Here is a 283,969-nt window from a genome sequence, read left to right on the forward strand (position 1 = left end):
TATAAAATCAAAGACCTGGTAAGTGGCAGAGCTGAATTTTGAACCCATGTGGTCTGAATCTAAAGTGCAAGCTCCATCACTTAAGCATTATTTTGTAAAATGTCAGGAGTAAATAACTATAGCTCATGTATAGAACTCACCCACAATATGCGCCAAAAAGCAAAATAATAATAATAATGACGTGAAGGTAGCATCAACCTCTTGATGAACTCGTAGGACCTATTATATGGCTCATGTTATATAAGAATTCAGTAAAAATGTTCTCAGTGTGAGCTATGAAAACACTTTAGGTTGTACTCTGCAACCCAATAGATTAAAATCAGCCAGTTTACAAAGAGCAGTCTAAGATGTGATGTAGCCCTATTAGGTTTCAGTAAATAAAGAGGTCAGGAGGAGATAGTTTCCATATGAGCAAAGAGGATTTGTTTCCTACAGCATGATGTTAATGCTGTTCTGGGAAGCCTATAGGGTTTTTCACAAACTTTCACAAACTCTGAAGGGAAAAGTGAATTGAATGCCAAAAGACTACTCAGAAATCGCCAAGTTTACAAAGAAAGCCCTTGATTCACATATTCATTGCTACAGTACCTAATATTTGCCAAACACAGTGCTTTGCCTAGAAATTGGAACCCTGAGCAGTGTTGGTGGGATTGTAAAATGGTACAGGCATTGTGGAAAACTATCTGGTGGTTCCTCAAAAAATTAAAAATGGAATTACCATTAAATTGAGAGAAATAAAACACTCCATCAGGACACCCTCATCTTCTGCTCTAGTAGGAGTTAATTGTTACAGGTTTCTGAACAACAGTTTGTTTTTATGACTCAATACAAGTCACTTTGACTTGCTCTGCATTGTGGAAATGAGGGCCTCCAGTAGCTTAGGTGTTTACACTTTGTACTAACCTGGCTCCACCTTAGCCCCTTGTCCATAAATGAGGGGAAGACACTTAATGACCTATACTGGGTAAATTGTTGGCCCTAGCCAATGAACAGTGGCTGCAAGAGCAGAGTTAAATAAGCACATGGAAGGTTCTTTGGGAATCACATGATTAGAAAAGGATGATGCACCATTGCCAAAAGATGCAGCAGGGAGGTGCTGCACGGTCCAAACAATAGGTGTTGAAAAGATACAAAAAGTCCCTTTATGTGTGTTACCTTTGACACAAGTTTTATAATCCATCATAAGGAGATAATCAAGAATTTTGATAAGTTCATGCACAGATATTTATCATAAGAAAAAACTGGTTTGTGTACACACATACACACATACAAATTATAGCACAGCCACCTCATAGGAGTGACCTAAACTTTACATTTTTCATAACACTGCTCACCATGAATGGGAAAGAGTGTGACAAAGAGAGACCAAAGCCTGCCCATGAATATTTTCTGGCTCCTCGATCTTCACATGTGGGCTCATACAGCCAGATAAGCCAGACTGAAAAGTTGTATACCTCCAGCAAGTTAAATGTCTTTAGGAATAATTGACCATACTTTCCCCCAAAGGATATCTCAGAGAAAATGGTAGAATGATAAGAGTAACACTATATTAGGAGACGATGGCAACCAAAATTTCATCACTTTCACATTTTCCTTGAAGAATATGTTAAGAAAATCAGTTACAAAAGGGCTGTATGTCAAAAATCTTATAAATTAGGAAAAAACCTTGACAAACTAGGAAAATATTTCCAACAAATATTGCAAACCAAGTTAAAAGGTCGTCTACAAATATTTAGGTGTAATATTATGGAGCATACATAGCCATAATAAATTAATAAATAAAGAGGATGTTATAGCACATTTCCCTGTTGAGAAAGAGAGAGAGAGAGAGAGACAGAAAGAGAAAGAGAGACAGAGGCAGACAGAGAGACAGAGAGGGAGAGCTGTACCTATAGCTGGGGAAAAGGATTAAAAATTTAAAAAGAAAAAAAACCTTGTGTACAAAACTCTTAACATCTTTCTGGAGGAGGTGTAGTAATGAGATTTCTATGTAGCAAATCAATGGTACTTATATTTTGTTTTAATATATTACGATAAGCATAAACAAAAAACTATTCTTAATACCACTTTCAATGTGTCAGACATTGTTTTAAGGGCTTTACGTATATTAACTCATTTAATCTTCATGACTACCCCACAGGGTAAGCTGTGTGATTATCCCATTTACAGGGAGGTTTAGTAATTGCTCAAGATCCTCAGCTGATACCTGGCAGAAGTCTAGACTGTTCTGACTCTGTGATCAAATTCATAACACAGGCTGTTACTCTGAGTGAACTTACAAATCTGTTTCATCATTCTACAGCATGGGAATACGTTTTAAAACAATTTATTGAACGTTTTATACTTTGTGTTTTCTGCAAAAAACAAAGCAGTGGTATTTTACCACAGGGAAAGTTCATGCTTAAAGCCCATCCACTCTGAGGGGATTATTTCCATATTATATTTATAAAGAGTCTAAAACTCACAAACTTGTTATTTTGAAAGATTTTTCATTTTTCTAACTTTCTAAATCATGTTTCATATGAAGATAAACCATTATACTCTAGGACTGCTTGGACGAAAGCTTTGAAAGCAGTAAAAACAAAGCATTTTCCTTTACACCTGGGTTTTACATTTCTTGACCATTTTAATACGGTATGGGTTAAAATAAGTTTTTCACTCATGTATGAACATGATCACAGAAGGCTAAAATCTTGTAATCTGAATTTTTTTGTAGTGATGTTCTCACATGTCATAAAGAATTACCATTAATAAATCTTAATGATTATAACACTCATTTTCTTACTTGCTACAATGGAATAGGTACTTCAAAAGATACTTCATTTGTATGAAAATATAAAATACATAAAGATATTAACCATCCAATATCCAAGAATATCTGTGTGAAGGGAAATAAATAATCTTTTCATAAGTTTATGAAGTTGATTTTGGAGAAATCTTTGTCTCTCTATGAGACTTTTTTGTGTGAAAACTGTGCTGTCATGAATGTTGAAATAATGTCAAGGAAAGAGTTGAAAGAGATAAAAAGTCAACTGAGAAAAAGACAAAATCCTCAAAATAGATTCAGGTGAAAGAGTGGGATATTTTGATGTAGTCTGTTGAAATGTGGTTTCTTGTGGATAAGAATCATTTCTTATTCAAGTGTGTAATCTTAGCACCTAAGAGAGCACCTGTCAATGTGCTAGAGAGGCTCATTCATCAACATTTATTTTTGTGTGTGCTTACTGGAGGCTTGTATTAGCACTAAGAAAAGTTAAAGAGTATAGGATGGAAAAAGGAGGAGGTGCTGAGGTAGCTTAAAATAGAGCCTCAATTTAGAGTGAAAAGAAAATCATTCAATTCCCTGCTTTGGTGGAAAGCCACTGTGGGCCTCTGACCCTGTGCTGTGTAGTCTGAATGACCACTAAATAATTGAATTCAAGTATATTCATTGACTTATTATTTCTATTCGTGATATGGAAATCAGATAACCATTTACATAATAAAATATTCAAATATATTGAAATGCTGTGTGCTATACTCCTTCTTTGTCCTCTCAATATTCTACACTTGGCCTGCTTTGCGAATTTTTTCACAAAAACATAATCCGTTATTTATCTCCATATTTTTGTCACTTGGGCATTTTTTCTCATTTCTCTCCATGTGACCTGGGCTTCCTCACAGCATTCCACACAAAATTAAGAAATTTTTTTTCTTAAAATTCAGATAGAAATTTTTTATTATGTGTCATAGCTTATTTTAACTTAATACATTCTACTCAGATGTATTAACTGTTCATTCAGAACTGTTTCTTGTTTCCTACATCTCTTCTCTCTTGAATTTGCATTTTCTTTCTCCGAATTATAACCTTGAGTACTTCTTTTCCCCTCTTCTCTAACTACTCCCCCAACCCTAAATTCCTCTTTATTTCTTAGGATGGTTTAACTGTTTACTAGTCCTCTATTAGTTAAGAAAAGCAGATCAACAAGGGCCTCAGGATTTAGCACACATGTCCATTTGAGTTTGTTTCTAAACAAAGGTTTTTCTCTACTTAAGGAGAATTCAGTGGACAGCTCTACAGCTACAGTTTTTCCTTTGTTCCTTTTTTTAAAAAAAAAACTATTAAATAATAGAATATACTTTATGGTTTTATTTCTTTGAATAATTTAAAATACTCAGAAAAACACTAGGCACACAGGAGACAATAAATTGATAGATTTGTTGATGAACTGCACTGAATTAAATTCTAGTCAATATCTTCTTTTTCTCAAAGCATACGAATTTGAGAATTCAGCCAGTAGTATTTAAAATTCATCTGAACTTTTTCTTAAATGACAGCCCACACAGAAGATGAATATGTAAAAGATAAAGGTGGAATTATTCTGAATGAAGCAGGGGATCCACACCATTACTGTCCACTTTGTCTCCACCTCTTAACCCAAACACCCCTCCTTCACAAGGGTATTTGGGGAAGCTTCATAAATTCCCAGAGCTTTATCAGAACACTTAAACACTGGTCTAGTTCATAATATACTAGAGTTCATAATATACCTGAATAATTCCTGGTAAGTGTAAAATCTTTGTGGCTTCCTCATTAACCAATTCTTTAATGGCTTTTCTGTTTGGACTTTTATTAAGGAAAATATGAATAATTACATCTTGAGATTCTAAAATCAAAGGTTAAATGATTCCTCCAGATCTGATGAGAAATGAACTTAAAATAATGACTCAAAATGAATCAAAATGAAAGCAACAAATAAAACCAAGAAAATTCTCTTCTCATCCAGTACGTGAGAGTTTCAAGAATCAAATAAATAGCCAGCTACGTTCCCAAGGGGAAAAATCACCTTTGGTTATAGTTTGGCATAATAAAAACTTGCCAGCTAACAATCTCCGCTCACTGACTCCGTAACTAGGAATGTCTGTGTCCTAACCTTATGTGGATACTCATTTCTCCGAAAACCGAGTGATATGTGTCTGCATCAAACACACCCACCCTTCAAGCTAAATTTCCATGAAGCAATTCTGTCTGCATCTACTCAAAATGCAACCTGACTAAAAAGTTACTCAGGCCTTGAAGATCCTTTGTTAGCTAAAAATCTGATTTCTTCCCTGACAGCTAAAAATGTCTTTCTAAGATTCTAAATATTTATTTAAAAAACTCACCTAACCCCTAAAATAGCAGGTTTACCTTTTATAAATCATGAATGAAAGAATGATTTAAAAGCCAAAGTTAATTATTTTGTAAAGCAAAGTCCTGCCAAGCTTATATAAACCTTAACTTTAAAATATTGATTTTTACTTTCAATAATATATAACACACTCTAAATAACATTTATTATTTTTCTCCTGATATGTCCATAATGTGATTTAAGTAGGAGTAGGGAGCATTTTATATAACTGGCAAATCTTTTGGTCAACTAGATTTTCAAGCTAAACTTTCTCAATTGTTTGAACAGCCTTTATTATAAGGTGCATTAAATTTGTAAGTAAAGCTAAAATAGATTGAGGAAAATCTCAGATTATTTCTTATTAGACAACATATAATTTCCAGAATACCAAGAGGTACTCTGATGTTCCAGCTTTGAAATTCATATTATACTTCTTTTATTGTTTTTTATTGATTTTCATTTGGTTTAAATCTTTATGTGTTGCAGGGAAGAAAAAACTAGCATGTCGAAGTGAACATGTGACAACATGTAATGGAGCATTTTGAACATTATTTTGGCATTGCTAATAAAAGTCAAGACATACTTCAAAGTATACATCAAGAACTATTACTTATAAACCCAGAGCAAACCAAATGGAAAATAATATTCTCAGCAGTTTAATTTGGATTACATTTATCCATGTTTACTTGCTTCTGTACACTGAGACACACTAATGCTAAAAAAATTAATGTTGGCAAGAGGGACTATGCTAAAAACTTTTCCTAAGACATTAATTCCCTCTTATCTTTTGGAATGCATAATCTTTAAATTTTACTGACATTGTAAATCAGTCAAAAGTGCTTAGAATGCCAAATGAGTGTATGCTTCATAGTTAAGTGTACGATAATGGAAAAGATGAAAAACATTAATGCGCCCCTTTTATTGGTGGGAACACTTATCTAATTACACAGCTCATCAGCCCCTGCCAACTAAAAGGGCAACAGGCAGATGGAGCATCTTAATTTTCAACCTAGTTCTTTATCAGGAATGTTCAAAAATATTTTACAAAATTTGGAAGAGGTAAGAGTCAAAGATCAGCTATTAAACCACGCAGAAAAATGCACTCTTTCAGCCCTGTTTTTGAAGCAATAATTTCAGTCAGTAAATATGAATACTTTTTTATGACAGATTAACACTGATCAGGGGTAAACTAATCTTCTTTGACATTTGCAATAATTTTTTTTTAATTTTAATGTAATTTATTTTTTATACAGCAGGTTCTTATTAGGTATCTATTATATACATATTAGTGTATATATGTCAATTCCAATCTCCCAGTTCATCCCACCACCATACATTTGCAATAATTTTGAGTCTTTCCTGTATGGCTTAGTTTTTAATAAACCCAACACAATCATATAACCAGTGTCACACCCAAAAGGGTACAGGTCCTCATCACAGAGAGAGAACATAACTCATAAAAGCTTTCAAAATTTAAATGAAAAGTAAAATATCTCTCCTTCATCAGTATCTGCCATTTATCAAGATCCAGGAACAATAAGGCTGTAGCCTAACAATGAATAGTCAGCTACCGGTTTTATTAAGAATAATTTTAGTGCAGTTCTGGATTAAACTGTCAATTTTTCTTCATTACAGTAAATCTTAGACAGAGTCACTATGGTTTCAATTGTCTGTCTCCTGTTTTTGCTCATTTAGTTACCAGTTGGTCCTTCTCTTATTTCATGGTTTCTCACCCTCAATATTAGATTGTTTCCTCACTGTGTAAGAAATATCAGTCTAAAGATGTTCAGTATATATATTTAAATATAGATGTTCAATAGATATATTTAAATAAATAAAGATGTTCAGTACATATATTTAAAATATAATATCTCAAATATGTGTATATCAATAGGTATTTGTGTTTGTACTTTCTACTGAACAGCATTACTATGTTCATTTCACATGATGTCAAGTACCTTCTACAAGATGCCACCTTCTCTGTTTCTTTGTACTAGCAAAGTTTTATAAAACATTTTGGGTTAGCAGAACAATGGGAGAAAAAGGAAAATGAAATCATTACTGAATACTATGTACCAGACCAATTATACCATATAACTATTATACTTTATCTCATTTAATTCATAAACTAACTCTCTAAGGTAGATAGTTTTATCCTTACATTAAAATAAAAGACATCAAGCAAGACTTCAAGAAGTAAAGACATGTGCCCACGTTGTATACTAGTTATTGATGGAGCTAAAGTATGAATAACCTCTGGGTCTCAGCCTATTTATTTTATAATTTCTAGACTCCATAAACCCTAAAGAGTTTCCTGTCATTACTAGTGAGACCTTCACTCTGTAGTTATTCTCTGCTTTATACTATCAAATTTCTTCCTACTTCCCTTTCCTACCTCACTTTATAGAAGCAGTTGAGTTGTTCACTTGTGACTCCACTGGAAGTTTCCTGTTTGACTATTTTATTACTGTTATATCAATGATCTTATACAGAAAGGATTCAGTATTGTCTATGCCAAGACAAGAGAGCTTAAAACTGGTGTTTCTCAAGTCATATTTTTGTAGTAATGTTTAATATTGTCTTTAGGAACTGAAAGGAATAGAAGGCATGCTTGTTTATCTTACAAGTCAGCAGCCTTGTGTGCAAATTAACACACAACAGTAATATCGATCAATGGTCAGAACGCTTAAAGATTAAATAAAATTTGAAGATGGAAGTAAAGTCAATAAACTAGAGAGAGAAACAGAATGAAATTCAATGAAGGATGTCTGCTTTCACCACTCTTGTTCAACACAGTGCTGGAAGTTCTAGCCAGTCACTAATTCAAGAAAAGGAAATCTAAGTCAGGTAACTTGGAAAGGAAGAAATAAAACAGTCACCATAGGCTTGTGATATCATTGTCTATGTAAAAAATCCCAAGGAACACACAATACATCTCTTAAAACTAATAAATGAGTTCAGCAAGATTTCAGGATACAAGATAAGCATACAAAACTTAACTGGATTTCTATATAGTAGCAATGAACATGTGGGCACTAAAATTTTAAACACAATACCATTTACAATCATTCAAAAAATTGAATACTTTGGTGTAAATCTAACAAAAATACAGTACTTCAGGTAGCATGCTCTCTGAAAACCATAAAAACAAACAAACAAAAAACCCAAAACAGTGATGAACAAAACCAAAGAAGAGCTAAACAAATAGAAAGACAACATGTTCATGGTTTGGGAGACTCAAAATAGTTAAAGTATTAATTCTCTTCAAATTGATATACAGGTTTAGTGTTCTATGTATCAAAATCCCAGCAAGAGTTTTTTTTTTAGATAAAGAGAAGATTATTATAAAATTTATATGGAAAGGCAAAGAAACTAGAACAGGTAAAAACTATTTTGAAAGAGAAGAATAAAGTGGGAGCAATCAGTCTACCCAATTTCAAGACTGGTTATATAGGTATGATAAAAACTATATAGTATTGCCAGAGGGGTAGACACATAGATCAGTAGAACAGAATAGAGAACTCAGAAATAGTCTGATACGTATATGCTAAACTGCTTTTTGTCAAAGATGCAAAGGCAATCCGATGAAGGAAGGATAACCTTTTCAATAAATGATGCTGGAACAAGCAGACTGCCACTGGCAAAAAAAAAAAAAAAAAAAAAAATGAACCTCGACTTAACTGTCACAACTTATATAATAAAAAACTGACTCAAAATTAACCATGGACACAAATGCTAAACTAGAAGTCTTTTAGAAAAAAATAAGAGAAAATATTTGGAATTGAGGACTAGGCTAAGAATTCTTACTTAGACTTGACACCAAAAGGACAATTCATAAAAATGAAAACTGATAAATTGGTCTTCATTAAATTAAAAAATATTTGCTCTGTGAAAGACCCTGTTAAGGTTAGGAAAGCTAAGCTACAGAATGGGAGAAAATATTTGCAAACTACATGTCTAATAGGACTATTATCTAGAATATATGAAGAACCCTCAAAACCCAGTAGCTAAGAAATAAATAATCCAAATAGAAAATGGACAAGAAATATGAACAGACATTTTATCAAAGAATAAGTTTGGCAAATAAGTACAATAAAAGACATTCAATATCATTACCCACTAGGGTAATGCAAATTAAAATTTCAATGAGATATTGCTATATACCTAGAAAAATGGCTAAAATTTTAAAATAGTGACACCACCAAATGCTGACAAATATGTGGAGAAACTGAATCACTTGCACATTGCTGTTGGAAATGTAAAATGGTACAGCCACTCTAGAAAACAGGCAATTTCTTTAAAAAGATTTTAACTAAACATACAATTACCAATCAATCTAGCTATTGCATTCCTGGTCATTTATCCCAGAAACCTGCATATGAATGTTCCTGGCAGCTTCATTTGTAATAACCAACAACTAGAAACAGTCCATATACCCTTCAACAGGTGAATGGTTAAAAAGTTATTGTACACAGAACACAGAATACTACTCAGCTATAAAAAGAACAAACTTTGGATATAATGAGTGGGAAAATCCAATTTCAAAAGGTTAAACACTGTATGATTTCATTTATATGACATTATTGAGATGACAAAATTGTAGATTTAGAGACAAGATTAATGGCTGCAGGGATTAAGTACGGAGAAAGGGGAGAGAAGTGGGTATGACTGTAAGAGGGCACATGACGGACGCTTTTGGCGACAGAATGTTTTGCATCTTGATTTGAAATCTTGTGAGAAACTGAAGACATTACAGTAGGCTCCTGTGATGCTTTTTCCCACTCATAAGGTCAGAGGAAACATGTTTCCCAATTATTAGATGCCTTAGCTAATTCATAAAAGGAACAAAAACAGAGCATTTTATTGATAACCTTTTAAGGATTTGAATATGAGTAATGAAATCTTTTTCTGTGTTCTTTATAAAGAAGTGCTTCTGATAGATACATGGGGATTGACCTAAAATTTCTACTATGTAATTGGAATATGGGGTAGATTTACAAGAGGAATGGATTATTTCTAATACCGTAAATAAAACTAATCTTTATGATGAGGTTAGAAGACTTGGTTAAGATTTCAGCATTCAAGTTTTATTGACTACATCAAAACATAAAAAGTAGTTAAATCACTATTTCATCATGATGGATTGAAGGTTAGTCCTTCATCGATTAATTCTATTGTAAATTGTCGCAGAACCTGAGTAAAATTAGGCCTCATTCTTTGTTATAAAATTTTCTAGGTATATTTTTAAACTTTCACAAATTGCTCACTTTACCAAAGGGTTAAGAAAGTGACCTCATTTATTTGAGTTAAATTTGATGTCATTCAGCTTAACTTCTGTTTCCATGTATGATGATTTATAGGACAGTACTAAATATGAACATTAGTACTCCCTTCCAAAAAGGCAAAAAAAGTTTTGGCACTGTGATTTTGAAGAAACCCAAGCTTAATCAAATCTCTTCATTGATTCATGTTTAGAAACATTATGTGTAAAGTCAAGATATATTTTAAATAGATTATATGCAATTAATTTAAAGGTATTTATCAGGATATAAAATAAAAATCTCAAGAACTGGGTAACTTGAATCTACTAAGTAATTACTCAGAAATCAAAGGCATATCAAATTTTTCTATTTTTTGTTTTATTTTGAATATTAGAACAAAAATTTGGCATGATTGGGAAAAAAAGGCATGTCACCTCATTTCTTGCAAAAGCCATCATAACTGTTTTATTAGGAAGGAGGATTGAATAAAAATTTCAGGTTCTAGTAAACTTCCTACTATCATTTTTAAAAGACTATATTTCTCTTGGACTGATTATTTTGATGAAATATTTATGTACTTTCCCCAAGTTCACTTTTTAAATTTCTTTAAAATCTTTGTGGAAATTCACCATCCCAAGAAACATTTACCTAAAAGGTAGTCCTGGTGTTTGAAAATAATAAAATTATAGTGTAAATTTGAAATGCAAGTCTAGATATTTTCTTCAAATAAATTCAAAGGACAAGTAATTTTGCAGTAGATACATTTGAGCAAAATATCATTATCACTTCTACTATTGGTACTCAAGGTAGTCACCCTTTTAATGAACTTGGCTTTCTCCTTTACTTCAAGATGTTGGTGGTCTTAAGCAACCAAATGGATCTGGCCTTGTTACCTAAAGCAAGATGGACTGTACTGGGAATTATTAGGGCCCTTCAAAGCCTACCCAACATGCTGGGCCAAACAAGAGCAAAGGAAGAGGGTAGACACAGCTGTGGATGCTAAGTATAGGATCCAAAGTCCAGTCTGGTAACCTTGGTGACCAGGAATCAAGTAGCAGTTTGCAGTCTGGGCAAGTGAGCAAGATAGAGGTGGTAGTTGTTCCAATAGGTAAGAAAAATACAGTGATGGAGAACTTAATTGTGGTAGAGGGGATACATCTCCTAAGTCTAAGCAGGCTGTAAAATGCTGACTTCAGGGAAGTCTATCAAAAAGTAACAAGACTTTAGTCACTTAGCTGAGGTTCTGGAACTGACCAGTAAATCATCCAACATTTATTTTAATAGGGAACACTGGATGCCAGCAAGACCAGTTTAGGAAACTACTGCAATCACCCAGCTAAAAGATGATGCTGGCTTGAATCAGCAAGGTGACAATGGGCATGTGAGTAATGGTCAAATTCTGTATATATTTTCACAGTAAGCCCCATAGGATTTGCTGATAAAGTAGTTGTGGGATATGGGAGACAGAAAGGCATTATAGCTATTCCCTGGGGGTCTAAACAGCATGGAAAATAAAATTATCATTAACATCTGTAAGCATATATCTTGACTTTTGAAACTTAAAGTAGGTACTTTTGAAAGTTAAAGAGGATGCTATTAATAATTATGCTGAGAAATAGGTAAAACAGGTATATAGATATCCTACCATTTAATGAGTTGGAAAGATTATAGGAGGAGTTTGATTGGAGATGGCGCAGTTGGAATAAGGAACTAAGTTTTGGATATACTGAGGTTAATAGGCCTATGAAATATTAAGGAGCGATTGCATATAGGTCATGGGACATGTTTCTGAGTTCAGAAAGAGTTCTGCACTGGAGATAAAAATTTTAGTGTCATCAGTATATTTAATGTCTTGAGACTGGATGAGAGCAAAAGGGATTTAGTACAGCTACCTAAGCGAAGAGGCCAAAAGACTGAGCCTTGCTTGAGTCACTCTAAAACAAAAGCCAGCCCCCCCAACCCTCCCAAAAAAAGTGGGAAGAAATTTGACCTATTTAGGGATATATTTCTGCCTCACGTACATATAACCCATAAGAATATACCTCTAACTAGTTTTCAAAAGTTAATACCTGAATTTTTCTAATACTAAAGTATTGGTTGCCTTTTCAAATATATAAGGAAATAATGAACCTTAAATCACTTCTTGAAATCTAATCAAATTCTATTTATTCACATAGCTACAGACATTCCTACCTTCTGTTAAACAGTATTATTACAATACTCTCATAAACCTTCTACTAGTGCCCCACAAATGGATTTTTAAATAGAATACATCACAGTCTGTATCCTGATTCAACTCACGCTAAATGTTATGATCACTAATAGAAGGTTGCCAAACCTAAGGTCCCATGGGAGGTGTTAAGAAACAGAATGAGCCTTTGTAAAATTATTTGTACAAAAGTCACCAGAACAATGTTGAGATGGATCACTAGCCAGAGTATGGACGATATCATCATCCATCAAGCAACTTCTTAGTAAAGCAAAAATAGAAAGAAGTCTTTTGGCACAAAATTAAAGACTATATATTGAACTGAAAAAGATCAACAAAAGAATAATAAAGGCTTTAAATTTTAAATGCCCATCCTTAAAAATTCCCTCAAAAATTTTTCTTTGTTTAACTTACTTTTATGACCGAGAGTGTTACTTCCATTAAAAATCTATCAGATTTTTATTCCTTTGTCCTGTGATAAAAAGAACATTTCACAACAGACGAGGGAAAAGCTAAACTGAAAGCATTTAAAATTTAATTTTGAAGGAGTTGGGAGAGACTCATTTTTCTCAAGGTCCCTAGCATCCAAATGTTTTTATAAAATGTATACAATTAAATTTTAAAAAAACTACCTTTAAACTTGAGACATTTTTATAGCAAATATGAGAAAAAGAGAGGAGTTTCAATCTAAGACCAAATTGCTTTCAAAACATTTTGTTTTAAATACCTGAAAGACAGCGTGTCCAAAATAAAGAACAAAGTTGCCATCTTCAAACTCAAAGTAACAGCTATTCCCAGTATTTCCACCTTTATCAGTAAACTCTGCTCCAGTTTTCTAGTTTAAAATATTAAACTATCTTTCATTTCTTTTTATTTTTCATCATTCTTTATCTAACAGAATACTGTTTTTTGAAAATATTTCTTCAAGTGCAACTCTGTGTAAGAAACTTTATTTAAGATATTGTATTCTTTTCTCATTGATCCCAGAGAGCCATGTCTTTAAGACTGTTAGGGGCAAGCCCATCAAGGGTTTTTTAAGAGGTATAAACTCCTAGTTATAAAATAAATAAGCTACAAGGATATATTATAAAGCACATGGAATATAGTCAATATTTTATAATAACTATAAATGGAGTATAACCTTTAAAACTCACCATGTTGTATATCTGAAACATATAATATTGTAAATCAACTGTACCTCAATTAAAAAAAAAAATCAAGGCCAAAAAATCAAAACAAAACAAAAATGTTCTTTCTCAGTGACCCAGTAATTCTACTTCCAGTAATATATTCTAAAGAATGATTTTAATAGTGTCAAAACTTAACATAAAAGAATGTTTATAATACTGAAAACATGGAGTCAACATACATGTACAATTATGAAATAAAGAAATTATTAAATATTATGTAGCCATTAATATTTTGAACACTAATTATAATGGAAAAATGTTCATGATATGTGAATTGATATAAATTATATGAAAAAATATAAATTAAAAATTGCCATTAGCAATGAGCAAAGTGTACAAAAGCCTCACCCATATGGAGCTTATATTCCATTTGGAGAGACAATAAACAAATCAGCAAATTATAGTAGATTGGAAAGAATAGCTTCTGAAAAGAAAAATAAAGAAGGACAAGGGATATCGAGTGTTGGAAAGAGGGAGCAATTTTAACAGGGTGTTCTGGAAAGGGTTCATGGACAGGTTAGTATGTAAGCCAATATCTGAAAAAGGTGAGAGAGAAGCCACGAGGACACCAGGCAGAGGAGATTCTAGGTAAAAGAAACAGCTAATAAAAGGATCCAGAGTTCTGAGAAACAGACAGGAGGCTAGTGTGGCTGGACCAGAGGGAGTGAGGAGAGATTAGCCTGAGATGAGCTTAGAAAATAATGGTGGCCAGAATGATTAGAACTTTGTAGGAACTTTAAAGAACTTTGGTTTATATTCTGAGTGTGATGAGGAGGCACCAAAAGATTCTGCACAAACAATGGCAAGATCTGATTAACTTGTGACTACTATGTTGAGGGCAGTCTATAGCGCTCAAGGATGGAAGCCAAGAGACCAGTAATCTAAGAGAGATGTGATGATGGGGTTCAGAACAGGGTGAGATTAATAGAGGTGGTGAGAAGTGGCACAATTCTATCCTGAGAGAAGAGCCTGAGAGTAAAGCCAACTGGATTTAACAACTGACGATGTGGATGTGACAAAAAGTGTGGAGCCATTAACTGAGATGGGAATGATTGTGGGTGAAGCAGATCTGGGGGTAAGATCCGGTTCAGTTGTGGACATATTAAGTTTGAGATGTCTGTTAGATATTCAAGGGAAGGTATTGAAGGAGCCTGAAGTTTAGGGAAACAGATAATTAAAAGCATGAGGAAAGATGGAGTAGAGAGTTGAGAGATAAGTCTTGAGGAGTCTCCAATATGAAGAGGTCTCTGGGAAGCAGAGGAAATACTTCTAGAATTTTTATTTTGTTCTTTTTTCAAGCCTATTTTTCTTCATAGTTTGCTACTGTTCTCTTTATGTTTTGTTCCTTATTCCTTAATCATTGTAAACATACATTTTTATATTATTTTTCACTGTTTTCCTAAGAGTAGAAGTTCTTGATACTCTTTAACTCTACCATGGGAGAGCTCTTCCAAAATGGGTGGTGTATTTGCTTCTTCCAAGTGGCCCAAACAAATATTAATTTTTTTAGTTTCACTTTTAGGGATCCCAAACCTCAAATTCATGGAGAAGATAACTCAGGGATTTTATTTTCCTCAGGGGAGGCCCCTAACCCTGAGCCCAGACAGAAACAAATGTTCCCTGTGCAGTTGTTTTGTTTTATTTTTAAATTTTCTGTTAACATGAAAACTTTTGAGAAACTAAGTTTTTTTTCCCCCAGCTTTATCGAGGTATAATGGACAAAAATTGTTTATATTTAAGGTATACAACATAAGGTTTTATATACACATATATTGTGAAATGATTACCACAATCAAATCAATTAACATGTCCACATACCTATCACCTCACATAGTTACTATTCTGTGTGTGTGTGGTAAGAGCACTTGAGATCTACTCTTTAAGCAAATTTCAAGTATATAATACCTTGTTATTAACTATAGTCACTATGCTGTACATAAGTTCTCTAGAAGTTATACATCTTATTCTAAATGTTTGTTCCCTTTGACCAGCATCTCCCCCACCCCACACCAGCCCTTGGTAACTAGAATTCTACTGTCTGGTTCTATGAGTTCAACTTCTTTAGATTCCACATGTAAGTGATATTATATGGTGCTTGTCTTTCTCTATTTGGCTTATTTCACTTAGCATAATGTCCTCCAGTTTCATCCATATTGTCTCAAATGAAAGTATTTCCTTCTTTTTAAAGGCTGAATAACATTTCATTACATATATATGTGTATTATATATATATCTCACATCACATTTTCTGTATTCATACATCTGTCATTAGACACTTAGGTTGTTTTTGTTATCTTGGTTAACGTGAATGAACATGGGAGTTCAAGACAGTGATTTTATTTCCTTTGAATATATAGCCAGAAGTAGGATTGCTAGATCACACAGTAGTTTTATTTTTAATCTCTTGAGGCACTTCCATACTCTTTTCTATAATGCCTATACCAATTTACGATCCCACGAACAGTATATAAAGTTCCCATTTCTCCACATCCTTGACAACATTTGTTATTTTTGACTTTTTCATAATAGCCATCCTAACAAGCTTGAGGTGATATCTCATTGTGGTTTTAATTTGCATTTCCCTGAAGATTAATAATGTTGAGCATGTTTTCATATATCTGTTGGCCATTTGTATGTCTTGTTAGAAAATTGTCTGTTTAAGTCTTTTACCTACTCTATAATCAGTTTATTTGGTTTTTTGCTATTGAGCCCCTTATATAGTTTGGATATTAACCCTTTATTGGATATATGGTTTGCAAATATTTCTCCCATTCTGTAGTTTGCCTTTTCATTTTGTTATCTGTTTCATTTGCTGTGCAGAAATATGTAAATAATCTAGGCTTTAATAAATGATTTCTATTCAAATCTCCCTTCTCTTAAAGATTCAAGGCCCTCTTCAGTCCTCACATGGACACTAAACCCAAACCCACATTAATAGCATCTCCCCCTACTTCAGGGCAGCAGCAGGTGAATACCTCTGAGTGGTGGAGGACAGGGGGTTATAAGTGATACTTCATTTCTTCCTTTTTGTATCTCTATATATTGTTTTCTACAATAAAAATAAATTTTTATTATTGTAAGAAAAATAAAGCAAATATGAGTTTGTAAGTGTTCCCTGCTAATTAGATACTGACAATATACATGTTTTACTCTATATGACACAGAACTATCCATATGTGTGAAAAAATAAAGGATGTATTTTCTGTTTAGATCAGAGTTGGAATGTGCATATGGCTTGTCCTCAGTGGTACAGGGAAGTCATTGGGGCCTTTAAAGGAATCTAAAGCATATTTCAAATTTACCTTTCTACTCAGTTGTCTGAACAATAAATTATGTGCCGATTTTATTTCAGCATGGTGCCAAATATCTTAATAACAATGGAATATTTCTTAGTCATCTGAATTTTTGGTGTACATGACACAAATTTGCAGATTTTTAAAAAAGAGCTGTGTTGACTGTATTTTTTAATCTGCTTGTTGAATGCAGTCATAATATGAACCACCTACAAAGAACATTTCCTTTCTTCCATTTCATTTTCTAAGGTGTCTCAGAAAATTTATTAGATAAAGAGATGGAAATAAAGAAGGCTATTATAGGAATGTTTTCACTTAAGGAGTTTTTCCTGGTTGATATATATTTCTGTGTAAAATTGCAGGGGGGGGAGGTCTTTCCTCTCTGTCAAATCTTTGATCCTAACAAAAAGAAATATTCCAGATGAAGGCAATGAAATGCTTTTATGAAGTTCTCTCTTTTTGAGGACAGTTAAGTGTTGAAAAGTTGTCCCTTCATTTTACCTGTCCTTGAATCTCCATATGGTTTGCTTCACATTTACCAAAATGAAAATTCAGATAAATAGGACCAATGTAACAAGTTGTGTAATTTGAATATATAATAAAATGAATTTTCAAATTGCTACATTCAGAAATGCAGCTACAGCGAAATGAGAACTTCTTTCCAGAGGGGAGAAGGAGAAGAAAGGAGAAGAAGAGAAGCTTGCAGAGGCTGTATTTACACAGGCAAAATAAAGTAGAAAGTTAAGATACTCTCTGGGGAGAAAGGTCTCTCTGAAATGGTATCTCAGCCATGCAACTTCTTCCTTCCCCCTCCATCCACTTCCCTGCCCTTTTTCCTTTCTAATCATCTCTTTCATTTCAGGGACACGTCAAAGATAATTTTCATACAGAGATGTCAAAATCCATTTTTACAGTTTCCAAAGAGGCTTCAACAGAATCATGTGAATTTTATTAATTCTCCACTACATTTTTTCTATCTAGGCTTAGAGAAAGGGTGGGAAAGTTTGTCCTTCAGCTTCTGTCAGCAAATGACAAGTTCTATTCTTTTCAGAAAAGACTAGTCTGCTGGGAGTTCATTCTACTATATGTGTAGAAAAGTCTAGAAAGATAGGTTTAGATGGTCTCAATTCTCCCAAGATTTTTTAAAAAGTACTTTAACTTCCTGAAGCACTGCAGACAGGGAAGGAGGTGGTATGATTCAAAAATATTCCTGCCAGAGATATTCTCGAAGGACCAGGGATGCTTACAACTACAGATAGTGTAAGAGATCAGCCCATCAAATACTTGTCTTCTTCTTTTGGGTCCCCTCTACCAGCAGCATTAGTACAGAGAAGGCTTTCAGAATTTCTTTAAAAAGTAACACACATGAAAGTTTCCAACTGAACCTGATCTGTTACTCATCTGCTCCTGGGTTTGCTTTCCTTTGGAATCATAATTTAAAAAAACAACAGAATTTCTTAGTAATACTAATGTAACCCTGTAATTAAGAAGTGCATAAAAGGAGTTAAATTTCCATTTTCCCTATTTATGCTGTGCTTTCCAGGAAAGAGACATGGTATTTGGAGGTGGGGGCAAAGAGAGGATGGACAGTGTTTCATTCGTGCATCAGTAACTGATTTTGAAAGTTCTTCAGTAAAAAATTGCTTTCGGCTTCCACAATAAATAAAATTACACTTTGGTATTTAAATACACTCCCTATTAAGATACAAAGAAGGCAAAAATTTCTTGCCAGTTTCTGGTTGACAATCTCTATTGTTCTTATGTAAATTCCACAGATATGCTTTAAGAAAGGGGCTTGGTAGTGGGGACTGTTAAGACATTTCTTTAAATAAAGCACTTTAGAGACTTACATTTCTAAAGATTTAATTAAAACATAGAGGGAAAATCAACTGCTAGAACTGACAAATTATAGGAGGTGAATTAGTGGGAAGATATCACGTATTTATACACAACTTCTTCCTAACAGGCCTAAGATTCATTAAAAATATTTAATTATGATTCCATGTAAAGTAAGAGGTATGCATTACATTTTACAGATTAGAGTCCAAAATTCTAAAGCAAAGAAAGATTGAATAACTTGATAAAGGTCACTGGAAAATTCTTCACACCAGGGAAATTGACACATGAGTTCTCTGGCAGTCCACACAGTTTGGTATTCATTAGATTATATATGATTAATTTTGATATGGACAAATCTTGAACTCATACTATATGGAAACAATTAATAGACTTGACCGTAAATGTTCACAGAGTAAGAAAAATAGCCTTCTGTTAGACAAATATGGTAGTGGCTATGTGGGCGTGCTACTGATTTCACCAACACACTCTTCCCCGAAATATTGCATCACTATTCTGGAACACATGCTGCTGCCCTCTTTAATTATGTGTTTAGATGGCAAGCTACTTCCTGGAATTAGAGAAGTAGCAGTTCAGCATCTAGCCTCTGAATTGAACCAGATGACCTTATGTTATAAAGGAATGGCAAAATAGGAGCTGACCACAGGCCTGTCTGCTGGATCCAAAGCTATATTTGTGGGCAGCAGTGCTGGATACTGTTGGGAAGTTTGTCCTTCTTATAATCATCTTTTCAAAAGTCAAAAAGTAGGAGAAAAGGAGAGAGGAAATTAGAGGCATGGAGTTGATGATGTTGATTATTGAGACTGACCATTTTATCTTTGGAAATTCTTCAAACTAAAATCTGGGCCTGGTGATAAACAAAGATAAGCGAGAAAAGATGAGTCCCCAGAGGATTCATAAAATGCAGATTAGTCAGACACTTCTATTGATGTCAGTCTAATCAAGCATGTAATTTAGCAATTATGTAAATTTTAAACTGTACTAGTTAAATACATTCAAATAGCATGCACCTGTGTCCCATGTTGGAGTCTTAATATTAACTTAAATTGTAACCATATTGTTTTTTATTTTGTGCCAACATAACTGAATCTCAAAGCAATGCAGTAGGAAATTATTAATACAATCAAAAGTCATTAATATGGCATAGAGTTAGCTTTCTTGTCAAGTTTGATATAGAGTTTCTGTATTTTTCCAAAACCAGTTTCAGCCCAACTTCCCTTAACGGTTTTGAAAATACAAACAGAGCAAGTTGAAATGGTATATTGCCTCCAACTCTATTCCCACAGGTGGATTTAAGTTAGTGCTACACAGTCCAAATTGTTAAAGAATTGGCAGCTCTAATACTGCAGTCTGAAGTTCATTCCAGCAATTCTAAGAGGAAGCAACACAGCACAATTTTTTTTTGGAATGTGTATCACTTTACTAATGTTTCAAATGTTTATGTGTAGAAGGATCTTATATAATCCTTTCATCTAATAGATAAGGAAGCTGAGTGCCAGACAGGTTGTTTGATTTGTCCAAGGACACACAATTAATAGTCAGAGTAACAGAGCCAAGAACTCCAGTTTCTTGGCTGATAGTGAGGTTTGGAAATGGGAGGCTTCATATAGTTGCCATTTCACTTTTTGATATGCTTAACTGTGGTCGTGATTTTTTCCCCCAGTTTAACTATTATAAAGTTCATCTCACAGTTCTCAGTGGCAAGTAGAGAAGGGGCGTGGACTTTGGATATATTGGGATAGAAAGATTGACAGGCTTGAAACAGAGAAGAGGACTAGACAGGCAGTCTCAGAAAACTTGGGATCTTGTCTTTGTTTCAGCTCTTTCTAATAGCGATGGACTGCAGTTTTCTTCAACTCCTTGAATTCATTTTTTCCTTTAGAAAATAAGAACCATATCCTTTTCCCTGTCCACCCCAAAGAGTGGTCTGAAGTCTGAAATTCAACCATTTAGATAATAATTTTTATAAAGTGTAAAGCACCTCAAGTGTAGGCCATCATTATCACAAAGTGCCACTCAACTTTCTGAAGATCTCCAAATTGGATTCTTCACTGGTGAGAAATAATATCTCCAGTACAGAGGGACACTTACTATCAAGCCATTGTTTAGAAGAAGCAATCATGATCAAAAACTCTCCTGCCTAAGAGTTTCAAGAATCAGAGTGGCTAACACACCAAGAGCAGGACTTTCAGGCAAGCAGATCTTTGCACAAACAGAGAAAATTTTACCCTTTTCATCCTGGAGTGAAGTGTTGAGACAATTGCTATTATTCACTTGACTGTCACTTTCCAAAGTAGTTAAGGCAATTATATCTGATGACATTTATTACCTGAGAGAAAAATATGTGGTGGTACATATTATAAAAAATATTGTTTGAGCCTCAAGCATTATTACATAGGAAAATTTTTTCTAATGTAATATTTTAAAATAGTATTTATTTTATGTTCTTAGGCTCTACTGTGCTGTATAAATAAAAAAACATTTATGTTTAAAATCTTTTGGAGGGAATAATAGCTTTCAGTTTTTATTCCACCTGGAATTCTGTACCTTTCCCTGATATAACTTTTTATATTATGAAGGCATTTTGAAGGTCTGGAATCAGATTTAGAATCAGTTTATCTCTACCAGATGAGTCCTTTTTAGAAGGACTGACTGACTAAATTAATTTTAACAAACAAAAAAGAAAGGAAGGAAAGATAGAAAGAAAGAAAGAAAGAGAGGGAAGGAAGAAAGAGAATGAAATATGTAATAACTGTTCTTTTGTTTATGTTTGCTTTAAATTATTTAAAATATAATTTTAATGTTTTATAGTTTTTTTACATAAAACTTATGCTGGTTTATCAGTATTGTTTTAGGATCCAAACATTTACAGAGGCAACAGTATTTATATATAATGAAAATCACATTTATTATCTTCCACTCCAAAGCATCTGCACCCTCTGAGGGCATTAATATCTTCTTCATTACCTACTGTTGATTCTACTCCTATGTTTATTCTATTTCTAAGTTATTCTCCACCATCTCTCTAAATAGTTTGTATCTAGTAGAATGCAACTTATTTATAAACTTTTATAAGCTTACAATTCAAAAAACCTTTGCCTAATTTACCTAATTACTCCCATTTCATTGTTTTAGAACAGAGGCCAATAAAGTATGGCCTGTAGGCCTAGTCTAGCCCTCTACCTTTTATTTATAAGTAAAATTTTATTGGAACACAGCTATGCTCGTTTCTTTGCATATTGCCCATGGCTACTTTTGCCCTACAATGGCAGAACTGAGTAGCTGTGACAGAGACTGCGTGGTACACAAATCCTAAAATATTTATTATCTGGCCCTTCACAGAAAAAGTTTGGTGACCCCTGTTTCAAAGGATTGTTTTCCACTCAATCTTACTAATTGTGGGGCCTGAGTATTTCCTTCTCCAGCCCTTTCTTCTTGCATATCCCTGGAAATAGTGTGCTTCTCAGAAATTCAATAATAAGAGCCTAAGTATATTCACAGCCATGTTGCTCTTTCCTTCTCAGTGGGAGCTACATGGCGCCCAGTGGCTAGAAAGTGGCTACTCATCCCAATGCCACTGCACATCATTAATATTTATTCAGCAACTTATGATGTACAAAACTGCCATCCAGATGGCACTATTTTTCTCTCTAGAAAGCTCACCTTCCATACTACCTCATCTTGAGTCATCTTCAGGATAACTGCTAAAGTCTGCCTTGTCCATTAGTTAATAAGATCACCTTATTTTTATAGTTCTATTCTAAAACTTTTTTCCTAAAGTTGTTCAGAATCTTTGAATTCCCTTTCTCTTTCTATCCCTACACCCCCCTTCTATCCACATACTCTTTCGTATCCTTATACCCCGTATCATATTAGCCCAGTCTTTCACTGTTCCTTTCTCTGCTCTAAGTACTCTCTTAAACCACATGCTCTGTCTAGAATGCACTTAACCATGAGCCAGTTTCTACCATATGGACAAGGTCAACATCCTAGAAAAGGCTAGAGCAATAAGACAAAGGACACTTGGATTCTTGGGAGACCTACTGGGGCAGAGCCACCTAGAGACCTTGAACCAGCCACATACCTTTGAACTGTTGTGTTAGAAAGAAATAAACCTCCTTCTTGTTCGAGCCACTGTGTTTTAGGTATATTTGTTACATTATCAGTCTGTACTCCAAGTAATGCATAACTAATTTAATTTCTATACTCCCAGGTTCCCATTAACCCTTTTTTTTTTTTTTTTTTGTGGTACGCGGGCTTCTCACTGTTGTGGCCTCTCCCGTTGCGGAGCACAGGCTCCGGACACACAGGCTCAGCGGCCATGGCTCACAGGCCCAGCCGCTCCGCGGCATGTGGGATCTTCCCGGACCGGGGCACGAACCCATGTCCCCTGCATCGGCAGGCAGACTCTCAACCACTGCGCCACCAGGGAAGCCCCAACCCTTTTTTTTTCAGTAGTTTTACTGGCAACAGCAAGTGAAGCACAGAACTCTGGATAAGCTAATAACTCTTCTCTTTTCCTATTTATCTCTTTATTCTCCATGTAACTTTAGAAAATAAAATTAAAACATTTCTTCCATTTTGTGTTAATTTGTTTTGAATAGCAATACATATTATATTTTTGCTAAAAATCCAGAGTTCTTTCTGTCTTGTGAAACAAATTTTTGATGTACTCTCTGAGACAAGGGAAAGCTCTGTACCTTGATGATTTCGATTCACTAACTAAAATCTCTCAGAGTGATCAGAGGACTATCTGTGTCCTGATGGTTGTTTATCTTCAGACAAAAAGGGGCTGTTAAAATAACTTTGGTTACATTTAAATTTAGCCATGTTACTTGTCTCCATGAATGTTGATAACCAAATACTCTCCAGGTTCCATAAAATTTTTTTCACTTATTTTAAACATACTTGCTTTCATAGATGAGCCAACATTGACCCCCTATGCCTAATTATAAAAGTGAAAGACAGAATAAGAATGTTTGCTTTACTTACACAGTGGGGAAAATTTGAGTAGGGTCAATTAAATGGTTATAAACATTTAAATTCTGACCAGGGAATTTAACCTTCTGATACAAAAAAATTAAAATGTATAGGGAAAAAAATCTTCACAAAATTATAAAATTCTAGGAAGTATATATGTCAAATATGCAATTTTTTTGAGAAAACAGGCCCTGTAGAAATATAAATAGCCAAGATAGCAGGTCTTTTTGATCAAAGAAAGCCTCTCTCACAAATGATGACCTTTGGAGAAATTAAATAGTGACCTACAGGGAGTGCAGGATCAGGTGGAGTGACAAACAATTTGAAAATATATAAATTAGATTTGTTTTAATTCATCATTAAACCAATGTCATTTCAAAAAACTAATACTCTTGATAAAAACACAAAACTGTTTAAAATGCTTGGGTTTGATTTATGTTCACATTAATTTTACTTACAACCTTTAAATTTTCCAACAGGATGACAACTATAACGTAAATCTCATATACATCAGGGATTTTTTTTTTGGCTGACAAGTGAAAACAATACACCTTTTCAATGGCAAATAAGAATATGATCAATCACAAGGAAGGAAACACAATTCGTTATATCCAAAGTGCTGAATATTAAATGCCTTTTTGTTGAAGAACATTCAGAATAAGCTATGCCATAAACTTCAGGATCTGGTCAGCCCTGATACACCCCCCCCACTGTTTCTAAGGCAGGTAATGTCTGTAGTAATCTCATTCAGAAAGGGAAAGAAGAGGAAAGAAATATGCCTTAAAGCATAATGGAGAAAAAAAAAACGAGAAACAGACTTAAGTTACCAGAAGTCTTGATGGGGCAGTAAAAATTGTCACTTTTCCTCTGATGGGCTCAAAAGTATCACGTTTTTCAGACTTCAAACAGCTTTTATGTGACTTCTTCTTAGTTTATTTCCCAACAATGGACGACATTTTTAGCTTGTTAAATATCATAGTAAAGATGTGCAGGAAACACACTTAAATCTTAAGTTTCTTGGACAAGGAGATTTAACTAGTTTGTTTTTATTGAAGTGGTGAGTTCATAGGTACCAGCCAAATGCTGAAGTTAGACATTCACGAATATTGGAGTGTCATTAGTTTTAGTAGGTTGAATTTTCAGTCACATCATCATATTTAGGTTTCAAAATAAATTTCAGTCTACTGGGAGATATAAGGTTATCAAATTTTATGTTCTTGTCTTTGAGAATTTTGCTCTTCTTTTGGCTGTTGAGGTGAATTTCTTTGTAAGTGTCTTGGACTTTGATCAGAGGAAAGAGGAAAAAATTAAGTATTTATTACAGTGTGGGGCTGTGTTTTTTTGCCATATGGAAAAGTAGGAGAGAAAATAAATGCAATATATTACTAAAGGCTTTTCAGGTATCTTAGGATAAAACCTTCTTTTTATTTGCATGCTTTGAGTATTTCTCCCCCATGAGCCCCTAGGCACTTTAAAAGTCAAAGCAAACTTAACGGCACTTTTTTCTCCAACAATGTTATGTGTGTTTAGGTCCCTGAAGAAAAATGTGTTCTAAGTTTGTTTTAAAAATCCTTCCGTTGTGTTCATTGTATGTTTCAAGATGTTCAGTGTAGACTATGGATAAGGGAAGAGAATAGAAGGAGGGAAATAATAAAAGGGAAACTAATAAAAAATTTTTGAAAATGACATCTAGCTCCAAAAATACAACTCTAAAAAACCATTAGTCATTTTATTAAACATATTAATTAAGCTAATCAGCTGGGATGATTAGAGTAGTAAGCTGGAAAGTGAGCTGGTGGAGTTACTAAAGGAAGTTTCTTCTACCTGGGGTTGCGATGTCATGGATACAGGGCTCGGCTACACGGCTTTGGGCTTTTGCAGAGGAAGTGGTTTTTCAGATGACAACTACTTAGTTACCCCTCTCTGCTTTAAAAAACAGCCAGAAAATTAACCTTCAAAACTAATTTGCTGAGTTAAGAGGCCAAACATAGTGCATTTGCTCTATCAGGACACCTAACAGCATCTGAGGGAACAAGACTAGGCTTCATGGATAGCCAGGTTTGAGTCTTGGTTCTACCATTTATTGAGTGGTAGTAGGGGAGGTGACTATAGGAGGGAGGAACCTTACGCAGTGAATTATTCTTTCAACACAGTTTTGCTGCATAGTTATCAGGCATTCACCTATTCGATGGGAATCACAATTCCCACATCATAGCATTATTGTGAGAACCAAATGAATTAGCGAACCTAAAGTACTTAATACAGTGCCAGGCATACACTAATAGCTTAATATACAGCAGGTACTATTATTACAATCAGTGAAAATAGCTAGTAAAAAGCTTACCTTTGAGGATCTATTGTCCAAAGCACACATGCAAAACAACCATAAAGAAGCAGCTAGGTTACAGAGTGATTAAAGAATTAAGACTCTTGGGCTTACCTGGTGGCGCAGTGGTTGAGAGTCTGACTGCCGATGCAGGGGACACGGGTTCGTGCCCCGGTCCGGGAAGATCCCACATGTCGCAGAGCGGCTGGGCCCGTGAGCCACAGCCGCTGGGCCTGCGCGTCCGGAGCCTGTGCTCCGCAGCGGGAGAGGCCGCAGCAGTGAGAGGCCCGCGTACTGCAAAAAAAAAAAAAAAAAAAAAGAATTAAGGCTCCTATGAAAAAGTTCTTAAATTTTCTCTAGATATTTGAATCATCTTATATCTTGCTCCTATTATATATCTAAGTTTATATCCAATAAATTAAAAACTACTGTTTATTAAAGGATAAATTTTTAGCAGAAAAAGCATTTTGGAATGTGTATATATATATATATATACACCTGTTCTTATTAATCTAAGCCAGAGATTCTCAAAGTGTGGTCCATAAAAACCTGGGGATCACCCAAGACACTTTGAGAAAAATATATTGATAACAATGATAAGTTATTCTTTGCTTTTTTCATGATGTTTACATTTACACGGTGGTGCGAAAGCAATAGTGGGTAAAACTGCTGGTGCTTTAGCACAAGTCAAGGCAATGGCACCGAACAATAGTAGTAGTCGTTATATTCTGCATCATCACTTGCAGTAAACGAAAAAAAATGCCAGTTTTACTTGAGAATATCATTGATAAACCAGTAAAAATATTAGCTTTATTAAATCTAAAACCTGGTGTATACAGGTTTTTATTATTTTGTGTGACAAAATGAGATCACACAGAAAGCACTTCTGGTGCATACCAAAACCCAAAATGTAATGATAGTCTTGAGGAAAAGCACCTACGTGATTGTTTGTGCTGTGAGATGACCTAGCCACATTTTTCATGGAATTGTTTTTATTTGAAATAATGACTGATAGACAAGGAATGGTTAGTCAGACTTGTGAAGACATTTTGTCAAAAATAAATGAAGTGAGCTTGTCACTTCAAGGAAAACAATCGACACTGTTACCAGTAATAAAGAATTTAAGCTTTCATAGGAAACATAATTTTGGGAAACTGGTATCTGCCACTGCAAATACCAAATGTTTAAAAACTTATCAATGGAGATCAGTGATGATATTAACAAATGAGATTTTTTTCATATTGTACAATGAAATGTGTCAATCTTTGGAAGATTTGTGTAACTCTGTGAATTGATAATCTTCTGATGAACAAGGCATGCTGTTACTACAGAAAACAAACAAAAAGATTGATAAGAGATTCAAAGTTCCATTCAAAGTTCAAGGTAGATGAGTAGATTTTAAAATAAGAGTATGAAAAATTCACAGGCATGGTTTCAGATTCCACACTGAAAGTAACCTTTGAAAAACAATGGTCAAGTTTTGGTGTAATATTAAAGGAGAATATCCCCCATTATCTGAAGAACTTATTAAAATAAAACCCCCTTTTCCAACTACATACTTGTGTGAGGCTGAATTTTCTTCATAAACTCCAATCAAAACAATATATTTCAAAGGACAGAGTACAAAAGCAGAAATGAGAATTCAGCTATCTTCTATAAAACCAGATGATAAACAGATATGTAGAAATTTAAAGTAATGTCACTTCTCACTATTGTTTTTATTTTTGAAAATATAGTTACTTTTCATAAATGTTACTTTGTTAACATGTAATGGGTTTATTATTGACATTTTACAAAATTAATTATTTATAACCATTCTGTTTCAATTATTATATGGTATATAATCACAGGTAGTCAATAGATATAACCCATAAAAGAAAAGTTCTTTGGGGTCTCCATAATTTTTTTTAAGAGTGCAAATATGTTCTGAGACCAAAAAATTTGAGAACCTCTAAAAATCAATGACCTGAGCTTCTACCTCTTTAAGAAGTTAGAAAAAAAAAAAGATCAAAGTAAACTTAAAATAACTTGACAAAAATTATTTAATAGAGATAAGGGAAAACAAACACAGAGAAATTTAATAAAGCCAGTAAAGACAGCTCTTTGAAAAGGTCAACAAAATTGATAAACCCCTAGCTAGATTGATAAACCAAAAAAAGGGGAAAAAGAATATACATTACCAAAATCAATAATGAAAGGGATTCATCACAACAGATTCAACAGGTCAGACAATAACAAAAAATATTATGGACAATTTTATGCCAACAAATTTGACAACTTCAACGAAATTGACAAATTGCTTGAAAATACCTTGCCAAAACTGTTAAGAGATAGAACAGACAATTTGAATAGCCATCTTTCAAATAAAGTAAAACTGTTATCAAAAACCTCCCCCAAAGAAAAATCCTGGCTATTAGTTTTACTGGTAAAATCTATCAAATATTTAAGGAAGAAATATCACTAATCTGGTACAAATTCCTTCGGAAAATATAGAGAAAACACTTGACAGTATTTGCTGGTGGATTGGAGATGAGGAGTGAAAAAACAAAGGGAACAGGCTGACGTATAATTTTGTTTTGTGCTACCTGGGTAAATTATGGCATTTACTAGAATAGGGAAGAAACAGATATGTGGGAAAGGAGAAAACATACATTAATAGCACTGTTTAGAACACTGAAAGTTTACTTGCCAAGTGTGTATGACAAGTCTACAATTGGATATATGAGTCCAGAGATCTGTGGTGTAGTCCAGGGCAAGAGCTGTAAGTGTGGGATTTATCAGCATGTAAAGCCATAACCGAGATTACCTGGAGACTGAATGTAATACATGGAAAAGAGAAGGAGCTACAGGACTGAATACTAAAGTATACCAGCATTGAAAGGTAGAAGAAGAAGTTAAGCTGGCAAAGGAAACTGAGAGGGCATGGGCACTGAGGTCATAGGAAAACAAGGAGATATATGGAGATGAAGACAGGGGTCTTTTCTATCAAATGCAACTGAGAGGGTAAGTACCATTGAATGTGTCTACACAAAAGTCACTGTTGACCTTGACAAGGGCATTTTTAGGGCAGGGCTGGAGAGGGGAGTCTTACTGGAGTGGGTCAAGGAGAAGAAGTTGAGATAGAGAAGAAATAGAGAGAGAGAGAGAGAAACTCTTTCAATAGGTTTTACTGTAAAGGGAAGGAAAAAATGTGTTAGCGGATTGTAGATACGAGGATCAGTACATTTTTTTAAGGTTATAATTCCAATGGGAAGCATCCATTAGAGAGGAATACATTAGTGATGTAAAAGAAACAGGGCTGATCTATGCCCTTGAAGAGAAGCAGAATGAGCAAACAGGTTGGGAGGAAAAGCAGAGTATAGGCAAAAACACAGGTGGATTCCTGATTTGCTGGTGAGAAGAAAAAGGTAATCCCATCAGAGGGCTTTGGTTTTCTTTGTGAAGCATGAGGAAAGTCAGCAGATGAACGCAAGAGAAGAGGATGGGACAGAACATGAAATATTGGTGTTGGGTATAGGAAAAGTGAACACTCTGGGGAAATTTCATAGGATTGTAGGGGAGTATTGAGTGCCCATTTGAGAAATATTGTGAATTTAAAAGAAAACCATTTACCTGAGTTGTGAATTTCTTCCCCAGCAATATTCAATTACTTTAACTAGCAGTAATTGGATAGTTAATCAGGGTTCTGGAATTGTCAAAACAAAGAAATATGACAGAGTGAGAGAGAAGCAGGGAGGTAGAGTGTTTTCACAACCATCCTCTCTCCCTAAGATCATCAGAGTAAAACAATTACCAAGGACGTTTTGCTTCAAATCCACTGCTAAATATAGTATGAAAGGAACTCATTTTTTTTCCAGAGTTTATGGCTATGTGTCCATGACCTCACAGTTTTCAGTGGAAAAAGGGAAATGTAGTGGTCCACTGCCCTGAAAATTCCTCTTGGCTTTTAGATTCCACCTTCTTGTATTTTCAGCAGTCATCTGACCATAAACACTGCTATCTCAGGTATTTCTTCTTCTAGTAGCATACTGAGAACTTGTCTGCCACCCTGCTCAAATAAAAACTTGGTTGCTATGTATTTGTTGAACCTCACACAATTCTTGAACAAGAGAGAGTTGGCTCCCTTTTTCCTGGTGACAGGAATCAGTGTGACAAAATTTCAGACACCGAAGATTTCATAGGGGCTAGAGCATGTTGACCAACCAAGTCACTAACATTGTCCTCATCCAATCGAACTTATCCTCTAAAAGACTCACTGTGAGGTCACTGCAATTCTGATCTGTAGACCAGCAGAGATTAATTCTGTGCAGGCTGATGATCTATCTTTAGAGCTCACTGGAGTTCTTGGCTCTTCTAAAGCTCATCATGTGAAATGTTTCAGTCATCTTTGACAATGTTATCGCCCGACATGCACATGAGCTTTGCCTAACACCAATAGCCAGTCCTAAAATATAGTACTGGGCTCTCAGATCAGTTGCTCTAGATCAAAAATCTATTTTGAAAACAACAGCAACAATGACAGCAACAGGGATTTGCATATTTAATTAGTTTTCTTCCATGGCTTCATTTGGTGATTGGCAATTATCAGTAACAATATTTATAATAGCTAATATTTACTGAGTACCATTCTAAATGTTTTATGTAGATTAACTCATTTAATCTTTGCAGCAACCTAACAAGATAGGTACTATTATCATTCCCATTTTAAAGGTAAGGAAACTGAGTCACAGATGGAGTAAGTAACCTGCTCAAGGTGAAGGTACTACATATCCAAGCTGCAATATCCAAGCTGCAATTTGAACCTTGCATCCTGGCTTCAGGAGGTAGTCGTAATCACATAATATTGCCCCCATAATTTACTGGGCTCAAGTAAGAGAAAGAGTTTATTTATTAGATTGTATAACCTTGTTTCTACTAAAATTTTATTTTAGAATACCATATATTTAAAATATAAGTCTGATCATTTAACTTGAGAAAGTTGTATTTGCATGAAAAAGAATCAGACTAGCTGACCTAACAGAATTCTCTAAATTCTCCTTTCTATATTATCGTCAGAAAAATGTAAGTTTTTGAACAGTATAAAATTGTTCTTATTTTACTTTTTTGGACTAACAAAACTGGCAATTTTGTGTGGCTCAGCTTAATGCAAAGGGGAAGCTACAAATCCATATTCAGTCTAGCTCTCTGCTCTATTTCAGTATCATGATGATTTTCACTGCCATTCTCGATCTCTTTCTTGGCCTCCCTTGTGTCAGGTACAACCACCATCTCTTGGTGAGAGAGCAAGTCAGGGCCAGGGGCAGAACTGTAACTGAGGGACAGAATCACTTCTTACAAGACAGCACTTGGCTGCTGATGTCTGAAGACTCCTGACCTTGGCCTCATTTGCCCTGCGAGCTCTTCAGTCCAAGTGCTCAATAATGTGAGATGTGACTTGCCTCTGAAAGTAGATTAAATCCTAGCCCTTGTTTTTCAAAAAAACTCCTCTTGAAACCTAACAGCAAAAGAGTCAGTCTTTCTGATTGAAAAGTTCACTAGTTATAATAATTCTAGAAGACTGTCAGACACTCGGGAATCATAACACCTACAACTAAATTCCTCATTTCTCCCACAGGATTTTTCAATGCTAAGAACAGCATCAATGCCAGTATTCCTGGCAAAAAAAAAAACATTGCTAATTGACAATCAGAAGAATCAGGCTAACGTGTTTACTGAGTGTGAACAAGAAAGGTTGTCACATCCAGAAATTCCAAAATAGTTTTCTTTCTTTAGAAAACATGTATGTATATCTTCCCAGGACAAGCAGCAGTTCTCTCACGTGTTTTAGTCTGTGTCATTGGTCACAGCTGAGTCAGAACAGAGGTGACTTCTGGACTATTGCAAGTGCCAATTTCTGTATTTGGCAAGGGTGGCAGTCTGGATGTCCTCATCACATGAAAAGGTTGACAGCATGGTCATTTTAAAATTTGCCCAGAAAGGCTATAGAAGGTATGAAAGGTGGCACCTAGAAGATAAATAGCAGGGTCAGGGAATAGGAACGTGGTTGTTATCACTGGCACAGACCATTCTTCCTGTCAGCAAGATATCACCAACACGGCTTTCACTGTGAAGTGATATGTTTGGGAGATACAAATAAGAGAATATAATTCCTATCCACTTCAGAAAGAGATAATCATGAACACCTAAAAATGACATACCAATATGAAGCAGACTGTAGAATAGCTAATGATACTTGGTTTTATAATCCCATACTCCCAAATTTCTAATAGCATTTACCAAAATTAGTGTCATTAGACAAGAAGATGTATAATCTTACAAGCGTCCTGGAAACCATCTCCATCAGCCATCATATATTAATGTATCATGCTGGAAAAATTATCTACAAATAGACTGATGAAAAGAAAGAAAGAAACAAGCTACTAATAGCTGGAAAAAAATACAAGCACTTTCTTCATCATACTGAAAATAGTCCTGCTCTTGGCAGGAGCATGGATACCATATAATCCAATTGTCTTCTCTTTAGAAATAAGGAAACTGAGCCCAGAAAAGCCAAGCAATATGTATCTTAAAAGAGCATTTCATTAAAACTCAATACACCTTCAATTTTCTTTTAAGAAATTTTTTATGATTTTCCTTCTGTCAATATTACAGAATGTCTGAGCTGCCAAAGGCTGGCTGAAAAATTAAAGACCTCCAGCCCTGTTTAATACTTGAAAGCCAGTGAGGTATATACTCAGTGTGATTCTTGGAAAAAGAGAGACATACACATGTTCTTTACATCTCGTCTTCTTCAGACAACCCAATGAGCAAAGCTCTCAACAAAAATATAGACATTGAGACAGTTTATTATGGAAAAATAGGTGATTTTGAGGTCAGAAGAGTTGGGTTCCAAACAGTTAAGGTGTTTGATATGGGGTACATTTCTGCCTTAGCTTTGTTTTGCAAAATTATAAAATGTACTTAATATTTCCTGACCTGTTGCAAAGTCCTTCAAAGCTAGATTTAAGCTTTGAACCAAATTATTCCCAATTCATGATTGTGCATGCATTTTAATCATATGTATGTGATGTACTGACCAAAAATAACATTTTAAAATTCTATTTCAAATAGTAAAAATTGAATTGTACAAAAATTAAATGTAAACTAAATGTAAATAATAATTTACAGGGTTATTTAGAAATTAGATGAGACACGGTATATTAAAACACAAGATATTATGCAAAATATATGGTAAATATTTACTGATAGTATCCTTTATTCGTTAATTAACATATTCAACAAATACTGAATACCTGTTCTGTATAAACCTACTACTATTATAGTTTTTTGGGTAATACAGCAAAGAATTTTACACATTTCCTAACGTGAGGGTCTGTTAGTATAAATGTCTTCAATAAGATGGAAAAGAGGTGTGATTACAGATGAATGACCAAGCTTCCCTTTGAATTTTAGGACCTCATACACAAGTGTTACCTCTTCACAGGTTTTTCCAGGACATTTAATGGCATTAAATCCTATTCTCACAACACCAATCCTGTTCAGCAAAAGCATTCTTTACTTGTTTGATTAAAAAAAGAATCTTCATTCTAGAGGGGAAAGGATTTCTTAAAACTCTTGGATAACTTTATTACAAAACTCATCATCAAATCCATTTAACGCTATGGCACTTTGTTTTTTATGCCTTTGGCAGAGAATTTGCTACTTTACTCTAGGAACCACGAAAAACACTGTAATTTTTAACTGTGAATGCAGAATATTTTGATTAAACAGAATAAATATTTTAGGAAAGATTATCTCCTCCTTCAGTTAAATTGCCTTGATTTTTCATTGCTTTCTGATTTTGACCTTTATAACATCATACACTAGATTAGAAGCCTGGCTCTGTCACTTACTAAATTTGTGACTTTGGTTATTTAACATCCCTGACCATGGGTATCATCTGTACAATGGGGATGAGATCAAAGTTTCTTTAGGAAAATTAAATGATGTCATGTATGTTGATGGCTCAGCACAGTGCCAGGCATCTCATACACACTCAATGACCATTTTTATTGTTTAATTAATAACACATTTTGGCAGCATACTTGATGAGATCATTGCCTTTATCCTCTTCAAAACGCTTTCTCTCAGCAATTTTGGGATATAATAAAATGAGGAGTGCACTGTCAGAGTAGCATCCTGCTCATTTTAAAATTCATAAAATGAGCCTGGCTGTAATTCTACTGTAAGAATTCCACACAATCCTTTCTTATTAATTTTATAAAGCATTCTTAATAACCTGTTTTGGCTTTTTAAACGTGAGACACCCCGCCTATTCAATATTCTGCTACAACCTAGCCACTTCCTCACGGACCTGAGCTTGTCCAAGCTGAAGTATTATACCTGTGCTTTCAAGACGGTCCTAGTTGGAGAATTTTTTCAAAAGATAGCAAGGTCCCTTCAAATTTTACGATCTTTAGCAAAGTCACTGTTTTAGATGTTGTTAAGACACTCATCAAGATGTCACTGAGAATGTAGATTTCATATGTATTAAAACTCGTAGAACAAAGAGCAAGGAGACCTCAGTGAACAAGACAGACATCATTCTTGCTCCTTGAACTTACCTTCTAGTGGGAAACAAAAAGTAAACACCAGCTTGAAATGAAAGAATTGTGGTACCCGTAATGAGTAGAATGAGATGATATAATAAACACTGAGCTGAAATAGAGAGTGATGTTGCAGGGTGGTGTGGATGGATGATAATGGCAGGGACCGCCTTTAGGTAGGGGAGTTGCTGAGAATGAAGCCTGAAACCCTATAAGCAAACGTGGAAAGGAAGCTAGACATACAGGATTTTGAGTAAAAGTTTTAGAATTTATTCTAAGTACAACCAGAAATCACTGAAATAATTTATATTAGGAGTGATATTATTTAATGTTTTAAGATCACTTAATATCTTCTCTATGTAGACTAACCAAAAGGCATTTTGTTAAAACAAAAATGCCTTCTTTGATACATTTGATTTTTTTTTCATTTTGATCATGATGTCATTGCTCAATTAGTTCAATAAATCTGTCATGTGACATGTCACAGTGCTAGAAACTCTCAGAGTAAAGATAGTGAAAAATGGTCCTCATGTTTTTCTATTGGTTAATTCTAATAGCTGAACCCCTAAATACAGTGCTTTGTTATTGTGCCTATGAATCATTTATATTTCAAAACTGTGTGCTAGAATTATATTTCCTCTTCACAGGTCCAGTGTCCTATACCCTGTGTCACTCAAAGAGAAATGTTGCTAGCATCAAAATCAACTCTATTTTCTAATACTTTATACCACAGTCTACTTTGCTTCATATTTTAATCATGACAGATTCATATAATTTTTCCCCCCCTGGAGTTTCAGCTCTCTTCCCTTTTGGCAAAAGAATAATCTGTATTCACAGTATTCTAGAGTTTTCCATTGTCTTAATCTGGTCATTTACTGCATGGAATCTTTCTTTTTTTTCCTGGACACATACTCTTCCTCAGCACACCAGTCCCCTCCTCCAACCTGAACCAGTTATGTTCTAGATTGTCTGCACAGCTTACATGCAAACACTTCCCTTCCCTGATTCCTGAGTTGGATGCTTTCTTGGATCTCAGATCTTCCACTTTCATGGTTTTCTCCCACACGCTACTAAAGTAACACCTTAAACAATTTCTCAAGGAAAAAAAATGCATAGATGGTAAGACTTCTCAATCTTTGCATGTTTGGAAATATTTCTAGTTGGACTTTTTAGCTGACAATTTTAGCTGAGTATAAAATCATAAATTCAAAACCTTTTTCCCTCAGAACTTCAGAAGCATCTACTGTTTTCTCACCACCCCTCTACCCCCACCCCACTGATTGAAAGCAGGGTTCCTCCTCCTTCTTTGCCTCTATATTCTCCTCCCATTCTTTATATTCATATATTCTCCTACTATTCTTTATATTCTTATATTCTCCTCATCATCTTTCTGGTAAATTTCGGAATCTTGTCTTTCTACTTTGTAAGTGGAAAGTTCATAATGATGTAATTTTCACGTATCCTGGTCAGGCTAAGGTAAGCATTTCTAGTCAGAAGAAATTTCCTTTTTCAGCTTTGGGAAATTTTGCTTTTATTGTTTATGTGATTATTTGCTCCCTTTCACATATTCTGTTCTCTCTTTTGAGACTCCTATACAGTGAGATGTTCAGAAATTGGGCCTTTTGGAGGAATCCTCTATTTCTCTTATCACTTTTTCATATTTTCTATCTTTTTTTTCTTCCTACATATTAGAAGCCTTGGTCGATTTCACCTTCTAGCTCTTTCATTAAAAGATATTTTGGCAATTCTCTTTTTTAAATATCCAAAACCTCCTGTTTTCTCTGATCATTCATTTTTTAAATTATTTTCTTCTGTTTATGGGAATATAATAACTTTTGAATTTCCCTAAATATAGAAATTATCATTTTTAATATTCTTTTTGTCCCAAATTATCTCTGCTTGCCCTGGTTTTGTTGTTTAGTTAATTATGATCTTTCTCTTCTATGCCGCTGGTAATACTCACAGTATATGAGTATATATACTCACAGTATATCACAGGTCTAATGACATCTAGAGGTCCCTTTACTTTTAATAAAAAATGAATAGGCTGATGATTCAAGGTGGTTGGGTGGTTTCCTCTGCTGTTGCATTTATGCATTTGAAAGGGAAGGAAGACAGAGATCTGAGTCATTGGGTAGAGCTTGTCAAAGGGCAAGTTTCAAGTTGGAGAGTACAGATAAGAAGTCTACCTGGAGGCTTAGGTCCCCAGATGTCAACATAAATAGGGTTTTCTCTAGACACTAAAATCCACCTCAGGCAACCTTAGCTCTTCCTCAGAAAAAATTTTCAATTGTTCTAGAGAAAGCCCTTTGCTCAATTTTTTTGCATGTGGGTAAATCCCAGCTGCCTGTTTAGCACATAGGCATGTGCAGGTGGGAGGGGTAAGACCAGAAGAAGCAATTTTATAAGAGATATCTTCAATGCTCCTGATTTCAACTCTACTCCTTACCCCCAAAATTTTCACTGAGAGATTGGCTCCTCCCTCCCCTGCAGCCCTTACATAGAGTGATCTGGACCATAATTTCTTTTGCTCTGTTTAGTCATACATTCACTTCCATCTGCTTTCTGCTGTCCAGAAATATGTTCTATTGTTGCTTTGCTGAAGAGCATATGTGATGGCAAATATTGTTGCAGCCACTTTTGGAAAATACAATCTTCCATACTAGTAAATGCTAGAGAAATAGCTACCAGTCAATTTCAGCACAGCACAGAAATGGAACAGGTGTTGGGTAAGGGAAGGGGTACACACAAAAACAACTCATTTTATCTTTATATTCCAACTCAAGAATTTATTTAAAATACACTTATTCAGAAGACATTATTCAGAACATAAGCTTTCCTACTGTTTAACTTCTGTCCATGTATTTGCTGTCCTTTATTATTTGCTCTTTATATTCATTAAGACCTTTAGTATCTTGGAATTCAACTTAAGGAATTCAATTCAACTTAAGGAAAATCTACTGATACTCTCTGCTCCAGGTATGCTCACGATTTTTATATTGTCTTCTCCCCAACTTAAAAATGAGTATTCTCTGATTTAGAAATACAACCTATCTTGTAACTTTTTATCCATATATAATATTGTACCTTGTATGACTTCACTGTAAAGTCTATGGGTAAGGGACAAGTCTTTCCCATTTTTGTGTGCCACCTAATGCCCAACACTTAATAAGCATTAGTTGGATTAGTAATGAGCTCACCTCAGAAGTTCAGGCACTAAATTTTATATCTTTTAGTAAGAGAAGAAGTCCTCAGGCATATTTACTTTTGTCTTATCCAGATTCTTAAACATATTGTTATATGATTTCTCAACCTACAAAACAGCAGTGCAGTGAAATAAAAGCACTCTCTCCTGGACTATGAAGGAAAAAATGACTTAAGTTAATAGGCATAAGAACAAAAAATCATCAAAAACAGCCTGAACTTTTAAAAGCACATTAGTATTAGTCTACTTAGAATATTCAGTGTAGGACAAACAAGCATTAGTAATTTCTAACTGTTTCCCTGTATTCAAGCCCAATATGAGAATCACTATTCATAACCATGACAGTATGGCATTAGGGCTAAGCACAGGAACTTGGCAGTCCAAAAACTTAGATTCAAACTCTGACTCCTTCTTTTAATGACTACATGGTTTTGGGGATATTGTTTTTCCCATCTGAGCTTTGATTTCCTCATATTTAAGAAGAGAATAATAATTCCTATGGCTCTTAGAACATACAAAAAACTCAATTAATGCTCGTTATTACTATGCTCTTAGTCTTCATTAAAATTACTTTAGATACCTTTATTTTTTGAAAAGTATATGCAACATTTTAGAAAGATTTCCACCTAAAATGAATCAGAGGAAAAAGAACAGGAAGTGGGAGAGGAAACTGATATTTATGTAACACCTATGATTTTTAAGCAGCTGTTGTGTTCCAGTCACTACAATAGAAATTAGATATAAATTTCCTCATTAAAAACAACACTATCATAGGTATTTTTATCTTCCTTTTATATATGAGGAAACTAAGGCTCAGAGATAATCCCATCTATTTTTTCAATGATTCAGGTAACATTTATTGAGATTCTACTACATATCTACAAAATACTACCATAAGAAGCAGAGCCTATGGACCTGGATCCTCTTCTATCCACCATAATTTATTTCAAAACCTCATTTAAGTGAAATTAGTTATTTTCTATGCTAGGTAAGTGATTCTTTTTTATATAAATAATTATCAAATATAAATTGTAATGTGATAAATTGATGTACTCATAGTTACTAAAACATGGTCAATAAATGTTCAAAGGATATCTACATATGAAAAAAACATGAGAAAGGGAAAAGATAAAAAGTATAAAATAAACCTAAACCCTTCAAATACAAGTATTTTAATAAGCAGATCAAATCACAGAAACACTCTCTAAAGGTGTCCAAATTATTCTGTTAAGCAATGATGTTACGACATTAAATATTTCCTGAAATAGTACACATTTTAGGAACCTCAAAACCTCTGTCATTATCCAAGAATTTTCTTTGTCATATCTTCCTTATAGGATTTAACTGCAAAAATATATCGATAGCACTGTTTTTTCCCCAGGGAAAGAGTGGTTCACCTCCTTCCCCTGTCCTTCCTAGAAGTTCCAGGTATTTTGCTATTTGTTACCATCTTTAAATTTGGCAACTTTGAAATCATGTAGGCAAAGGACTAGATCTCAGTGACACTTTAATGGGACATTTAATAAATATCATGATTTATTGGCTTACGTGCATGGACTCTCAAAGCTGTGGTTACTTTTCAGCTCTTGAAGGTTGCTTTGATTGGGCTGAATGTTTCATATGTGATTCAAGTGGTTTCTTCCTCTAATTCTCACTGAGGGAGCAGTTTCCTGGCTTCAGCACTCTCCTGGCAGAAAATGATGGATTCAAAAAACAGATATTGGGTCCAAGCATTTTAAACTTTTATCCATATTCATTACTTCATCAACCCCATATCCAAACCATCACTGACAATGTGGCAGAAACCACACCACCTTAGGAGTTAAGAATCCCAGGGTTTGATACTGGCCCTGACATTCATTAGTTTTATGACCTTGGCTAAGGCATTTAACCACTTGGTCTCTCAGTTTCTTCATCTGTCATTTAGGTTGTAATGTATCTCCCTTGTAAAGATAAGGCAAATAAAATTGTCATGCTTATGCAAAAAGTTTGCAATTTTTGAAGTACATGATTATGCTGGTATAAATCAAAGACTAACCCTAAAAAATGGTATCCAGTTGTACCCAACCCTGTCTTGTCTAAACAGGTCTCTCATTCTCTCACCAAATCCTCCTCATTGTACCTCAACAAGCACAAGCTTATAGTCACAATTCTCTTCACTGGAGTTTACAGCCCAAACTCACGTTCAATACTCTCTCTCAGCATTACCCAGTTATCGTTTTGTTAAAAATAGTATTTGTGGGCTTCCCTCGTGGTGCAGTGGTTGAGAGTCCGCCTGCCGATGCAGGGGACACGGGTTCGTGCCCGGGTCTGGGAAGATCCCACCGCGGCTGCGCCCGTGAGCCATGGCTGCTGAGCCTGCGCGTCTGGAGCCTGTGCTCCGCAACGGGAGAGGCCACAACAGTGACAGGCCCGCGTACCGCAAAAAAAAAAAAAAAAAAAAAAAAAAGTATTTGTTTAGTTTAGAGTTTATAAAGCTCTATATTATTAACTTGATTCATACAACAACCCAGTAAGCTACCTATGGAAAAGGTTATCTTTTTATTGTGGCTGTTGCATTGTAGTTGATATCTCACTTCCTTTTGCAAACATTTGAAGTAATAGAAGTTCTAAGCCACATTTTGCAGATAAGAAAACTAAGACTCAGAGAGGTGAATTAGAAAAAGAAGAAATAGAAAATTAGTTGTAAATCCATTGATAAATCCACATCTCTTGACTACATATTCCAAGTTTTTCCTACTAGGTGATTATCTCTTCTCTTTGCAATGGTTCTTATTGATATTAACCTTATCTGTATCTACTTGTTCTACATTAGCCAGCAGTTTAGTTGCTAAACTACATCTTTTAAAAATTATAAACATTTATTTTCCTAGTCCCAAAGAAATACAAAATGATATGATATAATAGTAAGATGAGAGGGAGCAAAGAGACAACATTTTAAATTAAGTTCACAAATGCAACCAATTTAAGCATTCCCCACAAAATTATAAATGATAAGATATTGAACTGGGAATTAAGCTGCTTCTAACACATCTTGAGACATTATTTTGTTGGAAGTACTGTAGTTCATAGAATATCAATTATGACATTGTTCAACTCTAGCTCAAAACATAACTCAAAACCAAATATAAATGTTGTCTATATTACTGTGTCATTGTTCCTCTGTATTTTTTTACTATTATTATTCCTGTTCACATGTAATCTGATCTCAAGGATTCAAATGTTCATAATATTTCAAAAACACAATCTTTGAAAATAAATAGGCCAGATTTCTATAAAAAAATGTGTATTGAGCTATGCAGTAATGATTAAATGCCAGAAAAGTAGCATGTATATTTCAAGACAGTACAAAAAAACCAGTTAAACATGAGGGAAAATAAATCCCTATCCCAATTTTCCCCTCACTTGTACCTGGGTGAATATAATTCAGGTTCAAACATCAAATCAGCTAAGGAGTAAATAAAATTACATCCAAAAAAACCCAATTTTAATATTTAATAAAATGTTAAAAAGATTGAACACCTTGGCACTTCCCTTAAATGTAAACCCTTACAAGCATGAAAATAATAAAAATAAATCATAACATTCAAGTAAATTACAAAAGGCATTTAATGTTATTACTAATAATAGATGCAATAATTTACATTGTGCAAAACATTATACTTTTCACAATTTTCTCACTTCAATTCATTGTTTACTGCCTACAATTTCTGGTCCTCAAATCTTGTTGACGTTGATAATCCGCAATAGATATCAAAAACCTTAACTGTAACACTAATTGCTACAAAGAAGACCAGAGCAAAGAATCCAGATTTTTTTGAAAAAACTTCCAAAAGGAAATAATGGAATATGACATTTGGACAAGATGAAAAGACACATCTTCCTTTGCTGTTTCATGTAGAAAATGAAAAGAGTTTGTCTCATTATTTTCTGTTTTCATCTCATTTTTTTTGACATACTTCTGGCATATTATATCCTGTTCTCTCCTCACAATTTCCACAATGAAATAAAAAAATTGAAGAGCCCAGCATTTCCGGATGTAATAAATTACCACCGTGAGAAAGTTAGGTGATTGTTCACCTATTGTCCTTGAATTTGATATTTTTTCCTTTTTCTATCTGCATGTCCTTCAAAACCCACTACATTTCCCTACACCTGCTAAGGTCTCTTAGTAGGACAAATAGTAGGTGAGTCAAACAAAGACCAAAACTCTAAATCCACTGACAACTGAAATGCAGGTGGAGGGTTTTTTTCCCACATTTTAAAAAGGACAAAATATTACTGCCAAATAGACATTTTGCTAATAAAGAAACTGGCTCAGAAAAGAAGCAAATTATAAAGATATTATATCATTGGGTAGAAAATTATACGGAAAGTCAGATCTCACTAAGTGTGGTATTTTGTGGTTCTGCTGTAATGGAATAAGACAAAATGACCTTCAATTGAGTTTCCATTTAATTTCTTATTACCAAGGCATTGGATCTGTATATAGGAAAATTTAGAGCTAGAAAATAAAGAACTTGATCAGTATCCAGATACAGATACTGATTTGGATTATCCACATTAATCCAAATGTGGATAAGTAGGGAAAGCAGAAAAACTGTTTAATTACATGACCATTAAACACTTGGGAGGGTCAAAATTATACCATGAAAAAGAATCAATCCTAATTCTTCACAATTTAAAATTTTATATCATTCATTCCACTTTAAATATTGAAGCACACCTCCTTGTAATGTATGATTTATACTAAAATTGTGTTTTTCCTTTACAGAGAAAAGAAAGCGATCTTTTATTTAATAAGAACTTGAATCAGGAAAGGCCAACTCATTGTGTTAGTTCTTATTCTTTGGACAAGAATATTGCTGTATAGAGTCAAGTAATGATTTGGTCCTTGGAAGAGACTTTTTTGATATTACCAAGTTCCCTATTCAAAATGGAAACTTTGAAGTCAAGTCTAAACCCGGAGACCCATTTTGGTGGAGAAGAGTTTGACAAATCAAAGGTCAATCATTTGGTTGCCAAGTTCAAGCTCAAGAACCCAAAGAATAGCTTTAGAAGACTCAAGAACCCAAAGAATAGCTTTAGAAGACTAGCTTTACCTCTTGGTACACCTTGGATGTCATACTTACTTAATGTTCTCTGATATTGGGGCTGATGGTGACATAATAACTACTAGACTAGGCATAAAATATCAATCCCCTCCACCCCCCAACACACACAAATATATACTACTTACTCAGTTAACTAGCCTAATGCCCTTGTTCAGGTTTATGAATGCAAGAAGGCATTAAACACAGATAAGAACGTGTTGACAAACTTGAAATCACAGACACACAAATTAAGTTTTTACATTAACGCTAATAGCATTTTTTAAATGTATGCTGCTTAGATAAGTACAGGCAAAATGACAATATTAAAATAATTTGTAACAAATAAGATATTAAACACATGGTTTAAGAGTCTGAGAAATACAAAGCAGGGAGTTCAAGGTCTCTTCTTAGAAACTGACATAAATCTTTCCACAAAAAAATTCATGTTAGAGACGAGAAAGTACTAAGTTACGATCAATAATAAAGACAAAAAAAGCATTATTATCCAATTGGCTGGCTAGGAATCAGACTGCTGGTCAGGAAGATGAAAGTGCTAACAGAAAGAAATAGAAGATGTCTGTAATCCCATCATGACTATGCCAGAAGAAAGCAGAGGCAAGCTAGATGATGACCTGTAGCTTGTCACGGGTGAATTCCACCTGGAAGTGTCAGTTCCAGACCCAAGAACAAATAGGATGGCTAAGCAGACCAGAAATATATACTCTATTAAGCCTGTCACAAAATTTGAAGGACCTACATTTGTAGCAAAGTCGGTATAGTGGTAGTTTAAGAATCTCATTTGAGATGCCATTTCTAAGTATTCTGAATTCTTGAATATAAGTTTTATCAGCACCCTAGATTAGCAGAAAATACAATTCATTCCTTTAAAATAAAGACTTATTTGAAACTGGCACCATTAAACACTTCATGACAGACATTGCTTATTTTTAAAAGGCTTTTGTTTAGGTTCAGTCTTCTAATGACAGAGGTAATGAATTTTTTTTATCCCATAGACTACCCTGTTGCCCAGTATCCTGAAAGAAACACAAAGCATGCTTTGGCTAAGTTTGGGGCTCTCTAACATTGTGAAAATTGGGGTGTTTCCTAGGGAGAAGGATAAGCAGCATTACATAAGTAGATGTACCAAATTTTCTTCTTAGCAACAAATTTGTGCAAGCAAAAAAATGTATTCAGCTTCAGTTACTCTGATGAATGCTATAGAGACCCTTGGAAGCCTAGAAAAATCTTTTAGCCACTTAGGGATGCTAATTTACAAGGGACAGAAAAGCAATATGCTAATTTTTGTAAACAGCTATTCTTTGAACAAACATTCTGAAATACTACGAAGGGACAAGAAGAGAGAGTACATCTCCATTATTCTCAGAGACACAAAATAGCCTGATCCTAATATTCTAATTAAATGGGGTTTTATAGAATTTTTCCTTCATGAACAGGACTGAGATTTTTCAAAATGCTTGTTTGGACATAAAGTCCTTGTGCCTCTTCAGTGTGAAAGAGATTTAAATGTTTCTGTCTCCAAGGTAGTGTTTTCTCCCTTCTAAAAATATTTTTGTTGACCTACTTTAATTGGGCTCTTTAGGGAAAAAAAATTAGAAATCCCTTTTTTTTTTACAAACTCTTACCAGTTCAGAAATTTTACTGACAGCATTTCTGACATATGCCCCTTCTACCTCTGTCTGACATTACCAATAAGAGGGAACTCATTACCTAAAAACTGGGTCATTCAATTTTTTAGCAGCTCTAATTGCTCTAAAGTTATTCCTTACATTGACTTTTAAATCTCCCTTTCTTAATATTTCCACCCATTAGTCTTAGTTTTCTACTTAAATATAACAAAATTAATTCTTTCTCCTATGCAGCAATCCTCTCAATATTTAAAGACAATTATTATAATATCCTTTTCCAGGAAAAATTGATCCAGTTTTTCCAGTTTTTTCTCTTTTCAACTTATATCATGTTTATTGCATATAACATTTTTAAATTGAAGTATAGTTGATTTACAATGTTGTGTTAGATTCAGGTATACAGCAAAGTGATTTATATATATATATATATATGTATATATAAACATTATTTTTTTCCATTGCGTTGGGTTTTCATTGCTGCACGTGGGCTTTCTCTAGTTGCTGCGAGCCAGGGCTACTCTTAATCGCGGTGCGCAGGCTTCTCATTGCAGTGGCTTCTCTTGTTGCAGAGCACAGGCTCTAGGCGCGTGGGTTTCAACAGTTGCAACACATGGGCTCAATAGTTGTGGCGCACAGGCTGTAGGGTGCACGGGCCTCAGTAGCTGTGGTGCACGGGCTTAGTTGCTTCACGGCATGTGGGATCTTCCCGGACCAGGGATGGAACCCGTGTCCCCTGCATTGGCAGGCAGATTCTTAACCACTGCAACACCAGGGAAGTACATATATATAACTTTTTAATATTCTTTTCCATTATGGTTTATTACAGGATATTGAATATAGTTCTTTGTGCTATACAGTAGGACCTTTGTTGTTTATCTCTTTTATATATAGTAGTGTATATCTGTTAATCCCAATCTCCTAATTTATCTCTCCCTGCACTTACCCTTTGGTAAATGTAAGTTTGTTTTCTATGTCTGTCAGTCTATTTCTGTTTTGTAAATAAGTTCATTTGTATCACTGTTTTAGATTCCACTTATAAGTGGTATAATTTATTTATCTTTCTCTGAGTTACTTCATTTAATATGATAATCTCTAGGTCCACCCATGTTGCTACAAGTGGCATTCATTCTTTTTTATGACTAATATTCTATGGTGTATACATACCACATCTTCTTTATCCATTCATCTGTCAATGGACACTTAGGTTGCTTCCATGTCTTGGCTATTGTAAATAGTGATGCTGTGAAAGTTGCGGTGCATGTATCTTTTCAAATTAGAGTTTTTGTCTTTTCCAGATATATGCCCAGAAGTGGCATTGTTGGATAATATGGTAGCTCTATTTTTAGTTTTTAAAGGAACCTCCATACTGTTCTCCATAGTGGCTGCACCAATTTACATCTCACCAAAAATGTAGGAGGGTTCCCTTTATCTTTCCATCTGTTTGTGTCGTCCTCAATTTCTTTCGTCAGCATCTTAGAGTTTTCAGAGTACAGGCCTTTTACCTCCTTAGGTAGGTTTACTCCTAGGTATTTTATTCTTTTTGATGTGATGTTAAATGTGATTGTTTTCTTAATTTCTCTTTCTGATATTTCATTGTTAGTGTATAGAAATGCAACCAATTTCTATTTATTAATTTTGTATCCTGCAACTTTACTGAATTCATTGATGAGCTCTAGTAGTTTTCTGGTGTGCATATAACATTTTAAAATTTGTGAGTATTTACACACTTCTTTAATCCCTCAGGAATATATATATATTTCTGAAATGTTGTTTAAGTCCTTTTTGTATGATTACCAGAATTTCTTTGCACATACTGATCATAAGCTTATTATGGTATGTCATGGCTAGGCCTGTATTGAAACCTTGAGTAGCAGGCTCAGTGGTGCAACACTGAGTGTGAACAACAAAACAGTGTAGGTTGTAAACCTGTATTGCAGCAAGAAAGATTAACCCAGATTCAAACATGAGGATGAAATAACTTGAAGTGAACCGAAAGAGTACCCTCTCAGATAAAAAAATCATAAAGAAGAATAAAAGACAGAAATCACCCATGGTTATGGATCCTCTATCCACACTGACTGCTAGGACCACTGAACTGACAGCATGCTCTCTTAGGTATAAGTGAGTTTGTGAGGGGTATACTTTCTCATGCTGTCTTGTTCTTGCTATCTGGTTTATATTTCATGTAGTTTATTTCTTGATTCTGTAGAAAAATAAGGCAAAAGCAACCTCGACTGAGACTGACATCCTTGGATCAGACTCTGTTGTTTGGCCCTGCTCTCTGGCCCATTAATATTGGGGGGCAAGCTCTAGTTCCATTTGAAAATTAATTAATGTAATTCACCATACCCACAGATTACTGCAAGATTATAGGATACAAGATCTACATACAAAAATCAATTGCATTTCTATATACTAGCAATGAAAAATTAGAAATTAAACATTTTAAAAACTGGTGTCATTTATAATAGCACCACACACGTGAATAATTGGGTGTAAATAAAATATATGAAATATTCATATGCTGAAAACTGCAGAACACTGATTAAAGAAAGCAAAGAAGACTTAAATAAATGGAGAGATATCATTTTCTTTCTATCTGAAGAACTTTTTAAAATATGTTTTTAGTGTGGTTCTTCTGGTGTTGGATTCTTCCAGCTCTTATATGTATAAAAAATATTTTACCTTCTTTTTCGAAAGATATTTTTATTTGGTATAGTCTTCTAGTTTTAGAGTTTTTTCCTAGTACTTTAAAGATGTTCTACTGTCTTTTTACATACTTTTTGAAGAAAAATTTGCTATCACTCTTGACTTTGTTCTAAGACATTTTGTACATGTCTTTTTTCACTGAATCCTTTAAAGATTTTTCTAGCAGATTATTATTATTTTAATTGTTGTATGCCTTGTTATATTTTTTTCATGTTTCTGTGCTTGAGATTTGTTGAACTTCTTGTATCTGTGGGTTTATAGTTTTTCTTAAAATTTGGAAAATTTTCAGCCATATTTCCTCAATTTTTTCTTCCTGTCTCCTACTCTCTCTCTCTTCTCCTTTGGGGAGTCCAATTACACATATAGTTGTTCTCTTGAAACTGTTTCATAAATCACTGATGTTCTGTGCATTATTTTGCTTTTTATCTCTGGAAAGTTCATATTGCTGTGTATTCAAATTTAATATTTTCTTGATCTTTTCTTCTTCAAAATCCAATCAACTATTAATCCCATCCAGTGTATCTTACATCTCAGACATTGTAGTTTTTGTTTGGGGGAGTTTGTTTGTATTTTTTAAAGCTTTTATGTCTCTGCAAAATATTTTGAACATATAAAATATATACAGTTATAACTTTTGATGTCCTTGTCTGCTAATTCTAGCATCTGTTTAAATTCTAGGTATATTTTAATTGATTGTTTTTCTACTTATTATTGGTCATATTGTCCATCTTTTCTGAAAGTCAAATAATTTTTATTAGATGCCAGACACTATGAATTTTACCTTATTGGGCACTAGATATTTCCGTATTACTATAAATATTCTTGAAGTTTGTCCTGGAATGCAGCTAAGTTTTTTAGAAACAGATCCTATTATGTCTTGTTTTTAAGCTTTGTTAGGCAGAACCAGAGCAACCTTTAGGCTAATTATTTCCCACTAATGAACCAAGACTCTCTTGGGTACCCTACCTAAAGCCCCATGTATCATAAGCTTTTCCAGTCTGACTGGTAGGAACAGGCACTATTCCAGTTCTTGTATGAATCTTAGACATTGTTCTATCTAATCCTTTTGGATTGTCCTAGATAATTTCCTTACATGAATGAGCTGATAATCAGCTGAATACTAGAGGGTGACTCTGCCTATCTTAGAAGTTCTCTTTCTGTGTAGCTCTCTCCTCTCCAACACTTTGTCCTGTGAACTCTAACTGCCTTCATCTCCCCAGATGGTCAGCTCCATCTCATCTACTTAAGGAGTCTGCTGGGCTCTGCCTGGATTCTTCCTCCCTACACAAGGGCTTGTACTCACTGTCAAGAAATTCACTTGGAGAACTGTAGGCCTCACCTCATTTGTTTCCAGTGTCTCAAGAATCACTGTCCTAGATTGCCAACAAACACATGAAAAAATGCTCAACATCACTAATCATTAGAGAAAGGCAAATCAAAACTACAATGAGATATCACCTCACACCAGTCAGAATGGCTATCATCGAAAAATATACAAACAACAAATGCTGGAGAGGGTGTGGAGAAAAGGGAACCCTCTTGCACTGTTGGTGAGAATGTAAATTGATACAGCCACTATGGAGAACAGTATGGAGCTTCCTTAAAAAACTAAAATTAGAACTACCATACACCCAGCAATCCCACTACTGTACATATACCCTGAGAAAACCATAATTCAAAAAGAGTCATGTACCACAATGTTCATTGCAGCACTACTTACAATAGCCAGGACATGGAAGCAACCTAAGTGCCCACTGACAGATGAATAGATAAAGAAGATGTGCCACATATATACAATGGAATATTACTCAGCCATAAAAAGAAATGAAATTGAGTTATTTGTAGTGAGGTGGATGGACCTAGAGACTGTCATACAGAGTGAAGTAAGTCAGAAAGAGAAAAATAAATACCGTATGCTAACACATATATATGGAATCTAAAAAAAAAAAAGGTTCTGAAGGACCTAGGGGCAGGACAGGAATAAAGACGCAGACTTAGAGAATGGACTTGAGGACACGAGGATTGGGAAACGTAAGCTGGGATGAAGTGAGAGAGTGACATGGACTAATATACACTACCAAATGTAAAATAGATAGCTAGTGGGAAGCAGCTGCATAGCACAGGGAGATCAGCTCCATGCTTTGTGACCACCTAGAGGGGTGGGATAGGAGGGTGTGAGGGAGATGCAAGAGGGAGGAGATATGGGGATATATGTATATGTATAGCTGATTCACTTTGTTATAAAGCAGAAACTAACACACCATTGTAAAGCAATTATACTCCAATAACGATGTTAAAAATAAAAGAGAATCACTGTCCTTTATTGCCTGATATACAATGCCTTTAAAACTATTACCTCATGCATTTTGTTCGTGATCTGGTTGAGTCAGGTGTGAAGGTAAATCTAGTTACTGTAACTCCATCCTTTCCAGAAGCAAAGTCTCAAAGGAACTATTGAAATGGCTTCATAACTGGTTTCCCTACTTCTAGGTTTGTTCTTCTAATTTTATGGTGAGTTTCCTACTTTAAATCTTTTGCTAACTCCAAATTGTCAAATCAACAGTGCCCAAGTTCTGTCTTTAGACAATGGTCAACTCTGTGGTGAAGTTCTCACCAGAAAAAAAGAGAAAAATAAGAATAGTGTATCAAGTTTTAAAAACCATTTATTGTGAAATATAACATCAGAAATCTTCAGGATGTATAAAAACAATTATACAGTTCAGTAAATTATCACTAAGTAACAATCCATTTAACATCACCAAATTAAGAAATAGAAAATTTCCAGCTCTCCAGAAACCCTACACAGGTCCCTTCCAAGCCACATATATATATAGGTACTGTGTTTTATCTTGCTTATTTTTTTCAATAACTGCTTATAGTTAGCCAAAGTTAACTATACATTGAGATATGGTGGACTGCAGTTGGAACCTCACTGAAATGAGGCAATCAGTGCGACTTTCCTAAGGAAGTTCTGTTTAAATTGAGTCATAAAGAATAAGTAGGAGGTATCCATTTAAGGAGGAAAGGAAGAGAGGTAACTTGAGAAAAAAATGTGTTCTTTCCAGGCAGAAGTTACTTTTGGCTAATCTAAACTACCAAACACACACACACACACCTGTGAATGAGAAGGGGATAAGACTACCGAAGATAGGTATTAAAATCATCATAAAATTGTATAAAATGTCATTGGTATTAAACTTGAAAATTTCAATAAGATTAATATTTTTCTAGGAAAAACTGAATTATTATTGAAAAAGAAGAAATCAAATACCTAGTTATACTGTTAATCATTAAAGGATTTTTAAAGTAATAAAATAATTATTTAACTATCCTGGTTTTAGCAATTTCATGGGTGTTTTCTTTCATATTAACAAGGAACAGATAATATTTCTTCTATAGAATATGTTGAGGCACAGAAAAAATGTAGAAGACTGCAGTTCATTTTATGAAGCTTTTAAAGATAACCCCAAAGTCTATTGATTAGTCTCATCTATAAATAATAAAAATACTAGGAAAAAATTATCTAACATCAAATAAAAGGGAGCATGATCAAGAAGAGTTTAGTCTAGAAATAAAAGTATAGTAGCAAATATATTAATAAATTAAGTATATCAACAGATAAAATATAAAATTGATCATTTTATGTAATACTAAATATTGATTTATGAAACAAATATTTTTGAGTACCCATTCTGTTCCAGGTGCTGTTTAAGTTCTGGAAATATAGGATAAGCAATACAATATCCCTACCACCATGGAATTTATATTATAGTGACAGAAAAATATATTAAATATTTTAATAAAAGAATAAATAATATAATTTCAGGTAATACTAAGGTGTTAGATCACCTTATGAAGGAAGGAAATGTGTCATTTAGAAAGAAACAGCTATTTTAGAAGGCAAGTGGGAAAAAACTGCTCAGATAAGTTTGGATGATGCAGAGAAGAGTTTGCTAAGACAATATTTGAAAGAAGAACTTTGAAAGCAGAGAACAAATATAAAGTCTCCAAGGTGAGAATAAGGATGGTATGTCTTGGGGGCAGTAGGAAAGCCAGTGTTGGTAGATAAGAGTTGGGTAGGAAGAAAATGGTAAGAGATACAGCCGGAGAAGAAGACATAGGCCAGATCTCAAAGAAATTTTCTTGCTATAATTTTATTTTAAGTGTTAACGGATGCCAATTGGAGAGTTTTAAGCAGAAGTGATGTAACCTGATTTCCATTTTTAAAAAGGCACTCTAGGGGCTTCCCTGGTGGCGCAGTGGTTGGGGGTCCGCCTGCCGGTGCAGGGGACGCGGGTTCGTGCCCCGGTCCGGGAGGATCCCACGTGCCACGGAGCGGCTGGGCCCGTGAACCATGGCCGCTGAGCCTACGCGTCTGGGCCCGTGAGCCATGGCCGCTGGGACTGCACGTCCGGGGCCTGTGCTCCCGCAACGGGAGAGGCCGCGGCACTGAGAGGCCCGCGTACCGCAAAAAAAAAAAAAAAAAAAAGGCACTCTACTATGTGGGGAACTTATTATAAGTGACAAGAATAGAACAGTTAGGAGAACATCATCAGACTAGTCTAGCCCAGGGAGAAAAGTGTTAAGGAATGGTTTGGTTGGAGATATATTTTGAAAATATGGGGACAGATTTGCTGAATGAAGTAGGTGTGGTAACTCATAACAATGAGGCATTTCAGGGAAGAGAAGATGTGAAGAAAGGGGCAGGAGAGATTAAGATTTGAACTATGCTGCTTTGGACACATAGGCTAGACACTCGTAATAGGATTAGTTGTTGCTACATCCTCAGAAGTGGCAACATAGATCTGAGGCAGTAGACACTGTTGTTGCCTAATTCCAGCCAGCGGAAAGGGAAGGAGTGGAATGCAAACCACTTCCTTGTAATAACATGATCCAGAAGTTGAAGACATCACTTCTGCTCCCATCACACTAGACAAAGCTTACTTACACCTCACATGGCCTCTAGGAGGACAGCCATATGCTCAGCTGCACCTTAGGGGAGTCTATTATTAAAAGGAAGAAGAGGAGAAGGCATAACAGTGAAAAATGAACTGTCTCTAACGGGCTGGCACGACACTCAAGCAGGATGCCAAATAGGCATTTGAGACCTAAGTCTAAAAATGGGGTTTCTGTAACTTAATAAATAATATTTATGTAAAAATGAGAGCTAGCATACTGATAACATAGTAGAGAATTTCTTTTAAAATCACAACTAACACATGGTTATTGACTATTATTTAACATGTTTCTGGGCTGCTAAATAGTAAGTCAACTGATAGCACTAACAAGAATTAATAAGACTCTGTAATGTGACCAATTTCAGAAATATGCAAAATAGATGAATTTCATATATATACATATATGTGAGTAATTACATTTATAATAGCAATAAAATATGTGGGTCATTGTACAAACTTTAGAAAATACAGTAAATTAAGAAACAGAAACTAAAGATCACCTAACATCACTCTGCAGAGATGTCCACTATTAACATCTTGCTGTGTTTCCTTGTAAATATCTACAGATTAGTTTTTTTCTTATAAATCATGCTTATATTGCATATATTTTTAACATGTTTACTCTACCTAACTTGAGATTACCTTTTCCTATGCTTTTACATTGTTGGGTTTTTTAAACATAATTTTTATTATGGCATAAAAGTTTACATATGGTAAAGAGCTGAATGAAATTTGGGAGTTTCACCACTAAAAATGCTGACATTTCTTTGTTCAAGAGGAAGAAATGATTCTCCAAGCAGCAAGGATATTTCCTACATTCCAAAAGCTATTGAATATATGACACTAATAGACATTCTAATTCCTACCTCTTTAAAATCTCTGGTGTTAAAAAAAGACAATTGACAATATAATGATAGTAATATTAAGAAGTATCTGGTTTCTTATTTTTCTGAGTTACCAACAGATCCCAAGCTGCCCTGATATATTGCCTTGAGACATCACCATTACGAGAAAGAATCCTCCACATGTTTATGAGCCTTAATTTGCAGATTTTTTTTACCTGTAGTCACAAGAAATTACTTCCCTAAAGCACTTGTCAGGGATAGACTGAAGGATATATACCTTTCAGAAGTGATGAGAGATGCTTCTAGCAGTACTTTCCAAATCACCACCTAAGGATTCCATATGATTCCAAGAAGGCTTCGAGGGCTCTTGTGATGTCAGTATTGTCTCTGTGCAGCCTCCTCTCCCCCAACCACAGCAGGGTTCATAGATATTGAAGAATAAAGAAAAGGAACTAAAGGAAGTGACAATCTGGAAGGAAAAAGGAAATTTAAATCAGTTTTGAATGTACAAAGCCTAGAAGGCCAAAACCTGGAAAAGAGTAGAAACTCATCTGGTGTTCAACTCTGAGCTTCTATATTCTCATCTGCAAAAGAATGAACCAGTAATAATTGAGCTCTACCTCTATGTCAAGCCCTTTAAATGCATGATTTAATTTAAACCTCACGATTGTCTATGGTAGGGATTGTCATCCTAATTCTGTAAAGGAGGGGTCTGAAATTCAAAGCAGTTTGAAGTCAGGTCTCAGGTGATGCAACTAGTAAATGACCCCGGCAGGATTCCCCACCCATCTCTCTATGACACCCAAACACAAGCTCCTCTCATTTGTCACAATAAATGTACTTTCCCCACTGATTGTTGTGAATACTAAAAGTTTAGGATGAAAGAAGATTATAGTCATCTGTTAAAGGAAAATCCATATTGAGTTAAATTTGGCAAAGACCTAGAAATGGGTATTATTTAAATGTGTACTATAAATGGCACAGTTAAAGAGTATATGTAGTGAGAAAGAGGGAAAGCTGATGATATAACGGAAAATTTTTTCACTCCATTATATTATATATAGGAAATCTATATATTTTTAAAATTTGTCACATTAATAAATTCTTTTATTAGTTTTAATAATTAGAAGCCAGTTCATAAAGGGCCTTGGGTACCAGAGTTAGGAATTTTGTTTTTATATATCTATCTTGGGGTCCCACAAAAGAATTCTGAGCACAGTGGTAACAGCACAAGATTTGCATATTGAAAAGACTACTCTTCAAAGATTTATTTTGTGAGTAGAATGGTCTATCAGTAAAGAAAGTCTATGTTATATTGCAGTCAAAAATCTAAAATTCTCAGTGGCTTAAAACAACTAAAATTTATTTCTTGGTTTGTCTCAGGTTTAGGGTGGAGACAAGGGTGCTATTCCATTTCATCCTCATTCAACGACGCTGGCTGGCAGAGCCTTCACATGTGAGCATCACCGGCAATAATAGCAAAAGAGGGTAGGGGACATGTGACTTGAGCCCTTGTCCTGATAGGTTCCCAACAAGAAGTGACACATGTCACATCTCACATTCCACACAGGGACAAAACAGTGCGGTTTTACCTTGTGCTGGAAGGAAGAGAATTGAAAATACTGCTGAAGAGCACAAATATTTATCACTAGTAACTTTTTAAAAAAATGACACTAGACATAAGATCAGTCTACCAACTGATGAAATTCAACATGAAAGAGACAATGAGGACCTGAGTCAGGAAAGTGGCTGAGGGTAGAGAAAGAATAATGCGGGTCAAAGCAGTCACTACAGGACATGGACATATCTTGGATACAGATGGGGAAAAACAAAACACAAAATGCAAAGATCACCTATGCACCTAAAGTCTTGATAAAGTTTTGAGGTTTTTTCCAAAGTAGAAAGTGCTTTTAACTAACTTTTCAATGGGTTTAACCTGTTTTTTAAACGGTACTCAGGAAGAGCTTCAAGATAGCAGAAGAGTAAGAGGTGCAGATCACCTTCCAACCCACAAATACATCAGAAATACATCTACATGTGCAACAACTCCTACAGAACACCTACTGAACGCTGGCAGAAGACCTCAGACCTCCCAAAAGGCAAGAAACCCCCCACGTACCTGGGTAGGGCAAAAGAAAAAACCGAGACAAAGAATAGGGACGGGACCTGCACCAGTGGGAGGGAGCTGTGAAGGAGGAAAGGTTTCCACACACTAGGAAGCCCCTTTGCGGGCGGAGACTGCGGGTGGCAGAGGGGGAAGCTTCGGAGCCACGGAGGAGAGCACAGCAACAGGGGTGCGGAGGGGAAAGCGGAGAGATTCCCGCACAGAGGATCGGTGCCGACCAGCACTCACCAGCTTGAGAGGCTTGTCTGCTCACCCGCCGGGGCGGGCGGGGGCTGAGGCTCTGGCTTCGGAGGTTGGATCCCAGGGAGACGACTGGGGTTGGTGGTGTGAACACAGCCTGAAGGGAGCTAGTGCGCCACGGCTAGCCGGGAGGGAGTCCGGGAAAAAGTCTGGAGCTGCCAAAGAGGCAAGAGACTTTTTCTTGCCTCTTTGTTTTGCGGTGCGCAAGGAGAGGGGATTAACAGCGCTGCCTCAACAAGCTCCTCAGATGGGCTAGAGCCCCTGCTATCAGAGAGGATCCCAGAGACGGGCATGAGACGCAAAGGCTACTGCTGCCGCCACCAAGAAGCCTGTGTGCAAGCACAGGGCACTATCCACACATTCCCTCCTGGGAGCCTGTGCAGCCCGCCACTGCCAGGGTCCCATGATCCAGGGACAACTTCCCCGGGAGAACGCATGGCGGGCCTCAGCCTGGTGCAACGTCACGCCGGACTCTGACGCCGCAGGCTCACCCACATCCGTATCGCTCCCTCCCCACAGCCTAAGTGCGCCAGAGCCCCCGAATCAGCTGCTCCTTTAACCCCGCTCTGTCTGAGCGAAGAACAGACGCCCTCAGGCGACCTACATGCAGAGGCAGGGCCAAATCCAAAGCTGAACCCCCAGGAGCTGTGCGAACAAAGAAGAGAAAGGGAAATCTCTCCCAGCAGCCTCAGGAGCAGCGGATTAAATCTTCAGAAACAATGTGATGTACCCTGCATCTGTGGAATACCTGAATACACAAAAAATCATACCAAACTGTGGCGGTGGTCTTTGGGAGAAACGATATATATTTTTTTTCCCCTTTTTCACTTTTTGTTTGTGTGTATGTGTATGATTCTGTGTGATTTTGTCTGTATACCTTTGCTTTTACCATTTGTACTAGGGTTCTGTCTGTCCTTTTTTTTTTTTTTTTTTTTAGTATAGTTTTTAGCACTTGTTATCATTGGTGGATTTGTTTTTTGGTTTGGTTGCTCTTACTTTCTTTTTTATTACTTTAAAAAAATTTTTATTTTTAATAATCATTTTTTATTTTAATAACTTTATTTTATTTTTTCTTTCTTTCTTTTTTTCTGCCTTTTGTTCTGAGCCGTGTGGATGAGAGCATCTTGGTGCTCTGGCCAGGCGTCAGTGCTCTGCCACTGAGGTGGAAGAGCCGAGTTCAGGACACTGGTCCACCAGAGACCTCCCAGCTCCATGTAATATCTAACAGCAAAAATCTCCCAGAGATCACCATCTCAACTCCAAGACCCAGCTCCACTCAACAACCAGCAAGCTACACTGCTGCACACCCTATGCCGAACAACTAGCAAGACACCCATTAAGAGAGAGACTGCCTAAAATCATAAAAAGGTCACAGACAACCCAAAGCACACCACCAGACATGGATATGCCCACCAGAAACACAAGATTCAGCCTCATCCACCAGAACACAGGCACTAGTCCCCTCCACCAGGAAGCCTCCACAACCCACTGAAGCAAACTTACCCACTGGGGGCAGACACCAAAAACAATGGGAACTATGAACCTGCAGCCTGTGAAAAGGAGATGCCCAAACACAGTAAGTTAAGCAAAATGAGAAGACAGAGAAACACACAGCAGATGAAGGAGCAAGGTAAAAACCCACCAGACCAAACAAATGAAGAGGAAATAGTCAGTCTACCTGAAAAAGAATGCAGAATAATGACAGTAAAGATGATCCAAAATCTTGGAAGTAGAATGGAGAAAGTACAAGAAACGTTTAACAAGAACCTAGAAGAACTAAAGAGCAAACAAACAATGATGAACAACACAATAAATGAAATTAAAAATTCTCTAGAAGGAATCAACAGCAGAATAACTGAGGCAGAAGAATGGATAAGTGACCTGGAAGATAAAATAGTGGAAATAACTACTGCAGAGCAGAATAAAGAAAAAAAGAATGAAAAGAATTGAGGACAGTCTCAGGGACCTCTGGGACAACATTAAATGCTCCAACATTCGAATTATAGGGGTCCCAGAAGAAGAAAAGAAAAAGGGACTGAGAAAATATTTAAAGAAATTATAGTTGAAAACTTCCCTAATATGGGAAAGGAAATAGTTAAGCCCAGGAAGTACAGAGAGTCCCATACAGGATAAATCCAAGGAGAAACACATGAAGACACATATTAATCAAACTATCAAAAATTAAATACAAAGAAAAAATATTAAAAGCAGCAAGGGAAAAACAACAAATAAAACACAAGGGAATCCCCATAAGGTTAACAGCTGATCTTTCAGCAGAAACTTTGCAAGCCAGAAGGGAGTGGCAGGACATATTTAAAGTGATGAAAGGGAAAAACCTAAAACCAAGATTACTCTACCATCAAGGATCTCATTCAGGTTTGATGGAGAAATTAAAACCTTTACAGAGAAGCAAAAGCTAAGAGAATTCAGCACCACCAAACTAGCTTTACAACAAATGCTAAAAGAACTTCTCTAGGCAGGAAACACAAGAGAAGGAAAAGACCTACAATAACAAACCCAAAACAATTAAGAAACTGGAAATAGGAACATACATATCGATAATTACCTTAAATGTAAATGGAATAAATGCTCCAACCAAAAGACATAGACTGGCTGAATGGATAAAAAAAACAAGACCCATATATATGCTGTCTACAAGAAACCCACTTCAGACCTAGGGACACATACAGACTGAAAGTGAGGGGATGGAAAAAGATATTCCATGCAAATGGAAATCAAAAGAAAGCTGGAGTAGCAATTCTCATATCAGACAAAATAGACTTTGAAATAAAGACTATTACAAGAGACAAAGAAGGACACTACATAATGATCAAGGGATGAATCCAAGAAGGTTTAACAATTGTAAATATTTATGCACCCAACATAGGAGTACCTCAATATATAAGGCAGATGCTAACAGCCATAAAAGGAGAAATCGACAGTAACACAATCATAGTAGGGGTCTTTAACACCCCACTTTCATCAATGGACAGATCATCCAAAATGCAAATAAATAAGGAAACAAGCTTTAAATGACACATTAAACAAGATGGACTAAATTGATATTTATAGAACATTCCATCCAAAAACAACAGAATACACTTTCTTCTCAAGTGCTCATGGAACCTTCTCCAGGATACATCATATCTTGGGTCACAAATCAAGCCTTGGTAACTTTAAGAAAATTGAAATCGTATCAAGAATCTTTTCTGACCACAAAGCTATGAGACTAGATATCAATTACAGGAAAAAGTCGTAAAAAAATACGAACACATGGAGACTAAACAATACACTAAGTAATAATCAAGAGCTCACTGAAGAAATCAGAGGAAATCAAAAAATAGCTAGGAACAAATGACAATGAAAACACGATGACCCAAAACCTATGGGATGCAGCAAAAGCAGTTCTAAGAGGGAAGGTTATAGCAATACAATCCTACCTCGAGAAACAAGAAACATCTCAAATAAACAACCTAACATTACACCTAAAGCAATTAAAGAAAGAAGAACAAACAAACCCCAAAGTTAGCAGAAGGAAAGAAATCATAAAGATCAGATCAGAAATAAATGAAAAAGAAATGAAGGAAATGATAGTAAAGATCAATAAAACTAAAAGTTGGTTCTCTGAGAAGATATAATTGATAAACCATTAGCCAGACTCATCAAGAAAATAAGGGAGAAGACTCACATCAACAGGATTAGAAATGAAAAAAGAGAAGTAACAACTGACACCACAGAAATATAAAGCATCATGAGAGATTACTACAAGCAACTATATGTCAATAAAATGGACAACCTGGAAGAAATGGAGAAATTCTAAGAAAAGCACAACCTTCCAAGACTGAACAAGGAAGAAACAGAAAATATAAACAGACCAATCACAAGCACTCAAATTGAGACTGTGATTAAAAATCTTCCACAAACAAAAGCCCAGCACCAGATGGCTTCACAGGCAAATTCTAGCAAACATTTAGAGAAGAGCTAACACCTATCCTTCTCAAACTCTTCCAAAATATAGCAGAGGGATGAACACTCCCAAACTCATTCTACAAGGCCACCATCACCCTGATAGCAAAACCAGACAGAGAGGCCACAAAGAAAGAAAACGACAGGCCAATATCACTGATGAGCATAGATGCAAAAATCCTCAACAAAATTCTAGCAAACAGAATCCAAAAGCACATTAAAAGGATCATACACCATGATCAAGTGGGGTTTATATCAGGGATGCAAGGATTCTTCAATATACGCAAATCAATCAGTGTGATAAACCATATTAACAAATTGAAGGAGAAAAACCATATGATCATCTCAATAGATGCAGAAAAAGCTTCTGACAAAATTCAACACCCATTTATGATAAAAACCCTGCAGAAAGTGGGCATAGAGGGACCTTACCTCAACATAATAAAGGCCATATATGACAAACCCACAGCCAACATCGTCCTCAATGGTGAAAAACTGAAACCATTTCCACTAAGATCAGGAACAAGACAAGGTTGCCCACTCTCACCACTATTATTCAACACTGTTTTGGAAGTTTTAGCCACAGCAATCAGAGAAGAAAAAGAAATAAAAGGAATCCAAATCGGAAAAGATGAAGTAAAGCTGTCACTGTTTGTAGATGACATGATACTGTACATTGAGAATCCTAAAGATGCTACCAGAAAACTACTAGAGCTAATCAATGAATTTGGTAAAGTAGCAGGATACAAAATTAATGCACAGAAATCTCTTGCATTCCTATACACTAATGATGAAAAATCTGAAAGAGAAATTAAGGAAACAATCCCATTTACCACTGCAAGAAAAAGAATAAAATACCTAGAAATAAACCTAGCTAAGGAGACAAAAGACCTGTATGCAGAAAATTATAAAACACTGATGAAAGAAATTAAAGATGATACAAACAGATGGAGAGATATACCATGTTCTTGGATTGGAGGAAGAAACATCGTGAAAATGATTATACTACCAAAAGCAATCTACAGATTCAGTGCAATCCCTATCAAACTACCAATGGCAATTTTCCAAAACTAGAACAAAAAATTTCACAATTTGTATGGAAACACAAAAGAGCCCGAATAGCCAAAACAATCTTGAGAAAGAAAAACGGAGCTGGAAGAATCAGGCTCCCTGACTTCAGACTATACTACAAAGCTACAGTAATCAAGATAGTATGGTACTGGCACAAAAACAGAAATATAGATCAATGGAACAGGACAGAAAGCCCAGAGATAAACCCACACACATATGATCACCTTATTGTTTATAAAGGAGGCAAGACTATCCAATGGAGAAAAGACAGCCTCTTCAATAAGTGGTGCTGGGAAAACTCGACAGGTACATGTAAAAGAATGAAATTAGAACACTCCCTAACACCATTCACAAAAATAAACTCAAAATGGATTAAAGACATAAATGTAAGGCCAGACACTACAAAACTCTTAGAGGAAAACTTAGGCAGAGCAGTCTATGACATAAATCACAGTAAGATCCTTTTTGACTCACCTCCTAGAGAAATGGAAATAAAAACAAAAATAAACAAATGAGACCTAATGAAACTTAAAAGCTTTCACACAGCAAAGGAAACCATAAGCAAGACAAAAAGACAACCCTCAGAATGGGAGAAAATATTTGCAAACGAATCAACTGACAAAGAATTAATCTCCAAAATTTACAAGCAGCCCATGCAGCTCAACATCAGAAAAACAAACAACCCAATCCAAAAATGGGCAGAAGACCTAAATAGACAAATTTTCAAAGAAGGTATACAGATTGCCAACAAACACATGAAAGAATGCTCAACATCATTAATCATTAGAGAAATGCACATCAAAACTACAATGAGATATCATCTCACACCAGTCAGAATGGCCATCATCAAAAAATCTACAAACAATAAATGCTGGAGAGGGTGTAGAGAAAAGGGAACCCTCTTGCACTGTTTGTGGGAATGTAAGTTGATACAGTCACTATGGAGAACAATATGGAGCTTCTTTAAAAAAGTAAAAATAGAACTACCATACAACACAGCAATCCCACTACTGGGCACATACCCTGAGAAAACCATAATTCAAAAATAGTCATGTACCACAATGTTCACTGCAGCTGTATTTATAGTATCCAGGACATGGAAGCAACCTAAGTGTCCACTGACAGATGAATGTGTAAAGAAGATGTGGTACATATATACAATGGAATATTACTCAGCCATAAAAAGAAACGAAATGAGGTATTTGTAGTGAGGTGGATGGACCTACAGTCTGTCATACAGAGTGAAGTAAGAAAGAGAAAAATACCGTATGCTAACACATATATATGGAATCTAAAAAAAAAAAAAAGGTCTTGAAGAACCTAGGGGCAAGACGGGAATAAAGACACAGACCTACTAGAGAATGGACTTGAGGACACGGGGAGAGGGAAAGGTAAGCTGGGACCAATTGAGAGAGTGGCATGGACATATATACACTACCAAAGGTAAAACCGATAGCTAGTGGAAAGCAGCTGCATAGCACAGGTAGATCAGCTCGGTGCTTTGTGACCACCTAGAGGGGTGGGATACGGAGGGTGGGAGGGAGGGAAATGCAAGAGGGAAGTGATATGGGGATATATGTATATGTATAGCTGATTAAAGCAGAAACTAACACACCACTGTAAAGCAATTATAGTCCAATAAATATGTTAAAAAAATAAAATAAGATAAAAATAAATTTAAAAAAAAGATATTCAGATTAGAGCAAGGGAAATAAATAATTTATTTAGAAAGCTGTTCACCAATTTTTATTCCTCAGTACAAAAAAAATCTGTCAGTTACTATAAAAGGAGTCTGTTTAAAAAGGTGTTAAGAAAAATGTATTCAGGAAACTAATGAAAAAATTATGTTAACAATCTAAACTCGAAATCCCATTTCAAACATAAAAACAATAATCACAAATCTTCCAACAAATCTTCATTATCAACATGATCTGAGAGGAGCACTAGAATTTGGGAAAAAAATGATGGAACTAGAATAAATTTACAGTATAGAACTGACTTACTTCTGGGACTATATTTCCTAACTAAAAGCCACAGAATTAGTCCCTAGAGTAATATATTATTTAAGCTGGAAGGAACAAAGTGTTTGTGGTAAACATGTTCAGGAATTTAGAAGTGAATACTAATTTAGCAATAAGATATACTTCAATTATTTATGCCAAATAAATGCAGTTTTCCCTGGCAAGGGTGTAGGAAGGTCTGTGGTATTGCTGTTAAAATTCTAGGATGGGAAACACTGAGTCAGCATTTCCTTACCCTGGTCACAGTGTTACTTTACCACGATGGAGAGGTTGTGAAACAAAGCACATTCTTTCCCATTCTGATATGATACGGTATGGATATCCTGGCATTTGTTTGTTTCTCTGCTGAGAATTGTATCACAAGCCTCAGTAGAACAAGGCAGAATGTTAAGAAAATAAATATTCAACTTGATCTAAATTTATGTAGTTACAGTTCTGGGTGTGCACTGCTCTCCACATTTTAAGTTGAATTATTAGTCACAGGAGAAGAAAGTATACCTAATTCCCTTCAAATGTTTCAGTCAATTTTCATAAGTTATAAACCTGGAAGTCCCATTAGAAGTTGATCTCCCTAAATGTAACTCTGGCATTAAATAATGCCAGACAAATGAGAATCCATAAGGAAATATTAGGGCAGAATATTGTACAATTTTTTTATTATCATCAACTCCCTCTTTGTCTTCAAATCATGGTAAACAAAACTATAGAGGACATTATTTTTAAATTCAGAAAAATTACTGATTTTAGATTTAATGAAATATAAAAGCCCACATTTCAAAACTAATTTTTTTCAAACTTTTAGTTGCTTTCTTCATTTTACAACAATATAAAAAACTTAAGTAGATGATCAGATCCCCAAGAGTTACAAGACTTGTGTATTTCTAGTTCTGCCATTGGTCTTACATAAGACACAAAATTTTTGTGTGCTTCAACAACCTTGTCTACTAAACAGATAAAATAAATTTACTTCTCCAAACAAATCTGAAAATTTTTCCATTGGAAAGATATATTCAACTTGTCCTTCTGAGTGTGCAAAACCAAAAATCCCCATTTCCATCCAACTACTGTAGTTTTCTTTATACTGAACTTAGGGTAAGATCAGACAGACTTCTCCGAATGCATCTAAAATAATAGGCAAAACATTGTTTTCAGATTTAAAAGCTCTTCACATCCTATTTGCAACTTCTAATAATCTTTCAAAGTAGACAGAAAGGACATTACTTTCCTACTTTACAGACCAGAGAACTGAGGTTTAAGAGGTAAAGCAGTATTTCCCAAGGCCACGTTGCTATTCTGAGGGCTGGCCAAGAGCTCTTTCTGCTGCACTATATTGTATATTTACCGAAGAAATCTTATGGTCACCAACCTTAGTAAGTATTAATGTTTTAGTGAGTCAAAATACTCAAATCCAAGGAGGAACAAACATAGCAGTAAACATATTGAATGAAAAGTCAAGCAAAATGAAGTCTACCTACTATATGTAGAAATTGAGAAAGGCTCTCGATGAGCTAGAGCCTTCCAGAAATATCTCATGACAGAGCATAATATTTAAAACTCATTATTTGGGCAGGTGAGTGAATTTAGGAGGCTTTCTGATTAGGAGGGGAAGTATTTGCTAAAACACAGAGACAGGAACAGGTGTGTGTACCTGAGACACTGAAGACAAGAGGATACACGTATGCCTGAAGCAAAGCTTGAGAGGCAAAGAGGGCTGGAAAAAAACTGGAAAGATAGAAAATGACAGCTCTGTTGAAGTCTTGAAAGTGTTGTTGCAGAGTTTGTCTTTAAGGTAAACGTTGAAAAAGGACAGTGTTCTAAACTTGGTGAAAGCTCTGTGAAAGTTCCTTTTAAATTAGATTAGCCGGATTAGTCTGGCTAATACACATGTGTGTTTGAATCAAACTGGAGTCACAGTGTTACAGCAACTTAAGTTAAAAGAGATCAGTCTAGAATGGTAAGCCATGACAGCGAGGAAGAAGGCATATCCATCTTTTTGTTAAAGAGTGGGTACAGGCGAACAACTGAAAATATTTGAAAGGTATCACATCTGGGTGCTCAGAACAATGAACAGGAGGCGTTTCATTGAGAATATGGTTAACAGCCATTAGTGTCAGATGTGGAGGAGATTGTGGACTGATGGAGAAAAAAAATCAGAGCTGCTAAAAAAAAAATCACATCCCTGGATAACCTTTAAAAGTTTACAGTCATTTTTCATTAACAATATGAGATTGCAAGTGAACATAAGCACAACCAATCACAGGTATACTTATGATGCCTTATGTATATAGAGCTATATTATAAAATTGTTTTGCTATGTTATAAGTGTAGCAACATGATGAATGGGATGTTTTTGTTGCCCTGGAATTAGTGACTAAGGTTCAAGTCTGAGCTACAAAGAGATATCCTATACTAATCAACCTAAAGAGAACTGCAAACAATGGAGTCCTTCCTCCAGGAGTTACTAAGTGGTGGCTGAACCCACAGTTCTTAGTAATCTCCACAAGCGCCTCCCTCTAGTTGCATATGCAGGGATGGGAAAAGTAGGGAGAATTGGAATAAAATTGCTGGAATTGTAGGGAATGGTTGTTGTTTTCTTCCTCCCTTTCCCATTGCCAATTTTAGGGAGAGGGTATTCAAGACAATTATTCATAAGAGGTGCCTGCAAAAAAGGAGAAAAAAGGAAACTGGTATTTTACTCCTAGCTGGACATTAGCTTATGAAGTGGACTTGTTGATCTTTTTCATTATTGTATTGAACAAAGGAAAAGGAGAATAGGGTGCGGGGGAAGAGGGTAGAACAGAAGAGGGGGCAGCTGTGGAAAGTCTGAACTACTACCATGAGGAACAGAAAGGAGGCAGGTCAAGTGGATCTCACGGAAGATAGCTAGTCTTAAGCCCTGTTGAACATTCCAAGCCCAAGGTGGTAACATAGGCCTATTGCACTGAACATTCAGGAACAGACTCTGAGAAGTAGTTAGGAAAAAATCAAATGGGATTTGGTCCCTCACATCAGGGAACCTTGAAATGGGCAGACTCCACTCCCAAACACAAGGCACCCAAGGAAATTCAGACATACACCCTAAAGGAGAATTGGCATCAAACTCTCTCATCCAGAAGAGCATCAAAAGGCAAAAGGACAAACAATTCGAGTTCTGTTATAGACATTCAGCCCTCTCCATCTTCTTCCTCCTTTTTTTAACAAAGGAAAGGAAACACACACACACACACACATACACACAGAAAAGAAAGAGGAGAGACTGAAAAGACAAACATTTCTTCTCCGATTTAAGTCTCTTTGGACAAATCTGCAAGAGATGAGTAAACAAAAGAAAAAGATGAGAATTAAGAAGATGACAGCTTTTTATGCTGGAAAGTAACAATAAAGATGGGGTAGTCAACAGCACGTGGTTGCAGGCAGTGATTGAGAAACAAATGAAAGCCTCATGGTAATTTCCCACAGTTCAGACTGCTCAATAAAGCAATACATAATGATTTAAGTAGAGTATTTTATAAAATATCTGATACTCAGGAAAGATGTTTTGATTCTTTATACATAAATAGAAAACATATCTGAAGTTTTGAAGGCTTTCTTTTTTTTAAACTTCCAGCAGACACAAGCTATGGAATGAACAAAATTCAACCTATACATTAAGATGCAAGTAAACTGCAAACTATTCAACAGAATTGGAGTCCAGATTTTTCTTTTAGAAAGCATCCTTTGTTCTCAAATGTTTTGGAATAAAAATGAGTCAAAAGTCCAATTTAGATTAAAATGTCAGCTTTAGAGAAAGTGGTAAATTAACTTTAAGAGTTTATAAGTATATGGCAGATACACATCATTCTTAAGTTATACCAGAATACAAAATAGAAGACAACAAAAACAAAAATAGGCTTATTCTAGATTCAGTGAAATACCCTTCTTTGCTTAATGAGAATAACAGAATAATGGCTCTTTACCAAGTAATATTTAATAATTTATAGAAAAGTATATAAAAACTTCATTCTTGTGAGTTTAGGTGTTCCTGGAGTGTCTGTAGGGTTCTCATAGCACACGTGGCTGCAGAAGATCACTTGACCAAAGCTGTCTGCTCCAACAGAAAGCCTGCCCCAATACTAAAGCATTAAGAAACCTTGGGAAATAGCCATAGGCTAAAACAGTTGTGATTCAGACATCAGGCAACATATTAAATGCTCTATGTCTCTATTTAAATAAGCAGTGATTCCGATTTTGAATCTGCATGAGCCACTTGTTTCTGAGTATAACTTGGAAATTAAATTCTAACGTCATAGATGGATTTAAAGTCTGACTGCCTTCAGCACACAAAGCAGTAAGAGGTTTGAACATAAAGTTCACAAGCCAAGTCAGAATACGTCCTACTTCCTAGTCATATCTGCTGTTTGTTACGTCTGTATTTTTACTCTAAGCATATTTTACTCTAAGCATTCACTCAACCCAACATCATTCTCCCTATAGACAGGCATTTAATTGCTGTAAGATGAGAACTCTGTGCACCAGTTTCTCACAGCAGCAGTCCAGGCCTCCTCCTCCTTTTCCTAATGTGCCCTGAAATTGTTCCAGTTGATTGTAAACACTTGCCAGCAAGTTCTGAAGTGTGTCCAGTTGTTTTTTCAGCTTGCTGTTGAAAGTATTCACACTACGGCCCCAAGCTTTAATTTCTTCCATTTGAGAAGAAATGGTCATCCAGTCATCTTTCAGCTCACAAGGCCTGAAGAAATTAACTTTCATTGCAGATAACCCCAGGTTCTGGCATGTTCTTCATTAATAAAATCAATCCCTGGGAATATAAAACTGAGATAGTTCAATGTGATCTGACAGATAGCGTCCAGAAACATAAGCCAATTGACATCTGAAGAGACTTGAGGGATTAAAGCACATTCTGTACATCTGTTCAGCTTCCCAGTGCAGGTTTCCCCCAATACCTCCCAAGATCCATTCTACCTTTCGGTCTGACAGCCTCATCTACAACAGCTATGTGTTCAAAGAAAACAGAGCTGCATAGAATACAAAGACATAAAATATAATGCACTTAAAAGTCGCAATCCAGTGACAGAAAGGTTTTGAAATAAGGATCCAGTGAGTAAGATTTCCTATATATTTTCCCTAAGCAATAGACCTTTTGTGAGTGATGAATAACTTACTGATTTAAAATTCTATTACTGTGGCACTTAGATTAAAGTCACAGTCTGATTAAACAAAAACATGTTTCAGAATGATAAAATGTCATGCCTCTCAAGTTTCTGTATTACAGCTTGAAAAATGACATTTTACCTCTCCACTGTAATACCATGCTGATATTATAACAAAGTTCTACGAACTCCACTGGCAAAGACCTAACTCTGCTGATTAAGTACAGCTTTAAGACCCCAAAGTGACATTGGAAAATATTTTCATAATGCCGGAAACTCAGGTGCAATTAAAAAATATATTATTGAGCACAATTAATGCAGAAAGCTCTCCCTTCATATTTATTATAACATTTAATGATATATTTTAAATTGCTAAACATCTACAAAAAGACAAACTGCTGATTATGCCCATTATGACTGAAATAAATTATGGAAGAGCATGAAGACTCCTGAAAGATAGAACACTTCCAAATAGATAAAGTATGGTTAGTATTCACCTTCATACCAATTCTCCAGTTCTAGGAAACATAAAAGTTCCTCTGAATTTATTTCAGAGGCAAGATTAGAGTCTGAGTGATGTCAGAAGACTCCCCAGCAGTCTTTGTGTACCTTCAATATGTCAAAGCAGAGAAGTTGCTCTTGTTGGGTCACTGACAATTATACAGGAAAAAATAACTATGCCTCTTTGGTATTTCAAACAGCTCCCCCTCCTTGTCTGTGTCTACAGGCTTAGCTCCAAGGTGACAGGATCTTCCTTCTGACAAAAGAGTCTCTCCCACATCAGGAGTTCAAATCTCTCCCTACAATGAGTTTTCTCTAGTCACAGAGTTTCTTTAATACCATGTTATGGATCTTACCTACAGTACTGGTATTTGAAAGTAAGTTCCATATGACATTAAGTTGTAATCAACTCCTCCATCAGCCTCGCCAAAACTCCATTAAGTAATGTTTCCAAAAATTCCAGTCAGTCCACGACATTATTAGGTTTTGAAATTGTACCACCCATCTTTTTCATAATGATATTGAACTTAATCAGCTCTTTTCTATGCACTGTACTTTGTGATGTTTGTTTTAATCTCCCGAGCAGTTTCTTCCAGATTTTCAATGTGTTTGTGATTTAGAAGTCCAACTTTGCTATTTTAGGCAAGAGTACTTCAAGTTTTCCCTCCAGGGAGGTCATGGAGTTACGTAGTTTGATACTGAAAATAATTTCCTGAAACAAGCCTTTCATGTGGAATCCGGAGTTCTTGACAGAGTCATTTTCCCTCTAACTTGCCTTGTTTAGATGGTGTAGAAAATTAAAGCACCTGATGTCAAATGCTAAATGTTTGGCTCACATGAGCCATATACTCTAACTGGGCTTCCATGACAAAATGCTCGTTGGAAAGTGGAAGATCTTCTCAACCATTCAGGTGAGTATATATTTTAGAACCAAAGTTCTAAATGTGACTTTAGAAAAAATGACCTTTGATTTCTCTAACATAATCAAAGGATGGGTTAGAAAATTAGTCTCCCACATGATAGCAATCCATCTGCTGAGTTTGTAAGAAGAGAACATAATAGTAAATGATAATAAATTTGGAGACATTTTCATGTTTGAGAAATCAATTAGTGTCCCTTTAAAATATATACGTATTAAGAATATATGTGTATAACTATTTGATTTCATTTGTTTTGGTCAGCATTATTGAGTTATAATTTACACAAGATAAAATTCACCAATTTTAAATGTGCTATTAGATAAATTTTGAGAAATATATGCAGTTACACAACCAGCACCACAATTATGATAAGAATATTTTCATTATCCTAAAAACTTTTCCTTGTGCCCCTTTGCAGTTACTCCTCTCCCTCTACACCCAGGCCCCTTGAAACTACTGATTTGCTTTCCATCACTATTGTTTTGCCTTTTCTAGAATTTTATATAAATGGAATCACTCAGTATACATATTCTTTATGTCTAGCATCTTTCACTTAGCATAATGCATTTGAAATTCATTCCCTATTGATTAGTATTCCATTAGTTTTCTTTTTCAATTCCTCACCTTCCTAAATCAGAATTAACTTAATTCCAGAAGAGTTGATAGTGGCAATAGTAGCACATCTATGGGACACCCCACACCCACTCCTACCCACAAGGATGCAGCCTTATGTCATGACCTCCTAAAGATGAAAACACTGTTGGCTTCAGGTATTTCCTGTGCCCTGGGCTGACCTCTGCAGGTGGTGTTTCCCTGGCTCAATGTCAACTGACTTCTGGCCACTGAGAGGCAAGATACTGGAAGGTAGGGGAAATGGAGTAACCCTAGTATTTCTCTCTCCATCTCTCCATCCTTTGCTTTTGTCAGCTCTTTTGAAAAAGGCTGAGTTTCCTCTTTGGCTTCAGCTCCCACCAGACAAGCCCACCATGGTTCCAGTTTCCATTAAGTCAACCTAACCCCTGAGCTCTAACAGCATCAGTTTATCTCATTCCTTTGTCTTTCAAGCCTAGTGGTGACGAACACTTTTGCTGCTGCCAATTTCTGGATCCTCAGCATTCCTTGTTTGGTTCTCATCTCCAGCATCACCTATGTAAATAATTCCCTGCATTAAATTTCCTCTGCTGCAGCTACTTAAAGTGCATTCTCTTTTCCTGGTTAGATTCTGCTATGAACTAACTGTGATCCCCCAAAATTCATGTGTTGAAACCCTAATCCCAGTGTGATACTATCTGGAGGTAGGCTTTTGGGAGGTGATTAGATCGTGAGGGTAGAGCCCTCATGAATGGGATTAGCGCCCTTATAAGAAGAGTCTAGAGAGCTAGCTTGCTCTTCTTTTCCACCATGTGAGGATACAACATGAAGTCAGCGGTCTGCAACCCTGAAGTGGGCTCTCACCAAAAACCAGCCATGCCGGCACCCTGATCTTGGATTTTTAGCCTCCGGAGCTGTGAGAAATGAATTTTGTGTTGTTGACAAGGTATTCAGTTTGTGGCATTTTGTTATAGCAGCCCAAGCTGACTAAAACAGACCTTGATTACATTTCACAAAGTCTGAGTCACTAGGTCATATCCATGTTCACCTAAATTTTAACACAAAACTGATCTCATTTATTTATGAAGCATAATTATTATCCCCATTTATTAAGGAAGAAATGAAGCCTGAAGAAGTTATGCATCTATCATACAGAAGGTCACAGTGCTAAAAAGTAACAGAAGTTAAGGTGCTAAGAGGTTGAGAATAGATTAAAGAGGCTGAAATGCACATGGAGAAGCACTGAGCAGGCTGAGTGTGGTTAGCAGAGAGTAGGAGAGTTTACATTTTGCCACAGGGCAGGAGAGTTTACATCTCTTGGGGGAAAAGGTAAAAGTATTCTGTAATCTGTTTTATGTGGATGTAAACCTTCTGATCCTCTTTTCTGTTAAGACTGGAAGGAATGCATTTCCCAGATTAATCACCACAAACAATGTACCCAACGTTGTATAAATGTACTCTGGCAACAATATCACACCTGGCACGGCAGCTAAAACTGGGGCTACTACTTGACTGAGTTTGTGGTAATGTAACATCCTCAAAGATCCACCAGGTTTTAGTAGGTATAAGACGTAAGATAAATCAAAGTATAATGGGAACCACCATCCCGGGGTTTTATGTCTTTAAGGGTGGTGCTAATCACTGTGAGTCCTCCTCAGATGAAATATTATGAACAATTTACTATTTGTTCAGGGGACGGCAGACAGAGTTAAACGATTCTATTTGACCTTTTCTACTACTATAGGCTCATGGAGACAATGTGGGGAATGTACCAATTATCAAGTATGTTTATTCCAATTACACAATGAGAAACTGAAGAAATGACCACTAAGTAGATCTGTGGACCCAGGCCTGAGCCCACTGCATTTTACTACCTGGCTTTTATATGTTCCCACTGTAACAGGGCATCATGATCACAACCTGGACCCTGTATCTAGTTCCCAAAATGTTTGGGCATTCCCTTTTCCATATTTTATAGTTGCCTGATTAAATGTCCATAGGTCCCTTTGGGGAAAGAATTGGGTACACATTACCATGTACATTGCCATGGTGTTACCGGGTCCTTCCTCCATGGAATCTGGCCTTTCAGTCAATGGAATTCAGGTGTGAAGTTGCTTGAGGGCCAGGGATAATGACTTTTAACTGAAGCAACTGCTCTTAGATTCCTGATCATCCACCCTTGAAACCTTTGTACAGATCAAGCAGTAAACTGCTGGTTATCCTTTTTTTTTAATGTCAGAGATACCAGTTCTACTAAGCATCTCCATGCTCAGGCACCCAGGCTGTCTCTCCAACCTTGCCACTCATTGTGATAATTACATATACCTGGTTCCTGATCCATAAATGTTATCACCTGGCCTTCATTGTGTCAGTATGCCCCTCATCCACAGTGCTATGTGTTCCGCAATGGCATTCCTATCTTCAGCCCTGGCCTGCTAAAAGAAGCCACCACTGAATTACTAAGTGATGCAGGTGCCCCTCTCACTAGCACATTCCTGATGGCCACCACTGGACCTTTCCATGGACATATTCCTATGGTGGGTCTTCTGGGCTTAACATAGTTTATTCACTCTATTACAAACACTTGCCTGAATCTTTTACCATACATCTTCCTCAGTCTGCCATGAAAATTCTGGCATCTGAACCTAACTTAATGTAGGCCAGAGGTCAGCAAACAATAGACCTAAACCATCCTGTTACCGTGTTTGTAAATCAAGTTGTATTGGAAAACACACACAGCCACTCATTCATTTATGTAGTTTTATGGCTGCTTTTTCATGACAATGACAGATTTGAACAGTCGCAACAGAGACCATCTGGCCTGCAGAGCCTAAAATATCTACTATCACTCTCTAGCAGCAAAAGTTTTCTCTCTCCTGGTGTAGGCCATTGCTTTTTCTATGCTTCTAGAAGCCATCCTCGTAGAAGGGTATTTGAGAGACTGTTAAATTCTGTATCCTGGGAAAGTAGTCCCAAATTGGTAAACTCTCCCTTATCCAACTTTATTTTCTAGCTACCTTGATCAAGCACTATCTATTCCCAAGAGAAGGAAAGGGACGATCCTAAGGCTGACACCTGTTGCCTTGCAGGGGTGAGGTCTAGGCTTCCTTTCTAAGCAAGAAGGAAGTCCCAGCTTCTTATAGGGAGGCCACTTACACAGGTCCAGAGGGTTCAGGGGAATCATGCCTTTCCAGATTTACAAGGACATCAGCTCAGATCTCCCCACCACATTTATCAGTATCCCATCATTTCCCAACTAGTATTTCAGTGTTCACATAGCAAGTCTGCTTTACTTGGAAATTTAATTTCATTGGTGTTCAGCTACTCTGACAATTAATTCCTGGTCTTGGTCCTAAGCTTACTCTTTCCTCTTATTGCAGGTGATGATAGTCTCTTTATATGGTCCCAAGGAGGTTGCCTAGCTTTCATATTTAGCTTTGAATTGTTGAACACTTGCTCTCCACTCTCCACTTTATCTTTGTCTAGAGCATCAACCAAGTTTGTCATCACAGTTACTCTTCCTCTCATATTTCTAAATTCCTAATACAGTGAGCCAGTTAATGAATTCCCTTTCCAGTATACATTCCAGTGTATCCTAGTTCACCACTGTGAATGTTTTAACAACTGTACTGCCACTGCACCAAGGGCTGTCTATCCTTCATCTACCACTAGTGATGGGATCCTCTGGACAATAACATGTATTTCTACTCCCAAGAAAGTGGAAAAATAGAGCCTGGGATGTGGAAGACATAACTAACATCCTGGATCCATCTATTCATCCTTGATTGTAATAACTGCCATTCTCATTTAGAGTTTCATGGGAAGAGTAATCACTACTTTTGCATTATATCTCTTCTGCCAAGGAGTGACCACGTTTCTTCAATTTGAAATAAAAGATATCAGAACTCTGTAACAAATCTTATTACTAGTAGTACCAACATGCTAATATCTATGAAATACCAAAGTAAAATACAAATAATAACCTGCAGGTATAATCCAGCTTATGACATTGTCACAGTAGCCATCCTGTATAAGGAAGGATTTCCACTAAACTTAGAAAGAAAAGGACTGACTTTGTTTGCATTTGGATATTTAAAATTGTGCTAACACCATGCTTACTTTAAAAATAGGAATAGAAGTTAATATAAACACTGCTTAAATTCTTTCATGCATAGTGATTTTTTTTTCACAACGTAACTGCTGCTGTTTTCTTTCCTGTCTTGTTACATAAGACTGCTCAAAAGCATAAAGGTTAGAGAGAGCACTCAAGGAATGACTTTACTGTTGAAATATCATTACCAGGTAGTGGAAAAGATTAAGAAAAAGAAATAGTGGCTTCACTGCAAGGTTTTTGACTATAAGTATTTCAACATGTCTTATCCAGGCCTAACAGAACTGAAAGAAGAAATAGTTTTATTTGCTCAACCTTTCAAAGATATCATAAAAGAAAATAAAAAGTCAATAATCATATACTGACTATGGAATATCATATAGAATATATGTTAACTAGGCAAATAGTGACTTTCGACATTTTTAACCTGAACTTGAAAGAATTCAACTGCTGTGTAAAAATACTGATGATGGGAAAAAATGGTACACATAACAATCAAAAGAGGAAATTTGTTCTTAAACATAAGACAAGCAAGTACAGAAATGGGGTTATTTAGACAGGTGGGGAACAGAGTATGAGTAATTGCTAATCGCAAAGAGAAAGATGGAAGAAACACTTGTGAGAGAGAAGTGATATGAGTACAGCAGGGAGAGAGATGGTAATGGCTAATGAGAGTGTACCATAAGGCAAGTAGAACTGGGTGGGAATATGGTTGTCAGTCTTGTCAAGTTCCTTCCACACAGGTTCTATGGTAGCAGAAGTAATGAGGAGGGCTATGTACATCTTAATGGAGTTTGTAAATCATGAAAATAAAAACAGTGTTCATGCTATCTGTCTCCTCATAATCTGTAACATACACCAAGGGAGAAATTACACACACACATACATTCCTCCCCAAAGATGAAGAAGGATTTTATTATACCATGTCATAAATCTCAGTTTCTCTAAAATACAACCAAATGAACCCAAACCTGTAGCTGCCTTTGGAATGTATTTTGGGGGGCATATATCAACGTGTGGGTATCTCTAAGCTCTGGAAATTCTCAGTATTTCAGGTAAACAAATAAAAATACAAAACATGTTTGAGTTATAAACTGTTTTCCTCTGCAATCTGTATGTATATAAGTGACAGAACCTCAAAAGTAAAAGCATAGATGCAGCCCAAACCAGAACTGACCAGTTAAACAATAACTGTGGACCACTCCTTCTATTAAACAGAGTAGAACTTGTTTTAATCTAAAAATTCTCTTACAAACTTGCTAGACAATAGAAACCAAATATCAGCTAAAAAAAGAACTTTGTCATTGTCTTAAACTGATACTTTAAAAGTTAAAAACAAAAATAATATCCTTATTCTGAAATATCAAAATAGGTAGTAACAGCATAATAAGCATAATAATATAAAAGGGCAAATCATATCTCAATTTTAATTCTGAATTCAATAAGGTTTCTTCTATAGCAACCATAGAAAAGGTTTTCTTGTGCAACATGTATATTTAAGGGTTTGGCCCAATAAGGTCCTAGATTATTGATGTTGAAAGTCCTAGATTATTGATATTGCTTAAAATATTAACCAAATTAATCAGGTAGGTGTTCATGGAAAGTTAATGTGCATATTAATCTGATATGAAATGTAATTGTTTCTACAAGAGAAGATTAGTCTTTATAATCCAAAAATAAAGAAGTAGCAGACCCCAGAGAACAAAAGCTCTATTAGGGCAGGTAAAGGGGAAAATTAGCCAGTTCTTTGGAGATTTGTGTAAAGGTCTACAGTCGGCTTTTGTCTCTAGAAACCGACAAAAATGTAATTGTTTTTATTAGCGTGTTCAGAAATCTAATTGATGATTGAAATGTAAAAAATGGAGATTCTGAGGTATAGATGGGAGAGTGAGGTCAGATTGCAGGCTGATCATCTGCCAAAAGTTGATGAAATGCACAACAGGGGGGAAAAAGCCTTGAAATTCACCAGTAGTAACCATACAGTGAAAGAAACCCAACTTCATTCCATGAACTTTGAAAATGATGGCCAAGGAGAGAAATGGGATTCTGGCTAGAAGAGCAAGGCTCCTAACCAGGGCCTCAGAAGCTGTATTGGTGGAGAAAGGAAAATCAACTTCTGACAAATCTCACCAATACCACATAATCTATAGAGACAAAAGAAACTAGGAAGAAGTTGTGGTAAAATCCTCAAGAATAGAGGCCCAAATTATTAGAGACTAGGGAAGATCATGGCATGCAAAACCAGATGAAGAATTTAGTTTAGAAAAACAAATAATCAAACAAACCCAATGAAAAGAAGATCATTCTCTACAAATACATCATGCTATAAAAGAACTTAATAAGAACATAAATTCAATAATATAAGAGCTCAAAGCTAAGATAAACAATCAAATGAAATAAAAAGAGAAACTCCAGAGCCAGAGAAACAGAGTTCAAACACCGTTTGCAAACCAAAAATAAATTATAAACATCAAGCCACAGACATACAAATAGTCATGAGATTATCAAATGCATGTAAAGGAAATAGATTAAGAGTTTAACCAAGTAGAGAGAATGTGATACACGTAGAAGGAAAAGATGATCCAGGCCAAGGAAATCAGTATACGTGGCATGGCATATGCAACAAATGGCACAGAAAATATGTTCAAAGACAAAATATAAATATTTTCTACAGTAATGAAACAACCAAAATGGCAAGTTGAAACATTTAAGAAGTCATGGAATATAATACCTATGAGCCTTTCCAGAAAAGTAAAAAGCCCAACCAACCAAAAGATAAATCAAAAGAAAGATCTCAGTGGAAATGATCATGGTATTTGGTGGGCACTGAATACCCCCACATGCAGGAAAAACAAAACTAAACATCAGTGAGATTTATGTTATAGAAAAAGAATGCTTTAGAAGATTTGACTCTTTAAAGAAAAAGGAATAATATAAATAATAAAAACACTGAAGATCAAATAAGGAGGATGGAGGCAATAGAAGAACTCACTTTCTTATTTTCACATAAGAGGTCACATAATGCTCTATAATAATTAAACAGAGATTTTGACACCACACTGATGCTTTTATAATCTCTTGTTCTTAATTTCAGTGGGATCTTTCTGAACTCTTGCAGTAAAGAATATTTATTCAAACTAATTCATTCATTTAATTTTTCTTTGTGTTAAAACCTTAGTTAATTTTAGTACTGCTAAACTACCATTATTTTTTTTATTGGAGTGTAGTTGCTTTACAATATTGTGTTAGTTTATACTGTACGGCAAAGTGGATCAGCTATACGTATATATATCCCCTCTTTTTTGGATTTCCTTCTCATTTAAGTCACCACAGAGCATTGAGTAGAGTTCCCTGGGCTATACAGTGAGTTCTCACTACCTATTTATTTTATACATAGTATCAATAGTGTATATATATATGTCAAATATCATATATTAAGGCATATATGTGGAATCTGAAAAATTGGTATAGACAATCTCATTTACAAAGCAGAAATAGAGATACAGATGTACAGAACAAACGTATAGATACCAATGGGGAAAGGGGGTGGGTGGGATGAATTAGGAGACTGGGATTGACATATATAAACTAGCATTATTTTATGATCCCATTTTATAAAAATTATCGCTACCTGTGCGTATGTGTGTTAGTGAGTGTATATCTCTCTATTGGCACACAAGTACAGAGAATTGTCTGAAATAATATTTATCTAAAGCTAATGGTAGTTATTTCGAGTTTATAAAACTTTGGGGTGGTATTTTGCTTTTTTGTTGTTTTCTATTTTGCTTAATTTTTTCATGTAGCATTATTAACATTACTTAAAAATTGTGAAGAATGGCCAAGATAGTGACAAGTTCCCCACTTGGAAACATTTGGCTGTTTCACAGGTTTCTTGGCTGAGACTTTATTGAGCTAAACAATTTTACGCTAAAGAATAAAAAGCTATTAGCCAGCTAAAAATAACAGTTTTTCAGAGCAGGAACTGGACAACAGAAGTGCAATAAATACGTTTTGAGTCCAGAAAAGCACTTGGGAAAAGCATTGTTGACAGTCAAAGAATAATAATAAAATTTTGCATTTACATAGTGCTTTTCACCTTCAAAACTCTTTTCACAGAACATTTAATTATCCCTGAAGATACTAGGAACAATCTTGTTTTTTATTTCTGAAAAAGGGAAACAGTTACAAAAACCATGTACGTTGAGGACACTGAGTGCAAAGAAAGCAAATCAATGACTTAAGGAAAAGCTTACAATTTAAAAACCTAAAGAACAGGGCTTCCCTGGTGGCGCAGTGGTTGAGAGTCTGCCTGCTGATGCAGGGGACACGGGTTCGTGCCCCGGTCCGGGAAGATCCCACATGCCGCAAAGCAGCCGGGCCTGTGAGCCATGGCCGCTGAGCCTGCGCGCCCGGAGCCTGTGCTCCGCAACAGGAGAGGCCACAGCAGTGAGAGACCCACGTACCGCAAACAACCTAAAGAACAATACACTTACATTTTAGACCAGTACATTTATATTTTAGCCTAAATGTACATTATCTTCACAGAGTTCATCATCCATCATTTGCAGAAGTGTGTTATAAGTTCACCTACTTAAAAATAAAGAAAATTAAACTAGAAGAGTCTCTAGCTCAATCCCTCTTGTTTTACAAGTGAGAAAACCAAAATCCTGGAGCTGAAGGGACATACGATTTACCATAATTCATTTAACTCAAGTTCAAACTCACATCTTCTCTCAGGTCTTTGCTCTTTCTGTCTATACCACACAGCAACACTTCTCTTGAGCCCTGCCTGAAAGGAAGGAAGGAATGTAGGAAGGAAGGAAGATGGAAGGAAGGAAGGAAGGAAGGAAGGAAAGGGAAAGAAAGAAAGAAAGAAAGAAAGAAAGAAAGAAAGAAAGAAAGAAAGAGAAAGACCAAGTTGTCTTGGTGTCACATAAAGAAATAGTTGAACAAAATTTCTCTTTAAATTTTTATAAATCTAATCTCTGTGTTAAAAAAACACAGTAAGTAAAAACAAAAAAAAAGAAAGAAAGAAAGAAAGAAAGAAAGAAAGAAAGAAAGAAAGAAAGAAAGAAAGAAAGAGAAAGACCAAGTTGTCTTGGTGTCACATAAAGAAATAGTTGAACAAAATTTCTCTTTAAATTTTTATAAATCTAATCTCTGTGTTAAAAAAACACAGTAAGTAAAAACAAAAACTGAATTATTCCACACAAAAAAGCTAAATGCTTGGTTCTCCTAGGTTTTACAAAGCTCCAAACTCTAGGACACAAATTTGAAGCCACATGATAAAGTCCATGTGGGAAAGTTACTATAGTATATATACCCTGGAATAGGAGATAGAAATTTCTTATCAAAAATACTAGTCGTTCAACTAATCATCTACGCAGCTCCAATTTCTAGAACAACATGACATTTTAGAAATTAAGGGATTTGGGTTCACAAATTCAATGTACATCATGCAATGTGGTGATAGCATAAATAGCTTTAGCTGAGACAATATTCTCACCTAGAAGAGTGTCATCCTTTTAAAGCTATTCTCATTCCTGGAACACACTTTAAGGCACTGTTTGTTTATTTGTTTGAGTACACCACATTTTGAGCTGCTCTACAACACTTGGCAATTCTGCTATGTCATTTTTTTATGTTTTTCTGCTTATATATATTTGAAATGTGTCATTCAAGCTTATGATGTCTTGTTTATTTCAATTCAATTTAACAGGAATGTACTAAGTACTTGCTATATGCAAAGCATTGTCCTTGACACTGTGAGAGACGAAAGGTGAATACAGCCGGCCCTTACCCTTAAAGATGTAATACTGGAGGGAAACACTACACATAGAAATAACTAAAATATGAGTTTCAATGTGAAGAGTGCTGATACAGAAGTATAAACAACATTCACTGAGGGAGGTCAGCAAAGAGACCAGGTTAAAGCACCACTTAGGGGAGTCCTGACCCTTAGTAAGGGTTCAACAGATACTAGTGTTTATTTTCTTTTTAATCTTACTGTAGGACCACACTGTGACCTCATTCACCAACTCACCCCCTAGCCAACATCAGCAATATAAAACACTTAGAGTTTGCTGCCATAAATCTCCTCCATTGCCATGAGAAAGTCATTCTTCAACAAATTAAATCTATCTTCTCATATTTTCATGGTGCAAGTAAAATATTTTTTAATGTTCAAAATCTTCTCTATTCCCTGATTTCTCTCTTTCCCTGCTTAGTCTCAGCAAAGTGACCCCAATAGCTAAAGGCAGGATTATGGTCTAGGTTCTTCTTCATTGAGACAAGAGTAGTATCTGCAACACCTCCAAAGATGTATTGTGCCAGATCTCAAGCACGAGGCTTATATTTACCATTAAAATATTATAGCACATTATAGCACCATAGAAGCAAGTCTACATCTGCTAAAAAAAATCAAGAAAATTGGCAAAAACAAATGTAACTGCACTCCTTTTAATGCACATTCATTATTCTCCTATATGTTATCATTTCACTAGCAAAAGCAGGGTCTTCAGAACTCAGTATTAATTACAATACTATCCCACATGGCTATGTATAGCCTTAGAAACACTTTGTGCTCTTCAGATGTGGGGCAGCAGGAGAAAATGAAAAAGAAAAGTGGTTTCTCAGAACAGCTTCACCGAAGTGCTAGTTAATCCAATCCAATTGTTTGGAATGAGAAAAATTTCTTGTCTAGTAGTTAACCATCCTTTCCAAAGTTCTGCAGAAACCTTGTACTCTTCTGCTCTTGGCACTCAGAAACATTCCAGTCTGTTAGCTCTGATTGAAAAACAGGATAAAGATTAAAAATCGAGCTGGGAGTATCAAAAACCTTGCCACTCACAAACATTTGACCCAATCAATCCAAACCTTACACACAAAAATGTACTTTCAGATATCTTTAGCCTTGCCCTGGAAATAAAAACCAATATCAAACTTCACTCATTAAAGATAATAATCAAGATTCACTAAAATTAAAATGCAACATATAAAAATTTATGGAATGCAGCTAAAGCTGTGCTTAGAGCATTTAATGCTTTTATCAAATAAGGAAAAAGATTTCACATCAATAATGTAAGCTTCCACCTAAAGATACCAGATAAATGCAGCAAAATAAACATAAAGAAATAATAATAATTGGAGAAAAAAATCACTGAAACAGAAAACTGAAAAATGGAAAAAATACAATGAAATAAAAAGTTGGCTCTTTGAAAAGATTACAAAATTGACAAACTTGTTGCTACACTGAACTAGAAAAAAAGAGCAGATGCTAATTACCAGTATCAGGAATGAAAGAGGGGCATTATTACCAATCTCACAGAAATAAAATGATTATAAATTAATGCTAAACCAACAAATTAGATAGCTTAGATGAAATGAACAAATTCCTAGAAAGACATAAATTACCGAAACTAACTGAATAAATATCTTTTCTAACTGAAGAGGAAATAGAAATTATGAATAGGCCTAAAATAAGGAAAGAAATTGAATTAATTTAAAATATTTCCACAAAGAAAAGCCCAGTACCAGGATTTTTGTACGAGAAAGGCTCTGCCAAAGCACTCTAGTAACCTTACACGTTTCCATGTAGGCCATGTAGGAGGCCTCACAGGCAAGGCTTGACTACAGTCTAACCCAAGTCTTGGTGGAATGTCCTATGATTTCTTCTGAAACAAGAGGAGGTAAGTCTGTTGAGGAGTTGTCAGAAGCCAGTTTCTCATTCCTATCTTGTGGAAGACTGCCACAGGCATTTTCATCCATCTCTCTGGTTTCAGCTGAGTACAGAACTTTCCAACTTGCCCTCCCAGCCCTTCCTTAGGATATAGCTGGAGGCTTCTACAGAAGTTTATAAAACTGCTTGCTCATATTTTAGAGACCACTTCTCCATGACCGAGTGACACACTGCTTGTGTTGTCTGCCATCTGGACTATGGTTCTGTGTCATCCTATGGCACTAGGGATGTGGGGAGTTGAGACTAGACTCTGCTGATCATACTTTTGTTTTCTGTGTAAGTAATAAACTCTCTGAATTCATTTGGGCTGTTGTCTTCTTATATGACTAATTTATGGAAATATGTGTGAAAAATCAACCTAACAACTGCAGTAGTAATACTTGTGGCCTGATTAGCCAATGCACTGCTGCTTGACTGCTTGACCACTTCACAGGTGAAATTTTATCAACTATTTGAAAAATAGATAATACCAATTCTTCCTCAGAAAATACAAGCCAAGGGAAGACCTACCAATAGTTATTGGTACTCTGACAACAATTACTCTGAAACCAAAGCATGAAGACAAAGACATCACAAGGAAAGAAAGCTACAGACCAATATCACTCATAAAGAAAGATCCAAAACTCCTTAATAAAATATTGGCAAAACAAATACAATATGTAAAAAGAAACAGCATAATAAAAAGGATTTATCCTATTGGTGTAAGGATGCATTAACATTGAAAATCAATTATTATAATATACTTCATTAATAAAGTGAAAGATTAAAAACTTATGATCACGATACAGAAAAATTATTTGATAAATCTAACATCCACTCATAATAAAAACTCTCAACAAGTTGGGTACAGAAGGAAAATTTCTCAACCTGATAAAGGGGAATCATACACAGAATTTCACATCTAACATCATTCTTAGTGAAAGACTGAGTGCTTTCCTCCTAAGGGTGGGGACAAGGCAATATTGTCTGATCTTGTTGCTTTTATTCAACATCGCATTGGAGGTTCTAAGACTAGATGAGGATTATGATCATGATGGTGGTGGTAGTGGTGATAATAATGAATTAAGGGCGACCAAATTGGAAAAGAAAAAGTATAAAACTGTTTTATTCACAGATGACATAGTCTTGTTTGTAGAAAATCTCAAAAAAATCCACACATATAAAATCTACTAGAACTAATAGATAAGTTAAGGAAGGTCACATTTTATTGCTTCAAGATCAATAAATAAAAGTCAATTGTATTTCAGTATACTAGCAATGAAAATACTGAAAATAAATTAAGGAAACATTACCATTCATGATAGCATTTAATATAATAAAATACCTAGGAATAAATTTAACAAAAGCAGTGTAAGACGTGCATACTGAAAATCATATAATATTGCTGAGATAATTAGAGATCTAAGTAAATGAAGGTACATTCCACGTCCATGAATTGGATGAGTTAGTATTGTCAACATGGTAACTGCTAATTGATCTATAAATTCAATGCACCCTTTATCAACAGTAGTAGGCATTTTTGTAGAAATTGACAATCTAATCCTAAAATCTGTATGGAAATGCAAATGACATAGAATATCCAAAAACAGTTGTGAAAAAGAACAACACAGTTGGAAAACTATTTGATTTCAAAACTTACTATAAAGCACCAGTAATCATATAAGTATGGTATTAGCCCAGGGATAGGCATATCAGTGGGTCAGAATTGACAGTCCAGAAATAAACCCTTATATTTATAATCCATTTATTTTTATAATAGCTTTATTGAGCCATAATTCACATATTATTAAATTTATCCTTTTAAAGTGTGCAATTCCATGATTTTCAGTATATTCACATAGTTATGTGACCATTAGCATTATCTAATTTTAAAACATGTTCGTTAGCCCAAAAAGAAACCCACACGTACTAAAAATCACTACCTATGTAATCCCCAACTCTCTCCAGCCCTAGGCAACCACTAATCTACTTTTGGTCTCTAGAGATTTGCCTCTTCTGGACATTTCATATAAATGCAATCATACAACATGTGGTCTTTAGTGACTGACTTCTTTCACTTCACATAATATTTTCAACGTTCATCCATGTTGTAGCATGTATCAGTACTTCATTTCTTTCTACTGCTGAAAATATTCCATTGTATGAACATGCCATATTTTATCCATTCTGATTTTGGATATTTAGGTTGTTTCCACTTTGGGTTATCATGAATAATTCTATCAATATTTGTGTACAAGTTTTGTGTGAAAATAAGTTTTCATTTCTCTTGAGTATATACTTAGGAGTGTAACTGCTGCATATTAAGGTAACTGTATGCTTAACTTTTTGAGGTACTGCCAAACTGTTTTCCAAAGTTGTTACATCATTTTACATTCCCATCAGCAATGGATGAGGATTCCAATTTTCGAAATCCCTACCAACGCTTGTTACTGTATGTCTTTATTACAGTTATCTTAATGAATCTGAAGAAATATCTCACTGTGGTCTTGATTTGCATTTCCCTAATGGATAATTATATGACCATCTTTTCATGTTCCTATTGGCCTTTGTATATTTCCTTTAGAGAAATGCATATTCAAATTCTTTGCCCATTTTCAAATGGGTTATTTTTCTTTTTACTGTTGAGTTGTAAGAGCTAATATCCTTTGAAGCTCGAAGTTTTTAATTTTGGTGAAGTCCAGTTTACCTAAGTATTGGCAAGCATGTGGAGAGACTGGAAACTTCGTTTATTACTCGTGAATGTGAAATAGTATAACCACTTTGGAAACTAGTTTGGCAGTTTCCTAAAATATTAAACATAAACTTATGCAACCCAGCCATTCCACTTCTAGGAATCTACCCAAGAGAAATAAAAAATTATGTACACAAAGATACATATACACAAATGTCCATAGCAACATTATTTATAGTAGCAAAAACTAGAAATAATTCAATTGTCCATCAACTGAAGAATGGATAAACTAAGTGTGGTATTCTCATACAATGAAATAGTATTCAGCAATAAAACATGCTACACATGGATGAACCTCAAAAACATTGTTGAATAAAAAACCCAGACACAAAAGAACTACATATTGTATAATTCCATTTATGTGAAATGGTATGAAAAATCAAATTTATAACAACAAAAACAGATCAGCGGTTGCCTAGTAGTGAAGGTGGGAGTGGGGATTGACTGCAAATGTGAACAAAGGAACTTTTGGGTTGATGGAAATGTTCCAAAACTAGACTGTGGAGACATTTGCACAACTCTAAAACCTAAAAATCATACTTATTAAAGTGTGATTTTATCATATGTAAGTTATACCTCAGTAAAGTGTTTTTTTAAAGAACAAAAGTAAATACTTTAATGGCAATTAGTAGCATAACTTTGATTGATATCAAAGACAAAGCATTGAACATTAGAGTTGAGGTCCTAGCAAGCTTATTAAGAAAAGATGAAGATAAAGTAAGATTTAAGAGTAAGAAACAAATTTTTATTATTCAGACGTTATTTGATTCTTTTATCTCCAAAAAAACCCCAAAATAATCTACCAGAAAATTGTTTTAAATAATATAAGCACTTAGCAAACTGGCCAGATTTAAAATCAATATATTAGTATTAATTAAATTATATTATGTGGATATAATTTAAATATTTTATGTGTAACACAAAAATATATTTATATATTACATATAAATCTATATTTATATATTTATATTTATATAAAATATATACTACATGTTTTTTGTATCTAAATACACACACAAATAGATACACATAAAATATAAGGTATCTGAGAATATACCTAAGAAAGTGTACAATAACTCTATATAGAGCACTATAAAGCATTAATGAAGACATAAACAAAAAATTCCCCATTTACTGTATTTATTAATCACTTGCTAGTGGAGAAGAAGCTTCAATATTCCAAAATATGTCAAATTTACAGAAAGAGACTTGCAAAATTAATACAATTCCTATCAAAACCCCAACAAAGTTCTTCATAGAATTTTTCAAGCTGATTATAAAATTTATATGGACAAGCAAAGCCCAAAGATTAACCAAGAAGAATAAGGTGGGGGGGACTCTTGTCCTGGAAAACATTGAGTTATTATAAATTATTAGTAGTTAAAACAGGGTTGTATTGGAGGAGAAACAGACATACCTATTCACATAAACATTATGAAGAGCCCAAAATAAACCAAAATTACATAACTTATAACATAATATTGAGCCAAATATGACATTAAGCCACAGAGAACTACATTTAGTGATTCAGTATGAAACCATTTTTATGAAGTTTAGGAACAAGTGAAACTAAAATACATTGTTTATGGATATATATACATACCATATTTTATAAAGGAAAGGGAACACTAAACAATAGATGTATGCTTTCTTTCATACTATAACTGTTAAAAGACAATGAAACTGAAGTCTATAAAATATATGATCATGAAATACTAGTTTTCAAGAATTAAGAGGCAGGCCATGTGACCTGCAGGGCTTGCCAGTGAATGCAGTATAATATTTTCCTGCCTCACTGACATCACACTTGGCCATATGACTTACTGTGAATGACCACAGATGATGCAGGAAGTATAGAGCAGGATATTCAACTGTGCAGTAGCAATTGTTCAGCATAGTTGTATCACTGACCTGGGTCCTGCTGCCAAAAGGACTGAAGGAGTCTGCAGAGCTCAGCACATGTACTTCATCTCCTCATGCAGCACATGAATCCCTGTCCTGTTGCCAGGAGCTAACTGGCAGACCCACTCTTAGATACATAATTTCAATGCATTCAAATAAAGGGCAAGGGCTAACTTTATTGTCATGCATGTGGATCAGAGGTTAGGGTGTAGAACACATTTATCTGCCTTTATTCCAACAGAGAGCTCTCCAACTAATTTAATACTGGAGTTCTCAGAGCACAGAATATACTTGAAGGGGTTCAGAATATGGCAACCCCAAATATGTCACTTTGGTATACTTATTATTTTGAATTAAAGGTACCTAAGAAACAGCCAGTGCACGAAGGTCATTCTGACCCTCCTTTGTACTCCTGAAAGCAGGAGATAAATATTCTATGAGACTTAGGTTAAGTGTCCATCATCGGATGAATGGATAAAGAAGATGTGGCACATATATACAATGGAATATTACTCAGCCATAAAAAGAAACGAAATTGAGCTATTTGTAATGAGGTGGATAGACCTAGAGTCTGTCATACAGAGTGAAGTAAGTCAGAAAGAGAAAGACAAATACCATATGCTAACACATATATATGGAATTTAAGAAAAAAAAATGTCACGAAGAACCTAGGGGTAAGACAGGAATAAAGACACAGACCTACTAGAGAATGGACTTGAGGATATGGGGAGGGGGAAGGGTAAGCTGTGACAAAGTGAGAGAGAGGCTTGGACATATATACACTACCAAACGTAAGGTAGATAGCTAGTGGGAAGCAGCCGCATAGCACAGGGAGATCAGCTCGGTGGTTTGTGACCACCTAGAGGAGTGGGATAGGGAGGGTGGGAGGGAGGGAGACGCAAGAGGGAAGAGATATGGGAAAATATGTATATGTATAACTGATTCACTTTGTTATAAAGCAGAAACTAACACACCATGGTAAAGCAATTATACTCCAATAAAGATGTTAAAAAAAAAAAAATTCTATGAGAAAGGCACCCTCCTCCCTGTGCCCGGAGAATAGAAGACAACCTTATCACCAGAGACAGGAAATTTAGAGCTGTAAAGGCTGTTAAACTAACCCTTATCTTCCTGGTTATTTCTTCAAACCCCTTTGTCTTGTCAATTCTTCACAAATGTATTGCTTCTTTGTCTAAAAGATGTAAAAGCTTCCTGCTCTGGTCACTTCTTCAGGCTTTCTCTTTTGAAGGCTCCCATGTGCATGTAAAGATTCAATAACATTTGTATAATTTTGCCCTGTTAATTTGTCTTATGTCAGTTTAATTCTTTGGCATAGCCAGAGACCCAAAAAAGGTAGAGAAGAATTTTCGCTCTGCTACATACTTAATGTGTTATTTTAAATTTTTTCATTGATTTTTAGATCCCAATCTTTGTAAAACAATCTGTCACCCTTGAGAAGTTGCCTTGTCACCAAGACCCCCTCTGTATCACTAAGATATAAGCAATTAATGCCACCCCAAAACTGGTCATTGGATCCATTGAGTAAACTTCCCTCCAAATAGTTATCCCTTCACATAGCAATTTTTGTTTCTCCAGAAAATTCAAAGCAATAGGAAAATAACACAGAAGGAACAGTATGATTAAGACAAAGATGATTAGAAAGCAGAAGGGCTAAGATTCAAAATAATTCCTAGGTTCTTGCATAAAATCTTCCTGAAGTCCTAATTAGGAATAGAGTCCTCATTTTACTTCATGTTGAAGAAGAGTGCTGTAAAATATTTATAGCCAAAACCGAAGGATTTTATCATGATTACACATAAATATACAACTTAGACTCAGCATTCCATTTAACTTTGATCAAAAAGTGGCAAACAATTAACTAAAGAAATGAAGACTACTGAAGAGTATTTACAATCTAACTGAAGGACAAATTAGACTGTTTTGTTCAGATTTTTTAAAAAATAGAAATCTTTGTAAGTGCAGAATAAAATAGCAAAGGCTTAGGAGATTTATAATTTAGATTTTGGAGAACTAAATTTCGGAGTACAGGTATCTGCTGCCTGAAGACTTGGTACCAAATATGAATGTTTTTATAGAGTGCATGTCAAGAAAGTACATTCAATTCACCAAGAGGTAAGCCCAGAGAGGAAGGAACAGAAGGGAAATGAGATCCTCTCCAGAACCCACACAAACTTGGATGATCTGTGCAATATGAGGCTGCTAGTGGGTAGAGGCCCCAGTAAAGGGCAACCCACATAGAATACAAGGAACTCATAGAAAGAAAGCCTAGCACTTGGAAACTTGAAGGTACGACAGGTACATACGTACCTAGGTACTAGATTCAGAGAAAACAAAGAAAATAAAACTCTTCACTTCTTTCTCTCTTATAACAGGAATCTGAGGTGGGACTGAAACTATAGAAGGATTATTAATCCTAGTGATAGAAGATACAGGAACCAATGTCGACATTGTACCTCATTCAATGTCTTGCACGTCAGTGCCCCAGATGAATTTGTTGACTTCAATCGATGTAAGAAGGACATTTGGCATGGTCATTTCCTTGTAAAATAATATACATGCAACCCTTTAAATAGAGCAAAAATCTTGATGGAAAAAGAAGAGGGTGATAAAGAGTTTCCTTTTTCACATCCTAGGAACTGACTCTCTCTTAAGTTTACATTTCTAATAGCTTGTTAGCTAACCTTAGTAATCCAAGCAATCGAAGAGTCTAAACTTTAAAATGGCACTGACAGCAAGGTATAAGTAATGCCATAATGCAACCCAACAAGAATGAACCATTTCTTTTAAGTGATCTTTTCCCTATATTTTTGAAAATGCCCCAAAGTGAAATTCAATGACACCCTCAGAAGCCTCCCAGGAGTAAGGCTCTCTTACTTTGTTAATTAGGTACATCAAAGACAAATATAAGAAAAGTTAGATATACTTTGCACACTACATTCTCACACTACACTATATACTTTTCGGTTTATATTTTCAAATTTAGAGGTTGGGTATTCAACCTATTTGGTTAAATTGGCATCAGTGTCAAAACCAAACCCTTCTTATCTCTTCTGTCCTCAAAAGGCACTGTGGTAATGTACCCTCTGTGATCATAAAAGCACTAAGAATAATAAGGAAAAAAGATATGTGAAAGCTACAGACATTATGCTACAAAAAAAAAAAGACTTTTTAAATGATGCTATGATCCCTAGGAAAGATATTTTAGTCACTTGAAGTTTATTAAAAATATAATTATACTCATTATAAAACAAAAATTGTCAGTGTTGTTATTCTCTCAAGCTTTCAGCCAGAGGCCAATGCAGCAGGTTTATCCAGTTTGAGCATCACACTGGCCTTCAGCTATTTCCCTCTGCTCAGATTTGGAACACTGAAACACGGAAGCAAGACAGGCTGACACTCAGGTGAATGTTCTAGAGGTTTTGAAAATTCACATGGAGGCAAACATTTAAATCTATAACTAATGTGAAGTTTCAGGAACTTCAATCTTTCAATTACTATAGTTCATCATACAACCAATTTAGGTAAACTTAAGTAATATAACACAGGAGCTAAAAGCACGGGCTTTAGAATCAGAGACTTAAAATGGAATCCTCACTTTGTCTCTTATTAAGTAACTTGGGATACATTTTTAAACCTCTCTAAATCTCTGTTTCTCCCTCTATAAAAAAAATTAAAATATTATTATTAGTTACCCTGTGGCATGTATTGAAGATTAAAGTAAGATTATATATTTAAAGAACTGAGCATTGCCTGGTACAGAGTAGGTGCTCATTGTTCTAGAATCTTCATTACTCTTATTCTTATAAATGGGGTAGCTCTTAGGAAGACTTCAGACAAGTGTTGGAGATATAATTCTGATTTAGCAGATAGCAATAGCAGAAAACACTGCTACAGGGGCAGGCAACCACTGATCTATACCAGAAAGCCCCTGTGGTTGCTGAATGTTGGCTCCCAACACTAGCCCACACTTCAGCTAATGGAAGAGGCCCCCAGATAAATGTTACTAATGTTTCTAACTTGCCCACTAAGTATTGGAAGAGAAACTCCAAGAGCTCTTCCAAATCTAAACAAAATTATTGGATTTGATTCAAGCAAAAAGTCTGTTCATTCCCAAACTGTGTGAACCAATCCCCAGAACTCAGAGCAAAATGGTTCTGGTTCTTTTTAATTAGGAGTCTCTTTTTGATGCCTGTGTCATCTAACAGCAGGGGCCTAAGGAATACTTCCCTTGTTAGTCATTAAAGCTGAAAGCTACAAAGCATTCATAAAACTCAGACTCCAGCCCTCAACGATCATCAATCTCTAAATCTAATAAACCTTCTAACCAGAGTCTTCATTGCCAGGATAATGAGTGACCAGCATACACTAAATGAATCAGGGTTCTTTGTCTGGCAACACATTGATTCTGATAGATGGAAAAGGCCAGCACGGAAGGGACCCCTGGGGGAGTTGTTGAGAAGTTAACAGTATTGCCTATTGAACACCATTCATCTACACATACTGTGAAAGGTCTGAAAAATCATGTTATTCTTCTCATGTGCTCATTCCAGTGTACACAATTAATTGAATGTAGAAGGTCTTCAGGGATCTGAATCCCTGGTCTTTTTAACATTCTATGTACCACCTAGACAAAATGGAGTACAAGGAAGAATGACTCCTTCTGTGTGCCTAAGGAGAATGCAAAAAGCATGTATTCATAGCAGCCCTTATGTGGTACTACATTTGGATTGGAAATTAAAATTATTTTCTATTGCCTTCTTATTTCTTTAAAGACAGGGTACAGAATGGAAAAAAAGGGCAACAGAAGTGAAACAAGCTATTTGCCAACAGATAGAAACAACTTCACTTGTATCACACCTTAATTATTAGTATAATTTACCTTTTGCCATTTCAGTACCATTTTTACCCTATACTGTGACAGTTGGAAAGAATCATCTAGATATCAGGCTATTGTCAATCAGGGGAAATTATTCCCCAAAGACAATGCAAGAGTGTTCAACTCTACCAACTTTTGCAAGCTAGCATAGGGAACTTTCCAGTCACTTCAAGTAGAACTCTACCACTATCCCCAGTCCTCTTGAGCATTAACAGGAATGCAGTGTTAGCAGGTAGGAGGCCCCTCCCCCTGTCCTCCACTCACAGCCTGCCCCAGCCACGCAATGATGCTCCATTACTACTACTGGGTGTAAATACCCTTCCTTATGCTCCTGTGGAAGAGGAAAGGGAAGTGTCCTGTCCAGTAAGTCCACTGCTACTGCAGCCCTTGGTGAAGGACAGTGGGAAAGGCTTTCTTGTGCCTGGAGACAGAGCTGGGGGATGGGGAATGCTTGACTGGGGGACTAAATGAGTTGTGGGTTGAAATATGTATTATCCCAAAAGAGGCAAGATAATAATATGCAAGGAAGATAGGAAAACAATACAGTGTTTTGTATATGCTAATAGTACCTACTGTTTTATGATCACCACAGGTAGTGCAAACTTCCACATATGACAAATAAAATAAGCCAATTTTTCAGGAAATACCAACACAGGTGGAACTGATTTTGAAATGAAAGGTAAGAAAAAAATAATAAAATGCTCTTAAATTTTCCCAAGTTTTTAATAATTGTATTTTATTAAATTAAGAATATTTCAGCAAAAAAATTATTTTTATCAAGCTTTTAATGAGTAAACACTAAGTATTCTCGAAATAATCTGAGATGTGAGCAAAAATGTATTCACAAAGAAGTATTAACTTCAGATTAATTTATACTAGTAAAAAACATGAAACATTTTAATGTCCAAACCATTGTTGATTAAGAACATGATGTATTTCAATATTATGGAATAATATGTAGCCATTAACATGTTGTTCACAAGGTTTTTGATTTATATGGGAAAAGTAGTGTGAAATAGAAAACTCAATATGTTTGATGAGAGTCAAGTTATTCTGCCGGAGAGAGTGGGAGAACTTGTTTTCTTTCTCTCATGGGAGAAATAAGATTGAGAAGAGAAGGGAGGAAAAGTAGTAGGAGATACAGCCAAATAACATAAGGAAATCACCCAGAAGCTTTAAAGAATAAGAATTTCTAATATTCAATTTTAGGATTTACTTTAGCTTCGCCAAAGTAAACTCGGTTTGGTCCTCTAAGACCTTCACTTAGAGTCTCACACAAGCAGAGTCCTTATAAGAGAAGGGTATTTGGGAGAAACACAAAGATAGATACTGATTTCACCTATGGGTCGAAGCTCAGATAGGTACAAAGAAGAACTTCAAATGAGAATCTGCTGAAGGTGATAAGCTGGAGCCTGAAGTGACCATGACACTTGGGAGGGGCCCCGGGCTTTCCAAAGAGCATGTGATCCAAAACCTTACAGTTAGCAAGTGGCAGAACCAAATCCACGCGTGCTCTTAATATAATGGTTGCCTTTTTTTCTACTCAATCGTGCATCTGTGAGCTTTCCAAATCATTTTTTAATGGAAATGATTTATTTAATTAGGAAAAAGGGCAGTAAAGAATTGAAATGAAGATGTTTCAGTACCACATGAAAGGACTGTTGAAGCTGTCCAAGGACACTTGGGTAACATCCATGCCTGAAGATCAAATGGCAGATAGCATATCACTTGGTTGGAAAGGGAACCCAAATGTGGGTAAGCAAAGAAAAGACAATTTAGACCAAAGAAAAGACAATTTAGACCAAGGAAAGAAAAGTCAGCATCAGAGAAATCAAACAGAACATGGCTGGGTATTTTAAAGGAACAGAAAAGTCTGGGAAATACAGAAGATGTTGTAGTTGATCAAACGGTACAGCCAGTTGGTAAAAATAATCATGGAGCGTGTACTGAGAAAGGCCCCGTGATAAATGCTTTATGTGTATTGTTTCATTTAAATATCTCAATAAATCTGAGATAAACGCTATGGTTATCACTATTTTAATTTTTTTAAAAAAGAGGTACACAAGGATTAAATAACCTAAGCAATGTTACTCAGATATTAAGTGGTATAGCAGGATTTGAACCGAGATAGTCCAACTCTAGATCTGCAAAAAACAACAATAATGACTTACTATGTGCCGGGCACTGTGTTAGAGGTCTCACGTGGATTACCTATATAATCCACAAAACAACCTATTGAGATAAGTACTATTATTATTTACATTTATGGGCAGTAAAACCAGGTCATCCTGGCTTATGGGAAAAGGTAACTTAACTTGTTCATAATTTATCGTAATTTATGGTGCAATGATTCTTTTTATTCTCCCATTTGAATATAAACTTTGAGTCCCATGGACAAAAAGCACACTATCATCATAAATCTGCTTATTTGTATAATTATGTATTTATTCATTTAGAGGACATTGTGTAATAACCAGATGTTAGTGTTTTCCACGGTAAAAACATGAAGGTAATTTTTAGGCAGGAAATGTATTTCAGCACATCATACTTGCTTAGATATACCTGCATCATTTTGTGAATTACTTATGTGCTTATGATTCATGGTTGCTATCAGTAGTTACGGCTCAAGTGATCTCAACAGATTTTAATATTAGCTGACATAAAGCATCACTAAAGTGATACATTTTGTGGAGTTGGAGGTAATATGAGGAGAATGGAAAAGAAGGAAAGAAAAATGAGAAAAGGAGAACATTTTAAAAATTATGTTTCCAAAGCCAAAGTCTAAGCTCTTGGGAATACCTGAAGGTTGGTCTGTGCTGCTGTACTTCATTTCAGATGACTATAGCACCCCCTGGTGAACAACATTAATATTTCATAATTTTCTCCAAATAGCATATGCTGCAAAATCGACAAGTGGCTTTTAGAAGTAGCTCCTTTGGTGTCTTTTTTCATTTTTGGTTAAGGAAGCATGTGCCCAAATTGAATTTAATTCATTTCAGAAGCTGTTCCAATACGAAAGTGAGTTTTATGTAACATGCAAATTTACTTCCAGAAACAAATAAGAATCAGGGGGACTTGAGTACCTTGGATTAATCAAATTAGTTGCAGAGCATACTAATTTAGAAGAAGCAAAAGGCTGAAAATTTTATCTACAAAGTACAACAAAAATTATTTTCTTCATTTGCATACATAAATTGCAAATTTTCCCTGGGCTTAAGCACATAAATATATTCACACACTTTGCTCCCCTACCTCTTTTAGATCTTTACTCATATGTCACTTTCTCAGTGCTGTTTTTATTGATCATCTTATTTGTAAACGTAGACTCCAATACCCTACACTCCCTATGCCTTTCTCTGCTTCATTTTTCACCACAGTTAGGATGGCCAAATAAATTTTTGTCCAAATCAAGATACTTTTGAGAGTGGAAAACGATGCTATTAATATTTACACGGGAACAAATAGGCAATGGGTACACTGTAACAAGGTCACCTCACTCATAGTACTTATCATCTTCTAATGTATTATGTATTTTATTTTTTATTTTCTTTCTTTTCTTGGTAAAAACTCACAATGAGCAGGGAGTTTTGCCTGTTTGGTTTTTCTCTCGTTTTTTTTTTTTCTTATTGCTCTAACCTCAGTGCCTAAAATAATGTTCATAATAGGTGCTCCATAATATTGGCTGAATAAATGAACATGCTTACCTGCTGTGGTCATTCAAAATGGCTGCAAGTCCTTGGTCACTTATTTCATTGAGAGGTAGCACTTATTTCTCCATTCCTTGAATCTAGGCCGGATCTCTGACTACCTCAACCAATAGAACGTGGTAGAAATGCGCTGTGACAATTCCAGACCTGGCCTTTAAGAGGACTGGCAGTTTTTGTTTTCTGACTCAGAGCATTAATTCTTGTTCTTGGCATGCTTCCTTTTGCAATCCAGCCACAATGCCGTGAGGAGCCCAGGATATTCGGGTAGACCAGCCCCGCTGAGCTTTCAGCCTACAGCCAGGATGAATGACCAAGTTTTGAGTGAGCCATCTTGTCTATTCCAGCCCATTTGAATCTTCAAGTGACTGCAGTCCTAGCCAACATCATGTGGAGCAGTAGAACTGATCAGGTAAGTCCTAAAGAAATAAAACAGTTGCTCTTATTAAGTCACTAAGTTTTGGATGGTTTGTTATGCAGCGCAGTAGATAATTGAAACATCTGCTATATCTATGCTGAGCACCACCAGGAAGGACACAAAATGAGTAGGAAAAGATTGATCTTAAGGAACTATGAGTTTAAAGGAAGAAAAAACTCACTTATATGAATACTGTTTTCTTGTAAGTTGATTACTGCTATAAAAAGCCAAAAGTAACCTGGAAGTTTGTAGGAAGGATGTGTTCAAGGGGAGTTTAGGGAAGTAAAGACAATTCATTCAGTTGGTGAAGAGTGAGATTATCACTAGATAGAATTTAACAGTTAGAGGTGAGGGGCAGCGTTAGTGGTGGAAGCAGAGCTAACAGCATGAGCACAGAGGTTAAAGAAGCATGAATAGCTATTCATCTAACAGCAAGAAATTTAGTTTGACCAGGGGATGGGATCTATGAAGAGAAAGGAAAGGCAGAAAGGTTGATTAGAAATAGGTCATGGTGCCTTAAATGTTGTGCCAGTAGTTGGATTTCTTTCATGGTCAGAAGTCAGATGATTTGTTTTCTAACATCTACTGTTTTCCATCACTGATTATATAACCATTATGTGTAATCACTGTAAGTGGAAACTTTTTTTATAAGTATGAAGAAGAAATAAAATCACTTCAGATTTCTCTTCCCAGAGTTAATCACTGTTAATCTTTTGTTCTTGTGTTTCCTCTACACATTACTACAGTTGGGATATGGAAGACAGAAACAGATTGTATCCTCACTCTTTCACTAACATTCATTTCATGATTACCCACCTAATTAAGGATTCTCTGAAAATAGAGTCAATATTTACATAAAATTTATTGTATGAAAATATCAAAATTTCTTTAGTTCATATCCTGCTAGTAAATATTTATGTTGTTTTCAAATTTAGATTTAGCTATTATCAAAATGAACACCAGTCGTGCATTTACCCAAATGTACTTGGGATACTGTCTTTGGCCTATACTTAAGGATTTTATAAGAAATGGTCTTATGAAATATTGCTATACCTGTTGTGTCCTGAATGTTTGTGTCCCTCCAAAATTCGTATGTTAAGCCCCAACCTCCCAGTTTGACTATATTTGTAGACAAAGCCTGTTAGAAGATGGTAAATGTTAAATGAGGTCATAAGGGTAGGACCCTAATCCAATAGTGACCCTAAAAGAAGAGGAAGAGACACCAGAACTCTTGCTAAGAGAGGACACAGCAAGAAGGCAGCCCTGTGTAAGCCAGGAAGAGAATCTTCCCCTGGAACTGAATCAGCACCTTCATCTTGGACTTCCCACCCTCCATAACTGAGAAATAAATTCCTGTTGTTTAAGCCACCCAGTATGTTGCATTTTGATATGGCATCCAGAAAAGACTAAGACAGCTGGCATAAATATTTGGCTGAGAACATTGTTAATTACATTGTACAGTTCATATTTAAGAAGAAAAAATTACTTTTGTAATGAGGAGAAAAATTTTTTTATTATTTCATGGACATTTAATTGAACAGGAATCTTAATGCTCAATTTGCTTTGTTTGCGTGAAATCTTATAGCCAGATATGTGGCTCTTTTCTGTTTGCCCCAATTTTCTTATTTATTACTTATTTAATATTTAGTTATAGTATATATATTTTTATAGATAACATTAATCGTGTTTTGGAATAGGCAGCTTGCAAATAAATAAACAGATGAAATTAAGTGAACATTATTTCAGCCACTTAGCAATCATTAAATTCAAAAGAGTAGTGATATAATGGAGCTAAGCATTATGCAAATTATTGAAACAGAATCATTACGTGAACTGACAGATAAATATATCTGTATTTTTCATATCTAAATGCACATGGTAGGATAGTTACAGAAATCATAAGAAATTGCATATTTAGTTAGGGACAAACTAAGGAAACACATTTACTTTCCCAAGTCATAGCCAGACAAGGAAATGAGATTTCAAAAATTCCTTGAATAAAGAAAGGACTTTAATAATTTAAGGAAAGGCAAATGCTGCCTTCATAACTTTCATTGAAAGAGAAGACTGAGATGCAGCAGGAGGGTACTAACTGAACAGGACTCAAAAGGAGACCCATGTTAAATAAAATAGATGATATAAACACTTCAAATTTGATCTTTATTGTAGGTATGATATACCTTAATGTAGAATAAATAATCTAATTAATTTTTTCACATGTCTCTAAAATGGCATCATACTAATGATATGCAACTGTATGGAATACATGACTTCCTGAGAAGAAGTGCAAGAGTTTTCTCTAAAAACATTACTATGTTTTAAGAGGTTCAATTAGTCACACAACATACCTGATCAGCTTTGTAGGTTTGAGGAGCTTTTAGGGCTAAGTGAATGATTGCAAAGTGGGAATAATTTGGCAAGAGCTGAACAGTACTTTGAAAATTTCAACCAGTAAAAGTTAAATGCAAAATCTGTCTGGATATCATCTGTAATACAACAGAAGAGGAAGAGGCGAAGTTTTTAAAGGATTACAGCTCTTTAAATTTTAAGGGGAAATGTATAATGCATGCAAAATGTCATTTTCCAGGAAGCAAGATCCTCAATTCAACCAATACTTCCAAATTTATATAAATACCTCCTTTTCTCTGAAAATATCTAGTGAAAAATTAACTAGAAACAGTGAAGTGTATTTTTAATAATTATGTCTGAAATTAGTGAAACAGGAGAAAGAAAAGAGGGTTAGTCAATATAGCAAATGGTATTTCCTATCAGATCCATGTGGCACAGTGGAAAGAACGTGGCTTTGAGAACCAGATGTCCTGGCTTCAATCCTTACCTCTATGATCCATGAAATATGCAAAGCTGTATACACATATACATTTCTATATACATGCACTTTCTAATCCTTAACAACGTTAGCTCATGTTATGAATGAGGAGACTGACAGGGCTTATTAATTTGTATTAATTAATAGCAGCTAAGTGACTGAATTTGAATTCTGGTACAATTTACTCTAAAGTCTGCATTCTTTCCACTCCACAGAAAAAGGGGTGAATAGTTGCAAAACCTATGAAGAGTCTGAGATTTTAGCCTTTCTCAGTTTTCACACATGCTAGCAGAAGACATGATACTCCTGGGTCAAAGACAAAGAGCTTTTTCACTCACAGCACAGCAAGAAACATGAGTTTCATGTTTAAGTCAGTTCTCCCCCCACCCCCAAACACCATAGGGCAGTTTAGAGAGGCCCTGGTGGATGCTGGGCAGACAGTTGGGTTTGTTGAACCTCGAGTTCAGGAAAATATTGTCTTATAAAGAGTGATGCCAGATAACAGTGTCATTGTTTGTCCAAGAGAGAGATAAAATTTTTACTATCCTGTTCAGGACACAAATCTGCCCTCTACCTCTACAGGGTATATTGAGACTCTATCTTCTAAGACTGTTTGATATACAAACAACCTTTAAAAGATAGCGTGGAACAAAAGCTGTCACAGTCATATAGAAATGCTACGAAGAATTGCCCCCCAGCAATGGTATGTGAGGAAAAAATCTAAATAAAATAGATTGTGAGGTTTACTGGACAGTCTGACAAAAGCCCAAAGAGGTGTGATGAAGTTGTACGTGGTGCATGTTTGCATATATTCATATCTAAGTCTGATTCAAATGCAGTCCTTGGGGTCTGGGGTCCATGTCATCAGCCCATTCACAACAGGACATAAGGCAGAGATGATTGGGAGAAAGGAAAAGACTAGTATCTTGGTGAAGGAGATTAGCAAAATTAGGTAAGATGTAAGGGCTCCAGTCAAGGAGAGTATGCTTGGGGCAGAAATTTATCCTAGACAGGAAAATCTAAGCAGACAATCAGTTGTATGAATTAAGTCCATCTGTAAGGACAAGCTCCATTCAACTTACTGACCACTCAGGAAGTTAGTGTCTCCGGGGCAGGGGCAGATTTGTTTCCTGACCAGAATAATAAAGGTAATGTCTCCCTCTGGGGCAAAGATTGTGCAGTTTAGTTTGAAGCCCCAGATAATAGCAGGAATAATTCCAGGCTTGGTGGATTTATAAGTTTTAATGCACTTCTTGCTCAGATCAGAATTAGCCTGCTAGCTGAGCAGGGTTGTGCTTGTTGATGAAAGGGTTTCCAGAGGACAGAGACTGAGAGAGGTAGAAATTGACAGAGAGAAGAGATAAAGAGCAAAGCTGGGAGGTCACTTTTTCAAAGAGATAGTAAATGATCAAGTGAAATGTCAACAGCGAAAAAACATGTGCCTTTCTGCACAAGCTAAACTGCTGCAATCTTTGCCCAGGAATTAGAAGTGAAATGTCAAGCTAGCTTAATAGCAGATCCTACATGATAGCAGAGCCAAAGGATTAGAATTTGCAGAGAAAATGTCCCCTCCTATTTAAAAGAAAACATTATTAAACAACTCAATTAAATTAGATCCAAACCAGTTTGAAATCAAAGACATTACCCTTTTCTTGTTAAATCCCTAGTCACTAGATAGCTAAACACTTGAATGGTCTTAGGAAAGCTGTTTTAAGGCACTGTATTATTTGGGAGAATATCATCTTTATGCATTTGCACTCTGGCAAGTCATCTCAGAGTCTATTATATTCGAATCCTGTAATCATTTCTTGTAAAAAGGTAATATCATCTGCCATTTTATATTGCACTCATTTCCATAATAAAAGTTATAGTTAAATCTGATAACATCACTAATTAAAAGAAATGTATAAATATATATATATATATATAATTCCAATAAATTTCTAAGAATAACTTTAAGAATAAGCTAAGGGACATCATTTTTATCTACTTATGAGTCATTGTATTCTCTCGCTTTAATTTAAAGTTTTGATCATAATAAACTTTTTCCAGGTCTGAGATAGCAGGAGCAATAACGGCTTCTCTTCAAACTTTGTGTGGAACGAAGAATAATTCTCATTTAACTTCATAAAATTGATATAACGAGTGAGAAGAGATTATTTTTGATTCAAGTAACTTTAACTTTTTCATGTTTAATAATCATGCTTGCATAGAAAAACATATAAAAGAGAGAGAAATAAAAATGAAGAAAAATGTAGTCCATTTTCTCAGCTATAATTTGTTGCCTAAAAAAACTGAAATTATTTTAATTAAATACACTAATATAGTTTGGAAAGAAATTTAAAAATTAAATATATTTGTTTCCAAACTTTTAGTAGAATTAAAGAGATTTCCTATACTAGTCTGCTTTAAAGATCACAAATGTAAACATTTCATTTTAAAACTTATCATATATGGAAAATTATTCATGTAAGATACTTCAAGGGCTGTTGTCAGTTTCCTCTGGTTTTTTTTTGCCCTAAATCTACCGTACAAGTGCAAAGAAAAGGCAGGTTTTAATTACTTTTTTAGGATTGTTTCAGTTCATATATATATATATATATATATATATATATATATATTCAATGAGAATAAATGTTGGCAAGGATGTGAAGAAAAGGGAACTCTTACACACTTTTGGTGGGAACGTAAATTGGCACAGCCATTATGGAAAACAGTAGTATGGCAGTTCCTCAAAAAATTAAAAATAGAACTACTATATATTCCAGAAATCCTACTCCTGGATATATATCCAAAGGAAATGAAATCAGTACCTCAAAGAGATATCTGCCTTCCCATGTTCATTGTAGTATTATTCACAATAGCCAGTACTATATGGTAACAACCTAAATGTCCTCTGATGGATGAATGGATAAAGAAAATGTGGTGTAGATATAAAATGGAATATTACTCAGCTATAAAAAAAAAAGGAGATCCTGCCATTTGTGACAACATGGATGAAACTGCAGGGCCTTATGCTAAATAAAATGTGAGACAGAAAAAAGATGAATACTGTATGGTATCACTTATATGTGGAATCTAAAAAAAATAATAAAGAAAAGAAAAAGCAAATTTCATAGAAACATAAGGGTGATTGCCAGGGCCTGGGAGCAAGGGGAAATGGGGAAATGTAGGTCAAAGGGTATAAAGTTTCAATTACAAGACAAATAAGTTCTGAGAATCTAATGTACAGTCTGCTGGTGACTAGTAAATAATATTATAGTTAATAGATAATATATTAGCTATAAGAATATAGATAATAATATTGTATACTTGAAAGTTGCTGATGATAGATCTTAAATATTCTCATCACACAAAAAATAGTTAACTACATGAAGTGATGGATATGTTAATTATCTTGATTTTAGTAATCATCCCACGATGTATACGTATATAAATCATCACATTTTACATATACATTTGTCAATTATTCCTCAATAAAACTGGAGGGGGGAGTTCTATAATTAATAAAAGAAATGTGACCTTTACTGTCAAGACGTTTTCTTGAAAAATCGTGATAGGTTTGGAAATATTTTATAATCTCAGTATTACATTTATCACTTATTCTTAACATACCTGGAGGGAGAAAGTCAATGTAAGGCATACAGGAGACAAAAGTAAGTAGGTCTACTGAAAATATTAAATACCACAGCTTTTAGTTAGCACAATTTAAGTTATGAATTTATGGTGCCAAGAATATAATGAGATTATCTGGGGAAATTAACTCAGGTCAAAGAAAACTATCTTTAATGATCTACAAGGAAGAGAATATCTCTGCAAGTGTGGAAAGTCCTTAAGTCTAAACCAAATGTTCTAAACCATCAAATTGCAAAATGCTGGAAATGTTGGACCTAAAAGTTATTATTACTCTTCTAAATTGGAAGAATATAAATATGTCAAAGGGATACAAGTGTTTTTGAGTCTCTGAGATAGGACATTAGAATAGAACAGCCCAAGTCACAGATATATGATTCCTGGGCTTGACTTTTCCCAGCTGAAAAAATTAGAGAAGTAGAAAAAAAAAGAAAAACTCAAGGTTATATTGTGAATAAAACATGGATAAATAATTAGATTTTAGCCCTAAAACTAAAGAGTGCTTGACTCACTACTTCCTCCCACAAACTAAGAACTTTACCTTGAGCAGGTAATTTTTAACATTTAAAAGAATATTAAGCAACAATTAAACAATTTCATATACCAATTTAATAATGAAAATCTTTATTTTCAATATATAAGGGGAAAATTATGCAGCATGTTACAAAAGAAACTAGACTTTATCTTCTAAAATCTTAATATGAAAACATCTTATCTATCCAATACACTAAAATCATAGGAAGAAAACCAGAAAGAGAGTAAGGATTTTTTTAAAAGAATTATACTGGGGGGTTTCCCTGGTGGCGCAGTGGTTGAGAATCTGCCTGCTAATTCGGGGACACAGGTTCGAGCCCTGGTCTGGGAGGATCCCACATGCCGCGGAGCAACTAGGCCCGTGAGCCACAACTACTGACACTGCGCGTTTGGAGCCTGTGCTCCGCAACAAGAGAGGCCACGATGGTGAGAGGCCCGCGCACCGCGATGAAGAGTGGCCCCCACTTGCCACAACTAGAGAAAGCCCTCGCACAGAAACGAAGACCCAACACAGCAAAAATAAATTAATTAATAAACTCCTACCGCCAACATCTTCTTTAAAAAAAAAAATTATACTGAACAGAAGTTGTCTGATTCTAGAAAAAAAATTTTTATCCAATTCCAGTCTCAGATTAAAAAGCAGTAGATTTCAAGATGATACAATTTACCATAAAAAACATCTTTTACCCCGACAGCAGTAAGAAGTGACTGATGTGTCAAATCCTCACCAATCCCCTGCAGCTGAGGCTGGTCCTTCACCACCTTGTGATATTTCTCATCTGCTCTGCTAAAAACCAAGCCAGTTACCTCTGAGGGCCCTACACCCAAATGATTGGCTTCCAAGTTGGGATATTTCAGGCCATCAATTCCATGCATGCATCTTTCCTCTGTTAATTTTGGTCACTGCTTTTTCCTGAACATAGCCTTTAGAAAAAATGGATCATCACCTAACTACCTTATGCTTTCTTTACATCTTCTGCACAATTAATTGCCTTTCTCCCTACTGCTCTTCTCTTGCAACCCAAATTCACGTCACAGGGCTTTCTGGAATCTCTGTCCATTGTAAACACTCACCATTCCCATCTGGAAGTGCTTTTTCTACTTCACTATTATGAACAAAGCCCCCTCTCCCACAATGCCACTGCTCTAGTGCAAAGTGTCTCTTCTCCTACCCATCAGCCACCTAGAGAGAGCATTGCTTCTCTCCCAGCCCTTCAGTTCTCTTCCATCTCTACGTAATAACTCATTGTGGATTTTTTTGGTGGTGGTTATTTATTTTAAATAGAAAGATTTAGTCTATCTGAGCTTCTCCAAATTTTTATATGAAAGAATAGATTTCTGGTTAGTTTGTTCACTTTTTCTTTTTTTTACTTTCTCAAAGTTTATTCAAATTGCTAATTACAAAAAATGATACAAGCTTTGAAAAATACAAAATATGTAAAGTACAAAAGGATATCTTCCCCACTTCAAGTCCCATTCTCCAAAAGTAATCATATTAGAATTCTGGGGTGTTTTCCAGACATTTTCTATACACACAAGTACATATACACAAAGATTTTATTTAAAATACATACATTGTTCTACAACTTTATTCACCCAACAGTGTGTTATTGACATCCATCCACATCTGTAGAAACAGATCCACTTCAATCTTAAGTGGATTCTACAATATGGATTCTACAATATGGCTGCACCATAATTTAACCAGTCTCTATTAATGGACATTAAAATTCTCTCTTTTTTTTTTAATTACCAAAATGCTATGCTAAGTATCCTTGTGCAACCATTGAATAACTCATTGTTTTCTGAGCCTCTTTCTTCCTCTTGGCTGCTATCATCTGCTGACACTGAGCAACTCTTCCTATTCTTTGGAAATTTGCCGTTTGACTCAGTCTTGTCTCCACCCCAAGTGCTTTTTTTATTGTGAGTCATCTCAACATCTAGTCATATTATCCAACTACACAAGAGCATTATAATTTCTGAACCTCTTAGCTTCAGCCACCTTCAACCTACTCTGCTTCAGTCACCACCTCCCAATGCACATCCTTGTCACCACAGGGAATAGTTCCGTTTGGTTTCTTTCAAACAACTCTTCCTCAGTCACTATTTCTTTTCCTTTCAGTTTCTCATGCCCTTGTTGACAACATCTTTCTACCACTGAGAAGGGCAAAGGCCCTTGAGGCCTCCATTTCCTTCTAATTTATCAATCCTTTTCTATCTACTTTTCATTCCCTAGAGCCCATGGTTTATCACCAGAATTTCTCTAGCCAGCATTTCTAAGTCCCTAGTACCCAAATTATTCCACTAAAACTAACCAGGCAAAACCCTGACCTTGAAGAATACTACAAACTCATCTTGCCTTTTCCTGTACTTGGACGACCAGGTCTTGCTGGAGAAAAATCACATGACTATATAGCTTAGATCAACCATGAATTCTCATCTCCAACCCCAGCTAGGCCCTTAGCACTTCCTGGCAATCTTGTTATGGCATCCTCTTCAATTATTTATAGTTCATTTATTCTTTATTTTTTTTCTCTTTTATTTTTTTTAACATCTTTATTGGAGTATAATTGCTTTACAATGGTGTTAGTTTCTGCTATACAGCAAAGTGAATCAGCTATATGTATACATATATCCCCTCATTTATTCTTAATATGGCTAATTCATACTTCTTCCAAGTCTAGATGGAATTTGCTAATCAATCAATTTTTACCACAACCAACGTTATCAAAAATAAAGTTGATATGTTGCTTTTACCAGGTTTCCAGGGGAACAGAGAGAGAAAGTTAACCAAATGTCAACTGCTCATACATAAAGCTGAATGGTTTTATTAACGTTTAGCCACACAAAAGTTGCATATTTTATTGATATAGGTCTGCTTCCATGTCTATTTTCCACATTAATCAGTAACTTCTTTGAAGAAAGAACTGAATATTACTTGTATGTATAGCTCTTCATTACGTAGATACTCAATAACTACTGCAGTCTGAATATATTTGGAGAGCAGTGAAAGAGCTTTCCTAAATACTTTAGAAGCCTAAAATTAATCCATGACTGAAAGTACAGTTTATTTTGAAAATCAGAAAACACTAGTATCGAGAAAATATGAAAATATGGTTTGAATACTATGTTCTAATTAAGGAAGCAATTAAGCATGAGATGAGTTAGTAGTTTTTTTTAATGTTTTTATATTTGGAAAGTTTTAGCATTTGAATGGGTAATTCAGTTTAAAATACATTAAGTATCTGTGACAGACTGATAATGGCCCCCAAAGATGTTTCCATGTTCTAATGCCTAGGACCTGTGTGTATTACCTTATATGGCTAATAATGTGATTCATTTAAGGATGTTGAGAGGAAGAACTTCTCCTGTATTATCCTGGTGAGCCCTAAGTGAAATCGTATGTATTTCCTTAGAAAGGTGGATGGAGTTTTGAAACAGATGCACATAGGAGAAGGTGATGTAAAGATGGTGGCAAAGATAAAGTGCTGTGGTTACAAACTAAGGAATGCCAAGGATTTCTGATACACACCAGAAGGTGAAAGAGGTATGGAACAGATTCTCCCCTGGAGTCTCTGGAGGGACCATGGCCCTGCTGACACCTCAATTTCTGATTTCTAAAAACTAAAACTATGAGAGAATAAATTTCATTTTATGCCACCCAGTTTTTGGCAATTTGTTACAGCTCCCACAGGAAATAAATATAATAACACTGTTTTTCAGGCACTAAATGAGTCTCTAAAGATTAAAAAATAAAGGTGGAGAGGGGTGTGTTCCCTGACCACTGTTAGGTCCCAATTTAGTGAGGGAAGCTAACATAGAAATTAAAAATCACCATATGGTATGGCTTCCATACTGGAAACGTACTGTGGCCCTGGAAGCAGAGAGAAGAGATCTAGTAAATTGTTGAGGAGTCATGACCACATGGAACAGCATCTGGGAATCAAAAAATTAAAAGAGCATGATAGGTCTAGAGAATGGTGAACAAATTAAAGTGGATCATAGGTGGTAGGGGAATTGAAGGGAGATGAAACTGGAATGGTAGATTATAAAGCAATGCATTATTCTTTAGACAATGGGCAGTCACTGAAGGATTTCAGTAAGAAACCAACATGCCTTGATTTCTGTTTTAAAAAGATAATTCTGAAGCATTTATGTGGAAAATTCACTTAAGTGGAATAACTCATTCCCCTGACGATGCCCAAAAAATGAAGTGTTACCTAACTAAATTGGTTCCAATAGCAGGCAATGAATTTTCATTTGTTTTGGCAGCATAATCGCAAGCTAGCATGCTTAAATTCAACTGCTAGACAGATCATTAACATTTCTTTACTCAAACTAGAATTTTTAATACCTCTCATTCCTAAAAGAATAGGTAGATTTAAATAGAGAGCCTTAATTTATCACATGGAGTATTATTTAAAAGTATCGAAATGGATTTTTTAAGGCAAGAATCTGTGAAATGTAGTCTCAAAGAAAGGATTTCTTATAGCCTGATTTTCCCCCCTTCTAAATACTGAGTAATTTTCTCCAAAGGCTATTGAGTGGAGAATAAATTCGTTATGTCCTCATGGGTAAGAAATTATTAGCCTAATTGAGTCCCTGACTTATTCCTCCAGAAAAAAAAAATCCCTAAGACAGAAAGCACTGAGAAATTCTTAAGGGATAACAAATGCTGGTCTTAAAAAAATACAGGAAGTAATATAAACAAGCTGCTTCTGTTCAGCAGTGGCCGAGTTGCACCAACAATGATCTTGCAGCTCTCACTGAGGAAGTAAAGAAAAGAAAAACTACTTCCTAAAGTAGCCACAAGTGAGTGAACAGAAGTTAGAGATAAAAATCTACATTTTGTGGGTTTAAAAAATAATGCAGAAATGCCAAAGACACATTTTGAAACTGTTCTGTTCATCCAACTTAGATGTATTTGTTAATTAACAAGCCCACTTTTTAGGACTTTAGTGCCCAAGCCAAGCATTGACTGTTGACCAAGAATCACAAAAGCTATAGTCTTGAATTTTCAGCATTAGCACCAGTCCACAAAACTATGAGACCATGATCCAAGTCATATTTCAAAGATAAATATTTTTATTTTCAATAATTAAATCAAGCCATAGATCTCTGCTTCCCTTTTATCCTTGATCAATATGGCCCAAAGTAAAGGGGCCAGTAAATATCTGAGAGAAGGGACAATGAACATAGACAAATAAGCCTTTTATTTTTGCCTGAAAATTCTAGATTTACCAGTTAGTTGCTAACTCTGCATTTCATGTTTTGCTTTGCTGTCCCTAATAGGTCTTTCTTCTTTTTTTTATTTAATAGACCCTGATTGTACATATGGGAAATTCAGTGAATGGAGAAGATAAAATAAATGTTAATGAATTTATCACTATATTTGCACTAGTGATCAATTCACTTGTAAAATTCATGACTCTCAATGAATGTTTGATTGGAAAAAATAATGGTATTTGAAAAACAATAATTATCTACTGCTCTATTCTACCACACACTACAGACTTGGCAAGAAGCAGAGAAAAGAGTAAACAGTCCTTGATCTCCCAGTCAGTAAATCTAACTTTACTGCTGAATCAAAATTTTACAGCCAAAAGAAAACATTTGTAATACAATAGTAATTCTTTAAAAAAAAGATAATGGTGAAGGTGTTGATAGATATGCATTGGAAACAGGATGTTGGACTTGGAAATCAATGTGACAGAATCACTGTTTCCCAGCAAAGGCCCACATACCATAAAGGTCTAGTTCATTCTAATCTTGATCATACTTCTCCTTAATTTACGTAATTGTGCTAATTCCTCTGAACTTCAGTTGTTCATATTGCTTATTATGTACAAAGTATGGTGAGGGATATCAGGTAGATTATGTCGAGGGTAGAGACCGTGCAGTATGGGGGCAGTGGTGAGGATCTCTGGAAACCCTACCCAAGGTTTCAGATCTTGCGTGCGTGTGTGTGTGTGTGTAAAGCTTTCAATTCTCCCTTGTCCTAAAATCTAAGGAGCTTATACATTTAGAATAACCTTGCAGGATTATCAAATCCACAATTAGATATAGGATTAGAAAATCTTCAGGACCATCAGTTCTCAGCAACTCTATTTCATTCTTCCAGAGTCATAAAAATGATGCTTCTGAGGTAAGTATCTGAGACAATATTGGACTAAAGGATCTCAAAAGAAGAGCATCCAATTCAACATTGGTTGGATCAGCAAGAGATTTGCAAAATAAATTTGGAACTGCATTTTTTAAGTTAAAGAGATGTTTTCCAGAAAAAAAAGAGTGAATGGAATTCTAGACAGAGGAAAATACATGCTCAAAGGTAAAGAAGCATGGAAAGTTCAGGGAACAGAAAGTTCTGCACAGCAGCAGGAGTCTAGACGTTTGGAAGAAGATGAAATATAAATTGAGCTCCCTGCCACCCACACCAAAAGCTCAATCTTGGATTCTCATCTCTGCTCCCATCCTCTTCCTCAATATACATTCCAATCGCATTCCCCAAATATTTATCCCCAAGTGCTGACCTCTCATCTTGCTGAACCTGTACCTCCAGGCAGCATGTTGTATTATTGTTTTTGGACTTTTTTGGGGTTTGAACTGGACTGTTTTTTTGGATTTGCATCACTGTTTGCTAAAATATTAGTTGTATGACCTGAAGAAAGTTACTTAATCTCTGGGTATGAGTTTCTTCTCATGTAAAATGGGAAAGATAACGTCTTTCTCATAGTATTGTTCTGAAAATTAAATGAGAACAGGCCTCTTGAAAACATATGGCATATAGTTATGACTTCAAAAAAAGTTAGTCCTCCCTTCCCACTAGAAAGCTCTAGAAAGGCATGCCTTTGAAAGGCAGATCATCCTGTTGTGAATTCTAGCTTCTTCTCATACTACTAGCTATATGGCTTTGGGTTTAACTCTCTAATCCTGTTTTCTTTTAATAAAAGATAATAAATCCAATCTCAGAAAGTTGTATCGATTAGATAAATGGCACCTCTTCCACTGCCTTGCAGTTATAGATTCTCCTCCCCTGAATATTCTCTCAGTACCTAAGAGTACGTGCTGATGACTGCATAAAGATTCTCACAGTCCTACTCTTAAGGTTACAGTCTAGTGGGAGGAAAAGAAGGATCCCATGTACCAAGTGCAATACACAGTACATAGTTTCTTTTATCTTTATAACAACCTTGGAAGTAAAGTAGGTATCAGTATCCACATTTTTATACAAGTCCAGCTGAGTTTCACAGTGGTTAACAACTTGTCCAAGGACACCAAAAAATAGAGGTGGAGTAACCTTCAAATAATGTTTGTGTTTACTTCAGAAAATCAGTTGTCTGCTTCATCAGTCTGCAGCTGTTTCCTATGTAATAGCACTGTACATTTATATATGCTATACTGCACTGCCTCCAGCTTCAGGGATTGCTCATACTTCTTTGAGGAAACGATCTCATTATCTCCTGAACTGCATGGTTTAGCAACATGGCACAGAAATTCAGGCTAATCTATAGTGGAAAATAGTTTGTCTAGCTCCTGAAGTCAGTTTAGGAGTATATTCAACATATGTATCTTATAATGGTCAGAATAGCCTCTGAAGCAACTTTCAACCCATAAAATGGAATCGGAGCTCTTTCCAGCCTTGAGTTCATCCCATCATTAATATTTCAGGATTTTACTAAACAGTGAGAATTCCAATACTCTACCAAGCCAACAAACTCTTTTGAAACCTTTTAGCAATATTCAAATAACCTGCTTTACAAAAGAAACAAGCTTTAATCTTATGTCTGAACAACATAAAAAGTAAGTCTATGAATTAACAAGTCTCAGAATGACATACTTAAACATTACTGCAAAACACAGTGCTGTTCTTGGCCATCAAAGTTTAAACAGAAGATTCTACATGCCATGATTACGTTAGAAATGTTGATAAGGGGCATTTTATAGCATTGTTTTTTAGATAGAATAAATTCATAAACATGGTATCAATTGAGAAATGACTAGTCATAAATCTATTTCTGAGCAGTGGGTAATTAAGAGAAACATATGAAATAAGTAGAATTATCCTCTTCATCTTTTTTTTTTTTCTGTGAAAGGCCCAAATCTGGCTCCAATCAATGGGAAGATCTTTGCAAACTCTACCTTTGCAAGACTGATTAGAAAATTTTTAAAAATCCCACAAAACAACAACAAAAGTGAAATCTGTTGAATAATATAAGTTTTTCTCCAAATTATTTTTCCAAATTCTCTGCCAAAGCAAACACATGGTACGTGTTAGTCAGCTAGGTCTGCATCAATTCATCAGTTGTATGAACTGCAATGATTTTGTTGCCAAACCTATTACACTAAATCCCACTGTTTTTAAAACCTGACTCCAAACATCCTTTAAGCTTGTAGAACATTCTAAATGTAGCTTAAATGTACACTATTTTTAAATTACTTTTTTAAAGTAAACTTTGGGAATATTCCTCTTGGACAGATCCCACATTATAAATTCTCTTTGTACCTGCTAACAGAAATGTACAATATAAACCTTTGTTCTTTTGGCACAAAGTATAAAGAAAGGGAAAAGCTCGTTTTCTCTATTTTTGTTATGATTTTATTTAAACATTCCCAAAAGTAATAGAAACTGTTAGAATAGTTTGACAAGAAATGTTATCAGATAGTTGGAATTGAGAATTTTAATATACAAATGTGTATTTTATTCTTTCTCCCACAGACTCACGTCACTGAAAAGGTTACTTACTCTATCACAAAATAGAAATTATTTGTGATGATTTTAACCCTCACATAAAGAACATTATATTTATTGCTGTCCCTGATCTTCAAAGATAAGGTTGATAATGATGATTACCATCTCCTTGTTTCTGAAGAAAAAAGACCTAGAAGAGAACAATAGCTCTTTCCATGAATAAGCATAAATTTTTATTATAGCAATAAAAAAGTATTTAACAGACATAATGTGAATCTGCTACAATTTTCAAAAGGTTTTATTCTCAGTTTATGCCACATTCTAGTCTTTAATTTTAAATTTTAAATTGAGTAAGTCTGCAATTCAAGATACCTGAGATTTATCTACCTAATCTGAATATTATATAATTTAATGTAACATTATATGCCAACATCTCAGTGAGTAAAAAACTCAGAAGAAAACATCCACAAATCTTCACCACTTCATCCCTCAGATACTTGAATCTGTTCCCACCTACTCTTTCTTCCCACTGGTTAAAATGGATGAACTCTTTGTTCATCCCTTGCTCTTAGCAAATGCCAGCTCCTCCATTTGATTTCTAATCTCATCTACTCTCTCCAACACAAGAACACTGCTTCCACAATACTCACTTCTCTCTCCTACATCATCCGTTTTCTCCCCCATCTGAATTGTTCCATCAACATATAAAAATGTTGTTCTCCTATCTAAAGAAAAGGCCTCTCGCCATCATTACTCATTTCCTCCTTCAGTAAACACTCCATATACTTCTTTCCCTTTAGAGGAAAACTCCTCAGAAGGTTGTCTCTGCAAATTCTGTCTTAAATCCACTCTGTTCAAGATTTTCTCCCAGTACCCGCTGAAGCTGTTGCTCTTGATGACCTTCATTCCGGTCAATTCAATGGCCACTTCTCAGTTCTTGTATTACTTGATCCCTCAGCAGCTTTCCACACAACTGGTCACACTCACTCTGCTGGTAAACATTTTCTTTGCTTCCAGGTCACTACAATCCCAGTTATCTTCCTTCTTTTTGGCCCTACTTTTTATTCTACTCTGAAGTTTCCTCTTCATCTCTCCAACAACTGCTGAATGTTGAAATACCCAAGGCTCAATCCTTGTATATCTTTTGTGTCCTCACTAATTCCCTTTCATCCAGTCTCTATTATAACTCATGTTTCCCAGTATGGCCTGAACTTCTCCCCTATGCCCTCAGGTCCAACTACACAACATATCTCCACACGGATGTCTAAGAGACATTTCAGTTTACCATATTCAAAACTGACCTCCTCATCTCTATCCTCTCTGCAAACCTGCTCTTCCCATATCTGTTAAGGGCAACTCCATAACTTGTAGTAGTTCAAAGAAAATGCTTTACAAAGTTTTCTCCCACAATTCACGTTGAAACCACAGCAAATACCATTAGCTCTACCTTCCAGATACATCTAGAATCAACTACTTCCCACTATTTCCCCCATTAGTCACTATTCCAAGGCTCCTGAATTATTGCCACTAGCCTCCTCTGGTTTCTCTGCTTCCACCCTTTCTCCCCTTTAGGTTCTTCTCAACACTGATAAAATATGTCAGATCATGCACAATTCTCAAAATCCTTCAGTAGCCCTTTATCTCACTTAGAGACAAGTCTAAGTAATTGCAACAGCTACAAGTTCCTATGAAGTCTGGCTCCCTGTGCTTTTGTGATCTTATCTTCTACAATCCCATGTATTTACTGTGCTCTAGTCACACTGGCCCCCTTTATGTGGCTTGAATTTGCTAGGCATTCTCCCACTTCAGGGCCTTCAAAATTGCTATTTTCTTTCCTGGAATCCTCATTTGCTATGTAACCCCATGGCAAGTTTCCTTCAGCTCCTCCCAGTTTTAAGTCATATATTATCTTCTCAGAGTGTTCTTCCCTGAGCATCCTATTTAAAATTGCAATAGTCCCCCGGAACACCCTCTGTCCCCTTCCCTTGGTTTATTTCTCTTTAGCATCATTATAATTTAACATACTGCATAATTTACTTAGTTAGTTTAGCTTCATTTCTGTCTCCCACACTTCACTTTGCAAGTTCCAAGAGGGCGAGTTTTTTAGTGTTATTTACTCCTATCGACCTGATGCCCAGAGAGTTGTTTCAAATATTATAGGGGTTCAATAAATATTTGTGAAATAATTATATAAGTAAGGAGTAGAGTCCATGGCGATTAAAAGCACAGATTTCAGTGTTAGGAAGACCTGGATATGAATTCCTGCTCTGCCTCTTACTAAGTAACTTACCTTGAACAAGTAATTTTTCTTAGCCCCAGTTTACTCATAATAAAATGGATATAATGATACTTAGCACTTAAAATTATTTTTATAAGCTGGAAAGGAAATAATAAAATTTAAGCAAAATAAAAGAGAAAACATCACTTTTGCAGTGATTCATAGTCACTATCAATAATGAGTAATAAAATGAGATTGTCCAAATATATATGATAAATTGTAATTGCTTTAATTGACCACTAAGTTAATTATTTTAATCATTTCAAATTTATTCAAAAATTATTTTTTACCTTATAGTGCCATTTGATACTCATTAAAAGATGATTAAGAAAATTACAGTACATTTCTCACAAGTTTTGAATTATAAAATGTAGTTTTATAAATAAAATAGCTTTTTAGATATACTTTCCATAAAGAGTTCCATGTTCAATTTTAAAATGTAATTATAGTATTCAACAAAGACATTTTAAAATAATAAATTTAGATGTTAATCATTTTGGTTAGCTCCAAACTTACAATGAGCTTTACTTTATTTATTTTTTTTGCAGTACGTGGGCCTCTCACTGTTGTGGCCTCTCCCATTGCGGAGCACAGGCTCTGGACGTGCAGGCTCAGCAGCCATGGCTCACGGGCCCAGCCGCCCCGCAGCATGTGGGATCTTCCTGGACCGGGGCATGAACCCGTGTCCCCTGCAGCGGCAGGCGGACTCTCAACCACTGCACCACCAGGGAAGCCCACAATGAGCTTTATTTTAAAGTTGGTCCTCATTTTGTCTGATGGTCCAAGGCTGTTGATCTTACAGCAGAAATTTCTCCCACCATTCTTACCCATAGGATTTTCCCACCAACCTACCTTCATTTCCATTGCAAAGAGACTGCACTTGACAAAACCCAATATTGGCTCTGTTCCCAGATACATGGATTTCTACTTTTCTTAAATTTCTCTGTCTCCTTACCTCCCAGTATTCACAATGACTATCACCAACTTAAGCTCCAGGAAAATCAAATACAACTCTATTCCACAAAAACATTGAGGCCCCTTGATCTGGTCTACTCCTCTTGTTAGATAATTGGAAAAGTGAAGCACAGACATATCAAGTGGTTCATGTTCACAAAGCTAGTCTACGAAAAAGTTGGACCTTGAATCCATTTTGCCAAATAGCCAACCACCTGTGTTGTTTGGAGATTTTTTTTTTTTTACTTTACTATATAGCCTCAACTATCTTCTCAGCTTTACTCTAAAGCCAAACATCTTAACTGTTATCTTAACACATATATGTATGGTTCTAACAAACATTTTACTGTTGTTGAATAATGTGATTGGAACATACCATGTGCGACTGAATATTGCTTTCTGGCTATCTATCTTATAGTTTTAAGTTATTGGTATGGAAAAAGCCTGGAATAATGTAAATGCTCTTCAGTTATTAAGCATTTTAACTTACATTTTAAATTGTAATGTAAAAATAAGTTGGATGTCCAACAATTAGTTGTTTGAATTTTTTAATAATTATTATTTTTATGGGGTATCTTATATTTGCCAACCAATGTTCTAAGAACAAAAATACATGCTCTGGGCCAGATCCCAACAGAACATGAACTTGAATGGAGGTCTAACTCCAGCCCTTTCCATTTGCTGCAGTAATACTTAACTTGTTTACTTACCAGGAAGAACACTGTCTACTTTCTATGTGAAGAAGGATTTTAAAATGCAATCAAATATATTCATTTCTCTCTTCCCTTTGTGCCTCAAAATACTGAACTCATAGCTCACCTCTAAACAAACTTTTTCCAAGATTTCTGGTTCAGATTATGTTGGATGGTCTCACAATTTGAAAGAGATGTCTTTTTTAAAAATACTATTGTAACTTTTATCCTAAAGTACATGATATTTGTGTCTAATTTTGACTCCAAGCAAAACAGTTTGTTCCTAAGTAATGCTGCCAGTTATGTAAACTGTTAACTAGACATCAGAGGATCTGTGTATTCAGCAATAGTACCTTTGTGGAAGAGAAAGTAACCTTCCATCTCTTTTTGCACCAATGCTGGTACAGTAAATATATTAAAATTGGCTGGTGTTGGTCTCTATTTCAAATAAAGTTTGTTATGCAGAAATGACTAGGTGGACATTATAAACAGCAATCATATCTTTCTGATTCTCTATTATAATATGCAACTAAATAATATCATTGATTAGGTAATTCTCTGAGAGCAACACCAAAAGTTTTTTTAAAGTTTGCATATTTAAAATATTAATGGAAACTTTAATATCCTTATGGGAAAAATAACTCAGAAATGTAAATTTTAGTCACTGAGGAAGACCTTTCAGTGAGCATGCAGCTCTTAACTCCAAACGGAATGTGATACTTAATGCATTAGCATATATCTGCTTAGGCAACATTGGAATAGATAAAAATAATCATAGGAGAATCTTAATAATGAAAAATAATGTCTTAATAGCTTAAATTTCTGAAATCCACCCCTCCTGTATATGTCAGAAATGTTCTACCTGCTTTTGGCTCACAGTTTAGGGTTACATATATGGAGAGTTCTGAGTTGTTCAGAATCTACCAGGAGTCATGAATTGATTTTGTCTTCACTTCTATCTTACCAACTGTGTAAAATGATATTTTTCATCATATTTTAAGAACTTTATGGCTTCTTTGATAATAATTCAATAGCATTCCTCTTGTTAAACCACCTTGATTCAATTTTAATATTTTAATGCAAAACAAGATTTTTATCTCTTAATGAATTAATCATTTTTATCTCATGATTAATAGCATAATCAATGCTATTTATACAATGGATGAGATTAAATGTCCACAGTATGTTTATAGTCAGAGAGCATTTTGAGAAGAGAGTAAAGCAGGAAATGATACTAACTCATAGCAGTAGTAATGGCTAACAGAAGTTCATACTGTGTACCAGGCAGTACACTTCATGTTTTTAATGTTTTAGTTAATGCAATCTGTTTCAGAATATTATGAAGTACATGCCTCATTGTATCCATTTTGGAGATGGAGAAACTCAAATACAGAGAGGTTAAACAACTGGCCCAAGTGGTAGAGAGACAATTAGAACCCAGGCAGTTGAAAACCAAAGACTGTTCTCTTAACTACCATGCTCTACTGCCTCTGGGATCTTTGGAAAGAACATGAAACACAGATTCTTCTAAAATAGGAGAGAAGAAACTAATGGGTTATATCATAAGTGTGTACAGAAGTGGAGGGGAGAGAAGTTAAGTACTCACTTGATAACTTGCATTTTCTCTGTAAAGTATAAGGCAATATCATCTGTGGATGATTAGGTATTTGGATGTAGGGCAGAAAGTTTAAGGACCATAGTACACTCTTAGAGACACCAAACCAGGCAGCTTAAGTACAATTGTGACCATTAATTAGCAAGCTATTCCCCAAATCACCTTCCCTACATTACCTTAAATCCTTACAGAAAACTTTACAAGGTAAGAATTAAATGGAAACTGAGGATCAAAGAGGTTAATAGTTTGTTCAACATCGCTCAGATAGTAAGTGCTGAAGTTGGGTTATGAATCAAGGTCTGTCACCAATGTCCATGCTCTTCCACTCTGCCACACTGCCTCAGAAAATAATGGAAAAGGGGACCACTGAAGGCAAGTAGAAGTAATATTGAGAAGTATTGAGGGCACAGCTTAGAATGAAAGTCATAAACTGTTGTATAACATCAATATGCATATGTAAGCAATGTTCCACACCAACTCGGGTAGTTTTTGAACCCAAATTAGAAACAGATGTAACTGCTTTCAATTGTGGCAGGAAAATAACTGGTTAGGTGAGGATAGTGAAAGCACAAGGAGTAGAAGAAAAAAGTGGAGCCAAGAAAGAGCTGTTTAATTGAGAGAAAGTGGAGATGTTGTGGCCATGAGGACAAATGTCAGGTTGAGAAGAAGAAACAACAGGAGACAAATGGAAGCAGAACAGGTATTGAAGAGAGAGTGAGATCTCTGAATCTAAGATATTTGCAAATGGAGGAGTTCAATAAGGTTTGACTGGAAGCAGAGATTTGCAAATTCTTAAGCAACCATTTAATGATTTTCACGCTTTTGTGCATACCTAGAGACTGTGGCTTGCTTACTTTAGTTAATTCTAGTGCCACTCCTAAGACTTCATGAAAGATTATTTCAGTTTTTATAAGTTAATATCTGTCTTAGTACCCCACTCAAGTTAAGAGCCCTATAGAATGATCGTTTGCTCTCCTTGAGTACTGATGTTTCAAACTATGAAATTTTTTAAAATTCCAACTTTTTGATGTTTTAGAACTTTATTAAAGGTGGGCAGTTCTTCATCTGCATTTGAAATTCTATGAAATATACTGAGTTTCCATTCAGTGGCTACAAAGTCCAAAGTGAAGGCAGTCAATCACCCTATTTGGCTGGATCAACCATCATCACTGGACTTGGACAGTGTAGACCACAAACAATAAGTTTCTACTGCTAGAACTTGGCTGACAACACAGCTTCTGGTAAAAAATAATAATTCAAGATTACAAGTATCATATTACAAATAATCATTTTTAACCCCATAATCCAAGTTGTTGCATCCAAGCAACTTCTTTGAGAACATCGTTCTAATACCTATCTCAATTTACCAACAAATTAATGTGCAAAATTTATTCTAGTTAACTGTAACTGCCAATGAAATGAGACACAGGTGTAGAGACAACGTATGGACACCAAGGGGGGAAAGTAGGGGGTGGGGAGGTGTGATGAACTGGGAGATTGGGATTGACATATATACACTAATATGTATAAAATAGATAACTATTAAGAACCTGCCGTATAGCACAGGGAACTCCACTTCGCTGTACAGTAAAAACGAACACAACGTTGTAAAACAACTATACTCCAATTAAAACAGAAAAAAAAACCTGTAACTGACAAGACCTAAACAGTTACTCACTTGAAAATTCGGTCCTGACCACTTAAGGTCTCTGAAGCAATAGAAGATCTTGACATTACTGCTTGACTGACCTCCTGATCAGTTTATAGAAAACAACCTGTCTTGATTTGACTCAAAAAACATAAGTACAGGGGCATAGCAGTTCCTTGTGGGCTTAAACTAAAACAAATCACTAGCAGGATTTTCCATTGAGTGTGTATTTTTAAATGATTGTCTAAAATGATGTATCTATTCCAGCAAATGATGTGTCATATAAGGAAATGTCATTAATGATTATCAGAAAGGCACTCCCGTACAATGAGACAATGGTTCTATACCCTAGCTCCACTGTAAGAGGCAAACTTTTATACTGAAAAATATTTTAAGAGCTGTAGTTTTTCCTCATCTCCTTTCCTCTACAAGCATAATAAGCAGTAAAACTTGGTGAAGGCTAAAATAGGTATCCCAGGCTTTACGTTCCATATCCCTGAGTATACCAGATAATCTTCTAACACTGATTTTGTAATGCTCTGCCTTGCCTGGTTTTTAAATATTATGAAGAAATATGTTACTACTACTCTTCTTGGAAGATTAATTCTCCTTCAATCCTTAATGCTACATTCAGTCCTTAAAACATCCATGTAAATTCTTTCTCACAGTGAAAATTTTACTTGTTGAACTTTTTTCTATTACAATGTAATAGAACTTTATATCCTGAAATAAAAATATATACCCTCCACAACAGGGTAACTACTTAGCCTGGTAATATCTTACACACATGAGTAATGAGATGACTTCAGCTATTCAAAAAGCAATGGTAATTCATTACCACACCCTCCTTACCAACAGAAAAGATGAAGCAAAAATAATCTTTAAAAGTAAAATCACAGGTTTAAAAAATGGCAACTGTTTTTGGTGCTGTAACATGGAGGGAAATGTGACCTACTTAGAAACTTTTTAAAAAAAACAGATTCTCAAGAATTTTATAAGCTATCGTTTTCTGATACTTTTCAATATTTTTGCCTTTGTTCTTATTTTTCATTCATTTTCCACTATTTGGTACCAGACTCAGCAAACACACTTCTTCTGTGACCTAGAATTGACCCAGTACATTGTACAAGTACAAATCTTGAAGTTAATATACTTTATATCAGAACAAAATCCAGAAATACATAGAGGGGGGTGTGTGTGCATGTATGTGTGTGTGTATGTGACCTTCTTATTTTATCTAAAACTTAGGAAAATTATAGATGTCATATTTCAAAGGCAGAGTGCTTAGAATAAATTTGATAAGGTATAATATCTTTTAAATTGACCCTGCAGTACTGTATGATATCACTTATATGTAGAATCTAAAAAATATAACACACTAGTGAATATAACAAAAAAGAAGCAGACTCACAGATACAGAGAATAAACTAGTGGTTACCAGTGGGCAGAGGGAAGGGGGAGGGGCAATATGGGGGTAAGAGACTAAGAGGTACAAACTATTAGATATAAAGAAAGCTACAAGGATATATTGTACAACATGGGGAATATAGCCAATATTTTATAATAACTAATAAGTGGAGCATAACCTTTAAAAATTGTGAATCACTATATTGTACACCTGTGACATATAATATTGTACGGCAACTACACTCCAATAAAAAATTTAATTACATAAAAAATTGATCCTGTAAGACAAAATCTAGTTTATATATGAGAGCATCAAGTGATGAATAAGCATGAGCACTATTACACTATAATACTGCTTTTATGCTTATATAAAATAAATGGAACTACCTTTATTATGAAACTATTTTGACAATATCAACTGCTATGAAAATAGAGGGGAATTTTTTCACTAGAGTGCTTTATTTGCTATAAAAACCTGCTGTGCTATAACTCAACAAAGCAGGATGTTAATCAAAAAGAAGCATTTTTCAAATGAGATTTTCTGGCCCTAAGATCAATGAGAAACAAGGCAGAGGCATGAGATACAACAGAAGCTACTATGAGTTAAGAGTAAGACTTATCATTGATTATTCCTTCATTCAACAAGCATATGTTTTTCACTCGCATCACAGTCCAAATGGGTTTTGCCAAATGCAACTGGCCTCTCCTGGTGATTTGATATCTGGCTTCTCCATCTTGTGTTGCTGAGACCTTCCAGGGCTTCCTCAGTGTCCTCTACATTCAGGCAGCCAATGAGTAAAGAGCAAAGCTGAAGGACAACATCCAGGAGACTTTATGACTAGGTCTAGTAAGAGTAGACATCACTTCCACCACATTCATCTGGCCAGAAGCAGACGGCCTGAACCAACTGCGACAGGGATCAGGAAATCTTGCCTTCAGGATGCCCATGAAGAGGAAATGGGGTTGGTGAGCATTAAGATTTGAATTGTGTCCCCCAAAAAGTATTTGTTAGTGTTCTAACATATATAACCCCCAGTATCTTAGAATGTGATAGGATTTGAAAATTAGGTCTCTACACAGGTAATCAAGTTCAAATGACGTCATTAGCATGAGCCCTAATCCAATCTGCCTGGTGTCCTTATAGAAAGGGCAAAATTTGAACACAGAGACAGATGTACGTGGACACAAGAGAACATCACAGGAAGAGACATAGGGAAAAGACAGCTATCTACAAGCCAAGAAATGCCAGAGGCAATTAGAAGCCAGGAGAGATCTGGAACAGATCCTTCCCTAGCACCTTCAGAGGGAACACAGCCCTGCTGAAACTTGATTTTAGGCTTTCTGCCTGCAGAACTATGAGACAATACATTTCTATTGTTCTAAACTACCCAGTTTGTGGCTCTTTGTTACAGCAGCCCTGTCAAACTAATACAATGAGCATCTTGGTGGTCTCTGTCACCCTTCCACCTCTGATAAATAGAGGCTAGGTTATTTAGAAAAACCTTTCCATAGAAAACAACCAACTAAAAATTCTGGGTAAAATATCTGTAAACTTATGAAAAAGCATCAAAGTTCTGAAAAGGTAAGAAAACGCTAGGCCAGGACAGGTCGGTGGCCAAGATGGTGGAAAAGGAAGACCATAAGCTCGCCTCATTCCACAGGCACACCAAAATTATAGCTATTTACAGAGCAACTATTGATAAGAAAAGCCTTAAGACTAGCAGAAAAATATCTTCTACAAGTAAAAATAGAAATTAGAAACCACGAGGCAGGTAGGAGGGGCAGAGATGCGGTATAGTCAAGAACCATAACCAGGGGTTGGTGACCCACAAGAGGAGGATAATTACAATTGCGGAGTTTCTACCAGAAGAGTGAGGGCTCTGAGCCCCACATTATTCTCCCCAGCCTGGGAGTCCTGCACCAAGAAGACCAGCCCCCAGGGATTCCCTGGTGGCGCAGCGGTTGAGAGTCCGCCTGCCGATGCAGGGGACACGGGCTCGTGCCCCGGTTCCGGGAGGACCCACATGCCGTGGAGCGTCTGGGCCCGTGAGCCATGGCCATTGAGCCTGCGCGTCCGGAGCCTGTGCTCCGCGCAACGGGAGAGGCCACAACAGTGAGGCCCGCGTACCGCAAAAAAAAAAAAAAAAACGACCAGCCCCCAAAACGTTTGCTTTGAAGGCCAGCGGTGCAATCTTTCAGGGGACGGGACGCAGACAGCTATAGGAAATAGACTCCTCCCTTAATGGGTGCACACAAAATCTCACATGCTCTGGGACCCAGGTCAGAAGCAGTAATTTGAAAGGAACCTGGGGGCTTCCCCGGGGGCTTCCCCGGTGGCGCAGTGGTTGAGAGTCCGCCTGCCGATGCAGGGGACAGGGGTTCGTGCCCCGGTCCGGGAAGATCCCACATGCCGCGGAGCGTCTGGGCCCGTGAGCCATGGCCGCTGAGCCTGCGCGTCCGAAGCCTGTGCTCCGCAACAGGAGAGGCCACAACAGTGAGAGGCCCGTGTACCGCAATAAAAATAAATAAATAAAAAGAAAGGAACCTGGCTCAGACCCACCTGCTGGTCTAGGAGAGGCTCCTGGATAGGCGGGAGGCAATTGGAGCTCACCCTGGGGCTACAGATGCTGACAGTAGCCATTTTGGGGAGCTCGTTGTACCACAAGCACACTGATGCTGGCCAGTGCCATTTTGGAGTCCTTCCTCGAAGCAGGAACCTGGCCCCGCCCACCAGCCTATAGGCACCAGAACTGGGATACTTCAGGCCATGTCACTCACCCGACAGGCCACCTGCATTAGTAACCCCTGATCTCCCAGCCACCTGAGAACACGGCCACCACACGAGAGGGCCGGGGACCAGCCCCTCCCACCAGTGCTCCAGCACTAGCCCCAGGACACCCGGAACCTTCAGGTAGCAGCCAGGATCTGCAGGGAATTACAGCCAGAGACCTTGGGACCCTGCTCCACCCACCAGGGGGCCGGCACTAGGCCCTGGAGCAGCCTCACCCACCAGCAGACCAGCACCAGCTCAGGAGCCCTGGGGCCTGGTTCTGCCCACCACAAGGCTGGCACTCTCCTCAGGTTCCCGCCTTATTCACCAGTGTGTGGACACCAGCCCAAGGATCCCCTGGGCCCCAGCCTCAACTTACCAGTAAGCAGGACCACAGCAGCTCTGCGGCCCGCCAGAGCTCGGTCCTGGAGTCTCTGACTACAGGGCCCTCAGGGTCCTGAGTCTGGGCACTGGCGTGTGGGGCTGGGTCCTGGGCCCTCTGGTGGGCGGAGCCATGCCCAGGGGTGCCTGTGGGTTCTGAGGGTCTTAAGGCAGCCCATCTGCTGGTGGATGGGGCTGCGTCTCTGCCCAGTTAGTTGCCTGACAAACATCCCAGTACTAGCACCGCCAGGCTGTTGGCTGGGGTGAGGCTGTGTCCCTGTGCTAATAGGCAGGAAACTCTCCAGATCAGCTAGGTCTGACCCAGTCTCCTTTCAATTTACTGTTTCGGACCTGGGTCTTAGAACGTCTAAGGTTTTGTGTGCCCAGTTTAAGAGAGAAATCTCGATTTCCCCCAGCCCTCTGGGACTCCAGAAAGTAAGCGCTGCTGGCCTTTGCAGCCAAACGTTCTGGGGGCTCATCTTCTTGGTGCAGCAGCCCCGGGCTGGGGCACCCGATGTGGGACTCAGACCCCTCACACCTTTGGGAGAACCTCTGTAATTTTAATTATTCTTCTGTTTATGGGTCACCCACCTGTGGTTATGGAACTTAACTATATCAAAACTCTGCCACACCTACCCATGTCCCTGTGGTTCCTTCTTTATATCTTCATTTTACATCCATAGTTTTTCTGTAAATAGTTGTAAATTTGCGGTGACCATGCGAAGAGGTGAGCTTATGGTCTTTCATCCAGTGCAAAATAGGGTTTTAAGTTTTTTCGGGTACACATAGCATCACAGGCAAAATTTTGCCTTTAGTACAGAAAAAAGTTAACTGTAGACATTCATTCTCAATTTTATTTTCTCATTAAATAAGTTTTGAATGTTAACTATTATCTAGTTTCTCTGAAATATTTTAGGAAATACAAAGATGCATAAGTAGGGTTCCTGCCTTCGGAGACCTAACCAAACAGTTGAGGAGACTAAAAGATATGAAACAGAGAATAATAAAAGATAAAATAACAAAGTAGTAAATTAAGTTCAGTTAGTAGGACTTCAGTGAATGCCATATAAAATCTTTCCATTGATTTTACTAATATATTTTATTAAGTATATTTTCTCCTATGAGATGAATATGTCTGAACCTTCAATCTATATGATGATGGGGGTTGTCTTTCAATCCTTGTTTGCCTAGATTCTGTAGTTAGTATTATATTTCTCCATCAGTGTATAAATATCACTGAATGACCTCAGGCCTGTTGAATTTTTATTGCCCTCTTCCAGATCAGATTAAAAGGAAAAAAAATTCAAATAAATATTTTATCACTGTAAGCACTCTATTTAGTGTAATAAATTACATTCTGCATCTTGCTATCAAAACTCTATTTTCTGAAGTTTCTTTAAACTCAACTCTTGTATCCTCAAGCCATTTGAGAAAAGATGCAGGATTTAAACAAACATGAATAAAAATAAGCTCATTTCAAGTAGAGAATCTATAGAGTAATAAATTTAAAAATTTTTTTAAATTTACAAGCGAGAGATAAAAGAATTAAATTCTCCAGTTTTCAAAGGAATGTAAGACCACGTAATAAGAATAAGATGGAGCTCTAATATCTGGGCAGGTGTTGAATACAACCCCAGATAGGAAAGCTGTTTGATATGGTACAGGTGATTGTGAAAATGCTTTCACACACACACATGCACACGCACACACACACGCACCCACTTATTTTCTGTGAATTACTGAAACTGATTCATTACAAACAACATCGATAGCTATGCATAACTACTCTGAAAAGTTTAAAACCACTGAAAAAGAGAAAGAGAATTAGCTGTCTGATCCCAAAAGCATTCATCTTCTGCTCCACTGCAAATACCATACTTTGACAAGTCTGTGTGCTCTGTGGGCTAAAACACATGAAAGATTTTGAAAATGTAAATAATTAAAGAAACCCAAAATGTATTCTTATTAAATTATTTAAGGGTAAACATTCCAAGAGATCCAATTTCTCTCATATTACAAGTGTCTTTATAGAAACAGAAGATACATGCAGGCCATATTTGGGGATTGAGGGAACCTCAAATTCTTTAAAAACCACTTTGAAACTTCAAATCAAACACAATCAGCCGAGCTAGAATCAGGCACATCTCTAAAGGAGCAACCATTGTCAAATTCTCTCAGATGGTTCTTGGAAATCACGTCAAAGGAAACTAAAACAAAGAAAAATTCAAAAGATGATTAAAATTAAGATCCAGCTGTTGAGCTGGCAAAACATTAAAAAATGTTTAATGGCAAAAACATTAAAAAAAAAATCAAAACTGAATGGGAACACCCTAATCATTAGGATATTTTAATTCACTCTGAAAAAAAAATCTTGCCCATCAATAATGTATTAGGAGTCTAAGGGTATGATTTAAGGATACTAGAAACTGGTGAGAGAGAAAGAGAGAGAGAGAGAAAGCTGATGATGTTATAAAAAATTGGTTACATAAGCCAGTGGACATGAATCTCTTTAATGTAATTGAAATAGAGCAGAAAGGGATTAGCAGGCCAAACCGAAACCCACTAAAAAGACATCTGTAATTGTCTTTTAAAATCTGTTACAGGCAAGAAAAAGAAAAACCACTTCTACTTCCTGGCCACTAAAGCATAGAAAGCTGCATCTGAAATAAGTGAAAAAAGACAGAATATTGAAAATAGTTCCTATCTTAATTATCCTTAAGTATCCTCTGTTATTATAGAAAAAAGTGAAATCATTAGTGTTTAACCAACATATATAAACACCCACTAACATTAAAAATTATCCCACTAATTGAGCTAACTCCCAATCTAGGTATGGAAAATTGCATTACTTTTTCATTTTACAAAGAGAAATTCAAGGATCAAGGTTCAAACTCCAATAATTTAAGCAAATTTCATAAGGAACTGAAACATTTGTGTAAAATAAGGTAGGGTCTAAAGAACAATGAAAGATTTGCATCATTTCAGTTGCTTAAAAATATTAAAATATATTTTTGGCAGGCTGTTTTGTTCCTTATTTAGTTTTAAAAGTTCTATAGATAATTTTGAAACTATCCCATCACTTGAAATATAAGAGTTTACTCTTGGTATTTAAATTGTTTTACTACAAAATGTAAGACAGGACATAGTTTCAACAGTTTAAAATATAAGACTGGAAAAGCTTACCAGTGATCTTGATAACTAAGATGTTATACTTTATTAACTAAGGGCAATATTGCCAATTATAAAATGTTTATTTGGTACCTGAGTAAGACAAGTCTGAAAAACCATACCTTTTAACTTCCCAAACCTTAGCATTCTAGTAAGGAAGACAGAATTGTACCTAAAGCATGAATCAACAGCCTTAACTGGCCCTCGCCCCTGGCCTGCCAAGGTGTTTTTCTAGTCAGATAATTATTCACGACCATTTTTAATTTCCTCTATTCTAATCAAATCTCCAATTTTCTCCATAACCTGTCCCAGGTTTCCCATTTAATTATCAACAAGTGACTGTTTCTCCTGCCTAGCAAAGAAGTACAAGCCCTGAGACACGGACTGCAACTCCCCACAAGGAATCTGTAAACCTGCTTCAATCTGTGCCCATCCTCTCCTCCTGGCCTACGGACAAAATAAGGAAAGGAAAGGGGCCTCACCTCTTATCAAGACCAATACCTAACCTGTGTGCTAAAAGCCCCTTCTCTGCTGCTTTACCAAGAACTCTTACTTTTTGTATTCTCCACTTGCCCCATTTTTCTATCAGTATTATAAACAGTCTTAAATGTCTCTCACCTTCACAACCTTCCCTCAAGTCCCCTTTAGCTACTGTCCTATTTCCCTTAACAGCAAAATTTCCCAAGAGTGTGGCTTTATATTCATAACTTCCCTTTCCTTGCTTCTTTCTTACCTTTCTGCAGTCTGAGTTCTATTCCCAAATATTCCCTCATATCAAACATCCACTAGAGTAATCAGTCTACTCCATATTGCTAAATACAGTAGCGACTTTTCCGTTTTCATTCTGTTTGAGTTTTCAGCAGTAAAAGCCAAAACAGTTCACCACTCCTCTTAGAAACAATTTTCCTTTAGCTTTTGCGATACTGTATGCTCTTAGTTTTCCTCCCACCTCCCTGCACTCTGCTTTTAGGACTCTCCGTCGACAACTGATACTTTTTTGCCCAGGCTTTCAAAGATGGAGTTAAGACAAGGTCTTAGCCCTCTTCTTCTGTAAATCCACGGAGGGTATTACTTTGTCTTTATAATAACACATTTCTAATAATAAATGGGATAATGGAATTAATTTTTTACAGGTGAAAAAATTGAGGTTCGGGAGGCCTTCAAGATGGCGGAGGAGTGAGACGTGGAGATCGCCTTCCTCCCCACAAATACATCAGAAATACATCTACATGTGGAGCAACTCCTACAGAACACCTACTGAACGCTGGCAGAAGACCTCAGACCTCCCAAAAGGCAAGAAACCCCCCACGTACCTGGGTAGGGCAAAAGAAAAAACAGAGACAAAGAATAGGGACAGGACCTGCACCAGTGGGAGGGAGCTGTGAAGGAGGAAAAGTTTCCACACACTAGGAAGCCCCTTCCCGGGCGGAGATAGGGGGAGGCGGGGAAGCTTCAGTGACACGGAGGAGAGCGCAGCCACAGGGGTGCAGAGGGCAAAGCGGAGAGATTCCCGCACAGAGGAACGGCGCTGACCAGCACTCACTAGTTTGAGAGGCTTGTCTGCTCACCCGCCGGGGCGGGCGGGGGCTGGGAGCTGAGGCTCGGGCTTCGGAGGTTGGATCCCAGGGAGAGGGTTGGCGTTGGCTGCGTGAACACAGCCTGAAGGAGGCTAGTGCGCCACAGCTAGCCGGGAGGGGGTCCTGGAAAAGGTCTGGAGCTGCCAAAGAGGCAAGAGACCATTGCTTCCGGGTGCGCGCGAGGAGATGGGATTAACAGGGCCGCTTAAAGGAGCTCCACAGGCTGGCGCGAGCCGCGGCTAAAAGCACGGACCCCAGAGACAGGCTTGAGACGGTAAGGCTGCTGCTGCCGCCACCAAGAAGCCTGCGTGCAAGCACAGGTCACTCTCCACACCTCCCCTCCTGGGAGCCTGTGCAGCCAGCCACTGCCAGGGTCCCGTGAACCAGGGACAACTTACCTGGGAGAACACACGGCGCGCCTCAGGCTGGCGCAACGTCATGTAGGCCTCTGCTGCCGCAGGCTCGCCCCACATCCCTACCCCTCCCTCCCCGCGGCCTGAGTGAGCCGGAGACCCCGAATCAGCTGCTACTTTAACCCCGTACAGTCTGAGCGGGAACAGACGCCCTCAGGCGACCTACACGCAGAGGCGGGGCCAAATCCAAAGCTGAACCCCGGCAGCTGTGCGAACAAAGAAGAGAAAGGGAAATCTCTCCAGCAGCCTCAGGAGCAGCGGATTAAATCTCCACAATCAGCTTGATGTACACCGCATCTGTGGAATACCCAAACAATGAATCATCCCAAAATTGGGGCAGTGGATTTTGAGAGCAATGATATATATATATTTTTTTTTTTCCCGTTTTCTCTTTTTGTGAGTATGTTTATGCTTCTCTGTGTGATTTTTTCTGTATAGCTTTGCTTTTACCATTTGTCCTAGGGTTCGGTCTGTCCGATTTTTTTTTTAAGTATAGTTTTTAGCACTTCTTATCATTGGTGGATTTGTATTTTGGTTGGGATGCTCTCTTTCTTTTTTTTTCTTTTTATTACTTTTTAATTTTTAATATTTATTTTTTATTTTAATAACTTTATTATATTTTACTTTTCTTTCTTTCTTTTTTCTGCCTTTCCTTCTGAGCCGTGTATCTGACAGGGTCTTGGTGCTCCAGATGGGTGTCAGGCCTCTGCCTCTGAGGTGGGAGAGCCGAGTTCAGGACATTGGTCCACCAGAGACCTCCCAGCTCCACATAATATTAAATGGCGAAAGCTCTCCCAGAGATCTCCATCTCAACGCTAAGACCCAGCTCCACTCAACTAGCAGCAAACTACAGCGTTGGACACCCTACCAAACAACTAGCAAGACAGGAACACAACCCCACCCATTAGCAGAGAGGCTGCCTAAAATCATAATAAGGTCACAGACACCGCAAAACACACCACCGGAGGCAAACACAGGCATAGCCTCATTGTACATAACACAGGCACCAGTCCCCTCCACCAGGAAGCCTATACAACCCACTGAACCAACCTTACGCACTGGGGGCAGACATCAAAAACAACGGGAACTACGAACCTACAGCCTGCAAAAAGGAGATCCCAAACACAGTAAGTTAAACAAAATGAGAAGACAGAGAAACACAGCAGATGAAGGAGCAAGGTAAAAACCCACCAGACCAAACAAATGAAGAAGAAATAGGCAGTCGACCTGAAAAATAATTCAGAGTAATGATACTAAAGATGATCCAAAATCTTGGAAATAGAACGGAGAAAATACAAGAAACGTTTAACAAGGACATAGAAGAACTAAAGAGCAAATAAACAATGATGAACCACACAATAAATGAAATTAAAAATTCTCTAGAAGGAATCAATAGCAGAATAACTGAAGCAGAAGAACAGATAAGTGACCTGGAAGATAAAATAGTGGAAAAACTACCACAGAGCAGAATAAAGAAAAAAGAATGAAGAGAATTGAGAACAGTCTCAGAGACCTCTGGGACAACATTAAATGCACGAACATTTGAATTATAGGAGTCCCAGAAGAAGAAAAGAAAAAGAAAGGGACTGAGAAAACATTTGAAGAGATTATAGTTGAAAATTACCCTAACATGAGAAAGGAAATAGTTAATGAACTCCAGGAAGCACAGAGAATCATATACAGGATAAATCCAAGCAGAAACATGTCAAGACACATGTTAATCAAACTATCAAAAATTAAATACAAAGAACAAATATTAAAAGCAGCAAGGGAAAAATAACATACAAGGGAATCCCCATAAGGTTAACAGCTGATCTTTCAGCAGAAACTCTGCAAGAAAGAAGGGAGTAGCGGGAAATATTTAAAGTGATGAAAGGGAAAAACCTACAACCAAGATTACTCTATCCAACAAGGATCTCATTCAGATTTGATGGAGAAATTAAAACCTTTACAGACAAGCAAAAGCTAAGAGAATTCAGTACCACCAAACCACCTTTACAACAAATGCTAAAGGAACTTTTCTAGGCAGGAAACACAAGACAAGGAAAAGACCTACAATAACAAACCCCAAACAATTAAGTAATAGGAACATACATATCAATAATTACCTTAAATCTAAATGGATTAAATGCTCCAACCAAAAGACATAGGCTGGCTGAATGGATACAAAAACAAGACCCATATATATGCTGTCTTCAAGAGACCCACATCAGACTTAGGGAAAAATACAGACTGAAAGTGAGGGCATGGAAAAAGGTATTCCATGCAAATGGAAATCAAAAGAAAGCTGGAGTAGCAATTCTCATATCAGAAAAAATAGACTTTAAAATAAAGACAATTACTGAAGACAAAGAAGGACACTACATAATGATCAAGGGATCAATCCAACAAGAAGATATTAACAATTGTAAATATTTATGCACCCAACATAGGAGCACCTCAATACATAAGGCAAATGCTAATAGCCATAAAAGGGGAAATTGACAGTAACACAGTCATAGTAGGGGACTTTAACACCACACTTTCACCAATGGACAGATCATCCAAAATGTAAATAAATAAGGAAACAGAAGCTTTAAATGACACGTTAAACAAGATGGACTTAATTGATATTTATAGGAGATTCCATCCAAAAACAAGGCAATACATTTTCTTCTCAAGTGCTCATGGAACCTTCTCCAGGACAGATCATATCTTGTGTCACAAATCAAGCCTTGGTAAATTTAAGAAAATTAAAATGGTGTCAAGTATCTTTTGCAATGACCACACTATGAGACTAGATATCAATTACAGAAAAAAATCTATGAAAAGTACAAATACATGGAGGCTAAACAATACACTACTTAATAACCAAGAGATCACTGAAGAAATCAAAAACTACCTAGAAACAAACAACAATGAAAACAAGATGACCCAGGACATATGGGATGCAGCAAAAGCAGTTCTAAGAGGGAAGGTTATAGCAATACAATCCTACCTCAAGAAACAAGAAACATCTCAAATAAACAACCTAACCTTACACCTAAAGCAATAAGGGAAGGAAGAACAAAAAACCCCAAAGTTAGCAGAAGGAAAGAAATCATAAAGATCAGATCAGAAATAAATAAAAAAGAAACGAAGGAAACAATAGCAAAGATCAATAAAACTAAAAGCTGTTTATTTGAGAAGATAACCAAAATTTATAAACCATTAGCCAGATTCATCAAGAAAAAAAGGGAGAAGACTCAAATCAATAGAATTAGAAATGAAAAAGGAAAAGTAACAACTGACACTGCAGAAATACAAAGCATCATGGGAGATTACTATAACCAACTATATGCCAATAAAATGGACAACCTGAAATAAATAGACACATTCTTAGAAAAGCACAACCTTCTGAGACTGAACCAGGAAGAAATAGAAAATATGAACAGACCAATCACAAGTAATGAAATTGAAACTGTGATTAAAAATCTTCCAACAAACAAAAGCCCAGGACCAGATGGCTTCACAGGCAAATTCTATCAAAAATTTAGAGAAGAGCTAACACCTATCCTTCTCAAACCCTTTCCAAAATATAGCACAGGGAGGAACAGTCCCAAACTCATTCTACAAGGCCACCATCACCCTGATACCAAAACCAGAAAAAGATGTCACAAAGAAAGAAAACTACAGGCCAATATCACTGATGAACATAGATGCAAAAATCCTCAAAAAAATACTAGCAAACAGAATCCAACAGCACATTAAAAGGATCATACACCATGATCAAGTGGGGTTTATCCCAGGAATGCAAGGATTTGTTGATATACACAAATCAATGTGATATACCATATTAACAAACTGAAGGATAAAAACCATATGATCATCTCAGTAGAGGCAGACAAAGCTTTCAACAAAATTCAACACCCATTTATGATAAAAAACCCTCCAGAAAGTAGGCATAGAGGGAACTTACCTCAACATAATAAAGGCCATATATGACAAACCCACAGCCAAAATCATTCTCAATGGTGAAAAACTGAAACCATTTCCACTCTGATCAGGAACAAGACAAGGTTGCCCACTCTCACCATTATTATTCAACATAGTTTTGGAAGTTTTAGCCACAGCAATCAGAAAAGAAAAAGAACTAAAAGGAATCCAAATTTGGAAAGAAGAAGTAAAGCTGTCACTGTCTGCAGTTGACATGATACTATACATAGAGAATCCTAAAGATGCTACCAGAAAACTACTAGAGCTAATCAAGGAATTTGGTAAAGTAGCAGGATACAAAATTAAGGCACAGAAATCTCTTGCATTCCTATGCACTAATGATGAAAAATATGAAAGAGAAATTAAGGAAACACTCCCATTTACCATTGCAACAAAAGGAAAAAAATACCTAGGAATAAACCTACCTAAGGAGACAAAAGGCCTGTATGCAGAAAACTCTAAGACACTGATGAAAGAAATTAAAGATGATACAAGCAGATGGAGAGATATACCATGTTCTTGGATTGGAAGAATCAACATTGTGAAAATGAATATACTACCCAAAGCACTCTACAGATTCAATGCAATCCCTCTCACACTACCAATGGCATTTTTCACAGAACTAGAACAAAAAATTTCACAGTTTGTATGGAAACACAAAAGACCCCGAATAGCCAAAACAATCTTAAGAAAATCGGAGCTGGAAGAATCAAGTTCCTGGACTTTAGACTATACTACAAAGGTACAGTAATCAAGATAGTATGGTACTGGCACAAAAACAGAAATATAGATCAATGGAACAGGATAGAAATCCCAAAGATTAACCCACACACATACAGTCACCTTATATTTGATAAAGGAAGCAAAAATATACAATGGAGAAAAGGCAGCCTCTTCAATAAATGGTGCTGGGAAAACTGGACAGCTACATGTAAAAGAATGAAATTAGAACACTCCCTTAGACCATACACAAAAATAAACTCATAATGGATTAAAGACCTAAATGTAAGACCAGATACTGTCAAACTCTTAGAGGAAAACATAGGCAGAACACTCTATGACATCAATCACAGCAAGATCCTTTTTCACCCACCTCCTAAAGAAATGGAAATAAAACCAAAAATAAACAAATGGGACCTAATGAAACTTAAAAGCTTTTGCACATCAAAGGAGACCATAAACAACATGAAAAGACAACCCTCAGAACAGGAGAAAATTTTTGCAAATGAAGCAAGTGACAAAGGATTAATCTCCAAAATATACAAGCAGCCCATGCATCTCAATATCAAAAAACCAAACAACCCAATCAAAAAATGAACAGAAGTCCTAAATAGACATTCATCCAAAGAAGATATACAGATTGCCAACAAACACATGAAAGGATGCTCCACAGCACTAATCATTAGAGAAATGCAAATCAAAACTACAATGTGTATCACCTCACACCAGTCAGAATGGTCATCATCAAAAAATCTACAAACAATAAATGCTGGAGAGGGTGTGGATGAAAAGGAACCCTCCTGCACTGTTGATGAGAATGTAAATTGATACAACCACTATGGAGAACAGTGTGGAGGTTCCCTTAAAAACTAAGAATAGAACTACCATATGAACCAGCAAACCCACTACTGGGCATATACCCAGAGAAAACCATAATTCAAAAGAGTCATGTACCACAATGTTCATTGCAGGTCTATTTACAGTAGCCAGGACATGGAAGCCACCTAAGTGTCCATCCACAGATGAATGGATAGAGAAGATGTGGCACATACATACAATGGAATATTACTCAGCCATAAAAAGAAATGAAATTGAGTTATTTATAGTGAGGTCCATGGACCTAGAGACTGTCATACAGAGTGAAGTAATTCAGAAAGAGGAAAACAAATACCGTATGCTAACACATATATATGGAATCTAAAAAAAAAGAAAAAAAATTATTCTGAAGAACCTAGGGGCAGGACAGGAATAAAGACACAGACGTAGAGAATGGACTTGAGGACATGGGGAGGAAGGGTAAGGTGGGACAAAGTGAGAGAGTAGCATTGACACATATACACTACCAAATGTAAAATAGATAGCTAGTGGGAAGCAGCTGCATCACACAGGGAGATCAGCTCGGTGATGTGTGACCACCTAGAGGGGTGGGATAGGGAGGGTGGGAGGGAGATGCAAGACGGAGGGTATATGTGGATATATGTATACATATAGCTGATTCACTTTGTTATACAGCAGAAACTAATACAACAATGTAAAGCAATTATATTCCAATAAGGATGTTAGAAAAACCAAAAGAGATACATACTACTATGTATAAAATAGAGAAGCAACAGGAATATATTGTACAGAACAGGGAAATATAACCATTGTTTCATAATAACTTTAAATGACTTTAGCTTTAAATATGTTTAAACCATAATAACTTTTATAATCTATAAAATACTGAATAGTGATTCAATATTGTGCACCTGAAACTAATATAATATTGTAAATCAACTATACGTCAATAAAAATATGAGCTGTTAGAAAGAAAGAAAGAGAAGTGGACTTTAAAGTTTTAAAAGGTAAAGTAGCATAATAAATGTACTTTCAAGTTATTTAGAATGTTTTTTCAGAAAAACTATATGCATGTTTACAATATATGGATATATATGAGAGAACAAAGAAAATATGGTAAAATATTTAAAATAGGTAAATTTGAATAGAAAGCTTCTAGGAGTTATTTGTACTATATTTGTAACTTTTCTATAGTTCTGAGATTATTTCAAAATAAAAATTTTTTAAACACTAGATAGGTAAATTAGAATCAAAAAGTTTTTCATTAAATAATACTTTCATATTTCCTTGATAAAATCAATATCAATTTTCAGAATACATTCACAAACATTTTTTAACTTGCTCTTACAACCACCTCACAAATAAAATATGAAAGATGATTGTTTCTATAGTGTAGATAAAGCAGTGATAATCAGAGTGGTTAGTGCTCTTGCCTTGGGCCTCATAGCTGTGAGTGACAAAGTCAACAGTAGAACACGTGTATTTTGATCCATTGTCCAGTGTTTTCTCTACCACATTGTTCCTTAACATCTGACAAAATAAAGGAATTTTCCGAATCACCTCAAATGTATTAGTACATTAAAATTGGGGGTTAAGAAAATATGAAAAATGTATTCAGTCAATGCAAATATTTCTTTACTTCAGAGAGTTTCAAAGACCAATATATGGGTAAAGCTAGATCAATCATATGTTTAAAAAAGATAAATGAAACACGACTCAGAAAAGGGGCCTATGCCACCACCATGCAATATTCATAATTTTATTAATAGCCAGTCATGCATATCAGAATTGTGATTTTATTCACATTGTACTCAGATATGCAAATAAATTTATTGCCTCAATTACTAGAGGTAACATAATCTTCCTAAGCCCTCTTGGTAACAAGCAATCTTGCAATTGTTGATTAACAAAATCTCAGTCTCTTCTACATTAAACAGTCTCCTTCAACTCAAATACTTGGACTATTAGAAGTTTAGCTCTGTGTTTAGCCTAGTTTAAATGCATCTTTTGGATGGCTTAGAGTTTTAGGAAAATGATTAAATAATACTTGAGAGTTTGGGCACCTCACCCTTCTCTGTTCAGAAGACATCTGACTGGGTGAGGGAATGTGTACCATCCCCACAGAGGGCTGGGGTGGGCACTGGTGCAGCAGAAAGAGACCTGGGACTCCTGCCTGGTCTCTGCTGGGGTGAGACTCCTCTGGTCTGCTCTTGCGTGGGTGACTGATCTGGCTTTTGGGAGTTCTCCTTTGAAAGTGCGGCTCTCCCTAGTCTTTTTAGAGAAAGAAATTCACTCTCCTTGGTCTTCTTAGAGACCTTGTATATGTGTCCAGATGTTTCTACAAGCCCCTACCCCTCCCTGAGAATGGATTTTGAGGGTGAGAGGCTTCAAACTGGGCGAGGAACATGGCAAAAGAACACTGCCATCTGATCTTGCTAACCCTATTCCCTCCTCCCCCTCAATCCACTAAAAAAGTGAACTTTTCTTTTATTTCCCTATTCTTTTTTGCCAAAATTTCCCTCTCACGTCCCTTCTCAGGTTACAGATTCATGATTCAATCCCAGGACCAAACACAGGGAAAAATACCCAATAATGTAATGTAATGGAGGCATAAAAAATCTAGTGTACCCATTACAGATATATAAGCATTTAAGTATGTCTCCCAAGTGGGTATGATTCCAGGACTGAGATAGGCTGTGTTCTGACAGTATTATTCTCAAAAGACAACTCTTCCATCCTGCTGGTATTTGAAGGAAAAGGAAAGGCATTATTTGCAGTGTTCTTATGAGTATTTGTATTTTAGCAACTAGGCCCCTCTCAGTAGTCAAAAGCATTTAAGTTCAGTCAAAGTTCACTGAAATCTAACTGAGCAAACAAACAAAAAGAGAGGTAGATCACTCCACCCCCACCATCACACCATTCTGGCACATAGAACATGATCATGTGTGATAAACACTTGCATGGGAGACATCTTGACTTCGTCATCCAGGATATAAAGTGATTAAACAGTAGCAAATTTCTTTGCTCCCGAGTTGGCTCTCCTGCTGCCTGAAGATTCCATATGTTCATTTATACAAACAAGTCCCATTTGGTATTTACTATCATACATTTTAAGCATGAACTATATACCATATTCACTAATTCCATAATTCATAATTAGAAACTGAAAGTTATTTGACCACATGCAGATACCCTGACAAACCGAAATTGAGTTAGAGAAAGGCCCATATGCCCAACGCAGCATCATGCTGTTATCTTTTCACACCCTTAAATTCCATCTCTTCTAACATTCTCTTCCCTGCGCATAAACAAAATTGAGGCCAAAGAGTAATTATTATTTCACAGGTAATTTGGTAAGACTTTTCAGAGTCAAAAAAGAAAGCAAAATATTAATTAAACTAATTATCATAAAGTCAAATCATGCAAATAGAACAAAGATTAGATAAACTATTGGAAACTTTGTTTGAAGCAAAGAAAGGCATTGCATAGTTGAAACACAGTGAGAAAGAGGAAAGAAAATTTCAGGCAGTTATGAGCTTATATCCTAACATAACCTTTGACTTACTGGACATAATATTGAGTCTTTATCCAATTAGATATCTGCAGCGCACAGGTTGAAAGAGAGCCTTAAACTTTAAATAGTAAAATATGTTTCTAAGAAGTTCTGGTCTGTTGGAAGGAGGAAAGCCATTCTATGCTCACCCTTAACCATAAAAGGCAGTTGCACTTCGTGGTATGAATAGTTCCGAAAGGTGATTTAACTGCAGGATCAATTATCAACATCTCTAGGCTATTATTTTCTTTGCTGGATTTTTTTACTTTGGGAGCAGACTTTTAAAGTATTTCAAGGAAGTACTTATTCTCATATATCTTGGATAAAATTAAGGCAGTTACAGAATGCAAATTAATTGTCTTAGTTAGCTTAGGCTACCATAACAAAATACCATAGACTGAGTGGTTTAAACAACTGAAATGTGTTTTCTTACAGCTCTAGATGCTGGAAAGTCCAAGATCAATGTCCAGCAGGATTCAGTTTCTGGTAAGATCTGTCTTCCTAGCTTTCAGATGGCTGCCTTCCCATTGTGTTCTCACATGCAGGAGACACACACACACACACACACACACACACACACACACAGATCTTCCTCTTCTTATAAGGCCACAGTCTTATCAGACTAGGGTCCCATCCTTATCAACTCATTTAACTTTAATTATCTCCAAAAGACTCTATTTCTTGGGACTTCCCTGGCGGTCCGGTGGTTAAGACATCACCTTCCAATGCAGGGGCAGGTTCAATCTCTGGTTGGGGAGCTGAGATCCCACATGCCTCACAGCCAAAAAACCAAAACATAAAAACAGAAACAATATTGTAACAAATTCAATAAAGACTTTAAAAATGATCCACATGAAAAAAAATCTTTAAAAAAAGACTCTACCTCGATAAGTAACATTAGTGGTTAAGACTTCAATGTATATATTTCAGAAGGATACAATTTAGTCAATAGCATAAATCAATCATTTCTTAGAAATGATCTTTAGAATTATACAATACTATTTTCTACTAATACCTCTTTATCCAAGTAAAAAATAAATTAATTAATGTCTTGATTGAAAATGATGAAGGCTGGAAATGTGCAGTTTTACTGTTGACCCCAAGGTTGAGAAGCCAATGTTAGTAATTTTCTAAGCCTGAAGGATTTGTTCCTAAATATTTGGACCATGACCATTAGTTAACAGGTTGTTGCTAATATAATTTTGAGGTCTCCACATCTGAAAGTTGAATGTCAAAATATGTGTTTTCTTTTCCTCTGCTGAGTTTTTAATCCAAGGTTTAAATTTCTATGTCTTAACAGAAAACCTACCAAGTTTATCTTAACATTTTTTCTTAACAACGAGTCAGTTTTCCTCACCATGAAGTCCATTAGGTTTATGGGGGTGCCAGCAATCATCAAAGTCACAGAGCCAAGGAATGAACTGGCAAAAAGCCTGTTATGAAATTTTTGGGTAAAATCCACTAATAAAAGAAGACCAATAAAGACAAACTCGTGTTCCTTTTTGTCCTTATTCTTACTTTGACTGTTACATTATCTTTCTGATCTTTACCTCTAGGACTGAACAATATCTGATTTGGCTTTCAGATTGATAAGCTGTTTTCTAAAATATCTGAAACAAAGAGCAGGTATTTTCTAGTTGTGCTTTGGTATCTATTTGCTGAGAGCAACAGGTGTCAGAAAGTAATGTTCCTGGTCTTTCTGCCCTCTGCATGCCAAACCCTGAACAGATTCATATAACAAACTGAAGTTCCCCATGAAGTTATTTCTATGGCATATTTGAAGATGCAGGTGAAACAGTTAAAAGCATGCTGTAAGATATATTTTATTTGTTAAGAACACGTTTTTGATTGAGGATCTGACTACATAAGAGTTAAATTTTAAGCAATATTTATGAAAACATAATTTGTTATTTTTAAATAGTTATCGATTGTCCATTAAAATGGAGACAAGTATGAAATGCTTTAATCAAATCCCACAATTATCATCCAAATGACACTCTATTTGTTTTAAACTAATTTTTAAAAGTCAGTACCTGAAAAAATCAGAATATCATATTTAGTTTTTTATTTTCTTATAACCACACATCTTCTGAGGGTGTATGAACGAGCATTGTCACTGTCAAACAGAAAGAGAGAGAAGAGAAAAAGGGCTTAGATGATCAGCCCCGTCTAATTGATGTGGTTGTCTCAGCCATCTGATGGAAGATGGCAAATAGGAATAGTTTAAAAAAAAACAAAAACAAAAAAAGGAAGGACATGGAAGAAATTAGAAAGTCAAAACTATCTTCATGGAAAACAATCCAGTGTCAATCTATCGTTTCACCAATTTGTTATACATTATGGTCATCTCATGGTCCTGTCTCTTCCTTGGAGGTCCTGTCAAACCCCTTAAGTACATCATGGATTTATGGCAATTTGCAAAATGAAATTATGATTGTATCTGACTCACCAATAAACAAAGGAAAGGGCAATGTAAAAACTAGATAGCAATATGTGATCTATTAAATTATAAATCCACATTTAATGAACTGGAACTGTAAAAAACACGTTTTGAATTGTGCAAAAAATATAGTAGTTCAAAGTATAATTATAAGTTTAATTCAATAAATCAATTGAAAGTAAATTAGGGAGGAATTAGATAATATGACAATTATATTTAGTATAAATTTTGAAAATTCAAGGGGGATTTCTATTTCTCTGTAATAGAATAACAAACAATAAGAAAACTACACAGATCAGGGGTTGGAAAACTTCTTTTGTGAAAGTTCAGATAGTACACATTTTAGGCTTTGCAAGCCACATATAGTCTCAGTCTCCTCTTTTTCAACTTGTTTTATCTCTTATCCTTCTTGTTTTTTCTTGCATCTTGTTTTTCTTTCTTCGCAACCTTTTAAAAATTTAAAAACAATTCTTAGCTCACTGGTCATACAAAAACAGGCTGCAGGTTGGATGTGGCTCATGGTTGTGTTTGCCAACCTCAGATATAGATAAACCAAACAAGGCTAGTATCTTTATAGTTTTCTAATATACCATAATCTCACTACTCATTTTCTATTTTCATGCCTTTGAACTTGCTGTTTTTCTCACCCAGACTGCCCATCCCTCTTTCTTGCCTAATTCAAGTCACATATCATTTAATATAAAATTTACATTCTACTTCCTCCAAGAAACTTATCTGATCAACATGGTATAACTAATATTTTTGTTATGAATATAACCATAGAAATATATGAAATGTCACATAATTCATTATTTGCATTAACAATTCCAGGTACCAATAGCCAGTTTTCTTATGTACAACTCTATAATTTTATTGACCATATTTCAATATTGTAATTATTTTAAAGTTATGCTTAGTACTCTTTAAGTCTCAAATTTAGTGAAATATGTTTTATTGCTTTTCTGCTAAGATTAATTCTACTAAGTTAATGCATCTGTTCTGCTAACAGCCTGCTTTAAAACAACTATAGGGACTCAGGGAGGTTCTGCATCTGCTTAGGATTCAGAAAACCACAAGAGAATGTTGCTATCATCCTAACAACAAGAAAAAAGTCAAAATCTACATTTTCTTTACTCCATAGGAGAGCTGAAGTTGCAGGGCAAGCAAATGATCTGAGTTCCAAAGAGTGACAAGCTCTCTGAGGAGAAACAGTACACACAAATTTTCACCTTTGGCAAGACATGAGAGGATGAGATGGTCACCGTAGAAGTGGGTAAGAATAAATCACACTAAACTTTAACGAATTCTTAAAGGCTGAGAATGGACTAGCATATAAGTTTGGAAAAACTGAAATCCCTCGAAACAAGTATATTTTACACTCACTCACAAACATTTTTCCATGAGCCAATTCCATGAAAATTGAAGGTCATGGTAGAAAACTGGGGAGAGCTTCCCTCAGGAACATCAGTATGCAGGTGTTCAGCTACACCTGGGGAACAGATACAAAACTTTGTATTTTCTCAGATCCTTCTCTTATAAAAAGTAAAAGCATTAAGTTGCTGGAATAGAGACAGGAAGTGCTACGTCCCTAGGATCCAGGCAAAAATCCTGTTTCTAGGGGAGGGGTAGAGGCATAACCCATCTGCTTCTGGGAGTGATTAGGAAGTCCCCCTATCTTCAGGACATAAACACTTCCACTGTTTCTGGGGGATAAGTAGAAAGGGAAGAAGGAAAATCTTTCTGCTCATGAAAGAGGGCAGGTAAAACTCTTGGACCTGAGATCCTACACTGATACAAAGCAGACGTCTGCTACCAGTGGGGAAGAAGCAGGAAACACTCTCCCACCCAAGACATGTGCAATATACAAGGCAGGGTTTGACTGGCATGAGTTAGAAAGTCTGGACTATGAAAACTCTACTCCCAAGGCCCAGGACCAGAGATCCTACCTAAAAATTAGGCTAGACCAGGATAATATAGCACCCTCTTCCCCTAACATGAGTAGCAATCAACAGCAATCTGGGGTGAGGTAAGAAAATTGAGAGATATCCTCTCTGTAGCATAGGCATGGAGGACTACTGAAAGGTGAATGTGGAACAAGAATACTGAGAAAAACCCTCCAGTACTCCAGGCATCACTCCTAGCACAGGATAACAACAGCCCACCACAATAGGAATTTAAAGCCTGTAATGAATAAAGGTTTAAGTAGCAACAGCCAAATCCAAACCCAGCTCAAGTACTGACAAGATTTACTCAACCCTCCATATTAACAACCTGACAGAAGAGATGGGCTGATTTCTGAGAGGAAATAATTTTTACCTCAGTCTCAACTGTTCTTCTATACATAATATCCAGCATTTAGACAAAAATTATGAGGCATGCAACAAAGCAAAGGAAAAATTATTGTCAAGAGAGAAATCAGTCAATAAAATCATACTCAGAGTTGTTCCATATGTTGGCACTATCAGACAGCAACTTTACAATAACTGCAATTAACATGTTAACAGATCTTCCAGAAAAGATGAACTATATACAATATAAGATAGGAATTTTCAGCAGTGTTATTGAAACTGTAAAACAAGAGTCAAACAGAAATGTCATAAATTTTAAAAGCACAGTATCAGAGATGAAGAATTCCTTTGACATGCTTATCAACATACTGGCTATAGCTATGGAAAAAAAGCATTGAACTTGAAGATAGGTCAATAGAAATTATCCAAGCTAAAAATAGAAAGAAAAGAGAAAGCAGATAGAATACCCAAGAGGGGGAAGACAATATTAAATGCACTAATATACATGAAATTTGAGTCCCCAAAGAAGAAATTAAAAACTGTATAGAAGAAATATTTGAAGACAACCAACATTACAAAGAAGAATAAAGATAAAAATTTACAGCAGACTTCTCATCAAAGACTATACAAACCAAAAGATAATGAAATGACATTTTTAAAATATTGATAGAAAAAAGGCTCCTTAGAATTGTATACCCAGCAAAAAAAGAAACAAAATCTTTTAAAGATTAAGATAAAATTAAAAATATTTCTCAGACAAGAAAATAGGGGGAATTCATTGACAGCAGACCTGCACTACTTTTCTGGAACATGAAACCAGATGGAAATTTGAATTTACACAAAGGAAGGCAAAGTGCCAGAAACAGTAAAAATGAAGGTAAACATAAAGATTTTTTTCCTTATGCTTATTCACTTTAAAAAGATAGAAGACTGTCCAAACCGAAAATACCAATACTGTATTGTGGGATTTATATCATATGTAGAAGTGAAATGTATGACAATGATAACACAAAAGATGAGATGGAGGAAATGGCATAAACTATATTCGAAGGTAAATTATAATAAGATGCAATAGCAAACTCTAGATCAACCACTTAAAAAAAAGAGGTAGGGCCAATAAGCCAATAAAGGAGATAAAATAAAATCATAAAAAATAATCAGTCCAAAAGAGAGCCGTGAAAGAAAAACAAGAGGGACAAACTGATGGGACAATAGAAAACAAGTAGCAAGATGGTAGATACACCAGTCCTATCATTAAAGTAATAATTATATTAAATGCAAATGGTTTAAACACTTCAATTAAGAGGCAGATATTGTCAAGTTGGATGAAAAAGGAATAGCCAAATGTATGTTCTCTACAAGAAACACTTATTTGGGTTCATTTAGCAGAGTGGATCTCACAATTTGGTGTATATAAGAAGAGCTGAGGAACTTGTTATACTAAACAGTGACTGTGACTGGCTTATTTTGCTCATTAATGTCCTCCCGGTTCATCCATGTTGTCACAAATGACAGTTTCCTTCTTTTGGGGGGCTGAATAGTATTCCACTTTCTTTGCCATTCATCTATCAGTGGACACATGGGCTATTTTCGTGTCTTGACTATTGTGAATAATGTTGTGGTGAACATGAGAATGCAGAAAGCTCCTCAATATTCTTTTGGATATGTACCCATTGAGTCCACTTACTTGGGAATCTAAAATAGTCAAACTCATAGAAACATAGAATACAATACTGTTTACCATAGGTAATGTGTTGAGGGAAATTGGGAGTTATTTTTCCATAGGTATAAAGTTTTAGTTATACTAGATGAATAATTTCTAGAGATCTGCTATACAACATCATGCCTATAGTTACAATAAATTGTGCACTTGAGAATTTGTTAAGAGGGTAACTCATGTTGTGTTTTTACCCAAAAACAAACAATCAAGGAAAAAGCAAAGACACAGGAAACTCTGGGAGGTGCTAGATATGTCTGTTGCCTTGACTGTGGTGATGGTATCATGGGTGTTTGCATATTTCCAAATTCATCAAATTGTACGCATTAAATATGTACATTTCTTTTTATAAATTAATTATACCTCAATAAAGCTGTTAAAAATTTTTAAAAAGAAACCCCTTTGACTAAAACACAAATAAATTAGAAATAAAAATAAGGAAAATATATACTCTTCAACACTGATCAAAACTAACTTGAAATAATTAAAATCATATCAAAGTAAACTTCAGAATAAGAAATATTACCAGGGAAAAGAAAGATATTACATAATGATATAGAAGTCAATTCATCAAGAATATATGTTAATCTTAAATTATATACACTCAATGACAGAGCTCTAAAATATAAAAATCAAAAATTGATAAAATTAAAAAGAGAAAGATACATTTATCATTGGAGATTTCAACAAACTCTCTTTGAATCATTGTTAGAACCAGAAGAGAGAATATCAGTAAAGATAAAAAAAATTGGAACAGCTCTATAAACCAACTTGACCTAATTGACATTTATACAACATTCCACCTCAAAACAGAAGAATATATATAGTCTTTTCAAATGCCCATGGAGCATCTACAAAGATATGTTGGGACATAAAACAAACATTAACAATTTTTAAAAATTTAAGTCGTACAAAGTATGTTTTATGATCACAATCGAACTAAGCTAGAAATCAGTATTAGAAAGATGTCTGGAAACCCCCCAAATGTTCATAATTTAAGCAACACTTTTAAGAAACTATGGGCCAATGAAGAAAGCATAAAGGAAGTCATAAAATATTTTGCACTGAGTAAAAAAAGAAAACACAACATATCAAATTTATGAAATGAATCTAAAGCAATACCTAAAGGGTAATTTTTGTCATTAAACGCTTAAATTAAAACAAAACACAAAGGTCTCAAATCAATATTTTAAGCTTCCACCTGAAGAAGCTAAAATAGAAGACCAAACCAAAGCCAAAACAAGCAGATGGAAATAATAAAATAATATACAATATATTTCTAGAGTATCTATGGTAATAGAATGTGGGATTTGTTTCAAATTATTTACTTTACTCTCAAATATAGATTTTCTTTAAGCTTATCAGCATTCAAACATTAAGAGACAAACAGAATTGACAGAATTTCTATAATAAAAGGTAATTGTCAAAAAAGTTGTATTTTTATTTTTTTATTTGTTTTACAATTTATTTATTTATTTGAATTTTATTTTATTTATTTTTTTATACAGCAGGTTCCTATTAGTTATCTATTTTATACATATTAGTGAATATATGTCAATCCCAATCTCCCAATTCATCCCACCACCATCCCACCCCTGGCAAAAAGTTGGACTTTTTAATGTGATACATCTTTATGAGGATGGAAATGTATCTTAAATATTGCTCAGCCAACTAAATACACAAGGTCAAATTTGGTTACTTCCTCTTGGAAAATAAACCTTCATAAAGCTTTCATAATGTTGCAAATAGTCCATATTTTTCTCACATAGATTACTTTGAGACCTGGATTATTCAATAGAGAATCAAAAAGCTGTCCAATTTTAGACTCGTATTTAATAATTCTAAAATCTATGATGTGTGAGTTTATTTGGCTTTAAGAAATAAGATCCAAATGAAATTCCAAATCAAAGTTTATAGAGTTATATTTAGTTTTTTAAATTACTTGCTATTGTACATAGACTTTATTCTAGTTTATAAAAATGAGAGCTATATTAATAAACACAAGTTACAGTTTGACACATTTTATGACTGGAAAATAATCTAATCATGGCTAAAAATCTCTTAAGCTTGGCTCAGATATTTTGGCATTGAAAAATGAAAGATTTTCATTAGATACTAATTAACATAAATTTGTGGCAATGTAAGTCTCCTTTTTGTCATTTTAATTTCTAGAACCTCTGTTTAACTAACAGTAAAAGACTAATATAGCTAGTTAAAAATCATTATAGCCTCTATTAATGACAGATGTTTTAGGCCATACAAAATTGTTTGTTTCAACTTGTATTTCTTATGGAATTAAGTAATACATTTTTCATACTGGGATTCTTATTACTTGACACTTTAATAAATATAGTTGTAAGAATCTCAGGACTGTATCATTCTCAATTCAGTGAGCATTTATGATACAGGTATATATTCTCTACATTTTATCATTAATAACTAATGGGTTATTACCACCAGCCAACATTTGTTAAATTTACTCATAAGTAAGGTGATTTATCATTAGATTCTCTAGCTGCAAAAACTTTTAAAATAGTAAGCTTCGGAAAATGGAAAGAGAGAAAATATAACACACATTAATCCAACCTTTCTAAAGAGCACAGTGTGCACTGAAAATCAGAATTTAGATCATTCATAAAAGTTCCCTGCAAGAAGCAACAAACATAATAATTAAATTAACTAAGGAAAGACCCCCCCAAAAATACAGAAATCAGAGAAGAATTAAATGTAAAAGTGTAGTTGTAAATAAAACTAAATTTGAAATAAGATTTTGCTGTCATTATTGATTCAATCTGAATGCACCTCTTAAAATACCACAGTTAGTTCTGTTTCCAAGAATGACAGCTGATATTTTTCATACTCACATGCTCAATTCTAGTTGAAGTATGTGCTGACCAACTTTGCCATCTTTGACCTTTCCTTTTCATCTAATCTATCAATATAAGAAAAAGTCAACAAGTATAAACTGAAGTTGAACATATTTTCAGCACCAAACAGTTTTAGAATGGTATAACATCATTTAAAGCTGTGGAACCAGAACACTCTAACTGGTCAGTTTTACCTTTTCTCAGTTCAGATAAGCTTTACAATAATTTTTTTTATAAAAGTATAGTTGATGTACAATATTATGTAAGTTACAGGTGTACAATATAGTGAATCACAATTTTTAAAGGTTATACTCTGTTTATAGTTATTATAAAATATTGACTATATTCCCTGTGTTGTACAATATATACTTGTAGCTTATTTTATACTTAATAGTTTGTACTTCTTAATCACCTACCTCTATGTTGCCCCTCCCCCTCCCCTCTCTCCACTAGTAACCACTCGTTTGTTCTCTATATCTGTGAGTCTGCTTCTTTTTTTATTATATTCTCTAGTGTGTTGTATTTTTTAGATTCCATGTATAAATGATATCATACAGTATTTGTCTTTCTCTGTCTGACTTATTTCACTTAGCATAACTCTCCCAAGTCCATCCATGTTGCTGTAACATGACTGAGTGGTATGCCATTGCGCGCGCACACGCGTGTGTGTGTGTGTGTGTGTGTATTCACCACATCCTCTTTGTCCATTTATCTGTTGATGGACACTTAGGTTGCTTCCATATCTAAACAATTGTAAATAATGCTGCTATGGGGCTTCCCTGGTGGCGCAGTAGTTGAAAGTCCGCCTGCCGATGCAGGGGACACGAGTTCGTGCCCCGGTCCGGGAAGATCCCACATGCCGCGGAGTGGCTGGGCCCGTGAGCCATGGCTACTGAGCCTGCGTGTCCAGAGCCTGTGCTCCACAACTGGAGAGGCCACAACAGTGAGAGGCCCGTGTACCGCAAAAAAAAAAAAATAAAAAATAATAATAATAATAATGCTATGAACACTGGGGTGCATGTATCTTTTCAAATTAGTGTTTTTGGTTTTTTCAGATATATACCCAGGAGTGGAATTGCTGAGTCATATGGTAGTTCAATTTTTAGTTTTGAGAAACTTCCATATGGTTTTCCACAGTGGCTGTATGAATTTACATCCCCACCAACAGTGCACAAGGGTTCGCTTTCCTCCACGTCCTCACCAGCATTTGTTATTTGTGTTCTTTTTGATGATAGCCATTTTGACGGGTGTGAGGTGATATCTCATTGTAGTTTTAATTTGCATTTCCCTGATGATTAGCGATGTTGAGCATCTTTTCATGTGCCTGTTGGCCATCTGCATGTCCTCTTTGGGAAAATGTCTTTTCAGTTCTTCTGCCCATTTTTCAACAGGGCACAACCATTTATTTTTGAAAGGTATCTAATGTTATCAAAGACAAAAGCCTCAGGAACCCCAAAACCAGATAGACCAGAGAAACATTCTACATTACTTCTTATTCCTTCCTATGTATGGGACACCATACTAAGGTCCTCTTGATGGAAATAATACATTGTATTTACTCTAAAGCAATATAAGAAGAGGGTAACTTCCCTCCTTTTATGGCATGGTTTTTATATAACTTGTTTTCATTTATTCAACAAATACTAAATGTCTATTAGTTATTTATTAAGTACCAATGTAGTCCTTGGTACATAATTTCTAAAATATTAACTCATCTTCTTGCCTGAAGGGTTTCTTTCAAGTTTTACAATTAATTTAAAAGTTAATAATCTTGGGTTTTTGTTATGTTATTGTTTTGTAAATCTTAACAGGGCCCATGGTTAAAAACAATAAATCTTTTACCTGACATATAAATGAACTCAAGTGGGTTTGTAGGACAGTCAGGAAGTCAGCCTGACCACAACAGCTGAAATTGAAAGGAAAAGTACTAGAAATTTATTACATGATGGAAATTAAAGGATAGGAGTACCAAGACATGAGTAATCAATAAAGATAAATGCAAGAGAGAAGCCAAAGAGAATAAAGTAACAAAGGAAATTCCTGGATCTAAAAAGTATATTATGGATAGTATTCATGAGAAAAATTTCAGAAGAGAGGACTACTTGAAAAGAAGTTCATTTATTTGACCAGAGGAGTTGTCATAGTTACATTTATCACACATAATGATTCACTATTACAACCTAATCATCCAGTGGTTCCTCTGAATATAGTGTATCCTCTTTTTTTCTTTTTAAAAATAGCTTAATAATATATATCCTGTTACTTTTAGACACATCTTTTTGTAATTAAGATCACTTGAACAAAAATATATTTATTCTACTCTGACAATATCTTAAGTTTCACTTCAATTCCTTTAACTATAGCTTAATTCAAGTGAAAGTGAATTAAATACTTTTATATTACAAATAGAAAATATATTATGATCTATTTTTCTAAAATAGTTCTCATTCATATTTCTTTATCTAGATGGAATAGCTTTATTATTTCATCTAATTATATCAATAATATTTACACAACATAAAACTTTGAAAAGAGACACACAAATTTAAAGAAAGTAAAAATCACCAGAATGGGAAAACTTTTATTAATATTATGGTGTCTATATCTTCATGCATTTCTTTAACTTTTTTCATTTATCTTTAATAGTGGCTTAATGTTGTCATGTATATGTCTCTTGTCATATGGATATTAAGTAACCATAAGGATTGGAAGAATCTGCCAAGGAATACTTCATGGATCTTTAAAGTAGCTTAAGTAATTATATAAACCATGCCTTTTCCATTTATGTAGACACCTTGTGAAAATATTTTTTCCAGAAGTTGATAAAGGAAACATACTTTCTGTTTGATAGTTTTGAATAGTTAAACACAGTGTATTAAATACAAAAGCTAAATCCATATCTCATAATAAACACAAAAGCTAAAAACTGCACAATAGATGCAGCTTTTATTAACTGTTTCTACTGATAAGGGAAAAGAAGTTGAAAACTGAGTAGGAAAGTTCAGTGGGAACCAACCATTATTAAAGATCTGCAACATGTCAGGAACTTTAACATCTCATTAATCTTCACAAAAATCCTCTTCCTTATGAGGAAATAAATAAAAGTTTATTTGATTAATATGAAAGTATACAACACAATCTGGTGCCCACAGGATGAATCTCAGCCAAAGATGTATTTTTAGAATATTTTAATTACTTGCCAAACTTAAAAACCAGAGGATTGAACACAGAAATACATATATCCACCTTCTCTTGGAAATCAAAAGATCTAGTAACACTGAGCATGGAAACAAGTGACTTCCAGTTTGGATGAGGCACAGACATCCAGATCACCAAGTCCCCATCCTGCCAATTTCTCATTTCAGTTTTGCTGGGTCATTGTAGGCTTTTAAGTTTGTGATCTGGCTTTGAGAAAATTATCCGGCTTTATATTTTTAGTAAGGCACAAGGTTAAAAATCAAAGCCAGGTCTGTTTCTCTCCGAAGGCCTTGCTCTCATTTATGGCTCTGGTTTAAGTTTTTTTGTGTATAAAGATGTTCATTGAGATTTTCCATAAATGATTCTGATTTGTCCCCTGCTTCAATTCCACTCCTGGGTATATATCCAAAAAAAACCAAAAACTCTAATTTGAAAAGATACATGCACCCCAATGTTCATAGCAGCATTATTTACAATAGCCAAGATATGGAAACAACCTAAGTGTCCATCAACAGATAAATGGATGTAGAAGATGTGGTATATATTTACAGTGGAATACTACTCAGCCATAAAAAGAAAAATGAAATTTTGCCATTTGCAGCAACATGGATGGATTTGGAGGGTATTATGCTAAGTGAAATAAGCCAGAGAAAGACAAATACTGTACAATATCACTTATATGTGGAATCTAAAAAATACAACACACTAGTGAATATAACAAAAAAGAAGCAGACTCACAGATACAGGGAATAAACTAGTGGTTACCAGTAAGGAGAGGGAAGTAGGGAAGGACAATATAGGGGTAGGTGATTAAGAGGTACAAACTATTATGCATAAAATAATACAAGAAAATATTGTACAACACGGGGAATATAGCCAATATTTTATAATAATTATAAATGGAGCATAACCTTTAAAAATTGTGAATCACTATGTTGTACACCTGTTAACATATAATATTGTACATCAGCTATACTTCAATTAAAAAAGAGGAAAAAAGCTTTTTTAGAATTCTAGCTTTAGAAATTTTTCTTAAAATCATTAAGCCTTCCTTTTATTTTAGATTATTCAATTTGTATGAATACATACATCTTCTTAAAAAAAAAAAAGAAACACTACTGTAAGCAACATATTCCTGAACACCAAAGTTTTATCATAACCATTTTTAGCTCAGTTATTTACTTTTCCCATATATTGTCAGAATAAAATTTTGACTCAAGTCAAAATAAAATTGGAGAATCATAAGTTAATATCAATATTGTTCTACCTCATTTAGGTATACCTTGTAATTCTATGAAATGCACAGGTAATGTTTCAGGTAAATTAAAAACTTTAATTTCAGTGAAAGCTGTAAATGATCCACTTTGCATACAGATTCCCCTCATGTATCAGTATAATAAACCAAATCTTTATAGTGTTTAAACTTTTTATTAAAACTAACTTAGTTTGCCATGTCATCTCCAAGCACCTTTATGATTTAAGAGAACTTCCAACAGTACCCACACTTAACATCTAAATATTACTGACATAATGGAGAAATATTTCAATATGCATACATTCAACATTGAGCATTATAGATGTAAGTGCAAAGAGTAGATTTTCAGACAATCATGGGTAGAGAGATAGGCTCTTCAGCTTAAAGAGAGTATCCTTGTCAAGATAAGCAGTTTAAATAAATTTATCCCAAATAACCTGGAAACTCCTACATTATCATTGAGGCACTTTGAAAGAGCTGGTCCCATAGTGAGCCACAACAGTTTTTACAAATACTTCTACAAAGTTGGTTTGGCTACTATTTAAATACAGGTGAACCAAGAAAACTAATGAAAATTACTTTGGTTGGCCTTAATTCTACTATAGCCTCTAAGAGCACTCTGCTTTTAAAACAAGTCCCGGATGGCTGGCTTTCTCAGGTTTATGCTGGCAAACATATATCTTCTTGTACTTAAATAAATTAAAGTCATATTACTACTAGGAAAAGCTACTAGTTTACAAAAGAAATGAAATATATCAAATAACATTTTCATCTGGAATAATCATAAAATACTACGGCTGACCTTACAAAGAGGCAGACCTCACAATGTTGAAATATTGTTGAAATAGGCACTAAGTAGTAACATTGACCTCTCAAATATGTTTTAGAAAAATCAAAGAATAGAGGTTCAAGTAAAAAAAATTTCCATAGTAAAATCAGTTTAATGAATTGTAAATTATTTTAGAAAGCCACGTAAGCCCAGAATACTCTAATATGCTACATCATAAAGCTATACTTCAAATGTTTTCCATGTATGTTTTCAACAATATATCATTAGTTTCATTTAAAACAGTTAAAATATATACAGATTTTTAAATTTTAAAAATATTTTGAGGAAAAATCTCAATATCAATTAGAGTAAAATTTAAACTTTAAATCTTTCTGAATGTTCTGTAGTTCCAGGATTATGACTATCTTGATAAAGTAGAAGCCTCTTTCAACTTCTTGTATTTTTATTTCCTGTAGGTAGCCTTTAGCCTCTGTTTTCCTTAACAGAGTCTACCTATAGTAACCACAAATTATGTGGAAACAATGACCTAATAGCATATACCAAAATATTTTCTTCATGAAACTTTTATATAAAATCAATCAGTGTTCAGAAAAGGAGATTAAAAGGTAATTTGTTTACAACCTTTATTTTTAGATGACATTTAAAATCTTTTTCTAGCAATCCAATTGAAAACATTTATATAATTGAGTAGCTGGAATTACATGTCTTCTGAGTTTCTTTCACCCCAGTATTGTGAATAAGATAGATTTAAACTGCTTTATTTGGTATACTTAACTTTCTTATATATCTATATCTAATCATTAATAAACTTCTCTATTTTACCTATTAAAAGGCTCTAAAAATAAAATTGCTTCTATGACATAATTTCCATTTAAAAAAAACAACTTAGCAAAATATAAAACAAATGTATTTACTGAAAATCCCTTTAAACAACAAATAATGTATCTTTCTGTTTTCAGTTAATGATAAAAGATAACACTTCTAATTTCTTCCTTCTACTCATAAATAGTTGATGCTCATTCATGGATGAATTATAGAGAAGGAAATGCCAACATCTTTCTCCTTCAAGGACTGAAATCTTAATTCTTTGGGTAATAACGTGGTGGTACCAGTGATGTTGAAAACATAATACCAATAAATTCCAGCTCCCAGATAGTCATAACAATAAATCAGAAACTATTTTAAGGGTACTGGAAGCTTGGGTACCTCACAAATTATTCAAATGCCATAGTCAGATCTGATAATGTATGTCATAAACATTAAGTGCAAAAATTCTTGGACCAATGAACTATTATAATTTATTTTGTAGGCTACAGAGTACTGAATGAATAAACATAAGAGAAGTTCAAAAACTGGTCACAGTCTTAGATCACAATATGAAAAAAGGATCGAAAGGATCTCTTTGAAATTTCCTAATAAGTAAAGGAAGAAATGAATGTCCCATTAATGGCTAAATCATTACAATATATCTGTAATAAATATGAGAATCTGGAAAACATGCATGGCTGTTTAGCAATAATTTTGTCTAGAATATTTGAAAGTGTGTGACCCTGACTTGGCACACACAAGAATGTAATGGCTTTTGTTTTCATTTTCTTTTTCAGGTAGAATCCAAAGATAGTCTGAGAGCAATCAAAGGTTGTGGTGAGGAACATGGATGTTGAAATGGTGGAAACATGGGTATGACAGCCGATTCTGCCCCTCACTAGCTCTGTAATTTGCGTAAGTTAATCAGCCTTACTAGATATGGTTCAGTTGAAGTAACACGAAATCATTTGATAATTATTGAACATCCATTTGTACTCGGCACCATTCTAGGTGCTAGAAATTCAGCAATGAACAAGACAGACAAGATCTATGATATCATGGGGCTTAAATTACAGTTGTCAGGGCAGGGAAAACAATAACAAGAAAGCAACTAAGATAATTTTATATATTTATATGATAGGTAGTAAGAAATAAAAGTAAATGATGTGTTAAGGAGAGCCTGGGACACTCTTCAGATGAGATATTGTGGAAGCTTCTCTGAGGAGGAGATTTTTGAGGCGAAACCAGAGGAAAATCCTCCTGTGTGACAATCAGGAGGCAGAATGTTCCAAACTGAGGAAATATGCATTTCATTAGAAATCTATGAGGATTATAAAAATGATTGTACAAAGGGCTTAACATAGTAGCTGATACATAGAAAATATTCTACAATCAGTAACTCTAATCAAAAGGAAAATATTTGCTTATCAATGATCTCTATAACACATATAATTTCTATATGGAATATCTTTGAACATAAAAATCACATAGTATATAATTTACATCCTTCTGCTCATCTCTTTGAGATGGATTATTAAGAACTGAACAATATATAATATTGATGGCATTCTTGAAATTCTGGCTATTAATCCCAGAAAACAATATATGGGTAAAAAACCCATATGACTAGAAAGGCAAAGATTGAAGAGGCAAAGAGAAAAATAAATATCATGGAAAGGAAAAGGAAAAAAAGAGGAAATGGTTCTAGATCAGGAGAGAAATAAGGAAGAGGATTTTAGGAATTGCGGTCAAAAGAGGATCCATGAGGCAGAGTCCAGTCCATGTTTATCCACTAACTCACTCTATGTGAAAAGAAGGAAGAAAAGTAAAAGGCGTGTGTTTGTGTACGTGACTGTAGCCTAATATGGCCAGATATCTTTAGTATATTATCTGATTTATCACTTACAACAGTCTTATTTGAACTACTTGTACTCCATTTAACAACTGAGCTTACATATTTAAAGGACCTTAGAAAACTCATTTTCCTAACATGTATAACTAGAATTGATTAGATGATCTCAAATCTTCCCATATAGTTCTAAAAGTCCATGATTCTGATAATAGGAAAAGAAAAGTATCTATGTATAAAGATGATGAATATAAAGGTTCTAAAAAATAGTTGGTCATATGACCTGTCAATCTTTATAAAGACAGGCTTCAAGAATATTTAACTAGGAACTGCATTCCTAAAAACATGAAATTCAGTCTCTTGGGAGATGGGTGAAAAATGAAATATTCAGACAGGGAAGACCTGGAAAGAGGCCGTAGGAGATTTGGGGGGAAATCTGAATAGCTATCCAAACTAATCAAGTTTTATCCAAACCAAATATCCAGGCCTTTTGAAGTTTGCCAGTTACTAATCAAAAACCCAGTAAGCGCTTAGTATCTCAGTTTTAAATAACATCAAACCAACTATCATGTAATATAACAAATAAAGCCAAATATGGATTTTCTCTTAGAGCTGCACAGACACACAAAAATTTGTCTGAAGTAGCTCTAGTCAAGTAAGAGTTTAAGATAATTTTAATTACTCTTATGTTATTGTACTCTTGAAAACATCCCAGTGATTTTTTAAAGGGTTAAGAAAACCAGCTTTCCATAAAAACTGAATTATTAATGATAACTATCTGGAAAATTAATAGTTAAGACTTTGAAAGTATTGTTTAACACTCTATTGCAAACAATATAAAAATAAATTAAGGTTTACTAATGATGAAATGAAAGTCTCAATTGTCCAAGATTCTTATGTCTTGTAGGGCTAGGTAGACAAATTTTGAACCTGAAGTAAATTAATAGTACTGCTTTGATCTTAATGCATTTTATTCTCTCAAAATTATAATATTTTGTCAGAAGCTGTGATATCAATCAGCATTCTGCAACTATGGTGTAAATCAGCTGTTGGCCAACTTTCTTGAAAAAATCTTCAAAATATCCACAAAATTATGGAAGTATTACAAGATAATCTTAACATCTTTTATTGATTTAATTTGACATGAAATAAATATATTACCACAATATGCTACTACTATCATTTTTTCCACTTTCAGTCGACTCATTTCTTTTCCTTGAAGCAAAATTAATGAAATGTCAGAGTGGAAAAACATTCAGTTCTGCTGAAGGAAAAAAATTAATCTTACTGAAACACACATGTTCTCTTTTCCCCAATGCAAGTTCCATATGTACATTATGTTAAAATGAGAAAAAAAATAAAAATCTGTACATGTGTCTGTGTAAACTTATCTAGAAAGGCAAAGGGAAAAGCATTGGGAATTCTGAGAAGATGGTGACTGTGCCTTTATAAGAGGCACCTGCCAGAGCATGGAAGATGGCAAAACTGAAATGATACTTCTAAGAAGCCTCTCAGTCACTTGCTATTATATTTTGCTATTTGATTTCTCTACACTGTATTTATCTTATATTTTCTTGTATATTAAGTGATTACTTATTGTTGGTTGTTTGATAATCTGTCAGCCTCCACCAGAATATAAAGTTCATGACAGCAAACACCTTAACTCTCTTGTTCACCATGTACCCTCAATGGTGAGAATATAATTCACCTTTAATTTGGCAATGAATGAATGCATTATACCAACAAATTTGACAGCCATGAAACTTCAAATATGTAAGAGGGAAAAAAGAATTAACTAAAACTTGATCAAACCAGAAAATTTTTAAGTAAACAAAAATAAAATAACAGCAAAAATAAAATGAGATAGAAGAAATATAAGCAAGCCTTTCAACCATTTCAATAAATAGTAAAAGGTTGCTTTCTCCTACCAAAAGACAGATAACCAAACTGTTTTATTTTTAAAGCAGCTCTTTGTTGTTTTTGAAAACTACATCCAAATCAGTGACAATGGACTATCAAAACTAAAAAAGAGGTAAATGCAAACAGATTTAAAAGATTAGATATTTAATATTTATATTCATAATTAATTAATATTGGATAAAGTAAAATTTAAAGCTAATGACATAGAAATAGAAAAGGGGGACATTGTAACATATTGGCAAAGGATATAATTCATCAAAAAGATAAAATGGTAATACTTTTTAAGCAACAAGAAGCATGAAAATTTAAAAAAATTAAGAACTGGGATAAAAAGATTAACTTGATTAAAATATAATTATAGGAAAATATTATATCTTTTCCAGAATTTTACAGAGTGAGCAGTTAAAATATCAAGAATGTTAATTATTTAATTAATTCAATTAACTGCTTGAATATATAAGTATATATAAAATAGTACATTAAAAACAGAGAACATATATTCTTATGTTCATAGAAAAATATACATCAATTTTACATAACATTTTAAAAATTCTAAAAGTTTTAAAAAGGATATATTTCATAGGTCTCATTCTTTAAATATAATCCAATAAGAGCTTATATTAAAGGATAAAAATTTTATAAATTAAAAATTTTTTTTTAAAAATGGTTCTGAAGAACCTAGGGGCAGGACAGGAATAAAGACGCAGATGTAGAGATGGACTTGAGGACACGGGGAGAGGGAAGGGTAAGCTGGGACGAAGTGAGAGAGTGGCACGGGCATATATTTGGTAGTGACCAAATGTAAAATAGATAGCTAGTGGGAAGGAGCCACATAGCACAGGTAGATCAGCTCAGTGCTTTGTGACCACCTAGAGGGGTGGGATAGGGAGGGTGGGAGGGAGACTCAAGAGGGAGGAGATATGGGGATATATGTACATGTATAGCTGATTCACTTTGTTATAAAGCAGAAACTAACACACCATTGTAAAGCAATTATCCTCCAATAAAGATGTTAAAAAATTTTTTTAATTTTAAAAATTAAAAATTTTCAATAATCCAAGAGAAAAACAAATTATAAATTATTTCAGAAGTACTTAGAAACATTACTCTAGTTCATATGGCACAACTAAAATAAGACTCAGATGATAGCTGAATAGCCTTTATTATCAAATAAAAACAACTTAATGTGAAATAAATATTCACTGACAAACAGTTAAAAAAATTATAATAAACCAAAACAAGAAAAATGGCATCAATAAAAAGAATGTTGAAATTATTGAAAAAGAAAAGACACAAGTAGAAGGATGAACATAAGAAACTGACTTAAGAAAAATAAGAAAATCTGGCCAAACTAATAATCACAGAGGATTTTAGAAATATAAAATCTTTTTACCAATTCAAATAGTTTTCATGGCTGTATTGTATATCACCTTAAAGAACAAATACTTCATATTTATTAAACTACTCTGAATTATAGAAAAAGAAAATTCCTCTAGTCTATTTTACTAGGTAGCAAACCTTGATTCTAAAATCCAATAAAAGATAATCCAAAAGGAAAGGAGAGAAGAAGTGAAAAAGGAAGAGAGAGTGGGAGGGACCAAGGAATGCAGAAAGGAAGGGTAGGGGGTACTGGCATAAAAATAGATATATTGATTTATTGAAAAACTACCATACTGTTACCAAAGGACTTCACCATTTAACATTCCTACCAACAACGCATGAGGCTTCCGATTTTTCCACATCTGTATCAACACCTGTTATTTTCCATTTTCTATTATAACCATCTGAACAAATGCAGAGTGGTATCTTGTTGTGGTTTTGATATGCATTTAACTAATGACTAATGATTTTGAACATTTTTATGTACTTATGGACATTTTTGTATCTCTTTTGGAGAAAAATATTTCTCACATTTTAAAAATAAATTACATTTCTCTGTTTCATTGAGTTGTAAGAATTCTTTCTATATCATGAATACTAGTTCCAAATGATAAAGCTCAATTTATCTACTTTTTTGTCATTGCTTGTGCTTTTGATATCATATCTAAAAAACTTTTGCCTAATCCAAGGTCACAAATATTTTTGCCTCTGTTTTCTTCTAAGAGTTTCATCATTTTAGCTCTTACATTTAGGTCTATGAAGCACATTGAGTTAATTTTTGTATATGGGCTATCATAAGAGTCCAAATTCATTCTTTTGCAACTGGATATCCTTGCACAATTTGTGGAAAAGACTGTTCTTTCCTCATTGAGTTATCTTAGCACCTTTATCAAAAGCAATTGACTATAAACTTAAGGTTTATTTCTAAACTGTTGATTCTATTCCATTAAGCAATATGAATATACTTATGCCAGTATCACACTGTTTTAATTACTGTAGCTTTATAGTAGGTTTTGAAATTGGAAGTGTGAGTCCTCCAACTTTATTTTTCTTTTTCAGTATTGTTTTGGATATTCCAGTTCTCTTGAATTTCCATATGAGTTTTAGGATCAACTTGTCAATTTCTGCAAAAAAGACAGGATTTTGATAGGAAGTATACTTAGATAATCATGTGATTTTTGTTCTGTATTATATTCACATAATATATTACATTGATTGACTTTTGTGTATTAAAACAACCTTGCATTCCTGGACTAAATCTCACTTGGTCATTGTGTATAATCCTCCTCTTGTGTTACTGGATTCAGTTTTCTAGTATTTTCCTGAGGAATTTTGCATCTATATTCATAAGGGATATTTGTCTGTAGTTTGTCTTTCTTGTGATGTCTTTGTCTGGTTTTGGTATGAGAGTTAATACTGGCCTCAAGGAATGAGTTAAGAAGTATTACCTCCTCTGCTATTTTTTGGATATGTCTGTGAGTATTGGTATTAATTTCTATTTAAATATTTGGTAAAATTCACCAGTGAAGCCACTTGGGTCTGTACTTTTCTTGTGAGAATTGTTTGTTGACTAATTAAATTTTTTTGTGTTATCAGCCTATTCAGATTTTCTATTTCTTCTTGCATTAGTTTCAGTAGTTTATGTCGTTCTAAGAATTTGTTCATTTCATCTAGAGTATCTCATTTGTTGACATACAAGTATTCATAGTATTCATTTATAATTCTCTCTATTTCTGTAAGGTGAATAGCGTTTGTTTTTAATTCTTGACTTTAGTAATCTGAGTCATCGCTCTATTTCTTGCTCAGATGAGCTAAATGTTTGTCAAATTCATTGATCTTTTCAAAGAATCAACTTTTGGTTTTGTTGATTTTCTCTTCTGTTTTTCAATTCTCTGTTTCATTTGTTTCTGTTCTAATCTTTATTATTTCCCTCCCTTCTGCTTTATTTGGTTTAGCTTGCTCTTCTTTGCTTTAGTTTCTTAAGAAGAAAGATTAGGTTATTGATTTAAGATCATTCTTTTTCCTTGCTATAGGTAATTATAGATATATATTTCCCTGTAAGGACTGTTTTAGCTGCATCCCATAAGTTTTTGTATGTTGTAGAACTGTTCTTATGAGGTATAAACTGGGGTTCTTTTCAGGAGGTAGTTGTCAGGTAATAAAAATTCAAGGGGGTCTGTGTTTAAACTGGCATCGATCTTGTCACTCAATAAGTCTAATATTGTCACTCAAGAAATATGCAGATTTAAAATGGTCAGTATTCAGTTCTCCAGATTAACATCTCATTCACATGGAATATTCCTACACATTCCTACAGTCTTATAGTTCATACTGCTACTGTCTCCTAAATAGGGAGAAGAAGATAGGGGAAAATTTTTGACAAATATCTCCACTTCCAGAGTCAGCCAAAAAAAAATTTTTTTTTGATCTTTCATTCCATTTTGGAGTTTTAAGATCGATCTCTTATTATTTTATGTATATAATTTTCTCATGAATCCCTCAAATTTACTGCTTTTTGTCCTGGCTCGTACCCCTTGGGGATATAGTATAGTATGTTAAGAATAAAACATGTGACTTGCTCCAAGAAGGATTTGTATTCATAGTCTCAGAAAAAGATGGCTTTCAAAATGTCCAATTGTTTTTCACAATATCTGGAAAGACACTGATAAGGTATCCTAAAAGTAATCAAAATTGAAGTTGCCAAGACTGCTTCATTTACAAGGATTTTTTTACTCTTACTACTGAAAACTGGGTCCTCCTCTAAACGACAGTGTTATTATCTGCAAGTTATGGTGGAGTTTAAAACACTAGGAGAGTTACTTAGAAGAATATTCTAACAGCCACATAGGTCACTGTCTTTATATTTAACTGAAAAGTGTGCAGAAAAATCTACCAGACATTTTTTTATTCATCATTCCCACTGGATTTCTGAGACTTTCCTCTTGAATATCCTACTTACGTCTTGGAAACATTTTTCTTTTCTAATGTGCTTAACTTCTTTTGAGGTTTCACATTTTTAGTGGGCTTTGTCTTTCTCTTTAATTCTCAATAACACTTTTTTGGCCATGATTTACCTATTATCCTGTAAGAATTCACTTGGTTTTCATTCAGTCTAAATAACCTCTTTTGTATACCAAGGAATTTGATCAATTAGAATAATATCAGTTTCAAAATTTATGAAACTTGGAACTTTTTCTTGCTTAGTCTTTTCTTTCTAGCAACTGGCTATTCTCTTGGGTTTTAGTAATCTATATATCAGGATGAAAATGTATACTTTCATTTCTCTCACTGAGTCCAATTTGGCTCCCAGAACCAGGACTCTTTCCCATAGAAGACAAACTCAAAATTTTAATTTCCTTTATCTCATTCTGTGACCCAATTGAAAACAATACTGTAGTCGTTTAAGTCCTACAAACTTATTATACCTAATATTTGACCTGCAGAAAATATAAAGTTTTATTTCTTAAGCAAAAGAAGACACAGGACCCATATCTTGCCATGGAATTTGTTTCTGATTCATTAGAACTTTATACATTCTTCAATTCTTATGTCTAGCCCCAAACACTTTGACAGTGTTTACCTAGACTTCCTTACAATATATAGCTGTAGATTAAAAATGGTAGAAAGCCAAATAATCCTGATATTGTTTTAACATCTTTATTGGAGTATAATTGCTTTACAATGGTGTGTTAGTTTCTGCTTTATAAAAAAGGGAATCAGCTATACATCTACACGTATCCCCATAGCTCCTCCCTCTTGCGTCTCCCTCCCACCCTCCCTATCCCACCGCTCTACGTGGTCACAAAACACCGAGCTGCTCTCCCTGTGTTATGTGGCTGCTTCCCACTAGCTATCTATTTTATATTTAGTAGTATATATAAGTCCATGCCACTCTCTCACTTCGTCCCAGCTTACACTTCCCCCTCCCCGTGTCCTTAAGTCCATTCTCTACAAGTGTGTCTTTATTCCTGTCCTGCCCCTATGTTCTTCAGCACCTTCTTTTTTTTTTAGATTCCATATATATGTGTTAGAATATGGTATTTGTTTTTCTCTTTCTGACTTACCTCACTCTATGACAGACTCTAGGTCCATCCACCTCACTACAAATAACCCAGTTTCGTTTCTTTTTATGGCTGAGTAATATTCCATTGTATATATGTGCCACATCTTCTTTACACATTCATCTGTCGATGGACACTTAGGTTGCTTCCATGTCCTGGATATTGTAAATAGACCTGCAGTGAACACTGTGGTACATGACTCTCTATGAATTATGGTTTTCTCACCGTATATGCCCAGTAGTGGGATTGCTGGGTCGTATGGTAGTTTTATTTTTTTTGTGGTACGCGGGCCTCTCACCATTGTGGTCTCTCCCATTGTGGAGCACAATCTTCGGATGTGCAGGTTCAGCGGCCATGGCTCACCGGCCCAGCCGCTCCACGGCACGTGGGATCCTCCCAGACCGGGGCACGAACCCGTGTCCCCTGCATCAGCAGACAGACTCTCAACCACTGAGCCACCAGGGAAGCCCATTTTTAGTTTTTTAAGGAACCTCCATACTGTTCTCCATAGTGGCTGTATCAATTTACATTCCCACCAACAGTGCAAGAGGGTTCCCCTTTCTCCACACCCTCTCCAGCATTTATGGTTTGTAGATTTTTTGATGATGGCCATTCTGACTGGCGTGAGGTGATACCTCATTGCAATTTTGATTTGCCTTTCTCTAATAATTAGTGATGTTGAACATCCTTTCATGTCTTTATTCGCAATCTGTATATCTTCTTTGGAGAAATGTCTATTTAGGTCTTCTGGCCATTTTTGGATTGGGTTGGTTTGTTTTGATGTTGAGCTGCATGAGCTGCCTGTATATTTTGGAGATAAATCCTTTGTCAGTTGCTACATTTGCAAATATTTTCTCCCATTCTGAGGGTGTCTTTTCATCTTGTTTATGGTTTCCTTTGCTGTGCAAAAGCTTTAAAATTTCATTAGATCCCACTTGTTTATTTTTGTTGCTGTTTTCTTTTCTCTAGGAGGTGGGTCAAACAGGATATTGCTGTGGTTTATGTCACAGAGTGCTCTGCCTATGTTTTCCTCTAAGAGTTTTATAGTGTCTGGCCTAACATTTAGGTCTTTAATCCATTTTGAATTTGTTTTTGTGTATGGTGTTAGGGAGTGTTCTAATTTCATTCTTTTATATGTAGCTATCCAGTTTTCCCAGCACCACTTATTGAAGAGGCAGTCTTTTCTCCATTGTATATTCTTGCCTCCTTCATCAAAAATAAGGAGACCATATGTGTGTGGGTTTATCTCTGGGCTTTCTATCCTCTTCCATTGACCTATATTTCTGTTTCTGTGCCAGTACCATAGTGTCTTGATTAGTTTAGCTTTGTCGTATAGTCTGAATACCAGACGCCTGATTCCTCCAGTTCCGTTTTTCTTTCTCAAGATTGCTTTGGTGGTTCGGGGTCTTTTCTGTTTCCATACAAATTGTGAAATTTTTTCTTCTACTTCTGTGAAAAATGCCATTGGTAGTTTGAGAGGGATTGCACTGAATCTGTAGATTGCATTGGGTAGTATAGTGATTTTCACAATGTTGATTCTTCCAATCCAAGTACATGGTATGTCTCTCCATCTGTTTGTATCATCTTTAATTTCTTCAGTGCTTATAGTTTTCTGCATGCAGGTCTTTTGTGTCCTTAGCTAGGTTTATTTCTAGGTATTTTATTCTTTTTGTTACAATGGTAAATGGGAGTGTTTCCTTAATTTCTCTTTCAGCTTTTTCATCATTACTGTAAAGGAATATAAGAGATTTCTGTGCATTAATTTTGTATCCTGCTACTTTACCAAATTCATTCATTAGCTCTAGTAGTTTTCTGGTAGCACCTTAGGATTCTCTATGTATAGTATCATGTCAGCTGCAAACAATAACAGCTTTACTACTTCTTTTCCAATTTGGTTTCCTTTTATTTATTTTTTTTCCCCTGATTGCTGTGGCTAAAACTTCCAAAACTATGTTGAATAGTAGTGGTGAGAGTAGGCAACCTTGTTTTGTTCCTTATCTTAGAGGAAATGGTTTCAGTTTTTCACTATTGAAAATGATGTTGGCTGTGGGTTTGTCATATATGGCCTTTATTATGTTGAGGTAAGTTCCCTCTATGCCTACTTTCTGGAGGGATTTTTATCATAAATGGATGTTGAATTTTCTCAGAAACTTTTTCTGCACCTATTGAGATGACCATATGGTTTTTCTCCTTCAATTTTTTAATACGGTTTATCACATTGATTGATTTGCATATATTGATGAATCCTTGCATCCCTGGGATAAACCCCACTTGATCATGGTGTATGATACATTTAATGTGCTGTTGGATTCTGTTTGCTAGTATTTTGTTGAGGATATTTGCATCTATGTTCATCAGTGATATTGGCCTGTAGTTTTCTTTCTTTGTGACATCCTTGTCTGGTTTTGGTATCAGGGTGATGGTGGCCTCGTAGAATGAGTTTGGGAGTGTTCCTCCCTCTGCTATATCTTGGAAGAGCTTGAGAAGCATAGGTGTTAGCTCTTCTCTAAATGTTTGCTAGAATTTGCCTGTGAAGCCATCTGGTGCTGAGCTTTTGTTTGTTGGAAGATTTTTAATCACAGTTTCAATTTCAGTGCTTGTGATTGGTCTGTTTTTATTTTCTACTTCTTCCTGGTTCAGTCCCAGAAGGTTGTGGTTTTCTACGAATGTGTCCATTTCTTCCAGGTTGTCCATTTTATTGGCATACAGTTGCTTGTAATAACCTCTCATGATCCATTTTTTTCTTCAGTGTCAGTTGTTACTTCTCCTTTTTCATTTCTAATTCTATTGATTTGAATCTTGTCCATTTTTTGGATGAGTCTTTCTAATGGTTTATCTATTTGTTTATCTTCTCAGAGAACCGACTTTTAGTTTTATTAATCTTTGCTATCGTTTGCTTCATTTCTTTTTCATTTATTTCTGATCTGATCTTTATGATTTCTTTCCTTCTGCTAACTTCAGGGTTTTTTTGTTCTTCTTTCTCTAATTGCTTTAGGTATAAGGTTAGGTTGTTTATTTGAGATGTTTCTTGTTTTTTGAGGTAGGATTGTAATGCTATAAACTTCCCTCTTGGAACTGCTTTTGCTGCATCCATTATGTTTTGGGTCATCGTCTTTTCATTGTCATTTGTTTCTACATATTATTTTGTTTCCTCTTTGACTTCTTCAGTGAACTCTTGGTTATTAAATAGTGTATTGTTTAGCCTCCATGGGTTTAGAATTTTTACAGATTTTTTCCTGTAATTGATATCTAGTCTCGTAGCGTTGTAGTCAGAAAAGATACTTGACACGATTTCAATTTTCTCAAATTTACCAAGGCTTGATTTGTGACCAAAGATATGATCTATCCTGGAGAATGTTCCAGGAGCACTTGAGAAGAAAGTGTATTCTGCTGTTTTTGAATGGACTGTCCTATAATATCAATTAAGTCCATCTTCTCTAATGTGTCATTTAAAGCTTGTATTTCCTTCTTTATTTTCATATTAGATTATCTAGCCCATTGGTGAAAGTGGGGTGTTAAAGTCCTGTTCTATGATTGTGTTACTGTCAATTTCCCCTTTTACGTCTGTTAGCATATGATTTATGTATTGAGGTACACCTATTTTGGGTGCATAAATATTTACAATTGTTATATCTTCTTCTTGGATTGATCCCTTCATCATTATGTAGAGTACTTCTTTGTTTCTTGTAATAGTCTTTTTTTTAAAGTATATTTTGTCTCATATGAGAATTACTACTCCAGCTTTCTTTTGATTTCCATTTGCATGGAATATCTTTTTCTGTCCCCTCACTTTCAGTCTGTATGTGTCCCTAGGTCTGAAGTGGGTTTCTTGTAGACAGCATATATACGGGTCTTGTTTTTGTATCCATTCAGCCAGTCTATGTCTTTTGGTTGGAGCATTTAATCCATTTACATTTAATGTAATTATTGATATGTATGTTCCTATGACCATTTTCTTAATTGTTTTGGGTTTGTTTTTGTTGCTCTTTTCCTTCTCTTGTGTTTCCTGCCTAGAAAATTTCCTTTAGCATTTGTTGTAAAGCTGGTTTGGTCTTACTGAATTCTCTTAGCTTTTGCTAGTCTGTAAAGGTTTTACTTTCTCCATTGAATCTGAATGAGATCCTTGCTGGGTACAGTAATCTTGGTTGTAGGTTTTTCTACTTCATCACTTTAACTATGTCCTGCCACTCCCTTCTGGCTTGCAGAGTTTCTGCTGAAAGGTCAGCTCTTAACCTTATGGGGATACCCTTGTATGTTATTTGTTGTTTTTCCCTTGCTGCTTTTAATACTTTTTCTTTGTATTTAATTTTTGATAGTTTGATTAATATGTGTCTTGACATGTTTCTCCTTGGATTTATCCTGTATGGGACACTCTGCGCTTCCTGGACTGGACTGACTGTTTCCTTTCCCATGTTAGGAAAGTTTTCAAGTATAATCCCTTCAAATATTTTCTCAGTCCTGTTCTTTTTTTCTTCTTCTTCTGGGACCCCTATAATTCGAATGTTGGTGTGTTTAATGTTGTCCCAGAAGTCTCTAAGACTGTCCTCAGTTTTTTTCATTCTTTTTTCTGTATTCTGCTCTGTAGTAGTTATTTCCACTATTTTATATTTCAGGTCACTTATACATTGTTCTACCTCAGTTTTTCTGCTATTGATTCCTTCTAGAGAATTTTAAATTTCATTTATTGTGTTGTTCATCATTGTTTGCTTTGCTCTTTAGTCCTTCTAGGTCCTTGTTAAATATTTCTTTTATTCTCTCCATTCTATTTCCAAGATTTTGGATCATCTTTACTATCATTACTCTGAATTCTTTTTCAGGTAGACTGACTATTTCCTCTTCATTTTTTGGTCTGGTGGGTTTTTACCTTGCTCCTTCATCCACTGTGTGTTTCTGTCTCTTCTCATTTTGCTTAACTTACTGTGTTTGGGATCTCCTTTTTGCAGGCTGCAGGTTCGTAGTTCCTGTTGTTTTTGGGGTCTTCCCCCAGTGGCTAAGGTTGGTTCAGTGGGTTGTGTAGGCTTCCAGTTGGGGGGGACTATTGCCTGTGTTCTGGTGGATGAGGCTGGATCTTGTCTTTCTGGTGGGCAGAACCACATCATGTGGTGTGTTTTGTGGTGTCTTTAGGCAGCCTCTCTCTTAATGGGTAGAGCTGTGTTCCTGTCTTGCTAGTTTTTTGGCATAGGATGTCCAGCACTGTTGCTTGCTGGTCATTGAGTGGAGCTGGGTCTCAGTGTTGAGATGGTGATCTCTGGGAGAGCTTTCACTGTTTGATATTACGTGGAGCCAGGAGGTCTCCAATGTCTTCAGGACCAATGTCCTGAACTTGGCTCTCCCACCTCAGAGGCATAGGCCTGACACCTGGCCAGAGAACCAAGACCCTGTCAGCCACACAGCTCAGAAGAAAAAGGAGAAAAAAAATAAAGAAAGAAAGAAAAAATATATATATAATAAAGTTATTAAAATAATAAAAATTTAAAAATTATTAAAAATAAAAAGTAGTAAAAAAAGAAAGAAGAGAGCACCCAAACCAATAAACAAATCCACCAATGATAACAAGTGTTAAAAACTATACTAAAGGGCTTCCCTGGTGGTGCAGTGGTTGAGAGTCCGCCTGCTGATGCAGGGGACACGGGTTCGTGCCCCGGTCCGGGAAGATCCCACATGCCGCAGAGCGGCTGAGCCCGTGAGCCATGGCCGCTGAGCCTGCGCGTCTGGAGCCTGTGCTCCGCAACGGGAGAGGCCACAACAGTGAGAGGCCTGCGTACCGCAAAAAAAAAAAAAGTGACAGACAGAACCCTAGGACAAATGGTAAAAGCAAAAATGTACAGACAAAATCACACAAAGAAACATACACATACATACACAAAAAGAGAAAAAGGAAAAAAATATATATATCTACATATATAAAAAAAAAGACAGCAACCAAATCATTAAACAAATGTACCAATGATAATAAGCTCTAAATACTAAACTAAGGTAAACATAAAGCCAGAAACAAGTTAGATGCAGAAAGCAAACCCCAAGTCTCCAGTTGCTCCCAAAGTCCACCACCTCAATTTTGGGATGGTTCATTGTCTATTCCGGTATTCCAGAGATGCAGGGTACATCAAATTGATTGTGGAGATTTAATCCGCTGCTCGTGAGGATGCTGGGAGAGATTTCCCTTTCTCTTCTTTGTTCGCACAGCTCCTGGGGTTCAGCTTTGGATTTAGCCCCACCTCTGCATGTAGGTCGCCTGAGGACATCTGTTCCCTCCCAGACAGGACGGGGTTAAAGAGCAGCTGATTAGGGGGCTCTGGCTCACTCAGGCCAGGGACAGGGAGGGGTACAGAATGCGGGGTGAGCCTGGCGGCAGAGGCCGGAGTGACATTGCAACAGCCTGAGGCGCATGTGTGTTCTCTCGGGAAATTGTCCCTTGATCATGGGACCCTTGCAGTGGTGGGCTGCACAGGCTCCCGGGAGGGGAGGTGTGGATAATGACCTGTGCTTTCACACAGGCTTCTTGGTGGCTGCACCAGCAGCCTTAGCGTTTCATGCCCGTCTCTGGGGTCCGCGCTGATAGCAACAGCTCGTGCCCGTCTATGGAGCTCATTTAGGCGGTGCTCTGAATCCCCTCTCCTCGCGCACCCTGAAGCAATGGTCTCTTGTCTCTTTGGCAGGTCCAGACTTTTTCCCAGACTCCCTCCCAGCTAGCTGTGGTGCACTAGCCCCCTTCAGGCTGTGTTCACACCGCCAGTCCTCTCCCTGGGATCCAACCGAAGCCGAAGCCTCAGCTCCCAGCCCCCGCCCATCCCAGCGGACGAGCAGACAAGCCTCTCGGGCTGGTGAGTGCTGGTCAGCACCAATCTTCTGCGTGGGAATCTCTCCGCTTTGCCCTCTGCACCCCTGTTGCTGCGCTCTCCTCCATGGCTCTGAAGCTTCGCCCCCACCACCCACCCATTTCCACCAGTGAAGGGTCTTCCTAGTGTGTGGAAACTTTTCCTCCTTCACAGCTCCCTCCCAGAGGTGCAGGTCCCATCCATATTCTTTTGTCTCTGTCTCTTCTTTTTTCTTTTGCCCTACCCAGGTAAGTGGGGAGTATCTTGCCTTTTGGGAAGTGTGAGGTCTTCTGCCAGCGTTCAGTAGGTGTTCTGTAGGAGTTGTTCCACATGTAGATGTATTTCTGATGTATTTGCTGGGAGGAGGGTGATCTCCATGTCTTATTCCTCTGCCATCTTGAAGTTCTCCCCAGTCCTGATATTTTTGAGAGTAACGGTCACTAGATTTTTTAATTCATAAATTATAGATTGTTTAATGTTCTTGTTATCTGTCTCAAAGAAAGATATAGAGATGATTCTTTTTATAAATAATTATTTGCTTCTGTTAAGTACAATTAAGGATCATAGAGTTAAAGGCAGGCAAATTGGTGAAGCATCATTCAAAGCTCACTCATATTTGCAAGTTACACTGAAATATTTAAAGGTTTTCTCTTAGTATCTTCCAGATAACTAAAAATTATTTTTCTTATGCCATACTCAGACTTTCATACTTATATTGAACTGTCAGCAATCCTAAATTATGAGAAATTTAAATGGAACTTTCAAACAAAAAGAGATCTTAGAAATCCAATTGAACACTTTTAAATGAATAAATGGAGGTGCAAAAGGCCAAAGACTTGTCAAGATCACACATAGTTAGTGGAAGATATCTGATTCAAACATAAGTCACTAAAATCCTAGCATTGTTCTTTCTCGCCAAGCTTCCTATTGCACAATGAAGTGTCTCTTAACCTTAGAATATATTTCATACACAAGAAAGCATGAAGACATAAGGAGGAAGACAACTCCAATGGAAACTCCTAGCTATTAAAGCACAGGTTTATGAATTTCGCTAGGATGAAAACACTCAACACAAGTAAGAAATATATACTCGTAAAATCACAGATATTTCTAACTCTAAATAAAATACGTTTTAAAGAATCTTAAATCCTGTTTCTTAATATTTAACAGACTCTTTTCAAAGTTAACTAAACTTAAAATTAGATAGGTCAGCATTCTATTTCTTTGCATGCCTCTCTCCTTTTGAAATACAAATTATAAAAATCTTTCCCATGACCTGAAATACAACAACTCAAATGTTGTCTTGTGTTAGATATAACTCCATAATTATGCACTACCTATAGTGCTCATGTGTTGTACAGTATGTATTTTTTTTCAAGTCAACAATTCTCCATTGAAAGGAAAATATCTCTTATTCTGGGGCTTGTACTGAGGAAAAAGCATTTTAGAAAAATTATTTTTCCCCACAATAGTTCCACAATTTTGCCTGACTACTATTTTGGCTTAAACTTGGAACCACAAGATTAAAGTCTAATGTTTATAGTCTTTTCATTTTAATTTTATTTCTTTGGACTGCCTATAATCCCTTCTAATCATTTCAGCTATGGCGATTTTACCTACTGCGATAATGCCTGCTCCAACATACAGGTTTTATGTGTGTAGCTATGTTATTCCACTGGTTTGGCATGTTTGTGTCACATTATCAAGTCTGAGTTTTCTCAGTGGGCCTTCTTTGAGCTTTGTAGTCATTATTTTGAAGTACTGCTTCTTGCTGAAATGTTGGTTCTGTCCGAACAGTCCACTGTAATCTTGTTCTATGCATTATTATTATTCTTTATCAGATGAAAATTTTAAATATGAATGAAACAAGCCCCCATTTGCCTTTGCCTTTCAACTTTATATCTAAGAGAAAGTATAAACATAGTTCTGTACTATTAAGTAATATTTATTATAAAGCCATACTTTTTAATATAAAGATATACTAGATAAGACCTAACAAATAAGTAAAAGCATGTTAGATATTTCTAAATCAAAAATAGGGTAAAAGCTCTTCTAGAAGAATATTTATCAAACCAAGAAACTCAACAAAGTACCTCAGATTCAGCGTAGGAAATAAAAGTAAAAAATTAAACTGTGAGCAGAAAAACCATGGAAGCATCTAAGCTTCATGTTTCAATAAAGACCTTGAATTTAAAATACTAATACATTTAAAATACTAATAGCAACTGCTATTCAAGATTGGCTTATAAATTCAAAAAAACATATTTCACAAGCTACCAGAGCCTATTACTTCATTTTGCAAAATTCATACATGAACTGCCACACTTGTAACTTCAGAGAAATTGTAGAATGATTCTGAAGAAAGAGACAGGACTGTCTGAAAATGGACTAGTGAGAATTTTCCAGGTTGCTACTCTTTCACTCTTCTCATGGGATTCAAACTGGCTACTGCCCTGACTGATATTAATGTGTCATTTTCAAGTGCCATTGTGGCCCACTGCATCTGATATCTTTCCAGGTAATAGAATTCTGGAAACCTAGTTCGATGAGCATTAGGAAGACATGGGATTAGACTAAAGTACTGAATACCTCAGGGACACATGCTAGGCAGGAAGCTCAAGATCCAGGAGGTTTAAAGAAGACTATTTTGGAGTATCACACAGGTTCAAAATGTTTTTGAAGTTCCTGACCAGAAGACCCTGGTCAAATTACGGGAAATTAAACATTGTCAAGATGATAATTGCAATAATTTAAATCTGTAAAATAGCCTTGAATGCAATTATTAATAGAATGACAATGAAATAAATGTTTCTCGTATTCTGTAGAAACCAACCATCATCAAATGAAGAAATATATTCATATAATGCTAAATGATCAATAATAACTATGTGGTAGTTTCTCTTAATCTGCCTCAACTCTTCTGAATTTGTATAAAAGAACATTTCAAAATCAAAGGTTTTTAAAAAAATTTTTGTTTTATATTGTAGTATATAGTTGATTAACAAACAATGTTGTATTAGTTTCAGGTGTACAGGAGATTATCAAAGTTATTTTTAATGACTGAGCAGCGAATTAAGCATTAACAAAGGCCATTGCCATTTACATGACAAAATCCAGAAGTCCTTCAGGACTAATTAGGTGACATCAACCCTCAATTCTCCCTAATGAGGCCTTTGTAAGTCTTAGAACTATTTAACTTTTTAAACTTGAAAGCTATATAGATCTGTCAGAGTTTGTCCTTTTAATTGAAATAATATTTTATATTTTGCCTTTAAAGTGTTAAGAAAAGTCTCTGACGTTAAAAATTCAGTGTCAGTGTAAGTTAATAAGGAACTTTATGAAAGACCCTAAAGCAGTTCTCCAACTCATAGGAGGTAAGAATAGCCTACGAAGATTCAAGGGAATGTTTCAATAATTCATTCTTTTAGTTGGTACTTTTTTAATTATTTAACTCCAAAAATCCAAGTCTATTTCTAGACCACATTCATTCAACTACATGTTTTTCATCCTGTTTTTACAAAGTAACTCAACCTCTATTTATTTTTTTAAATGATTATAATATACGTGGAAATGTGGTCACCTGTGATTCATCCTGTGCCTGTATGGCACTCACCATGTGGAAGTGAATCAGAGGTTGGACTCTATTCTCATCATGACTGATCAACTTGGTAGTATGTTCATTTTCACACTGAAACAAGCAATGTGAAATCAGAGAACAATGTTAAGGAATAAACATTTGTTTTGAATCCCTTAATCAGAAAAAGCTAAAATTTCATAATAACAAGTATGAATGTTTCACTTTAAGAGCTAAAGCCATATCTACATATGGGATTTGTTGTGAAAGACTTTCACTTTTCTCTCTGAATGCATTTGTGTGGACAAGACAAAACATTAGGTCATCTCTGAAGAGAAGTAATTGAAAAGGTTCTATGCTCAGGCCCATGTTACCAAAGGCAACTAAATCTTGAATGCTTTGAATTTGTTATGACTAATGTATAGATTATAATGCTATACATTGACTGGGCAACATTTAATATTTTAAATTTTGAGAAACTGACCTTTCATATACTTTTTCTCTTCTTTCCCCCTCATGAAAATCATAGTTATCATTAAGAATTAACCAAGTTATACTTTCAAGAAAATTTAAAAATACTTATAGATACTATTCTCAGATGCATACTTTAGAAAGGAAAATTACTTCTTTAAACCAAGATTTCAAGCTTTAAAAAGTCACAGAAGTTTATCATGTACCTTATTTTTGTAATATCTCCACCTGAAAAGTGAAGATATATATATATATATATATACTCATTGTGTCCAAATCAATTAAAACTGGTTTTAGTTTTTTAAACATAATTATTTAGCATTTGAAGTTGCTAAAGATTATGTACAATGGATATTTTTTAATCTCATATAGTTTGTGATCTTTAGTCTTGTGTGCTAAAATATCCAATTGTTACCAGTTGCCTTTTGTACACTAAGATTGCATAAAGTGTCTCATTTGATTTAAATTACAGAAAATGTTTTCAACATCTATGTTTTCTGTGTCTCCTTTTTACAATGTTTTCAACATCTATGTTTTCTGTGCCTCCCTTTTACAATACTAACCTGAATAAATGCTATACCCCTTTCCTTAGAGGAGAATACGATTTGGTATCTAAAAGAAAATTCAATACAGGTTAGCATACAATCAACTTTTATTTCCTAAGTAAAAATTTAGTAAAAAATTAGTATTAAAGGTTTTTCTTTTGAAACCCTAAAGGCAATAATGGCATCAATGTAGGTATAAGGTAGTACTGGTTTATTTTCATATCTAGGTGCTAAATGGTAAAATTTGGAGGGGAAATACCAGAGAAGCAGCTAGGAATGGTCCTGCTTTGTGGTTTGGCTTGCATGGTGCAAGGCCCCCATAAGCACAGGAAGACAATATAGCTAGCACTATAAAATACAGAGAGGAAAACTTAAACACTGGACAGTAGTTGATAAATCTAGAAATACTAACATCACTATTAACATAGTAGCAATCCATACTCACTTCTCCCCAACTTTCACCACACTTCCAGGGCAGAAGAACAAATAGAACTTGTCTGTGTCTTCAGAGTGAAGAGTGAGCTACAACTGTCTCAACAATTTTGAAGCAGCATAAATTATCAGGACCCAAAAGAGAATAAGAACTTGATTTTGATTTTTAAAAAGGAAAAATGTATAAAAAAAAGCACAGGCAAGACTCAGGAAGCAGTTCAGAGGCAGAACTTTCTGAGATGCCCTAAAGCAATGGGACACAGCAAGAGGGATCCTTTATACTATGCCCATGGCTGAGAGCCTGGATGGGAGAATGTGTTAGGATGCTGACTAAAAATATTTTCCCAATAGCTTTTCCATGTAAACATGTACCTGCAGGAGTTTTACTTAAATTTTCTCTTTAAAGAGTAATAAGATGGAAGCAGCCCTACCTTATATTAAAACATACTATAAAGGTACTATAATTAAAAGAGTTTGGTGTTGCTATAAGGACAGAAATAATCAATAAAACAGAAGAAATACTATGAATACTTAATATTAATTTTAATAATATATTACATAATATAAGGAGGTCAAATGAACAAGGAAAGAAAATCACTTTCAATAAATGGCTCTGAGACAATTAGCTATTTTGGCTACAAATCACTTTAGATCATGTTTTCATATAAACCAAAATAAATTTCAAGTGATAAAAACTATGTTAAGATAAAATGCTAGAATAAAATAGTGACTTTTTACTAGCCCCTGAATAAGAAGGACACTCTAAATTTAAATTAGTGAGATAAATCATAAAGGAGTAATAAATTTGACTTCACAGAAAGGTCAAATTTCGGTGCACAAAAAATAGCAAAAACAAATGTAAAGTGAATTAATTCTTTGAAGGGATTGATGTATTGTCATCCAACACAGAGCAGATTAAGCATTCTTCCAAAAATGAGTTTCACCTTTTTCATGTCACCAAACCTTGCTCTCAGCTGCTGGGACATAAGAGTTCTAGTTCCCTATTTATAACTGCCAACTTCTTCTGCTGCTAGAGAATGTACAAATAAAAATAGTAATGTAGAGATAAAACTTGATTAGGTACTAGCATAATATAACATTTTTAGGAAAATATTGTATAAGCTACTTTTTTAGCTTAAACAGTCAATTTTCACCAGATACTGTCTATTACAATACAAATTATGCAACTGTTGTAACAGTTCACATCCTCAAGTCAGGAGCCTTGGAATTCCCAGCAGAAATCATTTTAGTTTTCATTTCTCTTCCTTGGGGAAGAACACCTTTTGTATTCTCTATTTTGTATATATATTTTTTGTTTATATATATTTGTGTATATTTTGTGTGTCTATATGTTCATAAATATATATGATAGAGAACTCTTTTTTGAAGATTTTTTTTGATGTGAACCACTTTTTAAAGTCTTTATTGAATTTGTTACAACATTGCTTCTGTTTTATGTTTTGGTGTTTTGGCTGCCAGGCATGTGGGATCTTAGCTCCCTGACCAGGGATTGAACCTGTACCCCCTGCATTGGAAGATGAAATCTTAACCACTGGACCACCAGGGAAGTCCCTGATAGGGAATTTTTTCATTTAAGGGGGAAATTCTTTCTTTAACTATATAAGGGATTTTATAATTAGGGAAAAATTGTTCTCTTTGCATACAATTTTGTCACATGAAATCAAATTAAGGGTGTCCACCTGACATTGTTTTATAAAGCCATGCAAATTTAAAACATGTTAGATCGAAGATAATCAAAGCACTCTTCATAATAAATGATGCTTTGCTTTTACTTTTACCTGGATTTCAAGTCCAGAGTGTAAATTAGACTTCAGGTTTATGAAACAGCTTGATTAGCCACCATTCTAGGAATTCATGAATCTATAATAAGAATAATCACTAATCAAGTATGCAACTATGTGGCAGGCACAGTGCTTAAGAGTTAACTGAACTTTAATCTTTACCATAATCACATGAATTAACGACTTTCATTATTATCATTATAGGGAAAAATATCTAAATAAAGATATAAATTTGTAGATTTAGTCTAAATATTGGGATAAAATTTTGGAGGACACTTAAAAACCATTCAGTTACGGGAAAATTATCGATCATTTGGGTTTTTGTGATTATTCTTTTATTCAATTACTAGAAAATTTTCTACGAATATATGATGTTTAGTTATTAATTATTACTCTTTCACTCATGGAACTTTGATTTTAAGTGAAGAAATTCCATATGCAATTTCCTTTGTAGCATACCACAGTATCTCACATAACTTCATGTAGGTAAAAACAGCAGGATATTAGCCCTTTAGAAATAAAGATTTGTCTTCATTTAGGAAAACAAAGTTCTCCTTTTAATAAAAAGCCCCCAAAAAAGTGATCCCTAAACAGAAAAAAATTTTAGAAATTATTGTGTATCTGCAGGATTATTTCCCCTACATATCTATCATCTGATGCCAGCATATTTTACAGCAGTTACCACCTGTTAGAATTCATGTTTTTGGATGATCAATTAATTTTTATCATGTTGATTTTCCCCAGCAAGCTATAGGTTCACCTCAGCTGCAAAAATTTTCTAAACTGAGCAAAGCCTCCATAGGAGAAGTCAGGATATGATCTTTCAAACACAGTGTAACTCTGTAGGAGTCTATTCAGGAATTTGAGGAAGAACTGTGAGAGAGTAAGTTTGTAGCATTTACGCTGTTTGCAAACCTGACCTTAAAAAGTGATTAAAGTCCACATATAAATGACTATACTTAACTCTTGTATAGCACTTCTGATTTACTAAGTTTAGTTAATTTGCCAAAATTTATCCTAGGCTAAATACATATTACTAGCTATCCTACAAAAGAAATTAAGTCAGAAGCTTGGAACAAGTTGTTCAAGGGGCACCCTACGTGAGTGCCAAGTTGGTTATACAGCTTTTATAGTCTCCTAACCAAAAGTCAATAATACTGAGGGTATCCCTATAGTCAAATATTGATAACACATAGATTTCCCCCAATAGATTGGATTTGTTCCATGTCTTCTTTCCAAAAGGGATTGAAGTTGAATGTTTAAGGGTTTGAACAGACAATTTGACATATGTTTGCATAACTATGATTCCCTCAGAGAAGTCTGATGAAAATAAAACCAAATTTTTGTTAGATTCTGCAAGGACTTAACCAGTTGCTCCCTAAACTACCAGAAAATACAAATCAAAGTGGAACTTGTATTCCACACATGACTCAAAGGGGCTCATATCACATCAGAACTCCATTGCTCTCCATTCATAACAATCATGCTACAAAGTAAGTAAAAATTCTATCTCCCTCTTACATATCTTTCATTTTTCCTCAGCCAAAAGCCCCTCATTTATTCCATTAATCTAACATAAAAGCATTTCCTGCATTGCAAAATGAAACTTCATTACACAAATGGGTTTACATTCAGTGGCAGAGACTTTATCCTATAGTTTCCTTTCTGTTATCCTTCCTTTTAGGAACACTCTTCTCCTCCTCAAGATATGATCACCCAACTAGAGTTCCCAGCATTCCTTGCAGCCTCATGTGACCATGTGATTTGCCTCTTGCTAATGGTAATTAAGCAAGAGTAATGTGGGCAACTTCAGCCTTCTATCTTTAAAAGGGAAAACTCACTTGCCCTCTAATTCTCTTTCCACATCTCACTGTAGATAAAGCAAACAGTGGTGAGCCAGTGTCCACCAAGCAATTGAAGACAATTTTAGGGAATAGCAGAGCAACAATATAGAAAGAACCCGGGTTCCTAAATGACTCAGCAGCCTCCCTCTAGTTAGTTACATTAAACATCTACTTTGTTTGAGCCACTGTGTTTTAGGATTTCCTTGTCACAGCCTCTTATCTGTATCCCCAAATACAATTATTCAAATTAGAACTCCTTTCAGCTCATTTCTACTGTTGACACTTTTGTCTGTGTTGAAACATTGCTGCTGGTGATAGTTTCACCCAAGTATGTAGCAAAAGACTATTATGGGGTCAGTATTGCTTCTCTTTTTGGACAAACATGCTTATTTTGTACTATATACCTGAGCCACTGGGTTTATACAAACTTGGGGCATCCAGGCTGCTACCCTTTAGCCCCATGATATTTGTTTTTAATCATTTTATTATAACATCAATGCTGTTTGAAGTTTTTCTTCACTGTGTTCTTGTAATGAATCTTATTTCTGCCTTTTTTATTATCATCATAGAACATTTATTTGTGTGTCTGTTTATAATCCATAATCTGCATATGTATGACCAAGGACAATCTGACAATAGTATTTATTTCACTGATAATCACCAAATTTCCTGATAGATCCTCCCAAGCTCTCCCATTGGACTAATGCTGGATATACAAGACCTACAGCAGCAGTGTTACTACAGGTGTTAGTCCAAGTTACTGTGGCCCCAGTATACACATATTCATGATGCAAGCTTTGTTGATAACGTTCTACAACGTGGATTTACTACAAGCAAAAAGATAGTTATTCTCTTTAATCCTTTTTTTTAAGGCAAATGTTAAAGTCTCAATGAAATGATGTACAACTGTATTGAAAAAGACTTACATAGTATCTGTTATTTTTCATCTTTCTTACAGCTAGAAAAACAAATGCCTAATGCCTTTCCTTTCATTTTTGGGCTCACAAATTAGAGTATTTTCAAAGAGAAAAGAACCTTAAGGACTTCTTTTCTAGGAGTTTTTAAACTGTGTTCCTGGCACCCTAGGACTCCAGAGCAGTATCTTAAAGTATGCCTAAAGAGCAGTTGGTGGAGGATGCTGAGTGGTAGGGACCAGAGGCTCCCACCCTGCTTCAGATCAGTTTTCTTTAATCTTTAAGATGTTAGGGTTCCATTTGAGATTTCATTTTTTAAATGTGTTTTCTAATATTTGAAAAGTGCTAATCTAGTCCAAACCAAATGAGGGAACTGAGAGCTCAAGGGAATAAGATTTACTCATGAAGTAAGAGCAGATTTGTGGTGAAGTTAAGATGGGATCCTAGTCTTTTGACATCTTGTCCAGAATTTTTATACCAAAGCTACAGAGATGATTTAATAAAATGTGGGCGTTCAACCACACACAGTTAAAGTGACATAGCTATTCTGGTATTCATGTGACTTATAGGAGTTTCAACAATAACTTCAAATTTCCCTGTATTTTTCATCTGGCTTTTAGTTCAGAATAGTGCTAAATGTTTTGATTTCTGTATCCAGCAATTAAGATTAGTATTAATATTTTTCCACTTTAGAAAAAGCAACATTTTTAATTTAAAAAATTATGACTGCTCTAAAAATTTTTTTTAAAGAAGGAAGTTATGACATAGCAGAATGCACAGGACTCTAATAGGAAACATGATTCTAAATACTGCTCTGCCATCAAAGAAACAGCTTTGTGCCCTTTCTTTGCCAATCATGTCATCTTGACAGACCTCAAATTTCTTAGTTTTTAATGTGATTAGTCTATACAGCTTATAAGGTTTCTTCCAGATCTAAAAATCTAGAACTCTCTTTTCTAGGTTAATCCTGTCCATCTGCAGATCAAGCAATAAAGTGTATAATTATTCAGTGTATATCTCTGTGCATAATGTATGTATGTATGTTTTAGCATATGCCTACAAATCAAGGAATCTTCAAGCTTTTAATTTTATGGCTCTATTTTATGGGTTTTTTCCATTTTTAAAAATATACTGTTATTTGCATTCAATAAATTCACCCTTTTAAGTGTAGAGTTCTGTGAGTTTTTATGAACATTTACAGTTACATAATCACCACCAAAATCAAGACATATAACAATTCCATCATGCCAAAAAATTCCCACCTCCCTTTAGAGTCAACTCCACACCATACTTATTCCCTAACAACTACAGCTCTGTTTTCTGTCATTGTAGTTTCACCTTTGCTTCTTTATGTATTTTTTTTTTAATCTTGAGAGTCCTTACTTTTTTACTTTCATCTGTAGTTCTGAAAGTTAAATAGTATACACTGTACCTACTCTGATGGTTGCCTTATATCTTGTTTAATTTTAACAACAAAATTGATAATAATTCTGAGATGCAGACATCACTACACTGACTTTATATATGAGGAAACTGAGACTCGTAGAAGTAATTTTCCAGGGTAACAGAGCTAGTAAACAAAGAACCCCAGCTCCTTAATGACCACAGCACCACGATACACACCCTGATATAGCCGCTCTCCAGACTTCTTGTACATGAGAGCAAAATAAACTTTTATTTGTTTGAGCCTCTGTTATTTTAAGTTTTCTGCTACATGAAGCCAAATCTAACCTCATTTGTTTTGGATCCTCCTTTTTGAGCATCCTTTTCTCAGAACACATGCTAAACTCTCCAGCAGGCTTACCAGACCCAGGGAGAGATCATAGTTTAATTACATTTTCGGAGCCTTAAATGTGGCCACAGGTCAAAGTGCTATCTCAAATTCTTATTTTTAAAATCTCCATCTATTGGAATCTAAGTCTGTATTTCAATTAGTTCCAAACCCAGAGGAGGACAGGAATGATATTTATTGGAGCTCCTAAATGCCAACATTTATTTTCACTTTTAATTTACCAGATGATTGCCCATTCTCCAATTTGTGTTACGTATAATTTTTAAAAACTGCTTAGTCTTCATTTTAGATGCATATTAAAAATACACTTTGCATCATACTCATATTCACAGAGGTGAGTTTGATTTAGCAGAGGCAACCCTGATGCTCAAATCGGACAAATCTACTTCATACTCACAGATGCAAGATCCACAGGCCAAAATTCTCTCCCTTTAACCCCCTTAGAATATCATGTGGAACACAGCTCCCTGAACCAGCTTTCTTAATCTTAAGGCTATTGACATAAGAAAAATAGTGTCTCCTACAGGGAAGAAGGCTAGGATGGTCTGTAAATAAAAAAAGATATTATATGGGAAGAACTGAGGACTACATTTTAAAACAGTGTGCCTTCACATGAGCATTTATGTTAAACAATCTGATGAAAGTTCATAAATATTTACTTCACATTGCAATCTGCATACATATTTTCATATCAGATATAGGAAGAATACAATTAAAACATCAAACCGTTACATACACAGTACACAAGCAAGTTACTTGAATGAGTAGGTTAAAAAAATAAGGTAGATTGTTAGGTTTTTTTTAGTGTTGGAATCAGTAACTTAAGAAAAGGAACATAATGTTATCTGGTATTATTAGATGATAGCATAACTAATCTTGTAGAAATGGGAAGGAAGTCATACTATGTACATTTCTCATGGAAGAAACTTTTTTCTACTCTCAATATGAGTATGTGCTCTGAGGGACCAGTGGTTTTATTTTTTGCCTATGGACTTTCTCATTGTTGGACCTCACAGTGTTTTGCTCTTTTTTTTCAACTGCTAAAGCTAACGGACATATTTATGTACCCCTCCCAGGAAGCAGATATAAATTCATGACCTATGTTTTATATTCTAACATCATTCCAGAGGTCATCTTTTCTTTCTAATCTTATTTTCCTTTTGTTTATTTTAAATCATTTATCTTTTTAAATACAGATATTCCTGTACTATTTCTTAAATCATTCGTGGAAAAACACAAATTCTAAATTAATTAACTAGTAAACTATACTAATATTGGTATTTTTAGTTACCCGCTTAAGACACCTAAAATAATCAGGTATTAGAATAGAACGTGAATGATACTTATATTATCATCTTACCTCTATAAGATCAATAATCAGAAGATGTTAACAGAGTCCTTCACTGTCAATGGTATAAATTCTATTTAATTCATAGGGAAATAAAGACATGAGAAAGCAAATAAGCCTAATGGTTCAAAAATTAGAAACCTGATATTAATGCACTGTTACTGACTCCATGTTCAGACCAATATGTCAGTTATTCATCAACAGAATGAAAGTTAAAGTCAATCAGCTTTATTATTTTTAAAGTGTAGATATATTTAAATGTAACCATATGAATGTGTTTTGATTCGTTCAATTTCTTATTACAGATGAACTTGAGTTAAGAGAAAAATATATCTGCTAAAATATTTGCATAGATATATGATTCACTATAGCAATATTTTACATAGAGTAAAATAAATCAAAAATGTTTTATGCTGATATCGTTTTTACTAACAGCTCAGGAGGAAAGGGAAGAGAAAACATCTATTCTTTTTAGAATCTTTTGCCTCTATTAGGTGCCCAGGCAATCTGTCTGTAAACCTTTCTGTCTTGTGCAAACATTCAACATCATTAGATTGAAATAGTTTAACTGAGGGAATTCCAATTTATACCTCTTCTAGATCAATTATTATATTTTAGTTGTTTTAAGTGCCTCCTCTCACTTTCCAAGGTGTCCTGATTTGAGAGGCATTATGTGGTCACCCTAAATATGATGGATTTCAGTAGCTCTCAGGAATGATAGATAGCAATAAGGTGCTTACTTCTAAAAGGCCATGATTCTGTTTCTGGGAGACAAAGATCTCTGAAAACTATGGCTAAACATTTTTATGAATTGTCACTTAAATTATCTAGTCTTAGAGCATATTTAGGGATTTCTGTACAAATAAAAATATATTTTTATATATAAAATATAATTTTGTATATAAATGTATAAAAATAATTCTAGATCAAAGCTTTGAGAGGTTAAGTGACTTTCCCAAGGCCACACATTTACTAAGTGAGAGAGCTAGGATGCTATCCCAGATTTGTTGGATTCCAAAGACAGTGCCTTTAACTAGCTATGCTACAATAACACCCCCTACCTTAGTCCATAATTTTTGTCCAACTCACAGTTTGTTAGAACTCCACCATACAAGTGCTGGCACACTGCTCCCTCACTGCCCAATTCAACACCTCCCATAACCCCCATCGTGAGATCATGCCAACTCTAGTTTCTAATACTTCTATTCTTCTCTGCCAGACCAAAATTAACATTTTTTCTCATGACCTAACCTGAAGTTTGTAACAACAAGTGATAATAGGTAATCAGATAAATTAATCATTACTAATGGGTTGATATCGAATGTGCAATGTCTTCTCAGGGAAAGTTGTATTCTAACCATTAAAAATAAGTATTACAATATGGTAATTAAGGGGCAGTATAAATATTGCAAACTAAACATATGTCAGTCGGGTTAGAGGCATGAGAGTCAGCAGAAGGGCAGTATTTTGGGTCAACTGCATTCTGACATCTGTCAAAACTACTGCATAATCTTTTCAGCCCACTGCTATGTAAGTCAGATCTAGATATTGTCAGTCCATCATTAACAATATGTATGAAATTGCTCAAGTAGAATAATAGGGACAAAACCTTCAGTGTATTTCCCCCAAAAGTATAAAAATAGCAATATGCTTGCATTGGCCTAAACAAAGAGCTCACTGAGCCATGTACCTGCATAAGATAAACAACTCTGCAGTGCTTTACAGGTTTGCTGACTTTGTGAGAAAGTAACCAGGGCTAAGTGAAGAATGTCTATAAGAGCAAACATTCAGAATGAATGGTCAGTAAAATCTCAAATTGTATGCTATAGAATAATGTTGTAAATTATTTTTACATTTCACCTGCTTTAAAAAAATTTTATTCAGGCCATAATTCTTTTAGTGTCCTGTCCTCATATCTCAAAAACATTTTTACCTCTCAGAGGCAAACTCTTCACTTCTGTCTTCTCAAATCACTAAGCCAAGAGATCACACCTGACAGCTTTAAGAATATAGATCCCCAGGCTCTTCCGGGAAGATGGCGGAAGAGTAAGACGCGGAGATCACCTTCCTCCCCACAGATGCTCCAGAAATACATCTACACGTGGAACAACTCCTACAGAACACCTACTGAATGCTGGCAGAAGACCTCAGACCTCCCAAAAGGCAAGAAACCCCCCACGTACCTGGGTAGGGCAAAAGAAAAAAGAATAAACAGAGACAAAAAGATAGGGACGGGCCGGCACCAGTGGGAGGGAGCTGTGAAGGAGGAAAGGTTTCCACACACTAGGAAGCCCCTTCTCGGGTGGAGACTGCGGGTGGCAGAGGGGAGAGCTTCGGAGCCGCGGAGAAGAGCACAGCAACAGGGGTGAGGAGGGCAAAGCAGAGAGAGATTCCCGCACAGAGGATCGTTGCTGACCAGCACTCACCAGCTTGAGAGGCTTGTCTGCTCACTCGCCGGAGCAGGCGGGGCTGGGAGCTGAGGCTCGGGCTTCGGTCGGAACGTCGGGTTGGCAGCGTGAACACAGCCTGAAGGGGGCTAGCGCACCACAGCTGGCCGGGAGGGAGTCCGGGGAAAAGTCTGGACCTGCCGAAAAAGTAAGAGACTTTTTCTTCCCTCTTTGTTTCCTGGTGCGCGAGGAGAGGGGATTAAGAGCGCTGCTTAAAGGAGCTCCAGAGACGGGCGCGAGCCGCGGCTAAAAGCGCGGACCCCAGAGACGGGCATGAGACGCTAAGGCTGCTGCTGCCGCCACCAAGAAGCCTGTGTGCGAGCACAGGTCACTATCCACACCCCCCCTTCCGGGGAGCCTGTGCAGCCAGCCACTGCCAGGGTCCCGGGATCCAGGGACAACTTCCCTGGGAGAACGCACGGCGCGCCTCAGGCTGATGCAACGTCACGCCGGCCTCTGCCGCCACAGGCTCGCCACGCACTCCATGCCCCTCCCTCCCCCCGGCCTGAGTGAGCCAGAGCCCCCGAATCAGCGGCTCCTTTAACCCCATCCTGTCTGAGCGAAGAACAGACGCCCTGCGGCAACCTACACGCAGAGGCGGGGCCAAATCCAAAGCGGAGCCCCTGGCAGCTGTGAGAACAAAGAAGAGAAAGGGAAATCTCTCCAGCAGCCTCAGAAGCAGCGGATTAAAGCTGCACAATCAACTTGATGTACCCTGCATCTGTGGAATACCTGAAGAGACAACGAATCATCCCAAATTGAAGAAGTGGACTTTGAGAGCAAGATTTATGATTTTTTTCCCCTTTTCCTCTTTTTTTGAGTGTGTATGTGTATGCTTCTGTGTGAGATTTTGTCTGTATAGCTTTGCTTCCACCATTTGTCCTAGGGTTCTAGCCGTGTTTTTTTTTTTTAATAATTATTTTTTTAATAGCTTTATTATGTTTTATCTTACTTTATTTTATTTTACTTTATCTTCTTTCTTTTTTCCTTCCTTCCCTCCTTCCTCCCTTCCTTCCTCCCTCCCTCCCTCTTTTCTTTCTTTCTACTTCTACTAATTCTTTCTTTCTACTTTTTCTCCCTTTTATTCTGAGCCGTGTGGATGAAAGGCTCTTGGTGCTGCAGCCAGGAGTCAGTGCTGTGCCTCTGAGGTCTGAGAGCCAACTTCAGGACACTGGTCCACAAGAGACCTCCCAGCTCCACACAATATCAAACAGTGAAAATCTCCCAGAGATCTCCATCTCAACACTAGCACCCAGCTTCACTCAACGACCAGCAAGCTACAGTGCTGGACATCCTATGCCAAACAACTAGCAAGACAGGAACACAACCCCATGCATTAGCAGAGAGGCTGCCTAAAATCATAATAAGTCCACAGACACCCCAAAACACACCACCAAACGTGGACCTGCCCACCAGAAAGACAAGATCCAGACTTATCCACCAGAACACAGGCACTAGTCCCCTCCACCAGGAAGCCTACACAACCCACTGAAACAACTTTAGCCACTGGGGACAGAAACCAAAAACAACAGGAACTACGAACCTGCAGCCTGCAAAAAGGAGACCCCAAACACAGTAAGATAAGCAAAATGAGAAGACAGAAAAACACACAGCAGATGAAGGAGCAAGATAAAAACCCACCAGACCTAACAAATGAGGAGGAAATAGGCAGTCTACCTGAAAAAGAATTCAGAATAATGATAGTAAAGATGATCCAAAATCTTGGAAATAGAATAGAGAAAATGCAAGGAACATTTAACAAGGACCTAGAAGAACTAAAGATGAAACAAACAATGATGAAGAACACAATAAATGAAATGAAGAATACTCTAGACGGGATCAATAGCAGAATAACTGAGGCAAAAGAACGAATAAGTGACCTGGAAGATAAAATAGTGGAAATAACTACTGCAGACTAGAATAAACAAAAAAGAATGAAAAGAACTGAGGACAGTCTCAGAGACCTCTGGGACAACATTAAACATACCAACATTCGAATTATAGGGGTTCCAGAAGAAGAAGAGAAAAAGAAAGGGACTGAGAAAATATTTGAAGAGATTATAGTTGAAAATTTCCCTAATATGGGAAAGGAAATAGTTAATCAAGTCCAGGAAGCACAGAGAGTCCCATACAGGATAAATCCAAGGAGAAATACGCCAAGACACATATTAATCAAACTGTCAAAAACTAAATACAAAGAAAACATATTAAAAGCAGCAAGGGTAAAACAACAAATAACACACAAGGGAATCCCCATAAGGTTAAGAGCTGATCTTTCAGCAGAAACTCTGCAAGCCAGAAGGGACTGGCAGGACATATTTAAAGTGATGAAGGAGAAAAACCTGCAACCAAGATTACTCTACCCAGCAAGGATCTCATTCAGATTTGATGGAGAAATTAAAACCTTTACAGACAAGCAAAAGCTGAGAGAGTTCAGCACCACCAAACCAGCTTTACAACAAATGCTAAAGGAACTTCTCTAGGCAAGAAACACAAGAGAAGGAAAAGACCTACAATAACGAACCCAAAACAATTAAGAAAATGGGAATAGGAACATACATATCGATAAGTACCTTAAATGTAAATAGACTAAATGCTCCCACCAAAAGACACAGATTAGCTGAATGGATACAAAAACAAGACCCATATATTTGCTGTCTACAAGAGACCCACTTCAGACCTAGAGACACATACAGAATGAAATTAAAGGGATGGAAAAGGATATTTCATGCAAATGGAAACCAAAAGAAAGCTGGAGTAGCAATTCTCATATCAGACAAAATAGACTTTAAAATAAAGAATATTAGAAGAGACAAAGAAGGACACTACATAATGATCAAGGGATCGATCCAAGAAGAAGATATAACAATTGTAAATATTTATGCACCCAACATAGGAGCACCTCAATACATAAGGCAAATACTAAGAGCCATAAAAGGAGAAATCGACAGTAACACGTTCATAGTAGGGGACTTTAACATCCCACTTTGACCAATGGACAGATCATCCAAAATGGAAATAAATAAGGAAACACAAGCATTAAATGATACATTAAAAAAGATGGACTTAATTGATATTTATAGGACATTCCATCCAAAAACAACAGAACACACATTTTTCTCAAGTGTTCATGGAACATTCTCCAGGATAGATCATATCTTAGGTCACAAATCAAGCCTTAGTAAATTTAAGAAAATTGAAATTGTATCAAGTATCTTTTCCGACCACAATGCTATGAGATTAGATATCAATTACAGGAAAAGATCTGTAAAAACTACAAACACTTGGAGGCTAAAATAAACAATACACTACTTAATAACGAAGTGATCACTGAAGAAATCAAAGAGGAAATAAAAAAATACCTAGAAACAAATGACAATGGAGACACGACGACCCAAAATCTATGGGATGCAGCAAAAGCAGTTCTTAGAGGGAAGTTTATAGCAATACAATCCTACCTTAAGAAACAGGAAACATCTCGAATAAACAACCTAACCTTGCTCCTAAAGCAATTAGAGAAAGAAGAACAAAAAAAACCCCAAAGTTAGCAGAAGGAAAGGAATCATAAAAATCAGATCAGAAATAAATGAAAAAGAAATGAAGGAAATGGTAGCAAAGATCAATAAAACTAAAAGCTGGTTCTTTGAGAAGATAAACAAAATTGATAAACCATTAGCCAGACTCATCAAGAAAAAAAGGGAGAGGACTCAAATCAATAGAATTAGAAAAGCAATTCACACTGCAGAAATACAAAAGATCATGAGAGATTACTACAAGCAACTCTATGCCAATAAAATGGACAACCTGGAAGAAATGGATAAATTCTTAGAAATGTACAAACTGCCAAGACTGAATCAGGAAGAAATAGAAAATATAAACAGACCAATCACAAGCAGTGAAATTGAAACTGTGATTAAAAATCTTCCAACAAACAAAAGCCCAGGACCAGATGGCTTCACAGGCAAATTCTATCGAACATTTAGAGAAGAGCTAACACCTATCCTTCTCAAACTCTTCCAAAATATAGCAGAGGGAGGAACACTCCCAAACTCATTCTACGAGACCACCATCACCTTGATACCAAAACCAAACAAGGATGTCACAAAGAAAGAAAACTACAGGCCAGTATCACTGATGAACATAGATGCAAAAATCCTCAACAAAATACTAGGAAACAGAAACCAACAGCACATTCAAAGGATCATGCACTATGATCAAGTGGGGTTTATTCCAGGAATGCAAGTATTCTTTAATATACGCAAATCAATCAATGTGATAAACCATATTAACAAATTGAAGGAGAAAAACCATATGATCATCTCAATAGATGCAGAGAAAGCTTTTGACTAAATTCAACACCCATTTATGATAAAAACCCAGCAGAAAGTAGGCATAGAGGGAACTTTCCTCAACATAATAAAGGCCATATATGACAAACCCACAGCCAACATCGTCGTAAATGGTGAAAAACTGAAAGCATTTCCACTAAGATCAGGAACAAGACAAGGTTGCCCACTCTCACCACTCTTATTCAACATAGTTTTGGAAGTTTTAGCCACAGAAATCAGAGAAGAAAAGGAAATCAAAGGAATCCAAATCGGAAAAGAAGAAGTAAAGCTGTCACTGTTTGCAGATGACATGATACTATACATAGAGAATCCTAAAGATGCTACCAGAAAACTACTAGAGCTAATCAATGAATTTGGTAAAGTAGCAGGATACAAAATTAATGCACAGAAATCTCTAGCATTCCTATACACTAATGATGAAAAATCTGAAAGTGAAATCAAGAAAACACTCCCATTTACCATTGCAACAAAAAGAATAAAATATCTAGGAATAAACCTACCTAAGGAGACAAAAGACCTCTGTGCAGAAAATTATAAGACACTGATGAAAGAAATTAAAGATGATACAAATAGATGGAGAGATATACCATGTTCTTGGATTGGAAGAATCAACATTGTGAAAATGACTCTACTACCCAAAGCAATCTACAGACTCAATGCAATCCCTATCAAACTACCACTGGTATTTTTCACAGAACTAGAACAAAAAATTTCACAATTTGTATGGAAACACAAAAGACCCCGAATAGCCAAAGCAATCTTGGGAAAGAAAAATGGAGCTGGAGGAATCAGGCTCCCTGACTTCAGACTATACTACAAAGCTACAGTAATCAAGACAGTATGGTACTGGCACAAAAACAGAAAGATAGATTAATGGAACAGGATAGAAAGCCCAGAGATAAACCCAGGCACATATGGTCACCTTATCTTTGATAAAGGAGGCAGGAATGTACAGTGGAGAAAGGACAGCCTCTTCAATAAGTGGTGTTGGGAAAACTGGACAGGTACATGTAAAAGTATGAGATTAGATCACTCCCTAACACCATACACAAAAATAAGCTTGAAATGGATTAAAGACCTAAATGTAAGGCCAGAAACTATCAAACTCTTAGAGGAAAATATAGGCAGAACACTCTATGACATAAATCACAGCAAGATCCTTTTTGACCCACCTCCTAGAGAAATGGAAATAAAAACAAAAATAAACAAATGGGGCCTAATGAAACTTCAAAGCTTTTGCACAGCAAAGGAAACCATAAACAAGACCAAAAGACAACACTCAGAATGGGAGAAAATATTTTCAAATGAAGCAACTGACAAAGGATTAATCTCCAAAATTTATAAGCAGCTCATGCAGCTCGATAACAAAAAAACAACCCAATCCAAAAATGGGCAGAAGGCCTAAATAGACATTTCTCCAAAGAAGATATACAGACTGCCAACAAACAAATGAAAGAATGCTTAGCATCATTAATCATTAGAGAAATGCAAATCAAAACTACAATGAGATATCATCTCACACCAGTCAGAATGGCCATCATCAAAAAATCTAGAAACAATAAATGCTGGAGAGGGTGTGGAGAAAAGGGAACCCTCTTGCACTGTTGGTGGGAATGTAAATTGATACAGCCACTATGGAGAACAGTATGGAGGTTCCTTAAAAAACTACAAATAGAACTACCATATGACCCAGCAATCCCACTACTGGGCATATACCCCGAGAAAACTATAATTCAAAAAGAGTCATGTACCAAAATGTTCATTGCAGCTCTATTTACAATATCCCAGAGATGGAAACAACCTAAGTGTCCATCATCGGATGAATGGATAAAGAAGATGTGGTACATATATACAATGGAATATTACTCAGCCATAAAAAGAAACAAAACTGAACTATTTGTAATGAGGTGGATAGACCTAGAGTCTGTCATACAGAGTGAAGTAAGTCAGAAAGAGAAAGACAAATGCCATATGCTAACACATATATATGTAATTTAAGAAAAAAAAATGTCATGAAGAACCTAGGGGTAAGACAGGAATAAAGACAGAGACCTACTAGAGAATGGACTTGAGGATATGGGGAGGGGGAAGGGTAAGCTGTGACAAAGCGAGAGAGAGACATGGACATATATACACTACCAAATGTAAGGTAGATAGCTAGTGGGAAGCAGCCGCATAGCACAGGGAGATCAGCTCGGTGCTTTGTGACCGCCTGGAGGGGTGGGATAGGGAGGGTGGGAAGGAGGGAGATGCAAGAGGGAAGAGAAATGGGAACATATGTATATGTATAACTGATTCACTTTGTAATAAAGCAGAAACTAACAACAAAAAAGAAAACGAATATAGATCCCCAGGCCAAAGGAAGAAAAGCAAAACTTATTCCATTTATTTTATTGACATGCCTAAGTCATTTTTGGTCTGTAGCCTGATTTTCACTGGCTTTTTTAAAAATTAACTTTTATTAGAGTATTGATTTACAATGTTGTGTTAGTTTCTGCTGTACAACAAAGTGAATCAGTTATATATATACATATATCCACCCTTTTTTAGATTCTATTTCCATATAGGTCATTACAGAGTACTGAGTAGAGTTCCCTGTGCTATACAGTAGGTTCTTATTATCAGTAGTTATCTGTTTTATATATAGTAGTGTGTATATGTCAGTCCCAATCTCCCAATTTGTCCCTCCCCTCTCCCTTCCCCCTTGGTAACCATAAGTTTGTTTTCTACATCTGTGACTCTATTTCTGTTTTGTAAATAGGCTCATTTGTACCATTTTTTTAGATTCCACATATAAGTGATATCATATGGCACTTGTCTTTCTCTGTCTGACTTATTTCACTCAGTATGACAATCTCTAGGTCCACCCATGTCACTGCAAATGGCATTGTTTTGTTCTTTTTTATGGCTGAGTAATATTCCATTGTATATATGCACCATATCTTCTTTTTCCATTCTTCCTTCGATGTACATTTAGGTTGCTTCCATGTCTATTTAATGAGATTTGTAGCTCTCCCCATTTGTAGTAGAGCTTGTTTTCATGAGAATGCTATTCCCATATTCACTTGCCTGCAAACCATTCCTGCAAAGATGGGTACAGCGCTACCCAGAAAAGAAGTTGTCATATCTCTTCAGTAAAGTAGACAGGTGTTGTCAATCACACAGCTGATTCCAAATCAAATTTTTGGCAAAAGGTGGCAAAAGAGTACCAGAGATTTGATTTTACGCGTTATAAGAGGCATGATACTGCTGTTCAGAAACTCTTCAATTTGTTCTCGACTGTTTCTAAGTTAAGCCATGTTCCACAAAGCCATAACCAAGTGCATGCCTGCTCATACCCACTAGTGGACTGGGACTTAGGATGCAGCTAAGGTCTTACCAAGCCTATAAAACTTACTTAATTCCTGTGATGTCAAGGGGCCAACAATCAGCATCTCCTCTCAAAAGTCAAGAAAATATATAGTCTTTAGACAGGCATCAAACAATACTATTGGCAGTTAACTTTATTCAAAATGATGCTCTGGTGTTAATTTGATAATGCTTATGAGGTTGTTTGAGCTTATTTGGAGCCAGTATAAATATATACAGAACTTGTGGCAATAGCTGTTAAATTCTTTGCCTACCTGCCTTAAAGTGTTCAGATACCTGTTCGCTAAGAAACATCCTCCTTCTTTCATACCCAGTAATGCTTTTGATTTTTAAGCTGCCTCCCAGACCATGGCCAAAGTGAGATATTTTGAGCATAACATATCTAAACTATCACCGATCTCCTGTTTTTCTTATCCCTCTATTTCCACCACTGCCACAATCCTCATCCAACTTAACAGGATTTCTCACCCTTATTACTGCAATATCCTCATAACTGATCCCCTTTCTCTCAATCATGCCCAATTCTATCCACTTTTTTGCTTTGTAAATTAACTTTTTCTTTCATTGTTTCCCCTTTCTACCCGATTAAGATATTTGCTTAACTTCCCATTTCCTTAGCATAAGGTTAAACAAAATCTTAACGTGGACTATAAAGTGTAAGAGAATCAGAGCTGCCTACGTTTCCATCACTGGTTTTTCCTGCTTTCCCAGTCTTTCTGCTCCCCATACTCACCAGAGTCTCTCTTGCCTACAGAACTCTGAAATGCTGATCTCTGCCTCCTCTCAATTATCCCACCTTCTCCATCGTCCAGAATCCCTCCAACACTTTACTAGCTCACTTCTACTCCTCCTGCAGACTCAGTGTTAATTCTACTTCCCCAAGAAGTCTTTAAATGACCACTGGTGTCCATGTCCTATCCTTGTGGTGTATTCTTATTGCACCCTTTACTTCACCTTTCTTGATACTCTTAACTGTTGAAATGATTTATTATCTATATTTCTTACAGGTCCTAAGTTCTGTGACATCAAGAGCTCTTTCTGCTTCATGCTTGACCACATGTAAATCCAGTGCCTAGCACATAAAGGAAGCCCAATCAATATTTGTTGAATAAATTAGTGAAGTTTATAGGACTCTTTGATTTCTGCCCTCATAACAAAGTCTCCAAGAAAAACTTACTGAATCCTAGGATAAGTGACCACACATTTGTCACTCTTCCAGAAACAGACTCTAATCACTATTGAATTTGCAGAACTCCATGTGCCATTTTTAGCATAAATGGAATGCAGAATTAAAAGATAATTTTGAAGTCAGTTATATGTTCTGCCTGGGAAAAATAATCTAAATACATATGAATAATTATGTATATACTAATATCCCTTCACTCTGATAATGCATGTTCCATCCTATTGCTTAGGGAAGAAAAGTTTACAATCCCATCACTTTATATATGCACAATTTACTTTCCTATTTTTAATTCTTTCTATTTATCACCATTTGACAAAATTTACTTGTGTATATATGTCTTATTATTGCAGCCTCCGAAGAATATATGCTTCATGAGAAAAGGGACCTCTGTCTGATGTTGATCACTATGAGTTCGTGCCTGACTCATACATAGTAAGTGTTTGATAGATATTATTGGATAAATAAATTGTCCTTGTTTCTTGTAGCTAACGTAAATAATTTTAAAAATATCAATCCCAGGCTGACCTTAGAAATGGATAAATTTTGAATGATTTAAAGGTCTAATTGCTGAAAATATGTTTCCTATCCAGATGCCATTGTGTATGAAAACATGTCATTGATCTGGTTCCTATTAAGGGTTTGGCTTTAAAAATATAGACTCTAAGGAACATACACCAAGCTTTTAAAACTATATCTTTTCCACTTGGCAAGAGTGACCTAGATAAATAACAGAAAGTGATTCTAGTGAAGGAAAAACTGTAATACAGGTGGTAAGGGAGGATGGAAAAAAATGCCAACTACTTCATTCTTTTTTTTTAAAGAGTTTTTTTGAAGATTTTTTTTTGATGTGGACCATTTTAAAGTCTTTATTGAATTTATTACAGTATTACTTCTGTTTTATGTTTTGGATTTTTGGCCATGAGGCATGTGGGATCTTAGCTCCCCAACCAGGGATGGAACCAGTACCCCCTGCATTTGAAGGCGAAGTCTTAACCACTGGACCACCAGGGAAGTCCCTCACCTTCTTTAAACTTTTGCCTGGTATTCTCTCTTTTTGAATCCAAGATGTACTGAAAATCAGGACCATACTAAACCAGTGAGAAGCTAGTCTACTTTTTAAGATTTCTACAGATGTCACTTCAATGCCTACTCAGTTATTTTAATTTGTTTTACTTCTGTCATAACTTCCCATCAAATGTATGAAACAGTCACCTTTCCCTTGTACCTCAAATCACTTGTCTTCTGAGTAGCAAACTTTATTGCGAGCTTATAATTTCAGGCTACATAAAACCATTCTAGAAGAAACACAGAAATAGAGAAGTGACCAGTTATTCTAGTTCATGTTCAGTTAGTGAGGGATATCCAAATCGATACAGGGAATGGACTTTTCACCTGCATATTTCGTTCTAATTCAACTCTTTGTTCAGCTACCAGGAAATTTATTTTACAAGGTTTTGCAGGAATTTATGGATTTTTCCATACTCAATGACTTTTAATAATATTTTAAGTATCTTTGAGAATTAGGAACTGGATGCCTAAAAATTAACATCTCTCAAACAATATTCACAAGACTCTGATATGACTTTCCCCTGTACCTGTCAAACATTGTTTTTTTCTTTGATGCTTACTTTCAATGCAAAAACAAAATTAGCAGCAAGTGTGCACTCTGAGGAAAATGAAGTGAGACTGCTTTCAGCAGCACCTTCAACTAAATGCTTCTTAACATAATGAATTTTTATCCACCTGGAGAATTTTGGAAATGTAGTAATATTCAGAATATACTTGGATCTGGGAATACTGTAACCACAAAATCACTTCGTATTACTGTATCCAAGTGAAATAGCTATTAATCTTAAACTATTATAGAAAAAATTTAATGAGATTATTAAAATAACTATTAAAACCCCTTACTGTCAGACATTTTGATATTATGACAAAATTTTTAAAGTATATTTTATATATGTGTAATTCATATATAGTGGAAAAATCATATACTTTGGGATGAAGAAAACTTATTTTAAGTTCCAGACCCAGCTTCTACTGGTATGGTCAAGTTACTTGACCTCTTTAAGCCTCAATTTCCTTAGTTTAATTATGAGAAAATATCAGACAAACCCAAATTGAGGAACATTCTACAAAATCTCCAACCAATATTTCTCAAAAATGTGAAGATCATGAAAAATAAGGAAAGAATTCACAAACTAGAAAAGACTACAGAGACATGATGGTTATAAACAATTTCTATCCCAAGACTGAATCCTGGAATAGAAAAAAGCATTCATGGAAGACAAGTTAAAGCTGAATCAAATCTGGAGTTTAGTTAATACATGTACCAATTTTGGTTTCTTAGCTTATTTAGATAACATAGTAATAATAGGAAAAGCCAGATATTGAAGATATGGGTGCTCTCTGTACTATCTTTACAACTTTTCTTTAAATTAAATTTATTTCAAAAAAAGTTTAGTACAAAATTAATTTAAAAAATAAAAATAGGGCTTCCCTGGTGGCGCAGTGGTTGAGAGTCCACATGCCGATGCAGGTGACGTGGGTTCATGCCCCGGTCCGGGAAGATCCCGCATGCCGCGGAGCGGCTGGGTCCGTGAGCCATGGCCGCTGAGCCTGCGCGTCCAGAGCCTGTGCTCCGCAATGGGAGAGGCCACAACAGTGAGAGGCCCGTGTACCGCAAAAAAAAAAAAAAAATTAAAAAAATAAAAATATTTAATAAAAATAACCATAAAACAGAATTATAGATAAAATGAAATGCAGCTAAATAATTATAGTCTTCATTTTACCATTATTTTAATCAAAATAAAAGGCTTTCAATATATAAAGTATAAAATTTTCTATCATATAATCTACACTGTGAATCAATAATTTGAGTAATTTTTATTAAGTTATCTAAAATATGTAGACATATGTTCATTTGCTGGAGTCAGATCTCTCATTAGCTTCTCAAAGGGTTCTAGAACTCAAAGAAGCCTTGGAAGGAGGAGAAAGAGCAGAAGAAGAGGAGGAGGAGGAGAAATAACATTCATGGAGTACAAGCTCGTGGGATAGGACTATGTTAACGATCTTATATGAATTATCTCATTGAATTCTCACAATTTCCTGAGTTATGGTTATTATCCCTATTTTCTCAGTCAAGCAAAAGGAGCTTATGATCTTGCCCAAATTCACACTGCTAATAGCCTGGAGTATTTAACTATAGAGCCCAAGCAAATGTACACTGTATTATACTGCCCTCCTGTAAGCCCCAAAATTTAAAGGCCACTTGTCCACGTGGATGGGAATGACAGAGTTCTATCAACAATTCTAAAAAGAAGAAAAAGGAAAAGAAAAATTTAAACGAAGACAAGAGGGCAATGACAAAACTTGGTAAATTATTCACTCACTTTTTTAGAGGTGTTTAATTTAAATTATCTGTGAATTATCTAAGAAACAGTTGGCCTTATGGATACCTCTGTACTGTTTTTGATCATTGCTCTTCTGAAAAAATTATTTTAAAAGTTGTTTAAAACAACCTAAAAGCCACAAAGAAAATTTGTTTCAGTTTTGAAACCTGTGTCAGTTTAATCTTGGTGACTCAAATAGCAAGCCTCGATTAGAACTCAGAGCTCTGGACTTCTTGTTCAACTGCTCCCACTCTTGGGAACTCCTAATATTCATGAAACTTAGACTAGAACTCATGGAAATAGCAACAGTAGTGCAAGCATAGCTAAAGAAAGTGAGTCCATTTGGGAAGCCTTATCAAAAGAGGAAAATGTTCTTTCCTTTCGTCAGCTCTGATTCAAGCAAACTGTCAACTTATGTTTCCATCATAATTATTTCCTTCAGCTGGACTTACTACATCTCCCATCAATGAAGTCACTACATGCATACAAGGTTGTAAAATCAAGGCCCATCCCTGTTGCTAAAGTTTACAATCAAAAGAACACAAAGAACAAACACAAAAATAAGCTTCATCACACAGGACTGACAAACTCAGGAAAGATCTAAGACTTATCCATTATGAAAACTAAAGAGAAGGGTTTGTTTCAGAAGAGGAAGAGATGGCAATGAGATGGATATTAGCATTTGGGCTTCAAATGTCTAGAGCCATTGAAAACATGGGTTTCTTTTCTACATTACAACTGTTGAGAGCCACTTGGTTTCATTCTTTTGCAGAAACGCATTCTGCCTTTTGGAAGGAAAAACAATGATCTTCAGCTCACTGAATTATTCAGAGATAACATGGAGCATTGGAAATAACAAGTTCCCTGATACAGCTCCATGAAATTAATAGTCAGGCTCTCAGTGCCATACTAACATATCCAAAGTGACCTAACCAAGTCATCTCTCATGCTACATTCCTGTCCCTCTCAAAATATGTGAATTACTACAGTTATAGTAGGGTGACTCTTCAATCCTTATAGTAAGTTTAAGAGATATACAAATCGACTGCCAGTAATTAGTTTTTTGGTGGGTGGTAGCCATCATCAATCTAAGAGCTCTACACAGAATTCATGTAGACTGAACTAACTACCTGATTTGTTACTGTATTCAAATGGGAAAGAGCATGCAAAGTTCTTTGCACAGAGCTTTCTACATAATAAAAACTCAACAAATCTCAGCTATTATTTGATTATTGTTAGTTTTTCCTGGTCCTCCCTCTGATGTTAAACTTGAAAGAAACACATTTGTGAAATCATAGGTAAAGACAACTAAATCTGGAGAAGTCTATTAGATTACAAGACCAAACTAACATATTAAGGGGGTGGGGGCAGGGAAGAATCTAAGAAAATTTCACAACCTCTCTTCCTGATTCATTTTAGTGTTAACAACCCTGTCAGGAAATTCCTCAATTATTCTAACCTAACTACCTCATACTGCAATTTATTTCCTCATGTTCTGGCTTCAATGGAGATAGAGAACAGATGGTCACTCTCCTTTGCATAATAATAGTAAAAAAATGTTTTGTGGGCTCAAAGACTTAGTAAATCTTTCCTTGATTATTTTCTTCACTCAACAAATAAGTCTAGTTCATTAAACACCATCAGTAGCAGTATGTTTGAATATAGAAGACAAGTGTTAAATATCAAGAAAAGCTTGATATACATCACTATTTATGTGCACAAAACATCCTCAAATTTGGCTATTTTGAGCAAGCATCTGTATAAATCATACAGCAACAGGATAGCAAGTGATTTCTTTGAAGATCTCTTTGAAGAAGAGATTTCTAGGAACTAAATGCAAAATAAAATTAAGAAAATTCTTAAGTAACCAACAGTACGATAACTTCTGCAAAAAAAAAAATGATTGGGATCAGTTCTGCCACATTTTTAAACTCATGTTCAATTTAAGAGAGATTTGAATAGTTTTAGATTAATTTACCTAGGCTAATATAAGCTTCAGAACAAATGATAGAGTGTTATATTTTATGGAGACAAAACAACAAAATTCTGGATAAAAAAATAATACACATCATTAAAATCTTTGATAAGACTGATGAGAAAAGACATCTGTTGATTTAGCTGACAAGACTTGAGAACACATCCAGGATTGAGTAGATGAAAACAGAAATGTTTACTAAAAAGTAGCATGTCTAAAACATAGTCAGGACATTTTTACGTATACTTAAAAAGCAAAAGAACGATTTCTGGCATCAAAAGGACAGTTCATTCATCTGCATCTTCAGGAATTGAATTTTGTCATTTTATGTTTCTCCTTTCAATGTTTTTTTTCCCCCACTAAATTTGTTTTTGACAGCCTCTTTCCCTCCTTCTCGCCTTCAAACATATCCAGCAAATTTTGAGCTTTAAAAAACTATTCTAGGGCTTCCCTGGTGGGGCAGTGGTTGAGAGTCCGCCTGCCGATACAGGGGACACGGGTTCGTGCCCCAGTCCGGGAAGATCCCACATGCCGCGGAGCGTCTGGGCCCGTGAGCCATGGCCGCTGAGCCTGCGCGTCCGGAGCCTGTGCTCCGCAACGGGAGAGGCCACAACAGTGAGAGGCCCGCACACCGCAAGAAAACAACAACAACAAAACTATTCTATTATTAAAATCAAATTCTATTACTGGTAACCAATCCCTTACATTTTAGAAGTTATTAGAATTCAATCTAAAACGTGTGAATAGCTTTTTTTATTCCTTGGGCTATGGGATAAAGTGTTCATGCTTTATGAGTCTCATCTCATTTTCACAAGAGTTGGACAAACCTATACACAGGGCTGAGCATCACATATTTTCCAGGTTTGTTTTTCCACAAATTTATAGTCACTCAAATCCAACATGCTTTTTCTTAAGAAATATTCTCTTAATTTTCAGCCTGTTCATTTTCAGAAAATGTAATCCACTTGTAAGAATCATCTCACAAAGTAATTTAAAAATCAAATCTAATTTATTTAAATGGAAGTTAAATTCACTTCTAAAAAACAAATTATCTTCTCCCTTTCAAATATATAACCATCCCGCCTGTGTGAGAGATTTGTTAAAAAGAACTCATAGAAACAACATATCCATGTTTTTGCTAACAGAATATGCCAGCTTCTTCTTCCTAATTCTTGAATATTTTTCTCTTTGAGTTGTCCTATAGCTGTTCTATGTAGAAGTAAAACTTTCATCCACCAGTGGAAACAGGTGAACTATGTATCTGTCCAAATCTTAGTTTATTTTAGATAAAGAATTAAAAATAAACTCTAAAGGACTCTTTTTTTGAAACCCCAGATTATGTTAGATCCTTCTTTTGTATATTTTAATGATACACCGTACTTGTCTTTCAACATAAAAAACACAGTCATAATTTTTAAAGTTACTTTGAGAAATTAGTTATTTAATCTCCCTCTCCCCTGGGAGAACCTAAATTCCATGGGGGTGGGTACCTTTTTCTCTTATTCTAGTACATTGCTGCATAAAGTAGGCATTCAAATATTTATTGAATGAAAGAATTAGTTCATGAATTTCAAGTTTCTGATATTTCGTTGAAATTAGAAATAATCCCTTATGGCTCTAAGAAATGGCCTTTAGAGGAGGAGGCAAGATCAAGATGGCAGAGTAGGAAGACCCTGAGCTCACATCCTCCCACAAACACACCAAAACTACACTACGTATAGAATAGCTCTCTCAGAATGGCCTGAGGACTAGTAGAAAGGCTTTCTACAACCAAGGATACAACTGAGACTGGTAGGAGGGGAAGAGAAACAATCTCGTCAGGATCCACAGGAATCCCTCCCCACGCTGACAGCAGGTGACCCAGAGGAGGAGGGGCATATCACAAGCTTGGCACTCCACCCTAAGAAGCAAGGGATTCTAGCCCCACATTGGGCACCTTGGTCCGAGGGTCTGGACCTGGGAAGATGAGCCCCCTTGCCTGGTCTTGAAAACCAGTGGGGCTTAGCAGAGGACTACAGGAAACTGAGCCTCCACTGTTAAAGAGCATGTGCAGAGAGTGGCTCCCTCTGGGTTCCAGCACAGAGACAGTAGATTGAATGAAAAGTGCCTGGTGCTCTGAAGACCATACAGGGCTGTGGCTTCTGTTTCTCCGGCTCCAGCCCCACTACCTGCCAAGGCAGTGACTGCTATTGCACTATGGGAGAAGCCATGGCTTGCACTGGGCTGTGGCTCCAGCCCCTGCAGCTCCAGCCTCATATCCCACCAAAGCAGTGACTACCATCACACCCAAGGAGAAGCTCTGGCCCAGCTCACTTAAGATCCAGCTCCCCAACCAAAGTCACAGGGCACATGCAGACTGCACAGGAATGCTCCCACACAGAGATACACCTTCAAGACTAGGATAGGTAACTGTTTCACCTAACTTCATATAGACAAATAGAGAAAGTAAAACAAAATGAGATGACAGAGGAATAAAACCCAGGAAATTATACAAATGAAATGGAGATAAGTAATTTACCTGATAAAGAGTTCAAAACAATTGTCATAAAAATACTCACTGAACTTGGGAAAAGAATAGAGGAACATGGTGAGAACTTCAATGAAGAATTAGAAAATATAAAAAAAGCAAATCAGAGCTGAAGAATACAATAACTGAAATGAAATGTACACTTGAATAAATTAACAGCAGGTTAGGTGATACAGAAGAATGCATAAGCTAACTGGAAGGCAGAATAGTGGAAAGCTTCCAATCAGAACAGCAAAAAGGAAAAAGAAAAAAAAGGGAACTCTTGTGCACTTGGTGGGAATGTAAATTGCTATAGCCATTATGGAAAACTGTATGGAGGATCCTCAAAAAATTAAAACTAGAGCTGCCATATGACTCAGCAATTCCACTCCTGAGTATTTATTCAAAGAAAACCAAAACACTAATTAGAAAAGATATATGTACCCCTATGTTCATAGCAGCATTATTTACAGTAGTCAAGATATGGAAGCAACCTAACTGCCCATCAACAGTTGAATAAATAAAGAAGAAGTGGTGTATATATATACAATGGAATATTACTCAGTCATAAAAGAGAATGAAATCTTGCTGTTTGTGACAACATGGACAGACCTGGAGGTTATTATGCTTAGTGAAATAAGTCAGACAGAGAAAGACAAATACTGTATGTTTTCACTTATGTGTGGAATCTAAAAAACAAAACAAAACAAACAAAGAGAACAGAACAGAAACAGACTCACAGATATAGAGAACAAACTAGTGGTTACCACAAGACAGTGGGGTCGGGGGAGGGGTGAAATAGGTGAAGGGATTAAGAGGTACAAACTGCCAATTACAAAATAAATAAGTCATAAGGATATAGTATACCGCACAGAGAAAATAGTATGTTATAATAACTTTGTAGAATAACCTACAAAATATTGAATCATTACGTTATACACCTGAAACTAATAATACTATAAATCAACTCTACATCAATATATTTTTAAAGAGAAAGAAAAAGAAATGGCCTTTAGTAAACTTGATTCATGGCACTAAAAAATTCATTTGGACCCCTAATACTATTTCAGCTGTGTGATTGAACATAATGCTAGTAAGGATAGAGAAATAGATATTTTTCTCTGGTTCATTAAACACTTCTATAAATGATAGAAACTGACTGTCCTGATAGACTCTTTTATTTTAAACAATTAAGAAAATGGTGGGGTGACAGTTCTGTCACAGAATAGAGTTGTTCCATAAAGCATCTCACTATAAAATGATTCTGTGGTGCTAATCATATCCCTAGAGATGTATATAAAGAAATTTCTTCATGTTTCTCTGCCCTTACATGTCAGAATTGTAAAGGCATTCTGTTATATAAATTGTGCATCACTTTATGTTCATTGTAGCCATGACAGTGTAAAACTAATTAAGGGGCAAATCCCTGGAGCCCATTAGCTTTCATCTTCCCTTTGGGACCAATTACATAAAGAAAATAAGCTCCCATAAACAAGTGTTTTTTGCTCATCTCATCTCTCATTTTGTCTTAGTAAACAGGAATATTTACTTGGACTTGTGAACTTTTGAACAAGGTGTCCTGCTTCTAAAAATATTTATTTGGATTCTGGCCCACTGACCAAAAAAAAAAAAACAAAAACAGAAGCCAGAAACCAGCCTGGGTAATACAGTTATGCCAAAACTTATCTGACTGTCAGAAGGCAACCCACGGGGGGTCAGATCCACAAAACATTTCTCCATTTCTTTAAACTCAAACAGTGCTGGAAAAGTTCCAAATGTTTTGCAGGGCTGGAGAGCTAATGTTCTAATTCTATTAAAACATATTAATGGGACTATCCTTTCTCATCAATACCAGTTAATCAATCCAAAGAGAGGTATTGATCACAAGGAGTTATCTCAGTTATAGCAATCTTAATACTCCTATATAATTTAACATAAAACTAAGGAGCATCCAAGATATTGAAGTACATTTGTTTGAAGGGCAACTGGAGCACGAATGACTTATTTTCCTTGACAGCTCTAATAAAGCCTTCAAAAGCAATGCAACCCAAACCATCAGTGGCTTCCTTTTTTTTAAATACACAGTTAAAGCCTTCACTAGCCTCTCCAGTGAATGATTTGACAGAATAAGACTCTTGATTTGAACCATATTACATGGTATATTAGGTAGAAAATGCCAAGAGCAGAAGGCAATCATCAGATGCGGGATCCGTGAAGCAAATTTACTGAAACTGTTAGTAAATTTACTGGATCATTGCTTTTGGAATTCCATATAAATCATGCAGGTCACTGTATTTAGAAAAAGTATGTAACTGCCTAAATGCAATATCAAAGAATGATAACAGAATGCTCCCTGAAATTACTTTTGTTGAGAATGACCTGCCTTTGCTTCAGCTTTTCCTTCAGATCCAGTCAAATGTGTTTCAATCCTTATTCAAATAAAGAGTATGGGATAGCTTTTCAAAACCAATAACAGAAAATTGCTTTTGGAAAGCCAAACAGAGAATACACCTTCCCTTGCGTACCTTAGCACATAGCCACCACAGATCATAGTCCTACAACTAATTTCAGCCAGCTCTCCAGCCAAAAGTGCTTATGAACAGCAAATACCCAATAACAGAAAGTTGCTGCCATCTAGAGTCTTCATGAAACTTTATCCTAAATATTCAAAAATTTTTCTGAAATCACAGACAAAGAGTCCCTATTTTAAACAGATTCAACGTATCAGCCTATATTCCCAAAAAAGAATACATGAGAAAACACCCTGTTCATTAAAACCTTCCAGATGATCTCTGAGATTTCTTATTAGTTGGATTTGATCTTTTAAACCCAGATGGATTTAATTTTAAAAAACCAAGTAGTTAAAACCTAGAATAATTTTAGTAATTTAGCTTTCTTGTACCAAGTAATATATAAACAGCAACAAATATCTCTTATGACCTTATCTATATTTTCACAGTGGTCTTAATCATCATCTAATTAATTTTTTCCTCTTATAACCACTTAATTAGTAACATACAAATTACTGTTAAATGCCAAGTGGTAAAATGATTAACTGCTGAGAATCTGAATTGAGAAGGCTTATCTTCAAACTCTGGCTCTACAGCTTATCAGTGGTATGACATTGGACAAGGAACTTGGCATCTCTGTGCCTCAGTTTCTTCCTTATTAAAGTGGAGAAAATACCTATTCTGTAAGGGTATTGTGAGATTTAAATTTAAAAATTCATTAAGAGCACTAATAACAGTCACTGACATTTAGCTCCTTAAATGTTAGCCTTGTCATAATAAATTCTATTGTTATGAGAGTAAAAGTCTCATATGAAAAGGTAAGGAATGGTACTTCATTATCTTATCTCTATGTGTGTATGTAAATTTGTATATTATATATATATACACGGAGGTGTTATCTACATTCCCATAAGTCAGCATAGTAGGTATTTTATTTATTATAAATAAATATTTATAATAATTATATTATAACAATAATTATAATAATATTTATAATTTATTTATATTATATAATATATATAATTTATTTATATAATATAAATAAATATTTATTAATAAGCCAAACTATTTTATTCCAGTGGTTCTCAAACCTGGTTGAGCATTGGAATATCTTTGGGAGCCCTTAAAGATTGTGGATGCCCCACTTCATTCCAAGATTCTGATGTTCATAGGCCAATTTTTTTTCCAAAGTACCCCAAGTGATTCTAATATGTGGCCAAAGTTGAGAACCAGTATTATATATTCAGCTGTACATTTTTATTGTATAACATAAAAAATTAAAATAAGATAAATTATTTCAACTATGCACATGAGTTGAAAACTTGTTATGATATTCATCAACTGTGTAGCTAATTTTACCATGCCCTGTATATTGTTTTTCAATTATGTCTATGTTGAAAACATTTATTTATAAAATAAACCATTTTCCTAGTTGTCAGCACATTTTGACAGTGAAGTGGAAAAAAATCATATTTATTTTTACCTATCAGCAACACCACTAGAGAGGATTCTATTATTAAAGCATACCTGCTTATTTGGTTGAAGCATTTTAGCTGGTTAATTAATGGTTTAAAAAATTGGGAGATTTCTGTAAGCCTGATTCTTACAGGCTTTAGCAAGTTACCCTAGCCAAATTGGAGTGAACACTAAAGACTAATTCCATATTTGTAATCTGATAAAAAATGGGACAAGAAAAGTAAAAAAGAAGTCATCATAGTCTATAAAGTTTATCATTTTACATTTCTACAAGTGCATTTTGAATTTTTAAACCACAAGATAATATTTACAGAGGCTGTGTTGTATCTGGATTCAGTAGCAAAGATCACTGTAAATGTTTATCAGTTTAAAAAACACATCCAGGTTTATGTTATAGACAAGTTTCTATATTCAGTGCCTCATACCATAAAAATTACTCAAAATGTAAAGTTTTTCTGATTCTAACTGCATATCTGAGTTAGTTCTAACAATTTCAGCACGGCTAAAATAATGCTCTCTATTACAGTATGAATATGAAAACATAGTACCAAATTAGAATCTTTCAGTAGCAACCTTCATCTTAAAATGGAAATTTTTAACAAATGATTTACTATTTGCCTAGCAATGCTCACCTAACAAATACTGGTATATTTTACATTGCAAACAGATGCTTTTCTACTTCTTCCCAGAGTATGCATTCTAATATGGTCTGTGTAGTCGACATATAATTCAGACATTAAAATTACAAAAAAGAAAATATTTCACTCAAAGTGCCAAATTAAACAGCCGAGGGAGGGAAGTAGGCTTCTCAAATATTAGCAACCTTTAGGTTGCTTAGGGTAAAGCATGGCATAATTACTTACATTTTGTGTGAATTTAATGCACTAAACACACACACACGCACGTGCACGCGCACGTGCACACACACACACACACACACACACAAGCAAGAGTTATAAATGTTACAGGAAAGGTCTATACTCCAAACTAGAAGAAAGGACAATGTAGGAAGAATTTGCCCAAATAATTTTTTAAAACCTGCCTCTATTCTTTATAGTTTAATGCCACAAACTGTAAAAAGCTAAAATCAATAAGAATTGACTCAAAATGAGTGTTTCAAAAGCATTATAATGCCTAATAAGTTTATAACAAAGATGAAATAGCTATCATTTTAACTGTCTCTGTATATAAATCTACATGATGATAGAGATTAGGCAGAATTATGCTAGTAACAGAACGATAGAATTTTAGGGATACAGTTATAGTAAAGACCATGTAGTCAAGTATTTCTCAATCTTTTAAAGCTATGACAATTTTTGAGAGATAATAATAATAGCTAATAATTGGATAGATGTTCTGGAGACTTATCATGTGCCAAATGCTGTTCTGTGTGCCTTATGAGGTAGCGATTATTATTTCTCAGCTTTCTAGGTGAGGAATATGAGAAACAGAGAGGTTGAGTAACTTGCCAACTACTGCCTAGCCTGGCCAGGCTTCAAGCCTGAGGAGGTGGCTTCAAAGCCTAGATTGGCATTCCCTACAACATATGGCAATAACAAAAATATGTTCTCTATCAATATTTCTATTTTAAAAATAGGTTTTTAATTTTTTCAAGTATTTTATAATATTTAGTATACCTTTTGCAACAATTACACCCATGAAATATTCTTATACTCCTCCCTTACTCTCCAAATTGAAAATCATTGCTCTTGTCCAATTTTCCTGTTTTGCAGATTCATATTTTAGGAGTACTATGTAAACACTTAATATTGGGTGATGAGCCAAACACAAACTTTTCCTCAGTGATATCGTCAAAAATTGCTATATAAATGAGTAAAAGGTGTTAAATTTAATAAAAGATGGAGAAGCATCTGATCATTCAAAAAGCAAAAGATAACCTGAAGGATTTCTGAGAGTAGCATTAGACAGGATCTTAGAGAATGGATTGGACTTAGATAAATTTAAATGGTTGATAAAAATGTTCCAAGTATACGGAAATTATGAGTGAGGGGCAGAGAAGGGAAAGTGCATGATGAATAGGAAACAAAGAGTCAAGTTTTTCAGAAACAAAATGTATGTAAATATATATAGGAAAAAATAATGTTGAAAGTAGATGAAGGAGGTTCTGGAAAGTTAGACAATTCTGTAAACAAGGATATTTGAGGTGGATGGGTATAATAAGACAAGAGCTCGGTTTTAGGCAAGTAAATCTGGTAGCAATGTGTAAAATAGATTGGTATGCTCATAAGATACACCTAGTAAGAGAACTACAAGAATAGAGGTGGAAATGGATCATATAGGGGGAAGAAGAAAAACATACTATAGAATTAGAATCCATACATTTTGAGAAACAAGTGGATAGAGGAGTCTAAGAGGACACTGAATTCATGAGACAGAACCACTGTGAAGATGAAGGGCCATCAACAAAAAAAGTAAATGCAAGAGAACAGCAGATATGGGAAGGCAGACCATAATTTCAGTTTGAAATGATGAATTTGAATGGTCAGAACAGTCAGGGGAAGATATCCAGCAAACATTTTTTAAACATTGCTTTGAAACTCAACAGCAAAACCAGGGTTGGGGACACAAATATAAGTATTATATTAGTTACAGATTCTGTTATAAGATATATAAGAAGATACCAAGGTAAATAGTATAGAGTGAGAAGAATAAAGAATGAAAGTAGGTCCTTGGGAAACAACTACATTGAGGAAGATAAGAGATAGAATTGAAAAGAGGAGTCATCAAAGAGAGTGGAAATTCAGGCAAGATGTAATTAGGAAGTTATGGGTGGGAAGAGTTTTGAGAGAGTATGAGGTAAAGCCTGAGGAAGTCCATTGGATTTGTTAATAAGTTACTGACATCCTTTGAAAAGGCATTTGTGGTAGGCAGAATAATGGCTCCCCCAAAGATGTCCACATCTAAATCCCTGGAACCTGTGTGAATATGTTACCTTACTTGGCAAAAGGGATTTTGCTGATGTGATTAAACTAAGGATTTTGAGATGGGATGATTACTCTGGATTAACTGGGTGTGTCCTAAGTATAATCACAGGGTTTTTACAAGTGAAAGAGGGAGACAGGAGAGTGAGGGAAGGAGATGCGATGATGGAAGCAAAGCAGAATTTGCAGTGATGCAATTGCTGGCTGGGGGCCATGAGCAAAGGAAAGCGTGTGGCCTCTAGAAATGGGAAAGTCAAGGAAAGCTACTTTCTTCTAGAGCCTCCAGAAGGAACAGCCTTGCCAAATTTCGATTTTAGCCTCATGAGACCCATTTCATACTTCTGACCTCCAGAACTGTAAGATAATTACTGTGTGCTGTTTTAAGCCACAAAGTTTATAGTAGTTTGCTACAGCAGAAATAAGAAACTAATACATTTTGGTTAAACTAGTTGCCACTCCATCTGGAAAAAGGGTACAGATGAACTTATTTACAAAACAGAAGTAGCGTCACAAATGTAGAAAACACGCTTATGGTTACCATGGGATAAGGGTGGGGAGGGATAAATTGGGAGATTGGGGTTGACATATACACACTACTATATATAAAATAGATAAACTAACAAGGACCTACTGTATAGTACAGGGAACTCTACTCAATACTCTGTAATGACTTACATGGGAAAAGAATCTAAAAAAGAGTGTATATTTTATAACTGATTCACTTTGTTCTACACCTGAAACTAACACAACACCGTAAATCAACTATACTCCAATAAAATTTTTTTTAAAAATGATAGTTAAAAAAAAAACAACTAGTTGCCACTTTTCACATAAACTCTTGAGCTATAGAGTTAAGAAACCTGAAATCAAATCCCAACAGCTCAAGTTACTTAACTTTTCCATGCTTCAGTTTCCTTGTCTATAAAGTGAGGGTAATAATAGTACCTACTTCACAGGCTTGTTGAGAGTATTAAATGAAATCATACATGTGAAATATTTGGATTAGTGTCCAGCACATAGCAAGTGCTCAATAAAGTTTGTTATTATTATGCCATATGAGGAAGGGTTAAGGAGTACCCTAACTAACAACAAAGAAGTAAGGCAGTGAGACCTGGAGAGAGCTGAGACTTGTAGAAGCTCAGTGATCTCAAGGTCACCAGACTACTTTGAACTGACCCAAGTCATATTCCCAGTTATGTTGGCCTCTGGTCCAACAGATCTTTTGCACTATAATACATTATTTGTGGCAGAGACTGCTAACTGTCCCCTTCACTTTAGTAATAGAATTCCTGCATTTTCTCCTGGCACAGGGTCACAAAACAGACTACTTTTTACATTCTTCCTTACAAATAGATGCCTCCATGTGTCTATATTATGATCAGTGGGATGTAGCTAGAATTGAAGTATTCCACTTCTGGGCCAATCTTCTAAAGGGAAGATGTTTGATCTCTATTTTCCCCTTCCCTTATTCTAAAGGCTAGAACATGGGCAAAGTGCTAGTGAAGCAGCTCCAGCCATGCAAGAGAAGACTTCACCCTAGGAGACGGTGGACAAGAAAAAGAAAGGAAACCAGATTCCAGGATGATCTCATTGAACAGGGCTAACCACTGCCTTGGACCATCCACCTACCTCTAGACTATCACATGTAAGAGAAGCAACTTCTATTTTGTCTAAGACACTTACCTGATCCATCTTCTATATACTTATACTGTTTCTATAATTAATTTAATTAAATAGAAGGGGAAAAGGGAATATAGAGCAAAAATAGAGGAACCCTGAGGCTTCACATTGATAAATCTAATCATTACTCTAGGAAAACTTTGGAAATCTCTTTTCTGAAGGGTAGTAAAAATATTGATCATAACTTTAATTGCAAACACATTATGTTCCAGGCACTAAGTTTTTAGTATACATGGTCCCATTAAGCTCTACTGTATTTCTAGGAGGATGGTCATAATATATCCTCATTTTCAGATAAGAAAGGTGAGCCTTAATGATATTAACTAAATTGCCCAAGGTTACATGAGTAGAAAGTAATAGAGTTGAGATTTTTAACCAAGGCTGGCCAAATTGTACAACCCCAGATCTTCCTTACTCTATATCCTGCCTCCCATGGAGGAATAGTAAATAATTTATTAATTTTGTAAGTAGCTAAGGTACTAAGACTATCACATGTACTTTTATATTATATTACTGCCAAGCAGTTGTGATTTTTTTCTTCTACTGGGAAACATACTTTACCTTTTCTTTCACCTAAATTTTATGGGTATCTGGACATTTTTTAAATTGGGAATGCAAACTTGAGCTACACATCTTATGTGCACACACATACACAAACACATCAAACTTTTCAAGTTAACAGTGGGGTCAGCTCGCTCAAAGTGAGGGAACAGCTGTATAGGTTTTGGAACCTAAGCTGATAATTGCCCTCTTGCTCAAAGGAGCCAATATTAAGCAAATTATAATTTCAAATTATTATATATTCTTCAAATAGACATTCTTCAATCAAACAGTTACTAAAGATTATTTCTGGAAACTGAAGCCTATCTCCTAATTACATGTTTTTTGATCTTTGAATGAGACTTCTCAAAAAAATAGACTGTAGTTTTGTTTAAAGACTACCCAGAAATTTCAGTCCTTTTTCTAAAGCATATTATTTGCTTTGAGTATAATATATATAGTTGGGCATGAGTAAATACCACTAATTTGAGATTTGATTTCTAGACCAGCAGTCATTTCAGGAAAGGACAGCAAAACCTGATTGTGAATATGCTATTGACATTTGGGCCTCTATTTAGGAATATAAAAATTCTTTCATTAGAACTATATCATCGGGCTACCCTGGTGGCGCAGTGGTTGAGAGTCCGCCTGCCGATGCAGGGCACACAGGTTCGTGCCCCGGTCCGGGAAGATCCCACATGCCGCGGAGCGGCTGGGCCCGTGAGCCATAGCTGCTGAGCCTGCGCGTCCGGAGCCTGTGCTCCGCAACGGGAGAGGCCCGCGTACCGCAACAAAAAAAAAAAAAAAAAAAACCTATATCATCAAAACCATGTAATATGTTACAAGCAAGCTACAAATTTGGTGTTCAGTACTAAATTTAATGGAACTCAAATCTAGGCCCATTGAAAGAGTTATTTGAATACAGATAATTTCAGATTTACAATCAAAATTTTGTTCTTGCCATAGACTGGATGTTTGTGTCCCCCAAAATTCATATGATGAAACCTAATCCTCTCAATGTGATGATATTAAGAGGTGAGACCTTTGGGAGGTGACTAGATCATAAGGGCAGAGCCCTCTCAAATTGAATTAATATCCTTGTAAAACAGACCCCAGAGAGCTTCCTTGAGCCTTCTGCCATGTGAGGACACAACAAGAAGATGGGCGTCTATGAACCAGAAGGCCAAAACATAGACCCTGTCATCATGGAGCTCTCAGTCTATTGGGGGAGTTGATTTCTAATCAGAGCACTATGAATAAATGTTAAATCACAGCTATGATAGGTTTTATGATGGAAAGATTAGATTGTTATAATAGGACAAAATAGGAATACATGATATTTCTCTAAGGGAGAAATGTTTAAGCTGTGTACTAAAAAGTTAAAGAAGTTACCAGAGAAGAAGATGAAGGCTGTTGGAACTGTATGGGGAAAGGAGAGAGCATCCAAGAAATTAAAAGGAAGACAGTGTGGATCTTGGGGCAAGATGAGGTTGGAAAAGAAGTCTGAGCCAGAATTGGCAGGGCTTTATACACCATGTTAATGATTTTAGTCACTGTCTTGGGAACGATGGGAAGCCAATGGAATGACAGGGGGACATAAAAATTCCTTGTTCTCCACCGTCCCAGAGAAAGGGAAGCCATGCCGAAAGCAAAGAAAAACAAACAAAAAATTATCTTGATGACTTCTTGGCTATTTAGGGATTTTTAAAAAGGTAATTGTGACTATATATGATCTCACCGTGAGGGCTAACTTTAGAACTAACATCCTCCCATCACCACCACCACCCCTTCCCATTAATATGTCTGCCACTAGATGTGTACTCTAGAAGTACATAGAAGGCAAAACATCTGACCAAGTTATAAGGGAAGTTTAGAGGTATTATATTCTGATATTAACTTGTACTTTGTCATCAGCTGTTGACTTATTCCTTTTTCCACAGCTGTCTTAGAATAACCTCCTTCTTTTTAAAATTCTCACTTATTTACCATGGTTCCCCAAAATTTGAATTATAGAATTTGTGAAAATACAGCTACAATGGCTATTAGGGAATAAACCTTAAGAGTAAGTTTTCCAGTTTGTTCTAAATATCTTGATAAGTTGTAATAAGGTTTTATTATGTATAAAGTGTGGGAAAATTATATAAATTTACTAATATAAAGGAACATAAGACAATTGCCTGAGAAAGTTATAAAGAAGTAAATAAGTTCCTTTGTGAATAAAACAAAAAACAAAGAAATAGCAGTGTGACAGGCTGGAAGAGACCTGAAATATACTTCTAAAGTTTTAATTTTGTGAAAGGATTTCAGAGGAGATGGAAAAAATTAAATGGGTTTACAAAGGTTATTCCAAATACTTAAAAGTATTTTATAAGACCTTCATTTCAAGTGATTATAAAAATGGAGAACAAATTCTTCTAGAATCAGAGGAGTATAAAGAAGAAGGAAGGAAGGAGGGAAGGGAAGGAAGGAGGGAAAGAAAGAGAAATAGAAGGGAGGGAGGGAAGGAAGAAGGAAGGAAGAAAGAGGGAGGAAAGGATGGAGGGAAAGAAGGAGGAAACCAGAGAATCTAATTCTTACTCCAAGAAAAATATTAACTTTCTAAATTGAATTATTGTCACTTATAAACTTATTAAAGAAACTACTAAGGCCTCTATATCCCAAAACATTGAGATCTCCTAAACTTAACATTTTTCAGGTTTGGGGCAATAGTAACACCAAATAATAATAAAATATGGGGCTTTCATGTAAGACTTCTCTGTAGTAGATGCTGAGCTTCACTGAGATAATAGAGAACAGTTAAATCAATTTTTAATGACAAAGAATTGCCTCTATCTGAATGACCTCCAGATCTTGAGAAAACCTCATTTTATAAAATAGACATGCCACCAAAATGTTACTCATAAACCTTTTATTTTTTCTAATGGGATCATATTTCTCCACTAATTTATAATTTCTAACTTGCTTTATCTTCACCCCAAGTCATTCTTCGATTGGCAGAAACACCCAACAATTTGGCTTTTAGTTTCTCTGTCCAGAACCTGTTCTATGGTAAATGATTTATAATTTTTAAAACAAAAGAACCAATAGATATTACTTTTTAAAAGAAGAAAAGGGGCTTTGCAGTGAATATTTTTATGATACAGATTCATGTAACAGAATCAAACTTCAAAAGAATACTTATCTTACCTTCCAAACTGTATTAGTTAAAATTGGGTAGCCTATCTTACAATAGCAAATAAACCCCCAAGAATCAGTGGCTTAACATATCAAAGTTAGTTTATCACTTCCTGATATTAGCTAGGGATCACTTAAAACCAGCTATCTTTCATGTGGTGACTCGGGGATTCAGGTCCTCTCCATCTCAACTCTTGGCTTTCAGGATTGCTGTGGCAATAGAATATTCTGCTAGAAGGTCCTAAAGGTTAAGTCATGGTCAGACCTATTAATTTGCATCCATCATTTCTACCCGTCATCCACTAGACAGAATTAGACACATGGTCTCCATCTAAGTGCAAAGGGAACACATAGATATTTGGTGAGGTCTCAGCTACCATTATCAGGTTTTATTATTTGCAGATACACTTCAAAAAGTGTCTACAGCACATTAGAATTCATGTTCTAATAGGTTTCTATTGAGTGTGTATGTGTGCATGTTTGAATAGACAGGAAATCACTAAATCATACCGGCTTGACTGAACACTAAAACTCTTCTTCTACAAATTCTTGTCTTACCTTGCTATTCAATTAATTGGAAATTTCCTCTCCTCTTCCTTCTCTTTATCTTTCCCTTCCATCACTTGTTGCCTAGGAACAGCATCCCACCTCCAACTTGTCCATTCTTATTTAACCAGAAGGCTGATCCAAGATGTGATCTACCATAGTAGAACTAGTTAAAATGCAGGTGACTTAGAAGAAGAGAAAGATAGAAATCATTAGCTACCACTCAACATTCAGTTGCCAACCACTGTCACTAAGTCTTCCATTCCAATACTGATTTGGGGGATAAAATACTCAGCCTCCCTTCCATATTCTCACTCACCAAACAACAAAGGGAAGGAAAGGTAAGAAATAGAAGTTTGAGGATCCTAAGAGAAGAGAGAGAATGTTTCCTGCTTTCTAACAGCACCAAGAAGAAATAAGACCGAAGGAATAAATGGCTTTGTGGTATATCTAGATAGAAACGTAGCCCTTCAAATGATCCCCATGCCCCAAATGTGGCAATGAAGCAGCAGAAACCTTCTAGAACTGAAAGAGCCATACTTCTAGGAACACATGATGTCATTGCTAGAACAATGATAAGATATCACTGCTGCCACACACACATGCATACCTGGAGAAGACCCTGGAATGCTGGCATAAACCACAGAGAGCTGGAGGAAACACCAGGAGGGATGGAAATTTCCTAACTTCTAGCCCCATCCCACTGCAAGAGAAATGAATGAAAATTCAAAATGCAAATTGAGTTGTTTCATGGAAAATTAACAATTACAATCTATGTTTGTAAACAGGTCAATATCTGTTATAGTCATATATAATTATTTAAAAATATGTGTATACATGTAGATTATAGCAAGAAGAAAAAAGCAAAAATAAAGCATGCTAACTTCTAGGGATTATGAATGGATCTTATCATCAAAATGTCCATAAATGTAGTTTTAATAAGCCAATAGTGCATACTTACTTAAATTACAAATGACAATATGGTTGTAAAGCTCTCAAGATAGTAAGACAATTTAGATAAATTTAATAAAATATATGAAAAAGTGTTGGCCAATACTTAGTAGCCAAAATAAATTATAGATAGATTAAATACTTGAAGGTAAATAAAAAATTCTCACATGGATCTGATTTGTTTCTATTCTTTAGTAAAACTTCCAATGAAACAATCTAACCAGGCCCTTTTGAAAGTTGACACCATTATTAAATTTTAAAAGCTGACTTCTTAATTTTATTTAAATTCATGTCGATTTTTCCTTATCTTTAATATCTACATGCCTAATGTCATAACTGATTCATGGCTAAACTAGGAACACAAAAATTTAAACATTTTGTTAATTGTCTACAATTACTGATTTTATTCTAAGGCATGCCTATATTTTTGATCAACTCTAAAGCATTTTGACTATCAACTAAATATCACCTGCTGGTGGAATGAAGCAATAGGCATTCTAGTGAGCAAACAACACCATGAGTATTTGAGGCATAAACAAAATTAGCACTGAACTAAGAATGGGTCATTGGTAAATACCAACTGTAAAGTTTTTATCAGTAAGAACTATTTTATCCCTTATCTTGATAAACTGTGAAGAAAAAGTAGAAAAAAAAGTGTAGCTAGTTGAAGCAGTAATTTAAGGCCCTAACACAAAAATTTTGAGAAACCAATGAGAAACATGACTACTTCATGAGTATCTTCTCCTGCAAGGGTCATTTGGACTTCTCATTAAATATTGCTTCTGGAAACTATGTTGAAACTTCAAAGTGCTTTCCTCCACTAAAAATAGAAGATTTTGCTGCCTGTTGTAAATAATTTTGTTGCAACATATCGTTTAGTAAGGCAAGTAAAATGTGGCTCCTTACTCTCATTTAGTGAAGTAAAGGTACCTATTAAAAGATAAAGACACGTAATTTGAATAGCTTCTAGCTGAGCAGTCATCATCTGGACATATGCTATGCAAATAATACCCCACTTCCTGCTCTTCTCTGCATTTAATGCCATTAGTTTTACCTCTTGAATTTTGACACAAACAAAACAACAAAATTTTTTAATAAAAATTGTGCACTTAAACTACAAATAAGGTGAGATATTCTGCCTAACCCAATAAAATATAGTATTTCATCATGGTTAACATTATTTTTCTGTAATTTTGTAAATTCCACGGCAAAAATAATCTTCTAAAGTTTGACAAATACCTTCATATTACAAGAAATCATGTAATAAAATCATAAGCAAGGGACTTCACTGGTGGTCCAGTGGTTAAGAACCCACCTTCCAATGCAGGGGACTCAGGTTCAATCCCTGGTCAGGGAACTAAGATCCCACATTCCATGGGGCAACTAAGCCCACGCACTGCAATTACTGAGCCCATGCGCCACAACTAAAGAAGAAGCCTGCACGCCACAACGAAAGATCCTGCATGCCACACTAAGACCTGACACAGCCAAAAATAATAAGTAAATAAATATTTTTTAAAAATCATAAGCAAAATAATTTATCAAACATAATGGTCACAGGTAAGGGCTTTGGAGTCATAATTTACATCCTGGTTCTAACACATTGTTTATGACCCTGAACAATGTATTATATTTCATTAGGCCTCAGTTTCTCATATGTACAATGGGAATAATAGTACCTAATTCACGTGGTAGTTTTGAAGTTTAAAGGAAATAATAGCCTTTTAAGTACTCATCATAGTGCCTGGAACAGAGCAAGCACAAAAAAGTGCTCATCTAAATATTATTATAATGTACGCTATGCATGGTGTCTAAAATCAAGTAAAGGAAGATCATTATAAGCTTTGAAGGATCAGGCTTAATAAAATCCCTTATCCATAGAAGCCTTGATGAAAAAAGGTCAAAAAATTGGTTTGATAGCATGCTATGTATAGGAGAAAAACGGTTTGCTCAGTGTTAAATAAAAAGAAAACCATTCTACATGGTAAGAAGAGAAAAGGAACACATCCTTACATGATAGTCAAACTGCTGCAAACCAAAGGCAAAAGGAACAATCTTAAAAGAAGCCAAAGGAGAAAATAAAACACACATTTTATATCAAGAAACATCAATGAGAATAACAGATGACTTCTAGTTAAAAAAAAAAAAGTTGAAGCCAGAAGACAATGGAACAACATCTTTAATGGTCTGAAATGGAAAAACAAAAAAGAGCTGTCAGTATAGCGTTCTGTATCTGGTGAATTATCTTTCAAAAAATAAACACAAAATAAAATCATTTTCATATACATGAGATTTTGAGAACATTTACTGCCAGCAGATCTAAGAAATGCTGAAAGAAGTCCCTCAAGCCAAGCAGAAATGAAAACAGGTAGAAATTCAAACAGGAAGAAAAAAAATCACTGAAAATGGTAAATATATGGGTAAATACAAAAGACAATTTTTTCTCTTTTTAATTTCTTTAAAAGACAATAATTTGTTTAAATTTTTTTAAAAATTCTTCTTAGAGTGTAAAAACTTTCAAGAGAACATCATTTCCATCCTAACAACAAGAAAAATATAGATAATCTAAAAATAAAACAAAACTTTTCTTGAACCCATCAGACACCTCTGGTAACAAGGCAACTAACTGAACTGAATTTCAAAGTGTGACAAGTTCCTCTGAAAAGAGATTGGTCACATGAACTCTTTCATCTATGGCAGAGCACAAAAGGAAGAGGTGGCTGCCAAAAAAAAAAGAACAAGAATAAATCAGCTAAAACTTTAAGAAATTCCTAAAGGCCAAGTATGGGCTTGTAACAGTTTGCTTGCTCACAAACTCTTTTTCCATGGATCTCTGCTAAGTACTCATAAAAAAGATTCTGGGCAGAACAGGATACCAGGGAGAGGCACTCCCCTCAATGGGGACATCATGTGGGTGTTGATCAGCTACCAATAAGGCATAGGCACAAAGCAGTGCTGCTTCCGTTCTCTCACATAAAGCAAAAACCTTAAGATGCTGGGCAAGAGGCATCAAACGTTCTTGCCACCACACCCTAGGCATGGCTTAAGTAGTAGAAGGAATCCTTATCTTCCACCCCAAAATATCAGACAAAGATCGACTGCTTCTTGAAGAAACAGCTACCTGTTTCTGTGGAAGAGGCAGGAGAATCTTCTAGCCCACAATCTTACACTGATACAAAGCAGAGGTCTGCTTCCACTGGGAAAGAGGAAGAAAATTCGATCCTGCCTAAGCCTCTCCAAAGATATAATACGTATCTCTTCTGTCACAAGAAGAAAGACCAGGAATACTGAGAAGGCCTTGCTCCTAAAGTCCAGGCATACAGGCTCTACCTAAGACTGAGGCTGGACAAGAATACCAAGTACAAGTACTGCTTAAACATCAGGGTTGAGGAAAGAACACTGAGATAAACTATCTGCTAACCCAGACTCCACACAGAGTTCATGTGTTCAATTTCTTTTCAGAGGGACTTGTCACACTTTGAAATTCAGTTTGGTTGGTTGCCTTGTCAGGCCACCACTGGAGAAATTTGTAGCCTAATGTGTAATGAGAATGATGATAACAACAACAAAACCTAAACCCAGCTCAACTACTAATTATATTGAACTAAATTCCCACAGTAAAGAAAAAAATGCATGCCATTCCAAAGCATAAGTATTATTTCTGTCAGCCTTTGTAGTTCTTCTCTATACAGTGGCTAGTGTTCAATTCAAAATTACAAGACATGTCAGTGAGTCTAGAGTTCTCCAGAGAGATAGAACCAATAGGATGTGTGTGTTTATAGAAAGAGATTTGTTCTAAGTAACTGGCTTATGTGATTATGGAGGCTGGCATGTCCAAAATCTGCAGGGTGAGCCAGCAGGCTGGAGACCAAGGAAGAGCTGATGCTGAAGTTGAAGTCTGAAGGCCATCAGGCTGAAGACTCAGGGATAAGCTGACATTACAGTGCAAATCTGAAGGCTGGCTACTAGCAGAATTCCCTCTTGCTCAAGAAATGTCAGTCTTTTGTTCCACTGAGGCTTTCAACTGACTGAATGAGGTCCATCCACATTATGAAGGGCAGTCTGCTCTACTCAAAGGCTACTGATTTAAATGTTATCTCATCCCCAAACCCCCAAACAGAAACATTCAGAATAATGTTTGATCATATATCTGAGTACCAGAATATTATTAAGTATCACAATTTACTTTTTAGTAAAAGCAAGGAAAAGAAGAAAAAAAAAAATGGCAAGAGATAAAAGAATCAACAGAATCAGAGGTCAAAATGCAAATTACCAATATGATAAATGAAATAAATGATATTACCACAGATCCTAAAGACATTAAAATGATAAGGAAATATTATGAACAACTTTATATCTATAATTTTGATAACACCATAGGGAGGTACTAAGTTACACGGCAATCTTGATGATGTATAATTCCCTTATGGTTATGGGAAGGGGGGTGTTGAGTAAATGTTAACAATAATAGAATCTGCCATATCCAGTGCCAACACCACTTCTGTTAAGAATATCATAATATATTACTATGTACACATGGAGGTTGCAACATTATTTTTAATTGTAAAACATTTAAAAAAATTGTAAAAACATTAGAAACCACCTGGAATAGAGGAATAGGTGAATATATTTTAGTACAACCTTACAATGAATATTTTGCAGATAAAAAAATAATTAGAGCTATCCATTTAACAAATTATCCTTTTTGCTTAAGCTATTTCCAGTGGGTTCCTATTCTTTGCAAACTGTATTGTTTTGCATACGTTTTTCTCCTGAGCATTGTGATTTTCCCTTCTCAGATACATAATCATCCTCCTAACCTATGGGCATCTCAAGTATGTACAAGAAACTTCTGAGACATTTCCATCCTCCTAGTCATGAAGAGGTCATATACGCAAACCTAGTAGTGGAAAAGTTTCCTTTAAATATGGAATAACAACACCAATAATAATAATAAAGTCCAAAAAAAATTAAAAATAGGGAACTATATTCAATACCCTGTGATAAACCATAATGGAAAAGAATATTTAAAAAGTGTATATGTATGAATAATTGAATCACTTTGCTGTACAGCAGAAATTAACACAACACTGTAAATCAACTATACTTCAATAAAAAAATAAATAAATAAATATTTAAAAACTAATAATGAAGTGCAGAGTAATTCATATCATGACAACTGTTAATGTCAATTTTTTAAAAATCTATTCTCACATGAATCTTGTCTCAGTATAGCTTGAGTGAGAAAGGCTTAATCCCCTGAAAACTATAACAATCTTTCAGTTGCCAGTCCATCAACTGTTAATTATAATTCAGATGGTCAAGCAGCAAATGATTTAAAATAATATTTTATTCCACAATATTATTTACACAGTATAGTTGGATATGTTTGAGAGTATTTAGACTGTACATTTCCCAAAATAATTCAAATCAGTAAAAACACTTGGGCACTTACTATGTGCCTAGTTACATGCTAGATACTATAAAAAGTAAATTTAAAAGATAGATATTTTCCCTTGAAGAGTTTATATAACATTTGGTGAGACTATTACAGAAAAACACAAATATAATGCAATACTATATTAGCTATTTCACTGTACCTGATTTAAGTCAAGGCAAATGAGCTTTAAAATGGTCTATTATTTTCTCCTGCTTAACACTCAGTTTGTGGCGTTAAGGTCTCCTCTTCTGAATATATTTCAACCCATTACGTTTTACAATATTATATTAAAATAATCCATTCAAAACTTTTCCTAACAAACTGTAAGCACTTCTACACCAATTTATTTTTGTCTTGTTTACATCTTGAGTATGCAGCAGAACTGAATAAATGCTGATTGAAGTGCAATAAAACTGCACTGTTCCCTATACTGACTTGAATTACAAAAGGAGGACTCTAGGAAGGATGGTAGGTAGTAGTGTTTCTTTATTGCCCCTTCCTTTGTATGAGGAATTTCCCACTGTTTAACTCCTGCCTCTCCAAGGTAGAAAATACACCTGCAGTTAGGAGCAATCCTGAAACTCAATCAGACATTCCAGCAGGAGACCTTAGTGAGCAATGTGAGGAACTATACAGCATATGGTTTTCTAGTGAGGGTGGAAGTGAGAGTGCATCCACCTCTCAGCCACAAAGCGATTGAAGTGTGTTCCTGGTGCAAAATTGCAGCAGGGAAAATTCTAACATCTAGCAGCAGCAGCAGCAGAAGCAGTTTCCCTTCAGACAGTTCTACAGTGTGGTTTGGGCATTTTTCCTGGCCATTTAGCCTTGAGTCTGGTTCTTCAAATCTCCAACAGGCCTGTGAGGTTCTCATTATCCTTTTAAATGAACTCCTTTTCTTTTAATTCACCCAGACTCCTTTTCAATTGCTTTCAGTTAAGAACATTAACTGATGCAGTTAGTTTGAGCAAAGGAAAACAATTCTAAGAATCAATGATACATTAAAAATTAAGATTGATACTTTTCTGTATATGTGGGAAATAGGGGTAATTCTAGTTATCAGAAGTACTATATTGGGAAGAAACTCACATTGTAGGAAATGGACCAGGATAAGTTAGAACCATCACTCAAAGATCCATTCCCTGAAATCCTGCCATCCCTGAGATCTGGCAAGTTGATGTGAAGAAATCGGCCTTCCAATCACTCCAGTCTCATGCAGGGAGAAACTAAATGGCTTATTTTTCTATTTCAACCACTATTCCCAAGATGTGCTTATATGCAGGAACTCAATAGCAAAATTGTGCAAGGACAGAAACAATAACATTTCTGAGGGTCTATGCAGCCAAACATATCCTATGTGAGCTGGGTTTTTATTTAAATAGTGTGGTGCATGTTTTGTTTTCTCAGCTGCAGTCTGTTGTAATAGAGTAATTTGACTTTCAGTTTATGAGTGATTCTAAAGTACCACTGGAGTGAATCCACCAGCTCTTGCCAATGATGAGGGACAATAATCTTCTGACCAGTGGTTTCTCAAGCCTGGCTGCATATTGGTATATCCACAGGGAAATTTTTTAAACACTGAAACCTGGGTCTCAGTACCAAAGATTCTAGATTAATGGTTCAGGGGTGCGACCTGAGCATCAGGATTTTTCTATTTTGTCAGGTGTTTCTCATGTGAGCCAATGCTCAGAACCACAGATCTAGAGCCCGGCTAATCCATAGACCAGAAACTTGTGGAAGTTTGTTAAAAAATAAACCATCTCAGGCATCACTTCTGTACTACAAATCAGAATCTGCATCTTTAAAAGGTCCCAAATGAACTGAACAAACACCAGCTGAGAAACACTGGCCTAGACCATTTTTCCATCACTTGGGCCATTCAATAAAACTCCACAATCAGTATTATTCAATAAAATTGTTCTTTCACCTGTCTTTTCCTTTCCCTTTCCCTTCTTCCTTCCTCCTCCATCCTCTCCTATCCCTTCCAGTGTTGTTGAAGCATCCTAAGCAAATGTTTCTCTTCAGGTTAATAATGCATATGCCTGAGATTTGTTTAAAAAGTCCATCTTTCTCTGGAAATTAACCAGTTCACAATTAACCTAGCTGTGGCTTAAGATACTGAGTGCGCTATAAAGCATAAGCTAATACTAATCACGGGAGTAGCATGTGAGGAAAACGTTGTGAAGGATGTTTTGCATATAAAGGATATTTAATTTTGAAATGGAAAAAAACACATATGCAACATTCTGGCTTTATTAAATTGACAATAATATTGTCAATTGAGATTTTTACAGATTGAAGTAATAAGCCCTTCTGAAATTTGAAAGTAGTTATATTTATAGTGTTCCACAGCAAGGAAAAATATCATAATAACTTATTTTACATGAAATTGGGTTGGTTTTGTCTGGCTTTTTCTTTTTTGTTTTGTTGTTTTCTTTATTTTTATAAATGGAATAGCTTAGAAAAGAAAGAGAAATTAAGGAAACAAAAATATATTCTCTGTAATTACCACTCATTTGGCTTATAACATGGTATTTAATCCTGACAATTTCATGAATCCATGAATACCACATGTAGGTATTTTAAATTTTTAAATTTAGTGTTTTAGCTTACAATGTAGAATATAAAAATCTGCCAAACAGGGAAATTCCAGAATCTTGATAACAGTTTTTAAATTCAAAACCAAGAGACACTTTTTGGAGGCACAGATCATTATTCCACCAGATTTAAACCAAACATTCTCTGGTCTTTTTCCTATCTTCCCATTATTTCACAATACCAGGGCTAGGATAAGTTTCTCCCTGCTCAAATTTTCCATCACTTCCATATTTCCTCATCCTAAGAGTGCTCACACCTCATCATTCTTATCCCTTTGGTGCCTATCTTCCCCAGAAAACATTAATTTCAGGGAATGAATAAACAGATCTAGCTGTTTATTGCTATATTCCCAGGTAGGGTCTCAAAAAATTTGTTGTAAGAATAAAATAATCAACTAATAATAAGTGATATCCAAGTATGTATTTTAGTCACTAAAGTTATAACAAAATTTCTCCCAATCTGGAGATGATATTTTATAGAAGTTAGGGACTCCTTTATAAATCTAACTCTTTTATAATCTAATCTATTTTTTAAGTATAGGCATCTCTAATAAATGTGAGAAGTGGAAATAAAGCACCCAGAAAGGAAAAAATCTTGCTACATTTTTCCAATTTGAAAATTATGCTACTCAGCACAGAATAAAAATAAGAATTTCCCCTTTTTACAGTCATCTGTGAAAATCACACAACACAGGTCAAGCAGGTCTTACCCGGAATATAACTTAAAAGCATTCCCCATCTTGCTTGTCATGAATATTTTCTTCAAGATTCTTGACATACTTCTTACAATTCCATGCCGATCTTTTATATTTTCCTTGGTTACGCCTTCTCTTACCTGAATACACTCTTCGGTGATGTTGATGAGGATGATGATTGTTAGTTTTCTGGAATGCTCTCTGCAAAGTCACATTAGGAGATTTTCCTATTTCCCCTTTATCAGGGTTTATTTTTTCTCCTATTCTCTTCTCATAATAAAAATATTTTTTACACGTCAAGCTGCAAGAGTCTAAATTGGAGGCATCTTTACCCTTATTGATGTCATTCAACAAATATTTAGGGTGAACTTAACTAAGCTAACATGTGGTGGAGACAAAGGATGGATATCCTTTTATGAGTTTTTAGACCAGTACAGGAGATTAGATTTTCATTTACACAACAGTGGCACACAAATGTCATGAGAGAGATAAATCAAGTATTTTGACAGGTTGAAGGATTTATGTACTTTCCTCCTCTACGGCTGTATCTTCTCTAGGCACTACTCTGAACAACTATGTCAGTTAAAAATTGCAGCCAAGTCATACAAACCCCCCAAAAAGGTGGTGTAAACAAATAATGTGTTGTGTTTTTCTCACATCATGAGATGTCCAGAGATAAGTTGTTGTTGGTGTTAGTTCAGCAGCTCAAGAATATCAGCTCTCAAGTCTCTGCATTCCTCTGGATCCTTCTGTCGGGATGGCTTTGTGGTCATAAGATGCATGCTCCACAACTGGAACTCATCCACAGTCTAGTCAGGAAGAAGGGCAAAAAGACATATACCAGCTAAATCTGGCTCTTTGGAAAGAATTCTCCCAGAAGCCTCACTTCCACTTTCAAATCATTGGCCACAATTGAGTTGTGTGACTATTGTAAGATTTTTAATTTGTTGGTCTGATTTAAAAATGTGATCCTCTGTGTTGTCTTACACTATGATAGAAACACATATACATTAGAGGATCACAAAGATCTATAATTAGGCCAAAACTTTGAAATCACTGATGATGTTAGTCAAATTCAGGGAAACCTATTAATAAGGTAGCAATTTTTCTTTAAATAGGAGTGTTAATTACATGTCCAAAGAGTAATATGGAATGCTTATCATCATTAAAGAAGTTGTAGAATATAAAATACTGTTTAATATATATTTCAAACACTGTACTAAAAAAAAGTGTTGCATATCTTGATTTCAAATTGATTTATTTAAATCAATTCTCTAGTAATGGTTTTACCTGGAAAAAGTCTAAAAATGCCCACCCAAAGTTCTCAACTCCTGTGTATTCAATAAAATACCAAACTAGGTACTGTTCTGAAGGAATTTTGCAGATGTAATTAAAGTCTTAAGTCTGCTGATCTGAAGATACAAAAATTATTTGCAGGAGAGAGATGATCTAATTACATGAGCCCTTCAAAAGCAGAAGAGAAAAGCAGAAGAGGAAGTCAGATAGACTCAAAGCCTGAGAAGTATTCAATACACCATTGCTGGTTTGAAGATGGATGGGGACATAAGAGAAAGAATGCAAGGAACCTCTAGGAGCAGAAAGCCACCCCCAGCTAGCAGTCAGCAAGGAAACAGGAACTTCAGTCCCACAACTCCAAGGAACTGATTCTGCCAACAACAGGAATGAGTTGGAAGCAGATTCTTCTCCAGATCCCCCAGATACAGCCCATCAAGACAACATCTTGATTTCAGCCTTTGGAGACCCTAAGCAGAAAATTCAGCACATTGGCTTTCTGATCTACAAAACTGTAAGCTAATAAATTTGTGTTGCTCTAAGCTGTTTTATATGTGGTAATCTGTTTCACAGAAATAGAGAACTAATACAGACGTTGGTGTCAGGAGTGGGGTGCTCCCAGAACAAATACACAAAATATGGGAGTGGCTCTGGAATTAGGCAGTGAGTGGAGGCTGAAAGAACCTTAAGGAGAACCTTAAGGAGCACTGTAGAGGAAGCCTAGACTGCCATGAATAAACTGTTAGTTGAACCATGGATGTCAAGTACATAGACTGGGGACAGCTCAGAATGAAGCATGGAACATGTTATTGAAAACTATGGAAAGAGGATCGATATCATACTGTGGCATAAAGATTAGCAGAATTTTGTCCTGAATTTATGTGGAAAGCAGAACTTCTAAATGATAAACTTAATTATTTAGGTAAGTAGATTTCCAAGCAAAGTGTTGGAGGTGCTGCCTGGTTTTTTACCTGCTGCTTATAGTAAAATGTGAGAGGAGAGAGAAAAATTGATGAAAGAACAGTAAACAAAAAGGAACCAGGACTTGCTCTGGGAAATCCTCAGCCTATCCTTATGGCAAAAACTGCTAAAATTAAGAGATTGTTTCTGAAAGTGAAGCACAGAGAAAAAGCTGAGTGTGTCTGGGCACCCATTTGCTCAATTTTTGGAAAGACCAGAAAGTCAGAATATTAAGTCTCAAGAGATTAAGGGTTTGCTTCACAGATCCTCTTAAAACAGGGAGTTTCTAGGAAGCTTAAGGGTACTCTCCATCAGCCATTTCAACAGAAGCCAAAGATAGGGAAAAGATTATCTCAAAATGTGTTATGGACTTGAGATCTGTCTATTGAGATGAATCCCTGTGCCAAGGGAGATGCACAAGTTTCTTGAGAAATCTATGTCAACAGAAATACTGCTAGCATAGACCAGAAAAAGAAAAAGGAAAAAAAATTACAAAATGAAAGGTTATTGGACCCCTGAAATTCCATTGGCAGGAAGTGGGCCTAGAGCCCAGAGAGTAGAACTGAGAGCTCAGTGGGGAGAGCTGAGAGCCACAGAGAACTGTTCCCAGGGTTTGAAACCTAAGGGAGTCTGCCCAGATGGATTTCAAAACTTCTTTGGAATAGAAACTCCCTTTTATTTTCCTTTTCTCCCATTTTGAGCCATACTGTCTGTAACTATTATCTTCTTGATGTCCCACCAGTTTCTGTTTGAAGCAGATTAGATGTTTATTTAATATCACAGTCCACAGATGATAGAAATTGTGCACAGGAGCCTCATCTGCACTGATTCAGTTGCTTTAGATGACGAGATTTTGAATTTTGAGATGATGTTGTGTTGGAATGAGGCTTGTAGGGATCTTGAAATGGGTTGAATGTATTTTACATGTGAAATGGATATGAATCTTTGGAGGGGGGCAGCAGACCGGGGTAGATAAAACTATGGTCATCCAAAGATGTCTTGTTCTAATCCCCAGAATCTGTGAATATGATATTATTATCACTCCGATGATTATATAATATTGTAGAGCATGATTGACCTTAAAATAGGGGGATCACACAAGTCCTAATGTAATCTAATCTAACCATAAAAGAAGAGAACTTTTCTAGCTGGTGGGAGAAGAGAAAGTCAGGAGAAGGATTCAACATGCCTTGGTTGACTTTGAAGATGGAATAGGTATGAGCCAAGGCATGCAGATAACCTCTCTAGAAGCTGAGAACCACCTCCAACCAGCAGCCCTCGCTGTTAAAACCTGAATAAGCCTGGAAGCACATTGCCTCTCCAATAAAGCCACCAGATAAAAGCCTACAGTATTTGCCCCTTTAATTTCAGCCTTGTGAGACTAGAGTAACTAGCTGAGCCCACCTGGTTTTTGACTTATATAACAGTAAGTTATGTAATGAAATAATACACGACTATTGTTTTAAGCCACTGTTTGTGGTAAATTGTTACACAGCAATAAAAAACTAATATCATGTTGAAAAAAACAAAAAGCCTTTGGAAAGACATTTGGCATCAGAAATCATCTTGTTATGGGAATGCCATTCATTTTAACCAAGTAACAGATATATTTTCTCTAATTGAAGCCTGTGGAAACCATTTTTATGTGAATCTAGAAGTAAAACATGGATCTTAATAATTTCCTTTTCAAATTGAAATTTTAAGTATAAAAATAGGAATTCAAAATAATGAACAGGCTAATGAATTAAAGGAGAGACTTTTTCCTAAAGATTTCCTAATTAATTTAACAAACGTGTTTTGAGCACCTATCATGTACCAGACTCTTAATGTGTTGTTAGCAATGTAAAAATAAACCATATATAGTTTCTATCCTCAAGGAGCTCAGAGGACAGATGAACAATAATCCCAATAATAATGACCAACATTTATTGGGTACAACTTACGTGCCAAGTGTTGTGTTAGGATTTTATCTATTCTCCTTTTCAACAAACAGATAAGTCCACTATGAAGGACATGATAAGTGGATATACTAGGCAACACTTATGGTACAAAAGAAACTAGCAAACATGGCTCATGAAGGTGATTGAGAAGGTTTGAGCTGTTAAATTGAATATTAACTAAGGACTCATAAGACAGATAAGATAAAGAGGAGCATTCAAAGCAGAGAAAATAGTGTGTATTAAGTCTTGAGAGCATGAAACAATGCGGTTTATCTGGAAAAGTTATAGGTATACTAGCTTGGCATGAGAAAAGATGGTAACATTGAAGAGACAGGCAGCAGTCAGTCAATGGAAGAACTTATATGCTTAGCTAAGGAATTACAGACTTGTGCTAGCTGTTCCAAAAATATTTTAACTTTAATTATAAGAATAGACCCTTTTCTCTTTGCCACCTACTTCCTCATTCTTGTGTTGAAGGAGGTTGACCTATCTTGAAGAGAATACATGCAATAAGAGAAGTTATTTTAGAAACCCTAGTGAAAAACTACTCAATGAATTTTACCTGTTCCCACCCCCTTATTTTAACCACTGGGAATAAGGGGACCCAGAGAGGTTACACTATTTACCTAAGTCCCAAAACTAGAAAGAAGCTTATTAAGAGTCTGGATTCAAGCATTCTGATCCCCATTCCAAGAATCTTTCTACCTATGCCTTCAGTTACTTTTTTAGTTTTCACATAATGCTGTTTGAAAACTAAAGAAGTTTTTATATTTAAAATATTTGAAATATTATTTTTGAAAATAGGTAAAACTTTTAAGGTAAGTGTTCAAAATGAGTGTACAGTTTTAGAAATCTAATATAATACATATGACTAAATGATTTGGCCCTGGGTTACTTACGCAAAAGAAGGAAAAAGTAAAATAGATGAGAAAAAAGAGTGTAAAAAACTCTGATCTCAGTCTTTGAGATGCAAGCATACTGAGGTTCTCTACTCAGCCAGAGTACCTCAGAGTCCTGGGCTGTTCAACTGACGTTCATGCCCAGGAACACCATGGAAGCAGACTGTACTCTTCTCAAGTCTGACACAGCAGAAAACTTGCGTAAAAGGTTTTTATGGCAGCTATTACAATCTCTTCTCTAACTTTCTTCTCTTCACACATATACACACACAGGCACACACGCACACATATACCTTCCCATTACTATACTAATTCACATTCCATAGTGATAATCTATAATATTTGACAAATGAGTCTTCCAATATTTCCCTTTTGATTTTCCTATCTTTTAAAAAATATATTATTTCCTAAAATACAGACAATCAATCATAATCTCAAACCATTATGGATTCCCTAATGCTGTCCCCTAAGACAATGTCAATCATGGAAGACAATATTCTAATATCCAGTACCCTCGTATGAAAAATCTCAGGGGCACAGATTTGTTTGTCTGTTTATTTTATTTATTTTTAAAATTTATTTATTTTTGGCTGCATTGGGTCTTCATTGCTGTGTGCGGGCTTTCTCTAGCTGTGGTGAGCGGCGGCTACTCTTCGTTGCAGTGTGTGGGCTTCTCATTGCGGTGACTTCTCTTGTTGCAGAGCACAGGCTCTAGGTGCACAGGCTTCAGTAGTTGTGGCATGTGAGCTCAGTAGTTGTGGCTCACGGGCTTAGCTGCTCCGTGGCATGTGGGATCTTCCCAGACCAGGGCTCGAACCCGTGTCTCCTGCATTGGCAGGTGGATTCTTAACCACTGTGCCACCAGGGAAGCCCAGGGGCATAGGTTTTATATCAAGAAAAAATGTATGCATTTTTTTAGCTCTCCTGTGTCTATCACAACAGTTATAAGCAGACCCAAGACACAGAAGAATGCCAACAAGTTAGCTTCAGAGAATAAGGATTCTCACCCCAAAAGCTTTTTAACTAAGTGAAGAAAGATGTTGATTATTTAAACAAGACTTTTTAGACTTAGGAAAGTTTACTCGTTTATTCATAAATTCTTTTTTGGGTTTAGAAAAAGAGAAAGGGGGGAGAATAAAATAACTCCATAAGTTTTAAACTGTGGACAAAAGTCTTTATAAAACTTAAATAGACATAGGTATTAAAGCAGTTGACTCTACCCACTGTGAGCAATTATACTAGTGTTCAAAATATTTGCAGCCTCTCTTTATGATACCCTCCCACTAAGGGAGGATTGTATATTCCCAACCTATTTAAATCAGGCATGGCCATTAGACATCCTTTGGTCAATGAAATATAAGCATAAGAGATGTGTCCTGCCCCTCCCAGGCAGAAGCTTTAGGAGCCAAGACAATGTTTACCATGTAACTGGTAATATTACAGAGACAACTCCATTATCATTTTACCTGGCATAAGGTGATGCGAGCAGAGTCACAGCTGACCTATAATGGAGAAAAAGTGTGAACCAGACATAAACTTTTCTTTGAAAGCCACTGAAATGTTAAGATCATTTGTTATTACAGCCTAACCTAGCCTATCCAAAAGTAGGATGAAATTTCCTCTTTGCCTAAAGCGAGGATGACACTAAAGAGTGAAACACTGGAAGTATGCTCCATCAATAATGCCATATAATATTGTATTGGAAAACCTAGCTAGCTCTGTAAGACAAGAATAAGAAGATGGATAATAGTTGATAGATGATAGGTATATAGGTTATAGATACATAGATATGTATATGTTTATTTAGATTATGATATCTACATATATGTTATATATATATGTGTGTGTGCTTTTAATATATATATATGTATACACACATATATGAAAGGTAAAATAAAAGTGCTATTTTCACAAGAGAACTGATAGCCAAATAACTACAATTAATCAGAGATTTTAGTAATATTGCTAGATGCATGGTCAATGTAACAATCAATGCAGAAAATCAATCATACTCCCATACACCAATAGCAAACAGCTAGAAAATGAAATTTTTTAAAGTTTCCATTTATAACAGCAATAAGATACCAGAGATAAATCTAACAAAAGATGTCATGAAAAAAAAAGATAAAATATTATTGGAAAACACTGAAGAAGATCTAAATAAATGGAAATCTACACCCCCAAATTAATCTATTAAATCATTCAGTTACATCCAAACTCACAGAAGGTCAGTTTATTGAAGTTAACAAAACTTTTTATCAAATGTATAAGAATAAGCAAAGACCCAAGAATACTAAATATAATATTGAAGAAAAATAGTAAGATTCAAGATAAAGAAATACAATACTGAAGAAGAATAATAAGGTATGGAGAATCACCCTTGTGATCTCTTGGCTAACTATAAAGTAATTGAGACGATGTGATATTGTCTCAGGGATTTAAGATAAAAAGAAGAAAAATAGATCAGAAAGAAAGCCCAGAAACAGAATATTTGAGAACTTAGGACATGATGAAGATGAGGTTACCATATACTGGAAAATATCTTTAGGCCTTCAGGATGGGAAGAATAAACCATTGAGGAAAAGATTGATAAATTGACCATATTAAAATGTAAAACTGATGTACATCAAAAAACGCTATGAGAAAAAGAGAGTAAGAGAGAGGAAAAGAGGAAGGAAGGGAGGGAGGAAGTCTTGGAAAGGATATTTGCACTACATATAACCAGCAGAAAATTAGTAGCCAAAGCGTATAATCACATGTGATCAATAAAAAAGTACAACGATAAAAATGAGGAAAGAATAAAAAGAGTAAATTCCTAGAAAAGGAAACCAGAATGGCCAATAAACATATGAAAATATGATAAAGCATTAGTAATCAGAGAAATCCAAAGTTGAATAAGATACAATTTCACACCCCTCAAATTGGCAAAAGTTTGAAAGCCTGACCACATAAAGAAATTGGGAGATTTCATGTGTTACTGGGAGGGTAAAATGGTGCAATCTATTTGGAAAACAATTTGGTCTTATCTAGTGAGGAGAAGATGTGCATTCTCTTTGATCCAGCACTTCCCCTCCTAAGTAGGTACCCTAAAGAAACTCTTGGACGGACCACCATGAGACACGCACAAGAAGGGTCGTTGCTCTATTGTTAATATTGATGAGGTTCTCATCCATAACAGGGGGTAAAATTAATACTTACCTAATAGGGTTGTTGGAACAAATAAATGAGTTAGAACATGTAAATCCTTAGAACAGTACCTGAAATCGTGTAAGTGCTCAATAAGCATTAGCTGTTGTTAATAAATCCCCTTACATTATTTTGATTCCCGGCATACACCCTAGGCTCAGTACTTGAGGTATTTTCCTTTGCAAGCTTTCTTTTCTTCACAACTGCTGACCTCATTTAATGGGTAGCTCCCTAGGTCCCAGACAAGTCAGCTGGCCATGTAATAAGACTGCAGTCAGGCCTGCTGTGATCTGGGTGGGACTTGCTCATCCTCTCAGGTCATGTTTATGCTAAACCTTTTCTCCAGAGGTGAGCTGGGCAACTATCCCATTTTACATTCTCCCCAGTGAGGTCTGCCAATGTTCTTAAAACTATCAATATTTTGATCTATGTGATTAATGAATGCTAAATCATACCGATTAGGCATTTCAATTTTACCCCTTAACAGGATCTTCAATTGTAAGATTTTACTTTAATTAAATGTAAAATGAAAGAGAGAAGGAAGAAAGAAAGGGAGGGGAGGGAAGAGGAGAGGAGAGGAGGGAAGGGAAATTGAAAGAAGAGATCCAACTGCATGTAATTAACAACATAGAGAAATACTTTTCCACAACCCTATCCAAAATTTCAGCATGAGTAAATTTTGTGTCCCTCTCTTACCTACAGCTCTTATGACTCCTGTCCCTGTTTGAATAATTACTCCCATTCCCTCAGAATCATGTCCTTTGAAACTCTCAATCCTATAAACAAGTCAATATTAAGGATTAATGGATAATAACATAACAATGTGTCATCGTTTCCAGATACCTTATTGAGACTTCTAAATGGCTCCTAAATTAGATATAATCAATTCACCAGGATTCTCTAAAAGTAAATCCCTCCAGTGCTAAAAGTTTTAGTCACCATGGCCATTGAGTATGGGAGAAGTTCTGGAGGAATAGACTTTTAGGAATCTACCAAACCACATTAACTATCTGACTCATTTATAGGTGAGATTGGCTCTGAAAGTACCCTCAATCCCACCCACTACCTGTTTCATGTTATAATCATGGGTGGGAGAGGAATGAACTTAATTTGAGGACTAAGAACGTATACGCTTCTTATTAATGACGAATTTATTTATTTTAAAGTATTTACAAAGCATTAGAATGTGTCAGGCAAGCATTAACCTGCTTAGTTACAAATCATTATTTGATTTTTGTTTCACTCTGTATTTAACTATACCTTTTTCCATTCTCACAGCTGACACTTGCTCCTGTCCCATCTCCTGGTCTTTCCCCACTTCTTCAAAACTGACAGACAATAGAGGTATGAAGATGGATCATGTCCATCACCCGGCAGAAGAGGTTGGCAAGAGGTAGGCCAATAGCAGTAAACTGGGAAAAAACTGACGATTCAGTGAAGTTATGACACTGTCATCCAGAATGAACCAAATGTTCCAACATAAAGGTACTTTCTCTGGAGTTATTTTTGCTAAAACACTGAAGGATTGTATATTCTGCTTCTATGGGGGAAGCTGCTTGCTGAAAAAAATCGTGTATATGTTTTGTGATGTGTCTCTACGTGTATGGGGACCATGATGTGACACAGGTTCTGTGATCTCGAGTGATACATTATCACAGTATATGGCTGTGAATAAGGAATACTAAAAATTAATCCTTATTAAAATTGTCAGAAGGTTGAAAACCACATACAGAATTAATCAAATGCTGTTTATTCAGAGCTAACGCTAGTAAAAAGTCAGCTACTATCTGTTTAGTTCTGGTAGACTGGAAGGGGCTTGAAAGGAGAGTAAATTTTATAGAGCAAAAGGAGAATATTTTAAGAAAGCCTTTGATTGGTCAGTGTTCTGTTAAGGTGGGATTTTCTAGTGGGTGGGATTTGGGGAAATAAGATGAGGAGACTTTCCGATTGGCTTTTGGCAGCTTTAGATTGGTTCTCCATACTGGCACATTGCTTAAAGATTTCCAGGTAGGTTAGGGCCATATGGGTTTTCCTGTTTCAATAAAAGACTATCCGATCCTCTGCTTTAGGGTTCAAGCAATTCACAAAGGTAAATTATTTTTCCAATAATTCACTTTTAATGATTTGTTAATTTACTTTTATTGCCTCATACACCACATACTGTATAAGCTTTTACAAAAATAGTGATTATTTCCATTGTTCAGAAACTCCTTACTCAAGCACTATATAAAAGTTTGTGAATAAAGTGCTAAAAATAGTACAGTAAAAAATAATGCAATAAAAAAATTTTGAAAAAAATAAAATAATAATTTTTTGTTTAATTATATTATAAATTAATAAGACCACTAAAATGTTATGACAAACAGATATAGTTCATTATTTTCATTCTAACTGCATGACATTTGAAAAATAACAATAATCCCAGGATGTGTATCTCTAATCTGATGATCCCCATTCCTTACCAGGTCCTCAATTTGTTGTTTCTTTGCTCTTTGGAGACAGAGTTCCCTAGGGTGGTTGTTTGTCTGTTTGTTTATTTTTCTTTTTAATTTATCAACAAAGAACAGCTTTTTTTTTTTTTTTTTTTGCTCTTGTTGAAATGGTATTTTAACATTTTTTTTTAAATTACTGTTCCTTCCCACATATCAGGATGACCATAACCCTCCCTGCCAATTGTTAGGAAGACTGTTGCAATTTCCCTTTCCTTTCTTTAGTTGCATCAAATACGCTAATCATCTTATTCGGCATTTTGGTCAGGGATGTCTTCTCTATGCCCTTCAGCTATGTCTCTTCCCACAACCACTCTAAACCTTTTAACTTTTTACAGATGTAAATGCTGAATCATTCCTGCCTTTCATCATAAGTCCATTCCTCCTAGACTCTTCAATTATCCCCAGACTCCTACTTTGAACATTTCCCAACTGGATGGCACAAAGTAGTAAAGTTGGTCCAGATTTGCTTTTTAATACTAACAAAGACACTCGCTTAATGAGTTTCTACTCCAGATGAGGCCCTTTGCTAAGTACCTTCCATACATCTTCCCAATAATTCTATAAAGTAGGAATTTACAAATAAGGAAAGTGAGACTCTGTGAGTCCAGGAACTAGAAACTCATTTCATCACACAGATAGTAACTGGGGAACCAGTACATGACCAATCTGATCATAAAGTCTGTGTCCTGCCTTAAACCTTCATCAAGTGATTCCTGACAACAGTCTGCACCAGAATTACCTGAAATACCTGATAACATTTAGGCTTCTAGGCCCAGCCCATATCTTTTGAGTTAGTATCTCTGAGGAAAAGAACCAGCAATATACATTTTTAACAAGGCTCCAAAATGATTCTTAGGCACACTGAAGTTTGAAAGTCACTAAACTGCAAGGCACATATTTTATGTGTTGTTCTCTGTGTCTCATCACCAAGCACAGTATCTGGCTAATAGAGAGTAAGTGCAGATGAGCCTAAATCAATAAGCCTACCATAAGAAAATGGTGTTGGTATTGATTCTGTGTCTTTGGCTCTCTAGGAAAAGGTTCTATAAAAACACTAGGAGAGTGCTTCCCTGGTGGCGCAGTGGTTGAGAGTCCACCTGCCAATGCAGGGAACATGGGTTCGTGCCCCGGTCCGGGAAGATCCCACATGCCGCAGAGTGGCTGGGCCCGTGAGCCATGGCCGCTGGGCCTGTGCGTCTGGAGCCTGTGCTCCGCAACGGAAGAGGTCACAACAGTGAGAGGTCCGCATACCACAAAAAAAAAAAAAAAAAAAGGAAATCTCTTATCCCTTCTGAGTAAATCAGGAACTAAGAAAAAAAAAATTTAATCCTTTAGCTGCTCCCTGCTGTCTACAGGATAAAGTCCAAATTCTTTCATTCTCCATTTAAGGCCCTGCACCTTGTTTTCTTTTACTTTCTTACACATCTTTTCACCATGTAGAAAAGCTTCACTCATCCAACTCTCCATTCTGCTCATATTCAGATCTGGATCATCCTTCAATAGAAGATTGTGGCAATGGACTGAGTGTAAGCTGATAGAATAAATGGCAGGAATAAAACAGAACAGACAGTCAAAGTCATTTTGAAGGTAGAAACCACTTAAGTTTCTTTCTTGGGAAGTCCTAAGTCATAGAGACAAAGAATATCAAGGGAGAGGAGAAGGAAACCTGAAAAATGATAATAATACTGTCTTGTACTATTATTTGAATGTTTCAGTTTTATGTATACTGTAATCTCCTTAAAGGGAGAACATTTTTTTTGCATTTTTTCCTTTATATACTCATGTTTTTCATAGCAGTAGGCAATAAATACTTGTTGAATGAATGAACAACATCAATTTTTCCTTGATTGCCATTTTATTACTATCTCCTTTTGTTTAAAAATGTCTGTGAATGTTCACATTTATAATAAAACATTTTACTTATGACAACTTGAATGGCAAAAATGGAGACGTCTGACAATATCAAGTGTTAGAGAAGATAAGGGTTAACTGTAACACTTACATGAGGACTAGGGTAAGTTGAAACAATCACTGTGGAAAACAGTGTGGCGTTACTTTGTAAAGGCAGAACATGTGCATAGCCCATAACCTAGAATTTCCACTTCTAAAGAAATTTTTACACGTACACTAGAGAAACTCTTGCACACGTGCTCCAAAAAGCTCACAGTAGCAATGTTTATAGTAATAAAGTAAAATTAGAAAAACCCAATGGTCATCTAAAAGAAAATAAATAAATTGTAGTGTGCTCCCACATGGAATAATAAAATAGTATAGATGGAAACACTACAATTTGTAACAACATAGATGGCCTCTTACATACATAATTAAATGAAAAAAGCACGAAACTGAAGGCTATTTCCAGTATGACACAAATGTTATAGCTCAAAACAAGCAAAAATAATATTATATCATCTAGGCTTACATACACATATTTTTTTTAATTTAAGGCAAGAGAATGATAAATCTCTGTGTTGATTCTCAGAGTGAAGAGAAGAGAGGAAGCAAGCATCCAGTTTAGATATAAAACATTGGTAGCATTTTTTAATTCAATGCAGAGTTCTTTGTTGTCCATTATATAATTATACGTTAGAATTCACATATAAGTTACATATATTCTTGTTACGTAGCAAGTAGCATATTTTTTAACTGATAATAAGTGTTCAAAAATGGCAGCCTTAAAAATTTTTCTTTTTAGAAAAAAATCTTGTTTTAGTTAGATGTAAACATGATTTGTAGATACTACCCTAGAGAAATGGCAATGTAATAACAACTAATACCAACATCTGACAGTGGGAGACTTAGGATTATAATGAATTTACTGGATTCATTACTTGTTTTTACTTCATTAACTTTTCTGCTCCATCAAAGCACTCTAAACAATAAACTTAGTTTGTCCAACATATGGGAAGAATTAGACAGAAAATCTTTTATTTCACATTGTTATGCCCAGAACAATCTCTTTGTTTAACCAGAACACTGGCTTTGTCTTCAAATCCACCAGGGACAAATAGGAGGGGAAGAGTTATGACAAACATCAATTCAAGTGTTTTTATTTGGTTTTTCTATGTATTTTTGCAGCAACTTTGTCACAAAGAGCATTTCCAGAACTTTGCGTAGTCTGATTGTGGTACAAAACCTTTACACTTTGATTTAATACGAAGGTTATTAGAAACTACAATGTACCTTGAAAATCTTGAGCCTGTAATTTCCCATTTCCTACAAAGAGATTTTGTCACTATTCCCCCCATCACCATAGATATTCTAGCATATTACCGTCATATGTGCCAGTCTTTTCTGAATGCATGTCTGCCTTAGGAAATCGTTCTAGTCCAGAGGTAATGTTTGCACTATAAGGTCACATCAAAAATAAAGCATGTCCTTGAATAACAACACAACACTTCTAGTGGAAGTGATCCTTATATCTATGAATTTTAAATATCCACTTTTTTTATTAACATCTTTATTGGAGTATAATTGCTTTACAATGTTGTGTTAGTTTCTGATGTATAAAAAAGTGAATCAGCCATATGTATACATATATCCCCATATCCCCTCCCTCTTGTGCCTCCCTCCCACCCTCCCTATCCCAACCGTCTAGGTGGTCACAAAGCACTGAGCTGATCTCCCTGTGAGATGCAGCTGCTTCCCACTAGCTATGTATTTTACATTTGGTAGTGTATATATGTCAGTGCCACTCTCACTCCATCCCAGCTTACCCTTACCCTCATGTTGAGCTGCATGAGCTGCTTGTATATTTTGGAGATTAATCTTTTGTCAGTAGCTTCATTTGCAAACCTTTTCTCCCATTCTGAGGGTTGTCTTTTCATCTTGTTTATGGTTTCCTTTGCTGTGCAAAAGATTTTAAGTTTCATTAGATCCCATTTGTTTATTTTTGGTTTTATTTCCATTTCTCTAGGAGGTGGGTCAAAAAGGATCTTGCTGTGATTGATGTCATAGAGTGTTCTGCCAATGTTTTCCTCTAAGAGTTTTAAAGTGTCTGGCCTTACATTTAGCTCTTTAACCCATTTTGAGTTCATTTTTTGTGTATGGTGTTAGGGATTGTTCTAATTTCGTTCCGCAGCACTTATTGAAGAGGCTGTCTTTTCTCCACTGTAAATTCTTCCCTCCTTTATCAAAGAAAAGGTAACCATACGTGCATGGGTTTATCTCTGGGCTTTCTATCCTGTTCCATTGATCTATTTTTCTATTTTTGTGCCAGTACATACTGTCTGATTATTATAGTTTTGTAGTATAGTCTGAAGTCAGGGAGCCTGATACCTCCAGCTCCGTTTTTCTTTCTCAAGATTGCTTTGGCTATTCGGGGTCTTTTGTGTTTCCAAACAAATTGTGAAATTTTTTGTTCTGGTTCTCTGAAAACTGCCATTGGTAGTTTGATAGGGATTACACTGAATCTGTAGATTGCTTTGGGTACTATAATCATTTTAACAATGTTGATTCTTCCAATCCAAGAACATGTTATGTCTCTCCATCTGTTTGTATCATCTTTAATTTCTTCAGTGCTTATAGTTTTCTGCATACAGGTCTTTTGTCTCCTTAGATAGGTTTATTCCTAGGTATTTTATTCTTTTTGCTGCAATGGTAAATAGGAGTGTTTTCTTAATTTCTCTTTCAGATTTTTCATCATTAGTGTATAGGAATGCAAGAGATTTCTGTTCATTAATTTTGTATCCTGCTACTTTACCAAATTCATTGATTAGCTCTGTATTTTTCTGGTAGCATCTTTAGGATTCTCTATGTATAATATCATGTCATCTGCAAACAGTGACAGCTTTATTTCCTCTTTTCCGATTTGGATTGCTTTTATTTCTTTTTCTTCTCTGATTGCCGTGGCTGAAACTTCCAAAACTATGTTGAATAATAGTGTTGAGAGTGGGCAACCTTGTTGTTTACCAAAGGTTGGGCAACCTTATTCCTGATTTTAGAAGAAATGGTTTCAGTTTTTCACCATTGAGAATGACGTTGGCTGTGGGTTTGTCATATATGGCCTTTATTATGTTGAGGCAGGTTCCCTCTATGCCGACTTTCTGGAGAGTTTATATCATAAATGGGTGTTGAATTCTGTTGAAAGCTTTTTCTGTATCTCTTGAGATTATCATATGGTTTTTATCCTTCAGTTTGTTAATATGGTGTATCACATGGATTGACTTGCGTATATTGAAGAATCCTTGCATTCCTGGGATAAATCCCACTTGATCATGGTGTATGATCCTTTGAATGTGCTGTTGGTTTCTGTTTGCTAGTATTTTGTTGAGGATTTTTTCATCTATGTTCATCGGTGATATTGGCCTGTAGTTTTCTTTCTTTGTGACATCTTTGTCAGGTTTTGGTATCAGGGTGATGGTGGCCTCGTAAAATGAGTTTAGGAGTGTTCCTCCCTCTACTATATTTTGGAAGAGTTTGAGAAGATTAGATGTTATCTCCTCTCTAAATGTTTGATAGAATTCACCTGTGAAGCCATCTGGTGCTGGGCTTTTCTTTGTTGGAAGATTTTTAATCACAGTTTCAATTTCACTGCTTGTGATTGGTCTGTTCATATTTTCTATTTCCTGGTTCAGTCTCGGAAGGTTCTGCTTTTCTAAGAATGTGTCCATTTCTTCCAGGTCGTCCATTTTATTGGCATATAGTTGCTTGTAGTAATCTCTCATGATCCTTTGAATTTCTGCAGTGTCAGTTGTTACTTCTCCTTTTTCATTTCTAATTCTGTTGGTTTGAGTCTTTTCCCTTTTTTCTTGATGAGTCTGGCTAATGGTTTATCAATTTTGTTTATCTTCTCAAAGAACCAGCTTTTAGTTTTATTGATCTTTGCTATTGTTTCCTTCATTTCTTTTTCATTTATTTCTGATCTGATCTTTATGATTTCTTTGCTTCTGCTAACTTTGGGGTTTTTTTGTTCTTCTTTCTCTAATTGCTTTAGGTGTAAGGTTAGGTTGTTTATTTGAGATTTTTCTTGTTTCATGAGGTAATATTGTATTGCTATAAACTTTTCTCTTAGAACTGCTTTTGCTGCATCCCATAGGTTTTGGGTGGTTGTGTTTTCATTGTCATTTTTTGCTAGGTATTTGTTAATTCTCTCTTTGATTTCTTCAGGGATCTCTGGGTTATTTAGTAGTGTATTGTTTAGCCTCCATGTGTTCGTATTTTTTAGTTTTTTCCTGTAATTGATATCTATTCTCATAGCATGGTGGTCGGAAAAGATATTTGATACGATTTCTGTCTTCGTAAATTTACCGAGGCTTGATTTGTAACCCAAGATATGATCTATCCTGGAGAATGTTCCATGAGCACTTGAGAAGAAAGTGTATTCTGTTGTTTTTGGATGGAATGTCCTATAAATATCAATTAAGCCCATCTTGTTTAATGTGTTATTTAAAACTTCTGTTTCCTTATTTATTTTCATTTTGGATGATCTGTCTATTGATTAAAGTGGGGGTGTTAAAGTCCCCTACTATGATAGTGTTTCTGTTGATTTCCTCCTTTATGGCTGTTAACATTTATCTTATATATTGAGGTTGGGTGCATTTACAATTGTTAGATGCATTCCTATGTTGGGTGCATTTACAATTGTTATATCTTCTTCTTGGATTGATCGTTTGATCATTATGTAGTGTACTTCTTTATCTCTTGTAATTGTCTTTGTTTTAAAGTCTATTTTGTCTGATATGAGTATTGCTACTCTAGCTTTCTTTTAATTTCCATTTGCATGGAATATCTTTTTCCATCCCATCATTTTCAGTCTGTATGTGTCCCTAAGTCTGAAGCGGGTCTCTTGTAGACAGCATATATACAGGTCTTGTTTTTGTATCCATTCAGCCAGTCTATGTCTTTTGGTTGCATCATTTAATCCATTCACTTTTCAGGTAATTATCGATATGTATGTTCCTATGACCATTTTCTTAATTGTTTTGGGGGTTTTTTTTGTAGGTCCTTTTCTTCTCTTGTGTTTCCCACTTAGAGAAGTTCCTTTAGCATTTGTTGTAGAGCTGGTTTGGTGGTGCTGAATTCTCTTAGCTTTTGCTTGTCTGTAAAGGTTTTAATTTCTCCGTTGAATCTGAATGAGATCCTTGCTGGGTAGAGTAATCTTGGTTGTAGGTTTTTCCCTTTCATCACTTTAAATATGTCCTGCCACTCGCTTCTGGCTTGCAGAGTTTCTTCTGAAAGATAAACTGTTAACCTTATGGAGATTCCCTTGTATGTGATTTGTTGCTTTTCCCTTGCTGCTTTTAATATTTTTCTTTGTATTTAATTTTTGATAGTTTGATTAATATGTGTCTTGGCGTGTTTCTACTTGGATTTATCCTGTATGGGATTCTCTGTGTTTCCTGGACTTAATTGGCTATTTCCTTTCCCATGTTAGGGAAGTTTTCAACTATAATCTCTTCAAATATTTTCTCAGATCCTTTCTTTTTCCCTTCTTCTTCTGGGACCCCTATAATTCGAATGTTGGTGCATTTAATGTTGTCCCAGAGATCTCTGAGACTGTCCTCAATTCTTTTCACTCTTTTTTCTTTATGCTGCTCTGTGACAGTTATTTCCACTATTTTATCTTCCAGGTCACCCTCTGTTCTTCTGCCTCCGTTATTCTGCTATTGATTCCCTCTAGAGAATTTTAATTTCATTTATTGCGCTGTTCATCATTGTTTGTTTGCTCTTTAGTTCTTCTAGGTCCTGTTAAACATTTCTAGTATTTTCTCCATTCTATTTCCAACATTTTGGATCATCTTTACTATCATTATTCTGAATTGTTTTTCAGGTACACTGCCTATTTCCTCTTCATTTGTTTGGTCTGTGGGGTTTTACCTTACTCTTTCATCTGCTGCATATTTCTCTGTCTTCTTATTTTGTTTAACTTACTGTGTTTGGGGTCTCCTTTTTGTAGCCTGCAGATTCATAGTTCCCATTGTTTTTGGTGTCTGCCGCACATGGGTGAGGTTGGTTCAGGGCCTGTGTAGGCTTCCTGGTGGAGGGGACTGGTGCCTGTGTTCTGGTGGGTGGGACTGGATCCTGTCTTTTTGGTGGGCAGGGCCACATCCGGTGGTGTGTTTTGGGGTGTCTGTGAATTTAATATTATTTTAGGCAGCCTCTCTGCTAATGGGTGGGGTTGTGTTCCTGTCTTGCTAGTTGTTTGTCATGGGCCATCCAGCATTGGAGCTTACTGGCCGTTGGGTGGAGCTGGGTCTTAGTGTTGACATGGAGATCTCTGAGAGAGCTCTCACCAATTGATATTACATGGGGCGAGGAGGTCTCTGGGGTCAACTGTCCTGGACTCAGCTCTCCCACTTCAGAGGCTCAGGCCTGACACCCAGCTGGAGCACCAATACCCTGTCAGCCACACGGATCAGAAGAAAAGGAAGAAAAAAAAATAAATAGGGCTTCCCTGGTGGCACAGTGGTTGAGAGTCCACCTGCTGATGCAGGGGACATGGATTGGTGCCCCGGTCCAGGAGGATCCCACATGCCGCGTAGCGGCTGGGCCCGTGAGCCATGGCCACTGAGCCTGTGCGTCTGGAGCCTGTGCTCCGCAACAGGAGAGGCCACAGCAGTGAGAGGCCCACGTACGGCAAAAAAAAACAAAAAACAAAAAACATAAAACAAGTAAAAAATAATAAAATTTAAAAGTAGTAAAATAAAATAAAAATTTTTAATTAAAACAATAAAAGAAGAGAACCAAACCAATAAATAAATCCACCAATGATAACAAGCACTAAAAACTAAACTAAGATAAACATAAAAATCAGGGATAAATCAGTCACAGACAGCAAATCCCAAGTCTACAGTTGCTCCTAAAGTCCACCACCTCAATTTTGGGAATATTCATTGTCTATTCAGGTATTCCACAGATGCAAGATTCATCAAGTTGATTGTGGGGATTTAATCCCCTGCTCCTGAGGTTACACGGAGAAATTTCCCTTTCTCTTCTTTGTTCGCACAGCTCTTGGGGCTCAGCTTTGGTTTTGGCCCCGCCTCTGCATGTAGGTTGCCCTCAGGCATCTATTCCCTGCCCAGAGAGGAGGGGGTTAAAGCAGCGGCTGATTAGGACTATCTTGTTCTCTCAGGCTGGGGTGGCGGAGCGGTACGGCAGTGATAACTGGAATTCGGGGTGAACCTGCTGTGGCAGAGGTCAGCATGACATTGCAACAGCATAAGGCATGCCATGTGTTCCCCCCAGGGAAATTGTCCCTGGATCTTGGGACCCTGGCAGTGGCATGCTGTACAGGCTCCTGGGGTTGGGGGGTTGGGAGTGACCTGTGCTTGCACACAGGCTTCTGGTGGCTGCAGTAGCAACCTTAGCATTTCATGCCTGTCTCTGGGGTCCGTGCTGATAGCCACGGCTCGCACCCGTCTCTGGAGCTCATTTAGGCAGTGCTTTGAATCCCCTCTCCTCGAGCACCCCGAAACAATGGTCTCTTGCCTCTTAGGCAGGTCCAGACGTTTTCCCGGACTCCCTCCCGACTAGCTGCGGCGCACTAGCCCCTTCAGGCTGTGTTCACACAGCCAACCCCAGTCTTCTCCCTGGGATCCGACCTCCGAAGCCCAAGCCTCAGCTCCCAGCCCCCACCCATCCCGGTGGGTGAGCAGACAAGCCTCTCGGGCTGGTGAGTGCTGGTCGGTACCAGTCCTCTGTGCGGGAATCTCTCCGCTTTGCCCTCCGCACCCCTGTTGCTGCGCTCTCCTCCGTGGCTCCGAAGCTTCCCCCCTCCGCCACCCACAGTCTCCACCAGTGAAGGGGCTTCCTAGTGTTTGGAAACGTTTCCTCCTTCACAGCTCCCTCCCAGAGGTGCTGGTGCTGTCCCTATTCTTTTGTCTCTGTTTATTCTTATTTTGCCCTACCAAGGTACGTGGGGAGTTTCTTGCATTTTGGGAGTTCTAAGGTATTCTGCCAGCGTTCAGTAGGTGTTCTGTAGGAGTTTTTCCACATGTAGATGTATTTTTAGTGTATTTGTGGGGAGGAAGGTGATCTCTATGTCTTACTCCTCCGCCATCTTGAATGTCCCCCTCCACTTTTCTATTACAGGTGTAAGTTTTTGTCCCCCTTCATGTTTTGAGGGATTATGTCTTAAATTTTTTTTTATTCCTAAAAGTAAGAGATATGAGTGAATGATTAAACAAAAATTTTCAAGCAATACAAATCTAATGTAATTACTAGGAATTAGAATAAACACAGAGATGCTTCATTTGCATGTCTAAATTTTTTACTTATTCACTGTAGGAAAGAAATCAATAAGAGGACTACATAGAAATTTAGTAACCAGGGGTTAACTAGAAATTTCTGAATTTCCTAAATTTCTTGAAGAGTCCTATTCCTTCCCATTCCTTATGCACTATACCCTCTCCCTTTGGCTCATTCAAATTTACAGATGCAAACTAAAGAGACATTAATCCCATAAAAGTTAACAAATGCCAAGTCAATAAATATTTCCTAAATAGTATGGTAGATTAAAAATAAAAATCTGCAACCCACACCCTAACATGCTTGAGAATCAGAAGTTTCTTTAAGGCATCCTTCCATGTCATGAACACTCTTTTACCCAGCATCTCTGACCAATGGTCACACAGCCTCCAGTGATGGGAAAAGCATCACCATCAAGGGAGGCCCGTTCCATCAGTGACAGCCTTGTTAGAAAATTCTTAGGTTAAACTGTAATTTATAGCTTTGCATTTTTCCTACTTTTGGTTTTGCTTTTAACCTATTATAATAACAAGTCTGTCTTCATGTTTACATAAATTTTTTAAAATAATGACTATTTAAAATGTCCCCGTTTTCTCTTTTGTTCCACTATAACATTCCCCATAGGACACAGTTTTTAGCTTTTCTTCGAGTTTCCATTTTATTCTCCTGCATAGCATTTTGTCAGTGTAACTCTAAAAACATGGTACCCAGAGCAGATGTACTATTTTGGTGTAAATCATCTTATACTATAGACTCTAGACTTCTATTACTACAACCAGACATAATGCTAGCTTTTATATAATTCAGTAATTATCCATTCAGCAAACATTTACCAAGTACCTAAGTACTACGTTTTAGGCTAGACTTTGGGGATTCAAAATCAAGTAGTCCCTGCACTCATATAGCTGTATTACACTATTAGCTCATGGGAAACTTATGGTCAGTTAGAACCCTAGTTCTTTTTCATTTGTGTTTCTACAAGCAGATCACCATCTCTGTCTACTGATATGTAAAGAAATTTTCCTCCACACTGATGAAACTCACTGACTTTAATCACAGCATTCCCTTTAAGAATGACAATTTTTAATTCCAGTTCCCCATACTGTATATTCTATTCATCACCCCGTTAAACCCTTAAATCAAAGATTAGAAAAAAAAACATCATTCTTTCATCTTATTAAATGGCTTTTATAAAAATGAGTAGCTTGGAGTCAAGGACAAACACCTATCATGAGCCTTCGACCTCTCTGTTCTGTGTAAATCACCATGCAACACACCTTGAGTACAGTGTTTTTAACCAGACCAGAATTTATCACTTCTGTCATTCACCCTGCATTTCATTGATTGATTTACAAATGAAAATTACATGAAGCATATCAAGTGCTTTACTCAAGTTATGTTGTGCACATATTTTCCTGATTTACCATACTAGCAACTCTATTACAGAAGGATATAAAATATGTTATGGCTTGTTTCCAATGAACTTATTTTGAAGCCTTGTGATGTCACAATTCTCCAAAATTCTCCAAAGTGCTTGCAGTTTTTTTGTTACTGCATTCTATACTTTTCCTAGAGATTGAGATTATGTTTTCAGGTCTTATTCTCAAGACTTAGGAAGCTACTGTTTTCTAAGTTTATGTGCTGACATATTTATTAAAGGATAAGCTTATACCAAAAATAATTTATAATAATACATATAGTTGAGAGTCACATGGAAAACATTAAAACTCAATAAACATTAATAAGGTTATATAAGAATGGTACACCATTGTAAAGCAATTATACTCTAATAAAGATGTTAAAAAAAAAAAGGATGGCATATTAAACTGAGACTGAAAAGGTACTTAAAATGGATAAGTTGAGCCAAAAAAAGAGTCTGACAGAAACCAATATATTAGAAATAGATAGTAAAGTTAAATTTGCTCAGTGTGTCACTAAATAGAGCCGCATTCTAAATCTTTATACTAGACTTAAACATCTCTTTTCATCCTCTGGAAGTTTAACAATTCGCTGTCTACACTTTTCTGTCACTTTTCATCTCCCACCCCTCCCCAGCACCCACCCCCCCATAAGAAAATTGTAATACTTAAAGAAGCAGGTTAGTAATGCCAAATGAAGTCATGGACTTACGGTGGGAATAGAAATATCTGAGAAGAGGATGTTTCTTCAAGTGAAAACTTAGTAGTAGCCCAATAACTGAAACACATACAACTGAAAGTTCCTCTGGTTAAAGGAACAGAGCCCCTCTTCTAGAACCTTGCCTCTCACACTTTTATATGCATATGAATCTCACCTGAGGATCTTGTTAACTGCAGTTCCCAAATCAGTAGGTCTGTGGTGGGGTCCAAGATTCTGCTTTCTAACAAAGTCCAAGGTGATGACCATGTTCTGATCCATGGACCAGACCTTGCAAAGCAGGACCCTGGGCCATCTTCACAGTATTCCAAAGATTACCCCAAAGAATTATACTTCATGTGGCTCTAGAATTTCCACCTGTTTTCTCATAGCTCCACATCATCTCCCTCTATGGTAGGCAAAATTATGCCCCCACCAATGATGTGTCCTAATACTTGGAACCTGTGAATATGTTAGGTTTACATGGCAAAGGGAAATTAAGTTTGCAGATGGAATTAATGTTGTTAATCAACTGACCTTTAAAATAGGGAGGATATCCAGGTAGATCCAATGTAAAGTAGGGAGGTTATCCAGGTAGATCCACTGTAATTAATGTTGTTAATCAGCTGACCTTAAAATAGGGAGGTTAACCAGGTAGATCCAATGTAATTCAATGTAATCACAATGTAGTCCTTAAAGATGGAGAGTAAATCAGAGGAAGAGAGAGATGTGAGTCTTGAAGAATTGTCATAGAGATACAGTATTGCTGGCTTTGAAGATGGAGAAAGGGGGCCAGGAGCCAAGGAATGCGAACAGTCTCTAGAAGTTTAAAAAAAGGCAAGGAAACAGATTTTTCCCTAGAGCTTCCAAAAAGGAACATAACCCAACTAATACCTTGATTTTAGTCCAGTGACTGGTGTCAGACTTCTACCCTACAGAACTGTAAGATAATAAATGTGTGCTGTGTTAAGCCCCTAAATTTGTGGTTATTTGTTATAGCAGCAATAGAAAACTAATATACCTGCCTCATGACGTTTGTCACTGGATAACTAAAGAGCCAACTCTAATGGTCTAAAAATATCATAGCTCTCTCTTTTTTTAAAAAAAAGTAGAAAATATTGGGACTTCCCTGGTGGTAAGGTGGATAAGACTCTGCTCTCCCAGTGCAGGGGACCCAGGTTCAATCCCTGGTCAGGGAACTAGATCCCACATGCATGCCACAACTAAGAAACCCATGTACCACAACTAAGGAGCCCGCCTGCTGCAACTAAGACCCGGTGCAACCAAATAAATAAATAGATAAATAAATAAATAAAAGAGGATTACTGTATATACAATGAGCAAGTGGATTAAAAGGAAAAGAAAAGGAAATATTTGAGTGACACTTTTTCCCTGAATTGCTACTTCATTTTAAGCTATGAGTTGTGTAGATGCTGCAGGGGTCTCTCTATAGACATCAGTGATTCCTGCATGTAACAATACAGTATACTTTATTGCACTAAGCATCTAAATTTTTTTTAAACTCAATTGTTTCGCTGGTTTTAGAACCAGATTTATTACTCAAACAAATTGCCTGGAGTCTGACTTTAAATATGACATTTCATTGTTTTTTAGTGTTCAAAGATGTGTCACCATTACTGTTTTTAAAAAAATACATGAAAACCCATAAAATGATTTTTGTCAGTATTTTTCTTCCTCATGGTATTTAAAAAGAATTTGCCACATTTACCACCAAATAAGTTTAAACATCAGCATAGTAAATTTTCCATGATTCTAAATTAGTTAGAATTTTGGTTGAAAGGAACCAGTACAAGTATAGAAATTGAAAGTATCAGGAGTTAGACAGGCCTCTTATATGAACAATCTTTAATTTCCCAGAGATGAGGGGTAGGGGTGTTAGATGGTGGTTAGCATTTTTTAGCAATAAAGTATTTTTAATTAAGGTATGTACTTTTTTTTGACATAATACTATTACGCACTTAATAGACTACAGTATAGTGTAAATAACTTTTATATGCACTGGGAAACCAAAAAATTCACGTGACTTGGTTTACTGCGATACTCACTTTATTGCAGTGGTCTAGAACTGAACCCACAATATCTCTGAGGTATGCCTGTACATGCATAAGGAGGCCTTGAGGTCACAAATTCTCTATAAATACATTTACTCCAATCTGACTGAATTTGAGGACATTATGTCACTGTTTCCCACCAGTTCTCTTGATCCCCAATTTAAATATCCTGCTCCTCCTGTTAAATTACATTTAAAATTTAGCTACTGGCTAATATCTTACAATAAGTAATATTTTGACAAATGCCTGTATGTTACTGCCTCAAGCGCAAATTATTAGCTAAACAAACAATTGAATCAAATACAAAAGTCGAGAAACACATTAACTAAGTATTTGCTGAGTAATCTTGCCTGTGGTTGAACAAATACATATGCCAGCTGACATCTGTTTGATTCTGTCCTCCTAGATATAAATTGGTAGTTTTGACCTTATATTTTTCTGCTGCTATTAACTGTGATCAAAGCATCCTATGACAAATTGTACAGGAATCACTGTACAATTTAAAAGAAAGTCTGCTGAAAACTAGTTAGATCAAATCATGGGAGGAAAAGATTTATTTATTTTAAGCGTAAAATTAGTAATGTTGAAAGGTTTCGTGTTTCTGAGTTTGTTACATCTGTAGTGAAAACAGTATGTTTAACACCATACCCTGAATTTTGTTACTTTCTATTATTTAATGTTGCTTTTTTTTTTCTATAGGACAATACAACTAATGTTTTATCAGAAATTTACCATTAGTCTTTTTCAATCTGTAACTTCACTTTTTTCTTGTTAAATAACAAAATTTTAACTAGTTAAGTGTCATTTCCAACTTAATAATGAAAGCAACAAGAAAAACATAACTGATTCACTTAAAGATTTGGAGAGCAAAATTCTCTATTCCATGAAGGGAAGGGTGGGTAAGTGGCTATGTGTAGCTCAAACTGTGAAATACCTTCTCTAGTCAAATAAATGCTTATTTCTACACAGCTGCAGAAAACTGAAGCATATGAAGAAAGAATCAGAAATACTCTCAACAAAAGTTTCTTTAATTTTTGATACAGGCCAAGCTCTTCATCTTTGAGAAATTGCTTGTATAGAGAAGTGTCCTAAATTCTTCCAACAGTGCAATTCTAGCTGCTCCAAGTAATACATCTCATCCTTGTACATGAGAAAGTGTTTAGTAAAACCAGATGGCCAACTGTTTTCCTGTACTGAAGCACTTGAAACTGGCAAGAATATATTTGAGGTCAAAAACCTTACAGATCCTAATGACATGAACAGACACTTGAAAACTCTGGTTCATCAATAATTAGATGATTTCAGTTATTCTCCACCCAACTCTTATTAATTCACAGTTTGTTACCTGAAAAATATTATTCTAACACACACAGAGCTCAAATCTCCTCCATCCCCATGTTTGTGAAAGTCTATACAAGTCCTATACCTTCATTTGAAGCACTAAGGAAATAATGGGGAATTAAAACTAGATTTAAACTCAGCATTTAATCAACTCACTTTTATTACTGGATATACTGAGGGTCACCCCTGAATATTCAACTCAGACAGATCCACTCATGCACCAGAACCCAGCTTGACCATAAAATCTATACGCAAAGACAAATGGATACTTTAGGCCAGTACTTCCCAAAGGAATTGCCTAGCGATCTTATTAATATAAAGATTCTGACTCAGCACATCTAGAACAGGCCCTGACAATATGCATTTCTAATAAGCTCCTAGGTGATACCAATGCTTCTGGACTGTGGAACATTTTGAATAACAAGTTTCCAGGGCTAGACAATATTCAGAATTCTACTACAGCCATTTCTCCCAACTTTTCCCATGATTTGTTCCCAACCTACTTATTCTCTTCTCCATGACCCACTGTCATGATGCCTCACATCAATTCCCCTTCTATTAACTATTGGTGTAGCCACACAGTTTGTCTCTTTGTCCATCTGTCCAGCCTCCATGTTTCTCATCTCAATGGAGAGTATCTCTTGTAGTCTCTGACCTCTAGAATCCCTTCCTTCATTTTAACATCACCTCCAGAGCTTCTTGTCTAGATAACAAGAGTGAAGAGAAAAAATAAAAGAAGACCCTAAAGTATCAAAAGGAAGTATAAGATAGGAAAGGTGCCTTTGGGGAATCTGAAATCCATTTGAGAGTTATCAGATAATTAAACCTAAAAATCTGTTATCAGTGCAAGCTTACATGTATAAGACAAGTGATCAACCAGTGCTTAGGAGTTCAGAGAGAAGAGAAAGTAATCTCAGCAGACTAAAAGTATGGGAGCTTTATCAGAAATAGGAGGGATAAACTCTACTTTAAAATTTGTATAGGGATTAGATTGGTGAAGTAGTATGGGGATAGCATTCCAAGGAGAGAGAATAATGTAAGCAAAGGTGCAAGGGTCAAAAAGTTTAAACAAAGGGTGTGAGGAGATCAGTGAATACACCCATCAGAGAGGCACAAAGGGTTAATATGAAGTTCCTGAATGCCAAGCTAAAAAAATTAGTTCTATTCATTGGTGATGGAAGGCACTGAGGTTATAGATGGGAGTGACATGACTAGGATGATCCTACTTCCCACTTTGCCTGGGACAGTTCTAGTTTATACCACTAGGAGTAATTATAATAATTATTAATATCCTCCCTTTCATTGTTCAAAGTGATCCAGTTTGAACAATAAATTCTATAGTTGCTCTAAACATAATGAAATTAGTATTTCACTCAAATGGATTAGAACAGTGGTATGTAGCCTGTAGCCCCAAGATGTGTGGTCCACAAATGGAGGACTGCACAGGGTGCTAAAAGAGCATATTTTCTTTGTGTGGTTATGCTGATTATTACAGGTGGATCAAACTTTTATGGTAGTTACACATTACATATCTTGGATTTATAAAATATAGGTAAATTAACTAAGTACCATGCCAACTTATAAATGCAGTTTATTTTATGGTTAGAACTTTTCAAAATATAAAATTCAGAATGAGAAAATTAATAAAGGGATGTGCAGAAGTAACCTCTGAATTAGAATACATTGAGAATAAATTAAGAAGGCAATGGCAGTTTGGGGAATGGACATGAAAAAAAATAAGTTAGATGTTAGATACATTTTAGATGGAGAACCAAAAGGTCTTAGAATTACCTGGCTACAAAAGGCCAGAGAGGGGAAAAGGTAAAGGATGATTTTTGAGTTTTAGACTTGGATACCTGGAAGAAATAAGAAACATAAAAGGAGTTATAGAGTAAGAGAGAGGGGAGTTTGGAAGATGGGTTGATGGCATGATCTTCAAATGGACATATCCAATAGGTATTTTAATTTCTATTTTTGCCTAGGAACTGAATCCTTCCCTTTCATTTTTCATTTCTATAAGTCACATCTATATTGTCTGTTATCTCTTACATACCTTTAGATCCACAGAAAACTCAATGAAATGAATCCTTCCATGTTTGTAGAAATATCAAATTCCTGGTTTACAGTTCCAGTTTCAAAGACATGGAGGTTCAAAATATTTATGTGATTAACTTGACATTGCTTTTTAAAAATTAAATAATCAACACCAGGAAAATTATGAATTTAAGGGGTTGTTTACAGTATGTCACCTTAGATATCAAGACATGTCTAAATTCAATATAAGAAAGCAATTTTCGTTAAAAATCGTAAATGAAAGGGAAAAATGGCTTGATTTACATATGTAAGGGTTAGTCTGTCTTCTTTTTTACCTAGATTCAGTTTACATCAGCAATATATTCCTGCTTTACTCTCTCTTCTTTCAGTTCTTAAGTCAGACTTAACTGGGGTTTGTCATTGACTGAACAGGAAGTATATGAGGGATTGGAGGAGGCAAAATGTTGGAATAGTGCCTTAAATCTATCTTTCTATTCATTTGCCCTACACTTATGGCTCTTGCCAGTTCCCTAAGTCCAGACTGATCAGATTTTGAATCCTCCAGCCTGCTTTGCCCTGGGCCATGTGTTTCCTCCTGAGTCAGACCAGAGACCTGACATCCATATTCAAGTACACCCACGCTCTTGTTTTTCATCCTAGGTTCTAATGGCATTTCAAACTAAGTGTTTTGTATTCAGGGATGCTTCTGGGCTTCTTACCACTCAAATCATGATGTTAAATTAGGAAAAAATATTGTGGAACACACACAAATTTTATAGGTGAAGAAATGAAGCCCAGATAGTTTAATTAGTCAGAATCATATAGCAAATTTGTGGCAGCATTAAGAGTAGGAGCTAAATGTTATGTCTTCTAGTTCAAGACTTTGTTTACCACAAAAGCTTTATTCCTTAGCTGTTGTCTCAGTGCTGAGACCAAGTTTAACAATAATTGTATTTTGATCTTTACCATATATATCATCCTATCATTTGTATCCTCTTACTAAGCTTCATTTACAAGATACAGGTAATTCATTTTCACCTGTAAAACTGAGGTACTCCTAGGGTGAAATATAATAGCTACTGAAGCAAATCACTAAAAACAAATTAAATTCAAATGACAGACTATAACGTTACCAGTTTGAAAGGACATGGGGAATCTAAATGATGCTGAGTAACTATCAAAATGAAAGAGTAGATACAGCTCAAATAATTGTCACCTTAGTAATGTTCTTAGAGAATTGCTACCATCAAGGAGAAGTTTCATGAGGTTTTAAGAAGTCAGAACTTTAAGATTTCCCTAGAGCACAGAACTAATTCAATTGTAAGGTACTGATTCAGAACTGTTTCAAAAGAATAATTCCCCATTCTAAATCGCCAACACTGATGCTCTAACAAGCAGAAACTCATTTTGTGTACAGACTTCAATTCCATTTAAAGATAAATTAAACAAGCAACAACAAGACAAATGTTATAACCCAGCCCTGATCGTTGCTACCAAAAAAGAAAAAGAAAAGGAAAAAAATCATAGTAGAATTCCAGAGTCTCAAATATACATCTTGTTCCAGCAATAACCCACATGAATTTTATCCTTCCCCACTGAAAACCAAAACACTAATTTAAGTGCTTCAAAGCTAGCATGGTTTTTGTGCAAAAGACTTATTGGATGCTTGACAAGGAAATAAATCAAGAGATGGTGAAAAAATGTTTTGCACAAAAGAGTAAGGATTCAGAATCCAGGTCAATGTATTCTTTCCCTCACCCTTTTCTACTTTCTATAGCAGGTCCCAGAGGAGAAGACTAGGCATAAATAATGAGATGGGAAGAATAAAAATTTGAACATCTAACCTCTCAAACCCTCAACAGAAATATATCAATAGAGAAGAAAGATAAAAGCTGATGTTTGCTTGGTTTCTCACTTACTCTCAGGAGTGGGTGCTCGTTTTTGCTAAAAACTCTTTTTTGTGTGCATCTTTAAATAAAAAAAATAGAAATACATGAAAATAATAAGGCTTCTTATAAAATGCCTTTATAAAATTAACAAAATCAACTTCAATCAGAAGATTATTAGTTGTTTATTTTTTTTTGTTTTGAGGAATATAGATACTATACAGACTTCTGAACTAATGAAAGGTAAGAAGATATTTCACATTTATGTCCAACATCAGAAATTACTATGTCTCTGTTGGATGTTTTCTCCATCAGTAAGTTAGAGTGGCATGGATGATCTTTTTTCTTACAGTTTTAATCATGCAAATATTCATGGCAATGGCAAAAAGCCTGGGCATAGGTCAATCCCCCTTGCTACACTTCTGAAAATCTCAGGACGAAAAGTAACCCAACTCACTGAACATCTACTGTGTTCCTGTTTTGATGCTAAGGGCATTAAATACAACATTTACAGCAACCTTAGGAAGTAGATATTATTGTCCTTCTGTTAAAGACTATCATGACTCAAAGTGAGCCAATGAGGGGGATGAGAATTCTAATCAAAATTTTTCTGACTCCAAAACCTATTCTTGGGACTTCCCTGGTGGTCCAGTGGTTAAGATTCTGCGCTTCCATTGCAAGGGGCACGGGTTCCGTCCCTGGTCGGGGAACTAAGATCCCACATGCCCCATGGTGCACGACCAAAAATAAATAAATAAATATTTTTAAAAATTAAAAAGAATTTTTCTCTCCACAGCTCTGTGCTGCCGCTAGTATCAATAACTGCAGGTGATCCACCAAATATGTGAATTAGACAATGAGTTATTGCATTTACTGTGAAGACCACATAAGGTCATTTAATTGCATTTGCTGACAACTACAGAAAAACTACTTATGTAATTACTTTAACAGATAGGCTATTCGGAGAAAATACCATGATTATTTTTTTCTTAAAATATCACCAATGCACATACAACTAATAAATTCTTCTAAGTAATTTAGAAAAATCCCCACACAATTCAGTGCATCATATTTGTGAATATGCATTTAATTGCTCTCTTATTTTCCTCTACATTTCCCTACTAGAAAGAATAGTTAGTGATAAGATGATTTCACAGATGAAATTCCAAAGAACTCATACAAGATGCAACTTCAAGTTGATTTCTGTTCATAGATGTGTTTGCTCCAACCTTCAATTTTGAACAAGCATATGGGGAACAGCCAACCAGAAACTTGAATACAGCCTGTGACTAAGGAGCAATGTGTGTCTCTGTGTGACACTAACCAGCACATAGAGAGAGCTAGTCATGTTGACCTCACTGAAATCAATCTGTCATCAAGTAAACTATCTGGGTAGAATGATCTATGAACTCTTGATGGCCCCTCCAAAAACCTAAGAGTTAGCTATATGCATTAGTTCCAAATATAGTCATATATTCAGTTACCAAAAACCTCAGTCATGCATGAAAATGTTAGAAAAAGCCTTCAAATCTACTTTAATCCAGAAACACTTTCTGATTTATAGGAAGAGAATGAAAGTGTTGGTTACTCCTTTATACCGAGAAGGCAATAATCCACATACCATTCAATGATCAGAAGCCTCTTAAAATGAGATATCCTCTCCTTCAAGACTCTAAACTTTGCTTTCCTTTAGAAAGGAGTGTTTGGTATTAAGTTCATCTTGCTCAAAGACACGTTACTGCTGAGTGAAATAACAAAACTGGATTATCTAAGCAACGCAGCCCGCTAGGCAGCACATTTCTGAGTGGTTATCACAGACGGTACCTTAAGTGGCTGTTGTAAGGCCTGAGGCCAAAAGCAAAATGATTCACAAGAACTACATGAAACAGCAAGAAATTATTCTGTTTGGCTTTCATACTGCTATTGTAAAATGGAATTAATATAGACTAAAAAAGAAAAATATCTATTAGGTGTTTTCTCCTCATGTTCACAACCTTTGGTTGGAAATGTACCACAGGATAGAAACTGTGGATATAACTCTCCAGCTTAAACAGAAATTCTGTGGCTTGTAGGTAGTTTCTGGCCACATACTAAGTAAATTAGCCATTGATACATTGTTAAAGTCACTCATGTGACAAGGGAGTCAAAAAAACCATGTGTGCAGTGGGGTAAAGAAGGGAAAGGTGTTTTTCATACCTTCAGAAGGAAAATGTTAGCCTCAAAGAACTTTTAGAGAAGATTAATCACCAATTTTCAACAGGTAGTTTTGAGTTACTTGCTTGGGTAGCTCAAGAGAGCTACTCATGACAACTGTACCTGTTGCCAAGGAACCTCAGACTTCCACTTGTTCTACCTGGAATTTAGTAAATTTCAACAAAAAAAATTGAAAAAGCTTAGTTATAGACCAAAGAAAATATGCTAATAATAATAATAGGTACAATTTCATAAGTATATGTTATGTTTCAAGAACTTAGCATTCATTACCTCATTAAGTCACAATACCTTTATTTTAGGAAAACTCCGCATTAGAGATGAGGAAACTAGAGTTCAGACATCAGATAGTGTCTTCAATCACTTGAATATTATCTCCATCAGGGCCAACATGGTATAATTTACTAATGTGAGTTTAGCTCCAAAAATAGTGCTGGGCACACAACAGATGTTCGATCAATAATTGTTGATGGATAGTCTGAACACTTCCAAAGTTGAGGACACTTTCTCCTGTGCCATGCTACTTCTCCAGACACGTAGGAAGACAAGGAAAGAAAGAAAGCGAGAAGGAAGGAAGGAAGGAAGGAAGGAAGGAAGGAAGGAAGGAAGGAAGGAAGGAAGGAAGGGAGGAAGGAAGGGAGGGAGGAAGGGAAGAAAGAAGGAAGAAAGTGGGAGGGAGGGAGGGAGGGAGGGAGGAAAAGAAAGAAAGGAAGGAAGGAGGGAGGGAAGGAAGAGAAAAAAGTATCATTTTCTTAGTGGGAAAAAAACTATATTTTCAACTGTTTAAAATGAATGGGCAATTTTTTTTAATTGAAATGACTTACAGCATTATGTTAGTTTCAGATATACTACATAGTGATTTGACATTTGTATACATTATGAAATGATAACCACAATAAGTCTAGTAACCATCTGTCCCCATACAAAGTTATTACAATATTACTGACTGTATTCTTTATGCTGTATGTTACATCTCCACGGTTACTTTTTTTTTTTTTTTTGTGGTACGCGGGCCTCTCACTGTTGTGGCCTCTCTCGTTGTGGAGCACAGGCTCCGGACGCGCAGGCTCAGCGGCCATAGCTCACGGGCCTAGCCGCTCCGCGGCATGTGGGATCTTCCCGGACCGGGGCACGAACCCGTGTCCCCTGCATCGGCAGGCGGACTCTCAACCACTGTGCCACCAGGGAAGCCCCACGGTTTCTTTTTTTAACTGGAGGTTTGCACCTCTTAATCCCCTTCACCTATTTCTCCCCACCACATCCCTCCCCCTCTTGCAACCACCGGTTTTTTCTCTGCATCTATGAGTCTGATTTTGTTTTGTTTTGTTTATTTGTCTTGTTTATTAGATTCCATATATAAGAGAAATCATATGATATTTATCTCTCTCTGTCTGACTTACTTCACTTAGCATAATACTCTCTAGATCCATTCATGGTATCCCAAATGGCACGATTTCAATTATTTATGGCTGAGTAATATTGCATAGTAGGCATATATATATATATATATATATATATGTATATATATATATATTCCCCATCTTCTTTATCGATTCATCTATTGATGGACCCAAGTTGCTTCCATATCTTGGCTATTATAAATAATGCTGTAATGAACATTTTTGCGCATATGTCTTTTCCAATTAATGTGTTTTTTCCTTCAGATAAACACCCAGAAGTGAAAATGCCAGATGATATGGGAGTTCTATTTTTAATTTTTTGAGGAAACTTCATAATGTTTTTCATAATGGCTGCACCAATTTACAATCCTACCAGCAGTGCACGAGGGTTCCCTTTTCTCCACATCCTTGTAATGGGCAATTATTTTTATATCCCATCGCTGTCTGACTAATGAAAAACTTCATGCTTATAAATTCAACAAGTTAGATAAAATGGATACCGTCCTTAAAAAATATAAACTACCAAAGTTCACTCAAGAAGAAACTGATAACCTGAATATCTCATTATCTATTTAAAGAAACCAAAAATAACTTTCCCACAAAGAACACTAGATTTCATTGTCAGTCACTTTCTCCCCTACATCTAATCAATAACCCATGTTATCAGTTTTTCTTCAAAATTTCTTCTTGCATTAATCTCTCTCTTCTACAACTACCTGGTCAAACCCTTTTTCAAGTCTTGTCTGAATTAGTATAATAGCTTCTAAGTTGTGACTATGCTTTCTTTCTTTCCTGGTTAAATATATTATTTAAAGCATTTCTTTTATTCATCTGCTTAAAATAATTTTAGGATTCCCCTTTGTCCATAGACGTGGTCTCAACTCTGTTGAGGGTCAGTTTTGCACAGGTCTACCACAGGTTCATCATGAGAAACAAATCACTAACTGTCCTTTGTTTCACATTATCTTTCAAGGATGTTTGTATAGAAGATAGAGATAGCATCTCTCCCTCTGGAGCAAAGGGTAGGCGTACTACTTTCTAGTATAAAATATGCGGGTCCCCTAAACTCCTGAATCCTCTTCTGTAATGAAACCTACTATGTGTAAAGGTGTCATCTGGCCCTCTTTGTATCACCCTATGGGACTTATGGCTCGAGGAACCAGCACGAAAAACGTTGATATTTCTATGAATAGTAAGCTGTCCTTCATCTCTAACTAAGGAATCTCATGTTTTATGCCAGCATCCTTGAAACTGTGGCAGACTAAGTTGTTATCTAGCAAATAGAGTAAAATTTCAGACCTTTCACTCTTCTTAAGAATTAGAATCATCTTGGAAGATATTCAAAAACACCATGTCCAATCTCCATCAAATCAATTAACTCAAAATCTCTGGAAATGAGCCCGAGCTTTTGGCTTGTTTAAAGCTCCTCAAATAATTATAATATGCAGCCACATTAGAGCAACCTATAGGGTAGAGTTTGCATTCAAGGCCCTCTAAAATCTGACTCAAATTTGCCTTTTCAAACTTATTTTCCAAGTAGAAAACTAAACACAAATAAGAGACTAACTAAGCTGGAGAAAGAGAGACATCTTCACAAGAGAAAATTGAAATATGGAAAAAAGGATAAACAAATATGATGGAAAAATATGACATTCTGAAGGTCTGAATAGAAACATATTAAAAGGAAAAAGAGATGTATCCAGGAATGTTTGATGTTAAAGGAGTCATTAGAAAAGGAAAAAACATCTAATGGCTACTAGAGCCCAACAACATCTGAGAGAGGAAGAGAGAGGTAAAGTCTCAGAAAAGAAAGAAAGGAATGATTTCCCCAAGGAGGCCAGGATCCTGGAAACTATTAAGATGTGGTTTCTTAAGCTACAAATACGGATTCCATTGTAAAGGTAATTGGGGAACAAACTCTTAAGTTTAGGACAGCAATGTTAAATTGTTAAAGAACATAAAACTCTGCATATATTTGAGGGGAGAACATCGGGATTATCACAGTAAAATACTCCAAGAACTATCAGGTGAGTTTCAGAGCAATACAGTGCCCTAAAAGCACATACCAGAAATATGGGTGAAATTATGACTGTAAGGGATGGTAAAGCAAAGAAGGGGCACATAAAAGTGGAGCCAAGCAAGACCAAAGCAGATGGAGTCTGAATTCGATGTTGGTCTGATGGGAGAATAGCTCCTGGGTAAGATTATCCAACCCAAAACATATAAATTGGGCAAGATATATTTGACAAGCAAAGGTTTTGGCAGTCCTGGAATCATACTATACCACTCTTGGCATCTACAAGTAATCTGGAGGAATAGGGTAGAAATAGAAAGAATAAATTAAAAGGAAAAAAATGAATAGATCAGGCAAAGTGTGTTAGAAAAATAAAGAAAACAACTTAAGAAGCTGATTAAAAATTCAGTTGAGGGCTTTCCTGGTGGCACAGTGGTTGAGAGTCCGCCTGCCGATTCAGGGGATGCGGGGTCGTGCCCCAGTCCGGGAAGATCCCACATGCCGCGGAGCGGCTGGGCCCGTGAGCCATGGCCGCTGAGCCTGCGCGTCCGGAGCCTGTGCTCCGCAACAAGGGAGGCCACAACAGCGAGAGGCCCGCGTACCAAAAAAAAAACAAACAAAAAAAAATTCACTTGAGCTTCTCTGAAGATGTAACAGAACACTAGAGATAAGTGAAACTAGAGACAAATATTCTACAACCACAGAAGAATATTTGGGAGAAAATAATGTTACTCAAGACATTTAAAAACTAAGTACAATGCCTTAATGAGCCGGCCCTTAAGAGTGCAGTTTTCACAGTTATCAAAAGGGTCTTAAGTTGAGAAATCTATTGAGTGATTCTCAGGTAGGTGCCAGGGGAAAACTTCCCTAGCAACAGGTTTCTGGGATCAGGCTGTTCATATTAAAAGGAAAGAACAGGTACGGGTCTGAAAAGGCCTGCTGACAAGACATTGGATGACTATACATCTGGTCAGAGTCCACACTCATTAAGCTCTGGAGTGCCAGAAGCACAAGATTCAAAAGGAAAACTGGGAATTGAAAGAGTTTAAATACACAGAAGGTAAAAAAAAACATTTCAAATGAGACCCATGGGCCAAAGTTGCCACCATTGTAACTCCTAAGCTTGGAGAAAAAATACACAGCACATGGATACATTCCGCTCCCCAATTCTGGCCATGGGATTTTGCCAAAATTACCTCTTGCTAGGAGAGATCTCAGGCTTTTGAGTTCCCTGGTTGTAGATTTGGATTTCAAAGAACTAATCATGGACAGGAATTGCCGCAACTCTAAACAGAGAAAAATCTAACTTTCTCCTCTCAAATACTACTTGAACTTTGGCAACACTAAGTGAAAGGCCCTGGAGACAAACTTTTGCTTGGGACCACTGCTCTAGGAGATGGGAATTGGCCCACTTTCTCAATTAGGCTAATGAGGGGTTGGTGCTCCGATGATTTTTTTGTTCTGTTAACTATTTGGACACGTTTTTAAAGACAAGGATATGAAAGACTTAACTTACAGCTGAAGGCACTACATGTTTTTTGGTGAAAAACCCTAGCCAGAGATGCTAAAGAAAACCTGACACAACCCAGGCACCAGAGAGAGAATAAGAAATTGGGGAAGACTTGCAGTCCTTTGATTTTAATTTAACCTCAGCAATACAATTCGATTTGAGACTTTAAATCTTTGGAATCTCTCCAGAAATGTTATACATAGAAGGGATTTATATTCAAATTTAGGGCATCTCTGTGTTGATAGCACTTAATTACCAGAGTATCTTAATGTTTGCATTCAACCTCACAGCAAAACCCTGCTAAACGATTGTGGATACTGTGGTCAGCCTTGCTTACAAAATGTCAATTTAATTGGTATGATGTTCTGACTTATTTCAGAGCCTTGAGTGCTAAATCTATACTGACAACCTGTGGTGGTAGAAGTTCAATAACAAGTAGGAGGGGAGTGCCCTCGAGAGGAGAGAAGTGTCATCTTCTCCCAAAAAAGGGAGAGCCACACCACTCCTAATTGACCACAGTCTTTTTTTTTTTTGGCCACGCCACTCACATGGCATGTGAGATCTTAGTTCCCCAGCCAGGGATCAAACCCGGACCCACTGCAGGGGAAGCACAGAGTCTTACCCACTATACCACCAGGGAATTCCCGACCATAGCCTTAATGGTTAAACCCAATGGGTTATAACAACAAAAACAATAACTCCATGGAATGTGGCAAATAGAGAACGGGGGAAACTCAGGAAACTCGACTGACAAGTTTGGGAACAAGAACCCGACAAGCAGAGCTGAGATCCTTCCACTCCTCACCTTCCTTTTAGGAATAATTTGTTTGCAGAGAGTACACATTATCCTCTATCCTTAACACAACTAAAATGTTACATCTCTGCCCTGGGGGAGGAGGCCTGCCAGAGTCTAGACAGGCCTGTGGGTTGGAAAGTCTAGATATTTATGGGATTCAATATTTATGGGGTTCAGTATCTTTGCCACATACCCAAGATGAGTGTCCCAGCAGCTCTGGCAATAATACAACTAACATTTAGATTCTCCTCAGCTAGACTTCTTTGTCTATCCCAGTTGAATCAGAATGAAGAGGAAAGATTCAGGTGAATGTTATGCACTGCTCCTCTCCAAACCCCAGATCTCTCTGATTCTACAAGATGAACCAAAACCATATTGCCTCACACCAGACAGCTCTGGTACCCCTCTGACCCAAGTAGCTATTTAAATATTACCCCTGGAACAGTATAATCACAGCAGGAGCATGGATGGGATTTAGTGATAGGTTGGTACCAGTTTGATAAAAGGAAGGAAACTTCATAGATGATGCCAAACATTTTATTTTGGGAAACAGAAGGGAACCTGAAAAATGACGGTGCTCCTGTGAAAAGAAATGGGAAAGCAGAGCTCAGATGATGTCACTACTCTTAGAACATCCATGTGCCAGGAACTATGTTATGAGTTAGTGGTACACAGATGAAAAAGCATGAAGGAAGCTCTGCAGTCACCGCATTGTCTCCTGCCTGGCAGCACCAGCAGTAGCATCAGTAGCACATAACATGCAGCACAATGTAAGATTTCTGATCCAAATCCTTTACTTGCATTCATCAAAGAACATAAAAAGGAGACCTAAACGCATGGTCCACAAAAACACAGCAGAATTCGTTTTTCTCCTCAATTCTCTTGCTCCCCCAAGGTTTCCATAAACTCTCGGTCTCTAAACTCCCAATTTTTAACTCAGAGATTTTGTTGCTGCCTCCTCTTGAGCCTGGTTCTTCTTCTCTCTTCATCTACCTTCACACCTGATGCTCCTGAAATTTTCCAACAGACTGTGTCTTCCTGAGGGATGTCATCTAAAATGTCCATGACTTTTCTCTGTAAGAATCAGCCCACTGACTTTATCCTTTCCATATCTGCACCTGTCCTCATCACTCAGCATCACAAACAACCTAAAATCCTTTCTGGGAATATCAGAATCCCTTTGGAAGGTGGTTGAGGGGAAGAGGCTAAGTGAGCACAGCCAGAATCCTCTTCAGGGGGAATTAGAGGGGTAGAACTAAAAACACTTATACAATTTTATCCAATCATAATTATAATAATAAATGTAATTAATTAAAAGGTTTACTATATGCAAGGACCTACGCTGAGCACTCTTACATGGACTATTTCGCTTGATGTACCAGTTTTTTGAGATAATTGCTATAACTATTTCTGTTTTAGAGAGGAGGGTAATGAGGCTTAGCAGTTAAATGTTGCCCAAGGTCACAAAGCTAGAAAGAAGCAAAGCCAGAACTGGAAGCTGGGTCTGCCTGACTTGGGAACCCTTAACATGTTCATATCTTGTTTAGTCCCTGACAACCTTGCCCTTTTCTTCCCATCACCTTCCCCCCAAATTTCAATTGTTTTCAACATTTTTCAGTGCAAAATATCAGGAATCTTAAAGTGTTTGGAACGTCACATGGTATATAAAAGCATGGACATGGTGCCAGCACATTGTGTGCACTGGAGTAATATTTGCTCATTTGACTTATAATATTTGAAACAAAATCATATACCTCCATCCAGTTCTTAGCCTCCAAATTAGTTGCTGCCAATTTTCTTTCTTCTATAAAGTTTGTCATTTCCCACATCCCCCTACCCCTGGGTCACAACATCAATCTGGAGTCCACTCTCACAGAATCTGTTATTGGTCTCTCTTGTTGATTCTTAAGACTGCCCCTCTCATCAATCTTTTCAGGACCACTATCCTGCCTAGCCTAGACCCCCATCATTCTAGATCATGAAGCACCACAATAGCACCTTAATTGAATTTCTGTTTCTAGTTTCCCAATTACAGCAGATTTGACATACTACATATCAACTTTACACCAACCCTTCAGTTAGATCCTTTACCATTGCCTTTAGACTAAACTTCTCATTATATTGTCACAATCTGGACCCTACATCTCAAATCTAATATCCTACTGATCCCCAGATCAAAGACTCAGCTCCAAACTGCCTTTTAATAGTTCCCTGAATATATGCTTACATTTCTTTCTCCTAAGTGAAATGCAAACAACAAATAATACACAAAAATGGGTTCATCCTTACTCACAATTAAAGATACATTAGTTAAAACAATGAAATAAAATTTTAATCCAGGACATAGACAAAGACAAAGTTAAAAGGTTGATAACATTCAGTGTTAAAAAGGAGGTGGAAAAATAGGCACTCTAATTCATTAACAACACAAATTACTTCAGTGTTTGGAGGGCTATTTCTCTCAAAAATTTAAAAGGCGTCCTTTATAACTCTAAGAACTTGTGCTATAAATTCTCTAACACAAGCAGGCAAATATAATATATGCCTATCTATATATATACATATATATATATATACAAATTTACTTACTAAACATTATTGTGCTATTAAAAATACTATCTAGGAAACAACCCAAAGATCAAATAAGAAATAAGTAACCAGTTAAATAAATTATGATGCATCTACACAATGGCACACTGCACTTCAGAAATTAACAAATATATATATATATGATTGATCTATATGTGCTAATATGGAAATCTATTTATGATACGTCATTAAGTAAAAAGAAAAGGTTGCTGCAATAACATCAATGAATCTCAAGGGAATTATGCTGAGTTTTAAAAAAAGGCGATCTCAAATGTTTACAAAGTATACAATTCCATTTACAGAACATTCATGAAATAAAATTATAGAGATGAGCAGGTTACTTATTGCCAGGGGTGAGGGACTGCAGGTGTAGCTGTAACAGGATAGCACAAGGGAGCCTTGTGGTGATGGAACAGTTCTGTACTGTAATTCTGGTGGTAACTACAGGAAGCTGCATTTATGATGAAATTGCATTGAAGTATACGCACACAAACACACTCACACACAAATGGGTGCCTATATAACTAGCAAAGTCTGAATAAACTCTGCAGATTGTACCAATATCAATTTCCTGGTTTTGACACTGTACTACAGATTGAGGAAGTGTAGGCGAACGGTGCGTGGGACCTCCGCATACATATATTTGTCATTTCCTGTGAATATATAATTATGTCAACATTTTAAAATTTTTTAAACATATAGGCGCTCTTTCTGTGCTCACACAAAATATCATATAATAGTGAGTGTAATAACTGTGCAAGTCTTACTAGAAGGCTGAATATAGCTAGTACACTAAGAGAGAGGTCACTTTTTTATAAGGAAGGTTAGAATTATAGAGCATGCTGACATAATCTTATGATCTCTTAATAAACCTTTTAGTAAACAAAAGTAAAGAGAACAAGTTGCGAAACAGACAAATGGTTATACCTCATTGGTGTAAAATATAAGAATATTTATGTATTAAAATATGAGGGAATATCCTCATCTAAGTCTTGATACTGGCTACCTCTAGGTAATGTTAGGAAGAGTTGGGGGCAAGCTCTTTATTGTTTTACTTTCTTTTGTATTAGCATGTATTTCATTTATAACTTAAAATTGATCAGGAGGATAATGAGTAGGAAGAAACTGAAAGAGAAAAGAAAGGGAAAGAAGGAATTTTTCTCGTCTGAACCTTTGCTCATCCCATTTCTTCAAGGCCCAACAGAGGGCCTGAGGTCTCAATAGAGCTCTGAACTCCAGAGGTATTTTACTTATTGTTTACACTATGTATTTGGGATTTAGAAAAGTCTTCCTTGAAATACTAAACCCTGGGATAGCAGGGTTCTCAAGAGATGTTTATCATGGCAATACTAATACGTTATATTTGCTAAAAATGGATTGTTCACAAAATAGCTGTACCATATTGTCTACCACAAAGAGAAGAATAAAGAAGATCCTAATTTGAAAAACACAGACCTTAATTAAGTACCATAGTCTTAAACTTCTGGGTCAATTAGTCATCAGAAGAAAACAAAAGGCAACCTTAAAGAATTATTCAGATTTAATAAAGATTTTAAGGGTTATTTGAATACTGCTACCTCTTTTAGAAAACTTAAGTTTTAAAAATTATTAAAACTCAGATTAACACCTAAAAAAGGATTCTGTCCAGCCACACCAGTCCAGTGCTCACCAATCCACTGCCGTACCATTTCTTGCAAAAGCCTGCCCTGCACTCTTGTGGTGGCTTCTGTCCTATGCAACAAACGGAAGAAAATTAATCCAAACTGTATAAGCCACTGCATTCAGACTTCCTGTATCTTTCATTGATGTTAGGGAAGAGATGGGAATTACTTAACGTATATGAAGGCACAGCGGCAGAAAGCACCTCTAAGAGCTAATATGAAGTACTTGAATGTAGATTATTTTGCATTTTACATTGATAGTGGTATGGTTAATGATGGTAATGATATTTGAAAATGTATGATTCACTTGAAATAACTAAAAGAAATGGATAGGATATATTAAATTTTTCTTTACTGAGGGCTAGAAATTAATTTTATAATAATACCAAGGAAAAAATTATATCTGCATTTTAGTATACTCCAAGCAGTTATTGTAATCATGCTACTATCTCAAAGATATGACAAAATGTCATCTCAATTATTAAATTATAATAGATAGATAGAGAAGATTTGATTTTATTCAGATGCAAGATAAAATCGAGAAAGGCTTTAGTTTTCTATTGATTTTCCAACAACAACAACAAAAAACTGTGCTTTGTGCACCACCTAGAGGAAATATGTAAAATTTGTATTGAACATAGTTGCATTGGTTATAGAGACTGAGTGAAAAATCTCATCATTAGAGTTATAAAATAGAACCTACTTTCATCTGCCTGAGGTGATTTTCAGGCAGTCCTGCTGGAATATGACTTCCAATCTTATCTAGATGATGTAGATGCCAGTTGGAGTCTAGCATAAATAGTTATAGTTGCAGTTACTAAAAACTTTTTCTTGAACATAATTTAAACTCGAATTTCCCTTCGTAAATTGGAAAGCCTACAGCTAGATTTTCTTCTAACATTAAACCAAAGTCTATCTATTTAAAATTAAATGTAACACTTGTGTTACCAACAAATAATTTAAATAACAAGGAAAAACCTCTCTCTCTTTTATTCTCCTTACCAAAAACAAAACAAAACAAACTGTATTACTGAAAGGGAAACTGAAATGTAGATTATAAAAACTTCCAAACCTAAATGTTTTATTACCAAAAAAGAGAAGGAAAAATAACTGAATTTCATGACCATTTTTACCAGATATCTTTCTGGGCCTCGTAGCCTCTATGTAGCAAAGTGTGTTCAATTAATAGTTACACTACCCTCTATGAGTAAACATTTTTAATATGCAACTCTGTCTTTATGGCATATATTCAACTTATTTTCTAGAAAAATTATTGATATTACTTATAAACACAATTTTTTTAAATGAGAAGAGGGTCCTTACTATACTATATTGAAAATACTTAATCAAGACTAAAACGCTATGCCTTCAACTCTTCTCACTTATACTCTCTTCCTAATTAGTCTCATTCAAAAATAAAGTCTCAGTTAATAGTTTTACGTTATTGACTCCAAATTAGTATCCGTATACAGTATACAGATCTTACACCTACATATTCAAAAGCCAACTCAGTATCTCTATTTGCATATCTCAAGGACAGTTCAACTCAACCTGTTCAGAACCATTATGTTCTTTCCCCCCCAAGCCTCCTTCTCTTGCAGCTCCCCTTTTTTTAGGCTATGACACCATGAAACTTGAAAGTCAACCTTAAAAACTGCCTCTTCCTTGCTCTTCAAATCTACTCCACTGTCCAAACCACTAAATAACTCTGAAATCTGTTCACTGCTGTCCATGTCCACTTCTGCAGCCCTAGTTCAAACAACCAACACTTCTGAATTGGGCAGCTGTCCCAAGGTCCAAACTCATCTCCCTTCATCACTCCCACCCAGGCTCAGTTTACCACTCAACAGCCAGGCCATTCTCATCACATTGCTCCCACCCCCGAAACCCTCTTACAATCCTTCAGTGGCTTCCCAGTGCTCCTAGGGATCAATACTCCAGTCTTGAATCTACCTAAGAAGGCTAGTTTCACTGATCTTATCTGGCCAGTACCTGCTTTATCTATCTCAGGTCACGCTGCTCCCCTTGTCCTCCACATTGTAGCCACCAGAATTCTTTCAGCTCCTCTAAGTGCCATTCTCTTTTCCCAGCCTGGACCTTTGTAAATAACTTTTGCTTTTTCTAGAACATGCTTCCTCTTACCCCATTTTAATCTAATCACCTCATTCTCAGCCTATTCCTCAGATCTCAGCTCAAATTCACTTTCTCAGGGAAGCTGCCCTCTGAGATTAGGCCAGATCCCCTCTCTCATCTGCCCCCTTTGGTGTCCTCATGAGCATAGGAAAACTCTCCGGTTTTGCTTATCATTGTATTTTCAGTGCATGGCATAGAGTTAGCAAGCACTTAATATTTCTTGAACGAACAAATAAATACATGAACAACAAAGGCCATTTTTGTCTTCATTCCAAGAAAAAAAAATCAAGGTGAAAGACAGAGTACCTATGTTTATCTCCTCTCTTTCCCAAGACTCAATAAAAATAATATAGAGGTATACACAAAAATGATATACATGGACAACGAGAAAGAGGATCAACAGTGTGGCACTCGCCAAATGATTGCCACAGATTTGGGGAAGACTGAAGGCAAATGATGATGAACTAATGACTGATACATTAAGGCAAAGGAAGATGCTATAAGTATGCTCACAGAGCGAGCTGTAGAAGACAGCTAATCTGCCCGGTGGAATCCAGATGACTGAGAACTTTGAAGTGCCAACTACAGTGGAGAGCAGAAGTGAGGCCTGGGCTATAAACGAAGAGATTCATTGAAAGACTTCAGAGAAAACATGTTATCTCCCCCTACATCCTCCTCTCTCAGCCAACATCTTTCTCAGAAGGTCCAATTACCTAGCATTCACCCTCAGCCCAAAGCCGGGTGAAAGGAAGAAAAAAAGAAGAAAGAAAGAAGAAGGAAGGAAGGGAGGAAGGAAGGAAGGAAGAAGGAAGGAGGAAGGAAGGTGGGGGGAGGGAGGGAGGGAGAAAAGAAGAAAGGAAGTAGTAAAAGTAGCCATTCTTCTCTATAAAAATTGAATACAGTGCTTGAGAAGGAGTAGGGCAGCTTGTGTAGGAGTAGGAACTCTGACATTTAAGAGTCTCAAATTATAATGTTCATCTCGGCACCCACACACCTTCAGCAAGGCTTGTCAGGGCAGTACAGCCTTTGACAAAAACTCGCTCAGCTTTTCTATTACCTCTTTCTAAAATATAAACGAACAAGCAAGAACCACCAAATATCTGAAGAAGAAAAAAACCTGCACTATGAATGAGAAAGATCAAAATAAGCAAAAATGGGGCTTCCCTGGTGGCGCAGTGGTTGAGAGTCTGCCTGCCGATGCAGGGGACACGGGTTCGTGCCCCAGTCCGGGAAGATCCCACATGCCGCGGAGCGGCTGGGCCCGTGAGCCATGGCCGCTGAGCCTGCGCGTCCGGAGCCTGTGCTCCACAATGGGAGAGGCCACAACAGTGAGAGGCCCGCGTACCACAAAAAAAAAAAAGCAAAAATGACTCTAGGAAAAACAGAGGTAATTCCTCAACAAGGGGATTTTTAAAACAAAAACTTGTATCCTCAGAAATATTCAAGAAGATACCATATCTATTGCATGTATAAAGCAAACAAAAAAACAAGAACAGGATGCTATTAAAGATTAAATATCAGAAAGCAAATGTGTTACAATATATGTCAAATTAAAATATGAATACTAAAAATCTTCCAGCATAATAGAACTAAAAGTCAAGAAATAGAAAATATAAAACAAGATGCCCAACATTAGAAAGAGAGAACAGATATCATAGAAGAGAGGTGATAATAATAGTAAATACTAATAATCGTCCTAGAAGAAATCTCCTACAGCTAAAGTACTTCAGTGAAAGTCTGCTCAATGATATGTCTGGCTCAATTACTAAAAGGAAGACATTCACTGAGTCATAGCATTTTAAAACCTCAAAACAATAAACTAAGAGAATACACTTTAAATTTCTAGTGTGGAAACAAAAACAAATTCCATAAAAAGGAACAAAACACAGACTGTCATCAGAATTATCAGCAGTACCCGATGATAGAAACCAGCGGATGAATGTTTAAAATTCTGAGGGAAAATGATTTTCCACCTAGACGTCTGTATACAGCAAAACCACCCATGAACTGTGAGGGCAGAAACAAGAAATATTTTCAGACATGTATGCAGTCGGAAAGTTCAGCTACCATGGTGCTTTCTGATGAAATTCCTTTTAGGATATATGCCAAAAAAAAGAAGGGATAATCCAAGAAAAAGTAAAATACCAGCAAAGAGTGGCTTCTTCTCAGAAGGGCAGTAAAGATAAGCCGCAGGATGACAGTGCAGCACCGGAACAGCAAGTCATACTGGCTAATCATGAGGATGATGGAGGGCTCCAAGCAGGAGAGCTTGGCGGGAAAAAAATGTTCACAGTATCATAGACTGCGTGATGGGTAGTTTGAACAAAATGTAAAATATAGTAAAGGTAAATGATCAAGGAAAAAACAAAACCAGTTAGAAACCCTACAAGAAAGAAACAACTGTAAAAGGAAATATAAATCGAATGCACTACTTGCCTCTTCAGTGAATGACATTTATATTTTACACAATCATTAATAACATGAACAGTGTCTACTGAACTTTATATTTTAAAATCAACTTGTGGACAAAGTATAAAATCATCGTGGTTATAGCGTAGAATGTATGTGGTGTGAACCGTGAAAAAAGTAAAAGTTCAGTGACAAAAGGTGAAGGCGGAAGGGAAACTAGGAAAACTGAAGAACAGGGCTACTGTTTGTGTTTATAGAGAAGTGTCAAAAGATACTCTATAGTTGCAGAAACAAGAAATCAAGATAGTAAAAAAATTATACTAGCTAAACTAAACTAAAGCTGCTACATAGAAGATTAAATTTTTGATAAAAATATACTGAGAAGCAGGGGAATACTGGAAAGCTTGGCAAAAATGAGCTAAATCCTGATCTATCATAGCAAGAAGTCGATAAAGAATAAAACTGATAAATCTAACAATAGATATATAAGCATATTTTAGCGATAGAGATTTACTGTGTGAGAGCTAAATTAACTTAACCACTATGCCTATCTCCTCTTCTGTAAAATAAGAACAATAATAGTACATACCTCATGGTGTTTATCGTGAGGATTAAATGAGTTAATATACGTAAAATCCCTTACCATCCCTCGGTGTCTTCAGGGTATTAGTTCTGGAACCTCCTGGGATATCAAAATCATACTCAAGACACTCAAGTCCCTAATATAAAATGATGTGATATTTGCATATAATCTACCTCATCCTCGTGTATACTTAAATCATCTCTAGAATACTTATAATATCTGATACAATGTGAAGGCCATGAAAATAGTTATGTGTGCATGGCAAGTTCAAGTTTTGTTTTTTGGAATTTTCTGGATTTTTGTTTCTAATATATATATATATATTTGTTGTTGTTGTTTTCTTTTGTGCAGTACGCGGGCCTCTCACTGCTGTGGCCTTTCCCGTTGCAGAGCACAGGCTCTGGACGCGCAGGCTCAGTGGCCATGGCTCACGGGCCCAGACGCTCTGCGGCATGTGGGATCCTCCCGGACCGGGGCACGAACCCGTGTCCCCTGCATCGGCAGGCGGACTCTCAACCACTGCGCCACCAGGGAAGCCCTATTTTATTTCTTTTAACAAGAATAAGTATTGCTCTGATAACAGAAAAAGTACTTGTTTAAAATAGCTTTCAAAATCATGTCTTACCATTGATTAAGGTTAATTCCAAAGCTTAGAAAAGCCAAATTTAAATTTATATGATGAATTTTTAAGCTCTCTCATAATAGTAGTAAACATCTCTATAAAGTCAAATTGAATTAAAGGATTAATATGAGTGCAACTAACCCAAATTCTCATCCTTCTATGATCTTCCAGGCAAAAATGTTTTGGTGCTCTATTCCCCTTTGCTACATACACCAATTGTTCCTTTCTTTTTCACCTTCATTTCCTTTCATTCCCCACCCCTACCCCTACCCCCGGAACCCACCCATCCCTTTTTCTCTTTCATTGTCTTCTCTCCGTCTATACTGGTTGCCCTGGCTAAGCGTTAGGATGTTAGTGGCCTGTCTTACAGTGCTTACTTATCCCTCTTGGGGGTATTTAATACTCAGTGGATTGGTGACCATGGAAATAGTTTTCTCAGAAATTAAAATTTATATTGATAATATAACATAGTTATTGTAATACATATTATAAATGCAATTTATTCTATATTATAATGCTAGCATCGTTTCCTAGGATCTCAGAAATAACCACACTTTTAAAATGTAAGAAAATAACCTTTTAAAAATGTTTAAATAAATATTAACCATACTCTAAGGGTATTACAAAACTCTATTGTTCTAATGAATCATTGAAATACTCAGAGAAATCATGTGCCTTTAACACCATGTAGACACTTTAAAAAAAAAAAACCTACAAATAGAGTCACTTGCTATGCATTCATGCCTTATCACTAAGTATAAAACTGATACGAACCAAGGTGAGAAAAATCTGATCCTAGGAAACAACTCTCTGAAGTACAATATTCAGTGATGTGGCTTTGCTAAGAATGAGCAATTCTAGTGCTGGGATAGTGGAACTTAGGAAATTAATCAAATTAAATACCATTTGGGGCTTCTTAAACTGAGATTCATCTTTCTTTAATAGACATTTTTTCTTATAAGTAGCCTTTTTCTGCTGTATGTATTTTTCACTGAGCGGCCAAAAATAACGAGTGGATTCACAGGTCGCAGCAGTAATGCAGCGTGAACAGCAGAGGGAGCTAGAGGCACAGGCCAACCTGGGAATGTCAGTGAGCCTAGTGTCTCACCACTACAGTTGAACCATGCTCGAACTCCTAGGAGGCATGCATATGCAAAACTCCGCACCGTGAGGGCGTACAGTGCGTACTGATGGAAATAATTGAGAGATTTCTTTACTCTCAAAAATAGTATGAAAATTTCAAACTACCCTTACTGGAGCTCATTCTTGCCAAATACTATTTCTTAGGCAAATATAATTAGGAAATTATATTTTTTAAATATTTTGGAAACACAATTAACAAATATTTCACCACCTCCGTGATCGTCATTGTGAGTATCATCAATCAGTGCAGAGTCTGGGATACTTTTATGAAGACTTGACGCCCTGGTGGGGGAATTAAGCCAAAACAAATCATCTGACTCATGACTTCTACTAAGAAGTACTTGCTAGGGTGGCCCAGTTACAGATTTATTCCCACAAGTGAGGCAATTTAAAATGCCTATTCACTACTCTCTATTGTCTCATGTTTTTCTCACTTATTTTTTCATATATTTCTTTTCCTTTGTATTTTACTTCTTTTAATCTTTCTTTCATTTCTACAACTCCTTTTCTCCAAATGACATCTATGTTTTCTTTTCTATTTTTATCCTTTGTTCCAATCACATTTTATTTCAACCCCTATTTTTTTTTTTTTTTTTTTTTTGGCGGTACGCGGGCCTCTCACTGTTGTGGCCTCTCCCGTTGTGGAGCACAGGCTCCGGATGCGTAGGCTCAGCGGCCATGGCTCACGGGCCCAGCCGCTCCACGGCATGTGGGATCTTCCCGGACTGGGGCACGAACCCGTGTCCCCTGCATCGGCAGGCGGATTCTCAACCACTGCGCCACCAGGGAAGCCCAACCCCTATTTTTATTGCTCTTTAATTTCTTTTTCATAATTTGTTGCTTTTTTCATTCATCCTTTTCTTCCATCTGCAAGCTTCCCCTCTTTTATAACAGCCATTGTTTCAAAATTTTTCTTTTCCTTTTTCTCTTTTCATATTTATTGAAAAAGCTACCTCTTTTCCACTTTTGTGAAATGGGAATAACAAAATCTGCTGCTGTAATCACTGATTTACTTATTTTATAAATAAATATATGTAGTAGGCAACAGGGTTGCAGGGTGGGGTAGCAATAAGGAATGAATGAAAAAAATGAAAAAGACATTATTCATTTCCTTTGCTGCTCATAATATAATAAGAAATAGACACAAATAAATATCAAGGCAGTATAATATCAGTACTATCAGGAAAATATAATATTTTTCTATGGGGATATAAGGGATTAACATGAAAACTTTCTAAGGACACAACCTCTGAGGAATCTTGAGGGATGGAGGGTTATCAATGAGTGTAAATGGAGAGAACAAAATGAATAATAACACGAGGTGAGAGAGGGAGAAGTTTAAGCATGTTAAAGAATAACTGGGGGTTTTGTACGTTATTTGTCAAACAACGAGGATGGTCCGTCTGCAATATTCATAATAGACTCTCCCTTTCAGTTAACCTCTTCCACCTTCCTGTAGACTTGGTAGGAAAGACTGAATATCACAATTCTAATCCTCACCCTTCCTTTGCCTCTTTCCCCCTTCATAAAATGGGATTAAAATAGTACTTAATTCATAGGGGTTTGGTGAGAATTAAGTGAGTTAATAAATATAAAGCACTTTAATTGTTCCTGGAACATGTTAAGTGCTGTAAAAGTATTTCTTACTGTTGGTGTTTTTGTTATATTGAGAGTTAATTGAGGCCAATTCAAATAGTACTCTACACTCTTTCCATGAAGTTTTTTCTAATCTCTCCAACTCACTCTGACTTTTAATTTCACTGTACTCCTAGACACTGTTACCTAGTTAATATTTATTCTCTAATTATTTTATGTATTTTCATTTTGTGTCTTCATTGGATCACAAGTTCCTTTTGGCAGGTCCCACAAAGTATTGTATGCTTGCTTGATTTGTCCATGAAACTAATATAATTGAGGACACCTAAGAGACACTCAAAGAAGCATCAGCTAAACTAATGAATGTATTCCATGTCTTAGAAGTGAATAAGTGACTAGTATGACATGTAAGCCTGCACATTCATTAGTGGAAAGTGAAAATTATAAGTACGCTCAGAAGAAACCTGAGAACTGCTCAAATAAATAAACAGTATTTCACTGTTTCAGGGTTATTTGACAGTATCAGGGAACATTTGTCAGATATTTACTCTTACATACCTATTTATCCACAATGAATTCATTATTTAATTGAATTTTCACAACCACCTTATGAGATTTTGTGAGTGAGGCTCAGAAAGGTCTACAGTCACACTGTCATTAATAATGACAGAACTGGGGTTCAAATCCGTGTCTACCAAACTCCAAGTATGAGCTCTTCTATAACATCTTCCATTAATAGAAGTAAGATAAATTGGAGAAATAATTTTTTTGGATTAAATAGTTATATTACACAGGCAAAACAACTATGGAAATACTGATAAAGTGAGAATAAAAAATCAAAATGCATATTTCTAGAGTTATCCAAGGAAATTTAGCAAGAATTATCAAATGTCAAAAATTAACTAATATAAAAGATTAGAACTCTGTAAATTTATTGTAAAGTCTCAAATCATTACTACTGAAAATTTTTTTACAATGGTATGGAAAATCTTAGATACATGTTTATTGAGGGAACAAGTAATAGCAATACAGTACCTTGATTTGTATTTCATGTTTTTAAGGGTCAACCTAAACTCTTTATTGACCCCATTAGTGGCTCATTTCTTTGATAACTTGGAGTAGGGTTAATACATTATTAAATGGAGCCTGTCTTTCTGCCAGTTCCATTTTTTTCTTTTTACGTATCAAGTATTGCTTATTCATTAAACCTTTTCTAGCTAATGACAAATATCGCAGAGTAAGGTGAACTTCTTCCTTACCTGGGCCAGGACTGATGCCCAAGAAAGCGAACTCAAGGAGTAGTTGGGGTGCTGTAATGCTCACCTGAGGTATAGTTTGCTAAAACTGCCATGACAAAATATCACAAACTAGATGTCTTAAACAACAGAAGTTTATTTTCTCACTATTCTGGAGGCTAGAAGTCCAAGATCAATGTGTTGGCAGGTTTGGTTTCTTCTGAGTCCTCTCACCTTGGGTTGCAGATGGTCACCTTCTCATTATGTCCTCACATGCTCGTCCCTTGGTCTGTGTGTTGTCTGTGTCCTAACCCTCTTCTTATAAGGACACAAGTCATATTGGATTAGGGCCCATCCATCTGACCTTATTAATTACTTCTTTAAGGGCCCTGCCTCCAAACAGTCACATTTTGAGGTCCCGGTAGTTAGAATTTCAACATAGAAATTTTTGGCAGGGGCGGTGGGGGAAGACACAATCCAGCCCATAACACCTAGCATCAAGATCTGAATCATCTATCCGGTTAAAGCAAGACTTGAACTGTAGCACCCAATTACCTAACTAAGCACTAGGCAAAGCAGGAGAACCAAAACATGTTTTTGTTTGTACTTTGGGGTTTTTGTTTTGTTTTGTTTTTTCAGATTTTGATATGTTTAAAAAGCATCAAAGCAGTCATCATGGAAAAAGCAGAACTTTTTTGCATTTTCTTATACTTATTATAACTTATTGTTATATACTTATTATACTTATTGTACTTATGTTATATATACTTATTATACTTATTGTTACTTGGCCTCTAAGGGTCTTAGCCAGTCTGTGGCCAATCCTGGCTAAGGGCTAAGGAAGCAGCCCAGGTAAGTGGATGGGTAGCCAAGGCAGGGCTCTGACCTAACATGGGAACTAGAATGCAAATCAGAAGTCTATGACTGATTTCCAGTTATAGGGTCCAGAGGAGTTAAGAGAGTTGAAAGGGAAGGCTGCCACTGTGGACGGGGAAAGCCACACCCTCACTCCACACACATCAGATAGGAGACCTGGGATACCAGGTTTGGTTTGGATTTCTTTAGAGTCCCCGAAGGGTAAATCCTAAACAAAGTGGTGGAAAGACATCAGCTTTAAAGTGAAAAAGTTCTGAATCAAGACACTAAATATGAATCATACTGTTTGTGAATCTATGAAAATGTGATCACACCTCTTTGGGGCTCAAATTCAGTAAATATCTCCATAAACACTAGTTCTTTTTCTTTACCCTTTTTGCACAGCTGAGTGGGACTGGAGGAGATAATTACCAATTACAAATGTAATCTAGTGAAAAGTAAACCAGAACTAAACTGGGCCCGTAGCAACATGGAATGTATCTTCAGCCACCAGTGTCACAAAGTCACATGTAATAAATCTACAGTTTCCTGACTTTGCATTAATATGTTGTGGAAGTATCTAAGAACAAAGGTATCTCCTTTAATGTCTATCTAATAGTCAAAACTTCCCTGAACACCACATATTAGAGTATTTTCTGTTAAGCTTAAACATTTGCTTATTGCCATAGTAGCGTGGTGTTGACATTTCTGGTTGCTAGGAGCGTCATAGTGTTGGGTACGTATACAATAGCATCTGTCAGCTCAGATGTGGGACCTTTTAATCAGCAGGACTTTGTTTTTCTATGCTGGTACAATAATCGAATGTATAGATTTACCATGCAAATTATACATGAATATCTGAACTCACTAATCCAGAGAAATAAAACACGAGTATTTAATAACTTATATTTAAGGATTTTTTTCAGCATCTTTTAGAGTGAAAGAATAAATAAATAAAAGCCTTGAAACAAAGTGGATGCCCGCCAGTAACATAATGGCTGAATATATTGTGCTGCACACACACCACGGATACCATGGAGTCATTAAAAGAAGTAAATTACAGCTACGTCAGTTGACTTGAAAGAATTTCCACCCTGTGTTGTCAAGTGAGGAAAGCAAAATGCATAAAACTATGTATCTATAGTAATGTTCATAGCAACACTATTCACAATAGCCAAAAGGTGGAAGCATTTAAAATTTGATTATGTAATTCTTAATATTTTATAACTTTAAAACATATTAATATAACCTTAATTTTAAATACTTTTACATTTATTTTAAAATACATTTTGTAAAATATATTCAAATTTGGATTTTAAATGCAATCATGCTTTGAATACAATTACATTTTTAATTATTTGATCATTACCATTAGAACACAGATTATGCAAAAATCTTGATCTTGACAAGATCAAATCTTGACAACCTAACTAATGATTTTGTTGAAATAAAGGCAAGAAAAAAAGTTTATAGAATAAACATATAATGATTTATGAATTATATATGTCTTTATTTTATTAGTCATCTAAAGCACTTCCTATTCAATGGACACCAGACAAAACTAATTAAATTTGGTCTTTTGGATATTTTGCCAACTTATTGTCATTATAAAACTGTAGTTTTACATATATCTTTCAAACGTTATTATGAAAATATATTTGTCAAGGTAGGAAGATTTCTACCTTGTTTTTAGTTTGTTAACTTGATTTGTGATGTTCAAAGGTTCTAAAATGTGTATGCGGGCCTCTATTTTTACTTTTGACCCAGGCTACCCGAATCTCCTGAATGGGCCTGGAAACCACTCTGAATACAGGATTTATGAGAGTCCTAAGGTTAGAGCACCCACAGAACGGCAGAGGCTACTGGCTCAAGATATCTTGTTACTCAGTTCAGTTGAGAGTGGAGAAAGCCTATTGGCTTTCTGTTTCTAGTTGATGTTTCTAGTCGATACATGTATCCTGAAGTTCATTCATTTCGCCAAGGAAAAATCACTTCCACATCCATTTTCCTAATTAACAAAACTTTTGGTGTTGGTTAATTTTTTTTTTTGAATGAAATTAAGATAAAGCCTTCAGAGAGTGAGCTTTGCTTAAGCTTTCAAGTGCTAACTAACACCCCTGGAGTCTGCATACCTAACTAGGGTGATTCAAATGTTAACTAACTGCCCTTAGGGTGCAAATTACACTGAACTATCACACTATATACCACTGTTTAAATAGCAGTATTTTAAAGTAAATTATAGCAAATGTAACAATCACCATATATAAGGGCTTTATAATCATGAGTTCTGCCATTAACTAGCAGTTCTTTAATATGTTCTCGCATTCAAACAATGCCCAGACTTTTCTCTGAAAGGTCAGAAGTCATTCAACTCTATCCTAACAGACCTCAATTTGATATCTGCTGTTCAGAACCCACACTGTGAACCCAGAGACTAGAAAGGACATCTCCCTTTCCAGCTGGTCCCTTGATGCTGCTCATAGTAATTGGCTAAACTGTAAACAGGTTAGAAGTGGTTGCCACCTCTCCCTACACACCTCTTAGATCACGGCCCACATCTCTGACAGTGGTACCTCCTCACTGAAGCCAATTTCTCCAGTTCAATCTTGTGTTCAAGGTATGGGTAAATTTCTGTACACAAGCCATATAACCCAACACATTTAATCATTGAGGGGGCTCAGATCTCCACCATCAAATGATTTGAATAAAATGATCATTTAAACCCCACTATCTAGAAAGATGAAGTCCAAACACCTATCTTGGCTACCACCTCCACGTGGCGCAAAACCAGTCCCAAGGGAATGGAAACCGGACCCCTAGCACGATGCTATTCTAGTGGAAGGCTTACATCACAGGCCATGTCGCCAATCTACTACATTTTTCTAATGCTTCCAGTTCTTTTAAGTTTTCTGGCCTTGAGTTCTCTTCCTTATCAATATCTTTCAGCTTGGGTCTGGGCCTCCTCTAGGATATTGGTTTGTGGGGTACATAGATTCCTTCTCTTTATCAGCTATCTGTTGGGGTGCCTGTGAAAGAGTACCTCCACATTGCTTCCAGAAAGGCTAAGAACTGCATTAAAGTTGTAGATCTCTCATTTGTGCTAGCTGCTGTACAAGTCACCTGGCTCAGCTTGATAAATCAATGCTTCCTGTCCAACATCAGTAGCTTGAAGAGGCTGGAGTTACGGTGACGAACCATCCTGGTTTGCCTGGGGCTGAGGTAGTACCCGGGACATAGGATTTGCAGTACTAAAATGGGAAAGTCCTGCACAAATCTGGACCAGTTTGTCAGTCGTTGGGTGATTGGCTGGATTTTAGCACATGTGGCATACAATGGAAGTTTCATGTACAGCAGTGCCAGCCCAAGGCTGGTACAGTGATACTAACACATTTCCTACTTAAAAATCTCCTCCGGCCAGTCCCTTTTACATCCAAGTTGTAGCCTTAGAAAGAAAGAAGATTCTTCTTTGACCTTCCTGAAAATTTTAAGAAATTAACTTTCACAGTCTCCTAGCCCTCTACTTATTCAAAAGCCATAGGGTCTTTAAACATTTTGCTGCTATCGCCAAAGGTTTGTTTGTTTCAAAGACAAATGACCTCAAGCCTGGGACTCTATGACATTCCATCAACGTCTGGCATTTCCAGAATTCTGATACTTATTCCACAAATAGCTCCTCAATCACATACCTTTCAGCTGAGCTATCCTTAAGCTCCCCTTCTCTTCATTTTCTTCTCCTATAAACTAAAAAGTTTGTATGGACTGAGCCCTAATAAGTTGTAAGGTGTTTCTTTATTATTAAGTAGAGTACATTTTATGCAAAATGTATCAGAAACTAAAATTATTCATTAACAAATATTTATTGAGCTGTTGCTATATTATAGCACTGTGCTAACTGCTAAGGATACAAGAGTGAACAACGCAAGCACAATCTGCTAGGCTAGTGAGGGTTGCTGAGAAGTAAATGAGCAATGCAACGTGGCAAATACCCTGAGGGTCAAGTTCCACATGCTATGGGGGCGCAGGGGAGGAACGAGTCATCCAAATTTGGGGGTCATGGAAGATTAAATGGTTGGTTAGCACTCATCTGTTCACATATTCATTGCTTAATTCAATATTTATTGAGAGTCTTATGTGTGCCAGCACTGTGAGAGCCATTTTAGATGAGAATAAATGTAAATATGACTTAGTCTTTATGCTGAAAGTGTTTCATAGGCTAGTATGAAAAAAACACATGTAATAAATGACAAGTAGTTATTTATTTAGTTATTAATAAGTGCTATTATAAAGGCCTCCAGGGAGAGTTTGACTGAAAGAGGTGACTTCAGTATGGAATTGTACTTGACCTTGAAGGTTAAGGAGGAACTTTCTTTTGGGATAATGGGGAAGAAGAAGGGCTCTCCACACAGAGGCAACAGCTCATGGACATATGTAGAGGTATGGAAGCACATGATCTGCAAGGTAAGTACAAGATTTGGGTGTGGCTAAGGGTTAGGTGTTTGTGGAGAGTGGTAGACAATGACTGAAATTGTAGGTGGCATCAGATCACGGAAGGTCATTTTATGCCATCTTTAAGGGGTTTGGATTTATTCTGAAAATAATGGGAAGCCGCTGAACAGTTTTAAGTCAGGAAGTGACCTTTTCAGATTTGTGTCTTGGAAAGATCTCTGTAAAGATTGTGAGCGTGGACTGGAGGAAGAAGCAGTTTATCAAATTCTCAAAACCACTCTGTGAAGTAAGCATAACAGGTATTTTTACTCACATTTTACATGGAAGAATCTAAGATTTAGAGGTGTCAAGTGATTGGCTTAAGGCCCCATAGGCCATTCCAAAATTGATGAAAATCAACACTTGGTCCAGATAGGAATATAAATAGCTGGAAACCTCTATGCAGTTAGCCTTTGGCTTCAGTCTTGCTATCCTTGAAAATAATAATTACAAGCTAGTTCTGGTTGTAGTGCCGACTCCAAGTAGTTTTGCATAATAGATTAGACAGAATTTATACAATTTGAATCACTTTGAAGTTTCAAAGCACACCACAGTATGCTTTTCTGTTTCCTAGGCAAAGGCCTGGGTCACTCATATTTTCTAATGTTATTCTATATCTTCTAAATCTTACATTCCAGGCTGCAAGTGAGCCATGGAAATATTCCAACTTTTCTAATTTGTAGCCAACAGGAGGCAATTAACTTTAAGAAAGTGACATTTTTATCCTCTAATATTGTAAACATTTCAAAATTGTTGACACTGGCTCAAATATGTTTCTTCTGATATTTGTGGGATATTGTAGGTGGCAAATAATTGTGAATTAGTTTGATTTGGTTTTCTTCCCTTCTCAGTTTTATATTTAGGTGGAAACGAGCCAATAGTGATTTTCTTTTCCCCCAAATGTCTCTAATCAGTACTTAAAGTTTTCAAAGAGTTTATTAATTACAATCAATATTAAAGATTATGTTCATAGAAAAAGAAAACACAGTAGTTTAAATTATTCCTGGAAAGTCTGGATTTTGTTGAGGTGAAGGGTGAGTAGCAATAAGTCTGTAAATGTTAGCAAGGGAAAGTCAGTTTACTAATTTTTCCTATATAACAATGATTCTCAAAGTGTGGTCCGAGGGCCAACAGTTTCTGCGTTACCTGGGAACTTGTTAGAAATACAAATTCTTAGCCTGAACCCCAGATATACTGAGTGGAGCTGGGGAGTGGGGGAGAAGAAGCAGTCTGTTTTTTCAGAAGCCCTCCAGGTGATTCTGATATAGGTTAAAGCTTGAGGCACATTGGTATAAAGGAAGAAAGCATATGTTTCAGACTATGAAAGACATGGTTTCCATTCCAACCCCAGACATTTGATTTTAGACACATCATCTATTTCCTGGTGCCATCATCACATTATCTGGTTAATAACCCCATAGCTGGCCTTGTGAGTATTATAAGTGATAACTGATCATCTGTTATATTGACAGTCTTCCGCCTCCAAGTGATTTGGATACATGCTTAAGTTTGAGAACCACTGGTCTATAAGTGTAATATATTGGAAGCAGACCAGCTATGTAATTTGAGAGGACCAAAGCAACTTGAAAATACAGGGTCCTTTGTTCAAAAACTAAGAATTTCAAGATGGTGACAGCAGAGCATTAAACCAAGTAAGGGGCCCTACTAAGCATAGGCCTACAACTATACAGGTTGAATGCCCAAGAGGAGTTTTTGCTTGTATCTAACCACACCATTTTGTTTTGTTTTTAGATGGAAACAATACAATGCCATGAAAGTGGGCCACATTTTCTCCTCAGACACTACCTCCTGTGCTGTCAGTCTCCACAGGCAGACGGTGCTTATTGGCCTCCCCATCTTTGCTCAGTGCTGTTTTCTTTTTAGCTAGCCAAATGCGTTTGTACTTCAAGACCCAACTTAAGGTCCCCATCCTCTGAGAATTCTTCCCTTACGACCTTAACTCACTCAACTCTGTCTTTCTAAATGTTTCAGTACTAGTTATATGACAAACTTAGCTATTTTTAAAATATTAATGATTGCTCATCATTGTGTTCGTCTTGTGTCTTAAGTCAGAGTATAAACATCTTAAGTATTGAGATGGTGTCATCATCATACAACGGAAAGAACATAGGCTTTCGAACTCAATAAAGCCTGAGTGTAAATACCCTCTCTTGTTTACTAGCAGTGATATAGGTAAACTTGCTCTTGAGTCTCAGAATCTTCATTGGAAAAACGGGATAATAAGACCTACTGCACTGGGTTGTTGTGAGGATTAAATGATATAATATATGTAAAACCCTGGGCATAGTTAAGTGCTCATCAAATATTAGTTCATTTATTGGATGTCTCCCACCACACATCTGATTTTGTTTCAGCAAACAGATCATTTCTAGACACAAAGTCAAACACAAATTTCAATAAATATATGCTTGTTGGAAATTGTATGTATTCTATTTTTTATTGTATTAAATTACATGTACCCAGGAGGTAAACCAATCCTATGTTGAATTTCTTATAAAATGTTAATTATTATCTCTGACTTGTTTGTACATTCTTATGTTTACATTCTGACTCAAAATATTTTAAATTTTGTACAATTCTTTATATTTTCAAACCTCTTATGTTATTAATGTTATCTTAAGGGGTGAAAAGAGAGACAGTTTTATTCCCAATGAGGAGATGGGAAAGACCGGCACAGACAGATTAAGGGATAGCTCTAATTACACACACTACCAGTGTAATTAAATATCCACTAATGTGTCCTTGAAGCTGGGTCTAAACTCATATGCTGACTCCTTGTCCAATATTTTTTCCACTATACCAAATCTGTAAAGGACATACAGCGATAATTATCTTAAGAACATACCTGTAAAGTACCTACAGGAACAATTATTTTAATTGATTAAAACAGAATAAATGATACTATTTCTTTTTATGCTGCGCACATAGTGCGCATTCCATGTCTGTTAAACAGCATGTAAGCTGCCTATTACAGTTCTTGGTTCACTGTAGTACGTGCTTAGTAAAGAGTGACTTATTTAAATTCCTCTATTTGATAAATGTGTTTTATAGGAACGATTTTTTTCCTAATGAAAATTTAAGGACAAGGTTCATTATTATTAACACAGTTTCAATTTGGGGCCTAGCAAATCATGCTTGAAAGCTGTTTTTCCCCCCCGTGTGAAGTATTACACTCCTTCCTCCTGCCTGACTGGCGCAACCCACACTTTGCCTACCAAACTTATGACTCAAAGGCCCCTGAGGACTTTCTGTAGCCTTCCAGCCATAGCCCAAACATCCAAAGCTGCTTCCACGTGAAACAACCAAACACAGTCCCCCAAGCAGAAGATCCGCTACAGCGAGAGCTCCTATAGACAGGGCGAATGAGAAAGCAGCG

General features: G+C 35.9%; 2 long non-coding RNA genes across 12 annotated transcripts; one reads left to right on the forward strand and one right to left on the reverse strand.

Annotated features, from left to right (window-relative positions):
- Positions 1 to 14,088: 14,088 nt before the first annotated feature.
- Positions 14,089 to 95,395, reverse strand: LOC111168916 (uncharacterized). Its single transcript, XR_002643114.2, has 4 exons — positions 94,973 to 95,395; positions 53,585 to 53,776; positions 39,605 to 39,743; positions 14,089 to 26,560 (listed from the first exon to the last, which is right to left on the reverse strand). It is a non-coding gene; the product is annotated as an uncharacterized LOC111168916 (long non-coding RNA).
- On the forward strand, positions 91,544 to 181,415 carry LOC111168920 (uncharacterized). 11 transcript variants are annotated; one of them, XR_016395196.1, is made up of 9 exons: positions 91,544 to 91,631; positions 91,861 to 91,947; positions 95,208 to 95,384; positions 96,137 to 127,279; positions 128,109 to 128,372; positions 137,476 to 137,526; positions 140,622 to 140,753; positions 153,200 to 153,317; positions 168,272 to 181,407. It is a non-coding gene; the product is annotated as an uncharacterized LOC111168920 (long non-coding RNA). The 11 variants fall into 11 exon arrangements; XR_016395193.1 differs by lacking the exons at positions 91,544 to 91,631; positions 91,861 to 91,947 and having other exon boundaries at positions 91,970 to 95,384; positions 96,137 to 105,931; positions 107,704 to 127,279; XR_016395192.1 differs by lacking the exons at positions 91,544 to 91,631; positions 91,861 to 91,947 and having other exon boundaries at positions 91,970 to 95,384; positions 168,272 to 168,436; positions 177,775 to 181,405.
- The last annotated feature ends 102,554 nt before the right edge of the window (positions 181,416 to 283,969 follow it).

The sequence above is a fragment of the Delphinapterus leucas genome, chromosome 12 (genome assembly GCF_059928025.1).
Source record: "Delphinapterus leucas isolate spDelLeu-1000000601 "Yukka" chromosome 12, BTC_Dleu_Yukka2, whole genome shotgun sequence".
In the NCBI taxonomy this organism is placed as follows: Eukaryota; Metazoa; Chordata; class Mammalia; order Artiodactyla; family Monodontidae; genus Delphinapterus; species Delphinapterus leucas.